The 288358-nt window shown below is 44.0% G+C and overlaps 3 protein-coding genes across 9 annotated transcripts; 1 reads left to right on the plus strand and 2 right to left on the minus strand.

The window, feature by feature from the left end:
• The first annotated feature begins 24877 nt into the window (after positions 1 to 24877).
• Positions 24878 to 25801, plus strand: TMEM200B (transmembrane protein 200B). The gene has a single exon (XM_052636180.1). It carries the CDS (start codon positions 24878 to 24880, stop codon positions 25799 to 25801), a length of 924 nt encoding a protein of 307 aa, XP_052492140.1.
• Positions 25802 to 26629: 828 nt separating this feature from the next.
• Positions 26630 to 191943, minus strand: EPB41 (erythrocyte membrane protein band 4.1). 7 transcript variants are annotated; one of them, XM_052635557.1, is made up of 23 exons: positions 191828 to 191943; positions 130148 to 130625; positions 126814 to 127026; positions 122869 to 122973; positions 120229 to 120271; positions 110306 to 110381; positions 108591 to 108809; positions 100273 to 100360; positions 97014 to 97166; positions 94960 to 95057; positions 87633 to 87805; positions 74814 to 75007; positions 71479 to 71535; positions 71250 to 71291; positions 70072 to 70134; positions 65289 to 65465; positions 63469 to 63519; positions 43143 to 43592; positions 41886 to 42014; positions 34388 to 34489; positions 33172 to 33252; positions 30257 to 30361; positions 26630 to 29628 (listed from the first exon to the last, which is right to left on the minus strand). In XM_052635557.1, exons 2-22 carry the CDS (start codon positions 130616 to 130618, stop codon positions 30263 to 30265), a joined length of 3084 nt encoding a protein of 1027 aa, XP_052491517.1. In that variant the 5' UTR covers positions 130619 to 130625; positions 191828 to 191943; the 3' UTR covers positions 26630 to 29628; positions 30257 to 30262. The 7 variants fall into 7 exon arrangements, with proteins under 7 accessions (XP_052491517.1, XP_052491519.1, XP_052491518.1 ...); XM_052635559.1 differs by lacking the exons at positions 43143 to 43592; positions 71250 to 71291; positions 71479 to 71535 and adding an exon at positions 62023 to 62130 and having other exon boundaries at positions 63484 to 63519; XM_052635558.1 differs by lacking the exons at positions 43143 to 43592; positions 71250 to 71291; positions 71479 to 71535 and adding an exon at positions 62023 to 62130.
• Positions 191944 to 232832: 40889 nt separating this feature from the next.
• OPRD1 (opioid receptor delta 1) lies at positions 232833 to 275465 on the minus strand. Its single transcript, XM_052663979.1, has 3 exons — positions 275239 to 275465; positions 236189 to 236538; positions 232833 to 233374 (listed from the first exon to the last, which is right to left on the minus strand). The coding sequence occupies exons 1-3, from the start codon at positions 275463 to 275465 to the stop codon at positions 232833 to 232835; spliced, it is 1119 nt and encodes a 372-aa protein (XP_052519939.1).
• Between the last annotated feature and the right edge of the window lie 12893 nt (positions 275466 to 288358).

The following is a 288358-nucleotide window of genomic DNA, read 5'->3' on the forward strand; positions in this document are numbered from 1 at the left end:
GGACCTCCAGCCTTGGGAAGGGTCTGAAAGGAAGAGAAAGTCTGCATGGGTGGACCCTCATCCTGGGGAGCAAGCGGGTCAAGTTACAGACTGGGTAGCCCAGTCTGGGGTCCTACACAGAGGAGACAAGCCCCTTTGGCTACTGGGAGAACTGCAGGGATTGAGGGCTGGAAAAGCCTAGACTGCTCGTGAAGGGTGCGTGGGTGCTGGGTTGCCAACAATCAGAGCAGAGAGCTCTGCACTGGCAAGCTACCACCTTGCCACACTGCAAGCAGGGTGAACACTGCAGCCCCACCCACCTCTCACCACAGCTTGGTGCGGGACCTGGGCCAGACAGGTCCTGGGAAAGACCCAGAGGCAGCTTGGGGGCCTGGGGTGTGGCCTGAGAGGCCGCAGTCACCACTTACTCCTGCGACAGCACCACTGGAGACAGCCTGATACGTTCAGTCTCCCAGCCTAGAAAAGACTCCAGCCCCACCCAACCCACCCCACACCACAGTTTGGTGCTGGATCTGGGGCAGACAGGTCCTGGGAAAAGACGACCACAGAGGCACCCCAGGTCTCTGGCAACAGCACAGCCATCTTGATTCCTGCAGCCACAATGCCCTGACTGCCAGCCTAACAAACACCCTAGCCGCTCACTCTCCATGCCACAGCCTTGCATTAAGTCGGGTACAACCACAACAGAGAAGTAAGTGACCTTGGGCCACATCTAAGCTGAGCATGCTAAGTCGCTTCAGTTGTGTCCGACTCTTTGAGACCCCATGACTGCACCCCACCATCCTCCTCTGTCCATGAGATTCTCGAGGCAAGGATACCAGAGTGGGTTGCCATGCCTTCCTCCCAGGGATCTTCCCAGCCCAGCGATCAAACCTGTGTCTCAGGTCTCCTGCATTGGCAGGCAGGTTCTTTACCACCAGTGCCACCTGGGAAACCCTGAGCTGAGCCAGACACCTACAAAGGCAAGGCATTTGACCTCTGAGTGCATGAGCCTCATGTGCTTCAGCTCTCCCATTCTTTGGGGCAGGGCAGCCACTCAAGGAGAATAACCCTTAAGGCATTCTGACCTGCAAGCTGACCCTTAAGGCTTCTAATCCAACAACGACGGAGCAGATCCCACCGCTGACAGAGCAGCAACTGCCCAGGCAGCCAAGAGGAAGTCCCGCCTCATACCCCACACGGGCTTTAGAATCTCCAACACCAGCCACACCCCATCAAAGTGATAGCAGCCGCAGACCCAGAGGAAAGGCATGGCTGGCCTCCTTATCAAAACCAGCTCTTGTGGACCGAAGACACTGGACATGCTCAGTCCACACAGGGACGTCCCCACACAAAAACACCCTTTCAAGACCACAATAGGTAACTATTTCTCCTCAATTCATAGAGACAGAGAAAGTCAAGTAAAAGCAAAGAAAGGAGAATTAGTCTCAATTTAAAGAGCAAGAGAAGTCCCCTGAAAGAACAAATGATGAAATAGAGCTCACCAGTCTACTAGATCCCGAGTTCAAAAAGGTGGTAATAAAAATGCTAACTGAACCAAGAAAGACTGTCAGTATTAATGCAGAGCACTGTAACAGGGAACTAGAAACTGTAAAGATGAACCAATCAAAACAGATAATTCAGTTTCCAAGACAAAAAGCAACCTAGAAGCAATGAATAGCAAACTAAATAACAAGGATAAATCAGTAACCTGGAAGATAAAATAGAAATTGCCCAATCAGAACAGCAGATAGAAAGACAAATGGGAAAGAAAAAGCAACATACAAGATATATGGGATAATATAAAACATCTCAACCTATGCATAATAGGGGTTCTAGAAAAAGAGGAAGAAGGGGATCAAAAACAATATGAAGAAATTATGGCGGAAAACTTCCCAAACCTAAAGAAGGAAACATAACCAGGTATAGAAGCAGAGAGAGTCCCAAAAGGATGAGCACAAACAGATCCACAGCAAGACACATAATTAAAATGGCAAAAGTTAAAGAGAGATTTCTAAAGGCAGCAGGAGAAAAGGAGCTATTTACAAGGGAACCCTATAAGGCTATCATCTGATTTGTCTGCAGAAATTCTGAAGGCAAGAAGGGAGTGACATGATATATTCAAAGTTCTAACAGGGAAAACCCTGCAATCTGAGATATTCTACCCAGCAAGATAATCATTTAGAATAGAAGGAGAGAAAGAATCTCTTAGACAAGCAAAAGTAAAATAATTTAACAGTACTAAACCTATCCAAAAAGAACTATTGAAGGGTCTTTTCTAAATGAAAAAGAAGCAAGAATCTGCAGGAAAGAGAAAATCCCAATAGGAAAGGCAAATATATAAGACTGAGGATCACTTAATAAAACAGTATTTAGATTAAAAAACAAACAAAAATTATAAAATTGAATATAGCTTCAATGAAGAGTAAAAAGATAAGTATGAAGATGTAAAAACAGGACATCAAAACCACAAAATGTGGGATGGAATCTACATCTGAAAATGTAAATCTTTTAGAATGCGTTTGAACGACTATCAGTTGAAAGCGAGTAGACGTGATTAAGGGTTGGCAAACATGAACCCTGTGGTGATCACAAATCAAAGAACAGATTCACAAAAACCAGAAGTCAGGAACTCAAGCGCACTCCAAAAGAGGATCGATTCCCGAAAGGAAAAACAAAAAGAAAAATGAGCAAAGAAGAACTGAAAAACAAGAAGTAAAATATCAGTAAGTACATACCTGTAATAATTAAAGGCCAATGGACTGGGAATTATGGGATTAACAGACAGCTACACTACATAAAGCAGATAAACCACAAAGTTACTATACAGCACAGGGAATTATATCCAATATTTTAAAATAACTTACTATGGAATATAATTTTTTTTAAATGAGCCACTATGCTCTGCACCTGAAACTAACACAATATTGTAAGTCAATTATACTTCAATTAAAGAGAAAGAAATGAAAGGTGCCATTACCACTGATCCCATGGGCATTATAAGGAAAACAAAGGAATATTATAAATAACTCTGTCTCCACAAATTTGATAATATGCATGAAACGGAACAATTTCTTGAAAAACACAATATACCAAAACTAACAGAAATAATCAAACATGCCTATATCTATTAAAGAAACTGAAGCTGGGAATTTTCTGACAGTACAGTGGTTAGGACTTGGCACTTTCACTGTCAGAGCCCAGGTCTCATCCCTGGTCATGAAGCTAAGATCGCATAAGTTGCTCGGTACAGCCAAAAAAATTAAAACACTTGCTTAAAAAAAAAAAAAATGCAGTTGTAGGAAAAAAAATAAGGAAGTTGAGTCAATAATAAATTTTCAAAATAGAAAGTTCCAGGCCCAAATGGCTTATAGTGAATTCTACCAAACATTTTAGAAGAAATTATGCTGCTGCTGCTGCTGCTGCTAAGTCGCTTCAGTCGTGTCCGACTATGTGCGACCCCATAGACGGGGGCCCACTGTCTCTGGGATTCTCCAGGCAAGAACACTGGAGTGGGTTGCCATTGCCTTCTCCAATGCATGAAAGTGAAAAGCGAAAGTGAAGTCGCTCAGTCGTGCCGGACTCTTAGCGACCCCATGGACTGCAGCCCACCAGGCTCCTCCGTCCATGGGATTTTCCAGGCAAGAGTACTGGAGTGGGGTGCCATTGCCTTCTCCGAAGAAGAAATTATGCCGATCCTCAAAAATAGAAGCACAAGGAATACTTTCTAACTTGAGACCAGCACCAAAATCAGACAGACATTATAAGAAAGGAAAACTACAGACCAATATTCATGAACACAGATACTAACATCCTCAACAAAATATTAGCAAATAGGATCCAGTGATATAAAAAAAATTATACACCATTATCAGGTGAAATTTATTCCAAGTTATGCCAGACTATTTCAACATTCAAAAATCAATTAATGGAATTCATCACATGAACAAAAAAAGCGACATGAGCATATCAACAGTTGCAGAAAAAGCATTTAACGAAATCCAACACTTGATAAAAAAAAACTCTCAGCAATCTAGAAATAGAAAGGAGCTTCTCAACTTGATAATGAAATCTACAAAAGGCATACCACTAACATCGTACTGAATGGTGAGAAACTAAATGCTTTCCCCTAAAATCAGCAATAAGACAAGGATGTCCCCCCTCAGCACTCCAATTTGAACTCACTCTAAAGTCCCAGCAAATTCACTAAAACAAAGGGAAAAGAAGGTATGCAGGCAGGAGAGGGAAAATTTTTTTAATGGTCTCCATTTAGAAATAGCATGATTTGTGGAAAATCTCAAGAATGACATCAAAACTCCTGAAACTAACAAGCAATTATAGCAAGTCTCCAGGATACAAAATTCACATACGAAAGTCATTGCTTTCCTATGTACATCAATAAAAATTAGAATCTGAAATGAAAAACAATACCATTTACATTAGTAACCCCCCAAAATTAAATACTTAGATATACATCTAACAAAATTTGTACAAAGATCTCTGGTGAAAGAAATCAGAGAACAAAAGTCAATGGAGAGATATTCCATGTTCACAAGTAGGAAGACTCACCATTGTTAAAAAAAAAGTCTGTCCTTTCCAAATTAAGCCATAGGTTTAGCGCAATCCCAGCAAGTTATTCTGAGGCTATTGTTACCAAACCAGGTTCCCTTTGCTGGACACGCAAGCAAGCCAAAATGCTGACACGCTGAGGTTTGCAGCAACGAGAGGCTTACCTACAGGGCAAGGAACTTAGGGTGTTTATGGGATTAAGAAAAAAGAGGCAGGTGGTCTGAGGCACCGGGGGCGTGGGCCAAGGTAACTGGGGAAAGCTGTAATAACTGTCATTCTGCACAGGTATAACTAGGTTACAGGCCTCAGTGAGTTCAGAGGGTGGAGTTTCTGGCCCTCTGATGGCAAAAAGGAGACATTCACATATGCCCTGGTGGAAGGGTCAGGGATCCTAGCCAGTCTTCACTAACTAGAAGCAGCTGACTCCAAGTTCCTAGGCAATAACTCAGGCAAATGTGTAATCATGTAGGCTGGTGCCACTTGGAGGTCACGCCAGTCTTAACCTCGATTGGCGAAGGCAGTTAAAATGGATTTAAACTGATTTTCAAGTTTACACAGGCAAGCAGAAAACCCAGAGCAGCCAGCACCAAACTGAAATTAAACAGTCAGGGGACGTATACGACCCACCTTCAGGACTTACCCTGAGCGTCAGTCATCAAGACAGATTTGTACTGGCTGAAGACTAGACAAAATAGATCAATGGGACAGAATGAAGAGCCCAGAAATAGACCCACTTGTCTTTGGCAAAGGAGCAAAGTCGATAGGGCAACACAGAAAGGAGTTTGTTCAAAAACAGGTGCTGGAAGGGACTTTCTGGGAGGCTCAGTGGTTAAGAATCCCCCTTGCCAACGCAGGGGAAATGGGTTCCATCCCTGGTCCAGGAAGATTCCACAAGCCCCAAGGCAACTGGGCCTGTGCCCCCCGACTACTGAGCCCCCCGACTACTGAGCCCAAGCCCCAGAGTCAGGCTCCACAACAAGAGGAGCCACCACACAGAGACGCCCCCACACCACAACCAAGAGTAGCCCCTGCTCACCGCAACTAGAGGAAGCCCGCACGCAGCAGTGGAGACCTGCGCAGCCAGAAATAAATAAATGTTAAAACAGGTGCTGGAACGACAGGACCTCTACATGGAGGAAAACGAACCTAGATACAGCCCTTACAGTTCTCCCAAAAATCTTAATTCAAAATGGATTGTACACCAAAATGTAAAACACAAAACTGCCACAAGATAAGAGAGGAGAAAATCCAGATGACTTTGGCGTTGGTATTGACTTTCCAGCGTAAGACGCTGATAGAACAATCCACGAAAGAAAAACTGGTCAGCTGGACTGATCATTAGAAACTTCTCTGTGAAGAGAACTGCTAAGGGAGTGAAAAGACAAGCGGCAGGCTGAGAGAAAATATTTGCAAACACATATCCAACACAGGACTTGAATCCAAAATATATACGGATTTTTTAAAAATTGAAGTATAGTTGATTTATGACGTGCCAATCTCTGTCAGTGTCAGCAAAGTGACTCAGCTATACATATATATATTCTATTTTATATTTTTTTCTGTTATGATTTTTCACAAGATATTGTACTTTACCGTGCTATACAGTAGGACCTTGTTTATCCACTGCACACATAATCGTTTGCAACTACCAACCCCAGACTCCCAGCCCGTTCCTGTCCCTTTCCCCTCCCCCTTGTCAACCGCAAACCTCCTCTCAATGTCTATTGGTCAGTTTCTATTTTGTAGAGAACTTCCTTCTCGCCGTGTGTGAGATTCCACATACGCGTGATGTCATACGGCGTTTGTCTTTCTCTGACTTCCTTCTCTTAGGATGATAGTCTCTGGTCGCATTTGTGTGGCTGCAAATGGCATTATTTTGCTCTTTTGAGGGGCTTTCCTGGTGGCTCAGATGGTAAAGAATCTGCCTGCAATGCGGGAGACCCAGGTTCGATCCCTGGGTTGGGAAGATCCTCTGGAGAAGGGAATGGCAACCCACTCCAGTACTCTTGCCTGGAGAATTCTACAGACAGAAGAGCCTGGCAAGATGCATGCAGTCCACGGGGTCACAGAGTCGGACATGACTGAGTCACTGACACACACACACGGCGAAGTAATATTCCAGTGTATACGTCTACCACATCTCCATCCATTCACCTGCCAGTGGGCATTCAGGTCTCCATGTTTGGGGTACTGTGAACCGTGCTGCAATGAGCATACAGGTACGTATATCTTTTTGAATTCTAGTTTTGTACAGGTGCTTCCCTGGCGGCTCAGAGGTTAAAGCGTCTGCCTGCAATGCGGGAGACTCAGGTTCGATCCCTGGGTTGGGAAGATCCCCTGGAGAAGGAAATGGCAACGCATTCCAGTATTCTTGCCTGGAGAATCCCATGGAGAGAAGAGTCTGGTAGGCTACAGTCCACGGGGTCGCAAAGAGTTGGACACGACTGAGCAACTTCACTTTCACTTTCACAGGTATATTCCCAGAAGTGGGATTGCTGGGTCATAGGCTAAAAACACAACATTCAAAAACCTCAGATGATGGCATCTGGTCTCATCACTTCATGGCAAATAGATGGGGAAAAATGGAAACAATGACAGACTTTATTTCCTTGGGCTCCAAAATCACTGTGGACAGTGATTGCTGCCATGAAATTAACAGACACTTGCTCCTTGAAAGAAAAGCTATGACAAACCTAGACAGCATATTAAATTGCAGAGACATTACTTTGCCAACAAAGGTCTGTCTAGTCAAACCTATGGTTTTTCCACTAATCATGTAGGAATGTGAGAGTTGGACCATAAAGAGGGATGAGCGCCAAAGAATTGATGCTTCCATGCTGTGGTGTTGGAGAAGACTCTTGAGAATCACTTAGACTGTAAGGAAATCAAAGCACTCAATTCAAAAGGAAACCAACCCTGAATATTCATTCGAAGGACTGATGCTAAAACTGAAGCTCTAATTCTTTGGCCACATGATGCCAAGAGTCAACTCACGGAAAAGACCCTGATGCTGGGAGAGACTGAGGGCAGGAGGAGAAGGGTGTGACAGAGGATGAGTTGGTTGGATGGCATCACCGACTCAATGGACATGAGTCTGAGCAGGCTTCAGGAGATGGTGAAGGACAGGGCGACCCGGCGTGCTGCAGTCCATGGGGTGGCGAAGAGTCAGAGGCAACTGATGTAGGAGGGTTCCTTTTTCTCCACACCCTCTCCAGCAGTTATTGTTTGTTGACTTTTTAATGATAGCCATTCTGACCAATGTGAAGTGATACCTCATTGTAGTTTGATTCACATTTCCCTAATAATTAGTGATGCTGAGCATCTTTTCATGTGCCTACTGGCAATCTAATGTCTTTTTCGGAGAAAAATCTATTAAGGTCTTCTGCCATTTTTTGACTGGGTTATTTTGTTGTTGTTGTTGTTGTTGAGTTGTAAAAGTTGTTTGTATACAAAATATACAAGAAACTTTTCAACCTCAACAATAAGAAAAATAAGCCAATGTATTCATTTACTCTTTGGCCACACTGTGCAGCATTTGGGATCTTAATTCCCAAACCAAGGATAGAACCAGTACCCCCTGTATCGGAACTTACCCCTGGACCACCAGGGAAGTCCCCATTTAAGCTGATTTTTTAAAGGAAGTTTCTGCAGTCCACCTGTTATGAAACTACAGAGCAATCATAATGTTCTTAGTGCATTAAGACTCCAGCAGAAACTTGGGAACCCTACTGGATGCTGGGTGAGCATCCAGGCAATTCAGGACAACCAGCAGCAAGTTCCAACCGGCTGGTAGAGGGGGATCGAGTTCCCGCAGATGTGGAGAAAGGGGCATGGCACTGCCTCCCCAAGACGCTCTATAATGGGGATGGCTCCCCCAAAGTAGAAGGAGGAGGCTGGGAGGAGGGCGGTCAAACACCCACAAAGTTCTGCTGCTGCTAAGTCACTTCAGTCGTGTCTGACTCTGTGCGACCCTGTAGACGGCAGCCTACCAGGCTCCCCCGTCCCTGGGACTCTCCAGGCAAGAACGCTGGAGTGGGTTGCCATTTCCTTCTCCAATGCACGAAAGTGAAAAGTCAAAGTGACGTTGCTCAGTCGTGTCCGACTCTTCGCGACCCCATGGACTGCAGCCCACCAGGCCCCTCCGCCCATGGGACTGTCCAGGCAGGAGGACTGGAGTGGGCGCCGTCGCCTTCTCCGCAAAGTTCTGCTACCCGTTCTCAAAATCTGGTGTCATGTCCTGAGGAGGATTCAAAGATGAAGCCGAGATGAACCAGGCGTGGGACTCATCTTCAAGAAGCTTCACAACCTGAGTGTCCATTACCAGATGAGTGAATAAGGAAGAGGAATGGCACACTGCAGCGGAACACTGCTCAGCCATGAAAAGAATGACGTCTTGCCGTTTGCCGCAACATGGATGGGCTTAGAGAGGGTTATGCGAAGTGTAATGAATCAGACAAAGACAAATACTGTCTGACATCACACAGCAAATACTGCTCGATTCCACTCATACGTGCCGTCTGAAAAACACAGCTAGTGAATACAGCCACAAAAAAAGGAGATTCACAGACACAGAGAATAAACTAGTGGTCACCAGTGGGCACAGGGGGGGAGGGGCAAAATGAGGTAGAGAACTCAGAGGTACAAACTATTATGTATAAAATAAGCTACAGCCAATGTTTAATAATAATTATAAATAGAGTATAACCTTTAAAAATTTGAACCAAGCATTCCCTGGTGGTCCAGTGGTTAGGACTCCACCCTTTCACTGTCAAGGGTGTAGGTTCAATCCCTCCCCAGGGAACTAAGCTCCCACAAACTATGGCAGTGAGGCCAATAACATAATAAATAATAAAAAAATTTTAAATAAAATTGTGAATCACTATATTGTATACCTGTAACTTATATAATGTTATACGTCAACTATAGTTCAGGACTTCCCAGGAGGTAAAGTGCTTAAGAGTCTGCTTCCTAATGCAAGGGACACAGGTTTGATCCCTGGTTCTGGAAGATTCCACATGCCTTGGAGCAACTAAGCCCGTGCGCCAAACTACTGAGCCAATGAGCTCTAGAGCCTGAGCTGCAACAAATGAGCCCACTCCCCACAACTACTGAAGTCCATGCACTCTAGAGCCCAGCACAGTCAAAACCACATAAACAAATAATTTAAAATATTGTTCAACACAAATTTCCTAAATGAGACTCAAGAGTTCAGAAAGCCTCATTTTTAATGCTAAAATCCAAATTTAAATTAATCCATGCTTGGTGCAGGAGTGCTAGCTGGATGAGGCAAAAATGCCAGGACTTGAAATGTAGAATGTTTCATTTCAGCTAACACCCTAGGTAAATCAAAGAAAAGCAAAGTCACACAAGAAAAAAAGAGAGAGAAGTAAAAATAAAAGCAAAGCCAGCACCTGCACCTTTGGTGCGGACCTGCCAGCAGAAGGCAGGTACAGGACTGTCCTTAGCAGCTTTAAAGTAAGGGCTGGAAACTAGAAACAGCCCCAAAGTCTTTTCAATAGGAAAGTGGACAAGCCATGGCGTGTTTCTGTAACAGAGGCCCTCGTGAATGAATACGAACGCAGAGGAATTTTACAAACTAGAAAGGCCAGACACACAGGTGAACACGACCTTAACCCCATGTACAAAATACTCTTGCCTGGAGAACCCAATGGACGGAGGAGCCCAGAGAGCTGTAGTCAATGGGGTCGCAAAGAGTTGGACACGACTGAAGTGACTAAGAACACACATACACACTTCTACAACAGCCCCAACTACACTGTAGCTGTTTAAAAAAAGAAAAGAATACTAAACTGTAACATTAGAAGTCAGAACAGTGAGTACTTTGGGGCGGAGGGAAGAGGAGGTGGTTGGAAACGGCCTCCTGGGGTGTGTCTGGTGGGAGTTAGGTGGGAATTTGTTTTAGGAAAGTTTATGGACCCTCAGGTTTTATGTGCATTCCTGGATGTGTGTTATATTCACAATGAAAGAGTTTTACCAAAAGGCAAGAGGAGATTGAATCAGGTCCATGGGAACTGAAATTCCTTTTTTCCTAGATAGGATCCTTATCCTTATTTCACACTTTGCAGGAGATCCTGGTGTTCCTTAGAGAGTCTGTTAAGAACCTGAAGATAACCCTAAGAAAAGCAAATTCGAACAACCATTGGTAGTGTGTTTGCTTGTATCCACTATGAATCCCGGCTGTGATTCCAAGTGGGCACTGGGAGGGAAGCAGGAGGGAAAGCGCTGGGACCCCTGATCCCAGGCTTTCATCCTAAGGCGACAACTCAAAGAAAAGAGCTCCAAGTATTATACAAAGGGATTTATACTGGTGCCATTTATAAGAAGAAGATGCGTGAGAACCATCCACGTGGGATCACAAGGCACTCCCCACAGCCTGTGTCCTAAGTCCCCTCCCAGGCCATTTCATAGCCCCCCACCCTTGGAAGGAAAGTTATGACCAACCTAGATAGCATATTCAAAAGCAGAGACATTACTTTGCCGACTAAGGTCTGTCTAGTCAACGCTATGGTTTTTCCAGTAGTCATGTATGGATATGAGAGTTGGACTGTGAAGAAGGCTGAGCGCCAAAGAATTGATGCTTTTGAACTGTGGTGTTGGAGAAGACTCTTGAGAGTCCCTTGGACTGCAAGGAGATCCAACCAGTCCATTCTGAAGGAGATCAGTCCTGGGATTTCTTTGGAAGGAATGATGCTAAAGCTGAAACTCCAGTACTTTGGCCACCTCATACGAAGAGTTGACTCATTGAAAAAGACTCTGATGCTGGGAGGGATTGGGGGCAGGAGGAGAAGGGGACGACAGAGGATGAGATGGCTGGATGGCATCACTGACTCGATGGACGCGAGTCTGAGTGAACTCCGGGAGTTGGTGATGGACAGGCAGGCCTGGCGTGCTGCGATTCATGGGGTCTCAGAGAGTCGGACACGACTGAGCGACTGAACTGAACTGAACTGAGCCCCCAAATCAACGTGCAATTCCCTCGCTCAGTCCTGAGTTTATGTCTGTGAAAAACCTTACAAAGGCTTAAGAATCAAATATCATTAAGTGAATCACCTTTATTGGGAAGGCTTGAATTACTTGAAATGAACAATTCATGACCACACACATCACTGGCTCTGATATATGCTATCTTTGTTATTTAGCGACCATTCGTGTTGACTGCGGGGTCTTTCAATGATTTTTTTAGCCATTTTAAAAGGTTTTCCCTCAAGCACCTCTTGGCAAGAAATCTGAGCATTCTCTTGGAGCATCAGCAGTGGTTCTTCCAAACCAAAAACTTGTGCCAGAGCCAGCAATGTCACAGGCGAACAGCGAGTGCCCCAGACAGTGGCATCTTAGCTTGATGGCCGGAGGCACCAGTGTGCCAGTGAAGAAGCTCTGCCAGGACTCGCGACTGTCTGAGGACATCGTCTCCTCCTCCTCTTGGCTATCTCTTTCTTACTGGAATACGATCTGGGACATAAGGCTCCCGGGAAATAACAGTAGGGGACCAAGTGAATGCTCTAATGCCACCTGTGTGCCAGGCGCAGTGAAGCGGGGGGGAGGTTGGTTACCAGTCAAGTCACCAGCTCTGTAAGGTCGGCGTGCTGTCCAAATTCTACAAATGAGGACATGAGAAGGTGGGGACTCTCATTACTTTCTTGCTCTGTGAGCTTGGACAAGCCACTTAAACTCTCTGGGCCATAGTGTCCTCCTCTGGGAAACACGAATAATAATTCATATCCCCTATCTCCCAACTCAGTGTGGAAAAGACTCTGAAGTCAGACAGACTTGGCCCAGAGTTCTGATCCTGCGCCATACGCTTGCTGTGTGACTTAGAGGATCGAAGGTCATTTCACCCACAGAACCTGGAAACCAGAAATAATCCAGTCCCTGCTACACTGCAAGGGAATGAGGTCAGTGGCCTCCTGCAGGCCGGGTGTAGAGTGCTCAGTGACTGAGAGGTTTCCTCCAGCCCCAGGTGCCTTTCCTGAACCTTGAGAGTTCGCCTTACATCAGCTCCTCCATGGGGGCTGCCTCCTCCCGTCCCCACCTCCCGGCTTGGAGCTTCGAGGTTGGGGGCGGGGAGGTGCGGGCATCGGGGAGGGCTCTGCAGCCCCCCACTTCCGTCCTCTTCGAATCATCTGTAAAATGGGCAGCAAAGCTACACGGATGCGGGTGCCCCCGGGGCGAGCTGCTTTCCACACCTCCCGAATCGGAAGTGAAGGCTGCCGGGGCAGGGGGCCTCGGATGTCCCCTCTGCGATGGGAAAACTGTCACTATAAATGTCAAAGGACGTGCGGCCTGATTTTTAAAAAGCCAGGATCTGCAGGCCAGAGCTGCACGGCCGAGCCAGGGACCCGGCCAGGGACGAGAGTGGAGGTGGGCAGGGGCGCAGGCGAGCCTGGGGCAAGTAACCCAGGGCTGGAGTCTGGGCTGAGAGCAGACAGTCCTGGGGGGCCCACCCAGCCCTGTCGGTACCTTTTCGTGTCTCAGAGCCGATCGCAGGGCTGGGCTGGGCCAGTGCTGCACTCCCTGGGCCGTTAGGACATCGCAGGGGCTCCCATTCCAGGTGGACACCCCACGGCCACCCCTGGCTTTGTCCCCTGCGACCCGGCCCCGTCTCCCCTGACGTCCCCGTGGGGCAATCCTTTCTGTCGCCGGCAACCTGCAGTTTGCTCCGAATTCATCCGCGAGAGCCCAAGGCCGGCGACCCCGGGTTCGCAATGACTGCCAAAGACCGACACGTGCGCGCCCAGGATCCCCGCGTGGGGAGTCTGTGGAGAGACGGGATTGGGCCGCCGCTTTTCTATTCCGAGTGTGGGGGCGCGGCGACCCCTGGCGGGCCTCGGCGGGCTGGGTGCAGTGCCAGGAACTGTCCGCCAGGCGGCGCCCGCACGGGCCCGCCGCGTCCAGGCTTCCCCGGGCAGCTGGTCCACAGGCTCCTTGGCTCCACGGCTGTGTCTGTGACGGGTTTCTCGCCCCCGGCCCTGCCTCCGGCCTGGGTAGCAAGGTTTCTGCATGGCCCGGAGGCAGGGGACTGCTGCCTGGAACTGGAGTCCTGCCTCACTGTGATAGGAGAGGGTGAACTGGGATGACTTGACTCTTCATCTTTCAGGGTCCTTTTGGCCTTTTCATGCTGTTCATGGGGTTCTCAAGGCAAGAATACTGAAGTGGTTTGCCATTCCCTTCTCCAATGGACCACTTTTTGTCAGAACTCTCCACCATGACCCACCCATCTTGGGCGGCCCTACACAGCTTGGCTCATAGTTTCATTGAGCTAGACAAGGCTTTGGTCCATGTGATCCATTTGGTCAGTTTTCTGTGATTGTGGTTTTCATTCTGTCTGCCCTCTGATGGAGAAGAATAGAGGCTTGTGGAAGCTTCCTGATGGGAGAGACTGACTGAGGGGGAAACTGGGTCTTGTTCTGTTGGGCGGAGCCATGCTCAGTTAAATCTTTAATCCAGTTTTCTGCTGATGGGTGGAGCTGTGTTCCCTCCCTAGAAAACTAAGATCATGGCATCTGGTCCCATCACTTCATGACAAATAGGTGGGGAAACAGTGGCTGACTTTATTTTGGGGGGCTCCAAAATCACTGCAGGAGACATTACTTTGCTAACAAAGGTCTGTCTAGTCAAGGCTATGGTTTTTCCAGTGGTCATGTACGGATGTGAGAGTTGGACCATAAAGAAAATTGAGCACCAAAGAATTGATGCTTTTGAACTGTGGTGTTGGAAAAGACTCTTGAGAGTCCCTTGGACTGCAAGGAGATCCAACCAGTCCATCCTAAAGGAGATCAATCCTGAATATTCATTGGAAGGACTGATGCTGAAGCTGAAACTCCAATACTTTGGCCACCTGCTGTGAAGAACTGACTCATTTGAAAAGACCCTGATGCTGGGAAAGATTGAGGGCAGGAGGAGAAAGAGACCACAGAGGCTAAGATGGTTGGATGGCATCACCAACTCGATGGACATGAGTTTGAGTAAACTCTGGGAGTTGGTGATGGACAGGGAGGCCTGGCATGCTGCAGTCCATGGGATCTCAGAGTGAAACGCGATTGAACGACTGAACTGAACTGACTCTTCACTGGGCTATGACCTTGGACATGTCACTCACCCTCTCTTGGCCTGTTACTTTATCTTTACAGTACAGAAAGCAGTTCATTCAAGATCTCTGGATTCTGGCACTTGACCCCATGTTGTAGACAGAACTGGCACCAGTTCAGGGTTGCAGTGTGGGGGCCGGAGAAACTGGACTACATGATCTGAGAGCCTGAGAGCTGCTCTCGGCGGGATCAGGGTGACTGATAGGTAGATGGACAGATAGAGAGTCCCCACTGGTCCCTGGCTCTTTTGGCACAAAGGATGGGAGGATGCCTGGCTGGGCATGCTGCCAACACCAGGGCTCCCCTGACCAAGGGGCCTTGCCCACAGGATTCTCACCTTAAGAATCCCAGACTCCAGAGGGGCCAGTGCTACCCCCATCCCCAGTGCTGCGGCACTCCCTGGCTCATCTGCAGTGTGACTTGTCACCCAGTGGAGGTGCCACACCCCTGCTGTTTCTGTGGCAAGGACTCCTAGCCGTCTCCCGGCATCCATTTCCCAGCCTCCCTTGGAGCTGAGTGTGGCCATATGCCTAGTTCTGACCAGTGGGAAAGAAGCATTCCATTCTCCCTGGTTGGTCTGCAGACTCAGGACAGGGGATATTGAGCATCTTCAACTGTGAAGATAGGGAGGGTGCTGTACCCTAAGGATGACAGAGCAAAAAGATGGAAGGAGCCTGGGTCTCTAACTCTGCTGGTGGGGGGGGGGGTCTCCTTATTGATGCTGCACAGCTAGTGCCCCAGCTGTAAAGAGAAATACATGTTTGACTTGCTTAAAATCTTTGTTCTTAACTTCTGCTCTAGCAACATCAGCAGTTTCCTTGTTCGGTCATTGAAATAAGACAATCATAAGACTGCTGCTGCTGCTGCTAAGTCGCTTCAGTCATATCCGACTCTGTGCGACCCCATAGACGGCAGCCTACCAGGCTCCCCCGTCCCTGGGATTCTCCAGGCAAGAACACTGGAGTGGGTTGCCATTTCCTTCTCCAATGCATGAAAGTGAAAAGTGAAAGTGAAGTTGCTCAGTCGTGTCCGACTCTTCGCAACCCCATGGACTGCAGCCTTCCAGGCTCCTCCGTCCATGGGATTTTCCAGGCAAGAGTACTGGAGTGGGGTGCCATTGCCTAGCTACTATTTAACAAATGCTTACTGCACCAGGTATATTAGTCAGCTTTCACTAGGTTATGCTGCAGTAACAAATTAGTGCAATCCCAGTGGTGTACAACAAACACACGCTTCTTGATAGTGTTACATGTTGGCGGTGTGAGTTGTCTGCAGCCCTGCTCCACTTGAAGACATGCCTCCCTGAACAGTGCTGCTATTCCTAACTTCCAAGAGAGGAGGAAGAACATGTAGGTGTGATTTTCTTGGGTGAGGTTTCTTGCTCTGAGTTTCCTACTGTGACCTGTCTGCTGTGAGCCCTCCAGAGGGAACAGAGGGGAAAAAGATCTTCGCTGGGAACCTCCTTTGCTGAGCACACATCATGGCTGAGGCCATAGGTGGCAAATAGGTGCCCAAGGTCACATTTCTGGCCAGCAGGAAATCTTGCTAGGAGATCACTCAACTCCCAAGGCCCCATCTCTCTCCCCTAGCCTGGCAGTCAGGACCTAGCAGCCTCCCCCAGGCTTCAGAGAGAATCTACATTTCTAGCCCCTACTCATTCGGACCTCCTGAACAGTTTCCCATTTCTAGTCCTTAGCTGATTGGACCAAAGAGACACCTGATCCAAGCTGAGCCAATCTGAATATTCAAGGAATTGAAAAAGGACACAGAAGATGAGATAGAATATTGGAACTAAATTAATAGCAATAGAAATAGTAACAGTGAAAATAACGGCAGCTAAGGTGTATCAGGCGCTTCTGGGTAGGATCTGTGAGTGCTTGACAAGTATGAAATCCTGGTAACTGACGGTAGTCAGATGAAGTGATCTGAGTCTCAGAGAGGGGAAAGGACTGCCCTGAGGTTATCTGGGCACGCATACCTCTGTCTCCCCTGGGATTAACTTCTTGAACAGGGCATTCCAGGATCTTCAAGACCTGGTACCAGATCCCCTTCCACCCCATCCCCCTCTTCCCCCAGCTTTCTCCAAATGACTCACAATTCCTTTCCTTCCCACCTCCGCACCTCTGCCCTTGCAGTGACTTCTGCCTGATCTTCTCCAAGTCCCTGCTCAAATACCTCCTCTTCCAGAAAGGCTCCATCATCTCTCTCCTCCACTGCAGATGCCCTGGGCCCCCAGCGCTGGACACAACCCAGAGACCACAAGCGGCGCCCCCTCTGTGTGTCCATCTTCCCCGCAGATTGGCCTCCTTAAGGGCAGGGCCCGCTTCAGGTGGGTACCGGGAGCTGAGGCCTCTTGTGCCTGTCCCACTTCATTCTCTGGGAGCGGGGGATTATGTTTATATCACAACACCACTTTACAGAGAGTGAAAAGGAAGGCTCGGGAGCACAGAGTGGCCTCCCCTGGGTCACACAGCCTGTTAAGTGGCCGAGCCACAGTTCCAGCCTCAGTCTCAGATGCCTAGGTCTGGGCCCTGATCTAAATCACTTCCTTCTCTACCTTCCTTCACTCCTGCCTCTGAAAAAGGAGGCGAGGAGGGTCCCAGGGCAGGGGTGAAGCAAGGGAACTGGGAGGCGTCTGGGTGGGCGGAGGCCAAAGCAGTTGGCTTCAAAAACAGAACCATAGGGCCTGGGAGATGGGGACTGCTGCTTCCAGACACTTTTCCCCGGGCTTCCTGGGGCCTCATCTCCTTCTGCAGGTGGTAAGTTTCCCCACCTGCTCCTGGGTCAGCCCCAGCTCCGTATCACGCCACTGCTCTCCCGGGCTCTCGGAGAAACAATTCAGGTTCCACACCGACAGTCTGTAAAGTCCTTCCCCAGGTACACAGGGATCCAGCCTCTCCTCTGTTTTCAGACCTCCAAGGGCTCGCAGTGCCAGGGGCTGAGCCCCAGATTTTGAGTCTCCTGTTTGAGGTGCTCTGTAGTCTGGCCCTGACCCCATTTCATGCCATGCTCTGCTCCCCTCTAGCACGTGACCCCCACCCATGCCTCCAGATTGCCTGCCTGCTCGCCTGGAATGTCTCCCCGTTCTGCAGCCAGCAAAATACTGTGACCCTGAGATCCAGTGGGAGGACTCCTCCTTCATGAAGTCCTCCCTGCTGTGTGCCCCTGACATGGGGTCAGCTGCTGCTTCCTCAACTTTTGGTGGCTGGTCTTTTTACCACCCCCTCAAGAAGCATCTGGATGGGGCCCAGGGTTGATGCCTCTCTGGTCCCCAACAGCCAGCCCAGAGGAGGTGGCTAAGGAGACACAATCGCTAGCCTCAGCTTCACATTTTATTGGTGTAAGAACCGCTAAAGGCCAGAAAAACTAGCGTGGGGCTCCATCCTCATCGTAGCCCTTTGGGGTCATTCCAGCCATTGTCCCCACTTTGCAGAGGAGGGAAGAGAGGCAGAAAGCAAGGAGCCGATTGGGCCGCAGTCACGGGACTAGTGGGAAGTTATGTAACATCGTGGTTAAATCCGGTCCCCAGCTGTGCCACCGACCGCCGTGTGACCACAGGCAAGCCTGGATCTCACTGTCCCTGTCTCTGTACGTGTTGGCAAGGGGTGATGACGATGCCTCACTCTCACAGCTGCCTGGCACACTTAGGGAGGTAATGGGTATGAAGGGCCCGGCAGCAGGGAGCTCTGCGCTATGGTGGTGTTCCTGCTGTTGTCTCTCTGTCTAGGGGCTCAGGTAGGAGGCTGGCTTCATCCTGTCCTCCCAGGGCGGGGGTCTCAGCTCCCTGCCCTTCCGGTGTCACCCCTGCTCCTCTCTGGACTGCGGAGGGCAGCAGAGATAGGGAGCTGGTTCTGCCTGTGGCCCCGAGACACCTGGTGAGAAGCCCAGCTTGCCCAGCTCAGAGCTTCCCTGGGTGGGAGGAGACAGCTTTGGGGTCCATATCCCAGAGCCCTCTAAGGCCTTGAGCCCCAGTGGGACCTGTGACTCTGGGGCCTTGAAACCCAGCTCGCTATTTACCAGTCGGGTCACCCTGGTTGAGGCCCCGCCCCTCTGGGGCTGTTGGTGCCCATTCTTGTAACAGGGGGCCCTGGGACTGGGCTTCTGGACTCTACTTACCCATCAGTTCTCACTGAATGGGCAGCGCAGCCCTTTCCTCCCTGGGAAGGTCACGTTACACAGGCAGGGGCTGTGACCCGGCTGAGGGCACCCAGCAAATGACTGAGCAGCGTAATCAAACCTGGGCTCAGAGCCAGGCTTCCACTCTGAACCAGGGTTCTGGATTCTTAGTTGAGGCTGTGGTTCCAGTGTGGGTTGTGGGGAGGGGGAGCCCACTGGCACAGGGCTGTGAAGGTTGTAGACACCTCTGGGGCTCGGGCAAGAAATCCAGGGCAGACTAGCCCCAGGCAGACGCACTGTTCTAAACATGAGAATGAGAGAAGGTAGATTCCCAGGTCCTGCCGATGTGTGGCCCCAGGGTGGGGCTGGGACACGCAGGTGTCACTAGTCGCTTCCTCCCCATGGTGGCTTCTGGAAAGCACCTGGAGCCTCAGTTAGGCAGGGACCTCAGGGTCACCGTGTCTGTTTCTCTGCCTTCACAAGGGTCAGTGTAGCGCGCTGACCACTGTGGTCCCTAGGGGACAGCTCACCCAGGTCCCTCCTTGTTCAGAAGTGGAGGGGTCCAGGTGACACAAGGCCAGGGTACAATTTGAGATCAGTGTCCCAATATTGAGACACTGGCTGTCTACATACCTGCACACCAGGGCTAAACCATCAATGGACTTCCCTCTGTGGAGGGTCGGGGGCCACCAGTGTGACTGCGTGTCTGTGGGCATGTCTCTTTGCTCCTCTGAACCTCATCTGTAAAGTGGGCATAATATTGACCTCCCCCAGCCCTCAAGAGAATTGAAAGGGGTTGTGTCCAAGAAGAGGGGCCCTTTTCTCCCCAGCCACCCCAAATGACCAGAGAAAGTTTCTCTGACCCACAAACATTGTCTTTGGGGTCTGACGCCCATGGGCAAAGGGGGAGCAGCTAGCTATTCAGTGGATGACCGCTTTGTGCCAGGGGCTGAGAACATGGACTCTAACCTTCAAAACAACACTGGGAGTATTACTCCCCGCTTTTTTACACATGGGGAAACAGAGTTTTATTTTGTTTTGTTTTGTTTTACCTCCTGTTGCCTGAAATGGGCCCCAGGGGTAGAAATTAGGAGGGGCTCAGTGGTGGGGGAGATGGGCCAGTTGAGGGCCAGTGGTGGGCAGGCACTGAGCTGGGCACAGGGGTGAGCAAGACAAGCTGAGTCCTGCCCCTCAGAGCTCATGGCCACAGGGGACACAGACAGGAAATAGACTCAGTTCCCAAACACTGATTTCAATTCACCTATGTGGAGTGCTGCTGCAGGGAGTCTTCTGCGTGTGTGTAGGTGGTGGGGGCGGGGAGAGGGAACAGAAGGGTAGAGGACCGGCTGGGCTGGGCTAAGGGCCCAGGGGAAGCCCAGCGAAGGTCTGAAGGATGAGTAGCAGGCAAGGGGACAACCAGGGGCGTGGGAGCTCCCGACAGGGGGCAAGGCACGTGCCAAGCTCAGGAAGCCAGAACGCAGAGGATCTGGGGATAGAAACAAGCTCAGCTACGCAGGAGGCAGGAGTGAGAGGGGCAGGGCTGGTTTGTGGAAGGAAGAGGGATCTAAACTCAACTCCAGTATTCTTGCCTGGAAAATCCCATGGACAGAGTAGCCTGGTGGGCTACAGTCCATAGGGTTGCAAAGAGTCGGACACAACCGAAGCGACTTAGCACGCAGCACACGAACTACACTTGGAAAAAAACTGGGGAGCCCCCTGAGGGCTTGAAGCAGGGAGTGAGTGAGGAGTTCAGATTCACCCACCTCTGAGACCTGGATTCATCTGTTCCTGAGTAGAAAGGTGCTTGGTGCCCACCTGCGGAGGAGCAAGGCCTGGCCTGCAGCAGGACAGGGGCACTGGGGCACTAATTCAAGATCCCTGGACCAGGGTCCACAGGGGCTTGATGGATTAGACAGAACTGGCAGAGGAAGGCGCCCCGGTTGACCCCTGAAGTATCTGGCCTTAGGCTGGGTGATGGGTCCATTCACAAAGTGAGAAGACGGGAAAGAGCAGGAACCGACTGCTCCCCGCGGTCCAGGCAGATGGCTGGCTGCTGGAAGCGGGGTTCCTCCCGGGGCTTAGGATGGAAGAAGCCCCAACATTGAGGAGGGCAGAGTCCTGAGGAGGGCAGAAGGCGGGAGGAACAGGTGGTAAACGGCGGGGCAGGCGGGGCAGCGGGACGAGGCCCTGGAAACCCTGGGTTGGCCTCTGGAGTTGGTGACCCAATGAGCCAAGAGGGGCAACGGGGTCGGATGGGGCTTGGGGAAACGCTGAGAGGGCGGAGGTGGGGTCCGTGTGTGAGGAGCGGACCGAGGGCGAGACGAAAGGTCCTCCTGCGGAGCAAGAAGCGGGAGGAGGCAAGAAGAAGGCTGCGGCCCCGGCGGAGCGCCGGCCACAGCCCAGACGCGAGCTCGGGCCGCAGCAGCCTCGCGGCCCAAGCGGGCGGCAGGAAGGCGGTCTCGGACCCGCAGGGATGTGGCTCCGGGGAAGCCTCGCCCCCTTGCGGCCTCCTCGGGACCCAGGCCTCGGCGCGGTCGGCCCCCCGGGGGAGGCCCCGCCCCCGGCAGTGGCCTCGGACTCTCCCGAGGATGCTCGGTCGCCGGCGGCGGGGCGAGGCGGCTTCCGGGGCGCCTACGCCACCCCTGGTCTCCTCGGCCGAGCTAGAGGACCGGAGCCTGGGTTCGAGGCCCAGTTGTGCAGTGTGGCTCCGGGACCCGGCAGCGGGCTTGGGGGCCCCGAGTTCCCCCGCCTGGCCCCCCGGCGCACAGCCGGGTCTCATTACTGCCCATCCCCCTTCACGAGCGCCCCGCGGGCCGGGGGGTCTCGGCGACCGGGGGAGGGGCGGGTTATAATCAATCCCAGGCCGGAAATTCCTCCCGAGGGGCCCTAGCTGGGCTGCGGGAGTGGGCTGTGGGGGCGGCCGGCGCGGAGGCTGGCAATTTGCCCGTACCTCCCCGCCCCCTCCTCCTCCGCCCCCCGCATCATGGAAACTGGGCCGCCGGCCGACCCCCTGGCTCCGCGCCACATTCTTGCCTCTGGGGGCGGGCGGGACACGAAGGCCGGGCAGCCCCCTGTGGGCCGGTCCGCGCGGGGCGCCGCGGATTTCCGAACCCGCCTCCTGATTTGAGACGAGCACCGTCTCCCCACTCCCGCTAGGCAGCATCTTCTTCGGGAAGGCTAGGGAGGCCGGCGACGCTGCATCCGATTCCCTCGGCTCTGAGAATCCGGTTCTTCTCTATTTACCCTCCCCGCCAACGTGATTGGAGCAGGGCATGGCCACCGACTCCAGTATCCTGCCTGGAGAATCTCAAGGATAGAGAAGCCTGGCGGGCTAGAGTCCATGGGGGTCCCAAAGAGTCAGACACGACTTAGCAACTAAACAGCAAAGTGATTCCTCTTCCGAGCGCTCGGAGGCGTACCCCGGGCTGTGCCCCTCTAGTGTGCCCCGCCCTTGACGCCGGATTTTCACCCCTCGGCATCTTGTGAAGCAGAGACCATCACACCCATTTTACAGGTGAAGACTGTGAGGTTCAGATGCAGGAAGGTTCAGATAGTACGGTCGGGCGGAGCGGGAACTCTGGCCGCCTCCTCGGGAAGCTCCTCGGACGGCGCTTGGCGCCTGTGGGCTCTCAGTTGCCCGAGGGTCCTCTCCGGGGCGCCTGGAAGGGACGGATTGTGCGAGGCGGGGGAGGGCGTGCGGCTTCAATCCTGGGTCTGCTCGCTCCGGCTGCGGGGCGAGGCAGGGGTTTCAGTCTTCCCACGTGGGGAGGGCACCCTCCCAGGCCTTCTGAAAGACGTCAGCCGGGGACTTGGGGCCCTCGGATCCTCCGAGTCACCGAGCGCGCACACAGCTCTTACCTTCGAGCCTCAGCCTTGAGACTCGCTGCCTCTTTCCAGCCTTGGGGCCGGGCCGGACACTGGCTGGACACCGGCCGAACTGGCCCGGGGGCTCCCGGTGGGCGGGGCGGGGCCGGGCCGGGGCGGGACCGGGCCAGGGGGCGGGACCGGGCGCCAAGAGTCCACGGAGACCGCGGCAGGGCTGGAGCCCAGGCGTGCGGACTCGGACCCGGACCCACTCCGGCGCTGAGCGCCAGGTGAGCGAAACTAGGGGCCTGGTGGGGTTCACCTCTCCAGTTTCCCCAACTTTTTGTTTGGTCGCTCCCTCCAGAAAGGCCCTGGGGATGGGGAGGAGCGGGAGCGGGGTTCCCTTTTTTCCCGCGGCAGGAGTGTGGACGCGCGCAGAGGCGGGACCCCGGAGTGTTAGGAATCCGGCCCCCAGCAACTTCCTGCGACCAGGGATCTTCGGACTGTGGCTCCAAGTTGCTGCCTCTCCCGGGGTCCCCAGCGTCGACTCACACCCTCCAAAATCTCAGTGTCTGAGCTTGTCCCCATCCCTCTCTCGGCAGGCCTCCGTTTCCTTCCCTACCCGCCAGGACCCGCGGGTGGCTCGAGAGTTGGGACCGGGGCGCCAGCTCTGGGCTGGGGCGGGGGTGGTCATTTCTCCAGTTTGGGGCTGGGGAAAGAGCTCCATACTCAGAGACCAGGCAGGCAACGGGCCTCCCCTCCTCCCAGGACGCTCCCAGGGCTGTGCCGAGAAGTGCCCGGGGTTAGGTCTTGTGTGGACCCCGCGTCCTGCGTGGCGTGCGCTGCGTGACCCCAGCAGACCCATCCACCTCTCCGGGCCGTAGTTTCCCTCTGTGAACCCCAGGCCTTGGACGCGGAAGACGCCGGGTTCCATGCTAGGGCCTGGGCCTTCAGCGCTCCTGTCGGAGGCAGGGATGGGATGTCCTGCTTTGAGCTTTGGGGTGCGGATGGGGAGAGAGAAGGGTAACAGGCCTCCTTCCTGGCGCCTCGGCTAAGGGTTCCAGAGATGCAGCTGTTGGGAAACCAGACTGGGGCAGTCAGGACGCACCACTGGACAGCAAGGTCCTAACCCTCCTCTCCTGCGGGACCCGGAGCGCCTGGGCCGGGGCACCGTTTCCTCCCACACCCAGCCTCTCGTGGGGGCTACATCACACGTTTCCCGGCTACTCCCGCCTGGCCCGGATTCAGCCCCTCAGGCCGCAGGCCGGGCCGCACCAGCAGCTGGGAAGGGCTTACACCGGGTGGCCCAGACCCTGGGGTGCAAGGGCGGTGCTGCTCTGGCCGGGACGCGGCCACTAAGGCCTCGGGCTGAGGAGGCCGGAAAGGAGGCCAGGCGGCGGGAAAGGGGGATGATTCATCCGGAGGAGTCCGAATTGGAAACGCTGCAGCCTGGGGAACAGTGTTGCCTGGGCCGACAGGAGAGCCAGGAGAGGAGCTCACCGGCAAGGCCCGGAGCCTGGCACCCACGGCCCCCTGCCTCCTGCCCGGACCGTGGATGGGCGGCTGGAGGAGGGGAAGGGGGCTCTTCGCGGAGTTTCAAAAAATCCTGCGCAAAGTCTGCCGCTGGTTTTGGTCTGAGCGGTCTTCTCGGAGTCTAGCTCAAGTCTGTCTTGCTGCAGCTTCAGTGCTGACTGAGGAGGTCTGGAAGAGGGGGCGGGCAGGAAGAGGCTGGAGTCCGTGACAACCCCCCCTCCCTTCCTCCGCTGCGGTACGTGTAGCGCAGTAGGGGGAAGGGGATCCGCCAGCGACCCGGGCGGACCCGGGCGGCCAAGTACCCCCTCCCTCCTTTACTATATGGTGCAGCCACGTGCGGGGGTGAGCTCGATCGCGGGCGGAACTTACCCTGCAGACGCCGCTGCCGGGGTCCCCACGCCTCCCCGAGCCCGGGACCCGCAAGCTGGCCAAGAGGGCGCCGGCGGCCGGAGCCCCGCAGCCGAGGATGCGTCAAGGAGCTGCCCGCGCCCCCCTCCCTCGTCTCCGCCCGCGGGCCGGGCCAACTCCGGCTTCTGCCGCGCGTCCCTGGCTCGGAGCTCCGCTGCGGAAAACCCGAGCGGGGGCGGCTCCCCGCCTCGCAGCCCGGGAAAATCCGGGGGTGGCCGCCAGGGATCTCCAAGCGTCCTGGGCGAGGCGGCCCCATCTTCCCTCCCGGATTGGGGCCCCCGACCTGGCGCTCCGACCGTAGGCCCGTCGGTTCAGTCCCTGCCTCCCCACTTCTCTCCGCAGAGCGCCCAGACGTCGGCGAGATGACGGCCGGGAGCCCTGGAGACTGCGGGGAGGTGCGGAGGAGCCCCGAGGGCCGCGTCTCGCGCCTGGGCCGCCGCCTGGGCCGCCGCCGGCGCGCGCGCTCCCCTCCTGAACCCCTGCGGGTGCGGGCGCGGCTGCGGCTGCGCTCGCCGTCGGGGGCGTTCGCGGCGCTGGGGGCGCTCGTGGTCCTGGTGGGCATGGGCATCGCGGTGGCCGGCTACTGGCCGCACCGCGCCGGAGTCCCGGGACCCCGGGCTGCGAACGCCAGCGCGCCTCCCCTGAGCGAGCTGCGGCGCGAGGGTCGCGGCGCCGGCCGAGCTCACGGCCCGCACGAGCGGCTGAGACTCCTTGGGCCGGTGGTCATGGGCGTCGGCCTGTTCGTGTTCATCTGCGCCAACACGCTGCTCTACGAGAACCGCGACCTGGAGACGCGACGGCTTCGCCAGGGGGTGCTGCGGGCTCAGGCTCTGCGGCCCCCGGACGGCCCAGGGTGGGACTGCGCGCTCCTCCCCAGCCCCGGCCCCAGGACTCCCCGAGCCGCAGGCTGCGTGGAACCGGAAACCTGGGACCTGTCCCCGCGTCGGGGTACCTCACCCGTCCCGTCAGTGCGGAGTCTGCGTTCAGAGCCAGCTAATCCTCGCTTGGGGTTACCTGCCCTGCTTAACAGCTACCCGCTGAAGGGCTCAGGGCTGCATCCACCTTGGGGTCCGCGGCCCCAGACCGGCCATGTGATCATCACCGTGCAGCCCTCCGGCTCCTGCATCGAACATTCCAAGTCTTTGGATCTGGGCCTCGGAGAGCTCCTGCTGGGGGCCCCAGCGGCTCGGGACTGTGCTCACCGAAGCTGGCCACGGCTGGACCGCCTCAGTCTGGGGGGTTATGCCAAGTTGGGAGCAGGAGGGGACTTGGGGGCCCGGGTCTGAGGAGGAGGGGCACAGCCTGCTGTGAGGCTGCAGCGTGGACCGTGGCACAACCCTAGGAGTCCTGATGTCTAGTAGAGGTTTCAGTCACATCCCAGCGCGGGGGATGGATGCTCCAGCCCCAACAGCTGCCAGGGCCTCCTGACTTGCATGTCGGCAAAGAAATGCCAACTGCACAAGGGTTCAAAAAGCTAGAGAGGATGTGTTTTAATGTGGACTCTGGAGACCATCATGACTCAGCCTCAGGAATTCCTTCAGCCTCCGAAAGTGGCCTTAGCCCTGGACAGATACCTGATGGGGCTGGAGGTCCAGGGATGCATCTGGTGGGTGTCTTGGCAGACCCCAAGTGGTGGGTGAGGATCCTCAAACCTGGAAGGTAGGTTGTGGTGTTACAGGCTCCAAGGTGGCACTGGTGCTGGGGTTTGGGCCTCTGGGAAGATGGGCAACGCTGTAGAGTTGAGACCTTCCACTGCCATCTGGGACTGAGCCTTTAACTCCCACCACCTAAACCTCTTTCTCCCTCAGCCGTGCTGGGTACATCCCAGTAAGGGCTATACTACTGCCAATGCTTCCGTACTAGGGTCTGGCCCCTCCCCAAACAGGTCTGAGAAGCCCCCTTCTCTCCTTTGTCCTGTGGCCCATGCTGTGAAATCTTCCTCCAGGTGGCAAAAAGCATTTGCCAGTTCTCAGAAATCCTTTTATATGTTGAAGCACCCTTTTGGTCAGTGTGGACAGCCTTAGAAAACGGCTTGGATTTGGGTTTCCCTGACCCATGTAGGGGAAGAGAACTTTAAAAGTTGATCAATCTTCACAGAGTCAGGGTTGGTTTTTTTTTTTGAGTTTATTGAAAAATGCAATACAAGAAGCAAGACCAAACAGTATCTAAACACTACTACCACTTCTCTTACTACAAAAGGCCAAGATGGCAGACCTAAATATTGCCTATTTAATCTACAGTTGTTGTCAATTTGATTCGGCTGCCATAGCTTCCTATTTTGTCGAGAAATGAAAACAACTACTTGATATGATTCATAATTTTTTTTTTTTTAATTTACAAAGCTCCTTCATTTTTGTCACCAAAATAAAACATTTGAGATTTGTAAAATCAGCCAGCCCGGGGACTGAGATACTGGGCAGGTATTTCCCATGAGCATTCCTTGGTGTTGGTCAGGCCATAGCTCTGGCTCCATTTCCAAAGGTGGATTGCTGCCTCGCCACCCTTAGCTGCCCTGAAGAACACACGGCGGGGGCTGGAGGCGGGCAAAGATTCCCTGACAGGTCCCTGCAGCCAGGCTCTGTGGGCCCTCCGCTGATAAATTCAGGTCCTGCTTTGTGGGTGGGTGGGTGACAGAGACCTCACGTGGCTTGGAGGAAATCTTTATTACTCAAGTGGAATAAAAATCAAATTGCAGCGAGAGTTGGTACTGTGGTGTGTCTGAGTCACTTTAGGAAAATGGCCGCCAAGTTGTTGACCCTGGAAATGAACTCTTCTCCCCTCTTCACCGTTTCCACCTGGACAGTCTGTTTTTCTTCTCATGCACGCACGCAAACAATTGCAAGAAGGAAAATAAAAAATTCAAACAACTGCCAAACCCCAAGTTCGGTAATCAGAGAGGGAGGAAGGTGAAAGAGGCTCAGAAGGACACCCCTCACGTTGGCTTGTCGATATCATGGCTTCGCAGTGCCGGCAGGGCATTGGAGATCTTCTGGTCCAGTTTATAGTCAGGGAAGCAGGGAGAAGTGAAGTGAGCTGGTGACAGACCGAGGGGAAGTTCAGGCCCCCGATGAGTGGTCCAGGACTGAGAAAGCAGCCACTCTGAGCGGGTATCATGGGATATAGGGGCATCAGATTCCTGATGCACGTGCCCTGCCCTCTTCCTTTGCCCATCTCCATTCCACAGGTGTCAGCTCTGGGCTCCTGCAGCTCTTCCAAGCAGCAGAGCTGGCCACTGGCAAGCAAGCTCATCTGGCACACCTGCTTGATATGAGCTGGATTTCCAACCTCACCACCACTCCAGGCCACAAAGCCCTTGGCTTGGGCACTGCCCAGAAAGCCCTGTCGCTCCAGACCTATGCTCCCAGGTTGTAAGTCTGTTCCTGAGACAGGGCGCTCTCCTTCCCTCACAGCCAGTGTGACACATCCTACCTGAACTCCTCCCTGTCCCTGCCCAGAGAGAGAGCTACCTATGGGTTAGTAACAGTCTCAAGGAAGGACGCAGAGAAAAACGCACACGTGTGAGATCAGTTCAATCCAACCGCGTCTGTCGAGACAAAGTTCAGCCAGTGCACTCCAGGCATGTGCTGCTGGGTCCCACTGCAGGGAGCAGAGGCAAGCCTCCCCGCCCTGGAGCCCCCAGCGACGGCTGGGTGTGACCCACTGTCCACCTCAGGGAGCTGACCTTCTGTCCTAGACTTAGGATTCTAAGACCATGTAGGCAGACCTGTCTGTGGGAAGCGAGCTGGAAGATTAGAGAAGGCCTATTGAATAAAAATGCCACCCCCCCCAAATCTTTACCAGGAATAGTGGAACTGGGGACATCAGTTCTTATTTTCAAAAACAAACAAAAAGAAACCTTAAACCCACCACAAAAATCAAGTCACAAAACCGGACAAACCTCAGATGGCAGGTGGGAATGAGCAGAGCTGGTGTTTGTGCCCCTTTGTCAAGGGGGGTTTTGTGGGGAGGGAGGCCCGTGAAAGCCATTCCCCTGCTCCAGAAAGGATAATCTTCAAGCAGGTGCCGATGGTGAGGAGTAAGGTCATGGACCACAATCGCCTGCTGGGTTACATTCCTTGTCACCCAAGGATTAGAGAGAGAGGCCCAGGGATGGTCTCCTGGAAATACGTCCGAGCAGATCCGGCTGAGGCAAACCCCACCATGCCCCCATGTCAAGTGCACGTTCCCAGAACTAGAAAACCTTGAAAAAAAAAATCTCATCAGCTTGCTTTGTCCACATCACCAGCAAAAATGTGCCGTCAGTGCTTCTGGCCCAAAGTGCCTATTTTTCTGTGAGTTCTGGTCTCCTGAGATGGGAGGTGGCAGGGGAGCTCTTAGCTGAGCCACTGCTTCTGATGAGGTAAGAGGGGAGGGAGGGTGGGAAGGTGAAGGCCACGGATACGGTCAAACATTCACAGCATCAGATATGTCTGAAGCAACGTCTTATGTCTTTGATCTAAAGAGGCTCCAAAGAGAAAGAGCAGGGAGAGGAAGGGAAACAGCGCTGCATTCTGAGCAGAGTCTCCGCCTCAGCAAAGGGACGGGGGGCACTCGCTTAGGGCCTGCGCCTTAGGGCAGCTGCCCTGCCTGACATTCTGGTAAAGGGACATCACTGGCTCTGAGGAAGGGCTGGTTCATGAAGTTTCTGCAGTCATCTACAGACTATAGACTAGGGGAGGATCGGGGAGGCCCCATTAAGCTGGCTCTGTCCCCCCAACACAGCTGACAGTGTCACTGGAGGATTTCCAGAATGCTATGGACCCTGTCAGTCTAAGTGGGGAGAGGCTGGTCTGAAGGGGTTCCAAACCACCCCATTTAAAAAAAAAAAAAAGAAAAAAGCTCTTTAAAAACAGTCCATAGAGTGAAAAGTTGCACAATTTCTTGTATCACAATATAGAAAAAGGTATTCAAAAGGATCAGTGATGTCTAGAAGACTTTCTTGGTATAAACTCCAAATAGAAAAAGAAATTGATTTTCTGGTGGTTTAGAATCAATCATCTTAAAAGTGAAGTCTAACTATTGCTGGTTAGCTTCTTTATCATTCTGCTGGTTTTTCTCTGGGATGGCAGACAGGCAGGGGGTGGGGGGTTGAGGGGAGAGGGTGGGAGAATTCCTAGAGGAAAGAAAGAAGCAAAGTTTAAAAATCTTGCAAAGGAGACTTCCTCATCCCCCTGCCAAGTTCTTGAGGCCACAGGTGACAATCAAGGCCTGAGTGGGTTTTACAGGGCCCTGTCCTACCTGGTGGCTTCTTCAAATTATTTGTAAACTACTTTTAGGCATGGATTCATCTGGAACCCTGGCTCCCCAAAAGTCAGCTACCCTGCTTCCAACTCTCTAGTCTGGCCCCAGGGCTTCAGCCATCTCTCTCCTACCCCCGAAAAAGCCTCATTTCAGGACAACTAGTCCTGCTTTTCTTGGTTTTGTTCTCTTCCTCTGACCTCCCAGGACTAGACTCAGAGAGCCCTGTGACAGCAGAGAACACAGTAGCAGGGAGAAAGGGAGGTGGGGAAGCAAGAGGGTGAGGGATGATTCAAGAGGTGGGTGGGGTTTACATCCACGCATGGAGAATCTCTTCCAACCCATCACTGACGGGACTGCTGGGGCAGGAGGACACCTAGCTGCTTTAGTTGGGCGCCAACCTCCCACACCCTCCTCCTCGGCCTTCCTCCGCCTTCAGTTGATCAAGTGCCGGTGTGGACCCCTCTGGAGGGATAGGTCTGCCCCCCAAGAACAGCCCCTACCTGAGCTCACTCCTCAGAGATTTCGGTTTCCTGATGGACGACCACCTTGGTCACTGACATGTCTGGGTGCTGCTCCTTTGCCTCCTTGATGGCCTGTACCAGGACCTGAGGAAGACAGAAACGATGCCCATCAGACAGAAAGCAGCCTGGCTAGTGACGAAGGAAAGGGTCACGGGACCCCACTTCTCTGGCAAGTTCAACCTTGCTGTCTGGGGAACCAGGGCTGAGGGTAGGCTGAGCCACACTGACGATGGCTGAACCCATCCCGTGCTGCTTAGGGAGGGTGCTGGACTAAAACACAGACATGGGGAAAGCTAAGAGCTGTTTTCAGGAAGTCAGGGAGGACTTCAGAGGTGACAGCCTGGGTGGGTCTGGGAGGATTCACCCAAGACAGGGCGTCTAAAGAACAAAGCAAAATCTCTGCTCAGTGCAGGGTAACCAGGAAGCTCAGGACAGGAGAAGACAATGAAGCATGACACAAGAAGGAAGAGATGTCTGGCTGAAGTAGAGAAAAGACAGGAAGGAAGAGTGGGAGGCTGTGTGACATGCCATTACTTACTGTTATTTCTTGATCTTCACAACAACTCGATGAATCAAGGTAGTATCCTTAATTCCATTTTATAGAACCAAGGTTCAATGGTTAAAATGCTTAATGTTTCAGAGCTAGTAAGTAATATAAAGGGGATTTTCACTGAAGTCTATCAGACTTTCCCCTTTACCAGACTGTTTTTCAGTTTCAGCAGGAGGTGGAAGGGCATGATGACCCTATTTAAGTCTCTGGAGGAGTTTTGATCATTTTAGGAAAGCAAAAGGAGCAGATGAAAAGTTAAAGAAGAGTAATGACACCACTGGGCTTCCCTGGAGGCTCAGCGGTAAAGAATCCACCTGTGATGCAGAAGACACAGAGACCCAGGTTCAGTCCCTAAGTCAGGAAGATCCCCTGGAGGAGGGCATGGCAACCCATTCCAGTATTCTGGCCTGGAGAATCCCATGAACAGAGGAGCCTGGGCTACAGTCCACAGGGTCGCAGAGAGTCAGACATGACAGAAGTGACCAAGCATGCACGCACGCACAACGACACCGCTACTCCCCTTGGGCTGCAAGTCTCTGAGCCTCAAGCTCAGAGCACCCCAAGGTGGAAGAGCCCATTACACCCTTTGGGGGATGGCGGCATGGGATTCTCAGAGACAGCCTGCGCCCCACCCTACCGCCCACCAGAAAGGGCTCGAGCTTGATTTGACTGGCTGATTGTTGAATCTGGCTCTTAAGACTACCCCTAGGAGGGATGGGAAGAAGGGAAAGCCCTCTTTTGGTCTCCTGACTCCATGAAAGCCATTCCTGGAACTGCTACCCCTACAGAGCCCTGCTCATCCCCCCCTCATCCTGTTTGCTCAACCAAGGCCCCGCCCATGCCCTCTCTCTGGTTCCTCTGGTCTGCACCTGCTGTCTCTGACAGCCTGCATCTTCTTCCAGAGCCCCCTCCCCATCCAGAGCCCGCCATGTCTTATTCCTGCCACGTGTCCCCGTGTCTCAGGGACTGGAGGACAACCAAGCAACGCTCTGAGCTAGCAAGTTGCACATGTCCCTTTGTCACAATAACCTGAAAGAAACCTATGATTATTTTTGTTTTACAGATGGCAAACTACAGAAGAGAAGTCAAAGAACTCGCTCAAGGACATATAACCAGCAAGTTACAGAGTCAGGATTCAAGCCGGGTCTGTCTCACAGCAAAGCCAAAGCTCCTTCCCAGGCCGTCTAGCACAGACTAAGTACGTGGCAGGGGCTCAGAACACATCAGGCCGCGTGGGTGGATGCAGGCTGGTAGCGCGGCAGGATCCCCTGAGCTGGGGCAGACCGGCTGCCAGGGCTCCCACCTGGGCTTCTGCAGCCTCGCTGCTGGGACCCTCAGTCCAGTGTTCTTAGCTGTAAGTCTCAACCCTGCTACCAAGGGAACGGCCAGCACTGCAGCTCAGTTTTTGTTTTTTTTTTTAAGGCACTCAGCATATCAGCATAAAGGCCACAGAACTATGGCTCCAGCGCTCCTGTCAATGATTCCAGAAGCATTTGCATGCAGTCTCTTCCACCCCCTTTTCTCTGCAGCTTTACTGTTCTAACTTCAGCTCCCAGAGAATTGGGAACATTAATCCTGACCTTATTACTTGCTAATTGCTTCAAGCACACAATTAGCACCTAATTAACATAAAAGCATGGAATTTGAGCACTCACAAGGGCCCAGAAATGATCTAGATCAACCTACTCTCTTTTAGGAGATGAAACAAACAACCAAAAAAAAAAAAAAAATCAGAGGTAAAGTGATTTGCCCAAGGTCACACAACAAGTTCGTGATAGGCCTGGGAAGAAAGCAGGTTCCAAGTCTCCTGAGTCCCAGCCTCTCACATGGTGTCCCCGCTGGCTGGCCCCTCCCAGTGCAGAGACCACAGGCTGGTCTGATCACCTCTACTGCCTCCAGCACAGGTTACAGGATCCCCCCTGAACAGCAGCAGTGTTTCCATTTGCTTGGAGTCCACCGCGTGCCACATGATGTACATGTGTATCTCACTTGATTCTCACAACATCCTTGAAGGAAGATCTAGCTTATAGATGAGGAAACAGAGGCTGACGGAATTAGAGCTAAAATCTGGTAAGAACTAGGATCCGAGCTCAAGTGTTTTTGAGTCTACAGCCCATGTTCCTTTCATTCCACTTTGCTGCTTCCTCAATCTGCGGCACCCCCTCCCCACCCCTCACAGGTCTCCTGGTCTGATTCCCTTTGTCCTCCTTCTTAATTGAGGGCTGGAGAAGCTGAGGGGGCTCTTTGGAGATAAAGCTGTTGTCTTGTGCAAGCCAACTCTGGTATCCATTGGTCAACCCACTGGGAAACCTTCCTACATTCAGAATTTCCTTGGCATCCCCACCTGATCGTGGTCAATATCCACATCTCCTGTGATCACGATTCTCTTTTCAATCCGGGTCTCTGAAATCCCACCTTTTACAGTCTGAAACCAAAGAGAAAAGTTATCATGTAAGAAAGAAATAAAGAAAGGAAGGGAGGAAAGAAGGAAGGGAGGAAGGAAGGAAGAAAAGGAAAACCCAAACAGCAAAACAAATAACAGCAAGCAATCAGTCTGAAAACTATACTCCAAATTTTAATCTGCTGTGGGGTACTGCACAGAATAGCATTCTCACACACTTGTTCACAATTTGGACTGGATCTGCTAAAATGAGCACACCTCTGTTCCTCTGTATTGCTAAAAATTCTTAATAAGCTAAACATAATTCTCTGTGTAAACAAAACAGGAGTTTCTTTTTGCTCTTTTCCTGTGTATTTTGATCATTTTCAAGAGGAAAAAAAATCAGAAGATTATAAACAAAAATGTCATGCAGCTTGAAACTAAGCTCTTTGTTTTAAAACAGTTTCCTATGACTAACGTCAAACTATCCTCAAATAACGCCCCTTATTTGACATCTGAGGAAACCAAGGTCTAGATACACGAAGTAACTAGCTTCCATTCATCTATGTGTTGATGAAGGAGTTTGGTCAGGAATCTAGATTTCTTACTTACAAGAACATGCTTTTTCCTCTAGTGCCACTGCAAACATGGATCATCTCTGATTTTCTGGGAGCAGTTCCAGTTTTAGATACTTTGTCCCTCTTGCCCCCATAAACAATATTTGAATGATTCCAATATTTCAGCATCTGAACTATAGTTCCCATGGCCTCGATCCTCTACATGGCATAAAAATTCTTTGTGAGACCTTCTTTGTGAAACCCCAAGTTCTGATTTTTGGCTTAGAAAATACGGTTGCTTAATAATTCCAACAAAACTTGCCTTTAAACTGACCTCCCCAGCCAGACAGAGGACGCACTGACCAGGAAGACAGAGCAATGTGTAAAGAGAAAACCATGTGACTCTGAGACCTCTAAGGAGGTAGGGATGCTCAGGGTCTCCCTGGGTTTATTACTGGGGAAAAAGCAGCAGGGCCTTTCCACCTGAACATGGGGAATGGGGAATAACTTGCCTCAGTAAGGATAAAGCTGAAAATCCTTGTTTATGGACTGGGGTTCTTGCAGAGAGGCAGCAAGCCTGGCATGCCACTCGATTTCATAAGGAATTTCTAGCTGTCTGTTACCTTGGTAATTTGAGTTGTGGTGGTACTGCTGGTGGTCTCGGATGTGATGGTCTGAGCTGTCAGCAAAACTCCTGGGTCCAAGTCGCTGTTGCTGTCATCCGTCTGCAGAAGGAGACACAACGCGTCAGCATGCCTCTCAGGAAGCCTTGGGGGCAGATGCTGGAGATGCAGCTTTGCTCTGCAGCTGTACATCCTAAAGCAAACCCCCAATTCCCTTCCAGTGATCTCTTACTTAATAAATAAAAATAATCTCCTGGGAACAAAGCTCCTCCCAAAAAAGCTGCACGAGTCCAGTTTCCTCAGCATCGGGTCAGGGATAGGAGTGGATCAGAGACTGGAGGAGGCTGTGTAACCACAGATTCAAAACCAGTGACAGTAACTATGCATAAGTATAGAGCATGTGACAGCTCACAAATGACTTTCAAAATGACTTTAGCTTGTTTTGATGCTTACATGAGTCCTATCAATATGAGTAGAAAAGGCAGAAACTTATTAGCACTCCCAGGTGAGACGTGTGTGTGCGCACTTCAGTTGTGTCCAACTCTTTGCAACCCTATGGACTGGAGCCCACCAGTCTCCCCGTCCCTGGGATTCTCTAGGCAAGATCTGGGGTGGGTTGCCATGCCCTCCTCTAGGGGATCTTTCCGACCCAGTGATCTAACCCACATCTCTTACATCTCCTGCACTGGCAGGTTGTTTTTTGTTTGTTTGTTTGTTTTTGTTTTACCACTAGAGGTAAGACTCAGGCTCAGAGAAAGTGAATGGTTTGCCCAAGGATTCAAAACCAATCCTCTCTACAAATCTAGAGCTCTTTACACACCACCCAAGGCAAGAAGGAAAGGTATAAACTCTTGGTTGCTAAAGCAAGGCTAGATTCTGAGTCATATGCCAGAACTTTCCAGAAAGAACCAGGAAAGTTCCCTGCTGGGGGATAAGGAATCTTGGGCTATCTTCTTTGAAGATCAATATGGAAGACTGGAGCACGTGAGGTATGTTCTTTCAAGGCTAAGTCGGGGGAAATACATAGAATATCTCAATGACAATTATTGAGACCAAAACTATCATTGAAATGGGTCCTCCTCATTACAGGAGGGGTTTAAAAGTATTTCAAATGCTGGGCTACACAACTAATCTACACAGAGAACAGGGCTTGGGCTACTTCTTGTTTCTCTGGCGCTCACTCTACTAGGACCAAGATAAATATATAATGATCAGGCTGAGAAACGACATTAGCAAAAAAGGAAGAGAAATGTTTGGCAGGAGCCAGACTCGGCCTGATGAACAGTTATCAGCAAGCATTTGGGCCAGTAGCAGACTCAGAGCTGCTGACAATCCCTGACCAAGAAGAAAAGGAACGAGGGGAGGAGGATGGAGGCTACCTACAGCTACAAGCTTTTCAGACAGGCGTGGCCGGAACCGCCTGACACTGGCATCTTACACTGACTCAGCGGGGGATTTAGAGAACTGCAACTGTTTTCATAAAGTATCCTGCAGCAAGCAATGTGTTGGTTACTCTTTCTCCGCCTCTTTACAGAAGTCATTTGTATTACAAGCAGAGGCCTCCAACCCTTTTGAGTAAGGACCACATTTCATTGAGCCAAAAATTCGAGGCACTGGGGGGAGGGCAGGAAGAGGAGAAGGGCATTAGGGAAGAGTCCCTGGCTGGGTTCCCTTCCAGGTAGGAATCTGGACAAAACAGAGGGAACCTGATGGTGTCACCTAAGTCTTTCACTCATGCCAGCCACCCTCATGCCAGGCATATTACTGACTAGTTCACTAACACCTTCAGTCCAGACCCACTGATCTACCTTAGATTCAGACTCAACTAATATTTATTGCACTCATGCTATATGCCAAGCATATAATGCAACTGTTACCTCAATCACACCTATCGATATCTGAAGTAGGTTCTATTATTACACTATATAGAAAGTTAACTTTCTATAACTTAACTATATAGAAAGTTAAGAAAACTGAGGTCCAGAGAAGTTAAATAAACTGTCAAGGTTCTATGCTAGTAAGTGTTTCAATTAGGACTGAGGGCAAAGACATTTTGTCTGAAGATTGGGGTTCAGGTCCCAGCTCAGACAGTGGCTGGCTATGGGATCTTGGCAAGTCATTCTGACTTTTCTGAGTTTTAGTTTTTCTCACTTTTACAGCAGGAAATCTTGTGCTCTGCTTCCACTGTAGCTGTGAAGATCAAAAGAGATTTGAAAAATAAAACTATGTTGTAAGTTGTTAAGAATTTGTGTCCCAATATACACACAATGGACTATTACTCAACCATAAGAAAGAATGAAATAATTTTGCCATTTGCAGCAACACGGATGAACCTAGAGATGATCATACTAAGTGAAGTCAGAAGAAGACAAACATTATATGATATCACTTATATGCGGAATCTTAAAAAAAGATACAAATGAACTTATTTGTATAACAGAAAAAAATAACAGACACAGCAAAAGCAAGCTTATGATTACCAAAGAGGAAAGGGTGTGTAGCAGGGAGGGATACATTAGGAGTCTGGGATTAAAATACAAGCTATTATATATAGAATAGATAACCAACAAGGACTTACTGTTGGTTATCTATAACCAACAGGGAACTATATTCAATATTTTATAATAACCAATAATGGAACAGAATCTAAAGAATGTATGTGTGTGTGTATATATATTTATATATATATACACACACACATATATATACATATATATATAACTGAATCACTTTGCTGTGTACCTGAAACACAACACTGTAAATCAACTATATTTCAATATTTTAAATTTAATTTTAAATTTATTTATTTCAATTAATTTATTTTTTAATTGAAAGCCACTTGCTTTACAGAATTGTGTTGGTTTCTGCCAAACATCAACATGAATCAGCCATAGATCAATAACATTTTTAATTAAAAAAAAAAAAAGAATTTGTGTGCCAGGAGGGCTAAATCTTCTTGAAGAGCTCCTCCTCTACTAAACCTGAGAATCTATTATCATCTACGTCCACCCACCCTCTTATTCCTCCTTTTCTGTCTTGAGAAGGTAGAAGAGGGAGGAGACACTGTTATGATTCCTGACTTACAGTCTTCCCACATGGGGCCTCTTTTCTTGCCAGTGTTTCCTAAAAAGGGTACTGTGGCTTTCACAGTTGCTTATAAAGTTAACCATTCCCTTATCCTATGACACAGCAGTTCCACTCTTAGGTGTTTACCCAAGATAAGTGAAAACATGTGTCCACAGAAAGACTTGCACGTGAATGTTTAAAGCAGCTTTATTTATATTTCCCCCAAACTGGAATCAACTCAACTGTCCATCAAGAAATGAGAGGATAAACAAATTGTGGTATATTTGTACAATGGAATACTACTCAACGATACAAAACAGTGGACTATGGATTCATATAACATGGATGACTCTGAAAAACATCTTTAGACAGAAAAGGGTATGACTGTATACTTCCATTTATATGAAGTTCAAGAATAGGCAAAGACTGGAAAAGGCTATGAAGAAGTTTTCAGGGGTCATGGAAATGTTCTGTGTCCCCACAATGTCTTGGTTACACAGATAGACACATTTATCAAAACCAATCAAACTGAACTCTTATCACCTGTGCTTATCACTGTATGTAAATATGACCTCAAGTACGCATACATACGTATACATGCAAAAAGTAAAAAACCCTTCCCCACCTCCTCTCACCATATCCCAAAGTGTAGGAATTATGGACCAACTGAAATAAGGTTCCCAGGTTTACTTGTCTGGCAAGATAATAAAAACAGGAGCAGAAATAATTATAGTAAATAGTAACAATAGCAAACAATTATCTGGTGCTTATCATGTGCCAGTCACTTTTTTCTATATATTACTTATACCATACTGTACTGTGCTTTTTCATTTACCAATTTATCATGTAGATATTCCCATTAGAAGCTTTAAAAAAAAATAACTGTAAAGAATTACTATAATTGGATGTACTATATATAATTTACTTAACCCGTTCCCTATTGAGGGGTATTTGGGTTGTTTCTATGGTAGTGACAACTTAATCTGAAAGGCACATTTTATGTACATTAACTTATTCATTCCTTGCAACAACCCTATGAGGCAGAACTATTATTAGCCCCATTTTACAAATGAGGAAACTGAGGCACAAAGTGATTTAGTAACTTGACTGGATACTAGTAAGTGATGGAACAGGTTCAAATCCAGTAAATCCAATTTCAAAGTCAACACTTCCCCACCATACTTCACTGTCTAGTCAGTAAGAAGTAAGACAAATTACAAATTTTTCTTAAGCCTGATTAAAGTGACATAAAGGTAGATGTATGCAAGTGAAATTCACTCAGTTGTATCCATCTCTTTGCCACCCTATGAACTAAAGCCTGCCAGGTTCCTCTGGCAATGGAATTCTCCAGGCAAGAATACTGGCGTGGGTAGCCTATCACTCCTCCAGGGGATCTTCCCAACCCATGAATCAAACCAGGGTCTCCTACATTGTAGGCAGATTCTTTACCAGCTGAGCTACTAGATAGCTGGCAGCTGGTTAAAGTGTCTTCAGCCTGGTTAAAATGAAATAAAGGTAGATGCATAACAATATAACAATAGCTACCATTTTGGAATAGCCACTATGCGCCAGGAAAATACTATCTGTATCTCCATAACCTTAGAAAGGTATTTCTCAGAAGAGAAAGCTAAGGCTTGGAGATTAAGTGACTTGCTAAAGGTCACAAAGTTAGCAGGTGTTGGAATTAAGATCTAGGTTTCTTGAGGACTTCCCTGGTGGTCCAGTGGCTAAGACTCTGTACTCCCAGCACAGGGAGCCTGGGTTCCATCCCTGGTCAGGGAACTAGATCCCGCATGCCACAACTAAAAGCTTGCATGCCACAGCTAAAGATCTCCCATGCCAAAATGAAGACCCAGTGCAGCTAAATAAATAAATGACTATATATATATATAAATATTTAAAGAAGATCCAGGTTTCTCTAACCCCAGGGCCCACAGGCTTTACCTTGTACATCATGGGGCCTCTGTATTTCTCTTACATGCTAGCATATTTTACAATGAATTTTTGTATGGGCTACGCTCAAACCATACATGGGCTTCTGTGGGCAGAATGGCGCTAACAGTTTTTTAGTAGTTTATTTTGAACCATTAAAATTTTTTTTGATATGCACATGTTACAAAATTTAAAATATTGAAAATGGAGATGAAATGTCAGTGTCCCTCCCACTCCTGACCACAGACTGAAGTCCCGGGCCTCTTCATCCCAGGCCACCCAGTGGTGGGTTTTTGTTTTTGCGTTTTTGAGTACCCACTCAAGAGACAGTATATTCACATATAAGCCTTTGTATACATACCTGTACATACAACCCCTTTCCCTCACATGAACAGCATATTATTTATAACATATTGTACTGCGTTTTCTTCATTTACCAATTTATCACATAGATTATTCCCATCTGAAGTTTTTTTTAATGGTTGCACATAATTACCTTAATTGGATGTACTATAAATTACAAACCTGTTCTCTATTGACAGACGGGTTGTTTCCATGGTAGTGACAGCTTAAAAGAGTTCCCTCCCATATGCAAGGGCTTCTTTTCAAAACACTCCTGGCTCACTGTGTGCACAATCTTAAAGGAACGTCCTCTGCCTTCCTCTGCAGTCCCCTCCACTGCCAAGTCCTGTTCATCCATCTCTGTCTCTCCTGACATAGCTCTTTCTTCTCGTTTCCTCAGGCTACACTTCAGTTCTTCTCAAGCATCCCCCTAAACCTGCCAGAAGCTGTATCCCTGTCTCCAGGCAGCCCCTCCTTTAATAGATTCAGCACACAGCTTTAGGAACCATCTTCCAAAACCGCTTAAATGAGGCGACTTTATCACCACTGCCAGAAAAGCTGAAGCCATGGAGCAAACCATTATTTATCAAACTCAAATTCCACAGTTTAGACCACAAGAGGGAGAAGGCGGAAGCACACAACATTAACCGAATGTCTAGGAACACACCAAGCACTGTCCAGACATCATTTCACTTCATCCCTCCCCAAAACTTGCAGTCGTAGGTAGTACTAGCCCCATTTTACAGGCAGGAAACAGAGGCTTAGAGATTAGTGATTTGTTTAAAGTTATCCAGCTAGTACATGGTTGAGCTAGGATGTAAATTCCACTTGTCTAACTGCAAAGAATGTGCTTTTAATTGGCAAGTGACAGTGCTTCCCAAAGGTGGATGTCATCACCCAGTTTATGGTGATGTGAGGATTAACCGAAAGGATTTGTGTGAAACCAGCCAGCCAGAGCTCCGCACGGCCGCCTCCTTCCCATCATGCAGGCTTCAGCTAAAATGTCACCTTTTCAGAGAGGATTTCCTTGAGTATTCCAGGCCCAGAATAGCAACTCTTCATGTTATCATGTATTGTCTGACTCTTGATCCTATTTTAGTTTCTTTAAAGCTCTTATCACTGTCTGAAATGTGTACATCTGTGTTTTATTGCCTGTCTCTCCAGACTAGAATGTCAGTTCCAGAGAGAAGGGCCTGTGTCCACCCTGTACATTGCTTTGGCTTAGTACATAAATGCTCAAACAAATACTTGCTGCAGTAATGAATAAACAGTTCAGTTTATAAACGGGAAAGTTTTTTGCACTTTTGGCTTCTGTGAATGAAAAAGGAAATGACTCAACCTAAGCAAGACGAGTTCATTCAAATTATTAACAAGGAAGGAGAAATTTTACTAAAAGTTGGAAGTAAATAAAATTTTACGCACTAAATTCTTATATGATTTTAATTGTAGTAAATTGATTATAATTATTTTAGCTCTTACTTACTTACTGAGACTTCCCTGGTGGCTCAGACGGTAAAGCGTCTGCCTACAATGTGGGAGACTTGGGTTCAATCCCTGGGTCGGGAAGATCTCCTGGAGCAGGAAATGGCAACCCACTCCAGTATTCTTGCCTGGAAAATCCCATGGATGGAGGAGGCTGGTAGGCTACAGTCCATGGGATAGCAAAGAGTCGGACACGACTGAGCAACTTCACTTTCTTTCTTTTACTTACTTACACTTCAGGTGTGGTGTTCAAGTACCGTCTTACACAAGTTTCACGACAGAATCATGAGGTAGCTACTAAAATGGTGCAGGCGGGCGTGGGGGGTGGAGCGAGGCATCAGGGTTCCCAGATGCTCATCCGCTTGTTTAAGTTAATATATGGAGAAGCTGGGACTTGAGCTCACGTTTGTTTGACCCAAAGCCCATGTTCTCAACCATCACACTGGATTGTCTTTCCCTAACTGAACTGGGTGAATATAAGCCATCAGATCCAAGATAATTTTGCTTTTAATAAAGTATCCGGGGACGTCTTGAGATGAGCGATCCCTTCTGAAAAGGACTGCCCCAGAAACGCCTAGCATTATTTGCAGCAAGTGATGAGAAACCCTGTGTAGAGGGGTGATACACCATGCTTACTGGATAGGCTCTGGTTCTGAAACACTGAACCGTGTCCCACCTGGGCAGCCTCGTATGTGATGGTCTTGGTCTCCGTGTGGACGATAGGGACGTCTTTGGTTGGAATCTCCCTTTTCCCAGCATTGGCAGTGTCTGAGATCGTGACAGTCTGAGTCTTCACCAGGGGAGGCTGTGAGGCAGTAAAGAGAGAGAGTCACCGGAGTCCTCTGCAGGCTGTGGCTAGCTAATCTGACATTGATCTGATCAAAGTGATTGCTCTGATCAAGCAAAGGGCCAGCTCAACCTCTGCCCAGGACTTGGACACTACTCCAGCGTAGCCCTGCCAAGGTGTCAAATCACCAAGGACATTAAAGGCCGGCGCTACGGTTCGCTTTCGCAGGCTCAATGGAAAGCAGTAGCGTCAGACAGCTACGCGTGGTGATACAAAACACTTCAGATGGACCTTCAGAATTTGAGTATAAAACTGTCTGCCAAAGAGCAGTCGCTTCTGCTTGTCCTTGTGACTATACCATTAAAATTAAGGAAATCAGCCACATTTCCTCCCCTTAGTACAAATGGGACGTGACATAGCACTGGCCTTGGAACACATTACCCTGGAATTCATTAACTTCTTTCAAATCAATGTCAGACATTCACTTTGGAGCTATTGAAAATAAAACAGTATTGGGAAAAGTGGAGAGAAGAGAATCAGTTTTACCACCACCTGGTGATTAACCTCAGAATTTCCGAAGAATGAACTTGGCCGAAATATCATCAAAGGTTTCCTGTCCATCAGCTCGCCTTCCCCGAGACTATAAATCACCCTGAAACTAGCATATGATTGTGGTAGAGTTAAGTGGCCATCCACCTTAGCATAGGAGATTAGTGCCTACGATCACGGAAGCTCCCATGAGTGCGGTCCGTGGGAGTGGTGGGCTGCACTGTGTGGCTGCAATACATAAGCCATTATTTGGGGCCTGACTCCTCATTTAAAAAGTCAATTACCCCTTTTAATTAATTAATTGCGTTTTGGGGGCAGGGTCTCAGAACACGGAAGGCCCCTCATCACAGAAGTCTCAGAAATTTGCCTCTTTACGAAGCCCGTGCTCAATCAAGGAAAAGAGTTTTGGGGGTAGTGTTAATGACTCTGAATACATTTCTTTGTAGTAATCAAGAACTGCAATTTTATTCTGTGATTTTGGAAAAGAGCCAAGAGGCAACTATCCTCACCACTGCCACCACCAGCTCCTCTGCAGAGTAGATCCCGGCCCTCTCCCAGAGTGAGTCGTTAGACCTGCATCACTGAATCAGCTACTACCTGGAAACTTCGAATGACGGTGGGGAATTGGTTACCCACACGAGAGTCAAGCAATGATCCGTTTTGCTTTCCCAGTGGCTCTCCTGGTGCAACACGTTGCTCACTACTCTCTGCCTTTTTGTCCCCAAGTTGCAGCTGGGAGGAAGCTGGTGAGACTGAGGCCTGCAAGGCACTGGCCTGTTCCTCCACTCCTACACACTCCCCACCGGGGCCGCTCAGCTCTTCCTTGATATCAAGAGAGCCAGCTGCCTCCAGCTCCTTCTCCTCTGTCTCCTTGCTGCTTATGGAGAGGGAGCCAAAGTCAAAGTGTTTTGGAGACTCCGGTGAAGCGGTCATTTGGCTCTTACTAGGAATTACTGAATGCTTGGGGCCCTCCCATTCAGAGTCAGGGTTGGTAGATGGCCCCGTGGCCACGGCAGCCACCTCCTCGGTGCGAATGCCATTTATGTTCTACAAATGAATGAACACACACAAGAGCGAGAAGATTAGGAGTAGGTGGGGAACACAGTGAACTCTGAGAATCAACAACGATTTCTAAGAGGCCTCGAAAATATTAATACTAATATAAACCAGGAATCTTAGCTCCTGAAGGTGGTCAAAAGGAAGAATTACTTGCTGTTCGCTAAACATGTCAGCAGCTTAAACAATTCCAACCTCATTTTGGTCACAGTTCTACAACATGGTTAATCTGAGAAATGATTTCGATGTGCCTCACAGAGGAACAAACAGTTGGTGTCACTATGGTCTTCTCTGTTAAAACATACTCTTCATACTCAGAGGGGGCACTATTCCTAAATACCTAATTCATTGCTATGCACAGGATACAGTGCAATTCATGAGTCGATAAAACATAGCTGGATGAGTCTGCTCTGATCGAAAAATGTTCCATACATCTCCAAGCCATATGTATCATCATGCTGGCCCATGATGGAGAAGCTGAAATCTAGACTTTGGTTGGCAGAGATACGGGAGGTGAGTACATCCAGCACAGACAATCCAATCATGGTCAAAGAATTAACTATCGTATCAGAAATAGTGAAACAATGCTTTTAAACAGAATAAACGTGACTTATCAGCAGTTGAGAAGTATTTCTCCACAGATGAATGACAATGTCTCCAACTCCTGAGAGAAATAAATCCTGGAAACACAGAGTTCGCTCTTGGGCTAAATGCCTCACATCAAAGGATAAACAGATCTAAAATAAGAACTTTCAAGAGAACGTGGAAGAGAAGATAACATCACAGTACGTGGACCTATTCCTAATGTTTAAAGAAAAGTGCTGTGGTTGGAAGAAGAGTAGGAGCTCACACTAGCAGGAAAAGAACATGGACCATTTGAGAAATGAACAATCTAAAGAAGCCAAAGGTTAGGAAAACTGGCATGTGCTCACCAGGGAGCTATGAGGAAGCCACGCAGGCCTGAAATTTTGGTAAAATCAATTTACCATATTACATGCCATATAGGAAATTAACAGAAAAGCACTCTTTTAAAAAGGTGTTCCTGGAATAAACCACTTATGCTTGGACCAGCCTACACGTTTTAGTACTGAAATCACACTATATGTATTATATTTTTTTAAAAAAATCATTAAATTGTAAACCAGTCTACACTGTGATGAATATAAACCAGCGGTCTAGTAAGAGAAGCAAAGATCCACTGCACTTAAGAACTCCAGGCCAACTTTACTTCTAAGAACAGTCTAACTTAAGAGCATCTCAAAGCAATACAAGTTGAACTGACATTCGGTAGGTCTTTCATTGACTGATCATGAATATTACTTAGGACATGAAAAATGGAATTGAAAGATGACAAGAGAAACTGTCTTTGTCTGAAGATGTATCAGAGATATATAAACTATTCATGCTAAGCATATATGGATTTCCTCATATTTAAAATGAGAATAATACTTCGCTTGACTTACAGGGTTCTGAAAGATCAAATACAATAGTATATGGAAGCACTCTGTAAATTCTCAGTTACCATGTAGATTCACTGAATCCAATCAACATTATCTGAGCACCAATAATAGGCTAGGGCCTGGGGGACACCAGAATGAGTTTGTTGTTATGTTACTAACGCTCTGTACTACTTTCTAAGGCACTTATCTCACCATTTCTTTCGAGTCAGACAAGCTGTTATGGAGCTGCCCAAAATAGACTCGCTGGTAATAAACAGACAGGCTTTCTCAAATTGCTGTATGCTAGCTCTAATGCTGTGAACAGCAAATCCAAACCCACTCACACGGAGAGGCTTCTCCAAATAATTCTGTCACAACTGAGAAGGTTGATTAATAACCAGGAAAATGCCTAAGATAATCAAGGGAGAGCCAATTTTATACCAGTCCGACCAACTGATAGGTAGTGGTCTGTCATCAAGAAGCCATTTGTGAATCAAACATTGCTGAGGCCAGCACCACCTGGCCCAAAGTTGCCTACTGCTGAGTGAAATTAGATAGATCGATCTTTTTTTTTTTCAAAGCAAGAATAGAGGAGACCAAGGGTAAAAGCTGTGGCCACAGTAATATCAATTCAACAAATATTTACTGATCACTGAACACATATTAGTCATTGGAAATAAAAGGAAAACTGATAACAGTTGGGTTGGATTACTACTTAGAGCACTCTCACATATGGTCGAATCAGCCGCTCCAGTTGGCTCTGCTGTCGAGATCTCAGGGACAACGCAGCCAGCTACTTACTGGACACTCTCCCAGGCATATGGGATACAATATGCCCCAAACTAAACCCATCCAGTCCGCTGTAGTATGTCCCTTATCTGCTCTTCTCTATTCCCACACTTAACGTCGTCACTCAGGCTTTTATAATGCCTCACCCCGCTTACTACTAACGCCCTAAACAAATTTTCTTTTCCTTCTTCCTTTCTCTTCTCAATCCTTTCCTGAACACATCCTTGATTCTGCTGTGAAAGTGTTTATTTCTAAAAATGAAACATTGAAAATTCCATTTTTCAGTTTAAAGTCCTTCAGTGACTCTTCACTGACTTTTTGGGTAAAGTTCAGGTCCGTTTCTAAGACACAGAAAATACTTTAAAATATGACTCTTCTCTCTCTCTCCAGCTTCACCCTGCTACACCTCCACACACACCCTTCTCCTTACTAACTCAAGACAGTTTGCAATTCTTAGAACAGGGCATGATTTCTTTAGCCTCTGCGCCTTCGTCAATATCGTATTGTTCCTTCTGCCTGCAGGTCCACACTCAACTCATGTTAGTTCTTCTGGCAGTTTTCTCCTGGATGCCTAAAGTATGTTTAGATATCATGACTCTCTCATTCTAACTGGCCCTGTCATCACTGAGTTAGTCATCTGTCTTTCCCATTAGACTGAGCTCCTTGGGGGGCAAGGCCTTCTATAGTTCTTAGCTCTATATCTCTCTTGCACAGTTTTTGGCGCATAATAGATGTTCATTAAAAACTTGCAGAAATTATACTAGACAGATTCAGGAGCCCTGAGAACTGTTTTGCCTCGAGCTATTTAAAACCTGAAAAGGCTTGTTTAGAAAGAACACAAAAAGTGGCTCCCTTGACCAGACCAGCATTCAATGTTCTACATCAGTAAAATAAGAGGAAAACTAACATTATTGCATATTCACCACGTGACAGCTACTCTAACAAGTTTTCTCTTTTCATTTTTCACAACCTCATTACGAGGTAGTCAGTATTTCTATTTGATAGATGAAAAAATGGAGAGGGTAAGCAGGTGAGAGCTAGGAACTAACGGAACTAGAGTTTAACCTAACCCTAAGGTCAGTGTCTGATTCTAAAGGCCATTTCTTCCCACGGCAACAGAAAGTATTTCTGGTAGGCCCAAAGGACACGTCGTATTACATTCAACAGAATATAAAATAAACTTGACTTTTCTTTTGGGAAGTAAAAAATTGCCCAAAGTCCTCTTAGCAGAGTCTGATGGCAGTGGCTGACACCATACTTTGAAACATAAGCAGATGGCTGGAAAGCCAGAAGAAGAGACTGGGGCAAAAAGAAGATATAAAATCCTTATGACATAAGACACCCACAATTTGGCATCTAACATGAGTAAAGAATTTTAACTGACAGTGCTGTGCCTTTGGCTACGACCATCAGCACGGACCATTGGATTATATAAGATTCTGCACAGCTCCATATACCAAACTGGCCTGGAAACTTTAAACAGATCTTCTGAAGGATAAGTCACAAGGTTGTCTAGTTGGTTTCAAGAATATGAGAAGGAAAAATGTTAGACCAGTATTTAAGTGAGCAGGAACATAGTTTGACTGAAAACTGTGTTTTACTTAAGAAGTCAATAGTTCCTGCCAAGTATGATAAATCAGTATTTTCTTTGGGGGAGAAAAAACTCTTGATTTTTTTTGAAAAAAAATTTTTTTCCCCTAAAGGGCTTTCTCTTGAAAATGACTTACTCAAACAGATTACGTCACAGGATCATCAAGCCCTGAGCATGTATGTGCCTTTATGAGTTATAAATAACCTCTCTCTTGACTTAGGGATTACAGCTATTATTAAAAGCGGGGTATGGGTGTTTTATATGTATTTTTCTGTTATTTCATTAAATGCAATCCAGAGTCTTCCTTTTTAGGTTATTTTTGAAGGAAGGGATTTATATATTTTAGTGAAATAAATACAGTTATGCTGACAAGACCCTCTTATCCTATAAGCATCACAATGAAGATAAATCCTGAAATCTTTCTAAAATTTTGCTGCATAAGCAAGAGTCATATACTCTTTTTTTTTTTTTTTCTGGAGGGTCTATGTAGTAATTCTCTCCATTTTGTCACTTGTTCCTTGCTTAGTAAAGTCCAATTTTACCTTTAGATGGCAATGGGAAAATAGTTCCTGTCTCTGTTTAAAAAAAAAAAAAAAAAGAACCTGCTATTGTCTCACTTTATCTTCACTCACTTTATCTTCATATATATTAAAATCATGGGTAGGCAGTTAAGGACCAAGTGAAGAACAGCAACTTTTTCACTGTCAACCTTGTTACATGATTCCAGGGATATACTTTGATTTCAGGACCATGATTAGATTGTTGGAATGAGGGAAGGCGGCAAAAATGCTAACTTCAAAGACTAAATCTTCCTCTTGATAATATACTATGTTTTATTTCTTATCCATTTAAGAATTATACTTTCTAATATGTGTAATTATACACATGAAAAAGATCTCAAGGTATACTAAAATATCAATAGAGGTAGGACTGCAAGTAATTTAATTTCTTTCTGTATGTTTTTCTGTATTTCACAAACTTTTTAAAATGAATATGCATTACCTTTATAATAAAAATGCTATTAAATGATTTTTCTTATGCAAGCTTTTACACTGGTTTCGTAATGAAATGATCTGTAAAACCTGAGGAGTCTGGTAAACTATATATGAAGGAAGTGATAATAAATTCTTAATATTCTCCAAGCCTTTGAAAACAGTTAAAAATAAACCTTAATGGCTTCCTAAATGAAAAAGCAGTTAATGGAAATAATAATAAGAAATGTCAGCAACTGGTAATAGTATACAAATTCTTTTATATGGAGAATATAATATACAACACTAGTAATTTAGTGTTTTGAGTGGGGTTTGAAAGTCAAAGTCAATGGTGATGGACTTAATCTATTTGAGTGGAAAAAATAGCTCAAATTTAAAGTGTAGCTTCATCACAAAATGTGATGGCAGTGATATTCTCAGGCATATGAATAAAAATATGGCTGTATCTGTGAGTTGTCACAGATTTTCTGTGAATGTCTTGTTAGACATCTGAAGACACATGGAAAATGATCATTCACTTGCCAAAGTCACAAAAGCCATTGGGAATATAAAATATTAAAGTATCCCAAGACCTGATCTGAACATTAACTCTAGATTAGTGATATTGACTATGGATAAACACGTACTTCACATCAGAATGCTTTATATTTCTTTTGTGTGTGTGGGTTTTGTTTGTTTTGGCTGAGTACTCTATACCTCAGGTTGAAATCTTCTCTTACTAAAATTCGGTACAAGACATGAGAATGAACTGACCAAATTCAGTAAATAGCTGTTTAATTGTCACCTCAGAAGAGAATCCTCCTCTTTTAGGTGACTTTGAGATAAATAAAAGAAGGAAGTCATCCAATTTCCAGGGTACTTAGATTTAGCTGAATGAAGATATTAACAATGATATATACAGACAGCAGTTAAGTATGTCTGCATAATAAACTCGGAGCTATGCGGTGGCTGGGGCAATGATGGAAGCTTGGGGAGAAGGCAAACTTTTATCAGACTGGTGAGTAAGCTTAATTACAGTGTCTTGCGCATGTGTGTGTGTGCATTTTCAGGTATTATAACATGACACTAAGCACTGTAATAAGCCAGTCAACAATGTTACTGAGTCCACCATTAGCAGAATTAGAGAGCTAACAGAACAATGTTAAAAGAAGGAAGAAAATAGAGTCACATCAATTACAAAGCTAACTTCTAAAGAGAGCCTTGGAATCAAAGGTATGTTTAAGTTTTCAGAAAAATGCTTCTCCTTCGTATTCTACTCAGTGTTTTCCAAGATCTATTTTTAGAATACCAATGAAAATTTTATCATCAAATATACACATGCATGTGCAAACAGACATAGACAAATTAATAAATATTACACTTGCTGAAATTATACAGGACAAATTTTAAGAGAAGGGCAATTAACAGGATAAGGTGACATTTTATTTTATCAAATTGGTTAAATTGAGAAGCAGGAAACACAAATGATGACTGTGAACGAATTTTCTTAGTCTGGCCAGACCAAAATACAAATTCTGTCACTAAATGCATAACTATCCTGTCTTAACCCACTTTACCAGTGCTATCTTAAAAGAGTCTCTAACACTCTCTTCCGAATCAACAAGAGTTTCACTTTTACATAAGTATACTTAGAGGCTTAAGCACAAAAAAACAGAAATACTCTTTGATGAAGAACAAATAATTATTACGGTTATAAAATGAATGTCTTTTGGTTTGATGACAACGTATTTCTAGTTTGTTTCCTTTTGGACCCCAATCTGATTTTCCTCAGAACTGGTACTTGAAATCTGATTTAATTACTGGGAATTTGAACTACTAATCCATCTGTTAATAATATTTCCAATAAATGTGTAAATGAAACAACTATTTTCTTCCAAACAAACTATTTTCTTCTGAATGATTTCAAAACCAAGAACCAGATTACCCCCAAGGCCAAAAAAAAGCCCTGAGACTCTGTCTCAACAATAGGCAAGGCTTCTTTTCTTTTTTTCTTCTGTATTTTGGCCGCATCATGGCATGCATGATCTTAATTCCCCAACCACGGACCAAACCCACGCCCTCTGCAATGGAAGTGCAACGTCTTAACTGCTGGACCACCAGGGAAGTCCCAAGACCTCATTTCTTACGCCCTTCTGCCGGTTCCTACTGACTGAAAGATCCTGTTTCAGGTTCTGAGACATTCTATGAAACAACTTCAGGGATTTAAGGCAAGTTAAGGGCAGTCCAGGGTTAATAAATCAACTCATTAGTGGTTGGGGATCTTAAAGCACCATTTTTAATACGCAGTTTTATAAATCACTAGAGTCTCACAAATTCCAGCCTTCTTAATTTACTTTCTGCAACTTTCATCACATTTTCACTTGGGGACTAAGTGACTTAGGATATAGCTGTGGCATAACAGAATTCCACTGAACTGAAACATCAAAGACCTGCATTGCAGCTCTAGTTCTCTCACTTAAAAACTGCCTGTTCTTGAGCAGTCCTTGAACTGCCCTGAGACTCAGGTTTATCATATAAAGCCAGAACACCACTATATACCTGATATGGGTATTGTGAGGGATAACTGTGTCCTGTGTTCAAAATGAAGTGCTGAGCAAATACTAGATATTATTTGTCATTGTACTGTATTTCTCAAAATACTCCTTTTTGCAAAGAAACACGAACCAGAACTAGTCCCTGTATGAGTGTTTCTTAAGTATCCAAATTAGCCAACCCTATGGATTTAACTAATAGTAAAAGAAAGCAACCCTGAATATTCACTGGAAGGACTGATGCTAAAGCTGAAGCTCCAATACTTTGGCCACCTGATGTGAAGAGCCAAGTCACTGGAAAAGACCCTGATGCTGGGAAAGACTGAAGGCAGAAGAAGAGGGTGACAGAGGATGAGATGGATGGATGGCATCACTGACTCAACGGACATGAATTTGAGAAAACTCCAGGAGATAGTGAAGGACAGGGAAGCCTGGGGTGCTGCAGTCCATGGGGTCGCAAAGAGTCGGACACTACTTAGTGACTGAACAACAACACCATGGATTTACCTAGGCCGGTCTTCCTTGCAGCTTAGCACGTTCTGAGTCAGGTTCTAGTTATATATTAGATGATATCACCAGGTAGAACTTAGAAGAAATTGTGACAGAAGATAATAACTAAAACTGATACACTCTGAAGATATTTAAGTATTTCTGAGCCAAGATTCTCATGAAGAACACTGGATAGGCTGTTTTAATAGTTTTGAGAACATTTCTGATCAGTTACAAAAATTACTACTTTAGATGCTTCATAGATTTATTGCTGTTTCTAAGCCTAAAGTATATCTTTTTCTGTTACTACCCACAGATTCTGCTTCCAGAAATTACTGAATTTTCTGTAAAAAGAGGCTCAGAGTCAGCATACTGTCTCTATAATCACTTCATCCAAAGGAACCCTAAATCTCCTACATCTATTAAACTATCATTGGGTTTCCCATCTTCTTCCTTCTATTCTGCCATTCAATCAAGTAAACTGAGAGTCAGAACTGACCTTGGAAATCATGCTTAATGATACGATCAAATCTGTAATGTCACCATCATCTTTGCAATGACTTTGTGGCCTGTTGAAATGCAAATATCTCAGGGAAAGTTAACACATTAAACGTTTATCAGCATTTCTGCATGTCAGAAAAAAAGGGGGTTTGGGGATTCGTTAGACTTACTTATACAATCTCAAAAAACAAATTTTGATAAGGCAAAGGGAATGAGCAGAAGGTGGCAGTGGGATTGAGAGGGAGGGGTGTGCACAGACACACATACACCCACATAGCACATTACCCTTGCTTTGCAAACCCAGTAAGAAATGCTTTGCACTGCATATGCCCACAGAACCAGCAGGAATCGAGGTTATCTTGCTAAAGCACAGAAGGAAGATACCCAGCAGAAGAGTCCAGCTTCTGGTTCTGAACTAAAGTAAACAATAAATATTACAGTCACTTAAATGATCAAAATGTATTTAAATAACACCCCCAAAAGGTCTACAACATGCAAACTAAAAAATGTAGACTCCAATCCTGATAAAATCAGTTAATTGCGAGTGCTTTCTTTCCACATACTTCTCTCTAACAAAATATGGCAAGTTTACGTCTTAGCAAAGAATGGCTTTAAGTGCCTTGGGAAAAAGCTCTAAAAAACAAAACATATATCTTTATACATTTACTGTATTATTAATATTTATAATCTTATCCCTATTTTGAAAAATTAATAATATCAGTATTTCCCCTGGTTGTATAACAATGCTAACCTGGTGATTTTTTTTTTTTAATTTGTTAAGTTAAATGCTTTTAAAGGGGCACTTGCAATAAGAGATAAATCAGATGTGGTAATGGCTTCTTTTGTAAAAGCCATGTGTAAACAGCACATAAAGATGACAGGTTAAGCAGCAGTAGCCCATTCTTCAGCCAAAAAAGGAAACCAATGAAGAAAGGAGAACAAAAATCACCCCAAAGGAAAACACCCTCTGGCCCCTCCACTCCCAAAAGCTTCATAAATAATAGTTTTGATACACTTTTGGTGGGAAACTCAGATCAACTGGCAGTTTAGAAAAGGATATTAGGATCACAAGCACTCAAGATGGGGATAAACTAACAACAGAGTGGACAAGCAGCTAGCAAAAGATGGTTTTAAAATCCCATCTTTCCTCTCCAGTGGTTTTTTTTTTTTTTTTTTTGGCCACACTATACAGCGAAGAGGGATGGAACTCGGACCCCTGACAGTGAAGTGCAGGGTCGTAATCACTGGATTGTCAGGGATTTCCCATCTATGGTGTCATTCCTAATCATACAATATGTTTATCTTCATCCTACATTTTCTTTCTTGTCTATGTCCTCTCCTACTTTTTTTTTTTTTTTTTAATAAAGCTAGTGTGCTACTGGTGGTCCTTGGCTAGAAATACATCCTTGGGGTGCTCGCTAGCTTCTCCACAAAATCTGACTCATTTTCATGGTTCACTACTATTCTCTGTCGTATAAAAACTACATCTGGACAAAGGAGCTTATTTAGGAAGACACTGGCCTTTATTAAATTACAGTTGGTAGAACTGCCTATTGCAGGAAAATCACTCTAACGCAGCCTTTCATGAATGCCAGCAAATGGAATTTGCCAATGACAATTATCCTTCAAAAATAGTTTTTATCATTTCCTAAACAGTGCTGTTATTAGATTATCCCCAGAATAGGTGAATGCAAAAGCAAATTGCTGTAAAATATCAGTGCCTGATGCAAAATTTTAACTATTACATAATAGAAAATTTTGCCTTAACACTGCACTCACCAGCAAGGACTCCACAGATCAAATGAGGGCTCTCAAACCTAAATAGAGCTATAGAAATCAAAGTGATTGAGCATATATTAAAGGTTATACTAAACACATCTAGGAGACCAGAAGCCTTTGGTCAGCCAATTTTATTTCATTATACTAAGAAGGGTTGAGCTGAAGAGAAGACATGGAGAGTAAGAAGCTATAATCAGCACAACTCTGATCACTTAGTATGGAACACAAACATATTTGGCAGGATTTCTCAGAAGCCCCAATTCCAAAAATGATTAAAGCCATAATAAGCACTTAAGAAAAACATGATACCCCGATCTGATATCTAGAAAACAGCATCTTGGTTCCACAGAACTACATACAACAGAAAACAAGGATCAGATATTAATTAGCTGTGTCTTCTTTTCCTGAAAAATCCTATAATAATGAAAATGGCTTTCCCTGTTAACACTTTCAATCAATTCCCAAAAGGAATATACAGAAACACTACAAAATTTTGTATAACTCGGACATGGCCACAAGGTACATGCTTTGTGCTAGTAAATAGACCACTTCAAAATGTGTAATGTTGGTTTTAAGTAACCACCTGGGTAATACAATAGAACCTAGGACTGTGAGAGCAAGGTAAGAGGTACGGTTTGCCCATGGTTAAACAAGAGACTGAGCAGTGAGCCTTCTGTTAATTATAAAAGCAAGCTCTCTTCACACCCATATGTCCATACCTGCCCATCTGCTGCAGTAAAAAGAGAGAAAAGGAAAAAAATCTCTCTTTTTCCTGCAACATATCTTCATTTCTCAGTATGATCAGAGAGGTATTAATAACTACTAACTTGTAGAGTGCTTCTTAAAAAAAAGACAAATTTAGCATATTAAAAATGCTTCTAAGAGATGTGATAATTACATGTGTTGTAGTGACTGATTATGTGGGATAGAAAAAAAGTTATTTTTAAAACTTAGTGTAAATAAGTCAAATCATTCCAAATCAAATTTAAAACATTAATATTCTCAGAACTGAATGCATGTCAATAAATTATGTCTGTTTTAGGACTGAGCATAAGACAGTTACTGGGCCACAGAAAAGAGTGAAAATATGGGGAAAACAAGAGAATTGTTCTAGAAAGACTGGCTGACAGTATCTCTTGCTGATTTGCTGAAGCAGAGGTTCCTCCTCACCCCGCTTTTGGGTAGTGGGTCTATATATGTGCAGGATCGCTGACTCCTGTTTCTTTAATGATTAGTATCAACCAGAATCAGACTTGCAATAAGATTTATTCATGACCAATTTACATAATAACAGAGCAAGTAACGTGAAAAAACATCAAAGAAAATATTCCCCAAAGAGAAGTATATCTTGCTCAACTCTAATGGGTAAACAATTTATTTCACTGAGTGTCGTAGCTGAAGGATCCTGGACCAGGCGACTCAAAGGAACATAGTTTTAGGAATGTATTACAGAGCACCTCCCAAAGCTAGTTATAGGTATGAAGAAATCCTTTAGAACACAACCATGTTGACTAGGGCACAAAGATGCCTCCAAAAGGACATAACTTTATTTTAACTTATTGATAAATACTGCCCAAGTAGGCCCTGAATTAGGGAATTCCTCTCAGAGAAATCTCTTTATTTTGAAAGGGGACCCTTTCAAATGTCTCCTTTAGTCCCCCAACCTTAAACTTACACACTATGGTGTACCAAAAGTTCAGAGTGAAAATCATGTCATCTTCTTACCATGTTCACTAGATATCTTTAAAACCTGGCTAAAGAGAAGGTGAATTTGGGAACCTTAAAAATCCAGCAGAACAGAGGGGTTACCTGAATTTGTCACTGAATATGTTAAGAGCACAGCTAATAGAGAACAGTCTAGAAACTGACAGAGGCAGGGGTGCTGCGGTAGTGTGATATTTCAGCTTATAGTTCACATGTATCCTGACTGCCAGATAAATAGGAATGAGTGCCTCGTCTTTCGTTTTCCATTTCTAATCATAAACAAGACCAAAAATACTTCAACACTGAATGAAGATGCTAAGTGACTACAGCTCTTTGAAACAATACAAAGGCATAAAGTCTAACTAATCAGTTTTGTTTCTCTAGACCTATGTTGGGGGGTCAGCAGACTACAGCTCGCACCCAAAGCCAGCCCTTTCCTTGCTTCTGTACGGCTATGAGCCAAGAATGGTTTTACATTTTTAAATGGCTAGGAAAAACACAGAAAAAATGTTTAGTGACACAAATGATAAGAAATTCAGATTTCAGTGTCCACAAATAAAGTTTGATTGGGACACATTCATGTTTCTTGGTTTATTATTGTCAATGCTGTTTTTACTCTACAACAGCAATGTTGAGTAGTTTTGACAGAGACGCTATGGCCTGCAAAGCCTAAAATGTTATCTGGTCCTTTACAGAAAAAGTTTGTGATCCCCTGGCCTATCTGATACACAGAAACTCTTGACAGCTCAAGTGTTTGATACATTTGGTGTTTTTATATCATGTAAAACACAAGACAAATGTACCAAACTGCTTTTGGAAATGTATTTTAGATAAACAAAATGTCAAACAACAGGTACTCTTACTGATATCATACCCCGGGATGAATTTACACACATAAACAAGTACCCTGGTCTCAATAATATTGACAGTCTGTAATGAAAATAGTTGATTATTACCGTGATAAATGGACAAGAGCATTTAACTGAATCAAATTACAAGACATTAACAAGAGAGACTGACAACATCATAGAAGTGAATGTAGAGTCTTTGAATAAACCAAGGACTGTACTACAGGATTAACAGGAGGGAGAGAGGCGTCTGGGCTGAACAGGGATTGTTTGGGCTACCTGCGTGGGCCTGTGGGGATCACTTGGTACAAATCTGTGCCCCAGTACAAGAGATTCTAAGTGAAAAGTTAGACTTTATCCGTTATTGTAGAACTATTTAATTCAAATATTAGTTATTTGTTACGTATCTGAGATACAGAGGTATCTTTGGCAAAGAGATAAAACAAGGTTTCACACCTCTGAGAACCTCATGGCTTTGAGGAGTCGGGTAAAACTAAAAGAGAGAGATTAACATTTCAAAATTTTAGTATCACTTTCTCTGGTGGGGCTCTACATCATCATCAGAATGTTACACAAAAAGTAAGTTTCCGTAACTATATCATATCAAAGTGGAATAAATCAAAGCACGTGGGGGTATTACAGGATGCAAATCAGAGAAGGCAAGCAAACCTAGAATGCACACTCTGGGGATATGCTTCATGAGGGTACGCTAATAACATCGACACAATCTTGTCAACAGGTTCCGGGCTACAAAAAGCTTCCAAAGCCACAAAAACTATCCCACCCCAGCCCCAACTCCTTCATCTAACAAACAAACAAACACCCCCTTGTGCCTTGTGATCTATGGTGAAGTTGAGATCTCCAGGAACTTCACAATGTTCTTTTAGAGAGGGAGAGTCAATGGCTAGGGACATAAAACTGAATAAACTACTGGGAATTAACCAAAGGACAATGGAGCCCGAAAGAAAAAGAGCTGATTAAACAAGAAAAGCTAGAGGAAGAAAGCAGAAGGATAACCTGCTAGGGGGAAAACTGGGACAGACCTGGATATCAGATGGTAAGTTATCTGAGGGCAAGAACTGTGACTCATTCCAGGACGACTTACTTTTAACTCTGTGAAGAGCTGATAACGTGGGAGATGGAAGATTCTTCAGAATGCCTCCATTTAGGACCCAGACTTTTGAAAGCTACAGGGAAACAGACTTTGACTGAATACATCAGTGATTAATACCCAAAGATCTGGGATGTCCAAAGACATAAGGTGTTATATCCTGGGAGATAATTAATCACAGGCTGGGAGACCACTTGGTCTCTGAATCTCTAAATGATACAGCACAGAAGAATTGAGCACTGGAAGGGAGAGGAGTTGGACTGGGGACCTATCCCATCCTAAAATTCTGATAATGCTGCCTCTTTGCTTCCCATCCCCGAAGTACACTGCCTAGAGGGCAGTGACTGAAGAATGGATATCAGTAAACAGCGCTTTGCCTTTAATTCTAATCCCCTGTGTTGCATTGAGACGGGATCCTGTACATATGGAAACTCTTCTTTAAAGAGACAGTAGAGGTGAAAATGAGAGATTTAACTGCATCCGTTATTGATTTGGGGGCCCTGAAAAGAGAGTTGGGACTCTCTGCCTCTCCACCTCCTTTAATCTTTAAGAGTAGATTTAATCCTGTTATTTACCCCAAATGGGATTTTGACTATCAAAAACCGGAGAGCCCCCTTCTAGGATATCAATCACAAAAGATTAGAAAAGCATTCTCAGTGCAGATGTTTCCTTGGCAATTTGTCATCTGTATGTTTGGTTAGACTATTATTAAAGTTATTTAGCTTTCAACCTTTATTTCTGATCTGTGGGAGTAAAAAACCACTCTATTTTCTCTTCTTTTTATCTTTCAAGTTCTAGTATGGCAGGAATTTCATTTACAAAATGAAATACTCCATGAATTTTTAATTGCTGATCATAGCTACCCCTCTTCCTCTTCCAACCTGACTTCCTCACTTTAACAACAACTTCTTAACCATTTCAGGCATCCATTCCTAAGGTCCACATCAACTTGTTTCTTTTTGCATCACGTTCTGATGCAGTAAAAAGAAGATCCCAAGGCATGAGGGGTAAAAGCAGCAGAAATGAACCAGACTTACGGATGCTCTTCCCTACGGTGTAGAGGAGGCAGACGGAGTCATCCCACAGATGAAGAGTTGTCTCTGCTTCTACTACCAAAACTACCAACAACAGGGCTCATCTGAGTGCAGTGCAAAAAAGCAGAATTTCCATATATAATAGAATCAACATAACAATAATCTCTCTCAGTGTGACAGAGAATGCTGCAAAGAACTTTGGGATTTTACAATTTCTATGAAGAAGAACAGAAGTGAAGAAAACTTGGTAGAAAAATTCTATATAGCTTCACTCTGCTCAATACTCTAGGTAAGAAAAAAAGCAACTTCGTAGTGTTTCATACTATTTTTGAATTTTCTGTCTTCCTTTCGTAATTATGTGGGCACTGGTAAAGTCTACATATAAATTTTGATTGGTTATGCCTTCAAAAAATAACCAAACCTCTGATGCAAAAAATGTCTTATATTCTTTTCTGTAGGAAATATTACAATAGTGACTTAGGAATGTAGGAAAAGGTGAATTGTCTTACATCCACAGGAATTTAAGTAGCATTTAATAGGAAGTACAGTAATATTTAATAGGAAGAAATGTACTAGCATCTGAGATGACAACAAAATCTAGTCCACAGATAATGCCTAGTCTCATGTTAGTCAACAGGGTCAGTATCTTCTCCCTTTAAAACGTTTGCGAAAGATACAAAGAAGTAACAGAACTGACCCATGAAAACTGAAGCTCCTTCATAATCCACATGTGTAATAATCCATATGTCTAGCATAAGAAGATGGCTAAAAGACAGGTCCAAAGTACAGATGCTGGATTTATTTTCAAGCATGGTCCACTCTAAGTATACCACAGAGGTAAGATGAATTGCTTAAGAGTAAGAATTCTTAACTTTAGTTGTTTAAGTGTTTGCTCAAATATCAATAAGGAGTAGATGGAAATAAATACAGCTATCTAATTGCTTACTTTTATTTTTAAAAAAATCCAGGAAGCAAATGTGTCTTTGCTATTTTTTTTTTTTTTTTAATTTCTAGTCCCCAAAAGACCAAGCATTCCATGCCCACCAGAGCTTCTGGTTCCTGGAACATTCTCAAGAGGTAGGTTTGTCTCTACATTATTAGGTGGAACTCTGGGCACCAGGGAGTTAAGTCAGCTTCTCAGAGTCACCCGAGGAATAAACCAGTAGCAAAACCAAGGCAAAAACCCAAGACTTTTTACTTAGTCCCAATTGTTTTTTATTCATCAACCTGCTGTCAAGAAGGCTGAAGGAAAAAAAAAAAAAAGGAGATTGAATCAAGCTAAAACCAACACACAGCTATTTGGATCTGTCTCTGGTATCAAGAATGAAATGAGATGTGAGAGGTAAACCAAGACTATTTACAGCTGTATGTTATACCTATGGACAGCAGTGTAAAATATTTTCCCTAAGATAAACGGACTGGCCCTTCTCTTCTCAACCATTCTTATTCTATTAACAGAAGAAAAGGCCTCTCCTTTGACCATCTGAGAACTCCTGCTGCTCTTCAGAAAACCAAAAAGTATTGCTGGCTTACACTAGAATTTTAATAGACTTGAAATCAACTCCAGTACAAAGGGAAACACAACTCAAGGTGATGCTTTTACAATAATAATGAGTAAAAAGCTATGTACAAGGATGAAAACTGGAAATATAATCTGAAACGGTTAAAAAAGTATCAATAAAATCCTAAGATTATTTCCTTGTTTCTTGAAAAAAATTTAAAAGAATCTAACTGATAACTATAGCTTTGTTATTTCATAAGGAAAGTTCCCATATGTTTATTTCAGATAAATGGGAGTATTATTATGATCACTTTCTGTCTTACAGAACAGCTCTGCAATATCTCAGGTTAATTCGAGGTTTCTCTTTCCTTGTTATGAGTATAAACAAATATGCTTAATTACAAAATATTTCTTATAAACAGACATAGCCTGTGACATGAAAGATATACACTTATACCAGACTTTAAATTTTAACTTGCTTTTCACTTCTTTCCCATCTTTTTGGAGAGCCTATAATAACCTAGTCATAGTTTTCAGGAAATGCCACAGTATTATTTCTACATGTCTCCAGAAAGAATAACAGTAGTGGGTATTGAAGGACAGAAGAGTCTTGGCTCTACTGTTCTCTGTCTCTTTTTTTAAACTCTAAGAAGCTACCACCTTAAAAAGTCTTGTTTAGAAGTTTCATCAGCTGGAAAGTGTTGAGAAGTAAAGTGCAATAATCTCAGTTTGACAACTCTATGAACTCAGATTTCAAAACAAATATTTGAGACAACATTAACCAAATCATCCACATTGGTACATTCAAGTGCCATAAAAAGCAGGCTACATGCAAGATTTCATTAATACTGAGGGGAGAAAAACAGGTTAGGCATCCGAGTTGGATTGTGAAGAGAGAGCACACGCGTATTTACTACAGGGAAGCCTTAATATCAGCATGCAAACAGAAGACATGTACTTGTCACAACAGAGCCTTAGCTCACAAGACCATGGATTAAAGACAATTCATTTCAACGCACATGTAAGAATAAACAGGTCTGAAATCTATCAGAAAAACAAAATATATCAATATATACTTCAACCTTATCATAATGGCTAAATATTGCTTTTAGCAATATAATTACTTAATTCAATAAAGAAGTAACAGTATTCTGATTCAGAGACGGGTATGCGTATGTCCAGATCTTCAAGAAATTTGTTATTCCAGGACTTTTGAAGATGGGTAGAGTAGCCTGGAAAATTCAGCCCTGGCTGGAGGTTAAAGGGCACCAGCACCATTTTCCTTACACCATCAACATTACATTTGTGGAAAACGCATTTAACTTTTGCAGACCTCTTCTGTACATTGGGCAGGATAAAAGTTGTTTGTCCCTGTACACCTCAGAAACATACATAAGAAGGCCACGGAAGTCAAAAGCCCCTTTCAGAAAAAGGCTTTTGTATGCACTGGCTTGATATCTCAAGAAAAGGAGTGGTTATGGATTCATAGATTAAAATGTACCATTTTAAGGCTTTGGAAAGGTTAGCAAGTTGAATTTTTTTTTTAAACTACAAAGCCCATGCCACACAAGTAACTATCATCAAACGTGTCTACAGGATACCCTGCTTTGTGAGAAGCACTGGAGAGGAGTACTGAGCAACAGTATACAATAAGAACATGCAGGATAAAAGAATTAAAGCTTCTGGGCAAAGTACCAACCTGCTGCACGCTTAAATCCAATTTGCCTAAACTTGTTAAACTTCGGTGAGGAAAACTGGCTTTGGCAATCCATGGCTACTCCTTTGTACCCCATGATATATCGTCTACAAAGAGTAACATTGTATTGACAGAACATGATCACAAGCGCTCCCCTGGGACAGGAGCTATCAAGGTCAGAGGGTAACACACAGGAGGTAACACAGTAGAAGCGAGCGACAAAGTTCAATGGTTTTAGTCTTGACATTTCAGACGAGCCCCCTGTTTTCCGATCACAGAAAGACCAACCACCAGACAGCCAGTGCAAGAATCACGAGAAAAGACATCACGAAAGGAACACGAGGAGATGAAAAAGTACTAGAGTAGAGGTGGCACTTTTTGAGAAACTTGTGATCCTCAGGGATTGGAATAGAAACCTTGGGAAGAGTTTCTTCATTTTCTTGCTGGGGCAAGGCTCTTTCAGTAGATCTCTCTTGCCTTTTAATTTTCTCTTCGTCCTGCACTAACAGAGCACGTTCCTGTGTCTGCTTTCACGGTAGAAGATCAAGAAAGACAGAGAAAGATGAACAAAATGACAGATGGAAAATGCTCAAAAATGATACTTGGGGATGTGCAAAGGATTTGGGAAGATCTTTTGGACACTGTATTTTACTTTGCTTTGGTAATTATCCTAGCAAAGTTTCTATAACACAGTAGGGTACTCAATAGGTAATTTTTTGAGTGAATGAATGAAGATCAGAAATCCTCAAAGTTCAAGGAATCCCTGGACTTCATTAGTTACAGTATTTATTCCTCTTTTAAGGATATTCACACCAATTTTCAGTCATTTTTCATTGCTTTGGTGCTGCCAATTTTTCTTAGATCAATTGGGCAAAGCCAATAATGAAACATTCTTCTTGCCATCAGAAAAGTTACTTTTATTACAAATAGAATGGCAGAATATAAAATGTTATCCTCGTATCTCTTCATATAGGCCTAAAAAAACTGCAATAGTTCATTCAGTATGGCAATTAGTTTTTGCTCAAGGGAATAAAAATCTTAATCCCATACATTTCAAAGATTGCAAAAAAAACACAGAAGTATAAAAGTTTATATGAGCCTCCAAGATCTACCAGAAAAAAATAAACCCCTAACCCAAACCCTCACAAATCTCAATAGTTACAAACTCCCTCCCCACCCACTCAGAATCACGATTTTAAATAATAATAAGGACCATCACAAAGGTTTATACATTACATTAAGCAAATGTTTTTGATACTTTTAAGGAAAATTATTTTTTCCCAATTGAGAAATTTTTCTCCCCCAGCAATTCCTGTACTCTGCCATCCAGTCAAGACAGATGTTTTCTACGAAAGGAAAAACTTGGCTCTAAGTTCTCTCAGTTGAGCCAGCCTTCTCTGATCTGTTCGGAAGTTCGACACTGGTTCTTTGCACACCCCTAAGTGATATGTATCAGGGAGAAAGTAGCTGGGGGACTGGTCAGCAAAAAAAGGAAAAAAAGGAAAATAACGGATGCAAAATTAAAATGATTTTTAAAAGAACATAAGAGGGAGAAGAAAGACAACATAAAAAGAATAGGGTACAATTAAATTCGTTTTTCTCTCTGAATACATATTTACATCTTCATGCAGCTTTTCAACCAGCCATGCGCGGAAATAAGCAAATTGAAAGCTGCAAAATGCAGCAGTGAAAATGTCATATGTGTTAGGTCCAAAGGCGGTGGATATGAATTTACTAGTATAGCCAAAAGAAAAAAAAAAATCACTGAGCAGCTGCTGTTCAGTTTTGGGGGGACTATCTGCTTAGTGCCATAACAAGAGCAAATTCTGATTGAGAAGCACAAGTCATAACAGCAGCTTTACCTCTGGCCCACCAACCTTTCTTTCCGAGGGAAGGACAGAGGTTTTCTTCACCTGGTCACACACAAATTATATAAAATTCAGTTGCCTTGCAATGCAACAACAATGCTGTCAAAGGTGGAAGAGGTATCCCCAGAGAACAGAAATACTGCCCTAATTATCAAAGAAAAAGTAAGATATGCCAGAAAGTGGAATTAACCTACATAAAAGGTTATCACAGTATAGTTCTTATGTATTACATTATTCATTTAGAGGGGTAATACCATAACCCTAGAGCTAAAGTACTCCCTATTGATCTAATTTAATTTGTAAAAGTCATTTCTTCAAAATCCACAGAATGAAACAGATATTCCCTAAATCAGCCCTGAGATGGTTTCTGAAGGGTTTCTATTAAGACACAAGATTATTTTCTGGAATTGGAGACTGGTTTGAATTTACCAAACCTCATCCAAGAGGGTACTAAGTTACTTTTTCAAAGTATTTGAGCATCTTTTATTACCTGCAATGAGTCAAAAAGAAAACATACTTAGAAAATACGCAGTTATGGGTTGCAGGGTTAGCCAGGTGAGGTAGCAACAAGTGCTTTCTCATGCGGTCACGGGCTTATAGAAGGTAGTCCCTGTCTCATGCCCCAGGGCACGTGCTCCAGATTTGGGATACGGAACTAAGGACCAGGGAGTGGAGGCTGAGAGGACAGAGAATAGGAAAAATTGCATCCTATCATCCCTGGTAACTTTTTCACTGCCCATCATTCAGGAATTCTCCAGCCTCTTGGTGAAGTGGGTTCAACTCTATTTGGAGAGCTACTAGCCAATTTTAATCACATTTTGAAAAATATAAAATGTGTCCTTTGTGAACAAACTTACTATCTTCTCCAGTTCCAGAAACTAAACAGTAAGTTGGAATAGTTTACCATGAACTCTGAATATAAAAACTAAATTTTGAAAAATTATTAAGATATCACTTTACCTTTCTTAAATAGAACTGCTATTGTTTTCAGGGAAAATCAGCATATAATTTTAAAATCATTACACTGTGACTATGACTATATATATACATACACACACATACATACTTAACCTGTACAGGGTAAGATTAAGTAAAGGATTTTTGAATATGTGCTCAAAGTAACTGTCAATATGTTCTCATTACACAGATTCATTTATTCAGGTGTAGGATTTCTAAAATAGGGAATGACAACAATAACAGAAAAAGGACAGCCTCTAAAAGATATCACCACTTCTAACTGTGACTATCTTAAAAAAAACAGTATATTAAATTTGATGTTACTCATAAAATAAATCATCAATAGTTCTTCTAAAACTGAAATGCAATCATTAAGACTTGGTATTCCCCATTTTCTGGCTTAGAGGCCGCCTCAGTTTATTATATAATTGTGGTCAACCATTCCAGACATTTCTAAGTTGTGCAAGTGTTCAAACAAAGTTTTTAAAAAATGCTTATCCCTTTCCAATTTTGATCTTACTAAATTTAGTAAACTCTCTGGCCCTTGAAGGCACAGTTGGGACATAAAGTTCTACTGGCTTATGGTCAATTTGTAAACATACACTAGGCAGAAGCATGCAGCTGCAGAGACAGATCTCAGGGCCTAATCATCAACCAGTCGCTCTAAATGGCTCCCATGACTGGACTGGGTGGTTCACGTGACTTAAAAAGTTGAGTGTCTGATCACGAATGCTTTAAAGCTGGAATGAATGAGACACCAAAGCTAGATTTCAGCTCTGAACTTTCAGATACAGATTATCAATATACAAAAGCATTTATTTCACTCATTCTCACAATTCATCACACAAAGTACTCACCCCTTCTCCTGTAGGGATCTGCCCATTGATGTTAAGTGTTCGAAAGGGAGAGTGAGTGGATAAGCGTTTATCCCATTCACTAGGCCGTGGTTCTGGCACGGATTCCATGAAGTTCTTTTTCAGCTCACTGATGCTGGCATGATGTTTTTTGATCTCTTCTTGACTTTTGTCTAAATCCTATAGTTGAAAGGACAAAGATGCAAAACAATGAATACTCAGGGAAAAGCCCACATCAATGGAAGCCCACAGAATACTATGGGCACGGGAAGAAAATAACTCCACATCCAGGATAGATGTTATTAATCCATAAATTGCATTCAAATTGTAAATATACAATATGGTATATTTTCTTGTGTGTGTTTTTTTTTTTTTTTTAACATGGTGCTTTTCTTGGAAGCAGTAAAGCGTCATCACCCTATAGCTCTTAGCAGTTATAGAACCCATAAAAAGCTCACTCCTTAATGTTACAACTCTTCTTCCCATCATGTCACAGCACTGGATCTCCAACTCCTCATCCCAAGCAGGTAATCCTACAGCCCAATCAGCCTCAGCTTGATAGGAACTGATTAAGGCTCAGCTCAGGCAGGATGGAGATAGCGATAGATAAGGAGAAACTGTTAAACGAAGGACGTGGTGAAAGATTTGACCCCCACCACTGGCTGCCTTGCCTTGATGAACTGCAACTAACTGCACAGTACCCCTCTATCTCTACCTGGAGAGGATTTTGCTTCCTTATTACCTGGTGGCTGTTGTTGGGTTTCGGTAAATAGGAATAACCCCTTCTTGATACAAAAATGTATTATTGAAATTCCTGGCTCAAGCCTCCAGAGCAGATTGTTACTATCTCTGAGTAATTACTCAGGGATATACAGTATAATGGGATTTTTTTCTTTGTCAGTACTATCCATACCCACTAAAAGCCTTATGTTTTCTACCTTCTCACAGCTTTACTTCATCCCTTAGTACCATTCAAAATAGAAACTGTCTTCTAGTTACTGTCAATGGATGGGGAGCAATTTAATAAGAACTTGTCAAATACCTTATTATGTCTCACTGACAACTTAAAATAACTATTGGAGCAGATGTGACTACCGGACAACTAGGGAAAAACTTTCATGGGGGATATTCCAAGGAGAAATGATCAAAACTGGACAAATAAAGCTAGAAATGATATAATAAATAACATTCAAGTTTATGTAACAGGAGGCAGAAACCAACTTTCAAAAGAGAGACTAGGCCAGAAATAATCTGGGAGATACAATGTGAAGACAAAAACTCAAATGTTCTTTGTCCAACATATTTCTTCAAAAAAAGTCAAAAGATCTGTGCTTGAAATCAAAACATGTGGGAGCCTGTCACTTGATGACTGCTAAAAATTCTGTGTTTATTATATATCAAGGCAGTTCTGTATCCAAGAAAAGCACAATACTAAATATATCTCTTAATATGCTCTGTGACTTTTGGGGATTAGTCTTTTTTTTTTTCTTTGGCTCCATGGGAAACAGCCTCATTTGGGGGGGGTTGGAGGGGGGAAGGAACTTGTTTAAACAAAAATTTGCTTAAAAAGTTCCTCCTGGGGCAATAGAGGCTTCAATTAAGTAAATTTTCTTCAAAAGCAATGTCAAAGAGAATACAGTATAAGAAAAAGAATCAGTGAAGCATATGACACAATTTTGATTCAGGAGATATTCATTCAGAAAATGCATTTAGTAGCCTATTCCTTTTATTTTTGCAAGACTGAAAGAGGTTTACGCGACCTGAGATCAAAGAGAAAACTAACCCCAAAAGGGCAATCCTGTAGCTCCCCCATTGCCTGCTGGGGTGACATGTGAGTATAGCTCATGAAAATGGGCGTCACCATGGGGAAACCACAGTTTGCACTTTTGTTCTAGCTGAAAGCAAGAAAACCATGTTTACTAGCTGAAGAAAAGCAGGAACAAGGTCTGTCAATGACTCCGTAGTTGGCTGAACAACTGAGACCCACCAGGCATGTATGGCTCTTGACCTAGCTTCTGACAAAAATCAAATCTGCTCGGGCCAAGAACAACTAAACAGATTTGGGAGGTTAAAGGTGAGAATGGAGCAAAACAAAAATGATCACGAGATGCTATGATAAAACCATAACTCTCTCGGTTATTAGCCTCTTACTTATGAGAAACGTGATTTGTTACTTAGCCTGCTTAGCTTTTGTTTGGCTTGGAATCTGAGAAAATAAATGTTTCGATAAAATCAGTAGCTTCTGAGGGAGCTTCCTCCAACCTTTTTAGCTGGCTCTGTTGGAAACCTGTGGGGGCACAGAGGAAAATTCAGATTTCAAAGGGACCTGTTCCAAATAGAAATTGCCATAGACACTTGCTACAGGTTCTCTTTGGGAGATGGAGGAGGCGGCGGCAGATCTAAAAATGAACTCGACCTTATTTGTGCCAGAACAAAGCATTAGTGGGGGTGGGGTAGGAGTAGGGGGAGGAAAGAATACTTAAAAAAACCCTGCTAGTATGACAGACAACTTGAGAGAACTTCCTTAAGTGGGGCTGGGGGTGTGCAGGGGAACTTTTACAATATAGAGAATGATGGTGAGCCAAACTATTTCGGCTGTTTTCAGGTGAGACACCTATCATCCTACAAGTTTAGCAGCAATCAAACCAAACACGTCATTAAACAGAAAATATTCTGGAAAGGTGGTTAGTAGCTTTAATTTTCAAACACACACTTGTTTAGAAATCCCCTCTCATGGCTGCCAATGAAATGCTGGGAAAAACACATCACACACAGGGACTCTGTGAGTCTCAGAAGCCATAACACACCTCGTGGAACAAAGGACAAATATATGATTGGCACTGCAGGTTCCAGTTAAGTCGAGGAATCAACGGCGGGCAAGCCAGGAAACAGGCATGTTTGGAACTGGGAGACATTACACTGCTTGAGAATAAGGAGATCAGCTGACATCTGTTATTCTTCCTAGTCTCAGGAGTGGAACCATTCAGGTCTAGTTTCAGTTACGTGCTAAAGCAGAGAGATCTAGTTACCAAGTTTAAAATGCCCTAGGATCCAGCCTAAGAAAACTCCATGTTACATGAGGTAAATATATATAAAGCACTTGGTATTGTGGCCACTGCTCAGGACATGGTTAATGAAAACTGGCCATAGTTTATTTTTATCAAAGTGTACTATACCTACCAGGCACTCAAAATATAGGTACTGATAAAGAATAAGATGAGGTTAACTAATTCCTGGAGGATAAGTTCCATCTAAAAAAATTTCTTCAAACTTCCACTTTAATAATACCTACTGGTACATATGTTCACCTTTCAGGTCTCAGCGAAGTGTTACCTCATCAGAGACAACTTCCCTGTCCACCTTATTTGGAGCAGATCCTTTTTATTAGCATGCCATACTATCTCCTTCATAGCTTTTATAATAACTTATAATCATTTTATCAGTTTACTTGTTCCCTGTTTCTCTCTTCCACTTGTCCCTACACTATATGCTTCCTGAAGGCAAGAACCACTTATTATCTTCCTACACAGTTACATTTCCTTTGTACTTGAGTTAAATCCATGATGTCAGAATTTATATTTGTTTATATTTATATAAACATAAATATAAATTTTTATTTATATTTGTGGTTCTGTCTTGAGTGGAGTCATAATTAGGTCATCAGAGAAGAGTTTCTGATGTGTAAACATGATCTGTTTTTTCACAGAATAACTCCAATTTCCTTCATGTTTCCTCACAGAGTTCCCCTAATCTTCTAGTTAGTTTTACGTTTCCTTATCCAGTGTGGAGTCTGAAACTAGATAAAGTATACTAATATAAGTTTGGTGAAAATCTGATCAATATTGAATATAATGACCTTACAATTCCTATAGCAGATAGTTATGTTGCTATTTCTGAATAGGAGAAAAGTGTAGTTTAATAATTATATGGATCCTAACACAAATCCGAGCTTTACCGATTTACTAGTCTATAACCGCAAAGAAATTACTTAATTTCTCTAAACCTCAATTTTCTCTTTAAAATAAAAATTCGATACCCATAGACTTGTTTTGGGCTTCCCTTGTGGCTCAACTGGTAAAGAATCTGCCTACAATGCAGGAGACCTGGGTTCAGTCCCTGGGTTGGGAAGATGCCCCGGAGAAGGGAAAGGCTATCCACTCCAATATTCTGGCCTAGAGAATTCCATGGACTATACAGTCCATAGGGTCGCAAAGAGTTGGACACGACTGAGCGACTTTCCCGTTCAGACTTGTTTTACAATTAAGCTATCTTATATATATTATATGAACTACTCATTAAATGCCAGCCTCCCTTCTTTCCTTCCTGTATTTTACTTTTTCCCCCTGACTACTCTTTTGTTATTTTCACAAGTCCATTTTAAACTGTGATCATACTTTTCCACACTCTCTAGGTTCAGAAGATTAAAGAACCATACAAATTTGATGCTTGAGACCTATAGGAATTTATACTCTTGGACAATTCAATAAACTTTTAAACAGTGATACAGTTCTTTCTAAAAGTGGGTAAAACAATGGAACCATGGGATGCAGAGAGGTAGTCCCAATCATATATTTTTGGATAAGTATGAGAAATGGAAACTAAAGATTCACAAGTAGAGATGGTTGCATATCTTCATGTTTACCAACATGCAAAAGCATCTTAAACCTAAAGTTCTCTCATGCAATGGCATGCAAAACCAAACGCAGCACAGAAAGAAGAAAGAGGATCAGCGAAGAATGCAGGTTTACAGGCAACCAACTGAAATAAGCTTCAAGTTCATACAAACCTCCAACATTAAATTGCTATGTCTGATATAAATGTTTTCACCATCTAGTCTCTCTCTCTTTTTCTGTGAAAATGAAAGAGGGAAAAACAGAAAAGCATAAAAAATTAAAATGTTGTTCTTGCGGGAAAAAACTGCAAATTGGCAAACCAAAAAAATATTCAAAATTAAATGTCGACAGCGAAGCATATGCCAACGTGAAATGGTCACAGAACCACAAGGACACACAGAGAACATGATTACCAGCAGAGAATGGATGGCCTTGTTCATGAATGATGCGAGAATGCGATGATGTTATTTAAACAGACAGTGCTCCTGGCTTCATTGGCTTCTTACATAACAAGCTGTTTTATGTTCCTTTTTGAAGCTAAGCTGTTTGAGGGTTATCTTAAAACGCATGACTTTAAGAAGTCTTGAATCTCTGTGTTCATGGAGTAGGGAAATGCTTTAAAACATTATTTAGCTTTTTGACATTGTTTCATATTTAGTAATACCACAGTACATACATCTCTAATACCTTCCATAAGAAAGATCTAAAGACATTTTATACAGAGTCAGTCAATATTCTATTCAGTAAAAACATTCATCCCACTCCCTGGCTAAGAAGAGTGAGACACAGAACAGCCAAACCCATAACTATTAGCAATGCTGGGAGCTGCTGCTATGACGGTTTCCATGATGCTGTTGTTTAGTTGCTAAGTCGTGTCTGACTCTTTATGATCCCATAGACAGAAGCACGCCAGCCTTCCCCGTCATTCACAGATCCCCAGAGTTTACTCAAACTCAAGTCCATTGAGCATAAATACTGGATGCATATTGTTGATTCCAAGCATATGGTGCCACTGTGAAATATTTCTTACATAGTTTAAAGGATAGATTTGGCCTTCACTTATTTCATTGTATTTAAGAAGGTGTTTTCACACTGAAAAAGTTTATTTTAATGACATTTTTCAATATACAGTACAGGATTATAATTTCTTTAGTATACATATGTGTGTATATATATATGCATATATATACATTTGTGTGTATATATGTGTGTGTGTATACATCTGCTACTTGAAAGTATTCCCAGCTTAAGAGAAATCAATGAAAAGAATGGATCACTGTCTTTTTAATGCAATATGAAAGTCAGCAGGGATGATGGTAATATGATTTTGTGAAAGTGAAAAATAGCTAACCTTCCTCATTCTTATCAGATCTTCAGGTTTTTCTGCAAGCTTCTGTTTTGCCATTATTAAAAAAAAAAGAAAGAAAAATGATAAAATATTGGCTCATTGAAGTTTGTTTGAACTTTCATTATATATATATATATATATAATTTTTTTTTTTTTTAAGGAGCAGGGAAGACAGGAGAAGAAAAAATTGGGGAGGGAGGGAAAAAGGAACAAGTGGCCCGCTGGCACAAACCTGCGTTTGGTCACCGTTTGGGGTGGGTACTGTGACCTCGATGTGGGTTTTTTCCACCTACATTTAAGAAATAAAGTGGTAAAAACATTTCAGGTTAGTAGGTTTCTATGAATGGCAATATTTCCAAAACAGCCACATCCTTATGTGGTTGTGAAATAAACTGATATGATGCAATCGTACAGGGGGTGTTACAGGGAAGGACGCTGTTCTCAATCGCAATCTGTCAGTTCACCAACACATTCTCAAGGCTGAAGAGGTAATATGGACAGCCAAAGGATCAAAAAAAAAAAATTAAGGTAATTATTCTATTAATGAAGAAAACATGTTTTTACTTGTTTCGTAAAAAGTATTTACTAAAAATAATAATTTAGGCTTTAAAAAGTCATGTTTTCCTTTTTAAAAAATGATGTAGAACTATTTTCAATGACGGTTAAAAACAAATTTACAAAGATATCCATGTGTGACATACGTGACAGAAACAAAAAGAAAATCTTTACACTTAAAGCACACATAAAATAAACCACATATGACACCAAACAGGTAAATACAAAAAAATTCTGTTAGTTGATCAGTCTACTTAAGGAAGCAGTTTAACCCTTGAGTTTATTAGACAGCAACACATCAAAATAAACTCAATGCAAATGTTACTGATGCATGCAGTTACTTTCAAGGCTGATTTATAAATAAGCACACACAGGGCTCAGCTGCAACATTCAACACACTGTACTCCCCTCTCCAGGGAGTGGGAGCCCATGTGTTCGGTGGATATGAAAGATTCATCCTTAGTAGTAGGAAGATAGTAACTAAGGCCTCCTGCTTAGCTTTGAAATACCTTTAGTAGCAGTCATTGTATATGCCCCAAGTGGAGTAAGCATAAATTTAAAAAACAAGACTGTTAAGAGAAAGCATAATAGTAAGCAATGCCTAAAGCACTGGATATATCAAAATGAGAAAAATGTTTTTATTAAGGGTCAAATCAATCACTTTGTATCTTTACATTCTTCACAGCACTTCATTAATTTGTGATTTTGACATATTTGTTTTTGGGTTCCAAGTGGCTTGCTGGATCCTAGTTCCCCAAGCAGGGGTGGAAACCTGGGCCCTCAGCAGTGAAAGCGCAGTCTTAACCGCTGGACTGTCAGGGAATTTCCTTGACATCTTCTTCTTGATCACATTTGGCAGCCTTACCTCAGAATATAATGTCATTGTGCTGTTTTCTCTGGGACTGAATATAAGGGACATAAGATGACAGCAAACTTTGTGACACTGTCAAATCATAAGCACATCTGGCTACAGCCCTTTTAACTGCTGGGGTAAGTAACAATTTGGGTTACTTCTGCTCTGAATCCCGGTAGACTTGCTGTGTGGCTGTTCACAAGTTATTTCACCTCTCTGAGTTTCAAGGTTTTTATTGATAGAATGGAGACAATATCTTCATAGAGTTGTAAGTGCTTAGCAAATGTAAGTTTTGAATTATTTGGTAAAGCTTAAATTACTTGTTTAAATGAATAATGACTTCTTGCTTGGGTCCTTAGCAATCCAACAGCAAGAAGTTGAGAGTCTCTATTTCAGTTTAAGAAGGGAGACCAAGTAGTTCTGCGTATGCTCCTATAGAGAATATTAACTGAGATAAATCTGCACATGAGGAAAGGTACTGTCTCCACACCTGCAAAATAGGTCTTGTCAAATGACTCAAGATGCCGAAAAGCTCTCTCCATCTGGCACCAAATTAGTGTTAGGTAATAAGATTTCCACAATTACAGGGCTACTTTATTACTACTGCTGCTTTATATAGTAAATACAGCTTCAGGCAAATGCCATAATTAGTTTCTAACTGCTACAAATAAAATTAACTCAAGTCATTGTTAGCTCTGTCACTATTAGCACAGTAATAGAAGGTTATCAGAAGTGGCTTTCAGTCTGATCTCAATACAAGTATCTGAAAATGTATTTATATAGAATTAACCAGCAAGAAGGCCCCCTACTGGCACCTAAATGGTGAGCATATAACAGGAAGTGATCTCTCCACTCTGCTGAGGCCCCAAGAGCAAAGGGAACCTATTCATGAAGATACTTTTGTCTGCCAGATAGGTGAAAGAACAAGGAAGTTAGCACAAAGCCAAAGGAATCTTGGCCACCAGAAAGATTCCCTTGCCACTTCCACTAATTCAACATTTTCAGTTAGCAATATAAATGGAAAGATAGTCAAAGTGCCAGGTGAGCTACCCTAACATTAAAACCCGAAGTAGTCTAGCATCAAAAAGGCACTGTTGCTGCTGAACCTCGTGGCCAATGTCAAGCACATTTGGCTAGACACAAAACTGCACACACTTACCATTCATTCAATGTCCCCTACCTCTGGACTCAAGTTGGTCTCAAAGGACAGGGAGAACTATGTCACACTGAATACTTTTTTAATACAATCAAAGCCGAGCCAGACTGGCCACGCTTTATAGGTAAACTAGAAATTGAACTGGCTCCAAAAGAACAGAAATAGTCAATCTATCTGCCAAGGTGAGAGCACTTACTAAGGTCTTACCCAGTTTTACATTTCTTAACAGACATATAAAAATGTAGCTTTTCTTATAAAGAGTGTTTCTATTAATTTTTGTTGTCAACAGTGAGACTTGTATTTACTTTAATAAATCTGAACTGACACCTCAACTCCATCGCTGCTTTGAATGTATTTTTTAAAGCTCAGCAACGTATAAAAGACTAGTTCAGGTACAGTTACTCCTGGGAAATCAACTAATGAAACTTGTGATTTTTCAACAAAGTTCAGTGACTGTGCTACATCAACTCAGAACTATAAACAATTGAGTAGCATAACTTTCCTTACGGAATGGATCTTTTTTTTTTTATAAAGTTACTTAAGATTTGAACAACCACATATATGTGCTTCATACAGTATCTGGATATTCTTTGGGCACGTTACACATATATCCATTTTAGGAAATCAAATTATATTTTAATCATACTAGTTGAGCTTACTTTTAGAAAGGAATGTGGAGATTCCTTCTGGATGAGTAAAAATTATTTTTAAAAGCAGAGGATCACAGTGCTGGTGAGTTTTACCGACTCAGTTTTTAAAATTTAAGTTGGGTAAAGCTGTGTGTCACCTGAAAACATCTGGGAGAGCTTACAGTCTTCATGACATAATTCTTTGAAAATATTTTACAGGTCTACAGGGAGTTACCTTGTTTCAGAAAGAGTGAGGAAGAAATAACTTCGTTAGGATTTAACAAAAACCAGTGCTTTGAGAACCCTCCTGGTCAAGGAGTCAACACCTCTGAACCAAAACGTGAGCAAGCTGGACCTCTGGGCTCATGACATACCTTCCCCGCTTCTGTGGGCTCTGGCTCTGCTTCCTCAGGCGGCGCCTCTTCCGGCTTCACTTCCAGCTGCACTGCTTCTTTCTGTGCTTTCTTGACAGGCGCACCTGGGACACCGCCTTCTGCAGCTTGACTCGGAGCAATGGCAGGTGCAGAGGTGGGCCGAGGACTTCGGTCTGCTGACTCAACGGCCGCTGCTGCATGAAAGAAAGTGAAAGGGAAGTGAAGGCGAGAGTCATTTTACCACTTTCACAGCCACTGGGCGAAAGAACTGTGGCTTCAGGACACATATGAGGGTTACAGTGTCCAGTGGCTAACATACAGAAGGTAAAAAAATGAATTATTAGTGTTCTGGCAGGAGACCAACAGCTTTAATGGACACAAAAGTTAGAAGAACCCTGACAGAAAAGCTAAAAACTCCTGATGATGATCATATTCTATCAAGGGTGGGACTGGAGGCAGGTTGGGCGGGGGTGAATGTGGAAAGCAAAATACGAAAAAAAAAAATGAAAAGCTCATTTTATTAAAAAGTTGGCAAGACTGTTTAACCTTGTAATCTATTAGCTTCAAGAACTTGCAAGGTAGTCTGTGAAGGAGAAAAAGGGTTAATTAAGTCTGATTTCTTTCAGGAAGACTTTTTGAAATAAAGATGCATTTATTTATAGGTGATTTCAGTAACCTAAAAATATATTCTAGAAAAGAGGATTAAGTCTGATGTTTCTGTTAAGCCTCCTTGGAATGATTACAAAATAACTTGGAATGATTACAAAATAACTTGGGATAAAGGAATCTTCTTATAAGACATGTACACTTTTTGATGGTTATTTAAGAGCAAATCTTTGAACCAGACACTTTCCTTTTTAACTTTTTCATTAAAAAGTAAAATTCAATCCATTCAGCTAGTTTATGTCTTCTGGCTGTGGCATTTAATCCATTTGTGGAATACTCTCTGACATAAATTGCAGCAAGATATTTTTTGATCCACTTCCTAGAATAATGAAAATAAAAACAAAAATAAACCAACAGAACCTAATTAAACTTAAAGCTTTTGTGCAGCAAAGAAAACTATAAACAAAACAAAAAGACGATCCACAGAATGGGAGAGAATATTTGCAAACAAAGTGACCAACGAGGGATTAATTTCCAAAATACACAAACAGCTTATGCAGCTCGATATCAGAAAAACAAACAACCCAATCAAAAAAATAGGTGGAAGATCTAAATAGGCATTTCTCTAAAGAAGATATGCAGATGACCAAGAGGCACATGAAAAAATGCTCAACATCACTAGTTATTAGAGAAATGCAATTCAAAACTACAATGAGGTATCATATCAGTCAGAAGAGCCATCATCAAAAAAGTCTACAAACAATAAATGCTACAGAGAGTGTGGAGAAAGGGAGCCCTTCTACACTGCTGATGGAAATGTAAATTGGTACAGCCACTATGGAGAACAGTATGCATGTCCCTTAAAACACTAAAAATGGAGCTACCATATGATCCAGCCATTCCAACCCTGGGCATATATCTGGAGGAAATCATAATTCAAAAAGTTACATGCACCCTAATATTCATTGCAGCATCATTTACAACAGCCAGGTCTTGGAGGCAACCTAAATGTCCATCAATGGATGAATGAATGAATGAAGAAGATGTGGTATGTATATACAATGGAATATTACTCATCCATAGAAAAGAACAAGATAATGCCACTTGCAAGGACACAGATGGACCTAGAGATTGTCATACTGTGTGAATTAAGTCAGACCGAAAAGACAAATATCATGTGTTACCACTCATATGTGGAATATTAAGAAAAACAGTGTTATTGTGTTGGCTAAAAAGTTTGTTGAGGTTTCTCCTCAACACATGAAAAGATGTTTTTTGGCCAACCCAACACAAATGAGCTTATTTACAAAACAAAAACAGACTGACAGATGTAGAAAACAAACTTTCAGCTACCAAAGGGGAAAGGGGTGGAGAGGAATAAATTGGGAGATTGGACTGACATATACATACTACTACATATAAAATACATAACTAATAAGAACCTACTGTATAGCACAGGGAATTCTACTCAATATGCTGTAATGACCTATTGGGAAAGCAATCTAGAAAGAATGGAGATAGATATATATTATATATATATGTATTATATATATATATCAGGTGTATATATACACTTGATTCACTATGCTGTACAGCTGAAACTAACACGTTGTAAATCAACTACACTCCAATAAAAGTTAATTTAAAAAATAAAATAAATTCAAAACCTTTGGTCTTTAGTCCTTAAAATAATCAAAACAACACTTTGAGTTCTACCCTACTCTCTTCCACAGTCTTATCAACCTGCATCATCACTCCCATTCTCTAATATATTTAGAGCAGCAGTTCTCAATCAGGGGTGATTTTGTCCCCCAGTCCATGAACATTTGGCAATATCTGGAGACATTTTTGGTTGTCACAACTGAGGAGAGAAGTAGGAAGGGGTACTGGCTCTAGTGTGTACAGAATAAGCTTGCTGGTTCAGTTCAGTTCAGTTCAGTCACTTAGTCGTGTCCGACTCTTTGTGACCCCGTGAACCGCAGCACACCAGGCCTCCCAACTCCCGGAGTCCACCCAAACCCATGTGCATTGTGTTGGTGACACCATCCAACCATCTCATCCTCTGTTGTCCCCTTCTCCTCCTGCCTTCAATCTTTCCCAACATCAGGGTCTTTTCCAATGAGTCAGCTCTTCACATCAGGTGGCCAAAGTATTGGGACTTCAGCTTCAACATCAGTCTTCCAAAAAATACTCAGGACTGATTTCCCTTAGGAAGGACTGGCTGGATCTCCTTGCAGTAAAAGGGACTCTCAAGAGTCTTCTTCAACACCACAGTTCGAAAGCATCAATTCTTCTGTGCTCAGCTTTCTTTATAGTCCAACTCTAACATCCATACATGACCACTGGAAAAACCATAGCCCTGACTAGACGGACCTTTGTTGACAAAGTAATGTCTCTGCTTTTTATACGCTGTGTTATTGGTCATAACTTTCCTTCCAAGGAGTAAGCGTCTTTTAATTTCATGGCTGCAATCACCAACTGCAGTGCTTTTGGAGCCCAGAAAAATAAAGTCAGCCATTGGTTCCACTGTTTCCCCATCTATTTCCCATGAAGTGATGGGACCAGATGCCATGATCTTCGTTTTCTGAATGTTGAGCTTTAAGCCAACTTTTTCACTCTCCTTTTTCACTTTCATCAAGAGGCTCTTTAGTTCTTCTTCGCTTTCTGACATAAGGGTGGTGTCATCTGCGTATCTGAGGTTATTGATATTTCTGCCGCCAGTCTTGATTCCAGCTTGTGCTTCATCCAGACCAGCATTTCTCATGATGTCCTCTGCATATAAGTTAAATAAACAGGATGACCATATACAGCCTTGATGTACTCCTTTTCCTATTTGGAACCAGTCTGTTGTTCCATGTCCAGTTCTAACTGTTGCTTCCTTACCTGCATACAAGCTTCTCAAGAGGCAGGTCAGGTGGTCTGGTATTCCCATCTCTTTCAGAATTTTCCACAGTTGATTGTGATCCACACAGTCAAAGGCTTTGGCATAGTCAATAAAGCAGAAATAGATGTTTTTCTGGAACTCTCTTGCTTTTTTGATGGTCCAGTGGACATTGGCAATTTGATCTCTGGCTCCTCTGCCTTTTCTAAAACCAGCTTGAACATCTGGAAGTTCACGGTTCACATATTGCTGAAGCCTGGCTTGGAGAATTTTGAGCATTACTTTACCAGTGTGTGAGATGAGTACAATTGTGTGGTAGTTTGAGCATTCTATGGCATTGCCTTTCTTTGGGATTGGAATGAAAACTGACCTTTTCCAGTCCTGTGGCCACTGCTGAGTTTTCCAAATTTGCTGGCATATTGAGTGCAGCACTTTCACAGCATCATCTTTTAGGATTTGAAATATCTCAACTGGAATTCCATCACCTCCATTAGCTTTGTTCATAGTGATGCTTCCTAAGGCCCACTTGACTTCACATTCCAGGATGTCTGGCTCTAGGTGGGTGATCACACCATTGTGATTATCTGGGTCGTGAAGATCTCTTTTGTACAGTTTTTCTGTGTATTCTTGCCACCTCTTCTTAATATCTTCTGCTTCTGTTAGGTCCATGCCATTTCTGTCCTTTATCGAGCCCATCTTTGCATGAAATGTTCCCTTTGTATCTGTAACTTTCTTGAAGAGAGCTCTAGGCTTTCCTATTGTTTTCCTCTATTTCTTTGCATTGATTGCTAGGTTAATTAACCCTAGTTTAGGGCAAAGACTATATATAGATTGCTTTACAGGGAATATAAAATATATGCTTATGACAAAAGCTTGATCTTCTCACAGAGTTAAGAGCTGTTTTGGTTTGGATTACTGGGCATCTAAGTTTCATATCACTCACTTAAAAACAATCACTCATACTCTTTTTATGATTTTTATCTTCATTCTTTTAGGAACTAAAAGAGGACATACACACACTTTGTAGTAAGAGCTCACTGGCAATATTTAGAAACGCAGTGTGTTTCCATATGATTTCGTAGTTCTGATCATTAACCTTCATGTGCTGAGACTTAAAATCTTAATTAAATTACATGGAAATCTGTATAATTTTTATTACATACTTTCCAGCATTCTTAAATTGAGTATACCGAATTTAACTTTTCCTAATAAATCTAGACTCATAAGCAATAAAAATTAGGTAGAATAAATGGAATTACATGAATCAGAACAGATTAAAAAACTGAAATTCACAAGTATGTCATATACACAACACCAAAAAAGAAATGCTTGATGTACTGTAATGAGCTCTAGAGAAAGAAATCACTCTTCAGGGGATACACAGGAAAAAAAAACAACAGAAACCCAAGGATCTAATTTATCTTTCAGTAGAAACTCTGTAGCCTCTTGCAAGTCCCTGCTCCTCATGGGTGCTCTAAGCCCATCAATGCAAGAATGGCAGATGGCAGACCAAATCTAACAACACAGGGGAATGTGACAAAATATTTTGCTCACAGTTGTGTTAAAGTATCATTATACATGTGTATTCACACCTCCTCTCAAAGAATTAATTCGACTCTGTCTGGCATCAGAGAAGCATAGCCCATTCTTTCACCATGTGTTATTTTGCCACTTGCATTTGGTTTCAATCCAACACTAATATTGCAGAGCCAAATGATTTAAGTTTTCAGTATTCCTAGCCCTGGCAATCTGTGCTGTATGTGGAAAAGTAGGTATAAGTGTGGTAACTGGCAGTTAGAAACAGAGGCAGAAAGTTGCATCATTTGCAAAATACGGAAGATATTAACTCTATGGGAAGTTCAGCTCAGCTGCACAGTCATGTCTGACTCTGCGACCGCATGGACGGCAGCGTGCCAGGCTTCCCTGTTCATCACCAACTTCTGGAGCTTGCTCAAACTCATGTCTATTGAGTTGGTGATGCCATCCAACCATTTCATCCTCTGTCCTCCCCTTTTCCTCCCACCTTCAATCTTTCTCAGCATCAGCGTCTTTTCCAATGAGTCAGTTCTTCGCATACAGGTGGCCAAAGTATTGGAGCTTCCGTCCTTTCAATGAATATTCAGGATTGATTTCCTTTAGGATTGACCGGTTGGATCTCCTTGCAGTCCAAGGGACTCTCAAGAGTCTTCTCCAACATCACAGTTCAAAACCATCAGTTCTTTGGTGCTCAGCTTTCCTTATGTTCCAACTCTCACATACATACAAGACTACTGGAAAAACCATAGCTTTGACTAGATGGAGCTTTGTTGGGAAAGTAATGTCTCTGCTTTTTAATATGCTATCTACGTTGGTCATAACTTTTCTTCCAAGGAGCAAGCATCTTTTAACTTCATGGCTGCACTCACCAGCTGCAGTGATTTTGGAGCCCAAGAAAATAAAGTCTCTCACTGTTTCTATTGTTTCCCCATCTATTTCCCCAACTCTATGGGAAAGCTGGATATAAAAATACATTAGAAATCCTAAATATTAGTAACTTTAAAGTCATACCTAGATCTTTGTATTTTTTTCTTACAGGTTAATATTATCTCAAGAGTTGCTGCTACTGCTGCTAAGTCGCTTCAGTCGTGTCCGACTCTGTGTGACCCCATAGATGGCAGCCAACCGGGCTCCCCCGTCCCTGGGATTCTCCAGGCAAGAACACTGGAATGGGTTGCCATTTCCTTCTCCATTGCATGAAAGTGAAAAGTGAAAGTGAAGTCGCTCAGTCGTGTCCAACCCTCAGCGACCCCATGGACTGCGGCCTTCCAGGCTCCTCTGTCCATGGGATTTTCCACGCAAGAGTACTGGAGTGGGGTGCCATTGCCTTCTCCGATTTCAAGAGTATGTTGAGCGAAAACTTAACTATGTACACATTGATATGCAATTCAAGTGTAAAATATCACCTAGGACCTCTGGAGAGAAGTAAATTCCTTTTCTCCATAAAAAGGCTATAAAAAGTATGGATCACAACAGAGAATCACAGTAGTGACCGTGGTTCTTGTCTTTTTATCATTTTATTTTTCTTGTATTTTTAAGCAACTTGAGATGTAAGTCACATACTATAAAATTCACCCACTTAAACTGTATAATTCAATGCTTTTTCATGTATTCAGTGTTGGAGGTAGTGATTACTTTTTAAGATATTCTGGCTTTTCAGTTTTATGAGTTCACTTGTTAGCTATTAAAAGATTTTGGTGCATATATAGAGAACACAACTCTAAAAATTGAATTATCTCCCATTTCTGAAGCTCTAGACAAAGAAGAATCCTGGTTGTGATCAGTGTGTGGGCCCATTAACTCCAGTTTCATATTGCTCTTATCTGACAACAATAGAATCGAATTATTTACTAGAGCAGTGAAGAGTTAAACTCAAAGCGATCATCCTGAGAAAACGGAGTCTTACATTCTAGTCCTAGCTCTGTTACTAGCCCAATTTCTGCTAGGATGGCACAGGTACGATGGGCATGCAGTGGGTCAGTGGTTCCAGTATCAGAGGAGCACGATTCATCTTTGGATCTTGAAAAGACGAACAAAAACACCCAGCTGACGCTCATCTCCACCACAGACAGATGTGGTATCTAAGAGTGAAGCTTGGGCATTTGTTTTGTTTTAAAGCTCCAAAGATGACATGGATGTATTCCCCTGGCAAGAATCACTGCCACCACTACTCACAGGATGGACACAGGTTGGTGTGTGAACCTAGGAAGTTATATGACTGTCTTGTGCCCCAGTTTCCTCAATAGTAAAACAAGAATTCCTAAACGTTTTTTGTCCACTGGATTGTTGGCACTAAATAGGAATATATAGAAATGGTTTGAAAAATCAAAAAAAATGCAACAAAAATATAAGCTGAAAAATCCTTGTCATCATTATTAAGCATATTCTTGTGACCTCCTATTCTATCATATAAATTGTGATCTGAATCAGTTTTAGTTCTTTAGCTGGTGAAGCAGATGCTCTGAGCACCAGATATAACAAAAGAGAAAGGAACTGTTCATTAAAATGAGGTCTCTGATAAAGTAATACTTACTAAAGTTTCCCTAATACACCATCTTGAGCTTAGAGGCTTATATTAATTTTTTTAAAAAAAGGAAGGCCTAATAGGGGAAAGTCTCTCTATTAAGAAGAATGGAAAAGGATCCGGGAAAAGGAGGAAAAATAGTTTTTATAGACACGTTTTCAAATTCTTATACTGAGCAGACAGTACACAGAGAAACAGAAGACATTTGAAAACAGAACTACAAAAAGTGTCCTACTCAGTTTACATGCAATTTAGATGTTTAAAAGATAATATATATAAAACATTTAGAACAGCACCTAGAGCGTACTAAGTGCTCAATGAACTGCCTAATGAAATCTTTTATCCTTCCTCTCCTACAGAAAAGAAGTTATCTTGGTGAAGGATGAAAAACATGGCACTGTCAGAACAGGTTTAGATATTCTTAACTCTGTCACTGACCATGTGACATTAGGCAAGGCACTTAGATTTAAGGTTTAGAATTTAATGATGATAAAAGAATAAACATCAGTGGATATTCTCTTAAGGAATTAGAAAAAGAACAGTTCAAAAAAGTAAAAATAAAATAATAAAAATACTAGCTGGCAAAAATGAAATTAAAAATATACAACAGGAAGGAAACAAAACCCCAAACTGGTTCTTTGGAAAGATTAATAAAATTAACAGATCAGTTGCAAGCTTGTTTAAAAAAAAAAAGGGGGGGATAGGTGTATAACACCAATATGAGGAACACAAAAGGGGACACTGCTGTAGATCTTACAAATATTAAAAAGATACAACTTGAAAATTTAGATGGATTGGGCGTTTCCTAGAAAAAGCACAATTACCAATTACCAAAACTGAAACAAGAAGTAGAACATCTTCATAGTCCTTTCTAATAAAGACAATGAATCTGGGAGCAAAGACCCTGCCACAGAGGGATCTTTAGAACCAGCTGGCTAGAATTTATAGGTGCATTCTTCCCAAACATTAAGGAAGAGATAATACCAATCTTACCCAAACGCTTCCAGGGAGCAGAAAGAGGGGATACTTCTCAATTTACTTTGAGGCCAGCATGAACTTGATACTAAAACCTGACAACATTTACAAGAAAGGAAAATTACAGGTCTATCTCTCTCATGAATATCATTGCAGAAAGCCTTAAATGACATAAGAAGAATATATTATGATCAAATTGAGTTTACTTCAAGAATGCCAAGAAGGCTTAACAATGGAAAGTCAATCAGTGTAAGCCATCATGTAGCATAAAGAAGGAGAAAAACCCTATTACTATATCAACTAATGAAGTAAAAAGCATTTGATAAAAGTCACCATTCATTCATGATAAAAACTCTCAGAAGTTTCCTTCTCTGATAAGAGGTAGCTACGTAAAACCCAGAGCAAACATCACACTTAATGATGAAATACTGATGCTTTCTCCCTGAGATTGAGACTAAGACAAGAGTATATAAAAAATATCCACATATTAATAAGACAGGTAGTCCAATAAAAATAAAAGCAAAAGATCTGAACAGGTGCTTCAAAAATAATGATATGCAAGTAGCTATAAATTATGAAAAGGTACTTAAGTTCATTAGTCATCAGGATATGAGCGAAAACTTCTTTATGGTCAAAAAAGTTCATTTGGGTTTTTCTATAATATCTTACAGATGTTGCCCCTAAGAACACAGTGTATAACTTAATAAGAACTAGCCAATATTAGTCAATAGACAGAGATATCAAGGTTTTTTAAAATCTTGAACTATGAGGTTTCTACAGCCAGAAAAAGAGAAGCAGTCAACATGTGATTTCTACAAGTAATTGAAGAGTCTTTCTAAGTAAAACTTTCTAAATTGGTCAAAGTACCAAAGCTCAACAACCCTTGAACTGTTGGTGATTTTGCTATTAGAAAGAAAAGATACATCAGGCATAATATCTATATAACAATGAAGTTTCATTAAGTGGAAAATGCCACGGAATATGGTATTGGATAGACATGGGTTTCTGTTTAAGCTATCTGTGAGATCTTGAACAAGCTGCTTAAATTTTCCAATTACAGTTTTCTCACTGAAAAATGGGGATAAAATAATGGGAATGATAGCTCTCCAAAACTAAAGTAAACTGGAGGTAGGGTGATTTATTGGACAAGGCGGCGATGCCTGATATCGTTATAAGAATATGGCAGGACTTCCCTTGTTAAGGGAAGAATCTGGTTGAGAATCCAAGTGCAATGCAGGGGACATGGGTTTCATCCCTGGTTCAGAAAGATTCCACATGCCACGGGGCAACTAAGCCATGTGCCATAATTACTGAGCCTGCATGCTACAACTACTGAAGCCTCTGAAACTAGAGCCTGTGCTCAGCAACAAGGGAAGCTACTGCAATGAAAAGGCTGTGCACCACAATGAACAGTAACCCCCACTCACCACAACCAGAGAAAGCCCGTGCAGAGCAACGAAGACCAAGCGCAACCAAAAATTAAATAAATTCAATTTTTAAAATTAAAGAAATTCAATTTTTAAAATTAAATAAATTCTTATTTTTAAATAAGAATATGGCAGACATGAGGACTGAGTCTTCATACCTTAGACTTAACAAGTCCAACTCTGCTCCTCTCTCAGACTTTCCCACTGTACTAAATGATCAAGCCTAGGGAAAATCTTGATTTTCTTTTCCTTACCATCTCCAACACTTAATTTACCAGTTATCCTGTCAGGCCTGGCTTTTGAATTATATCCCTGATCAGTTTTCACACTCTTTAATGCCAATACTCAAGTCCTAGCTGCTGCCATCTCTCAGGCGAATCCAGCAACAGACTTCACCATTATTCTGCTTTTCTACCCCTGGAGTGGAGTAGATCTTTGCACTAGCCACATGTGTCTATTTAAATTTAGTTTAAAATTATTTTCTCAGTTTCATAGCCACATTTCAGGTTCATAATGGCCACAGGTGGCTACTGGCTATCAAACTGGATGTCACAAAATAGAAGAATTTCATCAGCACAGAAAGTTCTATGGGATGGCACTGATCTAGACACCTGCCAAGCTCACTCCAACCTCCAGGGCTTCATACTCACTACTCTCTCTTCAAGAATGTTCTTCCCCCAGATTTATTTATTTAACCTCATAATTCAGGTTTCAGTTCAGATGAAGCTTCTGAATTTAGATTGGACCACTCAGTCTGACTTATTAGAAAAGACCCCAAAGCTGGGAAAGATAGAGGGCAGGAGGAAAAGGGGACGACAGAGGATGAGATGGTCGGATGGCATCACCAACTCAATGGACATGAGTTTTAAGCAAATTCTGGGATATGGTGAAGGTCAGGGAAGCCTGGTGTGCTGCAGTCCACAGGGTCACAAAGAGTTGGACACAACTGAGCGACTGAACAATTTAGCCTGAAGCAGCTTCTCAACTGTCCCATCCCCAGACACTCTCCCTCCTATTACTCCGTTTTGTTTTCTTTATAGCACTTATCACTATCTGAACTTGTTTTCTCTTTTTTCTGTTTCTACCCATGAAACATAAGACCCATGAGAGCAGGACCATGTTTGTATGTTCACACCTGTATCCCCAGCAACTAGAATAATACCTGACACACAGAAATTTACAACAAATTGTTGAACAAAGTAGTAAATGAGTTAAGTATCCAACAACCAACATGTACTCCAACCCACTTACCTGCTATCATATCTTGAGAAAAATTATTTAATCTCTGAGCTTAATTTCTGTGTGTGTGTTATTCACTCAGTGGTCTCCAACTCTTTGTGACTCCATAGACTATAGCCTGCCAGGTGCCTCTGTCCAAGGAATTCTCCAGGGAAGAATACTGGAGTGGGTTGCCATTTCCTTCTCCAGAGAATCTTCCTGACCCAGGGATCAAACTTGGGTCTCCTGCATTGCAGGTGGATTCCTTACCATCTGAGCCACCAGGGAACTTAATTCTTAAAGTTATCATGAAGAGTAAATAAATCAAAGACTACAATCTGCCTTGTAGAGAAACACCAGAAAGAAAGAAACTTGATGTGCAGTACAGAAACAAAAGTTCTACTGCTTGGATAATTTCCCAGTGTGGCTAACCCATTCCTGATTCCTCTAAAGTAAGTTAGGTGTTTCTGAAATATGTTCCCACAATGCAACAAACCAGAATTCAGGAGCATAGTTCTGGATAATAATTAACAAAATAATAATTCTGTGGCCAGAACATTAACAATATCTTAATGATACTCAATATTTTAGTATCAATTATTAAGTGCCAACCACTGTGCTAAGCATATCATCTCATTTAGTTCTCATGAAAATTCAAGCTAATATTATAGTCTCATCATACCCACTTTATGAATGAGAAAACTCAGACAAACAGATTAAGTAACTCATTCAAGAAGATAGATCATAAATGTAGCGGCCGAGACTGGGAACCAGGTCTGATTCTATAACCCAAACCTTTAACTACTGTAACATGCATCTTGCTTTTACAGTAGACAGCATAGAGCTGCAATCAGCAATACTCTATTTTGCTTACTGCCTTCTGAACTTTCATTTATTAGCCACCTCTTTTTAGCGGCATAAAGAACTGAATACGGCTTAGGAATTCCCTGGATTGTCAGTGGTTAGGACTCGGCACTTTCACTGCTGAGGCCTGGGTTCAATCCCTGGTCAGGGAACTAAGATCCTGCATACCATGCGGCACAGCCAAGGAAAAAAAAAGAACTGAATATGGCTTATTACCTCATTTTATTAATGCTAATGCTCTAAAATCCTTAAGACTAAGAAAAACTGAAACAGATCTTCTGTCGGTATATACAATCATGAAACATTTATTTCCTCTTCCTTTTATTTAAACAAAATATGATTGTTTTTTTCTGTCTATAATTGACACATGACAAATATTCTAAACTTTTTCAATGATTGCCATTGAGGCAGACCCTCTCCTTCTTTTCTACTTGAAAAATAACTATTTAAGAATGTCCAAGAGAGCATTAGTGTAGTATTTTACATTAGGTTTCTCCTTGTGGCAGAGAATTTTGAATTCTAATTCTAGTGGTATTTAACCCACCGCTACCTAGCAGTGGGACCCTGATCTAGTTACTACTGTCTCTGAACCTTTTTTCTCTTTTTCTTAAGGTGATTTCACTAAAGTATACAATTAGTAAGATCCTTTTCATTTTCCACTGACATTCTTTGATTCTCTTATAGATAACCGTACTTTCTTTGCACCTGATCACATCCGATAACCACATTTCCTTTATCTCTCTCTAAAGAGTTAGGATGACAAGAAATCATTAATTCTCAGTACAAACCTCCATCAAGGCTTCGGGATGCCCGTTTGCTTGCTGTGCGCTCAAAGTGTGGGGCAGGCCTGTCAATCAGAGCACTAGCTTGCCTGGTCTGAGCTTGAGTTCGGCCACTGTATCGGAATTTGGATCCCAGGGCGAGAAATTTGCTTTTAGGAATGGTGTCTGTAGATGTCAGTCTGGAGGGGAAAAACATAATAATCATAAATTATATACATTATCTTACTCTAATGAGACTGAAATTAAAGCCAAAATCAAGAATTTAAAAGTTTCATAACTCTCATCAGTTCAGTTCAGTCGCTCAGTCGCATTTGACTCTTTGTGACCCCATGGACGGCAGCATGCCAGGCTTCCCTGTCCATCACCAACTCCCAGAGTTTACTCAAACTCATCTCCATTGAGTTGGTGATGCTATCCAACCATCTCATCCTTTGTTGTCCCCTTCTCCTCTCGCCTTCAATCTTTCCCAACATCAGGGTCTTTTCCAATGAGTCAGTTCTTCGTATCAGGTGGCCAAAGTATTGGAGCTTCAGCTTCAGCATCAGTCCTTCCAATGAATATTCAGGACTGATTTTCTTTAGGATGGACTGGTTGGATCTCCTTGCTGTCCAAGGGACTCTCAAGAGTCTTCTCCAACACCACAGTTCAAAAGCATCAATTCTTCAGCGCTCAGCTTTCTCTATAGTCCGGCTCTCACATCTATACATGACTACTGGAAAAACCATAGCTTTGACTAGATGGACCTTTGTCAGCAAAGTAATGCTTCTGCTTTTTAACATGCTATCTAGGTTAGTCATAGCTTTTCTTCCAAGTAGCAATTGTCTTTTAATTTCAAGGCTGCAATCACCACTGGCAGTGATCTTGGAGCCCAAGAAAATAAAATCTGTCACTGTTTCCATTGTTTCCCCATCTATTTGCCATAAAGTAATAGGACCAGATACCATGATCTTGGTCGCAAAGAGTCGGACACGACTGAGTGACTGAACTGAACTGAACCATGATCTTGATTTTTTGAACTTGAGTTTTAAGCCAGATTTTTCACTCTTCTCTTTCACTGTCATCAAGAGGCTCTTTAGTTCTTCTTTGCTTTCTGCCATAATGGTGGTGTCATCTGCATCCAGCCCGGCATTTCATATATAAGTAGGGTGACAATATACAGCCATGACATACTCCTTTCCCAATTTGGAACCAGTCTGTTGTTCCATGTCTGGTTCTAACTGCTGCTTCTTGACCTGCATACAGATTTCTTAAGAGGCAGGTAAAGTGGTCTGGTATTCCCATCTCTTGAAGAATTATCACTATACCCCTGTAACATTTTCATCATTTTATATATAAAAGAAACCGAACCTCAAAAAAGGCTACTTGATTAAGGTCACATAGCTGTTAAGAAATAGGGTAGCCATAGAATTCAAGCCCAGAGCTCTTGTTCTACTCTCCTAGAATAATAATTTTGTCAAACACACTCCAAACTCAATGCCTGGTAATCTATTTAATAGGTTTTTTTGGTGTATTTTCAACTCAGAAACCTCATCTTCTTTCTACACAGTACTCCCTGCTCTCTTTTGTCACAGCATTTACTACACTGAATTGAAACAATCTATGCTCTAGTCTCCACTATGAGACTGTGAGCTCTCTGAGGGTAAAGAGTAAAGACTGACGTATTCATCTTTGTGTTTTAACTTCTGGCATAGTGCCTGGCATGAATCTGGCATTCAGTGAATGTTTGCTGAATAAATGCATACATATATTGCTACATCAAATACTACCAGAAAGAGAGTCCTCCCCACCCCCCTTTGGGGTAGCTTATTTTAATTCAGCAAACACTTTCTTTTATGTAATGAAGCATTGTTGTTTAGTCACAAGTTATGTCCAACTTTTTTGCAAGCCCATGGATTGTAGCCCACCAGGCTCCTCTGTCCATGGGATTTCCTATGCAAGAATACTGGAGTGGGTTGCTGTTTTTTTTCCCAGGGAATCTTCTTGACCCACAGATTGAACTTGAGTCTCCTCCACTGGCAGGTGGATTTTTTACCACTGAGCCATCAGGGAAGCCCAATGAAGCATTACATGTCAATATATCCTCTTATTTTGATGCAATGGATATCAGTATGCTATCCTACAAGTAAATACACCAGATGCAACTGAAATCTATACTATAGATATTAAACATTCAAAATAACTCTTTTTTTTTTTTTTGGTGGGGGGATAAACTAGGAGTTTGGCATCAACATATACACACTACTATATTAAACAGATAACCAACAAGGATCTATTATAGGCACAGGGAATGATACTCAGTATTTGGTAGTCATTATAAGGGAAAAGAACCTGAAAAAAAAAAATATATATATATATATATAACTGAGTCACTTTGCTGAACACCTGAAACTAACACAACATTGTAAAGCAACTATAATTCAATTTTTTTTGAAAAAAGAAAATAGTTCTTTTTATTCTTCCTCACCTTCATTTAAAACTATTTTCTTGGTTTAAAGTAGATGATGGAAGCATAAAGAAATATCTTAATGTCAATAATTAAGATTTTTTAATTGAGTGTAACGTGTAGCCTAGAGGAGCTATCCCACGTTGAAGGTCAGGAAGGGCGGCAGTGAGGAGATACCCCTCATCCAAGGTAAGGAGCAGCGGCTGCACTTTGCTGGAGCAGCTGTGAAGAGATACCCCACGCCCAAGGTAAGAGAAACCCAAGTAAGATGGTAGGTGTTGCAAGAGAGCATCAGAGGGCAGACACACTGAAACCATACTCACAGAAAACTAGTCAATCTAATCACACTAGGACCACAGCCTTGTCTAACTCAATGAAACTGAGCCGTGCCCGCAGGGCAACCCAAGACGGGCGGGTCATGGTGGAGCGGTCTGACAGACTGTGGTCCACTGGAGAAGGGAATGGCAAACCACTTCAGTATTGCCTTGAGAACCCCATGAACAGTATGAAAAGGCAAAATGATAGGATACTGAAAGAGGAACTCCCCAGGTCAGTAGGTGCCCAATATGCTACTGGAGATCAGTGGAGAAATAACTCCAGAAAGAATGAAGGGATGGAGCCACAGCAAAAACAATACCCAGTTGTGGATGTGACTGGTGATAGAAGCAAGGTCTGATGCTGTAAAGAGCAATATTGCATAGGAACCTGGAATGTCAGGTCCATGAGTCAAGGCAAATTGGAAGTGATCAAACAAGAGATGGCAAGAGTGCACGTCGACATTGTAGGAATCAGTGAACTAAAATGGACTGGAATGGGTGAATTTAACTCAGATGACCATTACATCTACTACTGCAGGGCAGGAATCCCTCAGAAGAAATGGAGTAGCCATCATGGTCAACAAAAGAGTCTGAAATGCAATACTCGGATGCAGTCTCAAAAACGACCAAATGATCTCTGTTCGTTTCCAAGGCAAACCATTCAATATCACAGTAATCCAAGTCTATACCCCAACCAGTAACGCTGAAGAAGCTGAACTTGAACGGTTCTATGAAGACCTACAAGACCTTTTAGAACTAACACCCAAAAAAGATGTCCTTTTCATTATAGGAGACTGTAATGCAAAAGTAGGAAGTCAAGAAACACCTGGAGTAACAGGCAAATTTGGCCTTGGGATGCGGAATGAAGCAGGGCAAAGACTAATAGAGTTTTGCCAAGAAAATGCACTGGTCATAGCAAACACCCTCTTCCAACAACACAAGAGAAGACTCTACACATGGACATCACCAGATGGTCAACACCGAAATCAGATTGATTATATTCTTTGCAGTCAAAGATGGAGAAGCTCTATATAGTCAACAAAAACAAGACCAGGAGCTGACTGTGGCTCAGATCACAAACTCCTTATTACCAAATTCAGACTCAAATTGAAGAAAATAGGGAAAACCTCTAGACCATTCAGGTATGACCTAAATCAAATCCCTTATGATTATACAGTGGAAGTGAGAAATAGATTTAAGGGCCTAGATCTGATAGATAGAGTGCCTGATGAACTATAGAATGAGGTTTGTGACATTGTACAAGAGACAGGGATCAAGACCATCTCCATGGAAAAGAAATGCAAAAAGGCAAAATGGCTGTCTGGGGAGGCCTTACAAATAGCTGTGCAAAGAAGAGAAGTGAAAAGCAAAGGAGGCAAGGAAAGATATAAGCATCTGAATGCAGAGTTCCAAAGAATAGCAAGAAGAGATAAGACAGTCTTCTTCAGCGATCAATGCAAAGGAGGAAAACAATAGAATGGGAAAGACTAGAGATCTCTTCAAGAAAATTAGAGATATCAAGGGAACATTTCATGCAAAGATGGGCTCGATAAAGGACAGAAATGGTATGGACCTAACAGAAGCAGAAGATATTAAGAAGAGGTGGCAAGAATACACAGAAGAACTGTACAAAAAAGATCTTCACAACCCGAATAATCACAATCGTGTGATCACTCATCTAGAGCCAGACATCCTGGAACGTGAAGTCAAGTGGGCCTTAGAAAGCATCGCTACAAACAAAGCTAGTGGCTGCTAAGTCGCTTCAGTCGTGTCCGACTCTGTGCGACCCCGTGGACTGCAGCCTACCAGGCTCCTCCATCCATGGGATTTTCCAGGCAAGAGTACTGGAGTGGGTTGCCAATGCCTTCTTCTAAAGCTAGTGGAGGTGAGCTATTTCAAATCCTGTAAGATGATGCTGTGAAAGTGCTGCACTCAATATGCCAGCAAATTTAGAAAACTCAACAGTGGCCACAGGACTGGAAAAGGTCAGAAAGGCAATGCCAAAGAATGCTCAAACTACTGCACAATTGCACTCATCTCACATGCTAGTAAAGTAATGCTCAAAATTCTCCAAGCCAGGCTTCAGCAATACGTGAACCGTGAACTTCCTGATGTTCAAGCTGGTGTTAGAAAAGGCAGAGGAACCAGAGATCAAATTGCCAACATCTGCTGGATCATCGAAAAAGCAAGAGAGTTCCAGAAAAACATCTATTTCTGCTTTATTGACTATGCCAAAGCCTTTGACTGTGTGGATCACAATAAACTGTGGAAAATTCTGAGAGAGATGGGAATACCAGACCACCTGACCTGCCTCTTGAGAAACATATATGCAGGACAGGAAGCAACAGTTAGAACTGGACATGGAACAACAGACTGGTTCCAAATAGGAAAAGGAGTACATCAAGGCTGTATATTGTCACCCAGCTTATTTAACTTATATGCAGAGTACATCATGAGAAACGCTGGACTGGAAGAAACACAAGCTGGAATCAAGATTTCCGGGAGAAATATCAATAACCTCAGATATGCAGATGACACCACCCCTATGGCAGAAAGTGAAGAGGAACTAAAAAGCCTCTTGATGAAAGTGAAAGAGGAGAGTGAAAAAGCTGGCTTAAAGCTCAACATTCAGAAAACGAAGATCATGGCATCTGGTCCCATCACTTCATGGGAAATAGATGGGGAAACAGTGGAAACAGTGTCAGACTTTATTTTTGGGGGCTCCAAAATCACTGCAGATGGTGACTGCAGCCATGAAATTAAAAGATGCTTACTCCTTGGAAGAAAAGTTATGACCAACCTAGATAGTATATTCAAAAGCAGAGACATTACTTTGCCGACTAAGGTCCGTCTATTCAAGGCTATGGTTTTTCCTGTGGTCATGTATGAATGTGAGAGTTGGACTGTGAAGAAGGCTGAGCGCCAAAGAATTGATGCATTTTAACTGTGGTGTTGGAGAAGACTCTTGAGAGTCCCTTGGACTGCAAGGAGATCCAACCAGTCCATTCTGAAGGAGATCAGCCCTGGGATTTCTTTGGAAGGAATGATGCTGAAGCTGAAACTCCAGTACTTGCCACCTCATGCGAAGAGCTGATTCACTGGAAAAGACTCTGATGCTGGGAGGGATTGGGGGCAGGAGGAGAAGGGGACGACAGAGCATGAGATGGCTGGATGGCATCATGGACTTGATGGACGTGAGTCTGAGTGAACTCCGGGAGTTGGTGATGGACAAGGAGGCCTGGCGTGCTGCGATTCATGGGGTCGCAAAGAGTCGGACATGACTGAGCCACTGAACTGAAATGAACATGTAGCCTGATGGTTTATTTGAAATGAGAATTGAAATGTTATTTTCCCTGACTTTTCTTTCTGTACACTGTTCTTTAGTGCTAAGTATGACAGAAAAAATACAAACAGAAGAAAACGATATCATGGTTTTTTCTCTTGAGGACCATTTATAAAGAGTCAAGTTTATTTATGAATGACATGGCACAAGGTCTGGCATTTGCTTCAAAATAATCTGGGAAGTAGTAGGAAAGAGTGGGTGGGGATACAGATGAAACAAGATTGGCATTGGGGTGATAATTATTGGAGCTGGGCTTTGGTACAAGGAGAGTTTATTATATTATTCTCTTCACTGTGCTATGCACGCAATTTTCATTTTCTTAAAAAGGCTAAATGACAACAACTGGTTGGCTCTCCTTTCAACACAAGGAATGATTTGTCTGCTAGATTTTAAGTTCCATTAGGAATGGGACTAGAACTGCTAGGGGTTATTCCCAATGTCTGTATGAAGGGTAAGCACACAGGAAATGCTTGGCAAATGAACAGAGGGGTTAAGTATGTGGCCTCAGGGAAAATAAAGGAGATGAAGCTTTCTTCTGTCTTATTTATCTGATACAACTAGGCTTCAAAGGTGGTTCTCTGTGCTCCCTTTCTGGGATTGATTAGAACCAAGATAACGATCAGCTTCAAATCTTTAACCTTCCGTAGTAAGAGACCCAAAGCAGGTAGCTAGGCACACCTTTCTTCCCTGGTGGCTCAGAGGTTAAAGTGTCTGCCTGGAATGCGGGAGACCCTGGCTCAATCCCTGGGTCAGAAAGATCCCCTGGAGAAGGAAATGGCAACCCACTCCAGTACTCTTGCCAGGAGAATCCCATGGAGGGAGAAGCCTGGTAGGCTACAGTCCATGGGGTCGCAAAGAGTCGGACACAACTGAGTGACTTCACTTTCACTTTCTTTAGAAAAATTCCATGTGGAGGTCAGTCAGAGTACCTCTTCCTGGTAGGGCTGGATTTAGCCCCCTAGGGCAATCCCAGAGCCTCTTGTAAACACAAGCTCCTCTTCCTTACTCCCTCCTTCCACCACACACAGAAAGATGCTCTGGGAATGGGGAGGTGGTGTTTTTCAACCTGTAGGAGGGGAACTAGATTCATTTTGTCTTGCTTAAGATGATCTCACCTGAGCTAAAGAAAAGACTGACAACCACACAAAGAAGGGAATTTCAACAGCAGGCTTAAAATAGAAACATGCATAAATAATTTATTCTTGAAAAATACTGAAGTGAGAACAATACCTGAAAAATGTGTGATGCTCTACACAGACTTTCCATAACTTCTTAGCTGCTCGGTAACTGGGAAGTTTGAATCCGATGGTACTTTCATACTGTTCTTGCTGTAAGGATACAAATAAACATGGAACAGAAAGTATTATTCAACTACAGTGATACAGGACCAGAGAAATACAGTGCTACAGAGGAGATCACTGCGAATAAAAATAATGTTACTAGTCTAAGGACATAAACTAGCAGTTGAAATTTTTTCCTACTTAACAAAAGAAATTTATTCACTGAGGGTGGTTTTTCATCTTATACTATTTACACATCTTATTTTGTTCAGAAACACACACGCATACATACACTGTACATTTTCTGAGACATAAATAAGTCATGTTTTGATCATCCAGACACTGTTCTTCCTGCATTTAGGACACTAGGCTACTCAATTATCAGGGACTAGGATAACAGATGATTCTTCCAATCAACCAGTATTATTATGCAATCATTTTTAGAAATAGGAACTAAAGATTGTGGTTCAAACCAGATTCTTGAATTATTAAATATCTTTTTTTCTTTGATTGCTCATTAATTTTCTAGATAACCTCTTTGACTGAAGCAAACCACATCCTGCAGGGCTACTGGAAACACTGTCCTGCTTCTCTTGCCTCTCTGTTTCTGCCTTAAGCATGCTTTTTACGATGGAAGGAAACTGACATTAACTTCTAGTGCCTATTATGGCCAATTATATGCCTGTTATAGCACTGTGATTGGATAGTATCATCTGTATTTTTAAACCCTACACCACACTACTTCTAAATCATCTATTGTAGTCATAATATTACATTACACTTCTTAAAATCCTCCTGCTGTTCTTTATTGCTTTCTAAAGTAAGACTTTTGTATTTTTAGTATATATTATATAGTTAACATTTAAAGAAACAAAGGACTTCCATGATGGGAAGTCCTTCCTATATATATATGGTGTGTTTTTTTCCCTGCCTTTCAACATAAAAAAGGTAAGCCTGCAGAGGGAGAGACTCTTCTAGTCAGTGTTCCTAGCCCCTAAAATAATGTCTGACACAAAGAAAGCTGTCAAAAAACATTTGTTGACTGAATGACTCTTGTATTTGGAACTCTTTAACTTTTGCTAGGCACAGGTAAATTATTACGGTCCTAAACAAATGCTTCAGCGAAAACCCTTCTCTGAAATTTTAAGGCTGCACATTCAGTATTTCCATGCTGAAACAATGAGTCATTTTTCACCAGTAGATGGTGATATGCACACAGAAAAGCTTCTTTACATTAGTACGGTGCTTTTCTGATAAGAGCTTTTGCAGCTGTCATCTCATTTGATCTTCAAATCCACCTTGGCAGAAGGAGGTACTATCCCCCTTGAGTGATAAAAAGATGCCTGAGATCTGTCAAGGGCCTTTTACTTAGTAGGTGGCAGAAGAGGTATTGGAACTTTTTTTTAAATTTAATTCCTACGTGAACAAGTTTCTGCTATATCATGACAGTGCTTTAATATAAAAGTTAAACTTAGCCAGCATTGGTATATCCTGAAAATTGACTACCAACTAACAACTGAGTTATCTGGTACAAAGCTGAACATCCAACTCTACTACAAATCTAGAACTTGACCGTGGAACACATTTCCAGTCACTACCAGAAACTACACATACAAATAAATTTATTTATATAAAGTAAGGGATTTGTGGTGCAAAACGAAAGTAATTTAACCTCACAGGTTAAATATCTCATGCTACTTAATTTAAAAATATTTTCCATCAAGTTTTTACCTGGAGCAAACAAGGAACAAGTTTATTAATCCAAATTTCACTGTTGGCCTTGGTGTGTTTGCTTACATGAAGAGAACTGTCCAGAAAACCAACAAGAGTAAAGGAAGGAAGAAGCATCATGGGACTGATTACTTTAGGAAACAAAATACCAGCGCCTAAATAGTTGGCTGTAGAGAGACCTCAGAGGTGATCACATGGGGAACAGGCATGAAGCGATGTTTCAGACATGATCTGTGTTTGATTCAGGAGGAAAGGGAGTCACGGGCTCTGTACCTCTCCAGGCCGAATCTTAATGAAAAAGCTGCTACGTTTGTAAGAGATCTTCAGCACTTTGGGCCAAGGAAAGCGGTTAATTCTCAGCTTTTCTTTGTAAACCAGAAGGCCACTAGAGCAGACACCTAGGATGATATCCACGCCCTCCAAGTCCTAAGGAAAAAAAGAGTTAGAATGTCAGTCTTGAGCCAAATGCTCAACGTAGCCGACTCTTATTAAACAATCTGAAGCTATCAACAACCCCAAATAGTTACAAAGTACACAATGAAATATAAAGCTTAACCTAACGACCCTAACCCATGGAATTACTTGGTCTATGTCAAAATGCTGTTACTATACCATGTTTTAAAAAATCAATGTTATTACCTATCATTAGTATTTTTAAAATTTCAAATGACACGCCTTAATACTATTTCTATAATCTGCTCTAAGGAAATAATTCAAATCACAGAAAAAGCTTTATACATGATAATGTTCAGAATGTTTTAAGAGTGAAAAACTAGTATATAACCTAAATATCCAAGCATTAGGGTTAAATTTTGTCCATCCATATAGTGAAATATGATATAGCTGTTAAAGTAGTTGGATTAGAATTTGGAAGATAACTGGGAAGATAACTATGTTGTTAACATTAAGTGAAATAAAGCAGGACAAAATTGCATATATAATTTGATTCCAACAAGATAAAAGATTTTCAAAGATGTATACACCAAAATGTTAATAATGCCATTCTTCGGGCAGTACAATTACGAGCAATTTATTTTATCTTTCTATACTTTAATACAATAGACATGTATTGTCTTCTAAAAAGCATTCAAATGTCAAAAAACTAACACATGTATGTAAAAAATTCAAATAATACAGAAATGTGTAAAATTTAAAAATCTACCCTCGTCCTTCCATACTCTTTAACAGTAACCAGTACTAATTTGATAATTTCCTGAATTACCCTATTTTCTAGGCACATACAATTATGTGTGCATAATACATATGTGTGTGCTGTGCGTGTGCTAAGTAACTTCAGTTGTGTCCAACTCTCTGTGACCTTGTTGACTGTAGGCTGCCAGGGTCCTCTGTCAAATGATTCTCCTGGCAAGAATACTGGAGTGGGCTGCCATTTCCTGCTCCAATGTATCTTTCCAACCCAGGGATCGAACCCATGTCTCTTATGTCTCCTGATTGGCAGGTGGGCTCTTTACGACTAGCACCACATGGGAAACCCCAATATATACATACATACATGTAAATATATTATTTATATATATGTCACCTTTATAATGAGGAAAACAACCAGAAAAAAATTAAAATTCAGTCCTCGAGGGTGGAAACTACATCTAAATCATTTCTGTATCACCTCAAATCCTGTTATTGACAATATGCTCGGTGTTTACACTGAGTTTGTTACCTGCCCATATTATTAATCACAATTGATTCAAGGAAAATAAATTTCACCTGAGTTCATCTCTACAGCTGACTATTTATTTAGATAAGTAATAAAAACCCAACATTACATGCTTCTAAACGACTCCTTTCCCCAAAATGAGTACAGAGAAACATATTAGTGTCTACATGTGCTATGTATAAGCACAATGGAGAGAAAAAGAAATAATATTCAGCTTCAACTCAATGACCACATAACACAATTTCCCAGAAGATGCCCCCTTAAGTTCTTAGAGAGCCTGTGGGTACAATTACATCCCTCTTTTAACTAGATGTTTTGAAGAAATCATTTGCTTTACAGCATTTGGCAAAGGAATATGCTGCCTGATTCCTCATGCGTTCCTGATAACTACTGAACTGACACGAGTCTCCAGCAGAAATTGTGAAGCAAAACCTCACCAGTTCAGTTCTGGACCTGATCTGATCTTCCTACCATCTACTTTTGAGAGTCACAGAAGTTACAACACCCAGGCCCAAACAATCCAGAGCAACATTAAGAAAACTCACTAACATACAAAGGAATCTTATCAGGGTTATTAGAAATATAAATAAGGAAGAAACTTCAGATACAGATATTCAAGTTGGGAGAAGCCTGAAAGGTCACGTTAGTCCAATTACCACAAAATGTTTGAAGGTCCTTTTCTAAATTGCTACCAAGTGATTATTCTGCCTAACCTGGAATTTCTCCAGAGAACTCTGTCCCTTCTGAGGTAGCCCATCCCACCTTTGAAATAGCTCTGTTAGACAAACTGTCTACCTGAGCTGAATAGTATCTCCCTGCAGTTCCCAGCTTACCTGGTCCAGTATTACAAAATCTCTACTTCACACACAAATCCTTGAAACCCGTAAAGACTGCTATTATATCTTCCCTAAACTTTCCCTTCTGTGGGTTAAGTATCCCTATTCTTTTGCCTGTTTCTCACCGGACATGGGTTTGATTCATCGTCCATCCTAGTTAAATTTCTCTGAATGAACCTCTGATCATCCCTTGAGTCTTCCCCCTCACAAACTCCTCAACCTCCCCAGCCATTTCAGTAGCTGAAGGTGAGAGAAGTCAAGCGACATCCTGTCATTACTCATTGTGTTAGACTGTCTTGGGTTGAATGGGAATGAAAGCTCAAGTTTCCAATGACCTAACCCCATGGTTCTCAAGTGAGCCATTTGTGTTCCTCCTGTGTGCATCAGAATCACCTGGAGAGCTTGTTAAAACAGAGAGCTGGGCCCTACCCACAGAGTTTCTGATTCAGTAACTCTAGGACGGGAACTGAAATGAGCATTTCAAACAAGTTCCTAGACAATGCTAAATGCTGGTTCAGAGACCACACGTTGTGAACTGCCTTATACCAGTGATTCTCAGATTCAAGCATGAAGGAGAATCATGTGAGATATTTATGAAATCTGGAGACTAAGCCTCTGCTCCACAGTCAGTCAGTATATCTGGGAGGAGCTCAGGAATCTGTATATTTAACAAATACCCCAGGTGATTCTGAGGTAGTTGACTGGCTATGAAACAAGCCTCGCTGTCACTCTGCATTTGCAAATGTATCTGCATTTTAGGAAGTTATAATTTCTTCTGCTCTTGGCACTATATCTTTTGATCTTTACAGTTGCTTAAGTGTGAAACCTCGTTCTGCTGGTGGAATTGCAAACAGGCAACTCAGTTCATACACTTAATACACTTGACTGATTCAACTGACAGACAACATTCTAACAAGAATTACTATCTCCTCTGAACGTTTAGTAATACCCTAGGTAAAGGTTAGTATGAGGTATTATATGACACAGGTCTGATACATGCATATTAATAAGTTACCATTACCTTTGCTTTATGAAGGTCAACACCATACATAGACAACTTTTTGGCATTCTCAAGAAATTCCAGGTCAGCCTGAGCTGGAGTCATCGACCTTTGATAGAAGAAAAAAATAAACTTTCAGTGTCACAGTGTAAATGTTTATAATAATAGCATTTGTATATCACTTTTACTTTACATAAACATATAAATGTATGCATACCAATTGATATGTAGATGTATTTCATGGTCCTAAAAATAGAATATTATGTATGGAAAAGGACTCTTATCCCTGTGTCTAAATAATTGAAATATGCCTTAGAAAAAGAGCTCTTGGAGAAACAAAGTTACCAAAAAGCTATTAGAAGAAATTTTTTTTAAAAATCCTACTAATATTCTGAAGGAGATCAGCCCTGGGATTTCTTTGGAAGGAATGATGCTAAAGCTGAAACTCCAGTACTTTGGCCACCTCATGCAAAGAGTTGACTCATTGGAAAAGACCCTGATGCTGGGAGGGATTGGGGGCAGGAGGAGAAGCAGATGACAGAGGATGAGATGGCTGGATGGCATCACTGACTCGATGGACGTGAGTCTGAGTGAACTCCGGGAGTTGGTGATGGACAGGGAGGCCTGGCATGCTGCGATTCATGGGGTTGCAGAGTCAGACGCGACTGAGCAACTGAACTGAACTGAACTGAAAATTCTTTAAAACTGCCTCATCCACCATCAGTTCTGTTCCTCCCTCTCCTTAGCCCTTTTCTTCAACACACATAAACTCCTCCCACTAATTTATCTTGCCAAGGAGGTGACCAAATTAAATCCTCTGAGGGCCTGATACAGTTTACAATATCCTCTTAGCTGCCCTTTTCTCTCCATATCCCTGAATTGAGTTATTATGGAAATTAAACAGGAGGGCAGCTGAAGTTGCTTAACTGGGGATTCTTAATGGGGGCAGGCTTGATGAAAAGAAAATTTCTGGTAACAGATGGTGTCCTGCCCACTGATCTAAACAAAATAAATTGGTTAATAGAAGCATGTAGATAAAAGAGCTGCTCTGTTATTAAGATGTCTTCATTACAAAGCATATAATGAATCAAATTTGTTTGAAAACAATCAGCCTCATAGTCTAAACACTCACTACGACAGTCTTTCCTTCTCCTTTATAACTTTCTTCTCTTTTGAGAAGTGCTCATGAGCTAGGTTGAGCTTTAAAGAAAAAGATATTACTCTTGGTGCTGCACAGTTCAGAACCAATCAAATAGAACTTCATAGTAACAATAATGCAGCCACACCCCCAAAGAAAAACCCCCGTAAATGCCTGTTTCCCAAAAGACTGTCTGCCTCAAGCTATAATAAAGCAGCAGTGGCCTATTCATTTAACAAGCGAAAGTCTCTTTCAAAACCATCTGTCTTTATCCTCATTAAAAAGAACAAAGGAGGACTTCCCCGGTGGTTCAGTGGTTAAGACACCATGCTTCCAATGCAGGGGGTGTGAGTTTAATTCCTGGTTGGGGACCTAAGATCCCACATGCTGCCTGGTGCAGCCAAAAAAGAAAAGAAGAACAAAGGGTTCCTTGGAATAACAAACCCCCTCCCCAATTAAAAAAAAAAAAGAAAAACTCAGGAAAGAAACTGCATACTTGTTAATGACTCAGCATCCCTGAATAAAAACTTCTGCAAGCGCAAAAATATCACACCTGAATGCTATTAATGACTAAAATTGAACATACACACAAAAAGAACAGGAGAATAAGCACTTGAAGAAGCAATTTTGCATGTTCAAGTCATTAAGAACGTCTCAGGAAAGTTTTATAGTTTTTTCTCTCGCTTTAATTATACACGTTTCTAGTTAAGGTTACTCCCACTTTCCAGATTTGGGGTATTTTGTTGTTATTGTTAGTATTATTGATAGCTTGAAGTTTAGAATTTGAAGCTGGAATGGAGCTAGAAGATTACAGAGTCCAACACTTTCATTCTGCTGATAAAGAAACAGGGCTCAAGGGATTACATGATCATGGGCAAGTTATAACTCTTGGTTTAAGGCAGCAGGCTTTAGCCAGGACCCCAGTCACATCATTAGAGCTGGCTCCTGCACTCAAGAGTATGAGATCAATCTCCTGTAAAGTAAGAACTGTAATAATACCTACTTCCTGAGACTAGTATAAGAAACGATTTTTTTTTAAATCTTTGGATGTAGCTGGAGTGTGTGTGTGTACTTATTTACATCTCTATCCATCCATCCATCCATCCATCCATCCATCCATTGGAAACAGTTTTTGTTGAAACTTGCAGTTTTAATGCAATACCATAGGAGTCATTTTAGTTTCCTTCTCACTGTAATTTCTATCTCCCTTTACTGACAGTCAGAAACTTGACTCCCATTATCCTTAATACACTAATGTGATCAACAACCCCTGCTCCCCCATATAGAACCAATCTCTACTTCCTGCCACTGACTCCTCCCCGACATGGATGCCCTCTTCACTGGCTTAGACTCTGAATTCCCCATGCTAGGCTGCTCCCCACACGTGTCCTCACTCAGATTCTGACCCATGGTGTTAGGCTACCCCTTCCACAGACATCTTCACCCTGCTCAGGATTCAACACCTGTATCAGGTACCACTCCATACGGATGTCCTCTGCAGGCCTTACCCTTACATGGATGCCCCTCTCACTCTGTTCTGCCTCTGATAACCACAAACACGTGCCCACCCATGTCTCCCCTTTCATCCTATTTGAGCTCTGACTTCTCCTGCAAGGCTGGCCCCCCCACAACAAACACTCTCCTCATCCTGCTTAGGCCCCAGTATCCCCAACCAGACTGCCTCCCAGCACGGATGACTATCTTGCTCTATCCCACCTACTGGCTTTAGAACACAATTGTTTCAGGAAGCTTTTTCTGATTATAAAAATCATACATTCAATGTATAAAACTTGGAAAATATCTTTAAGAGCATAAAAAAAAAAACAGAAGAAAGTTTCCCATAATCCCACCAACCGCAGATACCTGTGCGTGTAAATGCAATCATATTTTACAAATAAACCACAAATTAAACTTAATTTTGACTTAACATTTTAAAGATTATGGTTTTTCCTATATTTTCCAAGACTCTTGAAAGTAGTAACAAACTAGCTGGGAAGAGATTAGACAGCTCTAAACTATTTAGGATTACTGTTTTGAATTTATTCAGTACCGCTTAATAATTTACTATTTGAAATTATTGTAGCTTACAAGAAGTACCTAATCAAAGAGATTTGGCACAAGTTAATTCTTGCTTATTAAAAAGAGAGGTTATAACAAAGTTTCCCTGTATTTATTTTGAGCAAGCGGAGTCAGGATACAGAGCCACTCAGTGAGTTCCAGTGTTAAATGACAGCTTTTTTCCTTTTTTTTTTTTAATGGGAAAAGCTGCTTTATTCAGGAAGCCAGCAACCTAGGAAGATGGTGAGCTAATGTCCAAAAATCATCTCCAAGTTGCCCGTTAGGAGACAAAGGTTTTTAAGGCATTGTGAGGGAGGAGGCTACAGGTTGCATGATCAGCTCGTGTACAATTCTCAGGTTGGTTGGCATAAACGCAAAGTTTCAAGCATCATCCATCTTCTGGATTTCAACCAATTTGGGGTCCACATGCTTGCAAGTCAACAGTTTTCATCTGGTAGGGGATGTGACAGCCTTTTAATAACATTGTTGCATCTCCAAATTAAAGACCGCGGTTTCAAATAATTAAGTAGGGGACAACTGACAACTTTACATTATCTTCCTAGTCCCCATAAATGGAGGACAATTAGTTTTAAACCTTGATTTGCTAGTGTACGTTTAATGTGAATTATAGCTTCACAGTTTCTGTCTAGGCAAACAAAGGGCCACTACTAAGGATTCCATGTATGTAGGCTGTCCTCTATTTGTCTGGGGAATAGGATCAACGCATAGTAAATGCTTCTGCCTAAGCAGAAGTCTCTTTGGACTGGTTAAAATGTCATATTGTTGGAATATAATTAAAATTCCCATTTGGCTTTCTGTTTGTCAGGACTGCCAATCTTTCCAAAAAGGAGCAAGTGAATTCCAAGATGACAGACCTCTAAGTTTTCTAATCATGGAGATACATTACTGCTCAATTTCTATCCATACACCTCACAGAACATCAACTGGAACATATCCATCTGTCCTCTGAGATAGTTTCACCTATTTGGATTTAAAGTCAGTTCCCAAGAGCAGTTCTCCAAACCCAGACTCACACTCATTACTGGCAAAATGGAATAAGAATTATTATTATCCTAACAAATATTAGAAATTTTACTATATACTAATCATTGTACAAAGCACTTTACATGAATTTCTGATTAAACAATCACAGAATTCACAGTATCATCCTTTTGTTTCAGATGAAAAAATGGAAACTTAGAGAGCTTAAGTAACTGGCATGCATGCGTGCTACATCGCTTCAGTTGTGTCCAACCCTTTCTGATCCTGGAGACTGCAGCCCGCCAGGCTCCTCTGTCCAGGGGATTCTCCAGGCAAGAGTACTGGGAGTGGGTTGCCATGCCCTCCTCCAGGGGATCTTCCCATCTCAAGGACTGAACCTGGGTCTCCTGCATTTCAGGCAGATTCTTTACTATCTAAACCACCAGGGAAGCCTAGGAAGCCCTTCTGTAACTTACTAAGAATCATAAAGCTAATAAGGAATGGAGACTGAATTCAAAGTAAGACAGGCTGACTCCTGAGCCCAGGCTTTTGCCTTAGTGGTGCTCAGTGGTTCTCAAAATTCTGACCTCAGGATCCCTTCCTTCTCAATAATTACTGAGGACTCTAAACAGCTTTTAAATGTGGGTTATTTCTATCAACATTTACTATAATAGAAGGTAAAACTAATAAAATTTGAAACTACTGATTAAATCTTTAAAGAATAACAATAAAAAACTCATATTTTAACTTTTTTTTAAAAAAAAACAGCCTTTTCCCAAACTATTGTAAAGGAGCAGCATTGTTTTCCATATTTATAAAAATTTTTTAATGTGTGACTTAGAAGACAGCTGGATTCTCCTGTCTAACTACTTCTGAATTCAATCTGTTGCAATATTTGAATTTGGTTGTAGTATATGAAGAAACCTGAGCTCATACAGATATGTAGTTGGAAAATGAAGATTTGATGATTAAAAATATTCTTCTTTGATCCTTACTACACTAAAACTCAACAATGGCAGTTTTCTAAGGGGGTTTCCAATGTGAAATCTGAAGACATAATGGTGAACTTTTGTAACCTGTTATATTAAAATCCATTGGCCTATCTTGCATTTCGAATGGACCTTTTATATTTACGCAGATTTTGTAGCATCATGCATTTCATATCTGAAAAATATTGGTTGACTGAATAATCCAAGTCCTTCAAATCCTGACACATTTCATTGTACAGTATTAAACGAAGAGAATCACATGCATTAAAGTCATCACCAACTCCATCAGAAAAGTCTTTTAAATTTGGAGCCTGTCAAGACCATGATGGCAAATACAAGTTTTATAAAATTCTAATTTTCTCTTAAAAGCTTAAATTTTATCATTAGCAACAAATAGTCAGTTGTTTACCAACTGTTAAAGGACTGGCTCATTTCATTTTTTTGAGAAAATGTATGCCAAACAACCAAGTCTGAATAATCATAGTCATTAATCATATTTTTTTTCAAGCGAAAAAGGTGTTGCATTTTTTAAAAAAGTGACTAATTCAGCTGAGAATGTAAAACAATTATACAAGTGTTTTTCCCCAAGATAACTGTTGTACCTCAGTATGCATCACAAGTGCTTTCTGGGTACTTCCTATTAAATCACACAGAATATTAAACAGAATGTATTTAAGATTTAAAATAATCAATACTTTTTACTACTTCGTTATGAAAATTTTTAAGTGAACAGGCAAATTTAAAAATATTTCATCTTTTAACTGCAAGTTAAAAAATAAAAGTGCATCCTAGTGAAGCATACAATGACTAGTAGCACAGTTTGGTGCCAACTGCCTTGATTTGTGTGCCACCATTTCAACAAAGGGCTTCCCAGGTGGTGCAGTGGTAAGGAGTCTACCTGCCAATACAGAAGACACAGCAGACACACGTTCAATCCCTGGTCAGGAATATCCCCTGGAGTAGGAAATGGCAACCCATTCTTGTCTGGAAAATTCCAGGGACAGAGGAGCATGGCAGGCTACAGGCCATAGGGTCACAAAGAGTCAGACATGACTGAAGTGATTGGGCACACACAGCTTAATTCAAACAGTGGTTAAAAGATTGAATATATTATACATGAAGTGCTTAGCATGGTATCTGGCACATAATAACAGACACATAATAATTAGCCGCTTATGATATGATGATGACTATGTTAACAATGCATAAAGGAGAATCAAGCATTGCATGAAATTTAGACTGCAAAGTCCTCCCAAACCTGAAATTCTATTATGATCAAATATACATCAAAATCATCAGAGATAGAAGTAAGGCATCAATCATAATCCAACACCACTATTTTCTGCTGTTGTGCTCCACAGCAGCAGTAAAATATTTTCTTTTACCATTTTATTGATTGCTCAAAGATTATACTAATAATAAAAATTATTTTTAAATTATTAGATAAAAAGAACACTTCTCTACAATCCTGACATTCTAACAAATAATTTTAATTGACTGCTTCTTTCTACCACTCACTTTTATGTACATGTATTTGTGTGCATAATTACATATTTTACATATATATATAAATTTCTATAATTATAATCAGAATATTAATAAGTATCTTAAACACATTATTTTGTGCTTCCCTGGTGGCTCAGCAGTAAAGAATCTGCCTGCAGTGCAGAAGACACAGGTTCAGTCCCTAGGTTGAGAAGATCTCCTGGAGAAGGGAATGGCTACCCACTGCAGTATTCTTGCCTGGGAAATCTCATAGACAGAGGAGCCTGGTGGGCTGTATATAGTCCATGGGGGTTGCAAGAGTTGGATACGATATAGTGACTAAACTGCCATCACCAAACACATATTTAAGGACAATACAACATCCTTTAAGTTAGAATCATCAACTGGTTGAAAGTGATTCATTAGTGGTTTTAGATATCAAAGTATTGTAATGTATATACCCAAACTTGAAAAACAAACCTTGGCAATTATCTGTAGAAACAGCGTGATCTCATGAGAGTGGGGTGACTGTTATAAGACTATTGTTACATAGATGAAAGACTTCTAAGTTCTTATTATGGTTCTCATGACTGAGTGACTGGAACCTACAGCAGGAATAAGGCGACTAGAACTGGGGGACCTTGAGTTAACACTCTCTTCTCTGAAGCATCTTAATCCATGCAATCCTATTGGAACCACTCTAAGGAAAATAAGATGGTTCAACAGCTAGATAGACTACTGTACGACCACTCAGGATTTCTCAGCAGTGTGACCTTCTGGGGCATCCTAGCCTAATTCATGCTAACATAATTCAAGGTGCCAACTCAAGGCCAGGATCAGACATTCTCCTTGATATGCCTAGGCAGCTGGTAAAATTTAGCTCAGAGAAGTCACTCATATAACAATGAGATATACTGTAGGAAGAAACACATTTTTCTGGGACATTAATACTAGCTAATGTTTATTAAATTTTTACTATGTGTAAGATGTTATATTAAGTTTTTACACCTATGACCTTTTCTAATCCGATGGATCACTCTATTTCCTCTGAGATAGTGATCTCTATCAGACATATAAGGAATCTGAAGTTCAGAGAGATTAAGTGAATTACCTGAGGTCACAAGGCTAGGACCAAGCAGAACAAAAATTCAACCCAGCTCAGTCTGACTAAAGCCCTTGTTCTTGACCACTGTGTTATACCTCTCACATTACCAATTATTTTCAAGAAAAAAAAATTAGTGAATTCAAGAAAGAATTTTAAAATATCTTCAGGGGCTTTATGAGCCCTCTTAAGTCTATTCTTGCACAAAGACCCCAAGTTAAGAACCTCTGCTCTAAAGATCTCAAGGCATCTAATACAGTATAATATATTAAATTTAAAAAAAAAAAGTAAAAAGCAATAGTAATAATAGCTTCCATTTATTGAGCACCTACTATGTGCCAGCCACTGTGCTTAGTGCTTTATATATATTACCTCATTTAGTTTTCATCCAACAATGCAGCACCATTACTCTGAAAACTTAGGTTCAGAAGGCTTAGAATCCCAAAGAACTGGGAGAGGTCTGAGCTCAAGCTGACTCTCTCTCTGTTATCAGTTCCCACCAAGGCGAACACTAAAATCATCCCAGATCAAGGATTTAAACTTACTGTCAAAGTAAAGACAGCTCAAACCCTGGAGACATATTTACCTGTATGACTTATGCAGTTCCATGACCTTCTCTTCAAGTTCCTTGGTCTGATTTGGGGCCAGTTTAAAATCACTAACATAATCTGCGCCATGGAGTTCTGGGTCATAGTCTCCCAGCTCAGACTGGATAGTATAAGAACCTAGCAACGCTAAGGTTGCAAAGGAACAGGGGAGACGTCCTGAAACTATGTCCTGCCGAAGCTGAAGACATAGGTAATACCTATAGCCAAAAGAGAAAAGATGTTACTATGTCAGCGACAGAAACAATAACAAAATACAGAGAGAGAAAAAGGAAGAAAATGGGAAAGACAGGGAGGGAGGGAGAAAGAAAAAGAGCAACTAAGTAAATATGAGTTAATATTAACAAACTGTTCAATCTAAGCAGAAGGTATATGGTTGTTCATTGTTCTATTTCAGTGTCAGATCGCCCAAACTGGGTTCTTTCAATTTAATCATACCTTCCAGGTTTCCTGTTTGGTAGGAGTCTGAACTGGTTAACTCAGTCAGACCAAGGGCTAAGGAGGTCAGGGCCATGATTAATTAGAATCATATCTTGGCTTTGACTATAATAAGATATTGAATAACATATGCATCAGTAATCATTTTTGCTGTCTATGATTAGTCACTACATACATGTTTTTTAAAAAGTCAGAGCAATGCCAATCAAATCATCAAGAATCTTCAACTCCTCTAAAACATAGGTAGTTAGTATAGAATTTTAGGGATTTGTTATTTGTATACATAATAAACCTTAACAAAGAAAGATGAGTAAGTAGCAACTCTAAGAGAAAGTATTACTTGTGAAACAGAACTAACCAAGATAATTTTTTCAGGCAGAGATATGGCATCTTAACTTCAAGAATGTACTAAGAATAACTAGACAACTTTTTTAATGGTATAGACACTTCACAGTACTTAACAACCAGAGTTTTTAGGAGTCTTAGGTTATTCTCTTATTTGAGAGAATATATTTGTCTGAAATCAGATGGTTGACAGCAAAATCAGAATTAGAAAGTCGTTTCTCAACAACAATTTGATTGAACAAACACTGCCAAATACCTACTATGTATATATAAGGCTCTACATAATATGCTATGAATAGAAATAGGTACTGTTGTACTTTCTATTAGATATTGTTTTTCCATTTTCCTTTTTTGCTAGTATTTACATAGAATCCAATAAAGGACACTTTCTTAAAAGGAATCAGTGAGCTGTTTTTAAAGAGTACAAGATTTATTTCATAAATTAAGCAGGCTCAAAAATTACTGAGAAAGATTCAGTTCATGGACCTAATCCTACGATTTAAAAGAGGAATATGAAGAAAAAATAAGAACACTGAGACTTTAGTTTTTTTGATCCCTTAAAAAAGAGCATCACGAGAGAAGAGTATTTAAAACAAAAAAACAGCAGAGCTATTTTGCCACTCTATTTGTGTCCTGTTCTTTGGAGGATGGCATGGTTTATAGAGTTCCTGTCCACAGCATGGCATAATATCCTTGATAAGCAAGGTTAATTACCTGCCAATTTCCTCCAAGTGAGTCACAGATATTTGAGGTTTTTAGGCTCACTTATTTGTAAGCCTGCCTTGAAGTAACTAGAAACTTTTTATATTAGGTTTAATAATTCATTGTTTTTCTTTAATTCTGAATGAAGAACTCCCCGGACCTTATGATAATGAAATTACTTATTACATATTTAACTTAATACATTATTTACCTTGTTATATCTTCTGTTAACTGTGCTGGGTCAGGTGGGTAAAACTTTACATTAAATGTGAAATTCCAGGGGACACCTGTAAAAATAAGCAGAGTTTTACACTTATGTCCAAGCTTCTGGTTGTTAGAATTACCTAGAAGTATTTTTTTTTAATCTTTTTTCCCCCTGAGGTCTTCTAATATTGATACTTCTTTGCTCTATGGATAAAATACTACCCTTATTTAAAAAGAAAAATAAGAAAGTTATTTAGAGACCATCTCATTTTTTATTACCAGACTTAATAGTTTTGCTTATAAAACAATATAAGCAAAATAATGTGAAACTATCCTCTAGGTCAACATGTTTGCAGCAATGGCTTTCAAAATGTGATCTATATACCACTCTGGGTCCTTAAAAGTCCTTCAAGTGATTCACAGGTGTTTTCTTTCGGTATTGGTATTATTTATATGGGACATCTCTCAACATTATGTCAAATAAAGAAAAAACATTCTCCCCATTCATATGGGTGAGATTAGGAGATTACTTTAGAAATAAGAAGGAAGAGGCAATATACGCGGCTCTTAGAAACTATAGCTCTAATAAAATATTTTGGGTATGAAAACTACAAGAGTTCAATCCTAAAACTCATACAAGTGTTTTATACTTTTAATATACAATGAAAATCAGGGATTATGAGTACAAATTAAGTGGAGAATGCATTTCAATTTCTCCAGCTATGTGCTACCAGTTCTAGGTTTTTCAACGTGACTGTTAGTTTCCCAAACAGTAGTGCCTGATCTTAGTATGATTAGTTATGATGCTAAGAGCTGCATTTTGTTCAGTACTTACCAGGCACTAAGCTAGCTCTCTTATAGTTCATTTTATTTATGAAGAAATAGAGGCTTAAGAAAATACATAGCTAATGAATCCAGGGTTCTCTTACTCCAAACCCCATGCTTTTAACCATTGGACTCTATACACTATAACATACAACTGTTTCAAACATTGTTCTGTTTTACATCCATAGTATTTAATCTCCAAATATCATCTTTATTGCTATCGGTTACAATGACAAAATGCAAATTACAACCTGAAGTAGTTTGAATGTCTTAATGAATATGTAGTTTTAAACATCTGAAACATACAAGAGTCTCTTGGAAATGGTTGAAATTTTCTTTCAAAAATTAAGTTAAAAGGCAAATTCCAGACAGTACAACAAACCTGTCTCAAATCTAGTCACTCATAATGTCTACCATCAGCTCACTTTTAATGCTTCATATCCCCAAAACTTAAAATGGAACTTAGATTAGAAAAGCAACCACATAACTGTTTCTCATAAAAAGGGCAAACGGATGGGGGGCAGTATTTACAGTTCAAATACCGTAAAACATTATCTATTGTTTTATTTTCTGATATGATAAAAATATCAATCTAATCACTGTTAACTCATAATTCCCACATAGGCTTTTTAAAAAGGTGACTTCTATGCTACCTATTAAAAAAAAATGTATTGGCTAAAGGAAATCAATATGGGAAACAAGATAGCTAAAAAATGTTCAATAAATGTGAATTCAGCTTTTAAGAACTTTAAACATAAATTTAGTTGTTTCATACCATATAAAAATGGCAATTTTTTAATAGGGTAGGAAGACTAGCATTAAGGAAAGCAAATATGCAATAGTTTACAAAGTGTGATTTTTTTCCCCCCTCTTTGAGCTAACTGATATAAAAAGCTTGACATCACCCACAGTCGGTAGGGAAAGTAAGTACTTTCTTCTATTGCTGATGTGAATATAAAATGGTACAACACTGCAGAGAACAACTGACAATGTCTATCAAAATATAAAATGTATATGCCCTTACCCAGCAGTTCCACTTCCATAAATGTATCTAAACAGACACTTGAAAGGGGTCAAGCGATACATGTGTAAGACATTGTAACAGCAAAGGTCTGGAAACAACCTAAATGTACTTAGCAAGAAAAGGTTACATCACCATTACCTGCTGTTGAGTGAAAAAAAAAATCAAGGCAAAGAACAGTACACATAGAAAGCAACTGCAAAAGTTGGGGGTAGAAAAAAGTACATATTACAGGAATGATTATCTAGGCAAAGACTGCCCCTATGAGGATACACAGTAGACTGAGTATAGTAGCTACAAAACTAGAAAGGGGAACTCCTGGGGAGAGAAACAGAGGTGAGGGGAAAGTGGTAGGAGAGACTCATTTTCACTATATACTCTTTTATACCACTTGAGCACACTGTGTGTGTGTGTGTGCATGCACACACACTTTCTAAGGGAAAATCTTCGTCTCCCACTATAAAGGAAATTCCTGAAGGTAAGATTTTTTTTTTTCTGTTTTACATACGGTATATACCCCGAGCACCTATAACAGTGCTTGGCATATCACAGATGGTCAAGAACTATTTGTTGAGAGAACAAATGACATAAAGTAACTGATCTCACAGCTTTGTTGTGAGGGTCATACGAGGACGCTGCTGCTGTTGGTCAGTCACTAAGTTGTCTCTGACTCTTTGTGACCCCCAAGGACTGTAGTTCGCCAGGTTCCTCTGTCCTCCACTATCTCCTGCAGTTTGCTCAAATTCATGCCCATAAAGTCAGTGATGCTATCTAACCATCTCATCCTGTGTCACCCTCTTCTTCTTTTGCCTTCAATTTTTCCCAGAAACAGGGTGTTTTCCAATGAGTCAGCTGTTCACATCAGGTGGCCAAAGTATTGGAGCTTCATCAGGACCTGATTTCCTTTAGGATTGACTGGTTTGATATCCTTACTGTCCAAGGGACTCTCAAGAGTCTTCTCCAGCACCACAATTTGATAGCATCAATTCTTCGGTGCTCAGCTTTCTTTATGGTCCAACTCTCACATCTGTACCTGACTACTGGAAAAACCGTTGCTTTGACTATAAAGACCTTTGTTGGCAAAGTGATGTCTCTGTTTTTTAATATGCTGTCTAGGTTTGTTAAGCCTTTTCTTCCAAGGAGCATGTGTCTTTGGAGCCCAAGAAAAGAAAATCTACTGCTGTTTCTATTTTTTCTCGTTCTATTTGCCATGACATAATGGGACTGGATGCTATGATCTTAGTTTTCTGATTGTTGAGTTTCAAGCCAGCTTTTTCATTCTCCTCTTTCATCCTCATCAAGAGGCTCTTTAGTTTGTCTTTGCCTTCTGCTATTAGAATGGTGTTATCTGTATATATCTGAGGTTGTTGGTATTTCTCCTGGCAGTCTTGATTGCAGCCTGTGATTCATCCAGCCTGGCATTTCACATGATATACTCTGCATATAAGTTAAATAAGCAGGGTGACAATACACAGCCTTGTTGTACTCCTTTCCCAATTTTGAACAAGAAAAAAATGGAGACTGGAAAAGCTCTAATATTTTTTAACACTAAAATTTCTGCCTTCTACCTCAGCAAAACTTTAATGACATTCCTGACGAAAGTGCGTAACCTGAAGATTCATGTACCATTAGGAAACATCAGACAAACTCAACGTGACCACTCACAAAATAACTAGTCTGGACTCTGCAAAACTATCAGTGTTATGAAATATTTTAAAGACTAAGGAATTGTTCCAGATTAAAGAAAACTAGAGCAATGTGACAACTGAATGCAAAGCGTCACCTTGCATTTTCACTATAAAGAATATTATTGACACAACTAACAAACAAGGTCTATAAGTTACAGTATTGTTTCAGTGCTAACTTCCAGCTTTTAGTAATTGTATTATGGCTATGTGAGGAAACTCCTAGCTTTTAGGATATGCAAACTGAAGTATTTAGGGGTAGAAAGCTATTGCAAAAAAAGCTAAGAGCAATTTACTCTTTTTTCTTTTTAACTGAGGTAGAATTCACATAATATTAACCATTTTCAAGTATACAATTTAGTACATTTAATGATACAATTCACTGGCATTTAGTATATTCACAATGCTGTATAACCATCACCTCTATCTATTTCAAAATGTTTTCATCACCCACAAAGGAGACACTGTAGTCATTAAGCAATCGCTACTCCCTTGCCACCCTCCTCCTAGCCCCTGGAAACCTCTAGTCTGCTTTCTGTCCCTATGGATCTATACTTCATACAAATGGAATCAAATAATCTGTGGCCTTTTATGTCTGGCTTCTCTCATTTAGCATCATGTTTGAAGCTTATCTATGTTGCAGCATGTATCAGTGTTCCATTCCTTTTCGAGAATAAATAATATTCCATAGTATATATGGAATATATATAACATATTTTTTATCCATCATCCATTGGTGGACATTTGGGTTATTTTCTCCTTTTCGCTATTGTGAATAGTGCTGCTATGATGCAACTTACTCTTAACTGGTTCAGAAAAAAGGCCATGTGTGTGTATAAGAGAAAAAAAAGATTAAATGAATGTAGTGAAATACCAGCATCTGAGGAATCAAATGTATTCCTGAAGGGTATCCAGGAGTTCTTTGTACTACTCTTTCAACTTATAAGTCTGAAATTATAGCCCAACATCTTTAAAATTTCTGCCTTCTAAGTACACAGGAAAACAGGAACTATCTCATACACTACTGGTGGAGATGTAAGCTATTACAATCAGTTTAAAGGAAAGCAATTTGGCTACATCTGATAAAACTGAAAACAAACATACTCTATAATCTAGCAATTCCACCTTAAGGTATAAAGGTTAAATCAGGGCTGTTTAAAACTGTGAACTTATGATCCATTATGAAATCAGTTTAGTGAGTCAAAATAAGCATTTTAAAAAATGAAATAGAGTACAAAACAAAAAAGTCAGAAGAGGAATTCCCTGGTAGTCCAATGGTTAGAACTTGGTGCTTCCACTGCCAGGGCCCAGGTTCAATCCCTAGTCGGGGAACTAAGACCCTGCAAGCCACATGGCACAGCCAGAAAAAAAAAAAAAAAAGTCAGAGGATATCATTTTTAGTAAAGAATAAGAACTGTTTTGTGAAATTTTCTTTGCAACTGATATGAATTTCAAAATCATGTTCATAAGAAAAGCTAGCCACTATGACTGCTATATAATTTAATTTCTATATATAAGAAACGCAGGTTCGATCCCTGAAGCAGGAAGATCCCCTGGAGGAGGGCATGGCAATTCAATCCAATATTCTTGCCTGGAGAATCCCATGGACAGAGGAGCCTGGCAGCCTCCTGTCCATGGGGTCACAAAGAGTCTGACATGACTGAGCTGCTTGAGCACACAGCACATGATGTTCAAAAAGGTAAAACATAAATTTTAATATTTCAATATTTATTGTATGAAACATTCAAAAATCAGGTACTAAAAAAACATTGAAAAAATATGATGGACTCATTAACACAAAATTCAGGACCTCTGCAGGGGAAGGAGAGCGGGGCGCATTTAGAAAGAGCAAACTCTGGGTTATAGAATTTCTTAAGCATAATTTGTATTCTTTTATATATCACTATTTTTCAGAGGTATAAGGATTTCTTGATTTTGCTCTGTGCTATGTCAGAAAAAGATGGAAGTAGCTAGCCCAGCTCAGCTCAGCAGGGGAGATTGCTCTCATTCAGAACTAAGGAAGTAAAAGAAAGCTAAAATTTAAGCTGGGAGAAGGGAGAGAGACTGATAGACCATATAAGAAAGTTCAAATGGAAAAAATTAGGTTGGAGGGAAATTTCAAAAACACAGCCAAAGCAATACTGTCTATTGTATACAGGTATGTATATATGAAGGAAAAATATAACATGGACTGAATCACCCCAAATTCATTAAAATACATTTCCATGGACAGATTTTGCAAAGGAAAACAAAAGAGATAAACCTTACCTGTACTGTTCTATTTTAAATGTAAAATGTTAACCCATGTTAATTCTGGGGGATGGGTACATGGGTATATGCTACATTAACTCAATACTTCTCTATATTTTTCTGAAGTACAGAAAAAAATCTTGCTGGTGAATATCTATTACAAATTTAAATGTTCATACTTTTTTATTCTACTTCTAGGAATTTACTACAGATACATCTAGGTGCGTGAGTGCTAAGTCGCTTCAGTCCTGTCCGACTCTTTGTGACCGAATGGACTGTAGCCCATAAGGCTCCTCTGTCCATGGGATTCTCCAGGCAAGAATACTGGAGTGGGTCGCCATGCCCTCCTCCAAGGGCGCTTCCTGACCCAGGGATCAAACCTGCACCTCCCGTGGCTTCTGCATTGCAGGCAGATTCTTTACCACTGAGCCACTGGGGTAGTGCCCACATCAAGATGCACATATACATATATATATGTTGCGCATATACATATACTATACACACATATATATATATATGTACTGGAAAAATGAAAGTATTAGTCATTCAGCTGTGCCCAACTCCTTGCAACCCCATGGGACTGTAGCCCGCCAGGCTCCTCTGTCCATGGGATTTTCCAGGCAATAATACTGGAGTGGGTTGCCATTCCCTTCTCCAGATCTTCCCAACCCAGGGATCAAACATGGTCTCCTGCATTTCAGGCAGATTCTCTCCTGTCTGAGCCACCAGGGAAGACCTGCTGGAGTGGGTTGCCATTTCCTCCTCCAGGGGACCTTCCCAGCCCAGGGAGCTAACCCTAGTCTCTTGCGTCTCCTGCACTGGCTGGCAGATTCTTTACCACTACACCACCGGGGGAGCCCTTTATATATGTTCACTGCAACCCAAAACATATATATGGTGCTAAAACTTTATAATCATTAAAAAAAATTTTAACAAATGAAATGAATTTATATAGGTCAATATAAAGAGTATCCAAATTATATTAAATAAATATTGCTTGCATGTGCACATTAAATACATATAGAATACACATATTTATCTCAAAATATATTTGTAAAGTATATTATATATAAATAGAATATACACATTAAATACACATTTATATTAAAATGTATTGTCTATATACACTCAGAACATCTCTGGAAAGAACACAAGAAGTTAGTTAAACGACAGAGGAAGATGGGAAATTTATCTTGTTTCATATTCATCAGGGTCTTTTAATTTCATGCTTCATATTTTAAAATGTTAAACTAGTAATACATATGACATAACACATAGAATACACAATATAAAACAATGTACAACATAACTGTATTTTTGAAAAGCAAAATTTATATATGCCTAGAAAAATCTTGTAGATTATACCAATTTAATAGTGACCCTATCTGGAGGGTAGGATTTAGAGGTCTTTTACTTTCTTAATGATATATTTTCATTATGTTTCAAATTTTCACAATGAGTATATATTATTTATAGGATAAAATTATCTTTTTAAAAAACCCAAAATCTTTCCATGGACATCAACAATGGACTGGTTCCAAATTGGGAAAGGAATACATCAAGGCTGTATATTGTCACCCTGCTTATTTAACTTATATGCAGAATATATCATGTGAAATGCTTGGTGGATAAAGTGTAAGCTGGAATCAAGATTGCCAGGAGAAATATCAATAAACTCAGTTATGCAGCTGACACCACCCTTATGGCAGAAAGCAAAGTGGAACTAAAGAACCTCTAGATGAAAGTGGAAAAGGAGAATGAAAAAGTGGGCTTAAAACTCAACATTCAGAAAACTAAGATAATGACATCCAGTCCCATCACTGCATGGCAAATAGATGGGGAAACAATGGAAACAGTGAGAGACTTTATTTTCTTGGGCTCCAAAATGACTGCAGATGGTGACTGCAGCCATGAAATTAAAAGACGCTTACTCCTTGGAAGAAAAGCTATGACCAACCTAGGCAGCATATTAAAAGGCAGAGACATTACTTTGCCAACAAAAGTCCGTCTAATCAAAGCTATGGTTTTTCCAGTAGTCATGTATAGATATGAGAGTCAGACCATAAAGGAAAGCTCAGCGCCGAAGAATTGATACCTTTGAACTGTGGTGTTAGAGAAGACTCTTGAGAGTCCCTTGGACAGCAAGGAGATCAAACTAGTCAGTCCTAAAGGAAATCAGTCCTGAATATTCATTGGAAGGACTGATGCTAGGGCTGAAGCTTCAATACTTGGGCCACCTGACGCAAAGAAATGACTCATTGGAAAAGACCCTGATGCTGGGAAAGATTGAAGGCAGGAGGAGAAGGGGATAACAGAGGATGAGGTGGTTGAATGGCATTACTGCGCAATGGATATGAGTTTGAGTAATCTCTGGGAGTTGGTGATGGACAGGGAAGCCTGGTGTGCTGCCGTCCATGAGGTCGCAAAGAGTCAGACATGATTGAGTGACTGAACTGAACTGAAAATCTTTGCAATTGGTAAATATCAATCATCTCTTTGGTGCAATGAAATATTTACATTTTGATGTTAAGGTTTTTGTTACAGATATGGTTTTTCTTTCCCATATTGAAGGAAAGAGGTTTATTATTTTGTAAAGTTCTTTAAAAAACATGACAAACAGGTTATTTTTCTTAGTAAGAGTTTTTTTCCCCAATAGCCTGGAAGATAATCTACTAGATATTCATCTCTACTCATCATAAACTCTGTTTTAACTTTTCTTCCTAAAGAGTTTTCTAGTACAATCATTTACTCCTGAGGAATACTGAATATAAAAAGTATCCTCATTGAAAAGGGCTTGGAATCAAATTTTTCCTTGTCATGTCTCAAGTATTCTAAATATTTTTTACTCTGACTTTCATTTTAAAATGAGATTTTACAGGCAGGGAACAAATACGGAGAGTTGCCAGTCCAAATTAAGAAACACAAACAAACAGGGTCTAAAGGGAAACATTTTACCATAACAAAAGTGTTTTCTTTCAAAAACAAATGAAAAACAAAATTTGATTTCAGGTGGTACAGTTACAATTTACTAATCATGATTAGTAACACTTACTGCAGTTCCTACAAGTTTCCTGAAAAATAAAACTAAGGACTTCCTTGGTGGGCCAGTGGTTAAGAATCCACATTTCAACTGCAGGGGGCATGGGTTCAATCCCTGGTCAGGGAACTAAGATCCTGCATGCTGTGGTCAAAAAATAAATATAAAATAAAAGGACATCTAGTCATAAACAGGAGGGAAAAAGTCTCTATCCCTTTAGATACTGGGCCAGGGGCTACAAAATACCATGTATGGGCTTAGTCATGTCTGATTCTTTCTGACCTCACTGACTGCAGCCTGCCAGGCTCCTCTGCCCATGAAATTTTTCAGGCAAGAATACTAGAGCGGGTTTCCGTTTGCTATTCCCAGGGATCTTCCCCACCCAGGGATCGAACCCATGTTTCCTGCACTGGCAGGCAGATTCTTTGCCACTAGTGCCACCTGGGAAGCTCACAAAATACTAATCTAGACATTTTCAACCTAGAAAAATCTATCCCAAGGCACAAGTCTGAGCACGGTGTTCAGCAGTAATTTGTGTCAACGGGCTCAGGGCAAAGAGAAAGCCACAGTGACAAAAGGGTCACTGGCAAAGGATTTCCATTCTTCGATCCCTTTTGTTCCTTCCACAGTTTCTTACATACTTTGATTTGAAAGAAGGAACAAAAGAGAATGACAGAGAGGAAAACATGGAGAAGGTTAGAACTCAATAGTCCAGGACAATTTAAATGGAACTGGATCTGGCAGCAAACTCCCAACTGTAGGCTGCTACAGTTTCAATCACTACCATTTTGAGAACTGACTCCATATCCTTTTCTTTTCTATTCTTTGTTCGTCTCCATCTTCTGTTTCTCTCTGTCATTCCTATCTTCCCCTACTTTGCTTAGTTGTAAAAAAAAAAAATCAAGATCTGACCTACATCTCAATAGTGTCCACCTCTGCTCTGCCTTTCTATTATGGAATCTCTACCTTTCAAAGGAAGGCTTTATCTCAATTTCAAAGCCATATGCCATAGCCAGGATTCTAAAGTGACTCACCACTAGAAACAGGTTGGAAATCCTCTGACCTACTTTAAAAAAAAGAGAGAGCGCCATAAAATGGCTGTATTCACTTACCACGAACTTGCTTTTTTATTTCTTTGGCAGAATCCAGCCATGTCTGTAAAAAGAAGAAAAGGCATTCACATAGAACTCCAAAATACATTAACCACAGACTACCAGAAGCAGGGTTACTGACCATCTCCAACAGTGTCTCCAGGTCAACCCACATTTCCAACATTTTTTGCATTTGTTTCACATAGTATAGCGCTTCTGATCAGAGAAACAAGGAGTTAGACAACTGGGCTTGAATCCTAGGTCTACTACTTCCTGGCTTAGTGATTTTAAGCATCTCTGTACCTCAGTTTCCTCATCTATTAGAGGAAATAAAATGCGATATTAGAGGCAATAAAATGTGATATTAGAGGCAGTGCCTACCTCAGAGTTATTGTGAAGATTAAAAGAGTTCATATACAAAGTTTTTAGTAAATAAGAAATGTTAAATAAGCACTTGCTATTTTTCTTATTCTGTAAAGCTCTACAACCAGGATTATTGGTTGATATCACCCGGACCTTAATTTTCACTCCAACTTTAACCTCTAGTATCATTCAAGTTCTCCATGTCAGCACAGTACCTGGTACATGGTTCCTGCTCAGTTAATGTTTACTGAATGAATAACTATTTTGCTTTCTCTGACTACTCTTGCCCACACTAATTTCTCCCTTCCCTGTTCTCCAACCACAGTTAAGTCTGCACACCATGAAGGCAGGACTCCTCAACCCATCGTGGACCATGCAAAATGAACAGCACTTAAAAAGAGCCTCACCATTTCATAGGCAACTTGAGAAATGTTTAAAAACAGAAATTTCTAAATTGAATTGCCTAAGGGATTTTTTATTGACATAAGACATATACAAAAAAGTACATAAAACATATGTACAGATCAATAAATTATCAAAGTGAACATACACCATTACAGGCACCCTAGAAGCCCATTCCGTGCCTCCTCCCAATCCCCACCCTCTCACTATTCCCTCTTCCAAAAGTTTAGAATGGAATTTCAGTTGTATTTAGAAGAGTAAGGTATCTCTTCCTCACCCTGTACCACCCAGGGCAAAGTCCAAGGTGGCCATCCCTGCTCTACCCAAGGAGTGGGCTTGATCACCACAATCTTACATTTGATTATATATGATATTACTTTGAGGGCTCCTCTAGTGGCTCAGATGGTAAAGAATCTGCCTGCAATGCAGGAGACCCAGGTTCAATTATTCAATTCAGAGCATTTTCTTGAGCCAAAAGGTATTTGTAGAATACCTCCATGTGCTAGGCACCAAAGTTATAAACAAGGATTTAAAAATAGTGCTTGTCCTTAAAAATAGTGCTTGTCCTCAAGGAGCTGTCAGTCTAATGGAAGAGGTGCGTGTGTGTTAGCCACTCAGTCGTGTCTCACACTTTATGACCCCATGGACAGTAGCCTGCCAGGCTCCTCTGTCCATGGGATCTCCAGACAAGAATACTGGAGTGTGTTGCCATTTCCTTCTCCAGGGGATCTTCCCGACCCAGGGATCAAACCTGGGTCTCCTGCATTGCAGGCAGATTCTTTACCATTTGAGCCACCAGGGAAGCCCATAGAAAAGGTTAATAGGGAACAATCAATACATCTTTAATTCTTAGAGACAGTTAGAAAATGTTTCTCAAAAGAATGTTTAGCGGGGAAAGGCCCTATGTTTCCCAGGATTCACTAGTCCACTGGCTTCCCCAGAAGGGGTTTTTGCAAACATGAGAGAAGCTGAAACTAGATTATGATTCAGAGACATCAACTTTTTTGCCCAGAAATATTTTATCTAAGGAAGGGGGACAATAAGCCCTTTTTTACACAGCCAGGTTTGTACTTTGCTGTATAAACAAACAAATTCAGCTTTTATATTGGACCCTTTAACATCATACATAAATATATCAATGCATATAAATAAAGAAATTTAATGTTTTCTCATTAAAAAATAAATAGGCTAGTAAGAGCTACCATAAGCAAATAAAACTTGCTGATACGACAGAGGGCAGGTGACACTAACAAAGGCGAAAAGTTTCCAATGCAACTAACAGTTTTGTACCAATGTAAGCCCTGGAAGTTCAACCGCAAACTGAAAGAATTTTCACTGGCTGAATGCTGAGCCAGTTCCCAGCAGTTTAAGAATATTTGGTTCATAGAAAAATTATAAGTGATATTAAAAAAAAAAAGTAGGTGCCGGTACTTAATGACTTTATTTATATGCCAAATTCAAGTGTTCTCAGATACTGTAACATAAACCTGAATGGGGTACACACACATAATATAAAAACATCTGATTTTTTCTCCCTGAGGCTGTATAATACAAAATACTTCTCAGAATATTTTTCTCAGTTCATGGAAGAATTTGCTAACTCACAGCTGCAGAAAGCTTTTTGCTGTGGTTTTAGAGACATTGAGTTACCGTCGATCTTCCCTTACTAAGTTACACTATATCTTGGAGAGGTAGGCAGGCATAAATACATTCCTAACAACAACAAATGAATTAAAACAATTTTGGCAATGGGGACCAACCTAGTTGTTGTAGTTATCTGCTTCAAAATCAGCATAGGAAGAAATACAAATATATGTTTAATAAATACTTTCTGATAATAAAAAAAAAAAGCAATTTGGGGAGGTCAGTTTCTTATATTACAAGCAGTCTTCTCACCTTTGAGGTTGCATTATCCCAAATGGCCAGACCAAAGTAGTCTTCTTCCAAAAGATTGAGGTGTTCACATACTCGTTTAAGTAAATCTTGTCCCTTAGCATGTTTCTGCAAAGATATACATATTCTGGTTGAGATTTCCACTTATTCTTTTATTTATTATGAAATAATATAAAATGTCAGGTTCCAATTTCCTCTTTTCTCCTTGGTTACTAACACTTTCAGATGGCTACCCAGTGTAAATAGAACAATGTAACAAAAGTCCTGTTTCTTGTCAGTTTAAATATGCATCACAGAGATGGTTGCTTGGAAATGGTACTACAATTCAAAGCAAAATCCCACATTCCCTGCATCGAGCATCCCCCACCCACCATCTTAAACATTACATTCTTTATTGTTGGTGCGATATTTCCTGAAGATTGCTATGGGCTGCTGTCAGTCACTGTGAGCACCTGAAATAGCTAAATCAGCTGTCGACACTGATAGTTAACAGTAGCTATAGAAATCATCAGACTATCATTCCCAGATCAAAAGTCTCAAGTCAATGAGCTGTGTCTCAACTTACTGCCATCTCCTTCAGAAAAATGCATCAAGTATAAGATTTTAGCTGCTCTATAGACATTACTCCTACAATTGTGCTCCAAATAATTTCTTAACATTCTTCTACCTAGAAAATCAAACCACCACCAATTTGAGACACTTGTATTAACGCAGGCGGATTCTTTACCAGCTGAGCTACCAGGCAAGCCCTACACAGCACAGACATTACTCTTATAATTGTGCTACAACAGGACTTGAAAAGGTCAGTTTTCATTCCAATCCCAAAGAAAGGCAATGCCAAAGAATGCTCAAACTACTGCACAATTGCACTCATCTCACATGCTAGTAAAGTAATGCTCAAAATTCTCCAAGCCAGGCTTCAGCAATACGTGAACCGTGAACTCCCTGATGTTCAAGCTGGTTTTAGAAAGGCAGAGGAACCAGAGGTCAAATTGCAAACATCTGCTGGATCATGGAAAAAGCAAGAGAGTTCCAGAAAAACATCTATTTCTGCTTTCTTGACTATGCCAAAGCCTTTGACTGTGTGGATCACAATCAACTGTGGAAAATTCTGAAAGAGATGGGAATACCAGACCACCAAACCTGCCTCTTGAGAAATCTGTATGCAGGTCAGGAAGCAACAGTTAGAACTGGACATGGAACAACAGGCTGGTTCCAAATAAGAAAAGGAGTATGTCAAGGCTGTATATTGTCACCCTGCTTATTTAACTTACATACAGAGTACATCATCAGAAACGCTGGACTGGAAGAAACACAAGCTGGAATCAAGATTGCCGGGAGAAATATCAGTAACGTCAGATATGCAGATGACACCACCCTTATGGCAGAAAGTGAAGAGGAGCTAAAAAACCTCTTGATGAAAGTGAAAGAGGAGCGCAAAAAAAGTTGGCTTAAAGCTCAACATTCAGAAAACGAAGATCATGGCATCCGGTCCCATCACTTCATGGGAAATAGATGGGGAAACAGTGGCAACAGTGTCAGACTTTATTTTTTTGGGCTCCAAACTCACTGCAGATGGTGACTGCAGCCATGAAATTAAAAGATGCTTACTCCTTGGAAGGAAAGTTATGACTAATCTAGATAGTATATTCAAAAGCAGAGACATTACTTTGCCGACTAAGGTCTGTCTAGTCAAGGCTATGGTATTTCCTGTGGTCATGTATGGATGTGAGAGTTGGACTGTGAAGAAGGCTGAGTGCCGAAGAATTGATGCTTTTGAACTGTGGTGTTGGAGAAGACTCTTGAGAGTCCCTTGGACTGCAAGGAGATCCAACCAGTCCATTCTGAAGGAGATCAGCCCTGGGATTTCTTTGGAGGGAATGATGCTAAAGCTGAAACTCCAGTACTTTGGCCACCTCATGTGAAGAGTTGACTCATTGGAAAAGACCCTGATGCTGGGAGGAATTGGGGGCAGGAGAAGGGGACGACAGAGGATGAGATGGCTGGATGGCATCACGGACTCGATGGTCGTGAGTCTGAGTGAACTCCGGGAGATGGTGATGGACAGGGAGGCCTGGCGTGCTGCGATTCATGGGGTCACAAAGAGTCAGACACGACTGAGCGACTGAACTGAACTGACAAGTAATTTCTTAACATTCCTCTACCTAGAAAATCAAACCACCACCAGTCTGAGATACTTATATTCTTGTTTATAGGGAGGAAATGCCATAACTTAGGGACTGAGAGTTAGGGTTAAAAAGTCCCAGCCTTTTCATTTACTAGCTAAACAATGTGAGTTGATTCAATTAATATTTCAGAACATTACTTTCTCATCTGAAAGATGATAAGAATATTTATATCTGTTCTACCTAACAACTGGAAATTTTGAAAAAATTAAACATGATAATACCCTCTGATAAATATAGTTTAAACATTTCAAAAAATTAGAAATCACTGGCACATCTACATGACACATACCCTTCTCTCAATGAGCTGTTATTTTTAATGACTATTAGTAATTCACATAGTTGCTAATTCATTTTTAGACTTATCCCATATTATCACATCATTTTCTTCATTTTCTCCCTTCTATGTTTCTAAAGGACAGAGATGATTTGAGAATTCTTCACATACAGGTCCCTACTCTCTTCTTTATACTTCCAAAATTCAGAAGTCCTAAAAAGTAAAAGGTGACGTTTATTTTTTGTTCAAAGCTCATCTGAAGGCAAATTCTAACCTGATCCTTTATGGGCTATTTTTCATTTTTATTTATCCAACTTAGAGTTTTCATATATTTTACCATAGAAATAACATGCTTGGTCATGTGCCTACTGCTACACACTTGACTGGGTATATTATAAACTTTCCACAGTATGTACTTATTGCTTTTCTAAAGCCCCAAATATTTTGAATACTGAAACACATCTGCCCCCACATGCTTCAGATAAAGGGATTCCTATCTAGATTTTGATCTGAGTGTGAAGAATGAATGCGGAATAGCTTTCTCCATCTCTAGACTAGTTAGTAGTGAGAAGCAGAAAGAGCAGACCCTAGATCTCTAGTTACCAGGAATAGTAAAGCCATTTTTAAAATGCAATAGTGTATTTTTCTTGTTTTTCAAAACTTCAAAGGGGAATTTCTAGTAATAAATACAATATTTTAGACACAATATAATATTTGTGCTTTATTTGCATATAAATAAATCAAATTCAAAATAATGTTATATACCTAAGATACAAGTATATATGAGTAATATGTAATAGAAATAATCTTAATAATTGCTTTTTATCAGGCATATTATAATTGATAATTATTGCTCTAATTTTAAAAATAGCTATAGATTTTCAAGGATTTTAACTTGTCTTGAAGCAAAAGAATAATTGAAATATTAATAACTCTGACATTTCTGTTCTTGATTCAATTATTTATTCTTCCTGGAAATAATAGAGAATTTTAACAAATGGCATTACTTGATGTAAGCTTTTTATATCCTATCTCATGGAGCTAAAGAAATATATTCAATAAACTAAAGCTTATTAAAGACAGAAAAAATGAACAGGTAGTAATTTTTTTTTTTTTTTTTTGACAAACACAATTATGGGGACTGCTAGACCTAGAAACTGAGACTATCCTGGGAAATCTAGTCATGGAAGGTCACTCTATAAATAACCTTTTTTTTTTTTTCTTAAAATTATTTTGGGTTATAAAAGTAACACATGCTCAATTCACAATACATATATTTGGCAGATATAGAAAAAACTGGAGATGAAAATAAGACTCACTCATAATCCTTCCATACCTCCACCCCTAGAAAATCACTATTAACATTTCAGTCCATAGAAACAGTCATTATACAGGGTCTTACCTCAGACCACGGCACCGCTTTATCCAATCCTACATGAAACAATCTGTAAGAGTTCTAACTACTGGAAATCAAAATGCACTTACCTCCACCACACATTCGTAAACTGTGTCATCCAACAGAGAAACCTTGCAATGCATGCTTCCGTGCCTTCTGATGGATTTCTGGGAAGCTTTTAATTCTCTCTCTGCTTTTGATTCAGGACTTTCTTCTTTTACTTCTATTTTAGAGCACTCCTCAAGTCCTCCTTCTTCCTTAGTCTCAAAATCTGGATCTTCTCTGTGTTCTTCCTGAGCAGGCTACATAGCCATGACATCACCAAGTCAGTAATAAAGACACTTCACACAACATGCTGTACACATGTTCGCTTATAATATGGCTAGCAGTAAAAGCACTAACTGAAGAAGAAAACTGTTAAAACAAATAAAAGCGATGAGTAAATAATTTTTTTCTATAAAAGACATGATCTCCCCAAAGATCCACAGACTCTGCTAGTCTCAAAACTTTATAATATAAGGTAAAATTTGCTCTTTTTTTTCCCTAAAACTGAAGTGGGTAGCCATTCCCTTCTCCAGGGGATCTTCCCGACCCGGAAGGCCCCTATGATATAAGGTAAAATTCTATCTTCAGGTGGAGTGTCATTTTTCAAATCAATAAATGAAGGTTTCAGGTAAACTAGAGCATACCAATCTGTTGCTCTCAGCACTATACATTTTTACTGGCTATACCATTATCTATTCTTAAATTCTATCAAAATTTAAACATCTTTGCCCCTTGCTCCTCAATTCTAATGAGGTAGCCTTATGAATTGCAAAACAGGCTGTTATTTGTCATGCGGTCTAAATTTTATGAATGGCTAAGAGGGGTTCTTGACCAATTTAGACCAAAAGGCAACAGATGTAGTAGGCTAACAATTGCAAATACCAGTGATCTAATTTTTACCAGGTATCACCCATGACAAATGCAAAGGAGATTCAAAGAAACAAGAGACAGACTGAAACGATTCAAAGAAGCAAGAGACAGACTGAGATCTGGATCCCCTAGGGCAATCATTAAGTCATCCCAAAGTAATGCAGGTAAGTGAGATAACATTTTGGCATACCCCTACTTACTTTTTACACAATAAAACTGCTGAAAGATTCTTAACTAAACCTCACTAATCCTTTTCTTGCAAAAGAAAACATAGTTGACATTTGAGAAGGAAGATTTAATTATTTGGCTGCTGCTCCTGCATTAGATACTAGTGAAGTCGCTCAGTCGAGTCCAACTCTTTGCGACCCCATGGACTGTAGCCCGCCAGGCTCCTCTGTCCGTGGAATATCCTATCTGGCCTATCCCCACTCCACTAGTACTCTTCATGTCAGTACCCTGTTTGCTGCCTTCGTAACATTTATGACGATAAATCATTATTTTGTATTTACTACTTTTTTTGTCTCTTCCGTTAGACAATAAAGTTATCAAGAGTAGGGATCATGTTTGTTCAATAATAACAACAACAAACATTTATATAGAAATTACAATGGGTAATTATTGTTCTAAAAGCATTATTTATATGAACTCATTTAACCCTATGGGGAGTGTACCATTGTTATCTCCCCTTGACAAATAAAAAATTAAAGGCAGAGAAGTTAATTAGGTAGGATCATACAGTCAACAAGTCACATACCAGTCAGACTCCAGAATTCATGATCTCTTTGCCGTATTGTAGTTTTTTATTTACCAATGTCTGTCCAGCTTAGGGCCTGGCACACACAGTAGGTTTTCAGTAAATTTGTTGAGTGAATAAATTAAAAAGTATTAAAAAATGACACATGGTTTCCAAAAAACCCAAAGTACCCTAGATGAAGGCCAGTGCAATCCTACAATGCAAACTCAATTTTAAAAAATCCTGTATAGAAAAGGACCATTCAAATGAAATTCTACTATGAAATCAATGAATGAGATTTTAGTTAAATCTAAAATTTGTCATCTGTTTCAACTTTAGTACAAATGTTATGATCTTTAGACCAAACAGACTAATCCTGATTCAAATGCTAACTACAACAAGATAGAGATTTTTCAGTACATAAAGCAAAGGGGGAAAAAACGCATCTAAAAACCTCTTGAAACTACCAGGCTTCCTGAAACAACATAATTTAACTCCTTTGGTATTCCTAAAATTATATTAAATTAATGACACTAAAATATGTGGTTTCTCTGCCTTTACTGTTTATATATTTTATTAACTAAGTAATAATAACTAACATTTATTCAGTGCTTATAGTATGTCAGGCAATGAAGCAAAAGTGTCACTTGTCAGTGACTGAATCTTCTAGTCACACACTATAAATAAAACTTTGTCTTCAGCCTGCTTTCACTAATAACAAATACATAACAACTTTATCCTAAATTTTACTTAGAACTTTTAATATACAAGCAATATTTTCATAAATACATATATTATTTTTTAAATCTAATAAAACTATATAGCCCAAGTCTGAAACCTATAATAGAAACATATAGGACTTACACATTTTACAAGGTACATAATGCCCACATGTTTCAAAAATAAAATACTTTGAAAACAACTCTTAATTTGTAATTTATTAAGCCTGAAAACAAATGACATGCCTAGAAAATAGTTTGAGTTGCACGACTAATATTTTCCCAAGATTTTTGGACTGATGATGAGACTCACAACTCATTCTCAGTTTAACTACACTAACAATCAAGCCTCCCCGCAACTACTATATAATACAAAGGTGATATAAAAGGGCTAAATTTCTGCATCTATATCTTACACTCTGTGGAAATATGATCTAGTTGTAGAAAACGACACAGATAAGGCAGACATTGTTCAAACTTATTACCTACTTCTGGGTGGCCTGAATCTACCCCAAGGCTTTTATAAAGATTTCCATAAAAGAACTATGTTTGTTGATAAATTATCCCATTTCTAATAATTCCACCAAAATGAACTCTAAACCACTTCATTTCCTTCCCCCTCACCATTAAAACTCCTGGACTTGTTCCATTATTGTAGCAAAATATAAATTCATTTGATACATCTCTTTCATTTTCTTTTTTGATTTAGACAGCATAAGTTTCTTTTTTTAAGTCTTTATTGAATTTGTTAAAGTACTGCTTCTGTTTCTTGTTTTCATTTTTTGGCCAGCGAGGCACCTGGGATCTTAGTTTCCCCACCAGGGATTGAACCTGCGACCCCAGCACTGAAGGTGAAGTCTTAACCACTGGACTGCCAGGGAAGTCCCCAATGTAAGTATCTTGACCGTGTGAATTTCTTTAGAGCAGAAACTCCAAAGCATTATGTTACTTATTACTAATACCTAAGTCAACTAGCTGGTAAGAAATAAAACCAAATGTTCTTGAAGGAAAATTGTTTAACCTGCCTTCACCTCCCACTCAATTGCATACCCTTACCTGTGTTTCTGCACTGCTTAATGAATGGAGATCCAAGGATGGGTCTGTTTTGAGCTCAGGTTCAGGAGCTGCAATTGGGGCCTTTAAAATGATTTCTTCATCAAGACTGGCTCCAAATTCTATCTCCTTCTGGCCTCCTTCACCTTTCTCTTTAGCTGACTCTACTTCTTTGCCTTCCTCCTCAGACACCTGAGATTTAGGCCTTTTGAGGAATGAGGAGAACAGCCGTGACAGGCCCCTGTTTTCTGATGCCCGCTCCTTGTTCCTGCTCAGGTCTTCATGTGTCGGAGTGTCTCCATTAGATGTCTTCAGCTTCTGCTCACACTGATTATCTCCCTCAGCTGCTGCTTGGGAAGCCTCTTCCAACTGAGTTTCCTGTTGACTGGAGCTCGTGGCTCCCTCACCCTCTTCCTTCTGTGGTCGGTGCTGTGGATTTTCAGCCTCAGCCACTAAACTCTTCTCTGTTGTCATGATGTTGCTATTAAAAAGAAGATGGCAAAGGGGGTCTCTTAGAAACAGAACGCATTACTGAAGGCAAAACCCTCAATCAGGTCAAGTGTGACAGAGTTAGTATCTTCAGGTATTTAACCACCAACAGACAGTGCTCTCATCCATTAAACATGAGACTTTCCATTAAAGCACAAAAATAACTTACCTATACATCCTGGATAAATTATTAATGCTCGACTTGCTAAAGTTATGACATAGAGAAATTAGCTTAAAATAGGACTCCCTGAAAGCCAGCTTAGTGAAATGCATATTTTAAATTCAAAGCTCAAAACTATGTATAGCACAGTTTTATCCTTCCTAAAAAAAGATCTTATTTATACACTGTTCTTTGACAGCATCAATCTGCGGGTACAAGGTTTGTAGAAATTATCTGCAAAATTCTCTACATCCCAAGAGATGATGGGATTAAGATTCCCCAGCTCTTCACTCTTATTGTTTATATTTCTCAGAATGCATATTAAGAGCAGAAATGTAGAATTCTGATCATTTGTTATCAGGCTTGACAACAGCAATGACAAGTATACAGTTAAAATAATCACAAAATAAATCCTTAGGATTTTGTGTTACAACATTAAATTGCCGAAGTCTCTGACAAAGTTTTTTAAGATCTTTTTTCCTCTGACAAATATGATTTAGAATACTCATCATTTTTAAGAGCAGCAGGTTAACTATTACAAGAGAGGAAAATAGATAATAGAGAAAAATAAAGATGCAAAATAGAGAAGAAAAATATTGATTAAAAGCAAATACTGATTCAACTGTAAGAGAAGAGAAAGCAAGCTGTAGGCCTCACATATTCAAAAACTTGTTGATTTCTAGTTTCTTTCTCTCAAATCTCCCAGTACTATTAGTTAAGTCACATAATAATGCTAAAGAGTAATGTCACTAAAGGGTAACCACCATACCAGGGAACCACTGAGTAATGAAGTTGACTAATTACTTTGCCAACAAAGGTCCATCTAGTCAAGGCTGTGGTCTTTCCAGTGGTCATGTATGGATGTGAGAGTTGGACTGTGAAGAAAGCTGAGCGGCGAAGAATTGATGCTTTTGAACTGTGGTGTTGGAGAAGACTCTTGAGAGTCCCTTGGACTGCAAGGAGATCCAACCAGTTCATTCTAAGATTAGTCCTGGGTATTCTTTGAAAGGAATGATGCTAAAGCTGAAACTCCAATACTTTGGCCACCTCATGCGAAGAGTTGACTCATTGGAAAAGACCCTGATGCTGGGAGGGATTAGGGGCAGGAGGAGAAGGGGACGACAGAGGATGAGATGGATGCATGGAATCACGGACTCGATGGATGTGAGTTTGAGTGAACTCTGGGAGTTGGTGATGAACAGGGAGGCCTGGAGTGCTGCGATTCATGGGGTCGCAAGGAGTTGGACATGACTGAGCAACTGAACTCAACTGAACTGAATAATGACCTTACGTTTTGATTCACTGCTATACCTAAAAGTACTCCACTCAAAAAGCAGTGTTTACATTGTCTTTGCTTCTGCTCCATGCTGTTTAGATGAAGTAATTTAATTTGGATGCCAAAAATCTGAACTGATGAACTATATTTGGCCCATTCCATCCTCAGACCCTTTACACTTGCTGTTCTCTCTATGATTTTCCACTCCTGGATATTTGAAAGCAGGTCTCTCCTCATCATTACTGCCTCTGCTCAGATGTCACCTCTTTACAAAGGCTTCCCAATCACATCCTATCTAAAATAATGGCCCTCGAGATGGTCTCATAGCATTTATTACTATTTACAATTATCCTGTTAACTTGTTTACTGGTTTTTGTCTTCTTTCCCCCAAGCTAAAATTTAAATTCCATGAGGACAGAATAGTACCTGGCACATTACAGGTATTAAAAAAGTCTGTTGAATAAATTAATTTCAATTGTATATACCTGACAAAAACTGCAAAGGTCTTCTCTAAATTATTCAAGTAAATCTACTTCAAAAGCACAGGTCCTATGCTAGCGATACAACAGTAAACAAAACAAGTAGGTCTATGTCATCATGGAGTTTACAGTCTTGATTCAACTTTAATCAGTATAATGAAAGAATATGTAAGAGAATTCTTATTTACAATATGCTGCTGCTGCTAAGTCGCTTCAGTTGTGTCCAACTCTGTGCAACCCCATAGACGGCAGCCCACCAGGCTCCCCCGTCCCTGGGATTCTCCAGGCAAGAACACTGGAGTGGGTTGCCATTTTCTTCTCCAGTGCATGAAAGTGGAAAGTGAGCGTGAAGTCACTCAGTTGTGTCCGACTCTTAGCGACCCCATGGACTGCAGCCTTCTAGGCTCCTCCATCCATGGGATTTTCCAGGCAAGAGTACTGGAGTGGGGTGTCATAAATCTAAATTATTGTGTATAAGTGGAACAAAGTAGTGAAAAGGGAAGGAAGCTAATGGCATCAAGCACTATTTCTGTGTCAGGCCCCGGGGTCAGGGACATTATCTACATTATTTAAAGTAAGCCTTTCAATAACCCTGAAAGGGAAAGTGGAACCACTTAATCTCATCGTTGAAGAAACAAACTCAGAGTAAAACTGGCCCAAGGTCACACTGATAGTAGGTGACAAACCACTGTAAGTGAAACTGAAATAAATAAAGGTACATTAATAAAAGGAAAAGCTTTTATACGAGTTCTTACTGTTGATCTACTCAAATTATTCTATTTTGAGCACTAAAAATATTTTTAAATAATCAAAATATTCACAGACGCATATCCTCCAGTTTCATCTACTAAGTCATCAAAACTACTCTGTGCTAATAAAAAACACAGTAAGGTCTTTATAAACACTACTTAAACATTTACCAACCAATGTATATTCTGAATTTGCTACCCTTGAGTGAGGTACACTTGTCTTAATTCCTCCTTATATTAGGAGTAGGCAATTGATTTTTCCAAGGTTCTTTTTCTTTAATCTCTAAATAATCAAACTTGACCCAGAAAGAAAACATGAATATCAAACCACCAGTTACTCTTGAAGAGTTATGATTCAAGAGCACCAGTTTACTTCAAACTTCCTTCACAAAAATAAACAAGAGGACGGGCTGAGGATTGAGCACTATTTTCCACGGATTTTGGATATGGCTTTATCACTCATCTTACTGAAAAGACACAGAAACCACTTCTACATTGAAATGTTCCTACACAACAGACTTTACAATAAGGTCTCTCACAAAGATCCATAAAAAATTATAAATCTTTCGCGACCATTTTAGCAGACGTGAAAGTTGCTTAAAGTCAATTCTAACAATCTTTTACTTGTATTTTTCAATAAATAGAGTATTTTTCTTGTGTTTTCAATTTTTTATTATTAAAAAAACAGAAAAGATCTTCTAAGGATATTCCTATAATTTCTTTCCCATGAAAAGATGTCATCTCAAAGTAGCTGAATGAGTATGAGTACCCAATAGTTGAAAACACACACATGGTTACAATTTGTGTGCTATATGTGTGCTTGTTAAATTTTAATGTGTGCTGAATCACCCAGTAATCTTAAAATACAGATTCTGATTCAGCAGGTCTGGAACAGGGCCTAAGACTCTACATTTTTAACGAGCTCCCAGATATTGCCAATGCAGCTGGCCCACTGACCACACTTTGAGTAGCAAGGCAGAGAAAACTATTATTTCTTTGGAAACATACTCAAAATGTCTGAGAAACAAAGATGGGAGAAAGCTACCTTCGGAAAGTAGTATGTGAACAGCGAGAAATAGTTGACACAATAAATGCCCAACAAATGCTTGCTGAATTAAGGAATGAATCAGCAAAGAATGCAGTATACTATTAAATGTGGAAGCTGACCATTAACATGTTTTTAGAACTCATTTGGTATTTAATCAAGTTAATCGAATCTTTCTACCACAGATCTGTGGTAATTTCAAGTTGTCCATGCAGCCCTGACACTTGACACCTGACTTTCTCCATCAATATGATCTCTTGTGAGGCTTCCCTGGTGGCTCAGCAGGTTAAGTATCTGCTTCCAATGCAGGAGACATGGGCTCAATTCCTGGGTGGTTAGACAACTCCATTGATATGAACCTCTTTGCACATTTAGGAAGGAATGATCAAGACATATGAATAAAGAATTAGAAAATAATATCTATCAGTACAAAACCAATATACTTTGCCACACATAATTATACTCATATTTAAAAAAAAATCTAAATACAAGTGAAAAAGAAATGAGAACACATTATAAAGAACAGGTACACAAGCAGAAGGTTAAAAGAATTCTCTTACAGCATACAGAAACCAACCTCAGGTAATATCATAAATGCAAGAAAACAACCAGAGAATCAGACAACACAGATTCAGCAGAGATGCTACAATTCAGTCTATACAAGGATAAATGGAATAAAATTAATTATTAATGACAGTTTTCATATATGTCCTTTCCAGCCATGCACATATGGATAGCAATGCATTTACTAAGAGTCAGAAAAGCAAAAGGAGGTAGGGAGGATGGGGAATATAACAAGTGAAACCAATAAATCAGCTAAGTATCTCCAGTTAACTCTGAAAAATAAATAGCAAAAACAAAAGTCCTACAGGCCATTTCCTAAAAGCTCAAATAAAATCATCCTGCCAAATCTGTTATACATGCAGCCAGGTTCTTCACATTACTATAGGTAGGATGGGTAACCAGGAAAAGAGATATAAAAAAGTCAAGCAGCAAAGACAGGATAAATGCTCTACAAACAGGCTCTTCCTGTGTAAATGATACTATTTTTATTCTGGATACAAAACCAAAAGGAGTTATCTATTTATTTAATGTCAGAAAAACGTCTTCTGATTTTAAAAAAGGGAAAAATAGATCAGCATAGCCAAGAAGACAGTGATGAGTGGTCCCATTCCATCGTGATCCTAATCCTTCAAACCCGAGGAATTATACTCCATCTGCTCTCAAAGATACACTTACTTTAATAGTGTACATCTGTTGACTTCAGGCAAATCAGATCTTCACAAACCTGATCCTGAGCAGATTGCAAGGGCTGGACGACATCTTTCATTTTTTTGATATCTCTTTCTAACAGTACAGTCAGTGCTCCACTAATGTTTTTTAGGTGGAAAACTTGGTAAAAACACTACAGTTTGGAATGACCAAGAAAATTTCCCTTACAGTCACCATTTAATGATAAAGTTTAATTATTGGTAATATTCCTCAAATTAGTTCACTGAACATCTATCAGTGTTTACTGGGTGCTAATCATATATAAGGTTTCGGCTCAGCTCTTTGAGAGGGAAACAAAAAGGATAATATACAGTTCTCAAGGAGATAAGACATATACACAAATAACCAAAGTACTACCTTGTGGTACTTCATCAGGCAAGGCTTCGTGAGTGGAACCAATTAAGCACCAGAGAAGTACAAAGTACTTTCAACTAGAGTGATCACAAAAAGTCTCGTAGAAACCGTTTTTTTAAGCTGTGCCATGGAGGATGAGTACAAGATGTCAATAGAAAGCAAGCTGAAGTGCAAAGAACAGATGAAATTCCAGACGAGGAACTGAACTAGCATTAGTAGAATACTGTAGCTATTCAGGAACTAGTTAAGCAGTCCAGACTAGGTGATATGGGGCTACAAGGACGTAAGGTTACAACAGGTACAATTTAAAATGAATTCTAACTGAAACACTAATAATAGGGGGTCCCATTTATTGAGTACCTATGAAATACCATACATTACACAATTTACCATGTTCTTCTAGAATCACTCTAAACGGTAGGTGTTTTCATTTCCCAGATAAAAATATACGCTGGTTCTGGGAGGTTAAATTTTTTGTCACAGATCACAGAATTAAACCATGTTTTAATGAAACTATTAATATACTACAAGCTGGTGATTCTATTGTAAATTCCCAGAATAGTGTCTATCTTTCCAAATCTGGGTACTTCTATCCCACTGTTCCCTGCTAAAGAAACCCCTCTCTGGAACCCTCCTACGCTGTTGGTGGGAATGTAAATTGGCACAGTCACTATAGAAAACAGTATGGATGTTCCTGAAAAAACTAAAAATACAGCTACCATATGATCCAGCAATCCTACTCTTGGGCATCTATCCAGAAAAGACAAAAACTGATTCGAAAAGATACATGTACCTCAATGTTCACAGCAGCACTATTTACAACAGCCAGGACATAGAAATGACATAAGAGCCCATCAACAGACAACTGATTTAAGGAAACGTGGGGGGTTGTGTGTGTGTGTATAATGGAATATTACTCGGCCATTAAAAGAATAAAACATTGCCGTTTGTACAACATGGATGGTCCTAGAGAATATCACACTAAGTGAAGTAAATCAGAAAAAGACAAACATTATATCACCTTTATGTGGAATCAAAAACTAATACAAATAAATCCATACACAAAACAGAAACAGACTTACAGACATAGAAAACACACTTGTTAGCAAGGGAGAAAAGGGAAGTGTGGGGAGGGATAAATTAGGATTAGCCAGAAGCAGAAGATATTAGGAAGAGGGGGCAAGAATACACACTAGAACTATACAAAAAATATTTTCATGATACAGACAACATGATGGTGTGATCACTAACCTAGAGCTAGACATCCTGGAATGTGAAGTCAAGTGGGCATTAGGAAGCATAACTACGAACAAAGCTAGTGGAGGTGATGGAATTCCAGTGGAGCTATTTCAAATCCTAAAAGGTGATGCTGTGAAAGTGCTGCACTCAACATGCCAGCAAACTTGGAAAACTCAGCAATGGCCACAGGACTGGAAAAGGTCAGTTTTTATTCCAACCCCAAAGAAAGGCAATGCAAAGAATGTCCAAACTACCATACAACTGCACTCATCTCACATGCTAGCAAAGTAATGCTCAAAATTCTCCAAGCCAGGCTTCAACAGTATGTGAACCATGAACTTCCAAATGTTCAAGCTGGTTTTAGAAAAGGCAGAACTAGAGATCAAATTGCCAACATCCACTGGATCATCAAAAAAGCAACAGAGTTCCAGAAAAACATCTACTTCTGCTTTAGTGACTATACCAAAGCCTTTGACTGTGTGGATCACAACAAACTGTGGAAAATTCTGAAAGAGATGGGAATACCAGATCACCTGATGTACCTCCTGAGAAATCTGCATGCAGGTCAAGAAGCAACAGTTAGAACTGGACATGGAACAACAGACTGGTTCCAAATCAGGAAAGGAGTACGTCAAGGCTGTATATTGCTACCCTGCTTATTTAATGTATATGCAGAGTACATCATGAGAAATGCTGGGCTGGATGAAGCACAAGCTGGAATCAAGATTGCTGGGAGAAATATCAATAACCTCAGATATGCAGATGACATCACCCTTATGGCAGAAAGTGAAGAAGAACTGAAGAGCCTCTTGATGAAAGTGAAAGAGGAGAGTGAAAAAGTTGGCTTAAAACTCAACATTCAGAAAACTAAAATCATGGCATCCAGTCCCATCATTTCATGGCAAATAGATGGGCAAACAATGGAAACAGTGAAGGTGAAGTCGCTCAGTCGTGTCTGACTCTTTGTGACGCCGTGGACTGTAGCCTACAAGGCTCCTCCGTCCATGGGATTCTCCAGGCAAGAATACTGGAGTGGGTTGCCATTTCCTTCTCCAGGGCATCTTCCCAACCCAGGGATCGAACCCAGGTCTCCCGCATTGGAGGCAGACGCTTTAACCTCTGAGCCACCAGGGACTCCAAAACCACTACAGATGGTGACTGCAGCCATGAAATTAAAAGATGCTTGCTCCTTGGAAGAAAAGTTATGACCAACATACCCAGGATATTAAAAAAACAGAGACATTACTTTGCCAACAAAGATCTGTCTAGTCAAGGCTATGGTTTTTCCAGTGATCATGTATGGATGTGAGAGTTGGACTATAAAGAAAGCTGAGCACAGAAGAATTGATGCTTTTAAACTGTGGTGTTGGAGAAGACTTTTGAGAGTCCCTTGGACTACAAGGAGATCCAACCAGTCCATCCTAAAGGAAATCAGCCCTGAACATTCATTGGAAGGACTTATGCTGAAGCTGAAACTCCAATACTTTGGCCACCTGATACGAAGAACTGACTCATTTGAAAAGACCCTGATGCTGGGAAAGATTGAAGGCAAGAGGAGAAGGGGGTGACAGAGGATGAGATGGTTGGATGGCATCACCGACTCAATGGACATGAGTTTGAGTAAGCTCCGGGAGTTAGTGATGGACAGGAAAGCCTGAAGTGCTGCAGTCTGTGTGGTGGCAAAGAGGCAGACATGACTGTGTGACTGAACTGAACTGGATTAAAAGATACAAACTCCTATGCAAAAAATTAGATAAGCAACTATGTAACACTGGGAACTATATTCAGTTCCTTTTAATGATGCAAAATGGAAAATAAGCTGAAGAAAAATATATATATAACTGAATCACTTTGCTGTATACCTGAAATTAACACAATATTGTAATTCAAGTATACTTCAAGGAGGAGGAAGAAGAAGAAAGGAGGAAATTCCTATCTGTTAAGAATTTATGGACAGGCTTTCAATCTGGCCAAGCCTACCTCTATTGTCACCAATTTCAAGTTCACAATTTACGTACATATTTCTCTTCCCATGGAGTGTATGTGAAGGTGGAATGGGGAGACAAGGAAAAACAGATTATGAAAGGACTTGAATATCAGGCTAAATAGTTCAGACTTTATTCTGAAAACAGTGGAGAACCACTGGACATTTTTAAACAGGGAAGCGGGTAAACAAAGTGGAAGCAGGACAGACCTAGACGCAGAGAGAAGCTCAACAAATGGCTGGGTAAATTCAGGTTATCAGTGAATAAATTCACAATGGGTATCCCTGGGGAAGCTGAAACCAATCCTGAGCAGATAAACTTGAAAAGCCTTGCAACTGCCCTTAGTTTCTCCAGCTTGTTCTCATTAGCATGTTTCTCAATAACACAGGCAATTTCATGTCTGAGCCTGAAGGCATTTTTATAACATTTCATTAACCCACTCTGATAAATGGCTTAACAGAAGGGGTCTAGCATTAAAACCAAAATAGAAAAGAGAAAAGAAGTGAGATGGATATCTCACAGGCATCTTCAATACGTGTCTAAAATTAAACTCTTGGATTCTTTTTCCTATACCGGGTTCAAACATACCATCCAGACGCTCTAACCAGAAAACCTAAGTGCCATCCTTGGCTCAGCCTCCTCCATTTCCCTTCCCAATCAAGTCCATCTGTTAGCCCTATAACCTCCCAAGTAGATTCAGAATCAGTCCATTTTCCACCTTCTGCACTACTATCCCATTTGTGCAAGCCTCCTTCACTTCTCCTTGTATGATCTCAACAACCTCACCTTGTTCCGTTTTCCTCCTGGCCTCTATTGTATGGTCATACTGCTGCTGCTGCTGCTGCTAAGTCGCTTCAGCCAAGTGCTTTCCTGGCTAAAGTCATTCATGCATGCCATTTCCTTGGACTGGAATACACCCCACCCCCTGCAATAAATCTGGTTTCTTCTTATACCTTGCAATTCGGCTTGAATAATTCCTCCTCAAAGCAATCTGCCTTGACAACCCTAATGTCTACATAAGTCTGTCCATAAGTCCCTTCCCTAGTTCTCTACCCTAGTACCTACTTCCTTCCTTCACAGTATCCTCTTCTCAATGTATACAGTCATACTTGTCATTTACCTGTTTAATGTCTGTCTGCCCCACTCCAGCACCTACAGCCACTCTGTAATAGCCCTGAGAGAAGGGCGGTTTTCTCTTCCATGGTATACTTAGTACCTAAAACAGAACTGGTGCTGCTACACTGCACAGAACCTAATACCTAGCACAGAGCACTGCGGATACTCAATAAATATTTGTTCAGCAAATGGACAAATAAATAGGAAAAATAATAACTTAGGTTTGTTGTTGTTCAGTTGCTAAGTCATGTCCGATTCTTTGTGACCCCATGGACTGCAGGATGCCAGGCTTCCCTGTCCTTTACTATCTCCTGGAGTTTGCTCAGATTCACGTTCACTGAGTCAGTAATGCTAGCTAACCATCTCATACTCTGCCACCTCCTCCTCCTTTGGCCTTCAATCTTTTCAAGCATGAGGATCTTTTCCAGTGAGTCGGCTCTTCTCACCAGGTGGCCATGGCGTTGGAGCTTCAGCATCATGTTAAACTTAGGTTTAACCACATTTATTATACATATACAGGATGGAGGTTGTCCTTTAACAATGAAAGTGAAAGTCGCTCAGTCATGGCAGACTCTTTTCAACCTCATGCACTATAGTCCATGGAATTCTCCAGGTCAGAATTCTGGAGTGGGTAGCCTTTCCCATCTCCAGGAGATCTTCCCAGCCCAGGGATCGAACCCAGGTCTCCCACATTGCAGGTGGATTCTTTACCAGCTGAGCCATAAGGGAAGCCCACTCGAGTGGGTAGCCATTCCCTTCTCCAGGGCATCTTCCCAACCCAGGGATCGGACCCAGGTCTCCCACATTGCAGGTGGATTCTTTACCAGCTGAGCCACCAGGGAAGCCCAATTTAACAATAGTTCATAAGAATTTTAAGGTTTTGATTGTACACACTCCAACAGAGATAGAATCCCAAAGGAGCTAACAATCTTTAGCTGCATTTCTAGATTTACACTGGCCAAAGCACTCATTTGATTCTTCAACATAGATTTTCTGAGAGTGGTACAGTATTCTAGGCAATATGGTAAGCAGTGGGCTACAATAGTGAGAAAGACAAACATAATTACTGACCTCCTGGCCCACATTCTCCAATCACAAGGTCATGTAAAGTAACAAGGTCTCAGTTCTTGTTATATATTTTACATCTAAAATCTTACATTCAGCTCTGGGCAGTTTAAAGAAGCCAGAGTCTGTCCAAAGAAGAGATATAAAATGATGATGGAATTTGAAGACATGTCGTTAAGGTAAATAATTCAAAGAAACTGGGATACTTAGCCTAGAAAAGGAGAACAGAGAAAAGGAAAGTGGTTGCAGCCCTCACAAATTTCCAGAGTTGCCAAATTTTATGTGATTCCTAAAAGAAAACTCAAATTAGTCAGTGGAAATTACAAAGACACAGCTTTCACCTCAATATAAAAGGAAGAGATTCCTAATAATTAGAGACACCTAATAAGTAAATGACCTGCTTGGGAATAGTGAGCTTATTATCACTGGAAGTATTCACGTAAAAGCTGAATGACCATCTATCATGGATGCCAGAGAAAGGATTCTTCCACTAAAGTGGGTTCTTGCATTAAATGACCTCTAAGGGACCCCTGATACTGGGAAAGATTGAGAGAAGGAGAAGAGGCAACGGAGGATGAGATGGTTGGATGTCCCACCAATTCAATGGACGTGAGTTTGAGCAAACTCTGGGAGACAGCGAAGGGCAGGGAAGCCTGGTGTGCCACAGTCCATGGGATTGCAAAGAGTGAGACATAGATTAGCAATGGAAAAACAAGGTTCCATTCAATGCTAAGATTTTACAGATAGGAAGAAAGGTAAGGAAAAAAACTAAAGGGACACTAGAATAGTGATGCAATTGGGTTATTTTTTAAAAGACTGTATTATAAAGTCAGAGTTACTATTTGGGTTAAAATAAGAGGGAAAAACCAAAAGTAAAAAAATGATAAAAGGCCATTTTACTTCTCTAATCAGAAAACATAATTCAGTAACATTCCTTGACACAGAAAGAAAACAATGTTCAAGTACTGAAGTCTCAGAAAATCTGCTAGAAAATAGTTTGTTTCCCAATAAAATCAATAGTTTGTTTCCCAATAAGGTCAATCTCCTCAAAACCACAGGGAAAGAGTCTTTCCTTTGAAACTCAATTTAAGTATGCTAATTAGCACTTTTAAAAAAACAGGAAAACTATCTATGTAAAATATTAAAATGGTAGCTTAAAATATACTAAAGAACTTCTTTGTGATTCTTCTTTCATCCTCCCCAAATTATTTGGACCTTAAAGTACTCCTTATGTGAACTTTTCTTGCCATATTGAGTGAATCAGGAATGTCACTCAGCATGAACATGCTGTTTTCAACAACTTTATTTTTAATTTAAGTCATTTCCATGGTGACTAACACCATTGAACCAACTCATTCAAAGATATTTTTAAATAAACAAACTCTTACTCATCTCCTTCTAAGAAGACCAAAATATGCTCTTTACTTCCCCACAGAATTCAAGCTTGTACTTAGATGATGTCTAGACATATTCTAAAAGTATAACACCTGGGCCCTCCCAGAAGAGTGCACTACCCTCACGATAGTGCAGTCATGATAGGAATCACTTTAGATGTGACACCAAACCATTCATTTCTCACAGAACTGAGTTTTACTCCCTTTAATTGTCAAAATGTGTTAGCCATTCTGAATGGAGATCTTTATTAAATGGATTATATGGCCCTTGTTTCATTAAAAAAAAAAAACAACCCAGAGAACATATTAAATCTTTATTGACTTAGTCATCATTATGAACCTCAATTACTATGCAGAGCTAATGTCCTCAAGGACTAGTTGGGTTTATAGGGATGGTGAACTCTGCCATATGGATACCTGAGGACTGGGGTTGGGGGGGCGGCTTATGTATGTATCTGCCTTTAACAGTTTTCCTGTTTGTTCATTTGCAGAATTAACTTGTATTTCTTGCTGATGTCAAGATGGTCTGCCAATGAGTTGTTGTTGTTCAGTCGCTTAGTTGTATCCGATTCTTTGCGACCCCTTGGACTGCAGCACACCAGGCTTCCCTGTCCATCACCATCTCCTGGAGCCTGCTCAAACTCATGTCCATTGAGTCCGTGATGCTATCCAACCATCTCATCCCTCTGTCGTCTCCTTCTCCTGCCTTCAATCTTTCCCAGCATCAGGGTCTTTTCCAATGAGTCAGGTCCTCACATCAGGTGGCCAAAGTATTGAAGCTTCAGCATCAGTCTTTCCAATGAATATTCAGGACTGATCTCCTTTAGGATTGACTGGTTGGATCTCCTTGCAGTCCAAGGGACTCTCAAGAGTCTTCTCCAGCACCACTGTTCAAAAGCATCTATTCTTCGGCACTCTGCCTTCCTCATGGTCCAGCTCTCACATTCATACATGACTACTGGAAAAACCATAGCTTCGAGTAGCTTCCAACATTTCCCTTTCTAATCTGCTGTTTGTTAGTCTACCATTGAATAGGAGATCAAATTGACAAATGTGTTAAACTTGTGTAAAAAATAAAAGAAGTGCAAAGGAAGAGTAAGATTGTTTCACATTATTCACTGAAATAATTTAGTCCCATGGATTTTGTGGTATTTACTTCAGCCCTTCAAATATAAACCTACTTTGAGGTTCCCATTATACTGTGACTAGTTGAGACTGTTGGATGACTTTCTGATAAATCACTCCAATATAATGACATTTTCTTTACAAGTAGAGATCAAGTGTCTTTAATACTGTTATTTATATACAGTGTTATATTTCATATAAACTCTTTTGGAAAACCAAAAACAAAGTAACAGTTTAGCCTGAAAATGTAACAGAAAAGGAGGAGAACTACTTAATAGCATCAAAAATCTCAAGGCAGATACAAACAAAACATGAAAATTTCTAGCTGCAAACGGGGTTTGGCTAAGACTATGGAACTTTTCTTACACTCTTGTTTTTATTTTATCTTAGAGAATTCAATCTAATAATACTTACTAACTTTAAACTCAAGAAATTCCCTAAGATTTATTATACTGGCAAACTTCACTTTAGCCAGAACACTACAGTAAAATAATTAAATATCAAATGTCATCTGATTAGAGTGTATGTATGAATAAAACACTGGATCATAGCTCGCATTAGCAGATATTGTGAAGACTGGAAAATGTGCTGTGGCTGTCACTCAGTATTGTTAAATGTGAAAAATACAGCACAGTCTATCAGAAGATAAAACGCTTTCTCATACAGTGCTAACACTGGCACAGAAACAAGATTCAATAATGATGGAGTATTTCAAACAACCCACTATTTGCTAAAAGCATTCAGTAAAATTATTGACTAAGCTTGATGACATTTTTCTCTCTCAAAAAGATGTCCTATTATTGTTCTTAATTCTGAGCAATACAGAATAATTTGTTGGTGACATGAATATATCAGGAAACTTGGCAGAAAAAAATAATTTGATAAAGTTTGTCTTTTTTTTTTGGCCACCCCAAGTGGCTTGTAGGACGCTAGTTCCCCTACCCGGGATAGAGCTCAGGCCCCCTGCAGTGGAAGCATGGCGTCCTAAACATCAGACTGCCAGGGAATTCCTCACAAAGTTTTTATACTGAGAAAAGAGGTAGGTCATAGTCAAATATGTGAGCTTATTATAAACAAATTTTTATTTTTTAATTTTTTTAAAACTTATTTTATTTAACTGCATCGGCTCTTAGTCGTGGCTGGCTGGCTTAACTGCCCCACAGCATGTGGGATCTTAGTTCCCCCACCAGGGATCAAACCTGGCTCCCTGCATTGGAGGGCAGATTCTTAACCACTGGACCACCAGGGAAGTCCCCATAAACCAATCTGTAAACACTTAAAGAAGAGTAAGGCATGACTGCATGGCCAAGGAATCTACAAGCATATAGAATCTGTATGGATAAGGCAATTCTGGAAAGTAAAATTCATTCATTACATTTCACAGATATACATTAAGTGCCAGATTCTTTTCTAGGCCCTGGGGATACGGCAGTGAAATTTTCTCTACACGATCAGAAATTTCTAGAAAAACATGAGGAAAGTATTAGAGACCGAGTCGTGAACAGCAGGGAGATTGTAGAAATATATAATGAAGGTTTTAAAATAGCATTCCAAAGGACTACTTACAAAAATGATCAAAAGCCTGAACCCTAACAAACGCTGGTGCAATCCCCCCACACCCAAAGGAAAAAAAAAAAAAAGAACAAACAAAACAAAACTTCTAAAAATGGCAAAAAAGAAAGGAGAGGTGAGGAAAGAGAAGAAAAAAGGAAGGTCAAATTCAGACTATAGCTTTAAGAGAAAAACAGTGTTAACATGTGCCAGAGACAAAATTAACTGTGCTCTTTGAAACGAAACAACATAAAGGAGGGTTTATAATCAAAGATAATTTAGGCTATTATATGTAACCTTATATGTTAAAATGTGTTTAGTTGTCCAATCCCAGAAAAACCTTATTTCAAAGTTCAGAAGTGACTTGCAAAATTTGATCTAAGATTACTAATAAACCTGAGTCTTTACCAAATTCACAGTTAGTATGACTGAATCAGAGTTCAAAAATATCTCAAGCTGGAAAGATCCATCAAAACCAACAAGGAGGAATTTAAAAACAACGTAAGGTTTCCACATTGAAGCTTGAAAAATAATGACAAAGAAAAAAAGTGGAAACAAATGTCCATCAATCAGGGAACAGATGGGGACTTCCTTGGTGGTCCAGTAGTTAAGACTCTGTACTTTTAATCCAGGGGACACGAGTTTGATCCCTGGCCAAGGGATTAAGGTTCCACATGCTGTGTGGTGCACCCCCAAACATTTTTTTAAGGAAAAAAAAATCAGAAAACAGATGAAGTTATTAATAATAAATTCATAGGATGGAAACTATAGCAGTGAAATGGACTATAACCATACATGTGAACATAGTGGAATGTCATGTTTGAGGGAAAAAGCATATTGAAGGATATATTTTGTGTAATACTATCTATACAGAATTGAAAAACATGCAATATCATATAAACTGCTTAGAAACACATAGGTAACAAAAGTATGAAAAAAATGCACAATCACAAAATGTAAAAGAGTGGCTATTTTCGAAGAGAGGGAGAGTAATGAGAATGGAGAGAGGTACCACAGGAACTCAGCTTTATCAATTATGTTCTATTTTGTAAACTGGGTAATGTTTATCTCCTTCTATTTCTTAAATATTTTACAAAAAAATTTTTAAGAATTACATAGTTATATTATGGGAAAGACAACTTGGTAGCATTATTTTTAAAAGATTTCTTATGAGCCAAAAATGCAGTGTGGTTTCTAGAAGGATTAACATAATCTTGATGAAAGTGTGGTATCCAGATTATGGAATTAACTAAACTGTTGCATTCCTTATAGTTAACCACAGAGTATTATTTCATTCTGAGCACTACAATTCAAGCAGGACATTAACCAAACCGAGTATATCCAATGACCAGAATAATGAGTAGTCTCGAAACCATAACTGCAGATAATCCATCAAAAGAGGTGAGGATTTCTCATTTTTTTTTTCCAGGAGGCTAACGAGACTGAAGGGAGAAACTATAGTTATCTAAATATAAAAGCAAGAGTAAGATGAATGGATAAAATATGATGTATATATGCAATGGAACCCTACTCAGTCTTAAAAAAAGAGAATGAAATTCTAACATATACTAGGAGAAGGCGATGGCACCCCACTCCAGTACTCTTGCCTGGAAAATCCCATGGACGGAGGAGCCTGGTAGGCTGCAGTCCATGGGGTTGCTAAGAGTCGGACACGACTGAGCGACTTCACTTTGACTTTTCACTTTCATGCACTAGAGAAGGAAATGGCAACCCACTCCAGTGTTCTTGCCTGGAGAATCCCAGGGACAGGGGAGCCTGGTGGGCTGCCGTCTATGGGGTCACACAGAGTCGGACACGACTGAAGCGACTTAGTAGCAGCAGCAACATATACTAGTATCAAATGGCTGAGCCTTGAAAACATTATTCTAAGTAAAATAAGGCAGACACAAAGGGACAAATATTACATGATTCCACCTATATAAGGCACCCATAGTAGTTAAATTCATGGAGAGGGCAAGTAGAATAGTGGTTACCAGGAGCTGGGGGAAGGGAGGAATGGAAAGTTACAGTTTAATGGGTAGAGTTTCAGCTTGGGATAAAGAAGTTCTGGAGATGGACAGTGGTAATGACTGTGCAACGATGTCAGTATATTTAATGCCATTGAACTGTACACTTAAGATGGTAAACTTTATGTGTGCTTTCCCTTTTTTTCCCCCCCAAAAAAGGAGACAGTACATCCTTGCTAACTTTTCAAATCCTCACTCGCATGTGCCTTTGCAGTTCTAATATTTTCATATATATTACACTGTCCTATACAGCAGTTGCTTAATGAAAAAGATTCAGTTCATTCATGTCTTCAAGGAATTTATGATCCAGTAGAGGAATGTATTTTTTGTTTTCTGGCTGATAACCCAGTGTTGAAATGGCTATCCCTTCATTTTAGTTAGTTTGATATCACTATTAAAATCATGTATTAATAAATGTATAACTGAAAAATACCTTAATTATCAACTATCTCTCATTGAAATACAAGGTCACTATGGTTCAAAAAAAGATAAGCAAAGTCATTTACCTAAGGTCACTCAGCTAATAGCGACTTAAGTAACAAATAAATTAATAACTGTTAACTCAGCTAATAACTAAGTCTGGGTGGTAGGAATGCAGGCCTTAAAGCCTTCAGACCAATGCTACTTTCATTACTTCAACATAAGGCTTTATCGCTATGAACTAAATCAGAGTTCCACTGGAACTCAGGGTAACAATGCACAAGACAGGAGTTAAGGACAATGAATCGCCTTCTTGGCTACAATGATTTCAAGTTAATACCAAATATCCTGAACGATGCTTTTAATTCAGACACCACAGTCCACCCAAATGGAATGGGAAATCCTACCTACTGTCCCCAAACCCTCCAGGACATTTCATATCGTTCAGAAAAATAGCCAGTCTTTCCCACCACCTCCCCTGCTCCATCCACACGGGTCTTCCCACTGTTCCTGAAACACGCTAGGCACTCTGCACGCAGCCTTTGAATGTGCTGCTCTCTCTCCCTGGAAAGTTGCTTCCCAGGCAGCCACAAGGCTTGCTTCCTCTGGGTTTTTACTCAAATACCACTTTCTCAGTGAGGCTCTACTCAACCAGCCTACCTAAACTGGAGTCCCCACTGTACTTCTCCTTTTTCTACTTTAGTTTTCTCCATAGCAATTACTACTCCTTAAGGACACACTATATAGTCTTTACTAGTTTGTTTTTTGTCTGTCTACCCCACTAGAATATACAAAGTGAAAGTCAAAGTCACTCAGCCATGTCTGACTCTTTGCGACCCCATGGACTATGCAGTCCATGGAATTCTCCAGGCCAGAATACTGGAGTGGGTAGCCTTTCCCTTCTCCAGGGGATCTTTCCAACGCAGGGATTAAACCAAGGTCTTCCACATTGCAGGCGGATTCTTTACCAGCTAAAACTCCACTGGAAAAAGAATTTTGTCTGTTTTGCTCATTATTACATCCCTGGTACCTAGAATGCAGAGCCAATAAATATCAGTTGAAGAAATAAATGAGCAAATGAAAGAAACTGATACTGATATGCTTAAAGGCCAGAAACTATCTTCCTCATGATAAGAGATATACGTACATCATTTGGTGAAGGATAAATGCTGAACTGGAAGAAACACAAGCTGGAATCAAGACTGCTGGGAGAAAAATCAATAACCTCAGATATGCAGATGACACCACCCCTATGGCAGAAAGTGAAGAGGAACTAAAAAGCCTCTTGATGAAAGTGAAAGAGGAGAGTGAAAAAGTTGGCTTAAAGCTCAACATTCAGAAAACGAAGATCATGGCATCCGGTCCCATCACTTCATGGGAAATTGATGGGGAAACAGTGGAAACAGTGTCAGACTTTATTTTGGGGGGCTCCAGAATCACTGCAGATGGTGACTGCAGCCATGAAATTAAAAGACGCTTACTCCTTGGAAGAAAAGTGATGACCAACCTAGATAGCATATTCAAAAGCAGAGACATTACTTTGCCAACTAAGGTCCATCTAGTCAAGGCTATGGTTTTTCCAGTAGTCATGTATGGATGTGAGAGTTGGACTGTGAAGAAGACTGAGTTCCGAAGAATTGATGCTTTTGAACTGTGGTGTTGGAGAAGACTCTTGAGAGTCCCTTGGACTGCAACGAGATCCAACCAGTCCATTCTGAAGGAGATCAGTCCTGGGATTTCTTTGGAGGGAATGATGCTAAAGCTGAAACTCCAGTACTTTGGCCACCTCATGCGAAGAGTTGACTCATTGGAAAAGGCTTTGATGCTGGGAGGGATTGGGGGCAGGAGGAGAAGGGGACGACCGAGGATGAGATGGCTGGATGGCATCACGGACTCGATGGTCGTGAATCTGAGTGAACTCCGGGAGTTGGTGATGGACAGGGAGGCCTGGCGTGCTGTGCTTCATGGGGGTCGCAAAGAGTCGGACACGACTGAGCGACTAAACTGAACTGAACTGAAAGAAATTAAGATACTCCAGACACTCAAGAAGAATACAAAAGGTTTATTTACATTTCCAAGATACTCAGATACTACAGATGTGGACATGTTAACTCCTTCTTTTAGGATAAATTGAGGATGAGCAATAATCAATATTAGAAACTTTGTGTTACTCTCCTAAAGTTGTTTTTTTTAACTTACAGATACTATCTGAAAGAAAAACATTTGCTCATAGGAAAATGTTTTTGTTATTTAATTACAAAACAATTAGCTAAATTACTGTGTTGCCTAGCAGCAAAAAGAAATTAATGTGCCAAAACCTTGAAAATGCTCATTCATTCTGAATATTTCTTGGGTCATCCAGATAGTCGCTAACAAACGTAGCACGTAAAGGAAATCAGAATGATGAGGGTCAACACGAGTGGTGATGACCTCAGATTCCCTAAGGGTATACAGTTCTGGGTCAGCTCCCCGGAGTCTGAGTCCAAAAAGAAGCAGGTCTAGCCATTCCTAACTAATCTCTAGGTCATTCTTCATTCATACATGTTCTAAAAAAAAGAAAAAAAATGAGGTTGTGTTTCAGTGCTGCCGAGAGAATTGTGAACCAAACTAGATACCCAGAAACACTGTTAACTCATTCTATATCTATTCTGATTCATTCATCTTCTTCTCTTGAATACAGTCTCAGAACTAAAATCTATTCTTTTAAGTAATTACCCTATAAGAAACCCTATCAGGAAATCACTTTCAAAAAAATTCTTTAAAAAGTAATTATATATATAAAAAAATAAGTAACTATAAAGTGCTTCCCTGCATTATTTAGATTCTATGAAAATTTTTAAGCAGTATCATAAAATTCTCATTGGTTGCCAAGAAAATTATAGTATCGAAAACAGGATTCTTCCCCTTCCTTAAGTAACTAACTACTATCGTAGGCACCAAGCTAAAAGCTCCTAGATGTGGCTCCTATCCTCAAACAATGCACAATCTATTTTTAAAAAGACAGGCAAGAATAAGCACTAATGTACTAATATATGCAGAAACTAAGTAGGGCAGAAAAAAGTCATTTAAACCAGCTATCAGGGAAGTCCTTTTAGAGACAATCTGTGCTGAGTCTTAAAGGATGAGTAGGAAGAGGTGATGAAAAGAGGAAAATGCACAGTCATCTGGATGAGCACCTAGAAAGGGCATGAACACCTGAATGGGAAACAATCGGCGGTTTCCTACAACTGGAGTGTAAAATACAGGATGACAGAAAATAGTACCGCAGTCCTCCCTTATCCTCGGGGATACCTTCCAAGACCTCGATGGATGCCTGAAACTGTAGACAGTACCAAAACCAGACAGAACCCAAACCTATATATACATATAAACCTACACGTACATACACATACACACACACATACACACCAGGTTTTCCCTATACAAACCTACCCATGATAAAGATTAATTTATAAATTAGGCACAGTAAGAGATGAACAGCAATAACTAATAATAAAGTAGATAATTATAAAATAAAAGTTAGGTGAATGTGATCTCTCTGTCTCAAAATACCTATGCAGGTATTTTCAGGAAGCAGTTGACTGCAGATAATTGAACCCACAGAAAGCAAATGGTAGAGAAAGGGAGACTACCATAGAGGATATCACAAGCTTGCAACTATTAGAAAGGAATAGATTAGGGTAGACCTTCCTTTGCAACTTCAAAAATCTATACTTTACTCTCTGTAATACAGGGAGCCATTATAAGATTTTAAACATGGAAGTACCACAGTAAAAACTGCTTTAAGAGAATTTTCTTTGGTGAGTGAGTACAGAAGATGGGAGAAAACAGAAACAAAGAGGCTGATCGGAAACTCTCAAAACAAGCCAAGATTGAGCCAAGATTGTTGAGACAGAAAAAGAAGATGGACTCTAAAACTACTGGGAAAAAAAGATGGTATGACAGAGTGAGCTACAACCAGCTGAGAGTCAGAAAAACTACTCACTGGCAACATGGCCTCTGGCAAATTAACTTTTCTAAGCCTCAGTTTCTCCATATATAAAAGCTTCACAGTGTTTTACAAGGATTAAATGAGAAACTGTAAATCACTTAGTTCAGTAATTGCTCTTGGTAAACACTAACTTCATAGTAGCAATTATTATTCAAATGGAACTGGAGGAATCAACTTGCCTGACTTCAGGCTCTACTACAAAGCCACAGTCATCAAAACAGTATGGTACTGGCACAAAGACAGAAATATAGATCAATGGAACAAAATAGAAAGCCCAGAGATAAATCCACACACATATGGACACCTTATCTTTGACAAAAGAGGCAAGAATATACAATGGAGTAAAGACGATCTCTTTAACAAGTGGTGCTGGGAAAACTGGTCAACCACTTGTAAAAGAATGAAACTAGATCACTTTCTAACACCACACACAAAAATAAACTCAAAATGGATTAAAGATCTAAATGTAAGACCAGAAACTATAAAACTCCTAGAGGAGAATGTAGGCAAAACACTCTCCGACATAAATCACAGCAGGATCCTCTATGATCCACCTCCCAGAATACTGGAAATAAAAGCAAAAATAAACAAATGGGATCTAATTAAAATTAAAAGCTTCTGCACAACAAAGGAAAATATAAGCAAGGTGAAAAGACAACCTTCTGAATGGGAGAAAATAATAGCAAATGAAGCAACTGACAAACAACTAATCTCAAAAATATACAAGCAACTTATGCAGCTCAATTCCAGAAAAGTAAACGACCCAATCAAAAAATGGGCCAAAGAACTAAATAGACATTTCTCCAAAGAAGACATACGGATGGCTAACAAACACATGAAAAGATGCTCAACATCACTCATTATTAGAGAAATGCAAATCAAAACCACAATGAGGTACCATTTCACACCAGTCAGAATGTCTGCGATCCAAAAATCTGCAAGCAATAAATGCTGGAGAGGGTGTGGAGTAAAGGGAACCCTCCTACACTGTTGGTGGGAATGCAAACTAGCACAGCCACTTTGGAGAACAGTGTGGAGATTCCTTAAAAAATTGCAAATAGAACTACCTTATGACCCAGCAATCCCACTGCTGGGCATACACACCGAGGAAACCAGAATTGAAAGAGACACATGTACCCCAATGTTCATCGCAGCACTGTTTATAATAGCCAGGACATGGAAACAACCTAGATGTCCATCAGCAGACGAATGGATAAGAAAGCTGTGGTACATATACACAATGGAGTATTACTCAGCCGTTAAGAAGAATACATTTGAATCAGTTCTGATGAGATGGATGAAACTGGAGCCGATTATACAGAGTGAAGTAAGCCAGAAAGAAAAACACCAATACAGTATACTAACACATATATATGGAATTTAGAAAGATGGCAATGACGACCCTGTATGCAAAACAGCAAAAAAGACACAGATGTGTATAACGGACTTTTGGACTCAGAGGGAGAGGGAGAGGGTGGGATGATTTGGGAGAATGGCATGGTAACATGTATACTATCATGTAAGAATCGAATCGCCAGTCCATGTCGACACAGGATACAGCGTGCTTGGGGCTGGTGCACGGTGATGACCCAGAGAGATATTATGGGGAGGGAGGTGGGAGGGGGGTTCATGTTTGGGAATGCATGTACACCCATGGGGATTCATGTCAATGTATGGCAAAACCAATACAGTATTGTAAAGTAAAATAAAGTAAAAATAAAAGACAAAAAAAATAAATATATAAAAAATAAAAGAAACTGGAAAAAAAAAGAAAAAAGAAAAAAAAAAAACAAAAGAGTATGTGCTGTGCTTTGTCGCTCAGTCATGTCTGACTCTTTGCGACCCCACTGGCTGTAGCCTGCCAGATTCCTTTGCCCATAGGGATTCTCCAGGCAAGAATACTGGAGTGGGTTGTCATGCTCTTAAAAAAAAAAAAAAAAAATTATTCATAAAGTAATGTGACCAGGCCTTGATGACTAAATATAAGTCATGAGAGACAGGAAATTAGGGTTGATGCACAGGTTTTTACCAAAGCAATAGATGAGAAAAGTACAAATTTAAAAGAAGAAACAGGTTTAAAGTGAAAGATGGTTATTCTGTTTTCAGACATGTTAAGAAGTCTATAGGACATCCAAAATAGTTAAAGCTGTTCTGAGTTTTCAAAAACAATCCTGAGTGTAAACACAACAAGTATACACGCTTAGCCTTGGGTATGATAAGCTGATCTAACCAGGATTATAATGAAACATCAGAGAATGCTAAACCTCAATCAGAACTCATAAATCATCTAGTTGAGTGATTCTTAATCTTTTTGTTGTCATGAGAATCTGATGAAAGCTAAAGACCTTCTCCTCAGAAATTTTCAAAAATAAAACTTCCCAATAATTGGTTAAGAACCTCCTGGTCTAGTCTCCTCAAGGAACATGGAAATACAATTTGGCTGTGTTCACTTTCACTGCAAACAAAAGCAAAGTCCAAACCCAAACCCAGGTTCTCAATTCCATATATTTTTTCTCCACTATTCCAGCAAACTGACATGATCCTTTCAAGCTATGACAAACCTACACAGCATATTAAAAAGCAGAGACATCACTTTGCTGACAAAGGTGTATACAGGCAAAGCTATGGTTTTTGTAGCAGTCATGTATGTGAGAGCTGAATGTGATAGTTGGACCTTAAAGAAGGCTGAGCGCCAAAGAATTGATGCTTTTGAACTGCGGTGCTGGAGAAGATCTTGATAGTCCCTTGGACAGAAAGGAGATCAAACCAGTCAGTCCTAAAGAAAATCAACCCTGAATATTCAGTGGAAGGACTGATGCTGAAGCTCCAATACTTTGGCCACCTGATGCAAAGAACCGACTCATTGGAAAAGACCCTGATGCTGGGAAAGATTGAGGCAAGAGGAGAAGGGGGCAACAGAGGATGAGATAGTTGGATGGCATCACTGACTCAATGGACATGAGTTTGAGCAAACTGAAGGACAGGGAAGCCTGGCGTGCTGCAGTTCATGGAGTCACAAAGAATCAAACATGACTTAGCAACTGAACAACAACAAATCAGTTATGCAAAGTTAAAATCACACACACACACAAATTAAGATTTTACTGACTACAGCTTGTAGCCCTCATCAGGCTTTCTAGATCCATCAGCATTTCCCAATAGTCAATTGTTTCCCATTTGTGCTAAGAGAATAGGCATTAGCACATCGAAAGAAGTAGAAGCATTGGTTGTAGGTTGTTTTCGCTAGTTCCCTTTTCTAAAAAAATGAAAAGCTGTTTTACTTCTGAAATTTTTCTTCCTAATGAGAACTGATTATTTCCATGTAAGAGAATCCTATTACAATTTAATTCAATAAATGCTACTACCACCTACCAAGAAGGTACTAAGAACACAAAGATATATAAAAATCCCAAGGTCATCCATTAAAAGCAAAATAAATAAATGGCTAAAACTTTAAGTGAAGGAATAGAAAACACCTTTATTTGTGCCAACATTTATTTAATCTTGCCTAATTTAAAAAAATAAGATATGTGGCAAAAGAGAATCCCATACTCAACCACTGACAGTTCAACATAGCCTGTGAGCTCAGTCATAAAGACCTTGACTGAGACGCAATGGCTCTGAATTTTGACAGACCTGAGATCTAATCCCAGTTCTGTTTCCTCTATCCTGGGAACTTGAGAAAATTACCTAACTTCTCTAAACCTGTTGTCTCATTTGAAAACCATTAATGAACTTAGAGGACTGTTGTTAGGACTAAATGAGAAAATACACATTACAGTCAGCTATCATTCTGATAGAAAATTAGATTAACTTTTATATATTACATTTATTAAGTTATATAAATGACAGGTGTCTATATTAGCTAATAAATTCATTCTGCTTCATTAAAGTGGAATCTGCTTTTGTATCTATACTATATTATCCATTTTATATGTATACACCTTAATGTATCTATAGTAGATAGGTTTTATGATATTGTCAAAAGTATGAGTGAGTGAAGTCGCTCAGTCATATCTAACTCTTTGCGACCCCATGGATTGTAGCCTACCAGGCTGCTCCGTCCATGGAACTTTCCAGGCAAGAGTACTGGAGTGGGGTGCCATTTCCTTCTCCAGGGGATCTTCCCGACCCAGGGATCTAACCCAGTTCTCCCACATTGTAGGCAGACACTTTACTGTCTGAGCCACCAGGGAAGCCCAAAAGTATAAAGTCAAAAGTATACCTTCTCTTAAAAAATACTGCTTCAGAATTCAGTACACTTTAATACAGGCTAGCATGAACAGGAAATGGCAACCCACTCCAGTGTTCTTGCCTGGAGAATCCCAGGGACGGGGGAGGCTGGTGGGCTGCCGTCTGCGGGGTCGCACAGAGTCAGACACGATGAAGCGACTTAGCAGCAGCAGCAGCAGCAACATGAACAGATTAAGCAGATATCAAAATAACATAAAAACATATAATACCAAATAAGAGATAAGATTTCAAAAGATTATCAATTCCAGTTACTGATAGCATAATATTTATATTTGGAGTTAAACAATGACAGGCCAGTGGAACAGCATGGGCCTAATTCTCTCAGGACTAGTCAATATATTTTATTATGTATCAGTATGGATGTGAGAGTTGGACTGTGAAGAAGGCTGAGTGCCGAAGAATTGATGCTTTTGAACTGTGGTGTTGGAGAAGACTCTTGAGAGTCCCTTGGACTGCAACGAGATCCAACCAGTCCATTCTGAAGGAGATCAGCCCTGGGATTTCTTTGGAAGGAATGATGCTAAAGCTGAAACTCCAGTACTTTGGCCACCTCATGCGAAGAGTTGACTCATTGGAAAAGACTTTGATGCTGGAAGGGATTGGAGGCAGGAGGAGAAGGGGACGACAGAGGATGAGATGGCTGGATGGCATCACTGACTCGATGGACATGAATCTGAGTGAACTCCAGGAGTTGGTGATGGACAGGGAGGCCTGGTGTGCTGCGATTCATGGGGTTGCAAAGAGTCGGACACGACTGAGCGACTTAACTGAACACACCATTCTTTCCTTTACATGAGAATACAACACAGAGACTTTTGATTTGCCTTTGGCTAATCATTTATGTCAAATAAAACACTGAATTTTAAAATATATGGGTATTGTTAACAGAGAAAAGCTGAATAGAAGTTAATGGCATGCAAAAGCGAATAGCCATTTCCCTTACAGCACATTTCTGGTGGTGGTTTAGTTGTTAAGTTGTGTCCGACTCTTGCGACCCCACGGACTGTAGCTTGCCAGGCTCCTCTGTCCATGGGCTTCTCCAGGCAAGAATACTGGGCTGTGTTGTCATTTCCTTTTCCAGGGGATCTTCCTGACCCGGGGATTGAACCCAGGTCTCCTGCACTGCAGGCAGTTTCTTTACCAACTGAGGTATTAGGAGATTCCCTAAGAATATATAAAGAACTCTTACAACTCAACAATGAAAAGAAAAATAAACCAATTTTAATATGGGCAAAGGATTTGAATAGACAAGTCTCCAAAGAAGGTATACAAATGACCACCAAGTACTTGAAAAGATGTTCAACATCACTAAGCAGTAAGGCAATGCAACTCAAAACCACAATGAGATAACACTTCATACCCATGGGGACAGCTACAATAAAAATAATAAACAGAAAACAACAAGTGTTGTTGAGGATGTGGAGAAACTGGTACCCTCATACTTTGCTGGCAGGGATGTAAAATGGTATAGCCACTGTGGAAAACGGTCTAAAATGTAAAGTGGTGGGGCTACTGCGGAAAACAGCGTGGAAGTTCCCTATAAACACCATTACCATAACTCAGCACTTCCACGTACAAACCCAAGAGAATAAAAACATGTTCACACAAAAACCTGTACAGGAATGTTCACAGCAGCATTATTCATAGCAGCCAAAAAGCAGAAGCATTCCAAATGTGCATCAACTGAGGAATGGACAAACAAAACATGGTATGTATATATCTATACAGTGAAATATTATTCAGCAATACAAAGAAATGAAGTATTGATACATGCTATCACATGGGTGAACCTTGAAACATTATGTTAAGTGAAAGAAGCGAAGTGAAAGTCGCTCAGTCATGTCCGACTCTTTGCGACCCCCATGGACAGTAGCCCCCAAGCTCCTCTGCCCATGGGGATTCTCCAGACAAGGATACTAGAGTGGGTTGCCATGCACTCCTCCAGGGGATCTTCCCAACCCAGGGATCGAACCCAGGTCTCCCACATTGCAGGTGGATTCTTTACCAACTGAGCCACCAGTGAAAGAAGCCAGACACAAAGGCAACACATTGATGATTCAATTTACATCAATGTCCAGACCAGCAAATTAGTAGAGAAAAGAAAGTAGACTAATGGTTGCCAGGGGCCTGGGGCATGGGGGGAGAATCAAAAGTGATCACTAATATGTTAAGATGTTTTTGAGGTGATGAAAATATGCTGGGACTAGATGGTAGTGATGGTTGTAAAAATTTTGACCATATTAAAACCCACAAATTATAATACTTTAAGAGCAAAAACCATAAAGAAAATGTGTGTGTATATCTATATATATATATGAGACACATAAATGTGTGTGTATATTACATTTAACCATGAAGAATACACACACACACTGGAATATTTACTCAGCCATAAAACAGAATTAAATAAAGCCACTTGCAGCAACATGGATGGACCTAGAGATTATCAGTGAAGTAAGTCAGAAAGAGAAATACAAATGCCGCAGGATATCATTTACATGTGGAATCTAACATATAACACAAATGAATCTCTCTACAAAACAGAAACAGGTTCACAGACATAGAGAACAGACTTATGATTGCCAGGGTAGGAGGTGGAGGAAGGAAGGATTGGGAGTTTGGGATTAGCAGATGTAAACTATTATATACAGGCATAGCATATATACTCGGTCAGGTCTGACTCTTTGCAGCCCTGTGGACTGTAGCCCGCCAGGCTCCTCTGTCTGTGGAATTTTCCAGGTAAGAATACTGGAATGGGTTGCCAGTTCCTACTCCAGGGGGTCTTTTAGACCCAGGGACTGAACCCACGCTTCTTGCGTCTCCTGCATTGGCAGGCGGATTCTTTACCACTGTACCACCTGGGAAGCCCATTATACATAGGATTGATAAATAAAAAGGGCCTATTGTATAGCACAGAGAACTATATTCAATATCCTGTGATAATCCATAAAACGGAAAAGAATACGAAAAATATATATATGTAACTGAGTCACTTTGTTGTACAGGAGAGAGTCACACATTATAAATCAAATATATTTCAATAAAATTATATTTTTTCTTCAATAGTTTTTATTTGAGGTAAAGTAAGCTTTCCTCGCTAAAAATAATATGTAATACAGAGAATTTAAAACAATGAAAAGCATGAAAGACAATGATTTAAATTATATAAACCCTCACCACATATAACCATCACTAACATTTTGGTGTATTTCTTCCTATTCTTTTCCTATTCTGTGGTATTCTAGTCTACTGATATGTGTCTGTATTGTTGTAAAAGCATCATATTGTTACAATAAACTTTAAGTATTAATAGAGCAGAAGTTCCCATTTATTATTTCTCAGTTTCTAACCTTTCCTGGCTAGTCTGTTTATTCTTTTAGATGAACCCTAAAAGTTTTTCAAGTTATCAAAATTCCACTTATATATTTCTCATAATGTTAAATTTGTAAATCAATGTTTGGAAAATGACACTTTTACACTATTGGGCCTTTTAACTAAAGTATGATATATCTCTCTGTTAATGAAAGACATTGTATATCTTCTTTTGTATAAGAAGAGCAAATTGATAAGTTTCCTCTAAAAATGTAAAAGCACTCTCAAGACATACGGAACTCCTGGATCTGGATCTGGAAAGGAAGACTCAAACTTGAGTTATGACAGTAATTTGCACGAGTATAAAGCTGAATTTTTTATTTTTCCTTCATGAAAGTATGAGTTGAGATAAACATTCATATACATATCTTTGAAAATTGTATTACACATTAACACACACACAGAAGTACACAACTTCAGCAGTCAACAGTGTTACCTCATTCATCCTACGAAGTAGACAGAACAGATATTATCCCCATTTTATCAAAAAATATAATCTTAGAGTGTAACACAATCTATTCAAGATCCTAGGATGTTAAAGCTGGGACTGTAAACCAGGTGCTCAGATTCCTAGCCTGGTTTACATTCATTAGGGCTTCCCTGGTGCCTCAGCTGATAAAGAATCCACCTGCAATGTGGGAGACCTAGGTTCAACCCCTGGGTTGGGAAGATCCCCTGGAGAAGGGAATGGCTACCCATTCCAGTATTCTGGCCTGAAGAATTCAATGGACTGTATAGTCCATGGGGGTCGCAAAGAGTCGGACACGACTGAGAAACCTTCACTTACATTCATTAAACTAATGTTCTTTAGCTTTAGTGTGCTGCTCTCTCCTTCATTAAACAAACCACTCAACCAATCTAATACATTGTTCATGGGGAAACGGAGCTAATCTCCAAATTCCTTTCTTCATTTTGGCTGTGCTGGATCTTCACTGCTGTGCACACAGGTTTTTCTCTAGTGGCGGGAGCTACTTGCTCTAGTTGTCCTGGGCAGGCTTCTCATTGCAGTGGCCTCTGCTTATGGAGCACAGGCTCTCGGGCCCGTGGGCTTCCGTAGTTGCAGCTCCCAGGCTCTAGAGCACAGGCTCAATAGCTGTGCACAGGCTTAGTTGCTCCACGGCATATGGGATCTCCCTGGATTAGGGATCGAATCTGTGTCTCCTGCACCGGCAGGTGGATTCTTCGCCACTGAGCCAACAGGGAAGCTCCAGCTCGTTGTTTTTAATAACTGCACAGTACTCCACTGTATAAATGTCACAGGTTTTACTCAAAAGTGACACACTTTTTTAAAAGCAAGGATGCATGTTCAGTCGCTCAGTCATCTCTAACTCTTAGAAACCCCATGGACTGCAGCCCACCAGGCTCCTCTGTCCATGGGACTTCCCAGGCAAGAATTACTAGAGTGAGCTGCCATTTCCTATTCCAGAGGATCTTCCCGACCCAGGGATTGAACCCATGTCTCTTGTGTCTCCTGCATCAGCAGGCGGATTCTTTACCACTGTGCCACCTGGAAAGCCCTTTTTTTAAAGCATTATTTTTTTTATATGAAGAAAAAATTTCTATAATCCCACTGGCTGGATAATACCTGTTGATCCTTAAAAAAAAAAGTAATACTCGAAAACTCCAACAGCACAGAAAGAAATTTGCTAGAACTATAATGGTTACTTCCACTATATAAAGGGTTAAGGTAATCAAACTAGAGAAAGAAAAGGGTATGAAGAATTGAGGGAATAGCTCAGGTTCACTAACTGTTCACTGAAATTGATTCTTTTTTCCCCATAGTGAAACTGGCTACTTTTAAAGACCCATTCTTAAAACCAACAGCCTGTCATAAAAATGTTCTTGCTATGTTTCTGGCAGGCAGATTGAGCATTCTTTTCTTCTTTTGCTTTTTTTTTTGACAGTCTCTCCATATGCCACGATGACGTCTAAAACTACTTCAAATGTTCTCTAACGTCCCCTGCGCAGCATCCCTCATGGGAAAGGCTTTGACTACATAGTGTGGTTCTATCCCATCAAACCAGGTATGCCAGACCTAAGGTGCACCTACAGGGCACACTGCTCACACGAACTCAAGCTTCAGTGCAAAAGTCTCCTAACAGGGCTGACATTCCAGATTCAACCACACGCCAATCCATTCTTCACACTACATATGATCTAGTCTTTCTTAAGCAAAGCTTTCTTCATGTCTTGCTGATAGAATTCTCACTGCTTATTTCAAGGCCAAATTCAAGTTGCAGCTCTTCCAGGAAGCCTTCCCTAAACTCTAGCCCTCTGTAATTGCTCTTCCTCTTTTTGGAATTTAGAGAGCTTGTTTATGTCACATTATCCAGCATTTTATTAAATTCTGCTTTGTCCTCTTTATTTCATGAATATTACTAGACTGCAAACTCCTTGATGGTGGGGTTTATATCCTAAATGTCATTACATCCCATAGTACCTAATCAGAGGAACTGTACAGTAGGTGCTCAGTTTTTTTAGATGATTCTTACTGTGAATTACCTTAGAGTCACATAAATAGTAAACCTTTACATATAATTCTCTAATCGTGGAATTCCTAAAGGATATTTGTAGTTATGTGTTGCACAAAGGCCGTAGTAGCAATACTGATCGCAACCCAACACAAAGATTAATGTCAAGCAACTTCCCAAGAGACAAAGAGATCAATCTGTGACAGTTCTATAGTTTCAAGGAAAAGTTCTTGTTCTTAGATCTGCTGAATAAGCCAGCAGTTATTTACTTTCAATTCCTCAAAACTAATTTCTCCATACAGCTGTGTTTACTCACACCATGGCTCATTTATGCGAGAGGTGTAAAACAGCAAAGCCCAGATCGCTCCCTCTTTTCTCTTCATATTTTCCCTCGCCTTTGTTATTTGCTTTTCTGCGGCTTGCTAGCCAAAGCTGTAATTAGTACCCCACAGGGATCTATACTTTTCTAATAAAGAACAGCCTACAGCACAATGACATTGTATACACACACAGCCATGTGTGTTCCTAACAAATTAGGAATATTCTGCACATGCAAGACTTCAATAGCTGAATGGGAACGTTTTACACAGCAGCTGCAACTGACTCACAACACTGACAGCAGATTGATTCATCCCTTTCTCTTACCCTATACACATCTAATTTCAAGGAGGGACTTATTTCACTTGAGACAAAGCAAAATTATGAATACGGGTCCTAAAGCAATCCTTAATAAAGTTAACTAAGATTTGTTGAGAAAATTGCTTCTCAAGTTACAACAAAAGTTATAGTATTTGTTACTTACCAGTTTTCTGTGATTTTCCTGTAAAGTCATAGTTTTCAGTCAATCTGATTGATCAGTGCTTAAGACAGTAACACAGACAACATATATAAGCAGGATCTCTGGACCTTGCTTACAATCCCATCACTGCCCAGTCTCCTCTCTGAGTCCCACCCAGCATCACTGTTCAGTCATTAACCTTGTCAAATTCCGAGCCACACCCATTGAGAAAATGGAGGAGAGCCAAGCAGTAGAATAAATCATCAGATTTTAAAGAACAAAACAACAACAACTTACTTCTTAACATTTAATTTACAAGTAGAAATAGGAAGAAAAGATTTGTCCCTTTCTCCCTTATGGCAATAGGAATGAAAAGTCCTTCATTCTTGTACAACCTCCCATTTTAACTGGTCTGTGAGCTTTCACTAGCAAGTGCTGTTAATAATAAAAATAATAACCAATTTTATTGAAAGTAAAGGCCCCATGGGCTGTTGGAGGCTTTGAAGCTTATAAGACATTCAGAAAGCCACCATTGCCTGTAGACTAAATAATGACTCCCATATATACTTGGTAGTTGCTCACTTGTGTCTGACTCTTTGCGACCCATGGACTATAGCCCACCAGGCTCCTCTGCCTACGGAATTCCTCAGGCAAGAATACTGGAGTGGGTTTCCATTTCCTTGTCCAGGGGATCTTTCCAAATCAGGGATCGAACCCAGGTCTCCTGCATCTGAGCCACCTGGGAAGCCCCGATATATATTACTGTTTCTCAAATGTATACAGATGTTGTTATGCTTAATAAAATCAGAATATACTTAAAAGATGTACTGATTTATAATAACTTTGTCATGTATTTTGTTAATCAAGAATTACTAAAATTATAGCTACTATCCCATGAAGATCTACTAAAATGTTTTATCTAAAGAGGAGTCTACATAATTAATGGTTATTGAGGTTGAAAATTAGAGTTGAATATCTTAACCTTAGGTAGAAAATCACTTCATGAGACTGGGCTCCTTGAATTAGGACTGTGCATAAGTCATTTTTGTTGCTGGTGACACATAGGAGTTATTTAATAAATTAGTTAGTTCTTGAACTAAACTGAACATGGCCTTAAATATGTGAACTCTGAAATCACCCTCCTGCATGTTTTTTCAAGTTGGTGAAAGATTTTTCAGCCCTAAAAGTGGGAGATCTGTGAAATGTAAAATAGATATATTAGGGTATCATATGAAGCTAGAGCCTTTCCTTAGAAAAATGTTACTCAGGAACTGAAATTTTCTTACCACACTAACTGGCATGTCTAATCTGTTAAGATTCTACTGCAAATGTGATTGAAACCACTGGCTCACACACACACACACACACACACACTCAACACACACTGGTTAATGAAAGTTCAGGATCTAAAGCTTTTTAAAGTGGAGTTATCTCTAAAGAAAAACCAATTACATATAAAATTATATGTCTTGGATTTGCTTCACAATAACACGGGGAAGAGAAGCAGGTGGATGATAGAGATGAAATAAGATTGCCCGTGAGTTGATAGCTGTTGAAGCTGGGTGATGAGTACTTGGGGTTCATGACAGTACACTGTCAACTATTCTATTATATATGTTTAAAATCATTCAAAAATTTTGTATAAGTTTTTAACTAAATCAAGTTTAAAGAGATTGGCAAAGCTATGACAGTAACGTTTGTCCCAAGTATTACCTGAAATACTGCAATCAGGGAAAGACTCAACATTTAAGTCTATTTAAGACTTTTAGAACTTAAAAACACAAATCTGAGCACTGTACTTTGCAATTTAAGGGAAGAAATGGCTAAAGTATATTCTTGTGATGAGGTCAGCCTTCTGAAGTCTTCATAATTCTCTAAGAAACAACAATATGACCAGTATTTTACCATCCCAGGGTCTAGGTCCACACAGATAATTGCGCTGATGACCTCAGCGGCCCAGGGCATTATTAAGCGGGTGCAGTGTGTATGCATATGCTAGTTCTTCCCTTGAGCCACTCGATCAACTTCTCCCCAAATGCGGAGATGCAGGAACCACAGCTGAGGCCCTGCATCTGCCACACTGTTTCCAGGAAAAGACAAGCTAAACCTTTATCTTTAGTCTAATTTATACAAGTAATTCATTAACAGAAAGAAATGGGCAAAAAGAGAGAGAGAAACTTCTAGAGAGCAGACACTATCTATAAATGTTTTTTTTGAAATGTGCATAATATACAAAATTGATAACCTAACACCAACATTATGGATATATCATATTTTTAAATGTTCTCTTGAATAAATGGTGCTTATCTTTCTGTAGAGGGATGTTTTTCCTTTCCCCTTTCTTGTATCTTCCAGATTTACAATGATAAACATTATCACGTTGATAACCAGGGGGAAAAAAGGGTCCCTACAGTTCAGGAACAGAAGAAAACTTATATTACCACATTATGTAGTGAATTATAAGTCCCATTGCACAACTCAGTTTGGCCCAGTTTAATACATAGGCTACAATTTTGTTTTTCTTTTACTCCTACCCTTGCTCATAGTCCCAGTGTGAACTAGACATCTTTTTCTTCATTCTCCTCATGAGTAAGAAGACAGTCATCTCTGTTTCTCCATAGGTTGATTTCAAAGGGTAGGTAACATTAATCTTCAAATAATTTCCGAATTTGAAATCTCCTGGTTTCAAGAAATATTCAGAAGCTAGATCTTTTTCTAGACCAATTCTGGGCCATATAGCTATCCCTCTCACTTCAAGGCTTTTCTAACTGATTTGCTTCTGCTCTATTATTGTTCTCCTTTCAGTCTCTTGCTTCACAGTCTCCAAAATATATCAGATCACTTCATTTTTCGGTATCTTTTTTGCTTAAAACCTGCCCTACTTCTAAGCACTAATATATAATGGGATAATGCAAAAATAAACTAAAATTTCATGAGTCTACCTACAGTGTTCAACCTGATGCTGGGTTCAATCTGATTATCTGATTCAATCTGATTATTAATCACATGTAGAAGTAGGTTTTTAAAAGCACTTTTTTCTCAATAATTAAAAAGCAACAACTATAAAACCATCCTTAGTAAATGGAAGAGGGTTGTATTTCTTCACTTGGCCTTGATACGCATGTGTGGAAACTGCTGGGTGCCTATCCTATATGTCACTCTTTTTTCTTATTAACAAAATCCTCATATAATTAAGGGCAGAATGTGCTCGACTAAAAGGCTACATTTCCCAGCTCTCCTCACAGACACAGGTGACCCGAAGGATATAAATGGAAGTCATTGCCCTTTGGCCTTCTACCCCTCCCCCCACTGCCTTCTAGCCTAGAACACAGATGGCTGGCTACAGTATAAGTAATCATCTCACGACCTTCAGAACAGAAGCCATATGTTAAGGCTGCTAGAGCATAAATTTAGAAGAAGACTAGGTCTCTAATTTCATGGGACCAGGAAAGCTTTTTTTTTTTAATATACACATAGGCAAAAGATGAACAGGGCAGCAGAGGATGAGATGATTAGATAGAATCACCAACTCAATGGACACAAATTTGAGCAAACTCCAGGAGATAGTGAAGGACAGGGGAGCCTGGCGTGCTGCAGTCCATGGGGTTGCGAAGAGTCAGACATGACAGCGACGGAACAACAACAATACACATAGGTTTTTCTCTCTAACATAGATCCATGACTTAAACACTCTCACGAAAAAGCATTCTGATACGCCATATCAAAAATCTGGCTATGGATACTTACCATAGACAGGCAAAACAATTGACTGATTTTAAGAGTCTGGTTCTAAATTAGACAAACGTGAATCTGAACCTCTTCAGCCAACTGGCTACCCATGTGGCTTCTTGGACACATAACATCTCTAAGCCACTGTTTCTTTTTAAACTGTTGCTAAGTCATGAGTTATTCTGATTCTTAAATGCTAGTTCTTAGTGCCATGCCTGGTATAATCTTGTAGAGCCAAACATGTACGCTCTCTCTCTCGTGTGCTGTCGTGTCTGACTCTCTGCCACCTCATGGACTCTTCGCAACCCCATGGACTGCAGCATGCCAGGCTCCCCTATAGCCCTCCTCTGCCCATGAAATTTTTCCAGGCAGCAGTTCTACTCCTAAGTATCTACCCTAGAGAAACTCTGAGGTGCTCATTCACAGCTACTCATCCAACACACACAAATACAAGCAGATATGTAGAAGAATATTTACAGCAATGTCTATCATCGGGAAAATGAGCACATTAATTGAGGAGTAGTTACACAGTGGAATACTATACCATGGTAAAAGTGAGTCAACTACAGTCACAAGAAGTAACATAAATGGACCTCTTAGAAACAACGTAGAGTGAAAAAACCAAATAGCAGAAGAATTCAAAACACACCATTTTCTTAAATCTCCAGACAAGCAAAACTAAATGCTATAATTTTAAGGATACATACTAATAGATTATTTTTTTAATGACTGTAAAACACAAAAGGCACAGCAGCAGTTATCTCTGAGGGGAAGACAGGAGAATGGATAGGAGAGAGGGGTAGTATTGGTAATGTTCTTGTTCTTAAGTTGATAGTAGGTTCACAAGCATTCCTTTTATTATTATACTTTCTAAATTACATTTTATGTTTCATATATTCTTTTAATGTATCAAATATCACATGTTAGGCATATAAAAGTAGTGTGATGAAAGAATACTGAGTGCTGATTTAAATCATTAAAAAAAGATACTTCAGGGAAAAAAAACCAAGATATTCCATTCTTGTTCCACTCACATAGTTGCCATTTCAGAGCCTCAATAGCCAATTTTTTCCACTTAAGACAAGTAAATATAGTATTGTCCTTCCCAGCTTTCCAAGAACTGTTGATATGCTTTGTTTTCTCTCAAAGTCATGACAAATTTCACTTGAAGAAACACAGTTTCTGGGCTTCCCCAGTGGCTCAGTGGTAAAAAATCCACCTGCCATTGCAGGAGACACGGGTTCGATTCCTGGTCCGGGAAGATCCCGCATGCCACAGAGCAACTAAGCTCCTGAACCACAATGACTGAGCCTGTGCTCCAGAGCCCAGGAACCGCACCTACCGAAACCCGCGCCCTCTAGAGCCTGCGCTCCGCAGCGAGAGGCCACCGCAGAGAGAAGCCCAAGCACCACCACACAGAGCAGCCCCCTCTTGCAGCAACTAGAGAAAAGCCAGGGCAGCACTGAGTTACTTAATTAAAAGAAACAAGATTTCCACGTGATCTGAGACATATAAAGTATAGCCTCTACAGTATGAATAGTATAGAAGCTAGGATGTGACCATCTCCACAACCATGTTTTATAAGGAATCAGGGGAATGTTTAAAGAGAACATGCAAAACACACATTTGTAATTAAGTAACTTCAATTTGTGGCAAACCAAAATGCTCTCTAGTCAATATACTAAAATAATTTAAGCAATTTAGTTAACCAGAATTAATACAAAATACCCTAATAATAAACATTAAGATCTCCAACCTATTCTGTAGAATATCTAAAATTAGCTGCATTTTTAATAGCATCTAAACACTGGAAGGATCCCTAGCTGTACCTAACAAAAAGAAAGCCATTCATCCTCCAGGGATTAAGAGGCCTATTTAAAATTCATAATTAAGCAAAGAATTTAAAGTTACACTCATCCATTAACTTGGCCTCCCCTTTTGCACATGCCCACAGCTGCTGCATGCCCACTTCTGAATAAGCATGCATTCTCCCTTGTCTCACTTTTTCTTGTTTTGCCTCACTCTGCCTATCCTTGCCATACACAGGAGCTCTCTTCAGCCCTGATGTAGGCTTCTCCACCTCTCTCGTTTTGTGTGCGTTACTTCATTCCACATTAAAAGCATAAACCACCTGAGGCATTCACTGAGCCCCAACTTGCCCTTACAAATGTCTTTAATAGATCAAGAGCACAAGTGAGGCCAGTGAACCCTCTGCAAGCCCTTTGAGAGTTGAACCAGCTAGCCATCTTCTTCATCACTTGATTTTCATTGGTCAGAGCTTTACGCTGAGTATTGAGGAGAGGAAGGAGTACAGGAGGAGGCATGAAACGAAACACAGTCGCTACGGAATGAAAGGAAAAGTGGAGCCACTACTGCAAGTGCAAGTCTAATCAGCTGTTAACAGATCGAATGATGACTCGGAATACACATCAACACAATATGTATCGCTCTTCTTTTACCTTAAAGAAAATAAAAGAAAAAGAACATTAAACACCTACACCTAGTACATTCTACTGGTGCACACTGCTTTCTTCTTTTAGAGTTATAAAACTCCTTTTGTTTCCTTTAGAGTTGTCACTATGTTCCAGTGGAAGATATTCTTCTATCTATTCTCGTTTCCAATATTCTGGGTGCGGAAACAACTCCTTTAAAAACCATCAGTTTAAAAACTGCCAAGTAGTCCTTATCATAAACAAACATTAACTGAACTCATATTATGTAACAGGTACATCCTTAAAGATGTATACACCATTTTTATCAACATGAAGAAGGAGAAGAGGGAGGAGGAGGGGGAGAGGGAGCAAAGGAGGAAGGACAAAGGGAGGAGGAAGGAGAAAAAAGAGAAGGAAAAGATGACAACTTATATCCTAGGTGAGGTTCTCCTCAGCAATATATATTATACAAAGAATGGTCTGCATGTAATTATCGCCTGATAACTACCCAACTAACAATAGGGGTTGCATGGACATACACCCAATTATAGCATAATCAGAGACAATTCAGTTCATATCATCACTATTAAAAACTACTTTTATTACTCCCAAATTTATTGATGTTATAAATAGAATTATATTCTGCTTCTACAAATTCATTTTTAAATCTTGATTTTCTCGCTTAGAACCAAATGAACTGTTATCTTCAAAGGCTTTTACCAAACTAACATTAGATTTTCTTTGTTTGCTCCATAGACCAGGGTTGAAAGCTATACTCCTAGCATGTATGTAGGGAAGGAATTTTTCTTTTCTCTTTTTTCTAATAAACTGAGTTTCCTATTATTATTTCTATTATAATTAAAAGAACAAAGTAAGACTTCCCAAAGAAATCACAACAAGAGGGGTTGGAGGGATGAAATCCGTAAGGCTCCATATTATCTCAAAAAATGAAAATATAAAAGGCCAGAGAGAAATGCCATCAATATGTTTACAGTGCTACTGATATTTGATGATTATGGGTAATTTTTAATTTTGCATTCATACTTTTCTTTTTTGCTCCAAATTTCTAAAATTCCAGTTATTACTTTTAAAATTTACACAGACAAGACATTTTAAGTCATTGATTTCTATGGATCTTCTTTGCAGAAAACTATCTCTGCTGATAAATTAATACCATGGTATAGGTAATTTTTGACAAATATGTCTTAAAACTCGGTGTAGACTCAATAAAAAAGCTCTCCCTCCAAAGACTATTCATTTAATAAAACTTGCCTACAACTACCTACAACTCACTCTTCCTCATCATTTGTCTCCATAATAAAAGTTAGTATAACCTGGTATACTCTCAAATACTAAGAAACATGTCTCAAAGACAAAATCACCATCTAGTGATTTTCCGTGAGGCCTTCTTGTGTGCTTTTCATATCCCATACCTCTGGGTAATGGGTAATTCATTCATTAAGACCTTGAGACGTGAAAAGTCACCAGTAAAAAAAAGAAAAAAAGTAAATGTCATGCTTTCATTTTCTTATCAAGCAACACATTGAATATCCTAATACATACTTCCTGCCACATCACAGGTCAGATAGTTGTAAACATTTTCTTTTAGTCACACAACATATAACCAATCTCTGAATATTTTGGTTTCCCTACTTAGGACTCATCTCATAGTTTAATGTAATTGAAACCAGACTAGAACAGTTTCCCCAACAGACTTGATTTCAAAACCAAGCTTTGAACCCACCAAACATAACATCAAAACTAGTTATTTCAATCATTTCCCAAGAAATATTTTGCTATCTGATTTCAGGTGACATATTTTAATGTTAGTTACCTAAGTTTCATCAGAGCATTTCCAAGAATTATTTTGAAAGTAGTGTACAGAAAAGGAAAGAACAGTTAAATTCAAGATTTAAGCTCTCAACCCAATTTAACATTTGTTTAAGAGCTATGGTAGTTGGCTTACGAAGACAGCCACCAACTCTTCCTATCAAGTATTAGAGTCACAGTATTAGGCCCTGTTTTCCAGCCAGCCTCCAGATGATGGACCACCCTGGCTAAAGCATCAGACATGAACCTGAGGCCACCTTGTGCCCTCCAGCTCCAGCCCCGCCACTGGGGCTTACTCCGCATGAAACAGAGACAAGCTGCCTGAGCTCACACCACACGGAGCAGAAACGAGCCACTTTCACAAAGCCCTGCCCAAAGCCTGTCAGGCTCATCCGTCCCTGGAAGTTTTCAGGCAAGAACACTGTAGTAGGCCTTTAAAATTTTTAAATATCAAGTGCTTTCAGTGATGGACAGAGCAACTAGACAGAAGACCAGCAAGGCAAAAGAAGACTTTCAGAACAGAATAAACCAACTTACTATGCCTCACAGACATCTTATAAGAGCATTCTCCAAAAAAGACATAAATTAGACCATAAAACAAGCTTCAATACATTTGAAATGATCGAAATCATACAAAGAATATTCTCTAATCACATGGAATAAAATTAGAAATCAATAATGGGATGAAATTTGGAGAATTCACAAACGTGAAAATTAAACAATAACTCCTAAATAACTAATGGATCAAATAAGAAATCACAAAAGAAATTAGAAAAGACTTTGAAATGAATGAAAATGAAAACACAACATACTTATGGTATGCAGAGAAACCAGTGCTCTGAGGGAAACTTACAGCTATAGACAATCACACTAAAAAAGAAAAAAGGTACCAAATCAATAACCTAAACTTCCACCTTAAGAAACTGGAAAAAAGAAGAGCAAGCTAACTGAAACAAAAAGAAAAAAAAATGTAAGAGTGGGGAGAAAAGGTAGAAATAAACAACATGGAGAACAGAAAACCAATAGAGAAAACCAGTGAAATTACATTTTTTTCTTTGAAAGTTTGGATCAATATATAAAAATCAATCAGTGTAATACACCATATCAATAAAATGAAAGTTCTTCATGATCATCTCAACAGATGCAGAAAAAGCATCTGACAAAACCCAACACCCTTTCATGATTTTAAAAAAAACACAAACAAGGAATAGATGGAAACTTCCTCAATCTGATGAAGAGTACAAAAAACTTACACCTAACATCAATACATACCACACAAAGGGAAAAAGCTTTCTCCCTAATATCAGGAACAACACGAGGATGTTTGCTCTTACCACTCCTATTTGACATTGTACTTAAGGTTCTAGCCAGGGCCATTAAACAAGAAAAAAATATAAAAGTGATACAGGTTAGAAAGGGAGAAGTAAGATTATATCAATTTACAGATGACACGATCTTGTACATTGAAAATTCTATGGAATTCATACAAACACACACACATACAAACCTACTACAAGAAGCAAGTTCAGCAAGATTGCAGGATACAAGATCAACATTCAAAAATCAATTGTATTTCAGACTTCCGTGGTGGTCCAGTGGTTAGCCAATGAAGGGGACACAGGTTCGATCCCTGCTCTGGGAAGATTCCGCATGCCGTGGGGCAACAAAGCCCATGGGCCACAATGAGCCCACATTCTAGAGCCTGGGAGCTACTGAGCCCACACACTCTAGAACCCATACTCTGCAACCAGAGAAGCCACCGAAATGAGAAGCTCATGCGCTGCAACTAGAGAGTCGCTCCCGCTTGCCGCAACTACAAAAAGCTTATGTACAGCAACAAAGACCCAGTGCAGCCAAAAATAAATAAATACATGTTTTTTAAAAAATGAATTGCATTTCTATACATAAGCAATAAACAATGCAAAAATGAAATTAGGAAAACAATTCCACTTATAATAGAATCAGAACAACGCTATTTTCATGTGTCCTTCAAGAATTTACTCAGTCACTTCTTGGAAGGCCTTCCCTTGGCCACTCCCCTTGTGCCTAGTAGAATTTTCTTTTCTTCCTTGGTTTTCCTCCTCTGTAATCCCATAATGTCCTGTGTACATCTCCTTATGGAGCTATTCCCACTTTTATTGGTAGTATCCTTGAAGGTAGCAACTGTGCCATTTTCATCTCTGAAATTCTTATTTCTAGTACAGTGACTAGCAAAGAATAAAATATTGGATAGATGAATGGTGGAGAGAGGTGATGGCACAAAACATCCAAACGGAGTTATCCCAGAGGCAGTGAAAAGACAGAAATGGAATATGGAATATGGGTGTCAAGATTGGAAAATACAGATCTTAGAGTCAACTGCTTCAGCCAAGAATCGTACCCTCATCTCTTGCATCTCCTGCATTGGCAGGTGGATTCTTTGCCACTAGCGCCACCTGGGAAGCCCCAATAGAACCTCTAAGAATACATAAAATCTTAGAAAAATAGATGATGAAACATGGAGAAAAAAGCAAAGCTTCTCAATGTGTGAAGGGTTACTTTTATACACTAAAGTAAAACCAGTCCGTCTTGGTCATAGAACATGGTCTCTAATGAGAGTCAATGATCTATCATTTGTCATACCTGTTTTTCTAGATAATTTAAAATGAAGTAGAAGGGAAATCTAAATGAGAAATCATTTGCTATTTTAAAGTTTAGTTAAAAGGGAGCAAGGGAAACAAAAAAAGACTTTAAAAAATCAATATGGACTTCCTTGGCAGTCTAGTAGTTAGGACTCTGCATCTGCAACACGAGGGGCGTGGGTTTTAATCCTGGTGGGGGAGCTGAGATCCCTCACATGCCAGGCGGCATGGCCAAAAAAAAGAATATGTACTGACCATGTCTAAGATTTCTAGATGCCACAGGGAATGTGACAAAGTACAAGACTAAGCCCCCCACTTACAATCTTGTCACACACAGGAAAAATGATACAAGGCAGTATATGTCACATATATCTGCAAGTTTTCGGAAGAAAATGAAAGAAATCCTTCTTTGATGAGAATCAATTCTCCCTGGGGCTTGCCTGGTGGTCCAGTGGTTAAGAATCTGCCTTGCAATGCAGAGGACACCAGTTTGACCCCTGGTCTGGGTTCCACATGCTGTGGAGCAACTAAGATCACACGCTACAACTACTAAGCCCGTGCTCTGAGACCGAGAGCCGAGACCACTGAGCCCACAGGCTGCACCTACTGAAGCCCGAGCGCCTAGGGCCTGCGCTCGGCAACAAGAGAAGCCCCTGCAAAAAGCCCACGCACCCCAAGTCAAGACTGGCCCCTGCTCACCAAAACTAAAGAAAGCCCCTGTGCAGCAAAGGAGACCCAGCACAGCCAATAAAGAAATAATAATAACAAATTTAACAATCAACTCTCCCTAATTTACCTTTTATTTTAAATTTGGATTTTCATCAGTTGAGCTTTCCTAAAGAGATTCATTGTGTTTAGAATGTAACTACATAAAAATCAGAACAGAGATTGCGCCTAAAGGGGGTAGGGAGGCAGGGATTAGCTGGGAAGGGAACTTGCTGAGATTATGATAATGCTATCTATCAGTGATTCTCAGATTCCCAGACCAGCATCAATGTGTCACTGGGGACTTGTCACTGAGAAATGCAAATTCTCAGGCCCTACTCAGACATATTGAATCAGAAACTCTCAGGATAGGGCCCTGCAATTAGTTTTTAGAAGCCCTCCCAGAATGGAAAATCACCATTAGAACACCACAGCAACAGTGGCTGCAGGCAACATCCCTGATGAAGACTAAAAGCAGTCAGCAAAACTTTACAGAGAAACATTATGCTTGCAGGGCCTCCCCCAGGGCTCAACTGGTAAAGAATCCACCTGCCAATGCAGGAGATGCAAGTGGCGCAGGTCGGAAGGACCCCCTGAAGAAGGAAAGGACAACCCGCTCCAGTATTCTTGCCTGGAGAATTCCATGGACAGAGGAGCCTGGAGAGCTGCAGTTCATGGGGTTGCAAAGAGTTGGACATGACTGAGCGCACACACACACACATGATATTTGCATAGCTTCAAAGTATCTCCCCCAAAATATTTATTAATCCTGTGGCAGTTTTAACATACACCCATAAATTTTTTCAGATTCTCCCCTTCAGGAGATGGGGCTTGATTCCTGCCACCTTGAACCTAGGCTGGACTTAGGGACTCACTTTTGAGGAAAAGGAGATAGTTAGAAAAGACACAAAAAAATTAGTAACTTTACAGTGGAGAAACCTAGCAGACTTTACCTTAGTGAAAGTGAAGGTCACTCAGTCATGTCTGACTCTTTGCAACCCCATGGACTATACAGTCCATAGAATTCTCCAGGCCAGCATACTGGAGTGAGCAGCCATTCCCTTCCCTAGGGGATCTTCCCAACCTGGGGACTGAACCCATGTCTCCCACATTGCAGGCGTATTCTTTAGCAGCTGAGCTACCAGGGAAGCCCAAGAATACTGGAGTGGGTATCCTATCCCTTCTCCAGGAGATCTTTGTGACCCAGGAGTCGAACCGGGATCTCCTGCATTGCAGGTGGATTCTTTACCAGCTGAGCTACCAGGGAAGCCCAGACTTTACCTTAACCAGGAATAATAACTACTGATACCATATATCTCCTGACGTGATGTGATGAGGACGCATTACCTCTGTGGTATTCTCCCCAAAAATGCACAACCTATCTAACCATGAAAAAAAAAAAACTGGCAAACTTAAAATAAAGGGCATTCAACAAAATACCCAGCTAGTATCTGCATCTGGGATGGGCGAAGGAGTTAAAAAAATACTCTTTACAGTTTAGGATGATTCATTTGTACTGTACACTCCTGAAAGAAAAGATATTATAAAAATTTAAAAAGATAAATGGATAATTAAACATTAAATCCAAGAATGATTCACAGGAACTATCTTTTAACAAATAATTGCAATCAATGACTAGAACACAGAATAAGCATTTTACAATCTCCTAGATAATATCTTAAGCTTATTTACTATGCAGATGTAGGCTTACTATAAAGCTAAAGAAGCTTAAGCTTCAAGGTCCTCATTTGTGTTGGTCCCTGCCAAGGCCAAGTGGTAGAAAGAAGATGGAATTATCTTTCTATGGTCTCTATAAAAATGATATTACAAAGTCATAATATGAAAGTCTTTAGCAGCATGAATACAGGGGAAATTATAGCAGTGTATCAGGTAGTTAAAAAATATTATGCTGTTTTTCTGAATCTTGTGATATTTGGGTTTTTCAGCTTTTAAAATACATAGTTTAGGGAATTCCCTGGTGGTCCAGTGATTAGGATTCAGCGCTCTCACTGCCAGGGGCTTGGTTCAATCTCTGGTTGGGGAACTAACATCTTACAAGCCACTTGGCACAACCAACAGAAAAATAAAGAAAATATATAATTTGTTGTGGTTTATTTTCTCATTCTGAATAAACATTTGTTTTTATCTCTAATTTTGTGTTCTTTTTCTTTTAAAAGCCCCTGTTATTAAGCATTTTGAATATGGATGGAATAATTTAGCCTGCCTCATACGTTTAGTACCAAATATTCATTTAAGTATCTCTCCTCCTATCATAGATCTTCAGTATTATTCATAACCGGGTAAAGTACACCAAAGTATGGATCAAATTTCAATAGAACTTATTTAGAACTTTTATTTCTAAACCCATCTTCAGCCAGGGAGAGACTACAAGTAACAAGGGTGATGAAACAGAAAAGAACATTTCATGGATAGGTAGTATAATCTATTTTTAAAAAACACAAGAGATTCATTTGCAATGACTATCGATTTGAGCAAAACAGGGTACAGCTGAACAGTAAGAAGATAATAAAAAGAAATTCAGTAAGCTGTTGGTAACTAACAGTGAAGATGGCTATGGCTGTCAGCCATAGCAAAAAAAACAGAAAACCATGCAGTCAAAGAGGAAAACATGATTAAAACCAATCAAGGATAGTTCTACAAAATGTTAACTTAGAATTACCATAAGGCCTGGAATTCCATTCCTATGTACATCCTCAGGAAAAATGAAAACATATGTTCACACAAAAACCTGTACATGAATGGTCACAGCAGCATTATTCATAACAGTCAAAAAGTGAAAACACCCCAAATGTCCATCAGCTGATAAAATGAATAAATAAAATGTAGCATGACCATACAATGGAATATTACTCAGCAATTAAAAGGTATGAGCTACTGATACACTACTGCACAGACAGACCCTAAAAACGCTCTGCTAACTGAAAGATGCTAACCACGAAAGGCCAGATGTTGTATGACTCCATTTATAAGAAAAGTTCAGAACAGACCAATTTACAGAGACACCAAGTAATGGTGCCTAGTACTAGGATTATTACAGGTTGGGGAATGGGTGCTGACTGCCAGTGGGTATGCAGTTCTTTCTTGGGGGAGAAAAATGACCTAAAGTTAGATTGAGATGACAGCTACACACACTAGAAAACACTGAATTGTATATTTAAATGAGTATATTGTTAATTATATCTCAGTAAAGCTATCAAAAATGACAAGGTCAGAATATGTATAAATCAGAGAAGATGGATTTTACAGAAATGTCACTGAAAATAATAATTATTTTTTATTCATTAAGTGTCCACTGTGTCCTGGCACCAGGCGCGTGTGTGTGTGCACACTCAGTTGTGTCCAACTCTTTGCCGCCCCGTGGACTATAGCCCACCAGGCTCCTCTGTCCACAGAATTTTCCAGGCAAGAATGCTAGACTGGGTTACCATTTCCTACTCCAGGGGGTCTTCCCAACTCAAGGATTGAATCCGTGTCTCTTGTGTCTCCTGTATGGGCACGTGGATTCTTTACCACTAGGAGAAGGCAATGGCACCCCATTCCAGTACTCTTGCCTGGAAAATCCCATGGACGGAGGAGCCTGGTGGGCTGCAGTTCATGGGGTCACTAAGAGTCAGACACGACTGAGCGACTTCACTTTCACTTTTCACTTTCATGCATTGGAGAAGGCAATGGCAACCCACTCCAGTGTTCTTGCCTGGAGAATCCCAGGGACGGGGGAGCCTGGTGGGCTGCGGTCTATGGGGTCGCACAGAGTTGGACACGACTGACGCGACTTAGCAGCAGCAGTGCCACCCTATTACGTATTATTTCATCTTTTCAACAGTTCTAAAAGGTAGGTCATGTTAAACTTTATATAAATTTAACAAAGAGAGACTGAAAAATAGGGAGGCTAAGTTACTTATACACAGCTAAACAGTATCAGAGCCAGGATTATAAAGCAAGTCTGTGACTCCAAAGGTCTTTGACTCTGTTGTACTTTCTCTATATTTAAAACAAGCCAGAAACCTTGTATCAATAGCCTAGTTATATGTCCCCCTCTGGAAATAATAGTCTGTGATACAAGAGACACTTCCTTTAACATTTAAACTGAGACTGCTCAGAGCACCAGGGGTTCCATCTTGATCACAACAAGTTACATTTATCACCACTGTCCTCAGCCCAACTCGGACCTGATTAAGGACTAGGATCTCTTCAAGCAAACCCTGAGATAAAATTACAACAAACTCAAAGAATAGCTCCTTAAGCATCCAGCGATGTTAAGAATCAAAACATGGGGAGGGAATACTTACTGAGAGCTATTTTGTGCCAGATTTCTGAGTTACAATCAGAGCTTATATTATCTGAGATAAATGGTCAAAAAGAAGCTCCCCCTCCCACCTCTATTCCCAAACTCCTCTACCAATTTTTTTTTTTTTCTGCGAATGCTAATTAATAAGCTATGAGTAACAGTGGTCTCCCTTAAGGGTTGTATATACCTAGTGTTGACAACAAGCAAGAAGTGGCTCCTCTCTCGAATATAACCAAAGGCTGGCAAAACAGAGAACCCCTTTTCACCTCTTGGCCTTCTCTGGGTAGAGCACTCTGTATACACTGTAGGCACTCCCAGGTAGAAATATTAGTGAAGACAGCTTCTGCCATGGGAAGGCAGACATGTACATTGCAGTTAAAAGGGGAGGCATCCCAAAAGAAAACCACCAATTAAAGAGGAGTTTTATCTTGTGAAACAGATTATACAGAAACATTCCAATAACCCAGTGCTCATTTCTCTTTCGTATCTCCTAGCCTTTAGCAAATGCAGAGACATTACTTTGCCGACTAAGGTCCGTCTAGTCAAGGCTATGGTTTTTCCTGTGGTCGTGTATGGATCTGAGAGTTGGACTGTGAAGAAGGCTGAGTGCCAAAGAATTGATGCTTTTGAACTGTGGTGTTGGAGAAGACTCTTGAGAGTCCCTTGGACTGCAAGGAGATCCAACCAGTCCATTCTGAAGGAGAGCAACCCTGGGATTTCTTTAGAAGGAATGATGCTAAAGCTGAAATTCCAGTACTTTGGCCACCTCATGCGAAGAGTTGACTCATTGGAAAAGACTCTGATGCTGGGAGGGATTGGGGGCAGGAGGAGAAGGGGACGACAGAGGATGAGATGGCTGGATGGCATCACTGACTCGATGGATGTGAGTCTGAGTGAACTCCGGGAGATGGTGATGGACAGGGAGGCCTGGCGTGCTGCGACGTATGGGGTCGCAAAGAGTTGGACACGACTGAGCGACTGAACTGAACTGAACTGAACTGAAATGTTCCAGCCTGGTCTCATCGGTGTACTACAGGAGTATTAAGAGAAGACTCACCTCTGGGGCTGAAAATTAAAAAGAAAGCAACACTCCCTGAGGCCAGCAAAGGATTCCCCAGGGAAAGGTGAATCTTTAGGAACAAAAGTTCTTGCTAGGAGCTCCAATTATCCCACCCCATGTGCAGAATCTCCTTCAAAAGCCAACTCTGGAGGAGCCTGGCTCTTATTTACTAAGAGAGAAAGTAGTTTTTTTCTATCAAAACAGCCCAACTGTAAACTCAGGTCTATCTGATTCCAAAATCCATATTGTTACTGGCTGCTACATCACATTGCCTCCAAAATAATATTAACAGAAAACTGTTCAGCAAAAATATGGGAGAGAATGGTTTAGGAGGAGGAAAAAGGGAGACAGAGAGGAAAGGGAAGGAGGAGAAAAAGGGAAAGAGAGAGAGATTTCTCCAAAGCAATGAAAACAACTCATTACAGACTGAATGTCAAAAATGGAAATCGTTAATAGTAATGTATGCACTTAGTTAGCATATATGAAGAGCAGTACCTACTACACAGCTAACATTTAACATGTGTTAATTCCTTTCCTTAAGAACAAAGACAAGAGCCTAGTAGAAAAATGCTGTTTTAAGTTTTGGCTTTTAAAGAAGTTAAAGTGTAATGACATTAGAACAGATACCCAACCACAACGATGACAAAAACTCTATATTTCCTTATTGAAAAAATACTCCGCAAGTGAAAAAACACAGAATGGGGCTGACTATAAAGTCATTCATCAGTCCTCTGTTTCAAACAAAAAGAGGAACACATTATCTCACTTCTCCAATATGCTTCAACACAGAAACACAAAATTCACGAGTTCGTTAACTGCAAAATCATTTACTTTTTTATTAGTCTATGGCAATAAGGTATAACATCTTTTGTATCTTCTAAAAGTCAGAAAGATTCAAGGCACTTCAAATTTCAGGTGGCTTGTGTACAGTTCCCCTGCAAAAACACCCTCCCAACGAACATCAGCCAAACCTCTTCCTGTTTTTCAACCTTGTCTGTTTACTTTCACATCTGCTGTGAAAGATAAAAGCAACAATGGGGACATAAAGCACACGATCGTGTCCTACCAACCCGGAAATGAAGCTCTGAAGCCAGGGTGGCTGTGAAATGGGTCTTTAAGAATACTCACATGCAGGCTTAAAAATCCTACAGTGTAGGTCTGAATCAAATCCAAAGGCAGACAAAACCATGTACGTTTCTAAAGAGCTATACTGTATTTGAAGAAAGTGGAAGTGTTAATTGCTCAGTCATGTCCGACTCTTTGCAACCCCATGAACTGTAGCCCACCAGCCTCCTCTGTCCAGGGGATTCTCCAGGCAAGAATATTGGAGTGGGTTACCATTTCCTCCTCCAGGGGATCTTCCTGACCCAGGGATCAAACCCAGGTCTCCAGCATTGCAGGCAGATTCTTTACCAACTGAGCACCACAGATGCCCAATTGAAGTATGGAAAACGTATGGGGCAAGATATAAAAATTCTTCTTCTTAACCAAAGGTCATTTTCCCCATGTTCACAAGTCAGGTTTTATCAAAGGTAAAAGGGAACTAACATTCACTGATTATCTGTAGATGACGGGCACACTGTGAGGTTTGTTTCTGTCAGTATTATGTATTCTGTGTAATGTATTATCCTTATTTTACAGAAGAGTCAACTGAGGCATAGTAAAGTACTTTCACAAGATCACATCATTAAGAAATCATCTCAGACAGAAAGCCTGCATCTCTCCTAACAAGTTTGTGGTTGTACTAAGTAAAGGTGCAGCAGTAAGGAATCTGGGGGTCTTCCCTTGGAGGTCCAATGGTCTTAACCACTGCATGGGGCATAGGTTTGATCTCTGCTCAGGGAGCTAAGAATTCGACTGTGAGGCCAATTTTCACTTGCTAATTATAAAACTTTGGACAAGTTACTTAACTTTTAACCTGCTACTTAAAATATAAAATGGGATGACTCACACCTACTTCACAGGGCTGTGGTGAGGCTTAAATGTAAAAATAATGGCTAACATTTATCTGGTGCCAGACACTGTCCCACATACCTCGCATATATTAACTCATTTAATCATCATAACAACCTTAAAAAGTATTTTTTATCATCCACATGTTATACAATGAGTAAACGGAGGTACAGAAGTAACTTGCCCAAGGTCACCACCAGTTTAAAAGTGACACACCAAGAATTTAAAACCAGGCATTCAAGCCCTCAGGCTCAAACCTTCAATACCTATGTCATCCCTATAAAGAACACAGTCCAGAGCACGGCTCATAATAAGTCATCATTAAATACTAGCATTATTACTTTACCAAGCACATACAATGCCCCAGTAAATCGTGGCTGAAGGTGTTAAAACAAAGAGCCAGAACTTTAACCCAGGTTATACTCCATGTTCTTCCCATAACCATGTGTCTTTTGGACCTAAATGCCTATCTTCCTAAGCTTTATGTATATACTCAGTCTTTTTTAAAATTAATTAATTAATTTGACTGTGCCAGGTTTTAGCTGCAGCATGCAGGATTTTTGCTTGAGGCATGAGAACTCTTAGTTGTAGCATATGGGATCTAGTTCCCTGACCAGGGATCGAACCTGGGCCTCCTGGATTGGGAGCACAGTCTTAGCTGCTGGTCCACCAGTGAAGACCTGCCCAGGCATCTCTAGAGGCCTGGCGTGCTGCGATTCATGGGGTCGCAAAGAGTCAGACACGACTAAGCAACTGAACTGAACTGAAACTTCCTTAGGAAAGAAGTCATGTCTTCTACATTTTTGTGACCACATACACCCACAAGGTCCCGCTCATTGTAGATAATCAATTGTGTGTGTGTGCCCAATCGCTCAGTCATGTCCGACTCTTTGTGACCCCATGGACTATAGCCTGCCAGGCTCCTCTGTCTATGGGATTTTCCACCAAGAATACTGGAGTGGGTTGCCACTTCCTTCTCCAGGGGATCTTCCAGACCCAGGGATTGAACCCACATCTCCTGCATCTCCTGCACTGGCAGACAGATTCTTTACCACTGAGCCACCTGGGAAGCCCAGACAACCAATTAATACATATTCATTCAATGATCATGCCACTCCTCTGCTAAAAACCCTCACAAAAATTCTCATCTCAGAAAAAAGTGCAGTCCGTAGCATACCCACCAGGGCACCACACCAACTGTTCCTCCCGCTTGCAGCCTCTCTGAACGCAGCCCCTACCATTTGCCCCTAGATGATCTTGATCTTGCCATGCTGGCTCACTTAATGCTTCTCAAACACACCAAACATCCTTCACCTTTGCACCTGTTGTTCTGCCTGGAATGCTCTTCTCCTGATACCATTTAGGACTCTGCTCAAAAGTTACCTTACCAGAAAGGTTGTTTCTGACCACTCTACCTCAAATATCCACCCCACTTCCCTCCATCTCTGCTCCCTTGTTCTGCTTTCTCTGATCCTCACTAAAACCTTACTTTTTATCCCTGATTTGTATACTTTGTTATTTGTCCTCTCCCACTAAATGTAAACTCCAAAGAACAGACATTTCTAATCTACTTTCTTCACTGTTATGTCCCAGTGTGCTTAGGATACGACCTGGTAAATAGCAGATGATTCATAAATGTTTATTAAATTAATAAATGGTAGATGTATTGGGGCTTCCCCAAGGCTCAGCGGGTAAGGAATTCACCTGCAATGCAGGAAACGTAGGAGATACAGGTTCGATTCTGGGTCAGGAAGATCCCCTGGAGGAGGAGGCGGCAACCCACTCTAGTATTCTTGCCTGGAAATCCCATGGATAGAGGAGCCTGGCGGGTTACATTCCTCGGGGTTGCAAAGAGTTGGACATGACTGAGCGCGCACAGATGTATTAGTTGTCTCTTGTCATATAACAAATTACCTCTGAAACTTGCTGATTTAAAACAACAAACATTTATTATCTCCGTTTCTATGGGTCAAGAACTCAAGCGCATGGCTTAGCTCGACACCTTTGATTCAGAGTCTCTGGTGAAGTTGCAGTCAAGCTGTCAACCAGGTTTCCGCTCCTCTCAAAGCTCAACTCTGCCGGAAGAAACTGCTTCCAAGCTCACTGTCATGGTAGTTACTAACAGACTTGGTTTCTCACCATGTGGGCCTCTCCATAGGCTGCCTGAATGTTCTTAGGATATAGCAGCTGGTGATCCGAGTGACAGGCAGAGAGCCAGAGATGAGAGATGAGAGAGCCCCAGGGAGAAACCACAGCCTTTTGTAACCTAATCTTGGAAGTGACATCCCACCACTGTGCTATATTCTATTCATCAGAAGTAAGTCACCAGGTCCAGGGCACACTCAAAGGGAAGGGATTACGCAAGGCATGAATACCAGGAGACAGGAATCACCGGGCCATCTTAAAGGCTGCTTACCATAGTACACATAAGAAAAATCCAAAAACACCCTGCCCTTTGGAAGACCAGCTTTTATCCTCCTCAGTGGAAAACTGTGCAGTAGAATCTCAAAGTAGACCAGATGTGAACCTCAGGAGGGCTGGGAGTTTGTTCACTGCTGTATCCCCAGGAAACAGAGGCACACTAAATCTTTGTTGCATGAATGAAAACAAAACAAAAAAACACCTTGACCTTTGGAAACCCGGTATATCCTTTAAGATATGTATTTAAATATGATGCTATGATCATTATGCAATCATCGCCTCAATGCTAGTCTTTTCAATCTTATGAAACACCAAAGGGAGTACATTAACTATTAAACATTTCTAGTTAACCAGTGGACCTTAACAGTCATGTTAGAGATAATACAACTACCAAAGAGAAGTCAACAAAAATAGCATCTGGAGGAAAAGAATACTATTGGATGACTCTTTCTGAGTAGATGACATACATCTTTTAAAAAATGGACTGGATATTGAGTTTTATTATATAAATACTGTTCATTTTCTTAGGTACGATAATGGTACTGTGATTACGTAGAATAAAGTCTTTATTCTTAGAAGACGCATAATGAAGTCTTTTAGGGGTAAATTTTCATACCTGCAACTTACTTTCCAAGAAAACACACATACAGAAAGGCAATCAGAAGCAGTCAGATTCGTAACCCGGTCTTAAATCTTAATTATCCTCGAATTCACATTCTCACTATACTTCTACATGTCTAGGATGTCCCCAGTGTTACGTATCTAACTACCGTTCTAAGCAGCACCTGTGTCTGGGGGGATGAGGAGGGCAATGAAAGACAGGCTATTGACCCTCTGCTCTCCAGAAGCTGACAGTCTTACTGGGAAGCATCAGTTTCATGTGCAATACAAAGCAACACGTGACAAATTCGGTTTGTAACAAACAAATGCTGCAAGAGCTCAGAAAAGGATATCAGTAAACTTTCAGAGAACGAAATATCTTTGAAACCTCTTTCTTCTAACAGTTCTCTTATTCTTGGCATCTTTTCCTTTAACCGCTTCTCCTTTACTTTATCTACTTGGCAACAACTGAGTGACTATTTCCTACTAACAAAATTATCTTGAGATGATCTAAACATAAAGCACATATTTTGCCTGTTTGGAATGCAAGATATGATTTTTAAAAATAAAACACTATTCACATTTTCACTGGGAAAAAAGCACTAAATATACTGTGTGAATTTTCTTGCCTTCAAAAGCAATTGTGTTATTTCAAGTGTTGAGGATGCCAGAAAGCTTGAAGATTTAAAAATAACCTCACAAAGAGCTCATTTCCAACACCAGATGGAAAGAAATTACTCTAAAGACTCACGTGTGGGAGGACATATATACAATACAACATCATATGACACCATGCAAAAGGTTTATATAATTATGTAATACCATCAAGATTCGCAGCACTCTGCAGGTAGTAAGTTAGCAACGGTGTCGATTCTCTGAATCATTAAAAATCATAAAAGGGCAAGAAATTGCAAGTGGGTGGTAGCAGAAAAAAAAACAAAGAGCCTTCACTTTAAGCTGCCTTCCATGTGTCTCCACTACATGATGAAATGGTTGGCAGGTAAAATTTGAGAGCTTAAATCCTTGGAGCTCTTGACAGTTCTGCCTGTGTCCATATGGTCAAAACAAGCAGGGGAAATGAATTTCAAAAATCCGTACCAAGTGTATTATCAAGGTGAAACACTTTTAACTTGAATATATGTGGAATTTCAAACTGGTTAACTGAAATACATGCCTGACATATAAATTAAAATAGCATTTCTTTATAAGATGATGTACTGTTCAGATCCCATTGTCTTAAAATGATTATAGTAGTGTTATTAATTTACATAAGTATTAATAGCTGAAACACAATCACAACTGAACTTTGGCATAGTACTCCCTAGTCACAAATTAGCAAAAGTATACATTTTGTTACACTTATGGGTAACAGGCTTAAATGCAACCAATTCAAAATACTGCTATGCTCTATTGTTGTTAAATCACAGAATTTCTCACTCAAAACTTTTATAACTTTATATGGTAATGCTATCAAAATATAATAGTCTGAGTGACTATTAAGGCAGAAAGTAACTAAACCTTAGCCTATACTGTGTCCAATGTCACAATTCAGACATATAAAGGGCCTACCAAAAAGTTTATTTGGATTTTTATAGGGGATGGAAGACACAAGGAGCAGACAGATTGCATTTATAAATCACAATAAACTACAGGAATATATACTATACCCAATTTTTTATCTTATTATTTCCACCTAGTTCCAAAAGAAATTGAGGTGTTCCTGTCCCTATTAATAGATAATATTTCTAGATAATACAGTTAACCCTTGAATAACAGGCGTTTGAACTGTGTGAGTTCACTTATACTTAGATTTTTCTCATGTGTAAACTCTACAGTACTACAGCATCCAAGGTTGGTTGAATCCTCAGAGGCAGAATCACATACATGGAAGAACCACACATAGAGAGGTCCAACTATAAGTTACACATGGATTTCCAACTGTGCAGAACGTTAGCACCCCTAACCCCTGCATTAAGGATCAACTACAATGCAAAATTAGGGACATACATTGAATGTAGATAGAACAGAATTAGATAATATTAATAGAGCATCTGTTGTTTCTTCCAATTTTATCATTATATTTAATCATAGTTTCTATCTATTTTATCAGATAACCTTGCCTCTTCCTCCCCACTCTGCGAAGATTACACTAACCCTATCCAAGCTCTACTCTACATAGTTCAGAAACAAGGTTAATTTCTATAAGCAGACATTGCCCTGAGAGTTGAAAAAGAAGACAGCCCAGATTAATTGGGAGGAAACGACCCAAAGAGCCCTTAACCATGGAAGGAAGAGAACGGCAATTCAATACACAAATCACCATTTAATCCACATGGATTTAGGTTGGAGATAATCAAGAGATACCTGCAGAATCAGGACTGGTCTTAATAAATATAATAATAAAACAACAAAGAATGAAATAAACAATAAAATAAACATGATACCAGAATGGCTCTGGAATTTCTCTTTGGAAAGGACTTTTTTAGGGGGGCATATTTACTTAGGGAGACTTGGGGGAAACTGATGAAAATTAGGAGGTAGGGTATATTAAAGTCTCTCCAAGTCATTCCTTGAATTGTTCTGGCCACAAACGTGGAATGTTGCTTTTCTTTAAAGTTCAAAAAGTAATCAATTTATTTTCAAATACTTCAAGGTGGGTACAATCCCACTTAAATAAAAATAATTAGCAAAAATAAGTGTAAACAGACTTTTATCATAATCAGATTTTCCCACTATAACTTCCCTAAAACCAACATTTGAAGCAGTGTCAGTGAGGAAGTTAATTCTAAAACCAGCACTCAAAACATCAAAGTTCTCTTTTCCAACACCTCCAATTTCTGAATAGTGTTAACTACTATACCTCTTTTATCCTTCTCCCTGTGTATTCATTAAATAACAGCACAGTAAATCAAGTAAATCAAAATACTAATCTAATCCAGTGTGTATACCTGGTAGATTGTCACAGGGCATTTTACTGTGCTCATTATGAACCCACTCATAAAAAGGACACAGAGTAAGTCATCAGTGATGCACCAACAAACTTAAACCATAAGAATTAACATATCTATTTAGAATCTGGCTCTTCTCTAACTAAAAGCTATTACAAACACAATGAACCAATTCCCTTCCAGTAATTCTAGATTCTCTACATAAATAAGACTCGTAACTTATCAATTCAGAGGGCCCTTTTAAAAGTTTTTAAAAATCTAATCTTTGAGGGCTTTATTCAGAGAAAGAAAGCAAAGTTGTTCATAAGAAAAAAAAGTTGCTAGAATTATTCTTGTTTACCTCACAAATAAAATTAGATGATTCTACGCTTAAGCAGTAGGTGGGGAAAAAAAAATCCTTTAGAGGTAGCAATGAATCTGTATCTGAATAGGCACGTGACCAATCACGAATCTGATGGGACTCTTGGAAAAATACACTGGCAGCATTTGCTCTGACCTTCTTAGATAATAAGGAAACAGACTGTGATCTAACGTATGCACCTCTTGATTTCAGAGCCACGTTCACCCCCTGATAGCTACCAACATTCCCAAGTTATAAAATCGGATCACCAATATTAAATTAGATTTGGACATTCAGAAAACAATATAAGCAATCCCTATCACTCGCATCACAAATCACAGACTTCGTATTTTAAATCACAATCTACTGATAAGCATTTCAAAGTACCTACAGAGAATTCAAGAATCCTGTGACTTGTAGGGAACTCTTCTGACAAGCTTAACTCTGAAGCTTTTTTTAGGAAACCAAACAGCACTGTAAGCACACTATCTCCCATAAAATGAATCTGTTTAAAATTAAGTCCATAAGCTAAGGAACGAAATGGACGGCTGGCTCTGTAATTTCCAAAAATGTTAAAGTCAAGCTGCATACAAAACAACACACTGCTGAATTCTAAATGTGAGGTGTAAACCTAGCAACAGAGAAAAACAGGAAAAATGCATAGGTCATATCTCAACAAAATGCTACAACTATTTTTTTTTTTAGAGTCAGGAATCATTTAAAATCATTTTTTAACTTAAATATTAGCTTCAAAATGTTTCTAAAAAGAAAAAGAAAGAAGATACAGGTACCTTTAAAATGAAGAGAGGAAGATTTGTGTTCTATTCTGTTAATATATAAATTATCATATCACATTATTTTATATATTATATTGATGACAAGCCTACTTTATAAGTCCCTTGGACTGCAAGGAGATCTAACCAGTCCATTCTAAAGGAAATCAGTCCTGAATATTCACTGGAAGGACTGACGTTGAAACTGAAACTCCAATACTTTCTCTGGCCACCTGATGCAAAGAACTGACTCATTTGAAAAGACTCTGATGCTGGGAAAGATTGAAGGCAGGAGGAGAAGGGGACAACAGAGCATGAGGTGGTTAGATGGCATCACCGACTCAATGGACATGAGTTTCAGTAAACTCCAGGAGTTGGTGATGGACAGGGAGGCCTGGCGTGCTGCAGTCCATGGGGTCACAAAGAGTCAGACACGACTGAGTGACTGAACGGAACTACTTTACAAAGGCTTCTCAGGTGGCGCTAGTGGTAAAGAACCCACCTGCCAAAGCAGGAGACAATCCCTGGGTCAGAAAGGTCCCCTGGAGAAGAAGGAAATAGCAACCTTCTCTAGTATTCTGGAGAAACCCCATAGAAAGAGGAGCCTGGTGGGCTCCATGGGGTTGCAAAGAGGCTGACACAACTGAAGCGACTGAGCAGGCACACAAGCCTACTTTAAAATGCAGGCTTGTTTACCACATCTACCACTCCGACACAATAAATATGATGTGAGTGTTTAACAAACATTAAGGAAATGTCAGCTCTTAGACCACCAAGAAACGGAAGAGATGTAGAGAAACCCACTTAGGAGATAAAACTTTCTTCTATTAGTTTAGTCTGTCTGTTGACAGCCGGAGTTTTCAAGTGTCCAAACGGTCAACTGGTGGAGTCCTTAGCTCTGAGCAGAATGGAACCCTAAGAGGTTTTCTTAATCTACCCCCAGACATCTTCTACCACAAGGGCTGCACATACTGATGGGGCATTTAGGACCTAATCCTTTTAACAAACACCACTCCAAATTCAACCAGCTGGCCATACTAATGAAGCTCAAAGAAAACTCAAAACAAAACAAAAAGTTCCATCAAGTTCCTTTCACAAAGGGACATTTCCCCCACACTTCAGATTATTAATAAGGAACATTCTTAAAGAGAACTGAAAACAGAAGGAATATACTGATAAATGACAAGCACAGATGGCAGCTCATGGCCAAAGGTACAAATGAGAAAGCATGGGTTATTACTGAGTAGTTAGTTCTTTTTGACTGGAAAATAAAGAGAATAAAGGTAGAAAGGTAGACCGGGGCTACACTATGTACTGCTGCTACTGCTAAGTCACTTCAGTCGTGTCTGACTCTGTGTGACACCATAGATGGCAGCCCACCGGGCTCCCCCATCTCTGGGATTCTCCAGGCAAGAATACTGGAGTGGGTTGCCATTTCCTTCTCCAATGCATGAAAGTGAAAAGTCAAAGTGAAGTCGCTCAGTCGTGTCCGACTCTTCGCGACCCCATGGACTGCAGCCTACCAGGCTCCTCCATCCATGGGATTTTCCAGGCAAGAGTACTGGAGTGGGGTGTTATAAAACGCTGGTATAAATGATAGGAGAATTTTGGTGAGGTCTAAAGAGTCAGATCATTTATTGATATTTCTAAGCCTGAATTCAATTATACAAGGGGAAAAAGTGTAGTTTTGTTCTAGAAGAGGAATCAGAAGGTTAGCATGCTGCAGGTAAGTTCACTTTTAATAGTAACAAAGATATACCATACTTCAGTTTCCCCAGGGATATAAATAATGCTTATCTTTACCTTAATTATAACTTTGCTGTAGAACGCATTCTGAATTAGCACCTTGATACCAAGGCAATGTGATGCTCAGTGTTTATATTCACTTTTTAATCTGTCATTTATTGAGAGCTTATTGTGTGCCATATATTGTTATGTACGCCATATGGATTATATTAATAACACCTCAAGAAACTACTTTATATAACCAAAATTGGTCAGCTGGCAAAGAACTTATTGTTTCCAACTTACAGAACAGGAAAACAAAGAGTATGTCAAGTTTCCCTAAAAAGTAAGAGTTAATAACAAAACTGAGATGAGAATTATATAAAGATGTATATATTTTATTTAAAGGATCAAAAATATTGTCAAGACTGAGAATACAGAAAACAGTAACAATTAACAGCACTGGGTACAGTGTGCATCCTCCAGAGAGTATAAATTCACTATAATAATATCCAAGACAGAAGACATCACCATTTCTTCCAATCTTCCCTAAAAACAGAACAGAATAGCAGCTGTGAAATCACACAGACTAAAAAAAAAAAAAAAAAAGCTTGGCATTTCATGAAAAAAACTAACTCCTAATCAGCAATACATGCCAAAAAACGACAAGTCTCCACAGACTAGTCATTTACGGTTGGGTACAGTTAGAGAAAAAAACAGGATGAGAGTCGCTATTCATGTGGCCAGAAATCAATCCCTCGGCAATTTGTTTCACGTGAGATCACTTTCACTCTCAAGAGAACGCCGGTTTCTGGGAAGAACAAACCTGTTTTGGCAAACCCCCACCAGGAATAAACAGCCTGGCGATACATCTCGGTGGACGAGCCTAGACCCTACCCTCTCCACAGGTAAAGGCAGCCCAGCGGGCGGAGGAAACACGTCCAAGCCGACAGATGCACAAACTGAAAAAGGAGGTCACGAAGCTGGGAGAATCGGTTTAACCCCTTGGTCTCTGGGACCTGGGAAGACTCAGTGGGAGAGCATGGAGACCTGGGGGGGGGGGGGCGGGGTGGATTTTTTTTTTTTTTTTTAATGATATGGGTGTCTGTGGCGGGAAGGCCTTCAAGTCCTTGCAGGCTCCCTCCACCCCTCACAACTGAACCTGACTTCAGACCGCCCAGCTACCTCGTCACCGAGAAACCTCTCTGCGGCTGCACCCCACACCTTCACCACCCGAAACCTGCAACTCGCCCCCCACCTGCTTTCCTTCAAGGGCTCCTGCCCACTGTACCATGACTGCCTGACCAGACGGTACCGATCGCCCCCTCGTCAAAAATGCACCCGGAGCCTAACTTTTAAACGCTCCCCTCCAGCGCCACCCCGGCCTTATTTCCCCCTCAGGCCGACTGCGTCCCGGCTCCAAGCCTTCGGTCGCCGGGTTGCAGAGAGGGGCTTTGCGGAGGCCGTGCAGCCCGCGCCCCCCGGCCCGGGCCTGCAGAGGGGCTGGAGACAAAGAGGCGGCGGCGCCGCCGCGGCCTCCAGGACCGTCCCCTCGGGGACAGCTCCGCGCCCCCCACCTCCCTCCACCCCAGCTCCGCTCGCGCGCCACCACAGCCTAGCCTCACCGGTGGTTCTGGGGCCCGGGCTTCTCGCGCCCGCCGCCGCAGCCGCCAGACGAACAATGGCAGGAGAAGGCGCGGGCGTCCGAGGCTCGGCCCTCTGCGGCTCGCTGGCCCCGCGGGCTGCAGGCGGACTGACTGACTGACTGACTACTAACCCGCCGGCCGGAGGGAGGGAACGAGCGAACGAGCAAAGGGAGCGAGCGGGCGGCCCCGGCGCGCACCCTCCCGCCTTCCCTCCGCGAGGCGAGGGCTGGCCCGGCCCGCAGCCAGCCCGCCCCGCGAGCCCCTCCCTCTCTGTTCGCCACAACATTGTAGTAAATTTCTATTGGACGGCGCCGGAGGGAAGGAGGGGGCCGGGCCCGCGGCCCGCCAGCCCATTGGCTAAGGCCGAGTTCTCGCTCCTCACGTTTCCCCCCGCCCTCCCCTAGGCCGGTAAAGAGAGGGGAGCGGAAGGGAAAAGAAGGGGAAAAGGCCAGGGGCTAGCCGCGTGTGCGCAAGCGCAGGTCGAACCCGCTCTCAGGTCCTTAAGTTCCCGGGGGCCCCGCGCTACCCACGTGGGGAACAGAGTAGCTAGTGCCCGAGACGAAGGTGACGCCCTTTCCCCCCTCCTCTCCCCACCCCTCTACCCCCCAGGGTAAGGGTGTGAGATTTGGAAGTTGCTCCCAAGCTAACCACGCTCGCTGGCTGTCCCCCCAATACACCTACTGACCTTAGATGAGTCATTCAGTTTTTCCGGGCCTCGGTTTCCCCATCTACTAACTTGACATCTCTAGGCGCCATCCGAACCCTGACAATCGATGAGACTACCTCTCCTGGTAGCTATGTAAGACCTGAAATGGATGCTGAGTGTTGCGGCCACGCCAAGATTTTAGCTGTCTTCTGCATTTACGGGTTAATTCTGCTGTGGCACCCTCAAAATCGTGAGAACTTAGCTTCGGAAATCTGGTCTCCAGCTGAGCTTAGAATAGCTCTCACAATTGCCTGATGTGCCCGTTATTTCCTTTCATTAGCTTCAGAGGCCACTTGAACCTTCCACACTCCCTGCCAGACTGGTGCCTAAACCAGTGAGCAGAAAGAAGGCTCAGTTTTAAGCATAGTCCCTATAAGGTAAGATAGTTCTGGTATTCCCATTTTAGAGATGAAGAAACCCAAGCAGAGAGGCTTAGACCTGCCAGGATAAGAAGCCAGGCAATCTGACATGGGAGCCTGTATATGCCAGCTAGGCTGTCTCCTTGTATCTAATCCTAGACCCCTCACAACTCAGCTTGGCCTCTAGAAACAGACTGCTGCTGCTGCTAAGTCGCTTCAGTCATGTCCGACTCTGTGCGACCCCATAGACGGCAGCCCACCAGGCTCCCCCGTCCCTGGGATTCTCCAGGCAAGAACACTAGAGTGGGTTGCCATTTCCTTCTCCAATGCAAGAAAGTGAAAAGTGAAAGTGAAGTCGCTCAGTCGCAGTCCCATGGACTGAAGCCTTCCAGGCTCCTCTGTCCATGGGATTTTCCAGGCAAGAGTACTGGCATGGGGTGCCATTGCCTTCTCCAGAAATAGACTACTTGAGTTCAATTCTCAGTCTCCCTGATTGTTTGGTCTACTCTGTGCTTGTTTCCAACACATAAAAGGGGATAGTAACAAACTCCTACCTACCTCATAAGAGTTACTGTAAAAATTAAATGAGTTACAATATGTAAATGACTTAGCTCACAGTAAGATCTACCTACCTAAGTGTTAATTATTCCTGCTATTTGGAGACTAAAATATGGACTGAGAGGTGTGGGGCTCGCTGACATAACAATAATATATTTGGTAAGCACTAAATTGTCAGCACTGAGCAGAGCACTTTACATGGTTATCTATCTGAAACATCCTAAGAGACCCTTTAGGATCACCTGACTATCCTATCTAAAACAGCCTCCACTAACACACCGTTATTGGAGAAGGAAATGGCAACCCACCCCAGTATTCTTGCCTGAAGAATCCCAGGGACAGAGGAGCCTGGTGAGCTGCCGTCTGTGGGGTCGCACAGAGTCGGACACAACTGATGTGACTTAGTAGCAGCAGCAACACACCCTTGCCATGCTTTAATTTTGCTTCATGGCACTTCTACCTGACTTTCTACTATATACTTATCTATTTGTCCCTCTCAATAAATTGCTGCAGTTTAGACTCACTAGATCACAAGCTCTGGGAGGGCAGGGACTCTGTCTTTTGGTTCATCTCCCAGAACAGTGCATACTCAATAAATATTTGCTGAATGAGTGAATGAGTTATCCCCATGTTATATAAAAGGAAGCTGAGGCTTAGGTGGCTTGGCCAAGGTCATTCTGTGTACTAGGGTGAAGCACCTGTGCTTGAATATTCTGGTCTCCTGCCTCAGGTCCTCAGGTTCAGGGAGCTCTAGCTCTACCACCTATGTGCCTCAGAGGTTCCCTTCACCTATCAGACCTGGAAATCTGGTGCCATGAAGGATAAATCCTGAAGATCAATCACCACTACCATCACCGTGTTATCCAGCAAATACAGATTCATGAAAACCAATATTCTCTGTGCTGTGAACTGCTAGGCAAGGATAATAGCTTCTATTTAAAGAGGCTTGGTTGGAGTGGGTAATATTTAATAATCATCACCCTGAAAAAAAAAGTGGGGGTCTCAGACTAGAAGAAAACAGCTGAACATAAGGCAGATATAAACCACTCAAATTTAGACTGCCGTGTGACACCACATCAAAAACTGTTGGCGCAGGCTTTAGAATCTTAAAATATTTAAAATCCAGTCCTGGCTTTTAATTCTTAGACTGGAGATGAAAGGGCTTTGTAAACTGTAAAGTACTATCCACACATGAGAGATTTTTTAGTTAGGTATACACCATAGCTTGTTAGGCTAAGTGCCAGATCCTTGGGCATAACTGGGCCAAACACATAGTAGAAAGTGAAAGGAAAAAGAAAAGGCAGAGAAACTACCCTAACTCCTGTGCCTATCTGCCCTCTCAGAAGACGCCTCTGCAAACCAGACATCTGGTCCCAGCTCACCCCACAGAGGCTGCCTTTGAGTACAGGGTTAAAGGTCCGAAGCACCATCTCCGAAGCTAATTTCCTAGGAAGAAACTCAGTTCCCTCTCTCCCTCCCTGTCCTATGCTCACATGTGGGTGGCGGCTGTGCCACGTTCCAAGCCCCAAGACAGGGTCTCTAGGGGCCATCTCTATGCCGCCTGCCAGCTGAGCCCATTGCTGCCTCCCCCACCACCCCTCCTGTTTCTTCCTAGGGAATACAGGCCCTGCAAGCTGCCTCTCAGCCCCTGAGCGGTCAAGGGCACTAAGGAGAAAAAAGAAAAAAGATGGCATGAAAGGGTCCTAATCCTTCCCCATTACAAACTGAGCTCCAGCAAAAAAGCAACACCAGCTGCACAGAAGAGGGTGAAATTAGGTGGTGACCACTGAGGAAGGCCAGGGAGGGGAGATGGGGCCTCCGATGACCTGGAAGAGATGAGATTGGAAGAAAGCTGGGGTAGGTGGGGGAACAGTTGGAGAATGAACCATTCCCAAATCTGGGACGTGGGTGGATTAGGGACACAGCTGGCCTGAAGCCCCAGTGATAGGGCTCATGGAAAGCATTTGTTGGTTGTGGGGGTAGCAAGAGATGAAAAGGGCTTTGAAAAGCTGGGCCCACCAAAGTGTTCTGAACAGTCACTACTGAATAAAAACCAACCCTGGTACCAAAAGTACATGAAGAGTAGAGCTTTCCATACGGCCCCTGGTAATAGAATTTAAGTCATTTTACAGCTTTTAAACACAAATGATAAACAAGCTATAACAGGGCAGAAAAACTGCTATTTTTACAATGGTATGCCTTTCTAAGAGATTACTTTTAGTAGTACTTGCATTGTTCACAAAAAAATAGTGAAATAATTTTAATCAGCATAAAGCCATCAATCAGAAATAACTACCATCAATATTTTGGTGAGAGATTTCCCTTCTAGTACCTCTCCTATCATATACTTATATATATATATATATATATATATATAAAGTCACATGAAATTGCTGATTTTAAAAGTTATTAGCAATTGCATATGGTTCAGCCTAATGCTTTTTTAAAATTTAGATCGCATTGTTTCAGAACCAACTTTTTTTTCTCCTAACAATATATTATGACACCCACAGTGCCCTCAAGTGGATGTACCGTAATTTAATTAAATTTAAATGTTAATCATTTAGGTTATTTCCCCTTTTTCTCTTTTTACTTTTTTCTTTTTTTCTTTTTTCTTTCCTCGTTCTTTTTCTTCTTTGTCTTTTTCTGTTTTCCCATTTTTCTCTCTTAATACTGGACAAATATCCTTTTTATATCTAAATTATACCCATGATTATTTTTTAGAATGCATTGACTGCAACATATGTGTATATATATTTTAATTACAGCATAAAAGGCTGCCTGTGCTAGACTTTTTCAAGATAAAAGCAAAAGAAATCAGCAGATGCAATGAAAGACAATATCTTAAATGAATACTCTTTCATATTTGAAAACACAGAGCATGTTTTGACCTCTCTGATAGAATGCACTTTGCTTACAAAAACTGAGTTAAGCTCTGTTTTAGAGAGTTCTCTGTGCATAGTAAAAGCAAAAAAAAAAAAAAAAAAAACAGTAAATATGATTAAAATACATATACTGGAGCTGGCAATTTATGCCCTTTCTTCTATGAAGACACTCCAAGAAACAAGGGGCAAAAGGGAAGGAAGTTGAAATTGTAAAAGAGATTCCAGTGGACAGTCACTGAGGTATTCTTTAGGCCTCCAGATTCACAAAATGTAGAACTAGATAGGCCCTCAGAGATCAGCAAGCCCAAGCTACATTTAAACAATTTGGAGAAGGAGTCCAGAAACTGGAAGAGGCTTGCCTGAGGTCACACAGCACAGGGGTGGCAGAGTCCAAACCTGAACTCAAGTTTTCTGACCCCTACTACAGATTCTGTTCACTTCCTTCTTCTAAGTCCAGCTCATTTCTCTTCTGAAGTTGGAGGCCACAATAAATTGTATAGCCATAAAACCTAGGACTATCTGAGCCAGAAGGGAAATAACTTACTATTAAAAATAATGACCATTACATTTATTAGATATTTACTATGTGCCAGGTACATACTGAGTACTTTATATGCATTAATGCACTTAGCCTCATAGCACCCCTGCAAAGTGTTATTAGCCTCAATTATAGTCTAAGAAACTACAGTCTAGAAACATTAGATGATTTGCCCAATGTCACACAGCTTAAAACTAAATCTGTCTTCTACCACTGTCCTCTGCCACACACGGCTTTCATGTCACTCTCAAGAAAGCACTTGGAAATTAGATGAAGGAGCAACATCAACGTCTGTCCCAAAACCCCAGGGAATGGCTGCTGTGGCTGCTTCTGACTGGAGCCCTGGGACATTCAAGGAGGGACCTAAGGATCTGACCTCCCACGACCCTTCCAACCCCCTTCTCTCACCAGCTGGACTGAGCTTAATGGCCCTGATCCAGCCAAGCTTCCAGCTCACTCAAGCTTAACCCACTAATTCTCTCTCCCTCAGGCAGGGAAACCTCCAGGCTCAGAGGGCTTCCCAAGAAACATGGGGACAGGCTCAGTGCCACCAGCTAGCTGAGCCCCTTCTAAACCTGCTGAAGTCAGCCTACCCCAACCCTCTCTTGGGAGAGGGCAGAGGAGGAGCTATGACAAAGCAGGCAGGGATGGGGGGCCAGGCTTGACTTGCCCTAAGATCGTCCAAAGTTGGTGAAACAGGACAGTTCCTGAACTGTCTGTCCTGCATTTAGCTAGTCTCCATGTCTAAGCCTTCCAGTGACTGAAGTTTCTCCATGGGGGAAAAAAGAGAGAAATCACTACAAATAAGCTCCAGCCTTAGCTCTGCAATTAGCTCACTGTGTGGCTCTGGGCAAGTCACTTACCCTCTCTCTTAGCTCAGGCTACCTTAACAAAATGCCATAGACTGGGTGGCTTAAGCAATAGAAATTTATATTCTCACAGTTCTGGAGTCTGCAGTCCAAGATCAGGGTGCCACCCTGGTTAGATGCCAGTAAGAGCTCTCTTCCTGGTTTGTAGACAGCCACCTCTTCTCAGCCCCCCACATGGCAGAGAGAGGGGGAGCTTGCTGGTGTCTCTTCTCACAGGGACACTAATCTCCTCATGAGGGCCCCTCCCCATGACCTCATCTAACCCTAATCGCCTCCCAAAGGCCCCATCTCCAAATACCATCACATTGGGATTAAGGCTTCAATGTGAATTTTGGACAGAACACAAATATTCATCCATTACACCCTCTCTGGGCTCCCATTTCCACACCAATCAAATGGAGGTGCCTATCCAGGATGTCACAGGGTAGCAAGAAGGATCAATTATGTAGGAGGTGCAAAGGGTTTTTCAGATGACAGGCCCACATCTGCACTGAGTATGAGTTATATTGTTTATTTTTATTTTATTCTGCTGCCAACAAAGCAGGAAAAAAAACTCTCAATCCCAAGGCAAAAGCCTCCCTGGAACTGAGGACACACTGGTCCCCCTTTCTTCAGCCAGCAGACATTTATTGAGCACCTCCTGTGTGTGGGCACTGGGGACCATGGAATGAATGAGATGAGTCCAGCAGCCCCAAGAACAAACATCCTCCTCCTCATCCCATATTTGGGTGACAGCAAGAAGAGGTAAAAGGATCAGGGGCTTTTGAGGTAGGCAGACCTGGGTTTAAATCAAGGCTCCAGCAGGGACTTCCCTGTTGGCCCAGTGGCTAGGACTCCACACTCCCAGTACAAGGGGCCAGGTTTGATCCCTGGTCAGGGAATTAAATCCCACATGCTGCAACTACAGATCCCACATGCTGCAACTACAGATCCCACATGCCACAACTAAGATCCGGTGCAGCCAAACTTAAATATATATATTTAATCCTTATTTAAAAAAAAAACAATAGCTCTACCACTAAGATGCTACGTGAGTTCAGGCGAGTCACCATTCCTCTTCCTTATCTATAAAATGGGGATGATATGTGCCAAGCATTGTACCAAGTACTTTTTATGCAATGTGTCACTGAACCTTTACAACAGCCCCTTGAGGAAGGTATGACTATAATGCCCATTTTACAGATAAGGAAATAAGAGTCTCAGAAGTGAAAAACTTCCCCAAGATCACCCAGATAGTAAGGGTCAGAATTAGGATTCAAACCCACATCTGCCTGGCTTTACTGCTGGTGCTCTTGCAGCTTACAGATTGTCTGCATTTCTGTAATGGTTATTACAATAATACCAGTGTACAGAGCACCCTCTGTGTGCCTAGATCCTTTACCTGCATTCTCTTATTTAGTTCTCACAGCCCTACAGAGTGGGTACTATTTTAACCCCATTCTTTCGCTTTGGGAACCAAAGTCAGAGAGGTGAAGCAATTTGCCTAGTGTTACACAAGCTTCCCTGATAGCTCAGTTCATAAAGAACCCGCCTGCAATGCAGGAGACCCCAGTTCGATTCCTGGGTGGTTTGATTCCTCGGTTGGGGAGACCCCTGGAGAAGGGATAGGCTACCCACTTCAGTATTCTTGGGCTTCCCTTGTGTCTCAGCTGGTAGAGAACCTGCCCACAATGTGGGAGACCTGGGTTTGATCCCTGGGTTGGGAAGATCCTCTGGAGAAGGGATAGGCTATCCACTCCAGTATTCTGGCCTGGAGAATTCCATGGACTCTATAGTCCATGGGGTCACAAAGAGTTGGACATGACTGAGCCACCTTCACTTTCACGCAGCTAAGAAGGGGTATAGTGGGAAAGCCAAGTATGTCTGATTCTAGAACCCTATCCTTGCCTACTACTCTGTCCTGCCTCTCTTCCCCAGTGAAGCCATGTAGGCGTCTTTATCTGTTTATCTCTGTCTGGATGAGAAAGGTGAAGCCCAGCAAAAGTTAACAAAAAGCCTACGGGGACCCAACAACTCAGCAGCTAAGCAGGGACTTGAACCCAGGCTCCTGAGTCTTAAACACTGGGTTATTTCCTTCATCCATAATACCTGAATCCTGGGCATCAGAAAATGCCTCTGTGGGACTTCCCTGGTGGCCCAGTGGTTAGGAATCTACCTGCCAATGCAGGGGATATGGGTTTGATCTGTGGTCCAGGAAGATTCCACATACTTCAGGGCAACTAAGTCCGTGTGCCACAACTACTGAGCCCACATGCCCCGGAACCCGTGCTCTACAACAAGAGAAGCCGCTGCAATGAGAAGCCCATGCACCGAAACCAGAGCATAGCCCCGGCTTGCCATAACTAGAGAAAGCCCATGTGTAGCAACAAAGACCCAGAGCAGTCAAAAAGAAATTAAAAAAAAAATTTTTTTTTAATTTTTTTTAAAGAAAGAAAAAGCCCCTATGAGCTAGACCTTTGGAAACCATACCTAGCTCTTCCAGGGGCATGAGGATCCCTTCTAAACCAAGCCAGGCATGGAGAACCAAGGGTTTAAGGGAGAAGAAACTTTCCAGAACACTGCCTGGGAAAGACAGCAATTAAACTGGTTATGCAGATGCCCTTAGCTTTGGGCATCTCTGCGTTGGTCTCTCTAAGCCATGGACCCATAGCTGGAAGTGGAGAGAGGAAGCAGCTCCAGGCCTGGGGCCCCACTGGCCAGCACAGCTGTCTGCTGTGATTTCTTCTGAGAAACAAAAAGCTCAATCCTCTGGGCCTAAGTGCTAATTACCAATAATGACATAATAACCATGTGGGCCCAACAGCCAAACAGTCCCAACTAGAAATTCTGCATAGCTCAGACTTAGGAACAAAAGATCTAGGCACTCCAACGGAAACTGATGCCCTGGCAGAAAATGTCAGAAGCTAAAGGGCTTCAGGATTGACCAACCAAAGTATTATCTGGCAAATGGAGACAGTGATGACCACTCACACAATTATTTATTAATTTGTTGTATTTGTGTGTATGTGTGCATGCTCAGATTAGTGCTAGAGAAGAAAGCTTCATTTATTCATTAATTCACTCCACAAGGACTTCCCTGGTGGGCTAGTGGTTGAGCGTCCACATTCCAGCGCAGGCGTTTGATCCCTGATCTGGGAAGAGTCCATATACCACAGACGAACTAAGCTCATGTGCCACAGCTACTGAGCCCGCGTTCTCGGCCCCGTGCTCCGCTACAAGAGAAGCCGTCACAAAGAGAAACCTGTGCACCGCATCCAGCCACTGCTTGCTGCAACTAGAGAAAGCCTGTGAACAGCAACAAGGACCTAGCACAGTCAAAAATAACTTAATTAATTTTAAAAAAATTCGCTCCACAAATATTTGTTGAGCACCTGCTATGTACCACAGACTCTTCTAGGTACAAGAGATATGACATTGAACCAGACAGACAAATATCACCATCATCTCTGAGCTTACATGCCAGTGAGGGGAGTCAAACAATAAGCAGATACTCCATGAAATATTGTAGGTTAAAGAATGGTAAGAGATGTGGAGAAAAATAAGCCGGGAGGGAGGAGAGGGAGTGTCACACTGTTAAACAGAGCTGTCTGGAAAGGCCTTACTGAGCAGGTGACATTTAAACAAAAAAAATTAAGACGATGAGAGAACAAGTTATGGAAGGATCTGGGGTAGGTGTTCCAGGTTGAAGGACCAGCAAGTGCAAAGGCCCTGGGGTTGGTGGTGTGGCTGGAAGATTCAAGGACTTGCCACCTGAGACAAACCTCTAAGTCGTTAACAGAAATAGGAAAGAAAAGGCATCAGCTAGACTGATCACCCACTGTATACCTGAGCTCTCTTACATCTTAGGACAGTTCTGGGGGTAAGGATAATGCTCACTTGTCTCGCTGCTTTATGGTTGAGGAAACAAGACCCAAAGAAGCGAGGTAATGACCCCACAGAGGCTTCCCAGGCAGTGCAGTGGTAAAGGGTGCAGCAGCCAGCGCAGGAGACGCAAGAGACGTGGGTTCGATCCCTGGGTTGGGAAGATCCCCTGGAATAGGAAATGGCAACCCACTCCAGTATTCTTGCCTGGAAAATTCCATGGTCAGAGGAGCCTGGCCGGCTACAGTCCACGGGGTCCCAAAGAGTCAGACCCGACTGAGCACATAGGCACACAGTGAGCCCACGTCACACCGCTAGAACAGGCAGATCTGCTTGCCTCCGCTTTTCTCCAGCCTCCCCGCTCCTCTTCTCTGGGCCCTGTCTGTGCGAATCTAAATACGTCTGTGTTGAGTGAATGAACGGATGGGTGAATCCTGCACATTCTCAAGCCCTGCCTTCTTCATGAACTGCTCCCTAACTGGCCTTGGCTGATTTCTTCTTGCCTCTGCTAATCTCAGAATGACAATAACAGTAATTTCAGTGGGCCTGCTATGGAAGGAGTACTCTACCTGAATTATCTAATTTAGCCCTGAAGTACCAATGAGAAGCTGCTAATATTTTCCCCATTTTATAGGTGAGAAAACTGAGGGAGAACACCTTGCTAGGGGGCCCATGGCTGGTCAGTGGTGAAGCTGCGATCTAAACGGAGCTCTCTCTTGGCCCCCAAATCCCTCCTTTTAATCCTGTAGTGTTAGTAGAAACCTCTGACATCAATCCATCCCCTTCCTTTTATAAATCAGAAAAAAGGCTCCAAGAGGGCACGGGGCAGGGATACCACCCTCCAGCCTGCAGTGTAGCAGTCCTTCCACTCCACCAGATTTGGGGCCTGGACCAGGTTTGCCCTTTGAGACCTATCTCACAGCCTCTGCGAAAGTCTTAGTGTTGCCTTAGCTCCCTGAGGACAGTGCCAGAGAGCTCAGAAGCCACCTCTGCCCCTGAGGCTCCAACTGTCCCCACAGTAAAAAAACCAGCCAAGGCCTGGGTGACGCAAGACCCTCCCGACTCTGCTTTTCCCAAGCACTTTCAGTGGCAGTGGAGCAGAGGAGGCTGCAGAAGGGCAACCCTGTCCTCGTGTGACGCCTGGAAGAGAGGCCGTGCAGGCGTGGTGCCAGGAGGGCAGAGACGGGCCAGGGGCAGAGGCCAAAATCAGGCCAAGGGTGAGGCTAGAGTGTTCCAGCCAACCAGGAAGGCGGAAGTCGGGGGTGGTGGTGGGGGATGCTGAGCCTCTGACTTTGAAACCAGTCTACTGGATGTCATCTGTTCAACAAGAAACTATCGAATACTCCAAGCCCCTAGACTGAGATGTTCTCAGAGGCAGCAGTTATCACAGTTGCTATAACAGCTATCACAGCAGCAATCACAGTTGCTCCCTACCACTGGGAATTTCCAGGTGGTTCAGTGGCAAAGAATCCACCTGCCGATGCAGGGGATGCGGGTTCAATCCCCTGGTGGGAAAGATCCCCTGGAGAAGGAAATGGCAATCCACTCCAGTATTCTTGCCTAGGAAATCCCATGGACAGAGGAGCCTCGGGGACTATAGTCCATGGGGTCGCAAGAGTCAGACATGACTAAGCAACTGAGCGCGCGCACACACCACACACACACACACACACACACACACACACACAATGTTCCCGTATTACTGAGCAACTAAACAACAACCTACCATTGAGCCCTCACTGTGCTGAGCCCCAGACTAAGTGCTCTATTCACCTTACTGCCAATCCTCACAGTAAAGTCACCCATGCCACAGCAGAGGAAAGCAAGGCTCAGGGAGGTGCCATGATAGCCAGCATCACAAGCACTCACAGGACCGTGCAAAACGTGTCCGGAGACCTACGTTCCTGCTCTGTGACCTTGTGCCATCAGCCGCCTACTCTGATCTGAATTTCCCACATCTGCACCAAAAGAGACTTGGTCACCAGCCTTGCTGTAAAATCCAAGAGGCTCAGGGATCCAGTGCCACCCACAGATACAGGGCATGACATTTGCTCCTCTCCCAATCACCCAGAAAAACAAGGGCCTGATTATCAGCTTGCAGGGGAAAAAAATTAAGCTACATATTTCAAAATTTTTGTCCCTTTTTCAGGGCTGCCGCTGGTTTTGGCCTCTAGTCTGGGAGGGGCTTCCTGGGTGGGGAGCTGGGGAGAGTCCAAGCCTTAAGACCACATGTCCTGAGCCTGAGGCCAAGGGGGGCAAGGGACAGGAGGGAACAAGCTTGGCAGTGGGCCAGGACCCCTCTGGAGATATGGGGCTGTTTCTTAATCCTTTCCTTCCTTTGTTGGCCAGCGCTGGCTGCCAGGAGAGGGAGGGGAAGCAGTGGGTGGGACCAGGGAGACCAAGAAGTCCAAATCATGGTGATTTCAGTAGAGCTGCCTTTAACGGGTGCCTATGACATTCAGACACCATACAAGGCCATTTGTGGGGCTTACCTCATTGAAGTCTCCACCCTTCCCTGTGAGGAAGGCCACTGTCCCCATTTCACCGAGGTGGAAACTGAGGTTCAGGGAGGGCAAAACGACCGAAGGCCACACAACCCATAAGTGGCAGATCCAGCAGGGACCCCAGTTTGTTGACTCCTGAGAGAGACAGCTGCTGGGTGTGACTAGAAATGGGGTGAGAGGAACAAGGAGGGAAGCGGGAGGGTGGGTGGGGAGAGGAGCACGGAGGAAAGGGCCCTGGCAGTCTCACTGGGGGCGGGGGGCAGCAGTTACGAAGGCACAGGAAGAAAAGGGTACCAAGTGTGGGATCTGGGCCTGCCTTCCTGTCCAGCCTCATCGAAATCAGCACCGACCTCTCCCTTCCTGCTTCGGCCATACCAAGCTAGGTACTTAGGACCTGAGCACGTGGGGTAGGTTCGACCCTTCACACATGCTGTTCCCTATGCCTAGGAGTCTGTTCCCTCCACTGCCTACCTCGAGAGCTCTTACTCATCCTTCAAATCCCAGCTGAGCTATCTCCCCGTGATGCCCAGTGTTAACCACCTGCTGGTCTGGGCTCAGTCACTTCAAGCTTCCTGAAGGGGAGGAACATCCTCTCTGCGTCATCTTTGTGCCCCCCCAGAACCTGGTACACAGTCTATGCTCGATAGAGGTTTGTTGTCTCTGCTTGTATTTTCTCATTGAAACGTTGAGGCAAGCAAAACAGGTTTTCTTTTCTTAAAAAGTTTATTACTTTTCACTTTTCTCCCCCTTTGGCCTCACCTCACATATGGAACTTCCCCAACCAACTGACCGGGGATCAAACCATGCCCTCTGCAGTGGAAGCACAGACTCTGAACTGCTGGACCAAAGGGAAGCCCCCAAAACAGATTTTCTCATCCACACTTCCAAGGCGAGGACAACAGGGCAAGAGAGGGGGAGATTTCCAGGGGCCACACAGACATCAGTGGCATTGGCAGGGCTAGACTCAAGGCTTGTCTGCATCTCACAGCCCCACCTGGCCTCCACCCCCAAAGAGCTCTCACCCCTGCCAAAGTCACCACGAGGGACCCCTAAGGCTGGAGGAGGGGCATGGGCCCTGGGGGAACTGAGGCAGAAGGTGCAAGGAGCAGACAAGGGGCTCTTACCCCCTGACCCAGCTGCGTCCCTCAGCAGAGACTCCAGCAGGTCCCATCACCCCCAGACCTAAGACATCACTCTCATCTCTGTCCCCTCCTGCCTGCCCACAGGGGTCCCTTGACACGCCCTGCAGGCTCTGGCTCTGCCTCCTGGACAGAGCTCACAACCACCCATGGTACGTGTTCCCCCCTCCCCAGCTCAGTCCTAGGCCCCATATCTCAGCACCGCTCACCTGCACAGTTGCCCTGCCCCTTCCCTCCTGTCTGTGTCCGCACCAAGTGATCCAAGTGCAATACAAGCCTGACCACCCCCTTCCCCAGCTTCATGTCCAATGGCCCCCATGGCCTCCACGTCAAGTCCCCTAACTCCCCTGAACCTGTCTCGCCAGCCGTGTTCTCCCAAGTGCAGGTCACGGCTCTGTACGTGGCGAAACAATTCCTTCCACTAGGATGGCTCTTTCTCCTTGTCTTTGCCTGAAGAGACAGTCGCAGGCCACACTTTGCATCCATCAGAGGTGGAGCTGGTAGTTCCCGTGTCCTCCTCCCCAGCCAGACTCCGAGATCCGCGGGGCAGAGATTACACAGTCTCACCTCTGTGCCCCATGCCCAGCATGGGGCTGGGCACAGAGTGGGTGTGAGTGAAAGCAGACAGATAGGAAAGGGAGGGACATTCTTACTTCTAAGAGGCCTCCTTCCTTCCCACGTGTGGGCCCCTTTCAGAACCTGTTAGATTGGTGACTACCCACCCATCCCCAGCGAGTTCCTCCCAGGCCTGGTCTCCACTGTCTCAAGAGGGATGTTTTTGTAATCCCAAAATAATACTCATAATTATAGTAACAATAATTGCTATCACTGAGTACTCACCGTGTGCCTTATGTGCATTATTTAATCCTCGTAAGAATTCTTAAGAGGTAGGCAGGTTCTTTCTTTATTCCCATTTTACAGATAAGGACAGTATGGTTCTAAAAGGTTAAATGTCTTGCTCAAGGTCATACAACTAGAAAGCAACAGATCTAGGATTCAAAGCCAGGTCTATCTGACTCTCAACTACCACGCTATCAGGCCTTTGGCTTTCTGTTCTCTCCTTTCAATACTTTCGGAGCACCAGAGTGGGCGGGGTGCCATGCGTGTGTGTGTGTGTGTGTGTGTGTGTGTGTGTGTGTGTGTGTGTGTGCAGCAAAGAGTCCAGCAGCCCCCACCAACCCTGTGCTGGTGATGCAGACAGACAGAAAGGACTCAGACCCAGCCTCTACCTTCGTGGGGCAGGTGAGTCTCACATGAAGAACTGTGGCCATGGGGTGAGCAGCCTTGGGTCTGAGCCCCAAATCCACCCCCAAATAACTCTGTGACTCTGTAACTCACTTGATTTACTCAGCACCAATTACATCATCCATAAAGTAGGGGCCATAATGCCTACCTCATAGGGTCACTGGGAGGACGAGATGAAATAATGTGTCTAGAATAACATAAAACAACCAGCCCAGCATATAAAAAAATCCAACAAGCGGCAATAGTACACATGAGGACTCGAATCTGTACTATCCCCAAGCCAAGGTAGGATGCAATTCTCCAGGCTCCCTCACTGCAGCCTCCTCAGCCAGGGCCAAACACTAACAATGAGAATAGTCCCTGCTCCACCCATTTGTTCATTGAATAATCCTTTGAGGGATGTGTGTTTTACTCACCCTGTTTTAACAGGTGAGGTAACCGAGGCCCAGAGATGGTGGGTTATTGAATCAAGTCACACAACAACAAAAAAATGGCAGAGCTGAGTCCTCCGCTCAGCCACTCCCAAACTGGGCAAAAGCCAGCCCTTATCCCTGGACCCTGGCCAGCCTACTGGGGAGGCTGGGGCTGCGGACTCCTAGATTCTAGTTCCTCCTGGGTGGGAAGTTTAAAGTAGGAGAAAAGAGCCAAAAAGAGGAACCCTTTACTTTGTCCCCTCCCAGAATGAACCCAGGGAGGGGAGGAAACCAACAGTTACCAAGCAGGGCCCTGTGCCCAGCACTTCTCACTAGCTCCTCCCACTGCCCACGTGGGGCAGGTGTTAGGATATGCATGTCTCTGATGAGGTCTCCAGGACTCAGAGAGGGTTGTGTCTTGTCTGAGGTCACACAGCTAGGAAACTGGCAGTCTTGGGAGGCAGAGTCCCTCCTCATCCCTCCCGCCTTCAGCCCTAGATCTCCCCAGCAAGCAGCTCCACCCTTCTGATGAAATCCAGAAGCTCCACCATTCATTCCCCAGACCTAAGCAGAGGCCCTGAGTCTAGCTGCCTATAGGCCACTCGCTCTGCTCCCTGATGCCTGCTTGGTACTTGACCCCACACTCAGTTCAGAGGACTCAGGGCTCACAGAGACCTGACCCCAAGGAATTCACCATCTTGGGAGCAAAGCGAGGACTCGCGTTCACTGAGCCCCTATAATGCTGGGCACTTCACATGTGTTAGCCTTTTAATCCAATACAAAGCACATTGATGGGTGCACCGTGACTCCGAATTTATATGTGCTTTCATTCAGAAATATTCACTGCACATCTACTACGAGCCATTCTATCCTCAGTGCTGGGGGACAGCAGTGAGCAGGAGAACAAACATCCTGGCCGCTTGTGGGGTTCACACGAATAAAACAACAAACATGCTTGTATCAGGCAGGTGTTAATATTCCCACCTCACAGAGGCAAAACCGAGACGCAAAGAGCCGCCTAGCTTGCACACGGCAGAGTAAGGATTCTAGTCCAGGCCAGTCTGCCCCGGAGACCTTTGCATTGTGTCACGTGACCCCAAAATCACCACATCAGCATGCCAGGCATCCCGTGAGAAGTCAGCTGGTGGCGACAGGATCCTAACTTCAGAGTTAGGACCCTCCCTCGTCTCTTCCTCCCCCACCCCAGGCTTCCCTTTATACCTCCCAGTGGCCGTTCCTTAGCAGAACCAGTACTCACCCAGATCGGGATCCCGCAGCCGTCACGAAGAAGCCGAGGAGCCATCGCCACGGTGACACATGGAAGGAAAAGACAGCAGTGAGACACAGCACAGCCAGCAAACACGTCTTCGGGGTCCCTCTTCGGCCTGAGTGTGGGCCCAGGGGAACCCTGCCCTCCCTCTGACTCGGGTTCTTTGGGACAGATACTCCCTTAGTCAGCAATCTGATAATCTATCCTGAGCTCATGAGGTCTCCCAGGGCCCAGCCCACTGGAAGCAGCAGGATCCCTGTGCACAAACATTAGCTGAGCACCTACTGTGTGTCAGTCCTTGCCCTCATGGAACCTACAGTCAATGAGGAGGCAATCTTAAAATAACTGAATTGCAATTGTGATGAGCGCTTCAAGGAGGAGACTTGAGAACTTGGCTCCATACCCTGGCTCTACGACATACTAGCTTTGTGATACCAGGCCTATTTCTTCATTTCTCTGCACCTCAGTTATTCTTCTGTAAAATGGGGAAGGTGTTAGTACCCACCTCCAGGGTTGTTGTGAAGATTGAGTTAATAGATGTAAAACATTTTGAAGAATGCTTGGCACACAGTAACAGAGTAAACTCTTCAGAAATGTTAGCTACTGTTACCATAGGGAGCTGTAGGCATGGGTTTCAGAGACCTCTAGTGTGGGTCAGGCCACCTAGAAGACCTGAGAAGGTAGAGATGAAAGGAGATGAGAAGTGAAGCTCTGAGCCCAGTGCCTAGTGTCTGGTAACTAATTACTCAATAAATAGTGGTGACATTTATTGGTGACATAAATAGGACTATTCTCCAGTGCAACCCCAGGATAGAGCATCTCAGCAGAGTTGCTGTCAGAAACGCTCCCTCCCCACAAACATACACCTAGAACTGCAGCTTTGAACTGAAAAATAACCAGCCCCCACCTTCTCACCTGATTCCACAAACATCTCTTCTCCTTTGACCTTTCCAGTAACCAAGGAAGTGGACAAAGACAGAATTATTACTATTCCCATTTTATAGATGAAGACAGTGAGGTGATGGGACTCTTCTCTGTGTGTTCTTGGGCCCCCATTTCACATCTCCAAACCGAGTTAAGTGGTTGAGCCAAGATTCTAGCTGGCACCTGCCTGGATTTTGCTCTCCCTTCCATTTTTCCCTTCAGTCTCTGCAATACTATGTGTCCAGTCCTACACAAGCCTTTGAACATCTCCAGCTTCAGTCCCTTCATCTGAAATCTCGAATCATAATTAGAACTGCAGCCTCCTGAGCACTTACTGTGTATGGCACTTTGTGCCAAGCCTTTCAAATGTCAAACAGCCAGCCCAGGATCCAAGCTTTCCCTCCACAGGCTCAGTCACTGCTACCTGACCCCTCCTCTAACCCTTGACCCTATTGCCAACTTCAGCCACTCACTCACAGGCCAAGGAATGTCTGCACTCAACGACTCCAAACCCATGCTTTACTGATGGAGAAACTGAGGTCCAAATTGGCCACATACCCCAGGGTGCCTTTCATGCCCAGCTCTTGCACTGAGCATAGTTAGGTGGGGCTGGCCCTTTGGAGAAGCTCCCTGTGAGGCCCTGACCCACAAGTTGCTCCTTCTGTTCCTTACCCCACCCCTGCTCACTGGGCCCAGAGCGTACCCACACAGCCTGTCCCCCACCTCCCTAGCCTGAACATCACAGAGCTGTGAGCTCACCCAGCAGGGGTCAGGCAGGTTCTGCAAGTAAGGGTTAAGTAATGCGGGCGCCTCAGTACCTACTGGGTGGAGTCACCCTCTTGTAGCTGAAGCTGGGCTTTGGAGTCAGACAGACCTGGCTTAAAATCCCCAATCACTCCCTAGTTATGTGACTCTGCTCAAGTCAACTCACCTCCCTGAATAGGGATAATACCTAGTCCCTCAGGAGGATGTTGGGATTATGAGAAATACGTAATGTTGCATATGAAAGGCTTGGCACAACGCACCCTGCACAAATGCTCAAGAGGCTACAGTTCTATGATTCGAGAACATAGGCCAAGAACAGGACTTGAGTGCCCGTTACACTCAACTTTGCCCTTCATCCCCATGCTCTCCCCTCCCCTCACGTGGGGTGAGGATTGTCCCAAACTAGGTCCTGGGGGCTGCAGTAATGAGTGCTGGAAGATCTTAGAGACTCTCTGTTCCTTCCCAGAAAGAGAAAACTGAGACCCCAGAGAGAAAAGCGACTGCCCACAGATGATCAGGGAGTAGACTCCTGCCCCATCAACCAACATCAGACTCTTAGGCCCTGGAGAAACTCCGAGTGACCCACGCCCCAGGGGACTGCCATAAAGGCCTACTCCGCAAACCCCCAACAAATCTCAGGCCACCGTGGCCTCCACGGTGAGCCTTTCATGGGTATCCTATTCGGCCCTGGTGGCTCAGACAGTAAAGAATCCGCCTGCAATGCGGGAGACCTGGGTTCGATCCCTGGCTTGGGAAGATCCCCTGGAGGAGGACATGACAACCCACTCCAATATTCTTGCCTGGAGAAGCCCAGTGAGGATTCCGGTGGGCTACTGACCATGGGGTTGCAAAGAGTCAGATACGACTGAGTGGCTAAGCACAGCACAGCACATTCAGCCCTTTGGCTAGCAGAGCCATACACGTCACACAGGAGGTGCTCTGGGAAGGCTTGGGGAATAGCCACATGAAATTCCTCTCTGGTTCCACAGCTCTGCTCAGGCTCCCCCTCCAGGGGGGTCTCTCTTTGCATCTCCTTTCCTTGCTCCCACCCTGGCCAGCCTCTGTCTCAGATCCTATCAGCAGCAACCAACTCCAGCCAGCAGCGCTCTGGGCCTCCAGAGGCCTCTACAGTGTCAGCATCTTCCCAGCCAGGCTGGGATGTTCCTGTCCGGCACAGCCAGCCAGGCTCCCGGCCAGTGTCCATTTTGCAAACAGGGTGCTGGCTTTGCCCTGCCACGGCCCCATTCCCACTGGCCTAAGGACTGGGGCAGCTGGGAGCTTCTGTTGGTACCTGAGGCCTTCAGGAGGGAGACTAGCCTGGTCTAGGCAGTTCAGGGATGGGCTGATCAGAAAATAGATGGGTGTCACCCACACAAGACACTCCACCCGTATCCCACATTGCCAGGGACCTGGCAGGTCCTGCCTGACTCTTCTGTATACACAGAGGAAACCTCAGGGCTTCCTCACCCCATTCCCTTCTTAATGCACCCCTGCTGGCCTGTTCCCAGACCAGCTACCATTCCGGTCACTGCACACTCAGTGCTCATTTGATTCTGCTAATGCCTGGAAGATCTGGATTATTGATAAAGGAGGAACCTGGGGCTCAGAGAGGTGAAATGACTCATGCAAGGTCACACAGCAAGGAAATGGCAGGGCCAGGCTTCAAACCCAGCTCTGCTGCACGAAAAGCCTATAGGATCCCCGAAGTCCCCTTCTGTCCCTCCTCTCCGCGCTCCCTACAGCTTCGGAATGCCCTTCTTCCCCTAACTCCCACCTCCTCTGCCAAGTTTCTCCTCCCCACCCCTGGTCAGAATGAACAACTCCCACCTCACCGGTCCTCTTAACACCTTGTTTACATACACTGGACAGCTGCGGTGCAGGAGTTATTTCTGAGGCGTCTGTTTCTCTGACACTCAGAAGGACCCTGAAGGCAGAGAGTGACCCCACTAAGTGCCCCTTAGACCTGAGAGTCTGTCATTTATACCTCCACCCTCCCTCACGCCCCCTCCATGAGAAGTCTTCTGGTGGCCTCCTGTTGATCCCCTCCCCACCCCCAGCCTTCTGCCAAGGCCAGTCCCCAGCTTGTAACTGGGGTGAAGGTGGGAGCATGCAGTAAGTAGCCTCTGGGGCTCTGCTGCCAGTGCTCTGGGCGCCCCGGGGCCCCACCCTCATCCTTCAGTAGCTGAGCAGTTCTTCCAGGGACTTCCAGCTGCCCGAAGCCCCAACCCAGGTCAGGCTCTCCCCAAACATCCTCCTGGAGAAAGGGCTCAGAAGCAAAGGGGGGGTGGGGAGCTGCCTTCAGTTCTAATCTGGGAATTTAAGGGGTCACATTCAGTCACTCCTCTCCCAGAAGAATCTGTGGGCCTCCGGAGTAACCTCCCCTAATCCTACCAGGTAGTCCTCCCCGCCCTCCTTCTGGGGCAAGCTTGGGCTGAGGTTGGTCTGGACACGTCCTGGCCTCCAATTTGCTGGAGGGAGGAAGTCCTATCCCAACCCACAGAGGTGGGGTCTGCTAGAAAGTGTAGATGAGGGCAGGACAGGGAGAGGCCACACACAGAGGAGACGAGAGACACAGGGAACCGGGAGGTGAGATCTAGCCGGAACCAGAGCACGACAGGGAGACCCGGCCGACAGAGGCAGAGAGAAGTCCCCTAAACCCAGCCTGGAAAGGGAGCGTGTGCGGCCGGGGCGGCGGCAGCAGAGCCACCCTGGCCGGCAGAGCCGGCGCCCCAGCTCGCGGGTCCCTCAGTCCGGAAACTCAAAGTCAGTTACGTAAGGGCCGGAGCGGGGCGCGGGGGCCGGGACCGGGCTGCCCGCTCCCGGCGCGCGCCGCCCTCCCACCCGCTCCAGCCGCGCTGCAGCCCGCCCGGCAGGAGCACGCAGGGCCCACAGGGCGGGGTTCAGGGGGTGGTAGTGGGGGAAGCCTGGGCTGCAGCGCTCCGCAGAGACCCGCCCGCGCCTCACCCCGGACCCCCGCCCCAGACAGGCCCGGAACCGGCTGGGACCGCGCGCCAAGCGCCCAGCTCCGGACGCGAGCTCTCGGACCCCTTTCCTGCCTCCCCTGCCAACTCCCCGCACCCTGAACTTCGGGAATCCCAGACCCCCCCCCACTGGACCCCCAGTTCAAAACTGGGGACCCGGGACCTCTATAGCGCCCCCGACCCTGAGAACCAGACCTTTCCCCGCTCCCCGCGGGACGCCCCGGCCCTTGGGGAGTGCGTCCGTCTGTCTCTCACCCCGTCCCTCCCGGGACCCGGGCTCGTCCCTCAGGAGGTCCAGGCTCACCTGGGCTGGACAGGGCGGGGACCTGGCCGGGCCGGGCCGGGCCGCGTTCTCGCCCTCCGCCGCTCTCGCCCTTTAAGAGGTTCCTGCCACTTTGCCCCTTCGGGGGCCTCCACCTGCACTGACAGGGCAACTCTGGCGTGAGGCCCCGCCCCCGACCCGGGGTGCCTTAGGATTGGTGCAGGCAACTGCCAGTCAGCAGAGCGGCGGGGAGGAGGGGGGAGGAACTGGGCGGGGCAGAGAGAGCGTCGCAACCGGGAAGGGGCAAGGGCTGCAGGTGCGGCCTGACGGGACGCCCAGCGCTGGCCGGTAGGGTTGCTGACCCGCTGGGTCTGCGGAGGTTCGAACTGGGAGCGCCTGAATTGGCTGGTGCGGTGTCTAACGTCGTATGGCAAAAGTATGATGCAATTTGCCACGTGGTGCTACCCCCTAAGTCTGGAAGGGAGACACGGACTTGGTCACAGGGGACTAGGGAAGTAATCCTGAAGAGGACCCCTGGATGCCCTGTGCCGTCTGTGTCAGAGTCACTACTCTGAAGCTGAGTTTCCTCAACTATAAATCTTGAAGAATATTTTCCTGAGAATTAGCAATATATGTTAAGTACCAAGCTCCGGGCTGGCGCACGGTGGGTGGTCTTCAGTAAATGTGGACTCTGGTCCCCTTTATTCGCATCTTCCCACTAAGAGACTTTCCCTTCCTTATTGTCTGTCCTATCAGCGCTGGAAGGGGCTTACATAGTCACTGGTCCAAATCCCCTCCCCTCTGTACCGCATTTCAGAGCTGTGCTCACAGACTTCCAGGTGGTTCCGTGGTAAAAGCATCCGCTTGCCAATGCAGGAGATACGGGTTCAATCCCTGGGACGGGAAGATACCCTGGGAGAAGGAAATAGCAACCCACTCCAGTATTCTTATTGGGAAATCCCATGGACAGAGGAGCCTGGTGGAGTACAGTCCATACGCACACACTTTCAGTGATGGGAAGCTCATCACTTCCCAGTCAGGCCTCCTTCACTTTAAACCCGTCCGGAGACTTCAAAAGCTCTGCCTATTAAGGCCAACTCTGCCCTTTAGGAGTCCTGCCCACAAAGAACAAACCTAATTCCTCTTCCGAGCTGAGGAATTGCAGAATCACAAAACCATAGGCTACTTCATGTTGGAGACCCATGAATCCCTTTTGGGGGCAAATCGGACATACAGAAGCTCACTGGCAAGTGACTTCCTGTGACTTCAATGGTCTTTCTATTAGATGGACTCAGGAATCAGATTGCCGAGAGTCAGAACCTGCTACTACTTACAAGCTGTGGGCTGTTAAGTGAAATAACCCATGTAAAGTACTAATAAGAACAGTGCCAGTCTCAGGGTTAGCATTCCAGAAGTGCCAGCCTTTATTATAGAAATTCATGTTTTGCCCTCCAAATTCACCGAAGCCCCCTTTGGGTCAAGTCTTAGTCTTTAGTTTTCAGGGCCCAGGTCCCTGCCTTCAAGAAGCTCACAGTCTAGCAGAGGAAGGTCTGAGCTTCTACGTCTTCTGATAAGGGTGCACAGTCTCCAATGCACCACAGGAGCTATAGTTTCTTTAACCAGAAATCTGGACCCTTGAGACCCTTTCAGTCCCTCCCACAGTGGACCCCATAGGGAAAGCTGACACGCATCCAGGTTCCCAAGCCTACTGACACACCTTTCACTTGTCCACATTCTCACCTGCCCACCAGGTGGTATGGCTCAGCCCAGTGGTTAAGAGTTTGGGATCTGCAGATGATTGAGTCTAGGCTCTTCCACTTAGCCGCTCCGTACCTCTGGGTAAATCCCTTTCCCTCTGGATTAATAATAGCCCCAAATTCACATAGAGCTTTTGGGAAAATTAAATGAGCATGTGAAAATACATATGTAAATACCCGGTAATGGTTCCACTGTTATTTTTTTTTAATTGCTCCCACGTGTATTCGCGCGCCCTGGAGAGAGCAGGCTGTGAATGCCTTGATTTAGCCTCGGCAAAAGGGGTTTCCTTCCCCTTTTCTGACTCTCCTCCTCTATCGAAAGGGCGGGGCGCAGAGAATCCCGCAGCGGCCCAGACGCGGCTATTCTAAGGAGCTGCCGCAGGCCCCACCCCCTCCTGATGGGGGCGAGCACTTGGCTCCTCCTCTCTTAGGCTGGAGCTGTCTGTGGGTGACTCAGCAGCGCCTGCGCCTGCCCCGGCCTGATAAGTGTGTGTGCCTGGGAATGTGTGTGTGTGTGGTGGGGGTGGCCAGGGAGGGCTCTGTATTTCTGAGTTTGTGCGTGGGATGTCCACGTGGGAGTGTGCTTGTGATCTTGACCTGGTGTGTGTCTCTCATCTCTGTGTATCACGGAGCGGGGCAGATGCATTTATGGGTGTGACAGTGTGCCCTTGATGGTGAGTTTGCACAGAGGGTGTGCCTCTGTTTGTGTCTCTCTGTGTTGTCATATAAATTGGTGCCTCCCCCACCTCCCGCCAGGCCCTGGGGCCTGGAGCCCTGCCCAGGACCCTCTCTCAGGACACAGCCTGGGTTTCTTGTTGAAGTGACATGGGCACTTGTATGGGTGAAAGTCACTGGGTTGGGGGGGAGGGGGCGGTGGGATGGGTGGATGCTGTCCCTGCGTGGACTTCAAGCCCCCTGCCCCCCTGCCTCTGCCAGTGAAGTCTCCACCTCCCTCCCCAGACTTGGTGTTATTTGCCTCCTGAGATGCTCCCTCTGGGGGAGTCCTCCAGAGGAGGTGATCACTGTTAGTTTACCTGTGTTCTTTCATTTGATTCCTTTGAATCCTTATAGCCAAAAGTGTTCTAAAGAGGGTCTGAGAGCAGAAGACAGCCAAAGTCACACAGCTTCTAAGGGTTATAAGCAGGCAACAGATCTCTGCCCCCCTGGGCTGAGCACCAAGTTTGCCTGGGGGGGACTGATAAGCTTGGGGGGCAGGGAAGGAACCTGTTTGTGTCTCCCCCTTCTTCTCTGAGTTGCCTGGGCCTCCAGCCAGCTCCTTATCCTGCCAGAGCCTGGGCTCTGCCATCAGCCTCCACTGGGTGATTGGGTCTTGAGTTGGGTGATAAAGAGGCCAAGGGACGGGGCAGGGGCTTAGAGGGTAGAGGGTGGGAGGCAGGGCCAATATGCGAGCATCTGTCCTGTCAACAAAACTTAATTGAGCTCTTTATTCAAAACTGACCAATGCCCAGTCTAAGTGGGGAAGGGTGTCACAAGACTAAGCCACAAGGAACAGTGGAGATAGCATGGGAAGCTCAGGCAGCAGGCAGGGGCTGGAATCTGTTGCAGGTTTGAATCCTGATCTCACCATTCTCAGGGGTGGGCGTAGGACCCAGCCAGTCATATTTCTGTCCTGGCCTGACTGTCTCCTCACCAGTCAAATGAGGTCATGGCGCTCATCCTTTCATCCTTTCTTGACTCCAGGATATTAAGACTCTAAGATAGTTAGATGGAAAGCCATTTGTAAATTGAAAGTTGCTCTGCATACATAATGGACATTCATTCATTCCTGTTGAGATTCATGGCCTCCTGTGATGAAGGCCCTAAAGCAGCTGTGTACCCAGAGCCCAGGGAAGGGAAAGGGATTCCATCTGCAGGATTAGGGAAGACGGCCCAGAGAAGTGACCTTCCAGCTAGACTTTTAAGGATGACTTTACTGCATGGAAATGGAAGAGGGCCTTCCAGAGGAGGACAGCCTGCACAAAGGCCTGGAAGTAGAATAGTGAAGGTGTGCTCTGGGGACAGAAAATGGTCCAGTATATGTGCAGCACAGAGTGCATCGTGTGACCGGATAGTGGAAGGCCTTGAATGCCAGGTTAAGAGCGGGTCAGGTGGTGGGGGAGAAGAGATACTGACATATGGGTCAGCCAGGGAGTCTTGGAGGTAGAGGCAGCCATGTGCTGGCTGGGCTGCGGCAGTCACTTGGGGGCATCTGAAGTGGAGAGAGAGAAAATTGATGAGCAGTGGTTCAGGGACCCCCTTCCTATGGAGGATCCAACTGAACCCCACAGCTGGTCCCCAGGATAACATTAAGGTGGGCAAGAGGCTGCAGAGCCCCCTCCAAGAGAGAGATGGGGGTTGGCAGGGATGGAGAAAAAGCCGAGTCAGATGCCCCAGTCTGGGGAAAGATGCATGCAGCGGCAGAGAGGGTGCCCACCAATAAACACGGAAGGTCTCTGAAGGCCCCGCTGCCCCCAGAGGGCCTCTGCTTTGCTAAGGTGTGGGGAGGGGGCCAATCCCACCAGGAGAACCCCTTCCCCAGGAAGGTGCCATCTCCAGAAGCCCCTTTTCAAACGGCAGTGGTTGCCAGCGATTGGTTTATTGTATATCTGCCAGGTACGTCACTAACCCATTCCCATGAGTTCCCCCTATTTTATGGCTGAGGATGGGAGAGGTGAAATGATCTACTTGCAATCACACAACTAGTCAATGACAAGGCCAGGACTTGAAAGCAGCATTTCCTGTTTCCTGAGAGGGAAGGAAAGAGCTGATGGGGTATTTGTGGGGAAAGCTAAGATTTGGCTAGTTGGGGCCAGGAAGCTGGGAGGAGCGAGGAGGAAAGATGGTGTCTGCTGCCACCTTGTGGTCCATAGAGCTGCTGCAGTGGAAGTGTGGAGCCCGGCCACCCAGGCTGCCAGAGGGAGCTCAGCCTGGGATTGAGGCTGCTTTGGGTGCCTGAGGGTCAGCTCCAAGGCAGGGGTTGTCATGAGACGGTGGGCATTCAAGTGAGAGTCTCCCAGATTGCAAGCCCAACTCACTGTGACGTGTGAGGCCCTTGACACGTCTCTTACCCTCATTCCTCAGTTTCTCTCACCGCCTTTGAGAGGATGAAAAGGGATCGTCTTTACTCCTGTGAAGACCCGCACAGCCTTTTCTCATCTTTGAAGTTGGAAAAACTCAGGACCTAGTGGGCAGGTCCACGATTGTGGGGCTTCTTTGGGGGCTTCTCTGGGGGGGGTCTCTCTTTTTTTTTTAAGTGAATGTAAAGAATAAATAAACAATGCAAAGGGATAGAGGAAAACAACAGAATGGGAAAGACTAGAGATCTCTTCAAGAAAACTGGAGATATCAAGGAAATATTTCATGCAAGGATGGACACTATAAAGGAGAGAAACGGTAGCGACCTAACAGAAGCAGAAGAGATTAAGAAGAGGTGGCAAGGATACACAGAGGAACTACATGAAAAAACTCTTAATGACCCAGATAACCACGATGGTGTGATCATTCACCTAGAGCCAGACACCCTGAATTGTGAAGTCAAGTTGGCTTTAGGAAGTATTACTAGGAACAAAGCTAGTGGAGGTGACAGAATTCCAGCTGAGCTATTTAAAATCCTAAAAGATGATGCTGTTAAAGTACTATACTCAATATGCCAGCAAATTTGGAAAACTCAGCAGTGGCCACAGGACTGGAAAAGGTCCATTTTCATTCCAATCCCAAAGAAAGGCAATTAAACTATGGTACAACTGCACTCATTTAACATACTAGCAAGGTAATGCTCAAAATCCTTTAAGCTAGGCTTCAGCAGTATGTGAACTGAGAAATTCCAGATTCATAAGCTGGATTTCAAAGAGGCAAAGGAAGCAGAGATCAAACTGCTAACATTAGTTGGATCATGGAGAAAGCAGAGGAGTTCCAGAAAGGCATCAACTTCTGCTTCATTGACTACACTAAAGCCTTTGACTGTATGGATCACAAAAAAATTGGAAAATTCTTAAAGAGATGGGAATACCAGACCCCCTTACCTGTCTCCTGAGAAACCTGTGTGTGGGTCAAGAAGCAACATTTAGAACCAGACATGGAACAACTGACTTATTCAAAATTGGGAAAGGAGTACGACAAGGCTATATATTGTCACCCTGCTTAGTTAATTTATATGCAGAGTGTGTGCTGTTGCTCAGTAATGTCTGACTCTTTGCAACCCCATGGACTGTAGCACACCAGGCTCCTCTGTCCATGGGATATCCTGGCAAGAATACTGGAGTAGTTTGCCATTTCCTACTCCAGGGGATCTTCTTGACCGAGGGATCGAACCCCAGTTCTATATGCAGAGTACATCATGTGAAATGCCGGGCTGAATGAATCACAAGCTATAATCAAGTTTGCTGGGAGAAATACCACCAACCTATCACATGCAGATGATACCACTCTATAGCAGAAAGTGAAGAGGAACTAAAGAGCCTCTTGATGAAGGTGAAAGAGCAAAGTGAAAAACCTGGCTTGAAACTCAACGTTAAAAAACTAAGATCATGGCATCTGGTCCCATCACTTCATGGCAAATAGAAAGGAAAAAAAGTGGAAGCAGTGACAGATTTTATTTTCTTGGGCTCCAAAATCACTGTAGACAGTGACTGAAGCCATGAAATTAAAAGATGCTTCCTCCTTGGAAAGAAAACTATGACAAACCTAGACAGTGTATTAAAAAGCAGGGACATTACATTGCCGACAAAGGTGCATAGAGTCAAAGCTATGGTTCTTCCAATAGTCATGTACAGATATGAGAGTTGGTTCATAAAGAAGCCTAAGTGATGAAGAATTGATGCTCTCGAACAGTGGTGCTGGAGAAAGACTCTTGAGAGTGCCTTGAACAGCAAGAAGATCAAATCAGTCAGTCCTAAAGGAAATTAACACTGAATAGTCATTGGAAGGTCTGTTGTTGAAGCTCCAAAACTTTGGCCACCTGAGGCAAAGAGCAGACTCATTGGAAAAGACCCTGATGATGGGCAAGATTGAGGGCAGGTGGAGAAGGGGGCGACAGAGGATGAGATGGTTAGATAGCATCAGCGACTCAGTGGACATGAATTTGAGGAAGCTCTAACCTGGCATGATACAGTCCATGAGTTCACATAGAGTCTGACATAACTTAGTGACTGAACAGCAAAGAAATAAAAAATGCCTATAGCCACTCAGGGCTTCCCAGGTGGCGCTAGTGGTAAAGAACCAGCCTGCCAATACAGGAGACATAAGAGACATGGGTTCGATCCCTGGGCCGGGAAGATCCCCTGGAAGAGTGCACGACAACCTACTCCTGTATTCTTGCCTGGAGATCCCATGGACAGAGGAGCCTGGCGGGCTACGGTCCACAGGGTTGCAAAGAGTCGAACACAACTGAAGTGACTTAGTACGCATGCATGTAGCCACTCAAGGCTGCAGGACACATGTGGGAAGAAGGGAAAGTCAGAATGAAAAGAGACGGTGCTCTTAACCAACTGAAGTTGATGTATTTCACTTTGCAAATTTTATGGATATTTACAACCTTGTGAACATAAGGCCAGGGTCCTTCCTAGGGAAGGACCTATGCAAGTGTGAAGCCTTGACTGATACATAAACCTCATGGTGAGTCCACCCCTAGGCTTGACAGGGTCAAGTATTAGGCACACATGGGAGATGTGGGAATTCTGAAGCCAGAGCAGGAGCTGGGTTCATGTCTCCCGACCAATCCCCTTTACCCCAGCCCCACTGCCATACTCCACAGGCAGGCTGTTTACCCACGTCCTCCAGAGCTACCGACCTGGACCTTGTGTGTGGCACATCCTAACAGCTAGGTTGCTCCAGCCAGGACTGCTCAGGGATCTTCGGTTCCATCCAGTCCAACCCTCATTTGCTTTCCAGACTTGGAGGTCCCAGGCCACAAGCCCCAGGAAGCCTTCTCTGCCTGCCCTCGCCTCCCCAGGCAGTGCCAGCACTGTGCTTGGCACTGAGGCCTTTGGTCCGTACAGAGTTGTCTGAATCCCTGCTCTGCTGTCCGTAGGGTGTCGTCACATGTGGTCAGCCTAGATGGACATCCTAAGGCCCTCCTCTTCAGTGAGGCCTGGGGGGTGGAGGGTGAGGACAAAGAAAGGACTCAGACCCAGTCCCAGCCCTCCTCTAGCTCATAATCTGGTGGTCAGGTAAGACCGAGACTGAGTCTTAAAATTTTCAGGCCTGGCAGTAACCTTGAGATTGACAAGTCCAAGTGATTATCAAACTCATTTAGCTACAGACGCTCAGTGTAAGAAACAGAGAGAAGCAGGACTGTGCTGAGTGAAGCGATGAATGTAAGAGGATATGGAAATTCTGTTTGCTTGGTCTCCCCCAGCTCTTCTAAGAAACTAAGAGTTGAAACCACTAAGATCAAGTTCTTTGTTTTAACAGAGGCCTAGCAAGGATAACGGATGTGACCAAGGTCACAGAACAAGTTAGTAGCCAAGGATGTATTCAAACCTAGTGAAACTGTACCCCATAGGATTAAAAAATCCTGAAACCAGGCCGCATAGGGTTAACAGAAACTGGTAACTAATAGAAATTCTTGGGCTTGTCTTACAGAACAGCAGGTAAGGGAATGGTTTGGAAAAAAAAAAAAAACCAACCCTCTGCTTGTAACCTGCCTCCACTGACCAAGCTCACTTAATTATTTTCTGACTCCTTAATCACCCCTATAGATAACACCACTGACATATGGGTCACTACAGTAACAGGAGCTTACGTTGTTTTCCAGGAGCTTGGAGTCAGCTCCCGTCCAGTTCAAGCTGGCTAGGACTGGATCAGACCACTCACCCTAAAACTGGGCCTGCACAGAAGTCAGATGAATGACCTTTGGACAAAAGAGGCCAAAAACTCCACCCTCAGATCATGCTAAGCACCTCCATTGTTGAGCATACATCCTAGAAAGAAGCCATGCCACTCAGATGCACCTGCACAGAACCCTGATTACCTCACCTTTCCCCCACCTCCAATCACCTTTCCCAATGCCGAGACCCTGCTTCTTTATCCCATAAATATCCCCAGCCCTTCACCTTCAGGGAGGCAGATCTGAGATTTCTTCTCCTGTCTCCTCACTTGGCTGCCTTGTGAATAAACCCTTTCTCTGCTGCAAATAGTGGCAGATTTTGTATTTTTTGAGCTCCAGACTCACTATGGATGGTGACTGTGCCACGAAATTAAAAGACCTTGCTCCTTGGAAGAAAAGCTATGACAAACAGCATATTAAAAAGCAGAGACATTACTTTGCTGAAAAAGGTCCATAAAAGCTATGGTTTTTCCAGTGGTCATGTATGGATGTGAGGGTTGAACCATAAAGAAGACTGAGCGCCAAAGAATTGCTGCTTTCGAACTGTGGTGCTGGAGAAGACTCTTCAGAGTCCCTTGGACAGCAAGGAGATCCAACCAGTCCATCCTAAAGGAAATCCTGAATATTCATTGGAAGGACTGATGCTGAAGCTGAAGCTCCAATAGTTTGGCTACTTGATGCGAAGAACTGACTCACTGGAAAAGACCCTGATGCTGGGAAAGACTGAGGACAGGAGGAGAAGGGGAGGACAGGGGACAAGATGGTTGGATGGCATCCCGACTCAATGAACCAGTTTGAGCAAACTCCAGGAGATAGTGAAGGACAGGGAAACCTGATGTGCTGCAGTCCATGGGGTCGCAAAGATTCAGACATGACTTAGCAACTGAACAGCAATAACTGCTGCAAACTTCTGCATCTCAGCATCTGACATGCTGCATGTTAAGCAGATGAACCTGGTTCAGTAGCACCAAGTCTGTCTGCCCAGGTTTCAGGCTGTCTTTGCTCAGCCTCAGTACTGGACAGTCAGGGCTGAACCATCCTTCCCACCCCTGACTCACATCTCCCTCCAGTCTCATTCTGGATTCTGTATCCACTCAGCACAGCCAGGATGGTGAAGAACTCAAAGTGGTCCCAGGGGCCATGGGAGTGGGACAGCAAGGAAGAGGGGCCCTTTTGGAGCCCATGCTGAATAAGAGGAAAGACTGGACTTTTGTCTGTTTGCTCACAGCTTATCCTCTGTCTTAGCACAGAGCCTGGCACTCTGTCGGCATTATTAGTTGAATGAATGGATTTGAGTTAGCAGCCCAGGGGATTCTTCTTGGGTGGGGAAATCATCCCTCCAGGTTGACCTCATCCATCTCTGGGTGTTTCTGGTCCTCTGGGGGTCGGAATCTGGGCTGGACTTCCTGTAGGTCTTAGTAAATATTTCAGCTTCGTTGTGTCTTCCTTCTCTTTCTCTCTGGAGCAGTGTCCTATCAGAGGAAGCTGTTGTATGACTTTGGGCAAGTCACTTCCACTCTCTGAGCCTCCAGCTCCTCATTTGTCAAAAATAGTCACTTTAAGGTGTTTTAAATTATTCACTTTAAATATTTATTATGACCTTCCATGTGCCAGGCACTGCATAAGGCCCATGGGGTAGAAAGAATAAAAGAGGCAATAACTTGAAAGGATAAGAGTGCCTGGTACATGATCAGTCAGTGATAGTTCTCCATGCTCATCCAGTATTCCCAACAGAATGCCCCCCCTCATTCAAGACCCTCTTTCAGGAACCAGTTCCAGTCTACAGCTTCCAGGCATGAGAAAACTTGCCAGGGGGATCAGCTGTGGACGGCAGAACAGGGGAAAGAAGTGGGGACCAAATAAGGGTGCTAATGCCACACAAGACCAGTAGGTGGCAGAAGCGTCCCGGAAGTGAGCTTGTCTCCTTATTCGGTTCAGTCCATTAGTCGTGTCCAGTGTATCCGACTCTTTGCGCCCCCGTGGACTGCAGCACACCAGGCCTCCCTGTCCATCACCATTTCCCGGAGTTCACTCAAATTCATGTCCATTGAGTGGGTGATGCCATCCAACCATCTCATCCTCTGTCGTCCCCTTCTCCTCCTGCCCTCAATCTTTCCCACATCAGGGTCTTTTCAAATGAGTCAGCTCTTCACATCAGGTGGCCAAAGTATTAGAGTTTCCTTCCAATGAACACCCAGGACTGATCTCCTTTAGGATGGACTGGTTGGATCTCCTTGCAGTTCAAGGGACTCTCAAGAGTCTTCTCCAACACCACAGCTCAAAAGCATTAATTCTTCGGCGCTCAGCTTTCTTTATAGTCCAACTCTCACATCCATACATGACTGCTGGAAAAACCATAGCTTTGACTATACACACCTTTGTCGGCAAAGTAATGTCTCTGCTTTTTAATACGCTGTCTAGGTTTGTCATAGCTTTTCTTCCAAGGAGCAAGTGTCTTTTAATGACACAGAGTGCAGACCCTATTTCAGAGGGTTCTAGAATCATGGTGGACCTCCAGGGGCTCCCCTGGGTAAAGGGACTACTTTCAAATGTTAACAGAATGGGGAACTATGGGTGATGTTTCCTCCTTTTTAAGCTTATTCTCAGTCTCTATAATGAGCATTCTATAATGACTGTAAACATCACTGAAGAAAAAAAAAAAAACAAAACCCTGTGTTCCCTTCCACCATATTTCCTTCCCCCTCCCCACACCCCCTTAGGAAACAGCTAGGTTCCGGAGTCTGGGCAGTGCTGTGGGGGCCCAACCGCCTTCTGAGAAAGGGCAGTCTTGCTTAGCATGGGGGTGGGGTGGGGGTCTGATAGCAGCTACAAGATATCCCAGCAGGGCCAAGGGTCAGCACAGAGCAATCCAGGAAGGCTTCCTGGAGGCAATGGAAGCGGCGCTGACCTGGAAGTGTGATGACGCTGGCACCTGAGAAGAGCCTGCACCACCTGCCCCATTTCTCTGAGAACTGCCCGCCCTTGGGCTGGGCCTCGGCAGCCCCGTCCCTGTAGAGGGTCCCCTTCTCTCTCCAAGGGCGTTTGAGGTGGTGGACAGGCAAGACTGAACTCAGGCTCCTAGCATCCTCCACTGGGAAGGAGCACGGAGAAGTCATCTGGACTTTTCAGGCAACTGGAAGCTATTGAAGGTGAAAAGCAGAGTATGTTTCCCCATCAATAATAACGTGCCCTCGTTACCCGACAGCTGCTGTCTTGTTGGGTCCTGAAGAGAATCCTGGTTACAGTAACTGCTCTCCTATTTTACAAATAAGGAAAGAGATGCCCGGAGTGGTCCCGCAGACATGCTTTTCCTCGGGGCATTCATACAGCGGTGAAGAAAGAAAATCGCTAGCGTGCACATACTCAAACGCCTAAAGCTCTGGTGCGCGCTTCCCTCTCCCCTTCCCTACCCCCCACCCCCACCCCCACCCCGGCCCCCCCCTCCCGCCCACACACACCCTCAGAGCTGTTCTTTGCAGCCTCAGGGAGGACTGGCTCTGAGCAGAGCTGTAGGGCCTCTGGGAGGTTCTCTGAGGAGACAGAGGCCAAGCATCAAGCCCCCTTCCTGCCCGGAGCAGCCTGGTAGCCCCGCCGCCGTTGCCGCCCACACTGCCGCTGGGGGGCGCGGTGGAGCTCCGAGTCTCCCCCGTGTTGGACCTCACCGCCTCGACACAGCAGGCCCCAGGTGGGCAGCCCGGGACTAGGGCTCCGGGCTCAGAAGGAGGCTGTCTCGAGGGGAAGAGGGGCTCTGTGCCCTGATGCTTTCTTCAGGACCTGGTCCCCACGGCGGGGAGGCAGGTCCTGGGACAGGAAGTCCACCTTCCAGAGCTACGGAGTAACCTCGGGGCCAGCACCTGTTTGGGGAGAACCGTGAGGAGGTGGGGACGCTCTCCGAGGCTTCAGGCTCTGACTCCCGCTCCCACCGCTGCCTTGAACGCGCACAGAAGAGATTCGGGTCTTCTATGACCAAAGTCTTCCCTGGTGGCTCAGCTGGTAAAGATATCCGCCTGCAATGCGGGAGACCTGGGTTCGATCCCTGGGTTGGGAAGGTTCCCCTGGAGAAAGGAAAGGCTACCCACTCCAGTATTCCGGCCTGGAGAATTTGATGGACTGTGTAGTCCATGGGGTCGCAAAGAGTCGGACACGACTGAGAGACTTTCACTTTCATGACCAAAGGCAAGGCCATTGTAGGGCAGGTGGGAGGGGAGGGAGGGAGAGGGCATTAGTGGGAGCCCCAACAGGCTTGTGAGCATGTGGGCCTTAGATTAGGGGGGTGGGCCACAGGGAAGAAGGCGGAGTCAATCTGGAGGGAAGGGGTGGGGCACATGCCAGGAAGTGGCTACAGCTGTCTCTTGTGTCGCCTTCTCCCATCAGATCAGGTTTTGACACCGGCTCAGTAGTTGCGGAGGGCTTAGTTGCCCTGAGTTATGTGGGATCTTAGTTCCCTGACCAGGGATCGAACCCATGTCCCCTGCATTCTTCACCACTGGACCACCAGGGAAGTCCCAGATGGGGTCCTTCAGGACAGTGTCACATCACCCTCTTGAGTCAGGTCCTGAGGGTGGGGCTATACTTTTCCCTCTGTGAGCGGGCAGGTCTAGGTCATCCCCCCACAAACTGGGCTCCCCTCATGAGAGGATCACAGTGGGTGAGCAAAAGAAACAGCCAGAGATTGCAGACACTGAGAACAGGGCTCACTTTATTGAGAAAACAGAAAGTTGGTTCCTTGGTCCCCAAATGGAACCTGGGAGAGGCAAAAGCCAGGTGTCTGAGTCAAGCTTCGTTTCTGGCACGCCTGCCTCCCTCACCCACAAAGGGGGCCAACTCCAGTGACACACACTGGACCCCTAGAGGGACTCTGGTTCTCCCAGTTTCTGGCAAAAGCCCAGGGCATTTTATCAATAGATGTCTGTGTCTGGGATCGAAGAACATGAGGGAAACATCTCTTTCTCTCCCAGGAAGGCAGTGCCCTCAGAATCCATCAACCCATGTCCCTCAGAGAGGGACAGAGCCCTGCTCAGGGGCACACAGCAAGTGGGAGATGGAGAGAGTCAAACCCACGTTCCCTGTCTACTGGCTTGAGACTCGTTTCAAGAGGAGACTCTAGAAGATGAGCCCATTGGATGGATGTCGCCTGCACTGACACCTGCCCGGGGACTCCATCCCCGTGACTCAACCATGCAAGCCAGGAGGCCCAGGCCAGTGCCACCTGGGGACATATCTTCCCTCCCAGGCTGTGCCCCAATCTAGGGTCTCGGAGACCCAGCGAGGACCCAGGGAGACAGCTCTGTAGAAGGTACTTGGGGAGAAGACATCCTCTCGAAGTTTGCTTCTCCAATGTGTGCTGTCCCACCTTCTGAAACTCAAACTCAAGCAGATGGCTAAAAAGGAAAGTTCTTTGCTCCTGACCAACCTACAGCATTCAGAGACGGGGTCGGAGCAGGGATCAACAGGAACATTAGATAATGTTAAAAAGCTCCATTTTTTGAGCACTCACTGCACGCCAAGCACCTCTCTCCTCCACTCAGTAGAACAACCACTGTGTGTCATTGCAGTTCAGTTGCCAGGAACGCTTGTGTGACCAAGACAGACAGGTCCTTCACTCATAGCTTCTTTGTAAATCCCCACAACTTCTTATCAGGGGCGCATCATCATCCACGATGGACAAAATGGGCTTAAGGAGTGAAGTGACTTCCCGAGGTCACACAGCACAGACATGGTAGGCAGTCCACAAATTCACAGAGCAAAGCAGTCTTCTGAGGCGGGGGCGGGGGGACTGGACGGGAGAGAAGCCGCTGCCGAAGTCAGAGCAGTTTCTCGGGCAGCTGGCTGATGCCCCTGCTGCCCAGGTGATGAGACACAGAGCCTGCCAGGGAGGGTGCTCCGTTCACACTTGTCAGCTGGACGTGAGGGTCTCCCTAGTACCCCTTCGTGGGATCACAGAGTGTCCGTTTGGGAGTCAAGCAAGCAGAGGAAGGGGACTTGACAGACCCAAGACAGCATTCTAGCCGGACCAGCCATGGACCAGCTGTGTGGTCTTAGGCAAGTCATTGCCCTCTCTGAGCCTCAGCTTTCTCACCTGTAAAATAGGGGTAACAGTAATGCCTATTCATAGTTATGATGTGAAGATGAAGTGTTACCCCACATCTAGTGCCTAGAACAACAAAGGGCCCTATGTGCTTTCTGTATTCCCTGTTGTGATGACACTGGCTTCTCACCGAGATGGGGGTGCGAAGGCACTCCGTGTCCTGGAAGAGCTGCACACAGGTGGGGCTCGTGGCAGGTGCCGCTGATGAATCAGAGACTGAGCAAGCCCCAAGCCTAGCGCTCTGCTCCATCAGGAGGTCCATCCTGACCGCATCAGCTCCCCTCCAGCTACCATTCTGAATTTCCAAGCTGCCCGCCCCGAGAACCACCCAGCCTGCAATTTGAGCCCCTACTAGAGACTCCTCACCCATCACCTGCCCTGACTCTGTACTATGTGCGCAGTGCCCAGAAATGAAATAAAGGAAGAGATGATGATGAGTAAGTAAATGATAAGAGAAAAGGGTGTGTGTGTGTGTGTGTGTGTGTGTGTGTGTGTGTGTGTGAGAGTGCTAAAGTCAGGATCTGAGGGGACCACTTCCTAGGGGTTTTGGAGCCCCTGAGCTGACTCCCAGCCTGGATCTGCGGTAGTTGCTAGGCGGGAAGGCAGACAGAGGCCAGGCTGAGGATCTGCTGCTGACGACCAAGGGGCTGGTCTTGGGCCAGGGGCCCAGCAGAGGCCCAACCTGGACTGTTGCTCCTCCCCTCTTAGGACATGGTGACCCCTCTTCATGTTGGGGAACATCTCAAATTCCAAGCCAAGCAAACCTCCCTAGACAGCAGCCTCTGGCACCCCCATTCTTATTACAGGAGAACCCTGGCTTGGAGGCCTACTATGTGCCCTGGTGGCTCAGTCAGTAAAGAATCTGCCTGCAGTGCAGGAGACCCAGGTTTGATCCCTGGGTCGGGAAGATCCCCTTTAGAAGGAAATGGCAACCCACTTCAGTATCCTTGCCTGGAAAACTCCATGAACAGAGGAGCCCGGTGGGCTGCAGTCCATGGGGTCGAAAAGAGTCGGGCACGACTGAGCGACTAACACTTTCACTTTTCATGTGCCCTGTCTTTCCTTCAGAGAGGGCACTTGGAAGTGAAGCGACTTGCTTAAGATCCTAATGCTAGAAGTGGTCAAGAATCCGTCAAAATCAGGACACTTATTAGAAACTGAGCATTGTATTAGAGGCTGACTCATTCCCTTGTCTTACGTCTAGGAGGAAGCAGAAGCACAGAGGGGGCAAATTCTTTACAGAGGTCACACAGCCAGGCAGCTAACGTCAGAGCTGATTTCTGAATCCACTGTTGAGGCTTCCAGGCCACACCAAAGACTGAACCTGTAGGCTCCAGTTTACTCCCTTCACTCTCCTGCCCTCCCCACCCAACCTCTCTTACATGACACTTGACATTATCCATCACTCCCTCCCCCTGGGAACGCCCTCCTCCTCCGGTTTCCATGGTAGCACATTCAACCCATCCTCCTCCTGCCTCTCTGGCAGCTTCTCACTCTCCATAGTGGCGCCTGAGCCTAAAAAGCAGGGGATCCCCAGGCTGGGTCCCCCATCTCTTCTCTCTTCATCACTACCCCTGAAAGCTCACCTCCTTTTCCATCTGGGTCTCCAGCTCTGACCTCGCACAGCAACTCTACTTTTGAGTAATAATGGATACTTTCCACATGTTAATAGCTCATGTGCTGGGCCCTGTACATATATTAATTAAATCCTCACAACAATCCCATGAAGGAAGTCCATTCTACAGATGAGGAAACTGAGACACAGAGAAGGGAAACCAAGCTCTGACTCCAGCTTTAACCACTACTTCTATTACAAGAAGAGATATGAAATTGTAGGACATTTTGAAACCAGAAGTGAAAACTTTCCTCCCACCTCTTGAAAAGAGAGGAGTGGAAATTTTGTAGGAAATCAGACCTACTCCACCACTTTGAAAGCCCGGTGATGATCTAGAATTACATTGTCAATTTGCAGCTTTAAAATGCACCATGCACAATACACTTTGAAACTTGAAGATTTGGAGAGCTTCAGGAGGAACAAAAGTTCACGGAAAATTGTCCTTTTCCCTCAGATTTTTTCATTTAGTTTTAAGATTTCAAAAACTTCACCCCAGGATACCGGCTACTAAGGCTCTTCTACTTCAATGATGCTTGGAATTCACTGAAAACTTGGACCCTGGAGTTCCACTGACTTGAGTTCTGCTACCACGAACGGGCTCTGTGAATTAGGGGTAAGTGGTTGACCTCTCTGAGCCTGACTTCTTGTTAAAAATAAAGGCAGTATTACTCGCTCCCCCGGGCTGTCATGGACCAGAGAAATGATGGGCATCAAGCTCATGGCATGGGGGCTAGCACACAGAAGCATTTGACTGAGCCCCACGCTTCCGCTGCACACAACTTCTTGGGTTTACCAAGTGCTTGATCATTCGGTGCTTTTGCACACACTGCTCTCTCTTCTTGGTGGCTAACTCCTAGTCATCCTTTAAGGCCCTCTGACCCTTTCCACCCTTCTCAGAATTGCTACAAATATGGGTTTCAGTAAAAAGCTAGAAAAGGCACTTCCCTGTGACACCCTCGCCCATCCTGGGGCTCCCTATCACCCCGCATGCATCACACTGAGATGCAAAGATTCATTTATGCTTTGGTCCAAGCATAGGCTCAGACCTCCTGAGGATGGGGCCATACTGGACTCACTTCTGAGTCTCAGTGCCCAGTGTGCACAGGAAGCAGATTTCAATACGTTTGCTTTACCTTAAATGCACGTGGTCAGGACCCAGCCCCTGCTGATGCCAAGACAAAATTATATACCAGGACTGGTAACAAGCAGGCAGATCCAGACAGCCGCAAGAAATGGCAGTGACTGGGTCCAGAGCAGCCTCAAGACAGACCTGTCCTGGAGGGGTGGAAGGGGACCCAGTCTTTGCAAGGAGAATAAACAGCTCTGGCTCCAATGTCGCCTCCTTCAAGAGTCTTCCCTGGTTCCTAAATTGTCCCCTTTCTATGACATCTCCAGAAGGCACTAGCAGGAGGGGTCCCAAGTGATGATAACAAGTGTCCTGGAATGTGTCCCCTGCCTTGCTGAACCCCCACCCCATTCAGACACAGAGATCTTTATAGTCACAAGCTCCATTTGATCCAGGTGGACGGGGACCCCAGGCCTTGGTGGCTTAGCAGTCTGATTGGAGTGCTGGCTACGATCCAACATCTTCCAGGGCACTAGTGGAGCCACTTCCTGAAGGAAGGACATTCCCAGGTCTGGGGCTTCTCATCCTGAAAAGGTGACTATGTTTTGCCCACTAAGGGCATCCCTGCCCCTCTTGTTCCCAAGCCCACCTTGGTGCCTGAGCCCCAGCCCCCAGAATGCTAGTTCAGCCCCTGCTGGAGTGACAGCCTCCCAGAGAGGAGAAAGGCTTTTGTTCCAAGGAAATGACTGTCAAAGAGAGAGGAGGTATATCTTTTTTTTTTTTTCCCCTGTTTGAGACAAAGACGTCAATTTCTTTCCATCTGTCCCAAAAAGGGAAGAAAATTAAATTTGTTTTTACAAAGATGTCAGCACACAGCTTCAATAGGGAGTCAGGGTGTATGTGACCGAGGTAGTGTTGTGGGGAGAGGGGAGAGGTTGGGGGGATGGTGGAGACGAAGTTTGAGGTGGGGGACACAGAGAACAGACCAGACCCTGATAGAGGGGGAAGCAAAGATCTGGGGATGCCAGAATAAAATGCCAAACGAAAAGGAAAACTTCTATGCCTAACTCTGGTGGACCTGACCCTCAGCAGCTTGAATGGGGCAGCTCGCGCAGGGGGTGGGGACCTGGGGACACAGACTGATGCCTGCACTGCAGTTAGAAAAGCCTTCTTCTCCCCAGTCCCTTCCAAGTCAGGTCCCAGGGCCCGGATGCAATTCATCAGACATACTGGGTGTAGTAGGCAGATGTTGGGAGAAGGGAGAGAGGATTTCTTGGAGGTTCTTATCAGGGTGCCAGTGTCTGAGAGGAGGAAAATGCCCCCCTGGTGCTTTAGAAACCATCTCCCCACACACACACCCAGAGCCAGGGGCCTCCTACACTCTGGGAGCTATTAGCGTGGCCCTCTGTCCTCCAGCGCCTGGGCCAGAGAAGCCACAGCCGTGGGGACCCCCAAAGTGTCCTCCCTGTGGCTTAAGGACCTAACTTCAAAGTAGAAGCCCCCTCCCTCTGCCTCAGCCCCCCTCACCAGCCTTTGGCACAGAGGCCGACTGGCAGCTCTGGTTTGGGATCCGCAAGCCCTCCTGACTCCTCCCCGTGGGGACCCCGCCCCAGCTGAGGCCCCTCTTGCTTGCTACCCTGTCCCGCAACTCCACTGTCCCATCTCAAGCTCCACTTCGATGCTGCACCTCCCCTGCCCCTTCCAGGGAAACGACTGTCGAGGAGTGAAAAGGTGTATCGTTTCTAGTTTATTTTCTTCGTTCATAAAAATGGCAAATTGGGCCTGGACCTCGGCGAGCCCCGCCCCTTTCTGGAACTTTGGGCTGGGACTCGACTCCAAGCTGCGGCCCCATAGTTTGTACACGGGCCCTCTCTCCCAGCGCCGTTCGGAGCTGGAGCGTCAGTTTCACGGTCTCGTCCTTCAACTCACCCCCACAGGAGGCCCCTCCCCATCACACCGGGGCCGATCTTGAAGCTCGATTCTACCGTCCTCAGCACCGGCCCTCCTCGGTCCTGGGCCGGGTCTCAGACCAGACTCTCACTGCCGCCGACCCAGCTCCAACTAGAACTCGTGGAAGGGGCCCCCATTTAGCCGCCCAATCCCAGAGCCACAGGTCCACTCCCCTGGGCTAGCGAGCTCCCCCCGCCCCAACCCAAAGCCTTTGACCTTGAGCTCGGCCTAGAGGCATCGCCCCGCCGTCCAGCCCACTCCCAGCCCGTCCCAGACCAGCGATCCACCCCACGGCAGGGACCCCGCCCGCCCCACCCCGCGTCGTGGCCCCCGCCCCCACTAGGACTCCGCCTAACCGCCGGGTCCCTCCGGAGGGGCGCGTGGCGGGCCGGCCGGCCCCGGGTCAGGCGGCTGCGCCACCGCCGGGGCCGTCGGACGGGGTGCAGGCGGTGACCCGTTCGCGGGCCGTGGCTTGCCGGGCGCGGCTGAAGCTGCTGGGCTCCCGGCGGCCGCAGGGCATGCGGCAGAGCTGGCGGAAGCAGCGCTTGAAGTTCTCGTCGAGGAAGGCGTAGAGCACGGGGTTGAGGCTGCTGTTGGCGTAGCCAAGCGCGATGCACAGGTGCAGCGCGGCCACCACGAGCGGGTCGCGGCGGTCGATGTCCACCAGCGTCCAGACGATGACGAAGATGTGGATGGGGGCCCAGCACACCACGAAGGCGCCCACCACCACCAGCACCATGCGGGTGATGCGCCGCAGACTGCGGTCCTTCTCCTTGGAGCCCGACAGCAGGCGCACGCTGCGCAGGCGCAGCAGCATGAGGCCGTAGCACACGGTGATGACCAGGATGGGCACGACGAAGGCGAAGAGGAACACGCAGATCTTGGTCACCGTGTCCCAGTACCAGCTGGGGTTGGGGAACTGGAGCATGCACACCACTGCTCCTTCTGAGCCAGGGAAAAAGGAAAGACACTGGGTGAGGGGCTGGTGGGCCTAAGGACTTCGTCTCCCTGCTCACCCACCCTTCTCGGCTTAGCCAAGCCCTGCTTGCCTCCTCCTGGCCTTTTCGATTCTTCTCCCTGCAATGTCCTCCATCACTTCTGCACTTGGTGAACTCCTACTCATCCTTCAAGACCCCAGCAAACTGGCCCTAACCAAGGAGGTCTGTTTTCTATAGTTTCTCCCAGTCCCTTTATCAGCTTCTGTGCCGTGGGGAGCCATGATATAATGATAGAACTTAGCTCAAGCCCACTAAATGTCTATCATGATGATAACTGAACACTCTGCACACATTTGCAAAGTAGCTCCAGTGGGGACGGTACTGCTAAGATTGACTTAGAGAGCATGTGTTAAGAGTGGGACTCAGGCCGTGCTAACTGTGTGATGTGGCCTGGGCAGATTGTTCAACTTCTACCAGAGTTTCCATAAAGTGGGACTAAAAACAGTACCTAAACTCATAGGGTTGTTGTGAGGATCAAATGGGCCATGGTGTGGAAAGCATTTAGCACAGAATGGTTCAAACACTTGGCGCACTCACAGGGCAGAAACGTGGGACCCAGGGGTCAGAGCTAGGACGCAGATCTGCCAAGGACGCAGATCTCAGCTTCATGTCAAGAACGTTCTGACTGCCGCTCTTGTCCACAGATAAGAGGGGATGGAATAAGCTCCCTTCTCCTGGAGTGTGGGCTCAGGCTGCATGAGCACCTTGGGGATGTTATGGGACTCAGACACAGGGCTGAGGCTGGCCCAGGGGGCTCCCAGGACCTCGTGGGATCCCGGAATCTGAGGACCCACCCAGGGGACTTGGAGCCTGAGAGCTGTAAGAAAGGGGCTGGGGTCCACAGACAGAGTGGGTCCACAGGATATCAGGCTGGCAGGACCACCAGCCACAACTGGACCCAGGGACTTTCATGGTACAGATGGCAGAAGCAGGCCCAGAGAGGAATAGCGCTTGTCCAAGGTCACACAGCAAGAAGCCTATAGAACTGAATGCCAATGGCACACACTTAGGGAGTGAGTGTATGTGTGTGAATGTGTGTGTGTGTATGAGAGAGAAAGAGAGTAGGGGGCGGGGGATGAGGAGGCCCATCTGGCCCCGCCCCCAGAAGGGCTGAAGTTAATGGCCTGTGAACCGAAGGCTGACAGTGAGGAATGAGGTCCAGCTGCTGAGTCAAATCACTCAGAGACTATATAAGGGCAGGAGAACTCTACCCTTGTGAGGGTAGAGGTGGCCGAGAAACTCCCCACCAAGCCTGTCCCTCTCCTACAACAGTGCAAACCTTCACCCTGGCGGCAAAAGGAGCAACAGTTATGGGGACAGGAACCTTGGGTTCTAGCCCAGATTCTACCAAATGTCTGCTAAATAAATCACCTGACCTCTCTGATTCTCAGTTTGCTTTCAGTCCAATGAAGTAGGAGTCCCTGCCTTGTCTATCTCACAGGCTCAAATATTCTAATAGCTGCTATTTATTGGACCTTGACAATGAGCCAGGCCTTGTCCTAAGTGTTTTACAACCTATCATCTCATTTAATCTTTTCAACACCCCATGACAGAGCGTGGGTCAAGAGAGGTTAGTGACCAGTGTCTTTGCTGCTGCTAAATTACTTTTCCCATTTATATCACGTTGGGGTCATGTAACCAGCTACCACTGGACTTCCCATGTGGCTCACTGGTAATTCGCCTGCCAATGCAGGATCCCCTGGAGAAGGAAATAGCCACCTACTCCAGTATTAGTGCCTGGGAAATCCCATGGGCAGAGGAGCCTGGCAGGACTACAGTCCATGGGATCACAAAAGAGTCGGACATGACTAAAACAACAACAACTAACCAGCTATCACTAGGAAGTGATGGGCCCTGCATTTACACCACTCCCTCATTCATCTACTGGCCAGAGGCTAGTGCGTGCGTGTATGCTAAGTCGCTTCAGTCGTGTCTGACTCTTTGTGACCCCATGGACTGTAGCCTGCCAGGCTCCTCTGTCCATGAGATTCTCCAAGCAAGAATACTGGAGTGGGTTGCCATGCCCACCTCCAGGGGATCTGCCTGACCCCGGGATCAAACCCTCGTCTCCTGCGTTGCAGGTGGATTCTTTATTCTTTGAGCCACCATGGAAACCCAGATGCCAGCACACTGTAGCCCAAACCATCATTTGGAGGCTGGATCCCTAATTGACTGTGTGGAGTAGAGCCCCTCCTCCACTTACACTGGACTGTGATGTGAGTGAGAAATAAACTTCTGTTGCGTTAAGCTATGGCTGTTGTTACAGCAGCCACCCTGACTGATACAGGTAGTTACTATACTACACTAATTAGTACAGCATTTTACTCTGAGGAAATGCGCCTGTCATTCTATGCAGGCCATTCTCTAGGCCTTGCTTTGGTCATCTGGGCCAATGGGGTGGAAGGGAGTTTGGGATGGGATTGCAGATCTTATGGCCCCCACTGCTCACTGGTCACCCTCTCCCCACTGGCTATCCAGCCACACATCTGGCCATCCATAATCCCATTCATAAAATTTCTTTGGCCAACCACCCATATGACCACTGACCAGTCATTCATTCTCCCATCAGTTCACCACTCACATTCCCATTGGTTGATTATTCACACTCCCACTGGATGGCTACCCTTTCATTGATCAGCAACCCACACTCCATTGGTGATCCACCTACACCCACCCTGGTAAAAGGTCTACAAACCCACAGCAGCCTGTGTGCTGCCTCCTGTGGTCAGTGATCCGTACCAAGGCTCCCCTCCTCACTCACCCCGGGGGCGGGTCACAGCCATGACCATGATGGGTACACCGACACCGGAGGCCAGGACCCAGATGCAGATGTTGATCAGCTTGGCCTTGGCAGGGGTGCGGAAGTCCAGGGCCTTGACGGGGTGGCAGACGGCAATGTAGCGGTCAACGCTCATCATGGTGAGCGTGAAGATGCTGGTGAACATGTTGTAGTAGTCAATGGACAGCACGACCTTGCAGAGCAGTTCCCCAAAGGGCCATGTCTCCATCAGGTACTTGGCACTCTGGAAGGGCAGTGTGCTGGTGGCCAGGGCGTCTGCCAAGGCCAGGTTGAAAATGTAGATGTTGGTGGCCGTCTTCATCTTAGTGTACCTTAAAAGGAAGTGCATATATAATTGTTCCATTTCACGGATTTCAGTTTCACATGAAACTTACGGAGGGGAATGACTGACCCAAAGTGACAGGAAAGGGCAGAGGTGGGACTAGAACCCTATCTGATTCAGCATCACTCCTTTTCCACTATAACAGATTCAAAAGGAGTTCTCCAGCAGGGAGTAATTTTAGTAAGAAGGTACTCAAGGAAAAGCCCTTATCTTCTCAGGGGTTCTATGCAATATGCTTACATATAAAACTGGGCTCCAGAGGAAAACAGGTCTCAGTTCTAATACTGCCTCTACTATTTATTAGCTGAGTGACTCTGGGCTAGTAACTTGACCTCTCTAAGCCCTGGTGTCCATATTGTTAAGAAAAAAAAAAAGAGCGATACTTTTACCAACCTCATAGGGCTGTTATAAAATTTAATAACAGATGATAGAGCATTTAGCCCTGAGCTCAGAGCACGGTAAGTGCTCAGTATATGACAGCTGTTATTATTCTCCATATATAAAAATGAAGCTGGGGGCTAGGCTAGAGTGACCTGACCCTCTGGCCTCTGCCACTGATCTGGCCTTTGGGGAATATGATTAGCCAACTCTGAAGAAGCCGAGACAAACTGGCTGGGGCCTCAGACTGCCTGGGTGTTCTCCAGGGTTGACCAGGGTTCCCAGTCGGTGGGCCTATCAAGGCCACCTTAGCCCCAGGTGGCTGGACTTCCTCAGCTGCACGCAAGGGAAGCAGGTGACAGAGTCACACACCTGACCCAGGCCACGAGTCCGGCTGTCCAAACCAGATGTCTGCAGCCACGCCGGGCACCCAGAGCTCAGCAGCATCCTTCCTTGGTCTACTTGCTGCCAAGCTGCCAGCCCTACAGCTGGCCTCTTGTTGGGCCAACATTTACAGTCATGACCTCTCTTGTACTGAGGCCCAGGCTGGGCACCAGGTAGCCTGGAGGAGGCTAAATATACTGAAACAGACCGTCCCTGTGCAGCGTGATCATCACAGGAACACACAGACACCAAGGCAGGGGTAAGGATACCTTCCATAATCCTGGAATGATCTGAGAAACCCAGGGGAGGGTTGCATGAGCAACTCTTCAAATTTCAGACCAAGAAGAGCCCAGAGAGACTGAGGGAAAGTTTTTACTACCCTGTGGTCCAGGGACTCCGGAGGGAATTACCAGAAGAGTCTGTGAGAAGTGCAGATTCTTAGACCGCACCCCACCCCAGATCTTCTCAGTCTTAATCTCTGGAAAATGGGCCTGGGGAATCTTCATCTTCAACCACACACCACACACACCACACACACCACACACACCACACACACCACACACACCACACACACACACACACACACACACACGTGCGTGCTTCTCATGGACTTTAATGCTTGGGAAGCCCCTAAAGGGCTTCCCTGGTGGCTCAGTGGTAAAGAATACCTGCCAATGCAGGAGACATAGGTTTGATCCCTGCTTCGGGAAGTTTCCTTGGAGGAAAAAATGACAACCCACTCCAATATTCTTGCCTGGGAAACCCCATGGACAGAGGAGCCTGGTGGGCTACAGTCCGTGAGGTCTGAAAGAGACGGACACAACTGAAAGACTAAGCAACCACAATGCAGCCTAAAGCCCACGCTGGGGGGAGGTGAGAAACTGATCCGAGGCCACAGAGCGACCGTGGCGGACCAAGCTGAGAACTTGGCCCTCCTGGCGTCCAGATAGTGCTCTCTCCCCGCTCCACCAAGGCTGGAGCCACACCGCGCACCTCTGCTCCTCTAGGCCGAAACTGCCTGACAGCGGCCGAGTCTGGTGACCCCAGGATGAGCACGCCCAGTGTTTTGAATGACTGAACGAACTCACGTCACCCAAGGTTGCTCCTTCACAAAGTGATTGATTTTCTTTTTTTTTTTCTTTTTTGGTTTAAAAAAAAAAAAAAAGGACTCTTTCATTGTCCTCCAGGGCCAGCAGCTGTCTCACTTCCTCCCAAAATAGCTGTCATTTGCCCTGGGGCTGGAGAAGCAAAAAGTTTTGCTCGGAGACAGCAGAATTGCAAGTCTCTGGAAGTCTGCCTTCAGCGGTGCGGGATCACAGCTGTGTGGGAGGCGGTCTCAACCCCACAGCTGACTCGTCTAATTTCACTTCTTTTACGCAGAACAATTAGAGGCTGTTCTCTGCCTGCTATTTTGATTTGTGAAGGATCCTTCAATTCCCAGAGGGGGAAAAAAAAAATTCCCAGAGGGGGCTGGGATAAGGGGAGTGGGTGATGAAGCTGCTGTAGCTGGCCCAGACAGGGCTGAGGCGCAGCCGACTCTGGGGGTCGGTGGGGCCCCGGTAGAGGGAGGGGGAACCTCACTGGCCACCAAGCCGGGTCCTCCTTGCCTCCTCAGTACCAGTCCTGTCACTTGACGGCTCTCAGCCCCCTAGGGATGGAGGTTTAGCCGCTAAGTCTTGTCCGACTCTTGAGACCGCATGAACTGTAGTCCGCCAGGCTCCTCTGTCCATGGGATTCTCAGTCCCCTAGGAGCTCCTCAAAGTCCTCTCCAAGTTCCACAGACTGGCCCCTACCGCCTCTCAGGCCTCAGCTCCCAGAACCTTCCTCCTGGTGGATGTCCCTTCTCCGCCCTCCCCGCCCCCGCCCCACAGCAGCCTCTTTGCTGTACCTTGGCCATATCAAGCCCATCCCACCTCAGGGCCACCAGACTGCAGTTCACTCAGCCCAGAACCCTCATCCTCCATATTTTGCATGGCTTGTTCCTTCTTCTTCTTTTTTTGTGTGTGGCTGTGTTGGGTCTTAGTTGCAGCATGCAGAATCTTTATTTTTGGTTGCAGCAAGTGAGGTCTTAGTTGCAGCACCAGGGATCCCTGACCAGGGATGGAACCCAGGCCCCTGCACTGGAAGCTCAGAGTCTTAACCACTGGACCACCAGGGAAGTCCCCCATTCTTTCACTTAATCCAGGACTCTATTCAAATATCTCCTCAGAGCTGCTGCCTCAGTATCTTGGTACCCTCTCTCCCCTCCATCGCCTTGTGTGCGTGCATGCTAAGTCACTCGGTTGTGTCTGACTCTTTGCGACTCCACGGACTGTAGCCCGCCAGGTTCCTCTGTCCATGGGATTTCCCAGGCAAGAATACTGGAGTGGGTTGCCATGCCCTCCTCCAGGGGATCTTCCCAACCCAGGGATCAAACCCTCGACTCCTTTACTGCTGACCCACCAGGGAAACCCCTCTATCTCCTTACACTGCTTCAGTCTTCTTTACGAAGACTGAAGTACAAACCACTGCCTGACTTTTATCTCCTTTTCTCCCCCTTTGCCTCTCTTACCCACGTAAGCTCCCTGAAGGTAGGGCACGTTGCCCATCTTGGACCCTGCTGTATCATCAGGCCTGCCAGACGAACAGCAGCTTCTCCATCAACATCTGTGGTACAGATGTCTTAGTTCAGGCCTCCTCCGCTTTCACGGGGACCATCACAGCAGCCTCCTGCCCCACCATTCATCCTCCACGTGAGTCAGGATGCTCACAGTAAAGGTGAGTTTGCTCAGGCAGATTCGACTCTATCCCTTATGATCCTTCCATGGCTTCCCATTGCCATCTGGATAAAAACCAAACTCCTCACACTGGCATTTCATCTGGGTGGCCTCCCTCCCCACTGCGCCCGCCCACGCTGTCCAATCCCATCTGTGGTTCCCTCAGACGTTTGTTCGTTCTAGCGTGCCCTCCCTCCGAAGAGCCAGCCACTGTGTTGGTTTGGCAGGAATCCTCCCGACTGCATACACGTGGTTTCTGCCAGTGTAATACAATGCCCTAGTGCCAAGGCACTATAATGAAAACAGCTGCCCTTCTTCCCCACCTTATCTTTACTTCTCAGCCCTGCTCCCCAGAGCAACCACTTTTAATGTTTTTATTCTTCTAGTGATGATCTCCATAATTCTAAATAATATGTTTAAATGTCTATTTCTTGATGTATCTATTTTAGACAGTAGCTGTTGAAGTTTGTATTCAGTTAAGTCAAGTTATGGGCTTCCCTGGTGGCTCAGTGGTAAAGAATCCGCCTGCCAGAGCAGGAGATGTGGGTTCGATCCCTGGGTGAGAAGATCCCCTGGAGAAGGAAACGGCTACCCAGTCCAGTGCTCTTGCCTGAGAAATCCCATGGACAGGGAAGCCTAGGGGGACTACAGTCCATAGAGCTTTAAGAGTTGGACATGACCTAGTGACTAAACAATGATAACAAAGTCAGGGTATGCACCAGTAACAGACAATCCCAACATCTCGATGGCTTCACACATGAAAAAGCTTTATTTCTCACCCTTGCAGAATCCATTCAGTGTCTCCAGGACATCCATATTCCATGAGGCAGTTCGAGCCTGCTTCAATCTTGCGGCTCTGCTCTCTTAACCCAAGGCTGCCTTGGCCACCACAGAGGGAGAGGGGACAGACACAGAGTCATCTAAGCTTCAGTCTAGCTGCAACACAGCACTTTCTCTTGAAGCTGACTCTCCAGAAGTAGTTATATTGGCCCCATCCAATTGCAAGGGACTGAAAAGTAATCTTTTGTGTGCCCAGAAGGAGGGAGAACCAAGTATTAGTGAATACTATAAGTTCCTCCTTGTTGTTGTTTAGTTGCTGAATCGTGTCAGACTCTTTTGCAACCCCAAGGACTGTAGACGCCTCTGTCCATGGGATTTCCCATGCAAGAACACTGGAGTGGGTTGCCATGCCCTTCTCCAGGGGATCTTCCCAACCCAGGGATCGAACCTGCATCTCCTGCATTGCAGGTGGATTCTTTACTACTGAGCCACCAGGGAAAGCCCCACTAAGGTCCTCCCCAACTCTTTAATATGGTAAATAAGGATCACCTCTCTTCATCTACCCAGCTTCCTCTCCATCCTCCCAATATAGTTCTACCACAATTTAAAATTGTTTAGTCAAGTTTATATCCAGAGTTTATTTTTTTCCCAGGGTTTACATTCGTGGTTTTTTAAAAAATTATTCATTTATTTTATCTCTTTGGCTGTGCCAAGGTCTTAGCTTTGGCACACAGGATCTTCAGTCTTCATCATGGCATGTGAGTTCTTTAGTTGTGGCATATAGGATCTAGTTCCTTCACCAGGGATTGAACCTGGGCTCTCTGTGTTGGGAGCACAGAGTCAGAGCCGCCAGACCACCAGGGAAGTCCCCAGGGCTTACATTCTTCTGCCTTTGTAGGTACTGTCCACGCTGAGCCAAATGGTATACTATAGTTGTATTTGTTTTTTAGTACTAATTTTTGTTTTTCGTGGAGTTAATAACTGCCTCTTTTTGAAAACTGAGTATCATATATTAATGCACATATGTGGAATCTGGGAAAATGGTACAGATGAACCTATCTGCAAGGCAGGAATAGAGACACAGACACAGAGTACAGACGTGTGGACACGCTGGGGGGAAGAGGGGTGGGAGGAACTGGGAGATGGGGTCTGACATCTATACACCACCATGTGTGAAATAGATAGCGGGAACCTGCTGTATAACGCAAGGAGCTCGGCTCGGCGCTCTGCGATGACCGAGATGGGTGGGATACGGGGAGACGGGAGGCAGGGACAAGAGGGAATATAGGTATACTCGAAGCTGGTTGTACAGCAGAAACCAATACAACGCTGTAAAACAACTGTACCTCGATGAAAAAACAATTGCTTCTTTTTTTAATTTGCTTAGTTCTGTGTACACATTGATAAATCTCTTCAAACACTCCAGCAGACGCACAAAAATGCCTTTTCCATGCACTCACATAATCTATCAAGTTCCTTTTGTTTCTCTAGTGAATCCACTTCCTGGAGCTTCCCTCCTCCTCTCTCAATCTGCAACTGGTTGCTTTTCAGAGCACTGAACACCTGTCTTCCTGCGTTAGAGCACCTGTTTCCTGGATTACAAGTCTTGTTTATCATGGTTTATCCCCTTGTTTTGGTGGGGCACATCCTGTAGTCACTTCCTAAAGAAAGGGTACATAGGAAGGAAAAATTTTACACCCTGGCAAGCCAGCAAATGTCTTTCTTCTATCCTCACGTCTGATTTCTTTGACTCTACATAAAATAGTAGATTGGAAATCATCTTCCATCAGAAAATCGATGGCACGGCTCCCTCATCTTCTAGTTTCCAGTGTTGGCACTGAGGTGTCTGAAACCATTTTAATTTCTGATGTTCTGTAGTAGTGTATTCTTCCCACCTCTGAAACTTTTAGGAGCTTTTCTCTCTCTCTTTTTGAAATTTAATTCTTTTTAATGCTGTAGGCCACACCGCGTGGCATGGGGGCATCTTAGTTCCCTGACCAGGGATCGAACCCCAGGGTTCCCTGCATTGGCAGCACGGAATCTTAACCTCTGGACCACCAGGGAAGTCCTAGGACCTTCTCTTTCCTCCTAGATTTCTGACATTTGTGATGATATGCCGTAAGATGGCTCTTTTTCATTTTTACTGGGCCCTCTCAGTCCAAAGGTTTATGCCCTCCAGTATAAAACGTCCTCTCATCATTTCTTCAGTGATTTCCTCCCCTCCACTTTCTATGGAATCCCTGGACAATCTGGTAGTCAGATATCGGGCCTCCTAGATTGATTGTCTCCTTTTCTTCTCTTTTTTATTTTCTGCCTTTGTGGTACATCTTCTGGGAAATTTCCTTTTCATTACCTCTCAACCTTTCTATTGACTTTTTAAAAACGTTATTTTATCTCCCATTTTTATTTCCCAGTGCCTCTTCTTCTCTTATTATCCCTTTTTATATAGCATTTATAGCATCTTATTTCAAGAACATAATATCTTCTCTTTTGTCTCTGAGGATACTAATCATTTTTGTCTTGTATTTCCTTCTCTCTGCACGGTCTATCTGCTTCACACATTTTTGTTTATTTGTCTGCTTTGGCCTCCCTCTTTTATCCCGGAGACTTGGATATCTGGTGATATGTGATCAAAGGTTGGCCTTCTCTTTTTTAGTGTTTATTTATTTATGTGGCTGTGTCAAGTCTTAGTTGTAGCATGCGGGATCCTCAATCTTCGTTGCAGTATGCCAGCTCTTTAGTTGCAGCATGTGGAGTTTAGTTCTCTGACCAGGGATTAAATCTGGGCCCCCTGCATTGGGAGTGTGAAGTCTTAGCCACCAGACCACCAGGGAAGTCCCTAAAGGTTGGCATTTGAGTGAAGCACTAATTAATTAATTGACAACACTGGGGGCTGGGGAGTGGCTGTCAGCTGGTGTGCATCATTCTAGGTGGACTGAATGGAGATCTGGCTTTTATTCTAGGAACACTTACATATCAGTGACTGTAGCTCCCTTCTTTGGGGGCTTCAGAAAAGAATCCTGCCATTTCCTCCCTGGAGAGCACACTTCTGGCTGTTAGGATTCTGGTAGCAGAGCTACCCCTGGTAGCAGAAGGGGTCTGGAAAACCATTTTTTCCCCTTTGGTATCTCGCTGTGACCCTTCCTGTGTCTGCAGCTGCAAATTCAGTCCCCCTAGGTTAACTTCTCCAAGGAAAAAACCCTCCTGCAGAGTGGAGGGGTGGCCACCTGGTTCTGCAGGGTACAAAGGCTGGGGAACTAAGGGTCTCACTGTTCAGTCTATAGGTAATTGATTGCCTACCACTGTTTTCAGCCCCACACCTCACCCTTGCTCAGCCTGTTCCTCCTGTTCAAATTGCTTTTCATCATCCAAATAGGTGTTGCCATCCCTTAACCTGAGACCTAAGAAGAGGTGAAGCCATTTGCCAAGGTCACATAGCCATGAAATGGCAGGGCTGGTATTTAAATCAGGAAGTCTAGTGCCAACAGCTGGTAATGACTTTGCTGTTCTGCCCCTCAGTACTTGTTACCTTCCTTCCTCCTCCACTTCCTTCCTCCCCCACATTCCTTGAAAAAGTCAAAGAATGTGAGCTTATTATAAGCTGAGGTTTGTTCACTCATCCAACAGGTATCAATGGAGCAGCTGGTATGTGCTGGCACTGAGGAAGGGCTATAGAAGTGAAGATGGCAGTCTGACTTCTTGAAACTTATGATCTTAGGGAGGGGGCAGACACTGAACAAATTGCTGCACTTTTTAAGCAGGGGAGTGATGGGGTTTGACTTATGTGTTTTCTCAAAAGATCATTCTGACTGCCGTGTGGGGGCTAGTTGGAGGGCAGAGCAAGAGTGGTTGAGAGCATGAACTTCCTAGGAAGATAAATTTTATCTCCCCACATCTCAAAATCCTACTGTTGGTTTCTAATTCTTTTTTTTTTTCCTATTTCAAAAAGTTGTAGATATGACATTGGACCCTTATATCATACCATATTTAAAAATTGACTCAAAATGGATGAAAGACCTAGATGTAAGAGCTAAAACTATAAAACTCTTAGAAGAGAACAGGGGGAAAGTTACATGACACCAGATTTGGTGACAAAGTCTGGGACACGAAACCAAAAGCAACAAATTAAAAAATAGATAAACTGGACTACATAGAAATTCAAAGCTTTTATGCATCAAAGGACATGATCAACAGAGTGAAAAGGCCACCACAGAATGGGAGAAAATATTTGCAAATCACATATCTGACACGGGGTTAATATCCAGAATATATAAAGAATTCCTACAACTCAACAGTAAAAAAGCAAACAACCAGATTTAAAATATGGTTAAAGGACTCAAACAGACATTTCTCTGAAGATATACAAAGGACCAACAAGCTCATGAAGAGACGATCAAATCATTAATCATTCAGTTCAGTTCAGTCGCTCAGTCGTGTCCGACTCTTTGCGACCCCATGAATTGCAGCACGCCAGGCTTCCCTGTCCATCACCAACTCCCGGAGTTCACTCAGACTCATATCCATCGAGTCAGTGATGCCATCCAGCCATCTCATCCTCGGTCATCCCCTTCTCCTCCTGCCCCCAATCCCTCCCAGCATCAGAGTCTTTTCCAATGAGACAACTCTTCACATGAGGTGGCCAAAGTACTGGAGTTTCAGCTTTAGCATCATTTCCTCCAAAGAAATCCCAGGGCTGATCTCCTTCAGAATGGACTGGTTGGATCTCCTTGCAGTCCAAGGGACTCTCAAGAGTCTTCTCCAACACCACAGTTCAAAAGCATCAATTCTTCCGCCCTCAGCCTTCTTCACAGTCCAACTCTCACATCCATACATGACTACTGGAAAAACCATAGCCTTGACTAGACGGACCTTAGTCGGCAAAGTAATGTCTCTGCTTTTTAATATGCTATCTAGGTTGCTCATAACTTTTCTTCCAAGGAGTAAGCATCTTTTAATTTCATGGCTGTGATCACAATCTGCAGTGATTTTGGAGCCCCCAAAAATAAAGTCTGACACTGTTTCCACTGTTTCCCCATCTATTTCCCATGGAGTGATGGGACCAGATGGCATGGTCTTCGTTTTCTGAATGTTGAGATTTAAGCCAACTTTTTCACTCTTCTCTTTCACTTTCATCAAGAGGCTTTTTAGTTCCTCTTCACTTTCTGCCATAAGGGTGGTGTCATCTGCATATCTGAGGTTACTGATATTTCTCCCGCAGTCTTGATTCCAGCTTGTGCTTCTTCCAGTCCAGCATTTCTCATGATGTACTCTGCATATAAGTTCAATAACCAGGGTGACAATATACAGCCTTGACGTACTCCTTTCCCTATTTGGAACCAGTCTGTTGTTCCATGTCCAGTTCTAACTGTTGCTTCCTGACCTGCATACAGATTTCTCAAGAGGCAGGTCAGGTGGTCTGGTATTCCCATCTCTTTCAGAATTTTCCACAGTTTATTGTGATCCACACAAAGGCTTTGGCATAGTCGATAAAGCAGAAATAGATGTTTTTCTGGAACTCTCTTGCTTTTTCGATGATCCAGCAGATGTTGGCAATTTGATCTCTGGTTTCTCTGCCTTTTCTAAAACCAGCTTGAACATCAGGGAGTTCACGGTTCACGTATTGCTGAAGCCTGGCTTGGAGAATTTTGAGCATTACTTTACTAGCATGTGAGATGAGTGCAATTGTGCAGTAGTTTGAGCATTCTTTGGCATTGCCTTTCTTTGGGATTGGAATGAAAACTGACCTTTTCCAGTCCTGTGGCCACTGCTGAGTTTTCCAAATTTGCTGGCATATTGAGTGCAGCACTTTCACAGCATCATCTTTCAGGATTTGAAATAGCTCTACTGGAATTCCATCACCTCCACTAGCTTTGTTCATAGTGATGCTTTCTAAGGCCCACTTGACTTCACATTCCAGGATGTCTGGCTCTAGATGAGTGATCACACCATCGTGATTATCCGGGTCGTGAAGATCCTTTTTGTACAGTTCTTCTGTGTGTTCTTGCCACCTCTTCTTAATATCTTCTGCTTCTGTTAGGTCCATACCATTTCTGTCCTTTATCGAGCCCATCTTTGCATGAAATGTTCCCTTGGTATCTCTAATTTTCTTGAAGAGATCTCTAGTCTTTCCCATTCTATTGTTTTCCTCTATTTCTTTGCATTGATCGCTGAAGAAGGCTTTCTTATCTCTTCTTGCTATTCTTTGAAACTCTGCATTCAGATGCTTATATCTTTCCTTTGCTCCTTGGCTTTTCGCTTCTCTTCTTTGCACAGCTATTTGTAAGGCTTCCCCAGACAGCCATTTTGCTTTTTTGCATTTCTTTTCCTTGGGGATGGTCTTGATCCCTGTCTCCTGTACAATGTCACGAACCTCATTCCATAGTTCATCAGGCACTCTATCTATCAGATCTAGGCCCTTAAATCTATTTCTTACTTCCACTGTATAATCATAAGGGATTTGATTTAGGTCATACCTGACTGGTCTAGCGATTTTCCCTACTTTCTTCAATTTAAGTCTGAATTTGGCAATAAGGAGTTCATGATCTGAGCTCCTGGTCTTGTTTTTGTTGACTGTATAGAGCTTCTCCATCTTTTGCTACAGAGAAAATAATCAGTCTGATTTCAATGTTGACCATCTGGTGATGTCCATGTGTAGTCTTCTCTTGTGTTGTTGGAAGAGCGTGTTTGCTATGACCAGTGCATTTTCTTGGCAAAACTCTATTAGTCTTTGCCCTGCTTCATTCCATATTCCAAGGCCGAATTTGCCTGTTACTCCAGGTGTTTCTTGACTTCCTACTTTTGCATTCCAGTCCCCTATAATGAAAAGGACATCTCTTTTGGGTGTTAGTTCTAAAAGGTCTTGTAGGTCTTCATAGAACCGTTTAACTTCAGCTTCTTCAGTGTTACTGGCTGGGGCATAGACTTAGATTACTGTGATAATGAATGGTTTGCCTTGGAAACAAACAGAGATCATTCTGTCATTTTTGAGATTGCATCCAAGTACTGCATTTCGGACTCTTCTGTTGACCATGATGGCTACTCCCTTCTTCTGAGGGATTCCTGCCCGCAGTAGTAGATATAATGGTCATCTGAGTTAAATTCACCCATTTCAGTCCATTTTAGTTCACTGATTTCTAGAATGTCGACATTCACTTTTGCCATCTCCTGTTTGACCACTTAAAATTTGCCTTGATTCATGGACCTGACATTCCAGGTTCCTATGCAATATTGCTCTTTACAGCATCAGACCTTGCTTCTATCACCAGTCACATCCACAGGTGGGTATTGTTTTTGCTTTGGCTCCAACCCTTCATTCTTTCTGGAGTTATTTCTCCACTGAGAAATGCAAATCAAAACCACAATGAGATACCACTTCACACCTATTAGAATGGCTACTATCAAAAATCAAAACAAAATCAGAAAGTAACAAGTGCTGATGAAGATGTGAAGAAATTGGAGTCTTTGTGCCCTATTGGTGGGGATGTAAAATGGTGCAGCCACTGTGAAAAATAACATGATGATTCCTCAAAAAATTGAAAAGAGAATTGCCATATGATCCAACAATTCCACTTTTGGGTATATACCCAAAAGAATTAGAAGCAGCGTTGTTATGGAAATAAAAACAAAAATAAACAAATGGGAGCTAATTAAATTTAAAAGTTTTCGCACAGCAAAAGAAACCATAAACAAAATGAAAAGACAATACTCAGAATGGGAGAAAATAATTGCAAATGAAGCAACTGACAAAGGATTAGTCTCCAAAATATACAACCAGCTCAGGCAGCTCAATGTTAGAAAAAAAACAACCCAATCAAAAAATGGGCAGAACACCTGAACAGACATTTCTCCAAAGAAGACATACAGATGACTAAAAAAAAAAAATGCTAAACATCGCTTATTATTAGAGAAATGCAAATCAAAACTACAGTGAGGTATCACCTCACATGGGTCAGAATGGCCATCATCAAAAAATCTACGAACAATAAATGCTAGAGAGGATATGGAGAAAAGGGACGGAACCCTCTTGCATTGTTGGTGGGAATGTAAATTGATACAGCCACTATGGGAAACAATATGGAGATTTCTTTAAAAACTAGGAATAAAACTACCATGTAATGAGCAATACCACTACTGGGCATCAGTTCAGTTCAGTTCAGTTCAGTCGCTCAGTCATGTCTGACTCTTTGCGACCCCATGAATCGCAGCACACCAGGCCTCCCTGTCCATCACCATCTCCCGGAGTTCACTCAGACTCACGTCCATCGAGTCCGTGATGCCATCCAGCCATCACATCCTCGGTCATCCCCTTCTCCTCCTGCCCCCAATCCCTCCCAGCATCAGTCTTTTCCAATGAGTCGACTCTTCGCATGAGGTGGCCAAAGTACTGGAATTTCAGCTTTAGCATCATTCCCTCCAAAGAAATCCCAGGGCTGATCTCCTTCAGAATGGACTGGTTGGATCTCCTTGCAGTCCAAGGGACTCTCAAGAGTCTTCTCCAACACCATAGTTCAAAAGCATCAATTCTTCCGCCCTCAGCCTTCTTCACAGTCCAACTCTCACATCCATACATGACTACTGGAAAAACCATAGCCTTGACTAGATGGACCTTAGTCGGCAAAGTAATGTCTCTGCTTTTTAATATGCTATCTAGGTTGGTCATGGAGAAGGCAATGGCACCCCACTCCAGTACTCATGCCTGGAAAATGCCATGGGCAGAGGAGCCTGGTAGGCTGCAGTCCATGGGGTCGCTAAGAGTCAGACATGACTGAGCGACTTCACTTTCTCTTTTCACCTTCATGCATCGGAGAAGGAAATGGCAACCCACTCCAGTGTTCTTGCCTGGAGAATCCCAGGCATCGGGGAGCCTGGTGGGCTGCCGTCTATGGGGTCGCACAGAGTCGGACACGACTGAAGCGACTTAGCAGCAGCAGCAGCAGCAGGTTGGTCATAACTTTTCTTCCAAGGAGTAAGTGTCATTTAATTTCATGGCTGCAGTCACCATTTGCAGTGATTTTAGAGCCCCCCAAAATAAAGTCTGACACTGTTTCCACTGTTTCCGCATCTATTTCCCATGAAGTGATGGGACCAGATGCCATGATCTTCGTTTTCTGAATGTTGAGCTTTAAGCCAACTTTTTCACTCTCCTCTTTCACTTTCAGAAAACCATTCTAAAAGATACATGTACCCCAATGTTCATTGCAGCACTATTTACAATAGCCAGGACATGGAAGCAATCTAGATGTCCATTATAGATGAATGGATAAAAAAGTTGTGGTACATATATATTATGGAATATTTCTCAGCCATAAAAAGGAATGCATTTGAGTTAGTTCTAGTGAGGTAGATGAAGCTGGAGCCTGTTTTACAGACTGAAGTAAGTCAGAAAGAGAAAACTATCATATATTAACACATATATATGGAATCTAGGAAAATGGTACTGATGAACCTATTTGTAGGACAGAAATAGACATGCAGACATAGAGAACAGAGTTGTGGACACAGCGGGGGAAGGAAAGGGTGGGATGAACTGAGAGAGCCTCATTGAAACATATACATTCCCAAGTGTGAAATAGACAGCCTGTGGGAATTTGCTGTATGACCCAAGGAGCTCAGCCTGGGGCTCTGTGACAACCTAGAGGAGTGGGATGGGGTGGGAGGTGGGAGAGAGGGTCAAGACGGAAGGTACATATGTATACCTGTATGGCAGAAACCAACACGACATTGTAAAGCAATTATCTTCCAATTAAAAATAAATTATAATAAAAAGACAGAAAATAAACTCAGGGTCATGAATGCTCATAGTAGCATCATCCACAACAGCTGAAGGTACCCACAGATGAACGAATGGATAAACAAAATGTGGTCTATACATACAATGGAACATTATCAAGCCTTAAGAGAGGAAATTCTGACACATGCTTCCACATAGATGAGCCTTGAGGACGTGCACCAAGTGAAATAAGCTAGTCACAAGAAGACAAAGACCTCTGTGATTCCACTCATATGAGGTACTTCGAGTAGTCAGGTTCACAGAGGGAGAAAGTAGAAAGGTGCTTTCCAGGGTCAGAAGCAAGAGAGAACTGAGGGATTATTATTTAATGGGTACAAAGTGTCAGTTTGGGAAGATGAAAAAAAGTTCTAGAGATGGATGCTGGTGATGGCTGCATGACAATGTGAATATACGTAATGTCAGTGAACCATGCACTTAAGAATGGTTAAATTTTATATGTATTTTACTGCAATAAATAAGTTGTGGCTAATCAAGTGCTCTCACTGTGCCTGTTTTCTGAGCTAGAGAGTCTGATGAGGAAGTTCTTTAGTTCTTTAGTTCATATCCTAGCTCCTCAACACACTTAGCTGTGCGATCTTGAATAAATTACTTCACCTCTCTGAAGCCGTTTCCTCATTGGTAATTTCAGAGTAATCACGCTTTTGGAGCCAACACATGTGAAAGCCTCTCGCTTACTAGCCAGCACAGAGATAACAACTAGCAGGCTTTTAAGGGTTTATTTCCCCTGATATTTTTATGCTTATTTTTCTCATAGAATTCAATCCTCTCTGAATTGGGCCCAGCCCTGGAGGTGAATTCTATTGACTCTGAGATGCTTTGGGAAACTCATTGCTTTTCTTTTTTTCTAGGTCAAAATCCCTTTTAGCGCATCTTGAATTGCACAGCTGCTGGGGAATTTGCTCCCAACCATCCTCCTCAGGGGCTTCCTTGGCGGTTCAGTGGTAAAGAATCCGCCTGCCAATGCAGGAGACGTGAGTTCGATCCCTGGGTGGGGAAGATCCCTGGAGAAGGAAATGGCACTCCAGTGTTCTTGCCTGGGAAACCTCATGGACAGAGTAGCCTGGTGGGCTACAGTGCATGGGGTCACAAGAGTCAGATATGACTGACTAAACAACAACAATCCTTCTCAGACCTCAGGGAGGCTTCCCTCACAGGAAGCACTGAGTGGCTGACCATGTTGATTTCAGAGCCCTAAACCCATTCCACCATCTGTCAGACAAGCCCTGCTCCCTGCCGGCCCCAGGCAGGGAAGAACAGGCACCATCTCTATCCATTTCCCTTTAACTTGATAGAGACTGGCCTTGCTCAGTGGCTAACGCACAGCCAGGGCCACAGGAAATCCATACACACTCCTGGGTCTCTGGAGAGCTGGGCTTCTTGATGTCAAGTAAGCTCCTGGTAAGAATTTCCTTCCCCAGGCAAACCCAGGGCGGTTGGTTAGACTGGTTGACATCTTAATACCCAGTGCCCAGAAGAAGGCTAAAACATTCCCTCCTATTTACAAGGCCCTAAGGGAACGCTTCTGACAGCTCTGGATGGCTCATTTTTTTTTTTAAGCAATATTCTCTAAGTGTCTTTTCTCTCCTGTACCAGCGAAAGTGAAAGTCACTTAGTCATACCCGACTCTTTGTGACCCCATATACAGTCCACAGAATTCTCCAGGCCAGAATACTGGAGTGGGTAGCCTTTCCCTTCTCCAAGGGGATCTTCCCAACCCAGGAATCAAACTGGGGTCTCCTGCCTTGCAGGCAGACTGTTTACCAACTGAGCTATCAGGGAAGCCCACATGTACCAGGCGGTATGCCAAATGCACCAAATGCATGATTTCATTTCAACCTCATGGCAACCCTGAGTGTTAAGACCTAGCTTATCACACATCAGCCATGGCGGAGGGGCCAAGTCTGGAAGCCGGGACCAAAGGGAGGGAACTGGTCCAGAGGTGGGCTGGTTCCAGAGCCTTTACCTGCCCTCACACATTCCTCAACTCTGCTACGATCTGGAGTTTGGAGACCATCTGTTCACAGTCCAGGTAGGGTCGGGGAGAGAGAGTTAGACACATCAGAACAATGGCACAGACGTCATGATGGGGCCCAGTAGGGCAAGGAAGAGAGGCCAGTTCAGAACAATATGTCCACTTCTTGTCAAAAGGGTGGCAGCCAGAATTTGTGGCACTACAGCTACATGCCAGGTTTTTCTCAGGCACGATTTTAGGTACTTCTTACACCTGTGCTTTGTTTTATTCTTTAATAGATAATAAGCGTTTGTTGGACACTGACTCTGTGCCAAGCACTGGGAAAGCATTTTACATCATTTAATTTTCCCAGTACCCTATGGGGTGGATAGGATTTATCATTCCTGATTTATGGGGAGCAATAAAGGAACTTGCCCAAGGCCGCAGAGGCAGAAAGAGGCTGAGCAGAGATTGCACCCCCGTGGGCATCTCCAAGTCCCTGGCGCCTTCCTCTGGACTTCCATCTCAGCTTCTCCCCTGCAAACCCAGAGTGCGCACCCTTCACACCCTCTCTTTGACAAGGAAAACATTAAGTCCCAAAGGCATGGCATTGTCTCGGTCACCACTAAGCCTGGGACTTCCCAGCTCCAGGCAGGTGCTCAAAGCACATCTGTTGAATGAACGAATGTCGCTGCCTCTGTCCGCCACACTAGACAGTGCAGCCTTTAGGCAGGAACCATGTCATAAACACAGCATTTACTGGGGGATTCCCGGGAGGACGGAGGGTCAGGCACCCTGATCCTTGGAAATAACCAACCACAGACCCAAGAGCTCTGAGCTAGACCACGGTGCTCCCTTTGTCCCTTCTATCCTCCACCCAGGCCAACCCAGGGCCCCTGAAGGACATCTGGGCCTGACCCTGCCTGCCCTGAGTCTGCGGTGACTCAGCTAGGCCTCGGCAACGGGAAACCCTGTCAGATCATCTACCGAAAGGAGCGAATTTGTTTTTAACTGAGCTGAGGGGTATTTATTTTTTACCTCTCATGCATAAGAGCTCCCGGGGCAAGAGACCTAAAAACAATAACAGCAACAAAGTAAAGGCACCAATCAGGCTGATCGACCTTACAGCACCTTAGGAACCAAATCAAACAAAATGCTTCAGCCTAGATCAAAACTCACTGGGTCCCAAACAGCATGGACTGTTGGGAGCATTCAGAGTTACTTTTCTTCCCCAGTGCTTTGTCAGATCACAGAAATAACAGCTGCTCACTATAAAAGGTCCAAATAACGCAGAATCATTTCATAAAGAAAATTTAAAAACCATCAGTAGGACAGACTATCATTGACAGATAACAGGCAAATATACAGGCCCTGTTTTAAATAAATGGGATCTGGCTCTAATACTATTATATAACCTGTTTCTTTCTTCTCAAAAATATGCTGTAATCATCTTTCCATATCCACAGACACAAATTAATATAATTTTGGGTGACTGATTGTTATTCAAATCCAGAGGTCAACAGACTTTTTTCTGTAAAGAGCCAAAAAGTAATTATTTTAGGCTCGGTAGGCCCCTTAAGGTCTCTGATGCATATTCTTCTGCTTTTTGTTTAATGTGTGTGTGTTTGTGTGTTTTGTTTTGGTGTTTTTGGCCTCGGGGCTTGCGGAGGTCTTAGTTTCCTGAACAAGGATTGAACTCCAGCCCTTAACAGTAAAAGTGTGGAGTCCTAACAACTAGACTACCAGGGAATTCCTGTTTTTGTCCCTTACAAGCTTTTAAAAGTGTAAAAAAAAACATTTTTACCTCAAGGACTATACAAGAACAGACTACAGGCTGGAGCTAGTCTCACTTACAGACACTAATGCTCCCAAATATAGTTACTTAATAAATCTCAGATTAAATGACACATAGGTTGCTTCTGCTCTTTTGGTATTATAAACAGTATTGTGATAAATGTCTTTGTGCACAAAAATATATGATGGTCTCCTTAGGAAAATTCCTAGGATCTCAGAGCTAGAAGGAAACTTCACATTGAGGGCATTCCCTCTGTGGCACTCCAGACAAATGACTACGCAGTTTCTGCTTGTATATATCCAGAGATGGGGAACTCGCCACCTGCAGCACAGTCTATCCCATTGGGGACAACTCACAGGAAAACAAGTCATTAATGTGGACATGGGCCACACCAGGAAGGGTGGCCTCTGTGGATAAGTTTTCAGGTTTCTGCCCCATGGCTGGCTGCATCCACCGTACACAGATGCGGTGGGGTCTCTCCTTTTATTTATTTATTTGCTTTTTATTGTTTCCCCCAGATGTGTTTTTTGTGTATTTCTTACTTCACTGACATCACTGCTGGTGGAACATCAGCTTAAGCCATGCTCCCATCACTCATGCACCCGAGACTGGCAACTTTGTCCCAGCTCACAACTTTATTCCTCTCCTTCTACTTCTAAGCTGTTCCAGAAAGTCCCTGAGCTCCATGCACCTCCAGCAGATAGTGTCACTACCAAAGTTTCAACAATAACTATAGTGGGTTAAATGGCAGCCCCTAAAAGACAAGTCCACATCCCAACACCCAGAACTTGTGAAAGTGGCCTTATTTAGAAAAGGGGTCTTTACACATATATATATTTTTTAATTTATACTTTTTTTGGGGGGGGGTTGTGCAAGTAGGATCTTAGTTCCCTGACTAGGGATAGAACCCCCTGCATTGGGAGTGCAGAATCTTAACCACTGGACCACCATGGAAATCCCTAAGTTAAGGATCTTGAGACCATCCTGGATTATTGGGGTGGGCCCCTAGCTCTAATGACAAGTGTCCTTGCAAGAGACACACAGCACACAGGAAGAATGAAGGCCATGTGAAGATGGGGGCAGAGATTACAGTGATGTGGCCACAAGCCACGGACTGTTGGAGCCACCAGAAGCTGAAGAGGAAAGGAAGATTTTCCCCAAAAGCCTTCAGAGGGAATGCAGTCCTGGAGACACTTTCTGGACCTCTGGCCTCCAAGAATGTAAAAGACTACATTTCTGTTGTCTTAAGCCGTTGGGTTTGCAGCAATGCATTACAGCAGCTCTGGGAAATGATACAGTAAAAATGCAGCCAAGGAGAAGCATGGACTTTGGCACCAGAAACACCTAGATTTAAGCCCCAGCTCTGCTTCTAACCAGTCAATCCTAAAGGAAATCAACCCTGAAGATTCACTGGAAGGATTGATGCTGAAGCTGAAGCTCCAATACTTTGTCCATCTCATGCGAAGAGCTGACTCATTAGAAAAGACCCGGATTCTGGGGAAGATTGAGGGCAGGAGGAGAAGGGGACGACAGAGGATGAGACAGTTGGATGGCATCACCGACTCAATGGATATGAGTTTGAGCAAGCTCCAGGAGATGATGAAGGACAGGGAAGCCTGGTATGCTGTAATCCATGGGGTCACAAAGAGTCAGACACAACTGAGAGACTGAACAACAGCTGCTTCTAACTGTATGACCTGGGGCAAGTTCTAACTTCTCTGAGCCTCAGTTTGCTCTTCTGTGAACTGGGTATAACCATCCTCCCTCTTGAGGGTGTGATGAGTGTGGGATGAGTTCATGCCTATGATCTCCCTAGAACATTCCTGGCACATTCGTATCATATGGCTTCTCTTCTTGTCCAGATGAGGAAAATGGGTCCAGAATGATCCCTGGTGAGCAGTCCTGGGGTCCCAGGCTCCTGACTCCTTTTCTGGCCCTTTGGTAATCTACCACCATTGAGATGAAACACAGAGCCCTGTTCTGGAACTTCCTCCCTAGAAGAGGCTCTGATCTGGAACACTGAGTTCAAACTTCCTCACCCACTTTGCAGATGGGAAAACTGAGGCCTGGAGAGGGAAAGACAATTGTGCAAGGTCACACAGAGTAGCAGTTCCCCTGACTTCTAGGAGCCCAAGTTCTTTCAACTTCTTGAATCTGCCCTCCCAGAAGCTAAATCTCAGATGAGGGTTCAAGGTAAGAGGCCAAAGGGAAACGGGCTCCTGTCCAAGGCTTCAGAGTTCCTGACAAGATTGCTACCTACACTGTATGTCCCTGTGTCCAGTGGTTAACCAGTGTAGGGTGGGTCCATGGATGCAACAGTCCCCATCACTGTCAGCATCTTTGCGACCATCTCCAACACAGCAGCTACACAGACTCAGTACTTAACACGAGTCTGATGTATCATATTGCATCCTACAATGACATTTATGTAGATTATCTCATTCAATCACTCCAAAAACCCTATGAAATTGCTACTATTATCATCGTCATACAGAGGAGGAAAGGGAGCCTTGGAGAGCATACTGGGTTGAATAGTTGCCCTCAAAATTCACATCTAAGGAGTTCCCTGGTGGTTCAGTGGTTAAAAATCCACTTTCCAATGCAGGGGACACGGGTTCAATCCCTGGTCCAGAAAGATCTCACATGCTGTGGAGCAATTATATCCATTCACCACAACTGTTGAGCCCACGTGCTGCAACTACTGAGCCTGTACCCGAGAGCTGTGCTACACAACAGGAGAAGCCACTGCGATGAGCAAAATAAACAAATAAAGGTTTTTTTGTTGTTTTTTTTTAACGAAGTGGTTGACTTCCCTGGTGGTTCAGATGGTAAAGCGTCTGTCTACAATGCGGAAGACCTGGGTTCAATCCCTGGGTTGGGAAGATCCCCTGGAGAAGGAAATGGCAATCCACTCCAGTACTATTGCCTGGAAAATCCTGTGGACAGAGGAGCCTGGTAGGCTACAGTCCATGGGGTCGCAAAGAGTCGGACACAACTGAGCGACTTCACTATTCACTCACTCACTGTACTATCAAATAGATTAAGATGGGCCCTAAATCCAATATGACTGGTGTCCTTGTAAGAGGAGAACAGAGACACACACAGAGCGACACAGTCATGTGAAAACACAGTCAAGAACTGGAGGGACACAGCTACAAGCCCAGAGTATAACAGCCGGTGCCGGCCACCCCCAGAAGCTCAGGGACGAAGGACTCTTCCCCAGAGCCTTCAGAGGGAGCGGAGTCCTGTTGATTTCAGACTTCGAGCCTCCTGAACTACAAAGAAAGTATTTCTCTTGTTTTAAACCACCCAGTTTATGGACTGCCTGGTGGTCCAGTGGCTAAGACTCCATGTTCCCCAAACAGGGGGACTGGATTCGATCCCTGGTCGGGGAACTAGAGTCCACAGGCCGAAACTAAAGATCCTGAATGCCACGTGGAATATCTAAGATCCTGCCTGCTGCAACCCAGCACAGCCAAATAAAAATAAATATTTTTTAGAAAATAAAAATAAACTACCCTATTTATGATGATTTGTTATGGCAGCCCTAGGGAATGAATACATAAAGATAACCGTCTTGCCAGCAGTGGCCTAAAACACAGAAGCAATGTCTGTTAAAACTGCTCCACTCCCCTGTAAGCCCGGCAAAAAGACTTTTTTCATCAGAAATATAGAATGCTAGCACTGGAAAGAAAGACAGCTGATAAGAGTATTTACTGGACATTTACTATGTGCCAGTTGTCTTGCTAAGGACCATATGTGTGTTCACCATCCCACTGAAGGGGCATAACCACCACAGGAGGTGACCATTATTCTCCCCATTTTACAGGTGAGAAAGGTTGAGGCTCAGAGGGCTGAAGTGACTCACCCAAAATCCTGGAGCTAGGAGTGGCAGAGCCTGGGTAAGTCTTCGGCTAATTCCAGAACCCAGAGTACTGACCTCTACCCCATCGTCTCTCAGTTGGTCAAGTTCAATCCCTTTGTTTAACAAATGAGGAAACCAAGGCATAGCTACAGCAGTGATCCCAAAGGCTCTGCCCACGCTGGGGGATGAACAGCTTAAATAAAGCAACTGCCAGCCAGCGGTCCAACTGAGGCTCCCTGTATTTGTAAACAAAGGGTGCTTGCTCTTCCCACTGGCAAAACAAGTAGGGCTGGGCAGCTAGGGCAGCGAGCTACGACCCTGCCCACCATCTGAGTGGCGAGTAGCCAGAAACTAATTAGCTATCTCAGTTTTGGCAAAGCCTGAGGAAGGAAAGTGGTTAATGACAACGAGGCCCAGCAAGCGTGTCGAAAGAGAAGATTAAAGCCTGGAACGTAGAAATACAAGGCTCTTGAGCTGCACATGAGTGAGGGGGGTGGGGTGGCCTCCAGGGCGCACTCAGCAATAAACAGGGCAGGCACCTTGTCCAGTTCAGTTCAAGAACCACAACACACCCATGGGAGGCAGGGAAGAGAAACTCTTCTCCACCCTGGCTCTGCTTCTGGCATAAGGATGACTGGACCAGCCGATGAAGCAGCTGGACACTACAGGAGCCCCAGAGGCAGATTTCCTTAGATGTGACCTATCAGCCCATGGGTCTCTGGAAATAGAACATGTCCCTCCTGCAAACACCTACTGATATGCTACCTGAGTATCAGACCCTAGACTAGGGCTCCAAAGGATGCTCACCCCACCCCCTCATCTGGGGAGAGAGGAATGAGTGATCAGGGGTTTGAAAAGTGTATAGGTCTCTGATGCGGCAGGCACTGGACCCTGTGGGAACACAGTGTCCAGAGAGACTCATCTCTGCCTCGGCAGAGGCATCAGAGAAGGCTCCCTGGAGGAAAGACTTACTAAGCTGAAAGTGAAAAGTGGAAGCCACTCAGTCGTGTCCGATTCTTTTAGACCCCAAGGACTATACAGTCCATGGAATTCTCCAGGTCAGAATACAGGAGCGGGTAGCCGTTCCCTTCTCCAGCAGATCTTCCCAACCCAGGGATCAAACCCAGGTCTCCTGCACTGCAGGCGGATTCTTTACCAGCTGAGCCACAAGGGAAGCCCTACTAAGCTGAAAAGGAAGGGGTGTTACTGTAGAGCAAACAGAAGTCTGAGGTTCCTGCACATCTTCTTTCCCTCTTGTCTTGTCGTTGGGAGAGTTTTCTTATACATTCCGGCCCCTCAGAGGGAATCTCATTAACAAAATGTCAACTAGATATTTAAGAAACACTCAGTGCAGCCTCCTCAGGGCCAGGGATTGAGCTAGGAAACAGGATAGAAGAAGAATGGGATGCAGTCCCTGCCCTCCAAGAGCCACCGGTGTAAAAGGGAAGACAAGCACTGGAACGTGCGATTACACCACAGCCAGAAAATGCCCATTTCAAGACCACTGATGTTTGTGTGTGTCTCCCCTCTTCCTATATGACAGGCACTGGATGAAGGTACTTGATTTCCATCATTGCACTAAATCCTCATGACAACTGGCTCTGGTGAGCATTATCACTGCATTTAGCAGACCAGGGGACTCTGCGGCTCAAAGAGGCAGAGAAACTTGCCCAAGATCATAGAGCCAGTAGGTTATATGACCAGGACTCAACCCCAGGTCTGTTTGACCTGGTGATGGTCATTAATTTTATGTGTCTATGTGGCTAGGCTACAGTACCCAGTTACTTAATCAACATTGTGGAGGAAACAAAGATCAAATTGCCAACATCCGTTGGATCATAGAAAAAGCAAGTGAATTCCAGGAAAAAACATCTACTTGTGCTTCACTGACTACAGTAAACACTCTGACTGTGTGGATCACAACAAACTGAAAAATTCTTAGAGAGGAATACCAGACCACTTTACCTGCCTCCTAAGAAATCTGTATGCAGGTCAAGAAGCAACAGTTAGAACAGGACATGGAAAAACAGACTGGTTCAAAATCGGAAAAGGAGTACAACAAGGCTGTATATTGTCACCCTGCTTATTTAACTTATATGCACATCATGCAAAATCCTGGGTTGGATGAATCACAAGCTGGAATCAAGATTGCCAGGAGAAATATTAACAGCCTCAGATATGCAGATGATACTACCCTAATGGCAGAAATAAAAGAGGAACTGAAGAGCCTTTAGATGAAGATGAAAGAGGAGAGTGAAAAAGCTGGCTTAAAACTCAACATTCAAAAAACTAAGATCATGGCTTCTGGCCCCATCTCTTCATGGCAAATAGATGGGAGAGAAATGAAAACAGTGACAGATTTTATTTTCTTGGGATCCAAAATCACTGCAGACTGGTGACTGGAGCCATGAAACTAAAAGATGTTTGCAACTTGGAAGAAAAGCTATGACAAACCTAGACAGCATATCTAGGCAGAGACATCGTTTTGCTGACAAAGGTCCATAGAGCCAAAGCTATAGTTTTTCCAGTAATCATGTGTGGGTGTGAGAGTTGGACCATAAAGAAAGCTGAGCAGTGAAGAATTGATGCTTTCGAACTGTGGTGTTGGAGAAGATTCTTGAGAGTCCCTTGGACTGCAAGAAGATTGAACCAGTCAATACTAAAGGAAATCAACCCTGAAGATTCATTGGAAGGACTGATGCTGAAGTTGAAGTTCCAATTCTTTGACCACCTGATGCAAAGAGCCAACTCATTGGAAAAGACCCCGATGCTGGGAAAGATTGAGGGGAGGAGGAGTAGGGGGTGACAGAGGATGAGACGGTTGGATGGCATTACCAACTCAATGGACAGGAGTTTAAGCATATTCTGGGAAATAGTGAAGGACAGGGAAGCCTGGCATGCTGCAGTCCATGGGGTCGCAAAGAGTCAGACACTACTTAGTGACTAAACAACAAATTTAATCAAACCCTAATCCAGTTGTTGCTGTGAAGGGATTTTGTAGATATGATTAACATCTATAATCAGCTGACTTTAAGGAGATCATCCATGATAATGAGTTTTGCCTGAAGAGCAAAACTGAGGCTTCCTAGAGGAAGAATAAATTCTGCCTGCGGACCACAGCATCAGCTCTTGCCTGAGGGCTGCCAGCCTGCCAACCTGCCCACAAATTTCAGACTTGCCTAGCCAGACCCCACAGTCGCATAAGCCAATTCCTTGAACGATATCTCACTGGTCTTTTTTTTTCTGGTAGGATTCTGACTGACACAGACCTGAAAATCATGCTCTAGGCTAAGGCTGGTGCCAGGAAGCCACCATCTCTTCAGCCCGAAAAGGACAATGACAACCACCAGCGCACTAGGTTGTTTAGCGGGTCGAGTGTGATGAAGGGCAGTGATCGGTGGAGAGAGGGCAGGCCTGGCCAGGAGAACACTTACTAACCTTGGCGTCCTCGGGCAAAAGTCTTACATCTCTGAGCCTCAGCTTCATCATCTGTAAAGGCATATTCAGTGGTTCCTCTCTCATAAAAGTGCTATGAAGATTAAGTGAGATTTTGCATGGAAGGTTTCCAGCATGGCGCCTTGTGATATGGCCAAAGCACAGGCTCGTTTTTGCCACAGTTGTAACTGGCTGGATTCTTAATTATTTTGAGTCATTACCATTGCCCAGTGAATGGTCCCATCTCATAATTCAGTGTAAAAAATGCCCACAACTTTATTATGCTTAGTGATCTTATATGAATGCTACACAGCTTGCCTGATCTGTCCCTCCCCCTGACCTCACACCCCAGGGCCACTCCTTGAGGACGATGGACAAGGCAGGCCTCGTGCAGAGCACTTCACACTCAGGCTCCTCTGACTCACACCCACCCTGGGAAGTGCGTATCAATACATTTCATTCACAGAAGGAACCTGTAGCACAAAGAGGTGCTTGTCAAGAAGCACAGAGGGAACAGAACCAGGGTCTAAAGTCTCATGTTCTGAAAAGCCCAGGCCTCCCCACTCCAGGCCCTTGGCCATGCTGAGCATTCCTTATTATATATACCTCCTTCTGTCTGATACACAGCAGTCTCCCTTTTGTTTTATTTATTAACAATTCAGTATTTTATTTTGTTCCTATTGTTTTTAATATTTATTTTTATTTATTTCTTTATTTGGCTGTGCCGGGTCTTAGTTGTGGGATCTTTAGTTGCAGAACCCTTAGTTGTGGCCTATGGGATCTAGTTCCCTGACCAGGGCTCACACCCAGGTCCCCTGCATTGGGAGAGCAGTGTCTTAGCCACTGGACCACCAGAAAAGTCCCCAACAATTCAGTATTTTCATAACTATAAATCAACCTACCCCACTCCACAGCCTCTTGTAATCCCTTGCTGTATAAAAGAGTCATTTTTCCACAATTGGGACCAGAGAGTATCCTGAATTCGACCTTTTTCACGGACATTCCTTCATGGGCACTGCATGACTGAGCTTCAGGAATCTCAGGGCCTCAGTTCAAAGGCTGACTTCGTCATTTACCCACTGATGCCCTCAGCAAGCAAATTACCACCTCTGAGCCTCAGTGGCCTCATCTGTCAAATGGACAGAAACAAGGGACCATGCATGTCAAAGAGTTGGGAGAATTAAGAGTTCATATATGTGAGGCACTCAGTACAGAGGTGCCCTCGAGAAAGGTCAGCAGTGGTATCTTTGATGTTAAGTCCAACAAGTCCATATGCCATGCTTTGCTGTAGACCTCTCTCTTATCCAGGATGACCAGGCCTGAGCCCATGGAGGAAATGTCTTGGGGCCACTTGCCCCTCCCAATAGGGCAGCCCTCTGAGCACATGCAAGCTCCTGCCCTCCTCACTGAGAGGAACGGAAAATCACTAAATGCGGGGCATTTCCCAGCACTTCAGGAGGATGAGTTTTTGTAACCAAGGGAAACAGATTACCTCCATCTGTCCTGCAGGGGCATCTGGCCTGGCTGGGAGAAGCAGCTTCTTTCCCTTGGCGTAATCCCTACCCCTGCTCCCAAGTCCTAGGCAACCAGCCAAAGGAATCGTTCTCACCAACAACCTCCTGACATGGGCAGGCCCTGCGCTAGGCCCTGCATCATCTCCCCTAACGCTTGCCCTCACTGTTGTCTCCGCCAAAACACCTCCTCCCAGCAACTGGCCTCTACTCAATGGTCTCCTCCCCCCGTCCACCACCATGCTCCCCATCTTTACCAGCAGCCCCTCCATTCTCTCTCCCTGAGTCTGCTTGAGTTGACTTCATTGCCTATACCATTGGCCTTACATCTATCTTTTTTATCATCTAACTTTTCCCCACTAGAATGTCAGCTCCATGAGGACAGGGACTGTGTCTTAAACCCTGCCTGGTACTTAGGACGAGCTGCCGAATATATGTTTACCTGCAATGCAGGTGTTTTTCTCTCATCCCCATTTCTCAGAGGAGAAAACAGACCCAGTGAGGTGAGCCCAAGGGTGGAAGGCCAACAAGAAGCAGACCTGGATTTGAATCCTGTCTCTGAAGGATATGGCTGCTTCACCAGCTGCTGGCCTTGCCCCTGGGGGAATTGGGTTCTTTGGGCCCGTTTTGTGTTGTCAGTGGCCCCCCGGCTGGGCTGCCCTGTGCAGGAACTCACTTCTAATGTTCCCAGCTACTCCTGTGTCCAGACACCCTTTGGCTCAGATAATCCCAAGCATGGAAAGAGATGTAAGTGAGGGCAAGGGGTTAGGAAAGCAAAGTTCCAGTCCTGCACTGGCCACTGATTCAAAAGACACAGAACCTCTCCAGGCTTCAGTTTACTCACTGGTAAATCAGAGGGGCTGAACTTGACATACAAGATGGCAGAGGACAGGGCAATGGCTACGCATGTAGCTCTACTGTTCACAATAGCCAAGACATGGAAACATCCAGATGTTCATCGACAGACAAATGGATAAAGAAGATGTGGTTCATATATACAACGGAATGTTACTCAGCCATAAAAAAGGAATGAAATAATGCCACTTGAAGCAACTCAAATGGACCTAGAGGCTATGATACTACGTGCAACAAATCAGAAAGAGAAAGACAAATACCACAGGATATCACTCCTCTGTGGAATCTAAAATATGAAACAAATGAACATATCTACAAAACAGAAACAGACTCACAGACAAAACAGACTTGTGACTGCCGCGGCTGAAGGATGGATTGGGAATTTGAGATTAGCATATGCAAATTATTAACGTTATAAATAGGATGGATCAACAACAAGGTCCTACTGTACTGTATAGTACAGGGAGCTACATTCAATATCCTAAGATAAACCACAATGGAAAAGAATATTAAAAAGAACATATGTATATATTCAGTTACATATATATAACTGAATCACTTTACTGAATAGCAGAAATTAACACAACATTGTAAATCAACTAATCTTCAATTAAAAATAAGAGTGTGGGCTCTGCAATCAAAATGACCTGACTCCAATCCAACTCCAGGACTTTGAGGATGTTTTGAGGATTCTCTGAGCCTTGAGTTTCCCCATCTAGAAAATGGGGTAAACAGTACTCACTAATAGGGTGAGGATTAAACAGGATAATATATACACATCTCTAAGCAGAGCGCCTGGCACAAAATAAATGTTCAATAAAGAGAATCATCATCCATGATTCAAAATCCTATGCCCTGGTGAAAAGGTTACTTCTGCAGGGGAGGGCAGCGAGGCCATTTCCACCTCTTCCCGTGTCATGTTTGTTGAATGGGGCCTACCTGGGCCCGCTGCATTGGGAACATGGAGTCTTAGCCACTGGACCACCAGGCAAGTCCCCTGAATGGGACTTTTTGACCTCCCAGGACTCTGAAGTTTGAGTTCCTTCCACTTCTCAAGAAAGACTCGGGAAGCTACAGAAGAAAAAATTCTTGCTGCACACGCCCACCCGGCCAGAGACAAGGCTGCTGATTTCTGCAGCTGCACTGGGAGCTCTAAATCAATAGAACACAACCCAGACACCCCGTCCTACTCCAAGCCCCTCAGCTGGTAATGGGGCCACTGCAGCCTGCACGATGGTAAATTGCTAATTTAAGCCTGGCTCCTGCTCTACCCCTCGATTATCCCTCTTCCTGTGCATGTTATGATGTTCCGGGTAGCCAATTAGATTTAGAGGTCCCAGGACTCTGACGTTAATGAAATCACATCTTGCCCTTGCACAGCCCTCTTCCTCTAAAGTTCAGGCATCATCCTCCAGGAAGGGGAGAAGGGAAATCTGAGAAGCATTCTTCCTCCAGTCCCAGCTGCGGGAAGAGGAGCCTGAAATTATGTCTGTCTATCTTTTCTCTACCTGAATCTCCAGTGCCAAACCTCCACACAGTGGTTTGCCAGAACCCCCTTGCACAGCTTCATGGACAGGAAACTCCCTGTATTACACAGTGGCCCATACCTCCCTGAAGAGCTCTATCAGAAAATTCCTTAAGGAAATAATATGAGATGTGTACAAACATATGGGTTTAAGAACATTCACAGACACATTATTTAGATTGGCGTAATATGGGAAATAACGTAAGTCCCCCCATATAAGAGACATTCATACAATGCAGCTATCAAAAATCGTGTCTTCAGGGATTTCCCTGGTGGTCGAGGGGCTGAGGGTCCGCTATCCCACTGCAGGGGGCCCGGGTTCCATCCCTGGTCAAGGAACTAGATCCCACATGCTGCAACTAGGAATTTGAGTGCTGCAACTAAAGATGCCACCTGCCCCATGAAAATGGGAGACCCCACGTACTGCAGCTAAGACCCAGCACAGCCAAATAAAATCATGTCTTCACAGAAGCAAATCTGGAAAACTCAGCAGTGGCCACAGGACTGGAAAAGGTCAGTTTTCATTCCAATCCCTAAGAAAGGCAATGCCAAAGAACATTCAAACTACTGCACAATTGCACTCACCTCACACGCTACCAAAGTATTGCTCAAAATTCTCCAAGCCAGGCTTCAACAGTATGTGAACCATGAACTTCCAGATGTTCAAGCTGGATTTAGGAAAGGCAGAGGAACCAGAGATCAAATTGCCAACATCCACTGAATCATAGAAAAAGCAAGAAAGTTCCAGAAAAACATCTACTTCTACATTATTGACTATACCAAAGCCTTTGACTGTGTGGATCACAACAAACTGTGGAAAATTCTTCAAGAGCTGGAACACCGGACCACCTGACCTGCCTCCTGAGAAACCTGTATGCAGGTCGGGAAGCAACAGTTAAAACTAGACATGAAACAACAGACTGGTTCCAAATCAGGAAAGGAGTATGTCAAGGCTGTCACCCTGTTTATTTAACTTATATGCAGAGAACATCATGTGAAACCCTGGGCTGGATGAAGCACAAACTGGAATCAAGATTGCCGGGAGAAATATCAATAACCTCAGATATGCAGATGACACCACCCTTAAGGTAAGAAGTGAAGAAGAATTAAAGAGCCTCTTGATGAAAGTGAAAGAGGAGAGTGAAAAAGTTGGCTTAAAACTCAACATTCAGAAAACTAAGATCATGGCATCCGGTCCCATCACTTCATGGCAAATAGATGGGGAAACAGTGGAAACAGTGAGACTTTGTTTTTTGGAGGGGCTCCAAAATCACTGCAGATAGTGACTACAACCATGAAATTAAAAGATGCTTGCTCCTTGGAAGAGAAGCTATGACCAACCTGGACAGCATATTAAAAAGCAGACATATTACTTTGCCAACAAAGGTCTCTCTAGTCAAAGCTATGGTTTTTCCAGTAGTCATGTAGAGATGTGAGAGTTGGACTATAAAGAAAGCTGAGCAGTGAAGAACTGATACTTTGAACTATGGTGTTGGAGAAGACTCTTGAGAGTCCCTTGGACTGCAAGGAGATCCAACCAATCCATCCTAAAGGAAATCAGTCCTGAATATTCATTGGAAGGACTGATGCTGAAACTCCAATACTTTGGCCACCTGATGCGAAGAACTGACTCATTGGAAAAGACCCTGATGCTGGGAAAGATTGAAGGCAGGAGGAGAAGGGGAAAACAGAAGACGAGATGGTTGGATGGCATCACTGAAACAACGGACATAAGTTTGAGTAAGCTCCGGGAGTTGGTGATGGACAGGGAAGCCTGGCGTGCTGCAGTCCAGCGGGTGGCAAAGAGTCAGACATGACTGAGCGACTGAACTGAACGATGTGAGAAGGCTGCTAGCAAAATATTATATATGATGTGACCATTATTTCAATACAGTATGCCTCCAATGTCATTAAAACACACACACACGGTGAGAGACACAGAAAGAGATGGGAAGCAAATACATCAAAATGACAAAGCATTTCTCTTTATGGTAGGATCACGGGTAACATTTGTCTCTTCTTAATTGCCTCAGTATTTTCTGAAATAACTAGTGTTACTTATAGCAACATGTGTTACTGTGTTTATTGTAAAAGAAAATGTTTAGTATTGAGCTGATAGTTTCCCTGTAGTATCCACCCCAAAATTCTAGTTCCTCTGGGGCTCGAGAAATGTCAATCAAATGAATGAGATGCAAGTCTCACTCTTCTTCTCAATAGATAAAATCATGGAAAATGTATATAGCATACTTACCAAGTTCCCGGTTCTGTACTGAATTCCTTCATGTCCAGCCTCATGACCTTCTCATAACCACCCTGTGAGGGTAGGGGTCTCACAGGGGTCTATTTATACTCCCATTTTACAGATGAGAAGACTGAGGCCAAGAAAGGTCATGCATGTATCTCCCAAGGTCCCTCTCTTAGTAAATGCGATTCCCAGGTCAGTCTGGCTCTGACATCCAGGCTCTCAAGTGCTGTTACCTCACGCAGAGGCCTGAGAAGTTTGCAGACAGCAATCTGCCTTCCTCCCCAGCCCTGGTCCTCCCTCCTCTAACTAGGCAGGCCCAGCCTTCGCCTCCACTGCCCATGTGTCTCACAGACAGCAGTGGTAGAGTGGGTCTGGAGGGGTTTGGGAGCCAGGAAGATCTGGGTTTGCCCCTTTCTGGCTGTGAGAGGCACCTGCTCCATCTGAGCCTTCTGGTCCTCATCTCTCACTCCGTTGCAGGCCCATCGTGGCTCGGAGGAGCCTCTGGCCCATGGCAGGAATGCGGGAGTGACTCCTCTGGCTTCTCTCTGGTGTGCCTGTGAGTCACACACACTCCCCAGAAAGTAAACCCAACAGGCTGGGAAGCCAGGCCCTGGGGCAGGGCCAGGAGGCACAGGGACACTGGGCAGGACTGCAGCTGCCCTCCCTGCTCAGCCTCACCAGGGCTCATCAGCCCAGTCTCCTGCCTTCTACAGGTCCCACAACACTGCAGTTTGAAAGGGACAACCAAGGCTAGGATTTCCGGGGCCTGCCCAAGGTCATCCAGCTCTCCATTGCCCTGATCCAACCCCTTCCAATCTGCCCCATGTCCCCCTACACCAAATTCATCCTCTTGAACTCCATTCTGCACAGACTGCTCCAAAGTCCTCTTCCCCATGGCCCGTGACTCCAAGTTCCCTCATTTCCCAGCATGGCTGCCTTACTGTGGGCCCAAGAACCCGTCCAGTCTCACAATTCGAGCCTCAGCACAGCCTCCGGCCCCTCATACAGTCATGCTGGGCCTGAATCCAGGCTTCTCTTAAGTCCTCCCTCCCCTCTCCCCCCAGAATAGTAGTAACAGTGTTAGTCGCTCACTTGTGTACGACTCTTTGCGACCCACCTTGGACTGCAGCCCACCAGGCTTCTCTGTCCATGGAATTCTCCAGGCAAGAAAACCAGAATGCTCTGCAATTTCCTACTCCAGGGTATCTTTCTGACCTAGGGATTGACCCCAGAGAGGTGAAAGAGAAGAATGGAAAATCTGGCTTGAAACTCAACATTCAGAAAACTGAGATCATGACTTCCAGTCTCATCACTTCATGGCAAATAGATGGGGAAAAAAAATGGGGCTCCAAAATCATTGTGGACAGTGACTGCAGCCTTGAAAGTAGAAGATGCTAGCTTCTTGGAAGGAAAGCTAAGACAAACCTAGACAGTATATTAAAAAGCAGAGGCATCACTTTGACAACAAAGGTCTGTCTAGTCAAAGCTATGGTCTTTCCAGTAGTCATGTATGGATGTGAGAGTTGGACCATAAAGAAAGCTGAGTGCTGAACAATTGATGCTTTCGAACTGTGGTGCTGGAGAATACTCTTGAGAGTCCTTTGGATGGCAAGGAGATCAAACCAGTTAATCCTAAAGGAAATCAACTTTGAAGATTCATTGGAAGGACTGATGCTGAAGCGGAAGCTCCAATTCCTTGGCCACCTGATGCAAAGAGTCAACTCATTGGAAAAGACTCTGATGCTGAGAAAAATTGAAGGCAGGAAGAGAAGGGGGTGACAGAGGATGAGATGGTTGGATGGCATCACCAATTCAATGGACATGAGTTTGAGCAAACTCTGGGAGATGGTGAAGGACAGGGAAGCTGGCGTGCTGCAGTCCAAACAGTCAGACATGAATGAGCAACTTAACAGCTCCAGTATTGCAGGCGGATTCTTCACCATCTGAGCCACCAGCAAAGCCCCCACCAGAATGACTCCCTCCAATTCCCGGGGGCTGGCTCATGGAGTTCCTCTAATATTTGCAGCCCTCTTCCCCAGGAATTTTGGAAGGCAGAGACTGTAGTTGGTGGTTCATCAACAGCCCCAGGGCCTGGCTGCAGCTCAGCACTCAGCAGGCATGCCTGACAACCCTGTTGAGGCGGAGACCTGCTTGCAAGACCTTTCCCGCTTTGGCCCCTGGCAGCCAGCCCTGCCCCCTAGCACTCCTCCTTCAGCCACAGTGAAATTCCCCGCCCTCTGCAGTGCTGCCTTCTGATCATCTGAAGATTTCTTTGCTCGTGCTGTTCCCCCTGCCTGGAAGGCTCCATCCTCATCTCTCTGTGGAGCCAACCCACTGCTTCCGCCCGCATCACGACTTAGCACAGACACCACCTGCCCTGGCTGGGTGCCTCCAGACTCCGTCAGCTCTGAAAATTTGCAATTGTCCCTGGAGCTGTAACTTACTAGGGGCTCCAGGGCGCATGGCTGCGTCAGAAGCCAGGGCCCATGATGCGGCTTCAGCTGAGCATCTGGGCCATGGGGGCTGCAGCTGGACAGGCCCAGCAGGGTCCGTATCAGCAAATACTTGTGAATGAGTAAATGTGCAGATGATGCAGGAAGCAGGAAAGGACCCAAAGTGGAAAGTGTAGGCAGTCTCATGGCCACCAGCTCTGCCTGCCCGGAACAGCCACTGGGCTGCCAGTTAATCTCAGCATCTGGCGCGTGCTGAAGGCCTACTCTGTCCCCAGTGCTGTGCTGCGACCTTTACATGCATGATCTCATGTAGTCCTCCCAAGAGCTATCCTGATCACCGCAATTCTGCAAATGCAGAAAGGGGGCTCAGGGGAGTTAAGCCGTTTGCCCAAAGCCATGCCACCAGACATGGTAGAGCAGGGATGGTAGACCAGCACCACCTGACCTCCTGGTGTGACCTTCTTCACTGCACTGTCTCACCTCACTGGGATCTCTCCTGGCCCAAGGGCCCCAGGGTCTGCAAGACCTCAATCCAGGCAAGAGAGGGGAGAGAGACCAGAAGGCAAGAGGTTCACGCTGGGTCTCCAAGAGCAAGACAGGAGCTCAGGGCTCCCCCGCTGCACTCATTCCAGCCACCCCTGGCACATGGGCAGTAGACAGAGGGGACAACCAGAATGCCTCGCTCACCTGTCATGACCCGCCCCACGCCAGGCTGCCAGGCCCAACCTCCGCTCCCTGCTTGCTCTATGCTGCAGCTCCCTGGGATGGGAGGCAAAACACAATGCTCTACCAACACCACCGTGTCATCCTTAGGACAAGGTGCCTCTTAGGCAGGGGCTACGATCCACATTTTATAAATGAAGAAACCGTGGGGCAGAGCAGCCATCCAGCCTGCCCAAGATCTGGGCAGGTGGCAGAGCTGGCATCCGATACAAGGAGAAGAGTCAGAAGAGACACCAGCCCAGGAAGAGCTCAAGGGGCAGAGTCATGAAGAGACAGGGAGGCCTGGGGGGGTGGGGGTGGGGGCTGGTGAGAGACACAGCAAGGTGTAAATACGCCCAAACCAGGGTCAGGGAGAGGGAGGCAGCAGACAGGGCAGGCGGACGAGTGGCCACACCAGAGAAGCATCGACTCCGTTCTCCTCCCTGGATTCGGGGCAGGCAAACCAGGAAGTTCTGGGCCACGTACAGGGAAGATGGCATCATCACTGATGACTTCTGAAGACGGAGTCATCAGAGATGCGGGGATCCTTAAGCCCTTCACACTCCACTCCACCTAGCTGGGAAGGGAACTCTGAGATGCCAGCCCTGCTCAGGGCATGATTCCACCCGGAAGGAGGGTTTGTCGGGCATCTGCTGTAAAAACTCCCCAAGTCCCCACACTGGCTGAACTCACCCAGCAAGGGGAGGGAGGGAGCATCTGCCTGGGGACCACACATCCCCAAACTCCTGCTCACACTTCCTGGAAGCCTCAGAAATCACAGGCTGTTGGCTAAGAATGCAATTCCCAGAGGCCCCTCTTGTGTATCTAGAAGGGTGAACGGGCTTCCCAAGCATATCCTTGGAAGATGGGATGGGGGAACAAGGAGTGCTTTGTGCTCTGGGATTCTGAGATTCCTGTGATCTTTTTTTTTTTTTTCCAGCCCCTCATGTATGTCAGCCTTGTTCCTCACCTTTTTACTTAGTTACCCTCTCCTTACCTTTCAGCTCCTCAGAGCCCTTCCTGGAATATCCAGATCAGGTGAGACCCTCCCTGATCCTGGGTCTCACAGCTCACTCTTCCATGGCCCTCAGCACAGCTGCAAACTCATCTCTGTTGGATGACTAGTGGATGAATGTCTATTTCTCCCAGACCTAAGCTCCACGAGGGCAGGGATGGTGGATTTTCTTCCCCACCATCACATCTCAGCATCTAGCATGGATTTTTATTGAATGAGTTTATTCTTTTCATTCCTTCACATAGAAAAGGCTCAGACACAACATGTCTCCTTTAATCCTCACCACCACCCCAGATGTCCTGCTGTTATTTCACTTTATACGCGAAGAAATGAGCTTCGGAAAGGTGAAGTCACGAGTCCAAATAGACAGCAAGTAAGTGGCTTTGAACTCTGGATTTGCACATTGATGTGTCTGGCTTCAGAGCCCCAGCTCTGCCGCTCACCTCCCTCCTTCTCTGTCCCAACGGCCCTCTGGATCACTTTTGCAAACCCTCCCCTGCTCTCCAAGTAGGCTGAGCTCAGGACTGACGGGCAGAATTCATCCATTCAACCACTCATTCATTCAGCCAATCAACTGACTCACTTACTGGTGGGGCTGGGCTCTGGACGGTCAGAGAACCATGGATACACCGGAGGTTTCCCTCATCCTGGATCCCCTCTGTCCACACACTGCTCTTGAGTCGAGCCCCAGACAGCTGTCCTGTCCCTAGCCTCCCTTTCAGTGGGGGAGGACTAAGTGCCAGGGCCTGCATTCCTCTCCCCAAGGACGGCAGCCTAAAGCACATGTGCTGAATAACACGTGTAGAGTTGCCATGCTTTTGTCTCCATCATTCTCTGAGAATCCTAGGACAAGAGGAGGAATAGGATTCCGCCCCCTCCTTCTATGCAATTCTTTGTCCCCTACCCCAGGCAGCTCTGGAAAAAGTTCTGAACCTAGAGGAACAAGCCTCCTTGCCTCCCTCTGAATTGCAGCTTCTTCACCTGTAGACTGGAGGTGACAATGATGGGGATGCTAATGCCTGTCCCACCGGGCTGCAGGCGAGGATGCAGTCAGGCCCAATGATCACACAGATGGCTGCCCCAGGAAATGTCTGCACAACACAGGGACCTAAGGGGCCCGCTATGCTGCTTGCAAGATGCACTTGACACAGGGTGATTTGGGGAAGGTTGATGGGCAGCACCCTAGCACATGGAGCCCAGAGCCTGCCCTCAGTGGACCCTCAGAAGGGAGAGGCCCTCCCCTGGCTCAGCAGGGCGGGGGGTTCACTCATCAGCTGACCAGCCAGAGGCCCCAGGAAAGAGACTGGAGGTGGAAGTGAGCACACTGACACTTGGCTTTCCCCAGATCAGAGCACTGAGACCTCCCCCCCAGCCCCCGAGAGCGCGAGTGCAGGAACCTGGGCTCCTGGAATCAGAGCTATTCCCAGGCCCACCTTAGGAAAAGCACCCCCTCACTCTCCTTCTGAGGAATCTTGCTCCTCCTCCTCACACTGACTGGGTCCAGACACCATGCCAGCTGCATTTATAATGCTCTCTGAGTGCCACCTCACAAAAACCCTGTCAAAGAAGACTGTATTACTTCCGCATTCTATAGATGAAGAAACTGAGGCTCAAACAGGCCAAGCGGTTTACCCCAGTAGCAGAGCCAGTTTGTGGATAGAATTAACACTCAGGTTGACTTGAGTCTGCAGGACTACTTCCCAAGGTAAAGTGGGGAGAACCACTGACAAAGCAAAGATCGCTCCTGCCTGTGCTTGGGGGAATTTTCCCACTGGAGCTGGTGATGAGTCACTGAAAGAACAGGAAATTCTTGTGCCCTCCACTCCTCCTGGGGGAGCAAAGCTTCCCCCAGAATCATCCAAGCCAAAGCTCCTACAACACCCCCACACCACACAACACTTCAGTGTACCGTGCTCTGTCCAACAGAGACCTCCCATTCTGGAACTCATGGTCCCAGCTGCAGAGACTGGGTCTCTATCCCCTAGACGGGGAAACTGAGGCAGGTGGGACAGATGGTGGGTGAGAGGAAAGGGCCCCCAGTGTGACAGGCATCAGCAATTGGGCCAAGACCACAGTTCACATCTCCAGCCTCTGAATCCACAATCTGCCCCCTGCCTTCTGCCCTGTCTGGTGGCACCAGGCCCCAGAGAAGTTCAGGATTGTCCCTTGGTCAGCCAGCACAGATGACCCATTTCCAGTTAACCAGGATGGGAGTTTCCTTTCAAGCCCTTTCGCCCGTGTCTGCATTGGCAGGGCTGGGTCAGGACTGCTTCTGGGCAAGCCCATGATGCTTTAGACTATCTGAGAAGGTCCCTGCACCACAGAGACACATAAAAGAGAACTTTACTTTCTGAGATGAAAGCATAAACTCCACTCCAGCCCAACCACGTCACTTTTGCTTTTGCCAGAAAAAAAAAAAGTGTTGGAGAAGAGAAGGTGAGAGAGGGGACAATTGTGAGGAGGATCCGCAGCCTCTCGGAATCACGTCCAGAGCTCAGAACCAGATGGCCCCAGGGAAGGAAGCAGAGAGCGACTGGCTGGCCCACTGTACCCAGGAACCATGGCGACCCCTCAGCAGATGCACACACAAGTGTCCAGAGCCACTCTGGATGCTCTCCTCCCATGGGGGCTTCAGGGTCTGACAAGAAAGAACAGTCACGTTGTCACTCACTCTGACAGAGAGAATTACTACCAAGAGATAGTGTGAGACAAGCACATACACCAACACTGGAGCCCCAACAGATGGTCCCCAAACGTGACTTGGTAAGGGCGCGTCAGCACAATGCAGACACACAAGCGCTCCTGTGCCCCCACCTGCATCCTCAGCCCACACACCGCTGTCTCGCCGAAGGCCCAGCGCACCTCGGGCATCTCTGCCCACCACCACCAGGAGGTCCAAACACGCATCGGTACTGTCAGGAACACAGAATCACGCGCTCGCAAACTGTGACAGACACACAACTGTGACCAAACTGTCCCACACAGTCTGACACAGAAGTAGGGGGAGGCCAACAGATTACCCAACGTTAGTTAAACGCGCGCGCGCACACACACACACACACACACACGCGCGCGCGCGCCAGGGTCGCCCTTGCCATGGAAGCGCTCTTTCCGCTGGGCCCCCGGACGCCCCCTTCAGGAAGCCCAGAGGCCCCGGGTGTGCGGAGTCCGAGGTCAGGGTCCCAGGTCCGCGGTCCCCACCCTCACCCTTGGGGCCCTGCCGGGCGCTCCAACCCGCAGCGGACTCACCGGACGATCCCGAACATGACGAGCACGTTGCCCAGGAGCCCCACGGCGCAAACCGCCGAGTAGAGCGCGGTGATGGAGATAGCCAGGGCAAGGGACGAGGCGCTCCGTGCTCCTGGCGGCCCCGACGCGTTGGCACCCGCGCTGGGGAAGGCGCTGGGGAAGGCGTCCGACGCGTTGGCGAGGAGCTGGGGCTGCAGCTCGGGGTCGCCGGAGGGGGCCGGCTCCATGGCGGCCAAGAGGCCGGGCTGCGTCCCTGCCCGCCGTGCGCCCTGGGCGCAGAGACCCGGTGCCAGCAATGCGCCAAGGGAAGAGGCTGCGGCCGGGGCCCCGACGCCGCCGGACGCTAAGCCCCGGCCTCCCTGCTACCCCCGCGCCTCCTCATCCGCCTCACCGCCCGCACCGGCCCAGCCCCCGGCTCCCGCCCGCTCTCCAAGCCGGGAGAGCTCTGAGCCCGGAGCCGCTGCGGGCTCCTCGGACGCGCCCGCCGCGCGCACCACGTGGCCCGGAGGCGGCCGCCAGTCTGCGCCCGCGACCGGGGGCGGGCGCTGCACCACCGGCTCGGAGTGGAGCCGGGGGGAACTGCCCACTCCCTCCCTAGGGATGCTCCGCAGGCTCGGGTGCGTCCGCGCGCACCGCAGCCGGGACTCACCTCCGCATCTTTGGCTGCTTTGGGGGTGGGAAGGACCTGTATGTGAATCCCGCCCCTCACCTCACCCCTGCGCTAACAAGCAGAGTGACCTTGAGCAAGTCATTTAACATCCCTCGACTTCATTTTCCTTTTCTGTAAAGTGAGAATAATCACACCACCTCCTTCAGAGGGTTGTTGGGGAGATTAACATGATGCGGTTAAAGAATTTAGCTCAGTGCTGGGTACATAGTAAACCCTTCATAAATAACCATTCTTCTTCTTCTTTTTTTTTTTTTGCAGCCCATTCATTTGCTCAACAGATCTTTTTGGGTGCGGAATATAAGAGCCAGGTACTATTGAGGTGAATTCTCCAGGCAAGAATACTGGAGTGAATTGCCATTCCCTCCAAGGGCTCTTCCAGACCAGACCCGAGGATCGAACCTAGGTCTCCTGCACTGCAGGCAGATTCTCTACCATCTGAGCCACGAGGGAAGCTCAACTGAGGGGTCGCTAGTGCATAAAGCCCTGCCTCCTTACAGCCCAGTGGAGGAGAGAGACCTCAATCCCAAGATCACACTGAGGAAGATCTATCTGGTCACACACGGAGGAGGGTGAAGGAAAGCAGGGCATTCCTTTGGCGGGACCTACAAAAGCCAGGGGTCAGGACAGCTTCCCTGAGGAAATGACGCTTAAGGTAAGATGTGAAGTGTGAGGAGGAACTGACTTAGGAAAGAGACTGGGGAGGAGCATTTCAGTCAAAGAAGTCACACATGGGGGCTTTCTGGTAGCTCAGTGGTGAAGAATTCAGCTACCAACGCAGGAGACACAGGTTTGAACCATCCCTGATCCAGGAAGATCCAACCTGCCACAGAGCAACTAAACCTGAGCGCCACAATTACCGAGCCAACACCTAGAGTCAGTACTCAGCAACAAGAAAAACCACCGCAATAAGTCCATGCACTGCAAGTACAGAGTAGCCGCGCAGCAACAAAGATCCAGCACAGTCAAAAATTAAAATAAAGTGTTTTTAAATATATATTTTTAAATCACATGTGCAAAGACCCTATGTTCAGAGGGATAAAAGGCCAGGAAGAGGAGAGGACAGAAAGGGAGTGTGGGGAGAAGGTAGGATCTCAAAGAGCATCTTAAGGATCTCTGTGGTTGCTGTAGGTGCAGGTGGAAAGAGGCCATTTCTGACACCTTCTCTCTGACCTGACCAGCCCCAACTCAGAGCCATCCTCGTTTTGGGGGCCCCTGTCCTTCCCAGAACATTCTCCCTATTGTTCCAGCACTGTGCTGAGCCCTTTACCCAAAGCAACACTTTGACATAGACTCCCCAGTTTACAGACAAGAAGACTAATATTCTCATATGGTAATTTTTATTTGGCCTCAGTTAGTTCCCCAACCAGGCATCAAACCCATGCCCCCTGCAGTGGAAGCAAGAAGTCTTAAATCACTGGATCCCCATATGGTAATTATTTCTAGCCAAGTTTGTTTCCTCCTTGGGAAGACCAGGCTTGATTGATCCCTGGACCCAATGGAGGGCTGCGGTCACAGTGGGAGCTCAGGAAATACTTGTTGGATGAATAAAAGACCCGGGTTGGAGGGGGGGGCGGCAGATTTGAATGGGACAATACTGGAGTTCTTGAGCTCTGGACTCTGCGGTGACACTCTTGGCCCTGTGAGTGGCTGGCTGAGGACCCCTCACTCTCTGGCTTGAGTCATCCATCTAGGCACAAGATTCCTACCCTTTCCCAGAAAGAACAAGCTGGAATTCCCAAGATCATCCTCCTCTCCATTCGTTTCTTTTTTAAGAACGGTTTTATTTGTTTGTTTGTTTATGGCTGTGCTGGGTCTTTGTTGCTGCATAGAGGCTTTCTCTAGTTCTGCTGAGCGGGGGCTACTCTGTTGCAATGCGCAGGCTTCTGATTGCAGTGTCTTCTCTTATTGCAGAGCATGGACTGTAGGTGCATGGGCTTCAGTAGTTGCGGCTTTCTGGCTCAGGTGCTCCGTGGCATGATCCTCCCGGACCAGGGATCAAACTTGTGTCCCCTGCATTGGCAGGCAGATTCTTAACCACTGGAAGGGGAACCACAGAAGCTCTCCTCTCCATTCTCTTTATCCCTCCCAGCTGCTGTCCAAGCCCCGCTACTAGCTACAGCAGACTCCCCACCCCCCAAGGCTTTCCCACCCAACCATCTAAGGACTCATCAGACAGGTGATTTTTTTACTCTGTGGTCACGTGTGCTGCCAGAACTCTCTCCCTTGTCCCAAAAGGCCTGGTATACTCAGAGACTTTTCTGGTGCCAGAGGAAAGAAATTGGAACAGGACGCAGGAGGGCTGTTTCACTAGAGTTCCAGCCCCCTCCCAACTCCTCCAACAAGCCAAATTTTTTCCCACTTCAGGACATTTGCATATTCTATTTCTTCCGCTGGGAAGGGCTCCGCCACCTCCTTAGGCTAAATGCTATTCATCCTTCAAGTTTCAGCTTAAATATCACTTCCTCCACGAAACCTTCACTGACTGAGTGGCCCTCCTCCACTGCCCCATACAATTAGATCAAGCTGTCCTTATTGTTTGTTCTCACAGCATCATGCACCTCTTCCGCACAGAAATTTATCTGGATAATCACTGGATTTGTGTGCATCACCTCTACAATAGATCTTGTGCACTTCTGCACCTCCTCCTTAGTGCTTGATGCGTGATTGACTAGAAAGCTCAATTCCACCTTTGGTGAGCTCCCCCTTTGATCAAGGAGACAGAGCATTTACAGCTTAATACAGGACCTACAAATTATCTTAAGGAACTCAAAACCCTTTGCATAAACTCTGCAGTCACATCTTATTTGGAACTGAAGTACAGATCTCCCCCGATTACAATGGGATTGTTGTTGTTCAGTCACTCAGTCGTGTCCAGCTCTTTGCGATTCCATGGACTACAGCACGCCAGGCTTCCCTGTCCTTCACTATTTCCTAGAGTTTGCTCAAACTCATATCCAATGGCCATCCGACCATCTCATCCTCTGTCGCCCCCTTCTCTTGCCCTCGATCTTTCCCAGCGTCAGGGTCTTTTCCAGTGAGTCAGCTCTTTCCATCAGTTGCCCAAAGTATTGGCCCTGAACTCCCAGCACATCCCAGCACCTCCAGGGCTTTAATCGCAGCCCAGAACTAAGGCTCACAATGGGATTATGTCCCAATAAATCTATTGTCAGTTAAAAATATCATGGTAACTAAAAAATGTATTTAAGAGCTTCCCTGGTGGCTCAACGGTAGAGAATCTGCCAGCCAATGCAAGAGACACAGGTTTGATCCCTGGTCCGAGAGGATCCCACATGCCACAAGCAGCTAAGCCCGTGCAACATGACTACTGAGCCAATGCTCTAGAGTTCCCGTGAGCCGCAACTACTGAGTCCACGCACCACAACAACTGAAGCCCTCGCGTCCCGGAGTCTGTGCTCTGCAATCAGAGAAGCCACTGCAATGAGAAGCCTGTGTGCCACAGCCAAGAGTAGCCCTTGCTTGCTGCAACTAGAGAAGAGCCCACATGGCAACCAAGATCCAGCACAGCCAAAAAATAAATAAATAAAAAAGTATTTAATACACCCAACCTACCGAACATTATAGCTTAGCCTAACCTACCTTAAACATGCTCAGAACACTTACATTAGCTTCAGTTCCGTTCTGTCGCTCAGTCGTGTCTGACTCTGCGACCCCATGAACCGCAGCACGCCAGGCGTCCCTGTCCATCACCAACTCCCAGAGTCCACCTAAACCCATGTCCATCGAGTCGATGATGCCATCCAGCCATCTCATCCTCTGTCGTCCCCTTCTCCTCCTGCCCTCAATCTTTCCCAGCATCAGGGTGTTTTCCAATGAGTCAGCTCTTCGCATCAGGTGGCCAAAGTATTGGAGTTTCAGCTTCAACATCAGTCCTTCCAATGAACACCCAGGACTGATCTCCTTTAGGATGGACTGGTTGGATCTCCTTGCAATCCAAGGGACTCTCAAGAGTCTTCTCCAACACCACGGTTCTTCGGCGCTCAGTTTTCTTCACAGTCCAACTCTCACATGCATACATGGCCACTGGAAAAACCATAGCCTTGACTAGACGGACCTTTGTTGGCAAAGTAATGTCTCTGCTTTTTAATATGCTATCTAGGTTGGTCATAACTTTCCTTTCAAGGAGTAAGTGTCTTTTAATTTCATTGCTGCAATCATCATCTGCAGTGATTTTGAATCCCAGAAAAATAAAGTCAGCCACTGTTTCCCCATCTATCTGCCATGAAGTGATGGGACCAGATGCCATGATCTTAGTTTTCTGAATGTTGAGATTTAAGCCAACTTTTTCACTCTCCTCTTTCACTTTCATCAAGAGGCTCTTCAGTTCTTCTTCACTTTCTGCCATAAGGGTGGTGTCATCTGCATATCTGAGGTTACTGATATTTCTCCCGGCAGTCTTGATTCCAGCTTGTGCTTCCTCCAGCCCAGCGTTTCTCATGATGTACTCTGCATATAAGTTAAATAAGCAGGGTGACAATATACAGCCTTGACGTACTCCTTACAGTCAGGCAAAGCCAACTAACATAAAGCCTATTGGATAATAAAGTGTTGACTATCTCACTAATTTATTGGATACTCTACTGAAAGCAAACGGATGTGTGGGCACAGGATGTGGTAAGTATACCAGCTGTTTTTTATGATCTCCTGGCTGAGTGGGAGCTGTGGTTCACTGATGCTGTCCATACCGCATAGCACAGGCCTGGACAGGATCAAAATTCAAAATCCAAACCACAGTTTTTACTGAATGTGTAGCAGTTTTGCACTACTGTGAAGTCAAAAAATCGTAAATCAAACCATTGTAAATAAGAGAACATCTGTCCTAGTTCCCAACTCCGTCGCCTCCTTGGCTTTTGACTGTCACCAAGCAGGTCTACCCTCACCCCTCGGCATTGCATTTGAGGCCCTTCCCAGTCAGGTGGCTCGGGGGGTAAAGAATCGCCTGCAATGCAGGAGACACAGGAGATGTGGGTTTGATCCCTGGGTCGGGAAGCTCCCTTGGAGGAGGACATGGCAACTCACTCCACTATTCTTGCCTGGAAAATCCCAGGGACAGAGAAGCCTGGTGGGCTTCAATCCAAAAGGGTTGCAAAAGAATCTGACATGAGTGAACGACACAGGGACCAGTCTGGTCCTACCCAGGGTTTACTGTTCCCCTCTTCTGACTCCACCCCCTCTCCATACTGGGCTGGAGGGAATTTTTAAACACTGCATTCCACCATGTTTTTTTGAGTCCCTCTTGGGTAAGGAAATGCTATGGTGGAAAGTCACAGCTATGGTGGAGCCAAAAGATAGAAAGTTTCCCTTCACTTCTCTGAGCCTTAGTTTTCTCATCCAGAAAGCAGAGAGAGGCAGGATTGGTGTGAGGATCTGGTGAAGCAACAGATGCTGTGCCAACTGAGAAAGGGCTGCATGAGAACAAGTTATGAAACCAAGAGCATGAGTCAGACCATTGCCCTCTTAAAGGAGCTCGCAGGCAAGAAGCCGTGACAGATAAGTGAATGACCAAGCACATGAGGGACGTGATTGCTAAGACACCACACGTGCTGTTATGGGCTGTGCCTTTGCAGAGTTTGCTTGCCATCTCTGTTTTCTCATGGGAGGATATGATGAGACGGCAACAGTCTGCAAGCTGGAAGAGGTTTCTCATCAGAACTCAATCCTGTTTGCACCGAGACTTTCAACCTCCAGAACTATGAGACATGAATGTCTGTTGCTGATAAGCCACTCCGTTATGGTACTTCATTACAGCAGCCTCAGATGACTAAGGCTCAATGTCAGTGCATGTGAACTGGCACCCCACCCCCCACCCCCACCCCAAGGACACTGGAAGGACACATGGAAACTTGAATGGCATCTAAAAGGAGTTTCCCCAATCAACTCCCAAAGTGAACACTTTGAAGAGATCAATTTTTACTCAGATGTGAGCATTCTCGTCTACTTATCTTTAAAAGACAGTCTCATTTCTGTGGTCACAACTCATAAATGATCCCATTGGCTCCCATTTAGAGAGAGTCTGCTGTGTGCCAGGCGCCGGGGCCAAGTGCTCCGTGGATTATCTCATTTAATTCTCGGCAGCCCTAGAAATGTGAGAGCTTTCTACTGTGGTTCCACCTGGCAGAGCTTAGGTGATATGCTGATGCCAGAGCAGGGACGTCAAGCCAGGTCTGTGTGACCCCAAAAGCCACTCCTGATGGACCTCGCTCCTGCCGCCCCTCACTCCTGCGCTCAGAGCGAAACCTAGAAAGTCAGTCCCCCCAAAACACAAGAACCGGTGGCTGCTGTCTCTGTTCAGCAGACTTTCCACGGCTGTGAAGGGCGATGAGTCATTGAACATCGGGGATTCTTAAGTCCGTCCCTGCTCTTGGTGGAGCACAGAATACACAGCCCTCCATGCCTGGACAGCCAAACAATTCAATTTTGCTTGACCCCATCCTTGACTTCAGGTCAGAACAAAGACACAAACCAAAATGGATGGGGAATCCTGGGCCAACCCAGGGCATCAGAAGGCGTCAGCAGTAGAGAAACAGAAATTACTGAAGAAGTCAGAGCAGAAAGGAACTCCCCAGGGAAGCTATTAACAATTTAGTACGTAGGACTGCGGCTCCCACCTGCCAAAGAGGCACTGCCTGCTAGGAATGCTGAGACTGCCTCCAAGCGAGAGAGACAGTGAGTGAGAGAGCCAGCGGGCAGTTCCCCTGGGTTGCCTTGAGTCTGGCTCCATCTGTAAGCCCCAGGAGAGGCAGGACCTTAGCGATAACCATAAAATAATAACCACTTGCATTTGCAAAGTACTTCTGACTTTCCCGAAGCACTTCCAAATTGATGACTTCATGTTATCTTGACACCATCTGGATAATGGGGAGGTCAGGTTTCATTATCTTCATTTTAGAGCTAGGAAGACAGACAGCTAGAGAGCCTGGGAGAGATGCTTTCAAAGCAAGCCAGTGAATAGGATCAGGACATCCATTTAGTTTCCCAACCCAGAAATCTGAGGGTCACTCTTGACTCCTGCCTCTTCCCCCACCCCAAATCCCCTTCCACTACGTAATCACCAAGGGCTGTCCATTCTTCCTAATAACCCACAAATCCTGCCATTTCTTTTTAATTTTAACTTTTGGGCCATGCTTGGCAGCATGTGGGATCTTAGTTCCCTGACCAGGGATCAAAGCCATGCCCCCTGCATTGGGAGCACGCAGTGAACCACTGGGCCACCAGGGAAGTCCTTTACTTTTTTTTTTTAACTATTTTTATTACCATCTGCTTAGACTGACCCACCATCATTTCCTGCTAAAGTTATTGAAATAGCCTCTGAAATGCTTCTAGGCTGGGTGCCTCCGAGCGGTAATGTGGCAGCAGGAGTCGCCACACTGGCATCTCTCTCTACCTCCATAACCTCTTGTACCACCTTCCCCTTCATACACTATGTTCCAGCCAAAATAAACTCCCTTTGGTTCTCCAAACAACCTTCTTCTCTCATCTCTGGGTTCATCTAAGTAATTAAGAGTAGGGCTTCAGCATCAAACTGGTTGGACTGAAAATCCCAGCTCAGCACCTTACTAGTTGCACGTCCTTGGGCCAGTTCCTTAACTTCTTCTGTAAGTTGCGTGAAGTGGGGACAACAGAAGCATCTGCTTCACGGAACCTGGCATGTAGGCAGTGCTCAGTATGTTGGCTCTTGCAGTAAGGATGGCACCTCTGCCTGGAACACTCTACTGCAGGCTTCCCAGTCCCTTGGTCACCTAACCCTCTCCTACCCTCCTGCCCATCTCAGCTGAGATGTGTCTTCCTTCCCTGATCCCTCAGCCTCATTTCTATCATGTACTCTCTGCTCTCTTGGGGTGCTTTTTCTTCCAGGAAGCACAGTCAGGTCTTGGGTTCCTGGAAAACAACCCCACCCAGACATTTTTGGGGAGGGCTGGGTCTGTTAGGAAAAAGAAGGAGTGGAGTTGAATAGGGAGGCAGGAGAGAGCTGCATTTTTTGAGAAAAGGAAGGCAGAGGAGGTTTGTAAGTTCCTTTTGTGAAGATTTGGATGGACAGTTAGGAGCCTGGAGGTCTTTTTTTTTTTGGTCACACTGTGAGGTTTGGGGGAATCTTTGTTCCCCAACAAAGGGTCAAACCTAGGCCCCTGGCAATGGAAGTGTGGGATCACAACCCCTGGACTGCCAGGGAACTTTCACGAACCTGGAAATTTTCTACAACAAGATCAAGGAAGCAGAGATAGAGTCTCTTGCTTTTGAATGGACACCTGGGTGGGGTGTGGACAAAAGCACCTCACAAGAAACTTTAATGGACCAAATACCAAAGGCTTTGCCTCATGTTTCCTAATTCACGCAAACCTCAGGGAGAAGAGCTAGACAACCCCCTGGCCTGTCCTCAGTGACAGACACTGGATTTTCCCACAACTAGTGGATGGCGGCAGAGTTCATTTTACTTAGTTTTGTAAATTGTTTTTTGCATCTGAGTGTCGAGGAAATGCATATGCCTGTTAGTGGAAGCATCATGAGGCCCAGACCAAGCATCAACAAAAGACAGATGAAAATTACCCTCTTCAGAAGAAGGAAGGTGACCTGGAGAAACTGAAGCTGCAAAATCTCCCTTCCCCACCTTGTGCCTGGGATTGACCGCTGTCTAGACGCAGTCTACCCACAAGCCATGTCCTCCCTTTATCTCCTGCACCTGTGCCCTGATCAGGAGGTAGGGGTATTCCCTTGATTTGGGGGAAAGGAGCCCTTCCCACCCTTAGGGGATGAACTGGCCTAAATGAACCTGGTGGCTCAACAGTAAAGAATCCGCCAGTCAATGCAGGAGACACCAGTTCGATCCCTGGATTGGGAAGATCCCCTGGAGAAAGAAATGGCAGCCCACACCAGTATTCTTGCCTGGGAAATCCCATGGACAGAGGAGCCTGGTGGGCTACAGTCCAGGGGGTCGCAAAAGAGTTGGACTTGAGCAACTAAACGAAACAACAAATCTGTGGTAGGCTGCAGAACAGTCACAGTTCTTCATCACTCTCTGCATTTGAGCCCTTTACCACGTGACCTTGCAGCTTGCCCATCAAACAGTGGAATCCATTTCCCCACCCCCGCACCTGACCTGGCTTGTGACTTGCTTTGCCCAAAAGAATGCAATGGAAATGAGCATGCCAGTCCAGAGTCCAGGCCACAGGAGACCTTGCCTTCTTCTACTCAATCTCTTGGAACCCTACCGCTGCCATGGAAACAAGCTTGGGCCAACCTGCTGGATGAAAGACCTAGTCACTCCATCACCCCAGCTGGCAAACAGCCAGCACCAGACATGTGAGTAAGTAAGGGTGTCCTAGACCAGGCAATTCCCAGCTGACCTATCAACTTTCACAGGTACAGAAGGAAATCCAACCAAGATGAGTCTGGCCTGGCTCAAATCAGTAGAACCATTCAGCTATCCACAGATTCATAGCACTAGTGAATGCTTGTTAAGTTTTGGGATGATCTGTTAAGCAGGAGCCATCATGATGTATAGGTACATACATACCTTCCTACATCAGTGATTGGTCTAAGGATGGATATGAAACCAATGAGATGTGTAGAGAAATCCACTGACATCCTTTTTTTCAGGATAAAAAGCAAAGCTGCATCAGAAGAAATCTGTTTGCCCAGACCCCTTGGGATGCTGGTGTGATGCCTGGAGCTATAGCAGCCATCTTGCAATTACAAAGCAATAAGCATGAGGATAAAAAGCCAAAACGATGAGGTTGTCAATCGAAAGAAAGGATAAGCCTGGATAGTTGACGATGTTGTTGAACTCTAAGTATACTGGCTCTGGACTTCAAGATCTTTTGTTTAAGACATTCTTAATGATGGTTTTTTGTTTACTTGTAGCTTAAAGCATTAGGATAACATCCAAGGGTAACATCCAAGAAGAATGACACCAGAATAAGTAGACATGGCTTACTGGCATGACTACAGCTTTGTTTGGAGACTGGGGGAGGTAGAATTCTCGAAGAGTATGGACTCTGGGTTTGAACACTGGGTTGGTCACATGCGAATTATATGATTTTGGATAAGTTTCTCAACTTCACCAAGTCTCAGTGTCCTCATCTAAGAAGAGGAAATGATAATAATACATATTTGATAGGATTATGAAGGAGATAAATGAGGTAACGCAAATACAGAACTTGTGTGCCTGACACAGAAAATATTCAATAAGTTCTTAACTAGTACTCTTGTTACAATAATCATACCCAATACTAATAACAAGAAGACCATGTTTATATCAAGCTTCCTTTCTCAATCTTGTGAGGCAAAGTGATCCCAGATCTAGATGGGCCCACCCCCACAAGTAGCCAGTGCTGGGTACATGTGCTGAGTTCATTCCCAAGTGTCAAACTGTAGGATGTGTTTGTTTAGGGTGGAGGAGAGGAAGGGATTAGAAGGGACTTCTGAGTCCCGCTCAGGGACTTCCCCTGGGCGGCAGCAGGAGCAGGGGTGGGATGGTGGCTGGGAAGAGAGTGCAAGACAGGCTCAGAGTCCCCCAGCTCATCTGTGATTAGAAGCCTGGTGCTACATGCAGGTGAGGACCCTCAGAGGCCCGGGGCCCCAGCAGGCCAGCCCATCAAAGGCAGCCCAGAGGGGAAGAAGGGCCATCGGACTTCCCCTCCAAGGACAGTGCTCAATGCCTCTCCGCCTGCCTCCTGGCGGCGGTGAGCAAACACTGTGTTGGGAGTGAACGTGCTCTATCTCCAGTTTTCTCTATCAAGCTATCATTTTCCTTCGACAAAAAGCAGTTCTTCCCTTTCCTGTCTCTACTTCTTCTCCATCCATTGCCTCCAGCTCCCCATCCCACTGCTCACCTCCTCCTCCCTCAAATTTGGATTCCTGTTTCCTCGCTGGATCCCTGATGCTACCCCATCCTGTCTCTCCTTCTCCTCTTTCCTCAGTTCTTGTTGCTATCTGAGCGGAGCTTCGACACTGCCCACCTCTCATTTCCACCCACTAATGCTGACAGTATTTAAAACTGCTTTCAGCTGACCTCATCAGATGGGTTTCCCTCACCAGCAAGTCCCCAACCTCCTTCTTCTCCCTTCCACTCAGCCCTGTCCTCCCCATAAAGCCTGGGCAGGACTCTGAACCAGAGGAGGATGCTGGAGTCAGAATGAGTGCAGCCCTGGCCCTCATGGAGAGTTCCTACCTTTAGGAGCATCCCTTCCTCTCCCGCCAAAGACTCTGGGGCTCATGACTGGATCCCTCACTTTGCTGGTGAGGCAGGGTGGTGTGGTGAACAAGCACAGCCTTAGGAGCCCTGGGAACTAGCATTCTGTCACCAGTAGGGCTGGGGAAATGAAAACTGAGGCATCATCTCATCCAACCCACCTTTCACTTACAGAAAAAGTTGCTGAGGTTCAAGGTGGTGAAGGGACTTACACACAGCAAGTTAGCAGCAAAGTCAAGACCAGAATCTATATCTCCTGAATCATGTAACAACATACTTTCCCCCACTCCCGGCAGGCTGACCTTGGGCAATTGCATCTATTCACATACCAGGCCCTTGGGAAGCACTTGTATGTATATATGGAGAAATATGATTTAGCCCTTCCCCTAACTCATTCAGAGAAGGAGTGTCATGAGCCCCGGGTTATGGATGAGGAGTGCAGGGCTCAGAATCGTTCAGGAGCTTGCCCAGTGTCAGGCAGAGGCTAGATTGGAACCCAGGTCTCTCTGACTCCAGAGACCTCCTGGCCATGGCACAAAATCTCTGTGAAACACTAAGCCCCTGGGCCTCAGTTTCCTCACCTGTGAAATGGAGGAATTGGATTTCATGGCCCTAAAAACCCACCCGCAAGGCATCAAAAGGAATTCCAAGGAGAGGCAGGCTGTTTGCTAGTTGCCCACATTCATGGGAGAATTTCTGTTTTCACCCCTATTTGCTGCAAAACAGCTCGCCCCCAGGTTTACACTGAGAGGAGCCCAGGGAAGGTGCCATGGCAACCACAGCGGCTCCAGGGAGCCGAATTTGCCTGACTTGGCCAGACTGGCAAGCTGAGTGACCTGAGACCTGCTCTACTGGAAAACGTCAAGGCAGAGCCGGGGCCAGCCCAAAGGATTTGAGTCAGAGGGTCCAGGGAAGGGATCAGCAGCCTGCACTCTGCCCCAGGATCCTGGCGGGGCAGAGAGAGCATGGGTTTATAGCCTGAAAATAACGTTCTATGGCCAGATCTGTGACACATAAGTTCAGAGATCTTGGGCAAATCACGTATCCTCTCTAAGTCTCAAGTTTCCGCCCCGCCCCCCTCCCCACCTAGCACATAGAGTATGCACAAAATAAACAGCAGCTGCTATTATTAACGCTAATATTCAGATTTTTGAAGAGTTGGATGCACATCAGATAACGAACTTGAAAATGCTTTGTAGGGAATCCCCTTGCAGTCCAGCAGCTAAGACTCTGTGCCCTCACTG

Source organism: Budorcas taxicolor, chromosome 2, assembly GCF_023091745.1.
Source record: "Budorcas taxicolor isolate Tak-1 chromosome 2, Takin1.1, whole genome shotgun sequence".
In the NCBI taxonomy this organism is placed as follows: Eukaryota; Metazoa; Chordata; class Mammalia; order Artiodactyla; family Bovidae; genus Budorcas; species Budorcas taxicolor.

What these genes read in the sequence shown, in the direction of transcription:
- TMEM200B (XM_052636180.1), top strand. Translation starts at nt 24,878, where the DNA reads ATGACGGCCGGGAGCCCTGGAGACTGCGGGGAGGTGCGGAGGAGCCCC.
- EPB41 (XM_052635557.1), bottom strand. Translation starts at nt 130,618, where the DNA reads ATGACAACAGAGAAGAGTTTAGTGGCTGAGGCTGAAAATCCACAGCAC. An exon ending in TTTACGAATGTGTGGTGGAG is followed by an intron (nt 122,974 to 126,813) that starts GTAAGTGCATTT and finishes ATATCTTTGCAG; the next exon opens with AAACATGCTAAGGGACAAGA. An exon ending in ATCCCGAAGCCTTGATGGAG is followed by an intron (nt 75,008 to 87,632) that starts GTTTGTACTGAG and finishes TCTTTCATGCAG; the next exon opens with CAGCGGCCGTTGAGTCAGCA.
- OPRD1 (XM_052663979.1), bottom strand. Translation starts at nt 275,465, where the DNA reads ATGGAGCCGGCCCCCTCCGGCGACCCCGAGCTGCAGCCCCAGCTCCTC. An exon ending in GTCATGTTCGGGATCGTCCG is followed by an intron (nt 236,539 to 275,238) that starts GTGAGTCCGCTG and finishes CTTCCTTTTAAG; the next exon opens with GTACACTAAGATGAAGACGG. An exon ending in GGCTGTGACCCGCCCCCGGG is followed by an intron (nt 233,375 to 236,188) that starts GTGAGTGAGGAG and finishes TCCCTGGCTCAG; the next exon opens with AAGGAGCAGTGGTGTGCATG.